This window comes from Thalassophryne amazonica, chromosome 18 (assembly GCF_902500255.1).
Source record: "Thalassophryne amazonica chromosome 18, fThaAma1.1, whole genome shotgun sequence".
NCBI classification, from domain to species: Eukaryota; Metazoa; Chordata; class Actinopteri; order Batrachoidiformes; family Batrachoididae; genus Thalassophryne; species Thalassophryne amazonica.
In genome coordinates, this window is record NC_047120.1 from 56,492,162 (window position 1) to 56,780,519 (window position 288,358).

At 40.1% G+C, this 288,358-nt stretch overlaps 9 protein-coding genes across 22 annotated transcripts; 6 read left to right on the forward strand and 3 right to left on the reverse strand.

The window, feature by feature from the left end:
* The first annotated feature begins 3,075 nt into the window (after positions 1-3,075).
* LOC117530960 (epidermal growth factor receptor kinase substrate 8-like protein 1) lies at positions 3,076-33,872 on the forward strand. Of its 5 annotated transcripts, XM_034193928.1 has the most exons (20): positions 3,098-3,199; positions 4,584-4,774; positions 8,224-8,278; positions 8,363-8,521; positions 10,640-10,789; positions 10,893-10,975; positions 14,324-14,436; positions 15,274-15,332; positions 16,524-16,656; positions 16,769-16,857; positions 16,944-17,018; positions 24,976-25,124; positions 25,471-25,612; positions 27,478-27,533; positions 27,659-27,767; positions 29,578-29,703; positions 29,786-29,930; positions 31,107-31,272; positions 31,375-31,507; positions 33,019-33,872. In XM_034193928.1, the coding sequence occupies exons 3-20, from the start codon at positions 8,249-8,251 to the stop codon at positions 33,103-33,105; spliced, it is 2,004 nt and encodes a 667-aa protein (XP_034049819.1). In that variant the 5' UTR covers positions 3,098-3,199; positions 4,584-4,774; positions 8,224-8,248; the 3' UTR covers positions 33,106-33,872. The 5 variants fall into 5 exon arrangements, with proteins under 5 accessions (XP_034049820.1, XP_034049818.1, XP_034049819.1 ...); XM_034193929.1 differs by lacking the exon at positions 4,584-4,774 and having other exon boundaries at positions 3,076-3,199; positions 15,277-15,332; XM_034193927.1 differs by lacking the exon at positions 4,584-4,774 and having other exon boundaries at positions 3,077-3,199.
* A 146-nt stretch (positions 33,873-34,018) lies between these two features.
* On the reverse strand, positions 34,019-49,589 carry luc7l (LUC7-like (S. cerevisiae)). 3 transcript variants are annotated; one of them, XM_034193959.1, is made up of 11 exons: positions 49,390-49,552; positions 43,157-43,227; positions 40,578-40,672; positions 40,187-40,285; positions 39,700-39,810; positions 39,459-39,602; positions 39,192-39,368; positions 38,991-39,079; positions 35,754-35,783; positions 35,517-35,669; positions 34,019-34,367 (listed from the first exon to the last, which is right to left on the reverse strand). In XM_034193959.1, the coding sequence occupies exons 4-11, from the start codon at positions 40,280-40,282 to the stop codon at positions 34,259-34,261; spliced, it is 909 nt and encodes a 302-aa protein (XP_034049850.1). In that variant the 5' UTR covers positions 40,283-40,285; positions 40,578-40,672; positions 43,157-43,227; positions 49,390-49,552; the 3' UTR covers positions 34,019-34,258. The 3 variants fall into 3 exon arrangements, with proteins under 3 accessions (XP_034049850.1, XP_034049848.1, XP_034049849.1); XM_034193957.1 differs by lacking the exon at positions 43,157-43,227 and having other exon boundaries at positions 49,390-49,589; XM_034193958.1 differs by lacking the exons at positions 35,754-35,783; positions 43,157-43,227 and having other exon boundaries at positions 49,390-49,588.
* A 1,674-nt stretch (positions 49,590-51,263) lies between these two features.
* On the forward strand, positions 51,264-61,963 carry fam234a (family with sequence similarity 234 member A). Of its 3 annotated transcripts, none has more exons than XM_034193943.1 (12): positions 51,264-51,359; positions 53,190-53,488; positions 53,578-53,688; positions 54,461-54,643; positions 56,527-56,636; positions 57,708-57,840; positions 58,053-58,185; positions 58,438-58,578; positions 60,347-60,428; positions 60,541-60,696; positions 60,772-60,874; positions 60,962-61,963. In XM_034193943.1, the coding sequence occupies exons 2-12, from the start codon at positions 53,221-53,223 to the stop codon at positions 61,168-61,170; spliced, it is 1,629 nt and encodes a 542-aa protein (XP_034049834.1). In that variant the 5' UTR covers positions 51,264-51,359; positions 53,190-53,220; the 3' UTR covers positions 61,171-61,963. The 3 variants fall into 3 exon arrangements, with proteins under 3 accessions (XP_034049834.1, XP_034049833.1, XP_034049835.1); XM_034193942.1 differs by having other exon boundaries at positions 51,272-51,359; positions 53,186-53,488; XM_034193944.1 differs by having other exon boundaries at positions 51,272-51,359; positions 53,186-53,488; positions 60,778-60,874.
* Positions 61,964-64,145: 2,182 nt separating this feature from the next.
* LOC117530997 (cytochrome c oxidase subunit 6B1) lies at positions 64,146-68,054 on the forward strand. Of its 3 annotated transcripts, none has more exons than XM_034193987.1 (4): positions 64,146-64,300; positions 66,844-66,955; positions 67,478-67,578; positions 67,835-68,054. In XM_034193987.1, the coding sequence occupies exons 2-4, from the start codon at positions 66,850-66,852 to the stop codon at positions 67,886-67,888; spliced, it is 261 nt and encodes an 86-aa protein (XP_034049878.1). In that variant the 5' UTR covers positions 64,146-64,300; positions 66,844-66,849; the 3' UTR covers positions 67,889-68,054. The 3 variants fall into 3 exon arrangements, with proteins under 3 accessions (XP_034049878.1, XP_034049881.1, XP_034049879.1); XM_034193990.1 differs by having other exon boundaries at positions 64,157-64,289; positions 66,842-66,955; XM_034193988.1 differs by lacking the exon at positions 64,146-64,300 and having other exon boundaries at positions 66,519-66,955.
* A 423-nt stretch (positions 68,055-68,477) lies between these two features.
* Positions 68,478-100,363, reverse strand: LOC117530947 (protein KIAA0556). The gene is given in 31 exon segments (XM_034193912.1): positions 68,478-70,097; positions 72,620-72,705; positions 73,272-73,432; positions 73,514-73,615; positions 73,713-73,852; positions 75,726-75,836; positions 76,260-76,324; positions 76,434-76,603; positions 76,721-76,886; positions 79,679-79,856; positions 79,948-80,026; positions 80,999-81,025; positions 81,027-81,208; positions 81,287-81,638; positions 81,640-81,679; positions 81,681-82,044; positions 84,659-85,508; positions 87,830-87,967; positions 88,074-88,283; positions 88,381-88,477; positions 88,672-88,778; positions 88,889-89,007; positions 91,171-91,302; positions 92,550-92,790; positions 92,982-93,131; positions 93,265-93,369; positions 93,462-93,574; positions 93,980-94,152; positions 94,403-94,488; positions 96,257-96,355; positions 100,340-100,363. Coding segments are annotated over 31 exon segments (4,911 nt in total). The 5' UTR covers positions 100,349-100,363; the 3' UTR covers positions 68,478-70,038.
* Positions 100,364-101,643: 1,280 nt separating this feature from the next.
* Positions 101,644-115,043, reverse strand: dcun1d3 (defective in cullin neddylation 1 domain containing 3). Of its 4 annotated transcripts, XM_034193962.1 has the most exons (5): positions 114,673-115,043; positions 109,081-109,161; positions 107,039-107,040; positions 106,337-106,897; positions 101,644-104,730 (listed from the first exon to the last, which is right to left on the reverse strand). In XM_034193962.1, exons 4-5 carry the CDS (start codon positions 106,783-106,785, stop codon positions 104,190-104,192), a joined length of 990 nt encoding a protein of 329 aa, XP_034049853.1. In that variant the 5' UTR covers positions 106,786-106,897; positions 107,039-107,040; positions 109,081-109,161; positions 114,673-115,043; the 3' UTR covers positions 101,644-104,189. The 4 variants fall into 4 exon arrangements, with proteins under 4 accessions (XP_034049853.1, XP_034049855.1, XP_034049852.1 ...); XM_034193964.1 differs by lacking the exon at positions 107,039-107,040 and having other exon boundaries at positions 106,337-106,867; XM_034193961.1 differs by lacking the exon at positions 107,039-107,040.
* A 3,754-nt stretch (positions 115,044-118,797) lies between these two features.
* Positions 118,798-121,929, forward strand: lyrm1 (LYR motif containing 1). Its single transcript, XM_034193985.1, has 4 exons — positions 118,798-118,963; positions 119,050-119,110; positions 121,564-121,595; positions 121,671-121,929. The coding sequence occupies exons 1-4, from the start codon at positions 118,811-118,813 to the stop codon at positions 121,782-121,784; spliced, it is 360 nt and encodes a 119-aa protein (XP_034049876.1). The 5' UTR covers positions 118,798-118,810; the 3' UTR covers positions 121,785-121,929.
* A 70,735-nt stretch (positions 121,930-192,664) lies between these two features.
* kcnj12a (potassium inwardly rectifying channel subfamily J member 12a) lies at positions 192,665-194,924 on the forward strand. The gene has a single exon (XM_034193949.1). The coding sequence runs from the start codon at positions 192,778-192,780 to the stop codon at positions 194,065-194,067; it is 1,290 nt and encodes a 429-aa protein (XP_034049840.1). The 5' UTR covers positions 192,665-192,777; the 3' UTR covers positions 194,068-194,924.
* A 32,186-nt stretch (positions 194,925-227,110) lies between these two features.
* med24 (mediator complex subunit 24) lies at positions 227,111-266,875 on the forward strand. The gene is made up of 26 exons (XM_034193916.1): positions 227,111-227,878; positions 229,989-230,119; positions 230,215-230,297; positions 230,379-230,417; positions 230,496-230,569; positions 234,865-235,088; positions 235,176-235,287; positions 235,370-235,520; positions 235,944-236,057; positions 237,972-238,025; positions 238,114-238,196; positions 238,315-238,401; positions 238,531-238,642; positions 240,965-241,107; positions 243,636-243,673; positions 243,773-243,855; positions 244,077-244,255; positions 248,110-248,209; positions 248,595-248,770; positions 248,871-249,135; positions 249,975-250,156; positions 250,255-250,348; positions 250,459-250,558; positions 251,332-251,412; positions 256,575-256,723; positions 266,082-266,875. The coding sequence occupies exons 1-26, from the start codon at positions 227,295-227,297 to the stop codon at positions 266,196-266,198; spliced, it is 3,555 nt and encodes a 1,184-aa protein (XP_034049807.1). The 5' UTR covers positions 227,111-227,294; the 3' UTR covers positions 266,199-266,875.
* The last annotated feature ends 21,483 nt before the right edge of the window (positions 266,876-288,358 follow it).

The window sequence follows — 288,358 nt, forward strand, 5'->3', positions numbered from 1 at the left end:
AAGACATTTCGAATGTTTCTGCTTCTGCTTGCCCCACAAAATGGTATGATGCATAATGAGTAAAACCGATGAATGGAAAGGTGTGCGAGCAAGTGTGAAAGACTTTGTATATATGGAGATCCTGTCTAGGGTGTACCCTACTCACGCCTTATGACGGGGTGGATACCCCCCTCCCCCATCGCCATGATCTTTGATTGGAGTAAGTAGGTATAGAGGATGAATGAATGACAACTCATGAGGATATTGAGCAACCCGAGGTACCTGAGTTAACGTCACAGCTGTGGCAGACCCCAATGTTGAAGATGCATTTTTAAATGGGTTTTTAACAAGTCATTGCTCTGATATGTAATATATTCACATTCTATGCACATTTAGTTAAGTCACCAGCAACACATATCAGCCAAAACATCTGATAATTTAATTTAGCCCAAAAGTTAGCGTTGGCGTAGCTCTACTGTGGTATACACAAACAAAGGTTCCTGCAGGAATCCATATTGGTCTCCGTGGTCTTTCAGAAGGACGGAGGGTTCTGAACGCAGCAAAATTCCGGTCCGTTTTGCCAGTGTGTGCCTGCCTGGCAGGAACCAGCCAGCTGTTTCTGTTCCCAGGTGCTTTTACCCATGATTTCCAGCAAAGGGTGAGTGCTAGTTAGCGCTGAAGTGATACAATGGTGAATTCATGCGCTGCGTTTGGATGTATAAACCGTAACAATGCAGACAACAGGTCAGTCAGATTTTTGGACATCCCGAGAGTCATAACACGTGAAGTGCAAATTACAATTACAGTGCAAATTACAACGTTGATCCAAACAAACAGCATTATAAAATGTGCTCTGAACATTTTATCTCAGGTATGTATTTTTAGTTGATAATTCTCAAATGACCAACATTTGCACAAATGATTTAGTGTGTTCGCATAGCTTCAGCAATGGTGGGAAATTTAGCTCAATTGCTTATCTGGTGTTTTGGTTTTGCTATTTTTTGTCACTATCTAGACCAGGGGTGGGCAATCATGTGCCATGAAGGACCAAGACACTGCAGGTTTCCCTTTCTACCAATCACCTCAGCAGGTGTTTAATTGATGTTCAGGTGTTTATGTTCAGGGTTTATGTTGGTTGCAAGGAAAACCTGCACTGTCTTGGCTCTCATTGCCCACCCCTGATATAGACAAGTTCTTACTGGCGTAAGGGAAAAATGGTTGACATTTTCTTGAGACATTCTGGCCAATTTCAAGACACCCCAACTATAGCATTGTGATAATTGGGTATAAAACCTACAATATAAAAAAAAAAAAAGAATCTGGGGATTTCTTTCAGGTGCCTGGCAGGCCGGCCCCTTGGTAGTATATTGATTTATTTGAACTGAACTGGTAATCTGTGTTGGGAATATACTTTAAAAAAGTGTTGCGAGCAAGACTAAAGTTGAACAGTGTCTGCAAAACTCATCGCTTTCAAAACTTTTGCTGAGTACTATGTTATAGATTTCTTGAAAATAAATGTGGTTACTATTGTTTTGCAGGAAACAAAGCTGACTATGATAACACCAATCGTGACTGGAGACCATCTTTGCTTGGAACTTCAGAACCTAAAACACCATGTAGCAGCAGGAAGCGGTGCAAGGATGTCCCATGCATGGAATGAGCGAAAGGAGAGGTACCAGGCGGCTGAGAGCCTCCTGAGTCTGCAGGAGACTTCTGGCACAGAACACAGCAACCAGCAATACACGGATACCGATGGCAGTCGTACTACTGGTGTATGCTGGACTTTCCAGCTCCAAGGACCTTTTGACAGTGTCTTAGTGAGTGAGATACAAGCTGAAATAGATAGACTGTGGGAGGAGAACTATGGTGTTTTACCTTTGGTGATATAACACTTGAAACATTCAAGGATGAAGAAACTGTCCTGTACTACAAAGGTGTCAGATACAGTGGCTTGCAAAAGTATTCAGCCCCTTGGTATTTCAGGCATTTTAATTTGTTTGTCATTGCAAATACAAAAAGTAAATCAGGCTTCTCAATATAAAATTTTCTAAAATTAGCTTCCTTAGACTCAAACTGAAAACAAATCTCTACAACTTGATATAAATTAATTAAAAATATAAAAGCCAAGATGATGGGTTGCATAAGTAATCAGCCCCTATGGTATAATACTTGTAAATAATCAGTTAAATTGCCAGTTTTCTTCAGACAAGTCAGGAGTTGGATACATGAACATTTCCAAGTCACTAAATATGTCTTGAACTTTATTTACATCAGTTATGAAGAAATACAAACAATATGGCACCCTATGGTAAATCTGTGTGGAGTAGACAGTTCTCAAAAACTGAGTGACTGTGCAAGAAGGAGAACAGTGAGGAAAGACACCCAGACAACCCAGAAAAAGTTTTAGGCTTCTGTGGCTGTGATTGAAGAAATTGTGCACAGTGCAAATACTGCGTTTTGTATCTCCAGTTATAAAGCTTCATGATGAAGTAGTATAGAGGAGGGTCTTCTTTCACTAAAACATCAAATCTAGGCTTGCATCTCAGATGTACCTTCTGGCAAATTGTAGGTGAACTTTCAGGTCTTCTTTTTAAGTACGTAGTTGTATGCCTGCAACAACTTGTACATTGTCATCTCCAAAGTATGTGCACTTCGATGAGGTAGTAGTTGACAATGTCAGGGTGAGTCACCTCTGGCCACAGTAGCATGTCTGAACTGCAGTCACCAGCTTCTACTTCATAAGGATCAATGCCAGCAATCGCCTTCATTTGCGAGTCAATGTAGCTTCGTCCAAAGAATCCCGATAGCGTGTTTGGGGGTACTCCAGAAAATGCAATAGTTAAAATTTAGTCATACTGATAAACTACTTATAAGATTCTAAATCACAATTATAAGATACCGTGGTGGGATCACATGTTTTACAGCCTATAATATCATGCTTAAGCCAAACGCTGACTGCACCATGATGCTGGGAAGGCAAACAAAGCGTCCGTGCACAGGTCGGTCTGTGTGATAATGGCAGTGAGTCAATAGTTTTATCTCAAAGCTGCTATTGTAGAGGAGGCTGGGCTACACTCAATGACACACCTCTGTTCTGGGGAGAGACAAAAGCAAACAAACAAAAAAAACCTGTTAATACCAGAGAGGGGAAACACTCACCTTAAAGTTAGTGGCTCAGACAGGTTTTACATCGTTCACATTATTCAGCCGAGCAACGACGGTAAGCTGATCGAATGACTCTTTTTCAATAATCACTCAATGTATTTTAATATTTCAGTCTAGTTTTCTTTAATTGCATAAGAGAAATGCTATCTGATAATTGTACCAGCAGAATCGGTGCCGTGGCAGAGATTTGTCAATCACTCTCTTTCAAAGGTGTTGTGGTGAGACGGGTTTCTGTCTTAGGCACTTTTACTGCAGATATGTTTTAATTTTCAAGCAGCCAGTCATGTAAATTCACGTGTAAAAGACGACATGTCAGCATAATAATTTTGAAAGATCATTTATTCATAATTTATTGTTTTTTTACATTAAGAATGGTTTCTTTGTCATACTTGTATTTTCACACGTCCGCCGGTTGGTTGGTTTGATGCTCAAAAAGCTCATGGATCAAATTTCAAAAACTTTTTAGGAGAGGTAAGGCATAGGCAAATAAAACACTGATGAAATTCTGATTTGAATCGACACTTGTAGGTCTGGGAAATTTTTATGTTAATTTGAGGTTGACCAGGATTACTCAAAGAAAGAGTTGGCAGACTTTCATGAAACCTGGACCAACAAAGAACCAATAAAGTAAAAAACAAACAAACAAAAAAAAAAACTATATATGAATCAACACTTGTGGATCTGGGAATTTTTTTTATGTTAATTTGATTTCACCAGGATTTCTCAAAAAATGTTTTGACATATTTTCGTAGAACTTGGGTGGAACATGGATGAAAGAAGAATTTTGGTGCAAATATCATCTCAGGAATAAACCCAGGATTCCCCCCCACACCACCTGTCATATTATCCCCCAACCTGTTTTCCAGCTCTTCAAACTCTAAACATATAAACAACATGTAGTTCATTTTCACATTTACCGAGATGTGCATAAAAGTAACTAAATTTTCAGCATCAAAGTCCTACATGTAATTTCTGTTTTTAACTGAGGTCCATTCATTATTTCCTGTGAAACTTGACAAACTCCCTACTTTGAAATGTTGATGAAAGTGAGAGCCGTGCCAAAAGGTCATGGGTTCTTTCTTGGCCAAGCCCCCACACATCACCAGTTTCATGAACATTGGTGCAAAAGTTTTTCTTTCTTTCTTTCTTTCTTTCTTTCTTTCTTTCTTTCTTTCTTTCTTTCTTTCTTTCTTTCTTTCTTTCTTTCTTTCTTTCTTTTATAATCTTTGTGACAATCAAATTAACAGATATGTGAAAATTTCCTTCTTGGATGAAGTAATAATTCATAATGATAATAAAAAATATATATATATATACATATGGTCAAAGGGTGGAGCAGGTGGATCAGTGGGATAAATTAGTTGGACTACCATTATGTAGGCCTGCGTTGAATCCCTGGTAATGCTCATCTTTCATCTCCATTGTCCACATCCATCCAGATGGACTGGTGTCACCTCCAGGGGGAGTTGAAGACTCCTGTCCACTTCACACTACAGAATCCAAGGATAAGCAACCAATGGGCTTGGATGTAGTTCCAGGCAGACAAATTCCATTTCAAGGAATTACTATTTTTTTTACCAATTATATGATTTCCGATTTGCCAAAAATTTGCCCCAAACAAGCAGCAAAGGTGGGTATTGTTTTCATTGGTGACTACGTGTGGGTCTGTGGGCAAGATAACACTAAAACAGATGGACAGATTTCTGTCAAACTTGGTGGGAATATTACTTGGATAGATATCTAGTGATGATAAGATTTTGGAGTACTTGGGTCAACGGATAAAAGTTGAGATCAAGGAAACATGGTCCAATTAAAAAAAAACTTATTTATACATCTCAACAACCAAGAACCCTGAATAGATGATCTAAAGCATATATTGATCAGCAAAATATTTGTGATTAATTGTTATGAATGACTTCATAATGAAGTCATATGATGAAGTCACACAGTTAAAAACATCATTACAGACATATATATATTGTATATTTATATCTTGGCATGCAGAGCGCTCAGGTTATCAGGCATCTGATACCTTTCATTTAAAAAGATGGATTATACATTAAAAATATGCACTGTAGGCTTTTATGTTGACATATTCAATAAAATGAAAAATTCACTAAATATAGTTTTGATGAAAATGTATAATTAATAATTTTCAACAATGTGTAATTCAACTCATTTGAGAAAATTGTCTCATATGTTCATTGAAATTTCCAATCATATTTATCAAACTATATAATGTATTTGTTATTTTGTGAAATGTTTGTGATATTTTGTTGAAAATATACAGTTTTTATGTATTTAGTGTTAACATTTGGCCTATTTATTGCTAAATTTGTCTAAATGGAATTCATCTATCTGGAATAAATCCTGGGCCTCGGGGCCTGTATAGGACTGATTACTTCTTCTCAAAGAGCTGGAACGTGGATTCAGGTTCAATAGTGTTGGACCTTGTTGGAGGGCTGCACTCTCCTTCACACGTCTACTTCGAAAAATAATAATATCAAATGCAAAAACTCACCAGCTGAACCCTGGATGCAAGAATAACAAAAAGACACCTTTTGGGGTGGGGGTTCTTTTTGATGAAACTGGTCTACAGAAAGTGTGAGTGAAACTCGGCATTGACATGACACAGGTCCTTTGTGACTGAAGTACTGGTGGTCACAGATGTGCAGGAAGACTGAACGGGGCGAGAACCTATTTTGTTGTTGAACTAGTTTGGTGATTCAAGCAACATGTACTGAGTCAGACAGATAGATAAACCAGCTGAGAGCCATACCATACCAAACCTACTTTATTTATAAAGCACTTTAAGACAATAACTGCCGACACAAAGTGCTGAACATTAAAACATCCATTAAAACATCCATTTAAATAAATGAATACAAAATACATTTTAAAAACTTTTTTTGTAACTTTGATTCTCCCATCGAGACTTTTTGTAAAAAATAAGAAATTTAAATTAAATTTGAAAAAAAAAAAGCTTCTGTTTACGTTTTTCTTCTGGAAACACGAGTCTGACGTGGTTTTTGAACGTACAATGTGTTTGAGAATATAAATCGTGCGCTCTGAACTTTTACACCGTGCGGTTCTGTGGTACAGTTTGAGCTGGAACCTACAGTGATTGAAAATATCAGGCCAGCTTCAGTTTGAATACTGCCATGAACACTACTGGCCAGTAGATGACAGTAGAGACCGTAAAAATGTGCCAAAACAAAATTCCAGATAATCCGTGTCTGCTACATTTAAGATGCGTGGAATTTAATAAACGCAAACACAATAATAACTTCTATAAACCCAGAGAATATATTCACAAGAGTTTTAGGCACTAGAGTTTAATGCTGTTGTTGGTGGAGCCTGATCAGAGTGTCTGAAATGCATTTGTCCTGTCATGAACGTACTGAGATTACCCTATTACCCATAATGCACCTGTACACAGCATTGCCACACTAAAACCTTAAAAATTACTTTAAAACTAAAACATATATCTGATATTTTCACTTTATAAAACTACTTGTACAAATGTGCCATTAATTTAAATAACTTGTCAGAAATTACTTTGGTTAAAATTTCAATCAATCAATCAATCAATTTTTTTTATATAGCGCCAAATCACAACAAACAGTTGCCCCAAGGCGCTTTATATTGTAAGGCAAGGCCATACAATAATTATGTAAAACCCCAACGGTCAAAACGACCCCCTGTGAGCAAGCACTTGGCTACAGTGGGAAGGAAAAACTCCCTTTTAACAGGAAGAAACCTCCAGCAGAACCAGGCTCAGGGAGGGGCAGTCTTCTGCTGGACTGGTTGGGGCTGAGGGAGAGAACCAGGAAAAAGACATGCTGTGGAGGGGAGCAGAGATCGATCACTAATGATTAAATGCAGAGTGGTGCATACAGAGCAAAAAGAAAAAGAAACAGTGCATCATGGGAACCCCCCAGCAGTCTACGTCTATAGCAGCATAACTAAGGGATGGTTCAGGGTCACCTGATCCAGCCCTAACTATAAGCTTTAGCAAAAAGGAAAGTTTTAAGCCTAATCTTAAAAGTAGAGAGGGTGTCTGTCTCCCTGATCTGAATTGGGAGCTGGTTCCACAGGAGAGGAGCCTGAAAGCTGAAGGCTCTGCCTCCCATTCTACTCTTACAAACCCTAGGAACTACAAGTAAGCCTGCAGTCTGAGAGCGAAGCGCTCTATTTAACCATAAGTTAAAAATGTATGCCTCTGGATGACTTGGGTGATATTGCCCGCGTATCAGTATGGGGTTAAAAGAAATAAGGTTTTTTTTGTGACCAGTTCTCCTTTGCCTGCAGAGGATAAAAGCGGTTTCTTCTAGAAGCAGCTCTTCTCTGTTTGCAGAGGGTAGAACTACACATCTGCTACAAAACATTTAACAGGTAGGTGCTCAACTGATTTTAAATTTTATAAATGGTTGTAGCTGTTTGTAGCTTTATTTACCACGTTATCAAACTAAAAATTATCGGACAAAGATTTATCGCAAAATAATTAGTCCGATAATGGTTTTTAAAGTTATCTAAAAAGATAATCCGATAATGAAAACATTATCTTCGATAATTATCGGTTATCGGATTATCGGAACATGCCAACCACTGCCTAAAATAGACAGGCAGCCAGTGGAGTGAGGCCAGTACAGGAGTTATATGATCTCATTTTCGAGTTCCTGTCAAAAGTCGTGCAGCGGCATTTTGAACCAACTGCAGATGCGAAAGTAGCGACTGATTGACTCCCACATAAAGTGAATTACAATAATCCAGCCAAGATGAAATAAAAGCATGGATCACTGACTCAAAGTGTTGCAGAGACAGAAAAGATTTCACTGTTGCTGACCGCCGTAGAACGAAACAAGACACAAAATGCGAATAAAGATGCTGATCTTCTCCAAAATGAACGTTCTGTGAATGTATTTGAAATAATGAAATGTATTTAACAACACAAACAGCCAATACCAGGCAAACGGCTTCCATGTGACTGGGTCAAAGTGTGTTCGAAGCACCCTTTGTGTTGCCATTTGAATGTGATCGGTATCTGCTGTTGTGATGTCAGCATCTCTGTGTTCTCAGGAGGAGCTGTCACACTGGACAAAACATGACAAACATCTCCCGATATCTCGTTAATGTAAGTCTTTTATCGGACACACGCACGGGTCAGGTGTTGTTCTTCGATGTGTTAACTCACTTCCTGCCACTTTGCTTGCTGCAGCACCTCCTGACGTTCTCACTGCAGAATGGGGAGGTTCAGAACGTGGAGGAAGCCCAAGCTCGTCTCTCCTTCCTGGCTCAGAACAAAAAGCTGTGGAGTCAAGAGATGTTCCTGAACGTCGGACCAGACGCCATTCACCTCCGGGACACAAAGAGTCAGGTCAGAACAGCAGACGGGTAAATGGGCTGAAAGTTCTCGTGGCTGATGGACCACCGGCTTTAAACAGCTAACAAACATTAGTGCAGCAGATAACTGAAACAATCTTTTAAATGGTGATATAAGCAACAAATTCGGCACAAATACTCCTTAGACATTACTCATTTGAGAAAAAAAAAAAAAAACGACTGTCCAGGTAGGGGTCAATTGAATTACACAGGGGTCAAAACTTAAAAATGCTCCAATCATATTGAAAACTATAGCACATTATTTGTATGATCATAAAGATTCCACAAAGGTATAGTTTGGACTATCTGTGACTGAATGTTATGGAGTTATGAGGTAAAAACATTAAGAAAGGTGATTTCAGTTTGTAGAGGGGTCAAAAGTTTCTTAATTGAACTAATAGGATTAATAAATGGAATAGCTTTGACTATGTTCAATGTTTGGTCTCCAAAATAGAGGTCCAACAATGTTGATGTCCATTGGATTCTATGACATGTGACATACGTCACCCCATGATAACTAAGCATGACACATGGTGCAAACTATTCCTTTTAAAAACCCTGTTAACCAATAATTTGCATCAGTTTTTACGAAAATTGAAGCAACTTTAACTTTTGACCCCGTACAAACTGAAACTGACCTTTGTCACCATTCCTGCTGTTTTTACCCCATAACTCCACAACATTCAGTCATAAATAGTCCAAATTATACCTTTTTGGAATCTTTATGTTCAGATAAATAATGTGATATAGTATTCAATATAATTGGAGCATTTATAAATTTTGACCCCTGTGTACTTCTTCAATTGACCCATACCAGGCTGCCTATTGAAAATTCAAGTGGCCTGTCCATTTTTTCAGAGTATTTGTGCCGAATTTGGTGCTTGTATCACCAATTGAAGGATTCCTCTGTACATTTTCTGTTCTCTGCTGCACTACATGTGAAACATTCACGGATCCATCTGTTTGATATCCTCTTGAGGGTCACAGGTTACGCAGTAGCTCAAGTCTGTCCCAGTATAGATTCAAAAATATAAATATAGTCTTTAATTAAATTAACTTTTTCAGTGAGAGACACAAAATCAGAATCAAATTTATTGCCAAGTAAGTTCGCACATACAAGGAATTTGATCTGGTGTTATTGCTGCATAAACAATAAGAAAAATAAAAGAAAAAACAAACATTTCTGTAAGAAGTAAAAGAGTCAAACAGGCAAAACTGTATTCACTGTTCAATAAATATAATGGAATGGAATGGGACTGTGCAAAAACAGGTGGTTGGAGTACAGATGTACAGTAGCTTTCAGTGCAGCGTTGACCAGTCTGTACTTTATGGTACAAAACACACAAAATATAAGTCCATTAAACTAAATGAACTTAAATTAATTATTTTAATTTAACATTTGAATTTTTTATGTATATTTTACATTATATCTTAATCAAACATTCCCCAATCACTCTCATATTTGAAAGTGAGGTGCAGACTGGCACTGAGTATCAACTGACAAAGGTTGATCCGGATCTGATCCGGATTGTGGATTTTGATTACATTTGAGTTTTATATTGAAAAGCCCATTTGGTGTACATTTTGCTTTATATTTTCATCAAAAGTGCCTCAGTCACTCTCATTTTTTTTTTTTTTTTCTGTTATGGATTTACCTACACCACCAACATTGGATGGAGGTTCCAGTTTTATGTGTTTGTCGATCTTCCAGTTATCAGTCAGGAACCAAGCGCCAAAAAGCAACAACAAATTGTGCATAGCAGAGATAACCAATGTTCTGTGAAACATGATTGAAAAAGAATTCAGAAACTGAAAAAGTTGAAAAAAATATCCTAACATCACCAAAAAAAGCTTTGATTTAAGTGCATGAACTGAATACATACTCCTAACATTTGATCACATCTAATTCAGCTTATGAAAAGACACTTCTAACAGGACTTTGACCCTGAAATTTTTTCCAAGGTAAAAATTTGTGGAATTGGAAACTAGTGTTGGCAGAGGTTTGCTCTCTACAAGTGCGGTGCTCTAGTTGTTGTTGCTATTATTATTATTATTATTATACAAGTTCTACATTCAAGTACTTTGGTCAGTGACTGTTGCTCTACATGTGCAGGAAGAACTAGAAAACTACTCGTTCAGATCCATCTTCCGCTGTGAGGCCATTCACACAGAGAAACATTTCCCGTCCCTCCTCCTGCTGGTGTGCCAAAGCACGGAGCAGAAGAAGCCGGACATCCACTTCTTTAACTGTGACACCGTGCAGGTGAGTAACACCTGAGCAGCGTCTCTCTGCTCTGTCAGTGTGAACTGTCAGTCCGGTTCAGGTTTTGCTGGGTGATACCACAGCCACGTTCTTGCTCTTGCAGGCAGAACAAATCTGTGATGACATCACACGTGCAGTTTCGGATTCCTCCTCCAGCAGCAGAAACACGCTCCGGGCTACCTTCAGGTATGTTAAACATCGCAGCCATTGTGATGGTCCTAAAACCTGTTATATTGTACAAAAAACTAAAAATTTTCTCCATCTTTTACGATAAAATGTGGGCAAGATGTCAAATCCTTAAAGGCCCAGGATTCTATTTCTGTGCAGGCAGCAAGACCTTCACTCACTCATCTTCAACTGCTGAGTCCATTTAAGGGTCGCAGGGGGCTGGAGTCTATCCCAGCAGTCATAGAGCGCAAGGCAGGGTTCACCCTGGACAGGATGCCAGTCTGTCACAGGGCCACATAAAGACAAACAAATACATTCACACCCGCACGCACACCTACGGACAATTTGTAAAGTTTCCAATCCACCTATCCTGCGTGTCTTTCAAATGTGGGAGGAAGCCGGAGCACCCGGAGAGAACCCACGCAAACATGGGGAGAACATGCAAATTCCACACAGAAAGGCCACAGGTGGGACTCAAACCCATGACCTTCTTGCTGTGAGGCAACAGTGCTAACCACTAAGCCATCGTGCTGCCCGCAGCAAGACCCTCATAGCATGAAAACAGTTTTTTTTAGATTTCTGTGGCATATGTAACTAAAATCGTTTTCATTGAGACACACCCACTTTGGTATTCTGTGTTGTTGGACACACCCACATTCTGTGCTCTGTATGGTGGGACATGCCCAATCTATGGTGAGACACGCCCACTCTGTGTGACTCACCCGCTGCATGGTAGGACAGGCCCACTTTAACATTCTGTGCTCTCTATGACACACCCACTGTTTGGTGGGACACGCCCACTCTGTGTGACTCACCCGCTGCATGGTTGGACAGGCCCACTTTGGCAGTCTCTGCTCTGTGACACACCCACTGTGTGGTGGGACATGCCCACGTTGGCAGTCTGTGCTCTGTGTGACACACCCACTTTGGCATTCTGTGCTGTGGGACACGCCCACTTTGGCAGCTTGTGCTTTGTGTGACACACCCACACATTCTGTGGTAGACAGACAGCCATTGCAATGCTCCTGCTGCCCCTCCCCTTGGAGCCAGGGTGTGGCAGGCATCAACTCCTGGGGAGGTGATGGTCTAGTGCAGGGGTGGGCAATCATGTGCCATGAAGGGCCAAAGCACTGCAGGTTTTCCTTGCTACCAGTCACCTCAGCAGGTGATTTCATTAATGATCAGGTGTTTCAGCAGGTAATTTCAAGGCGACCAGGTGTTTATGTTCAAGGTAGAAGCTCATCAGCAACCCACCTGCTGAGGTGATTGGTTGCAAGGAAACCCTGCAGTGTCTCGGCCCTCGTTGCCCACCCCTGGTCTAGTGGTTAAGGTGTTGGGCTTGAGTCCAGAAAATCATGGGTTCAAATCCCCGCCTGACTGGAAAATTACAAAGGGCCCTTGGGCAAGGCCTTTAATCCCCTATTGCTCCTGGTGTGTAGTGAGCGAGCGCCTTGTATGGCAGCACTCTGACATCGAGGTGAATGTGAGGCATAATTGTAAAGTGCTTTGAGCATCTGATGCAGATGGGAAAGTGCTATATAAATACAGTCCATTTACCATTTAACTCCTTTCTGTTTAAAGAAACAGGTCAGTTCAAGACCTGGAAACCTGGAAATGTTTTTTTGTTGGGGGGGCGGGGGGGGGGGGGGGCGGATGGATGCTTCTTTTGGGTACAAACTCTTATCTGTTTTTAAGACACCAAATGTATTATATTGAACAAGATGTACATTTAAAAAAAAAATTGACTTTAAACATTGACATCCCACCCACTTGCATGAGGGATGCTGGGAAGCACACGGTGCCAGCCAATCAGAGTAGAGAGGCATCAGCTGGCTGTTAGCTCAAACAAAATAATCCAGCATGGCGGAAAACACAGCAAAACAGCTCATTTTTGTATAAATCTAATATGTTTCTCATATATTTTGTAAACATTGGTGAGAAATAAACATTTTTAAATGTAAAAGCGCTGCTTATGGAACCAGATAACACTTCTGAAGGGATTTAGAAAACATCTTATGGATGTCAGCGTGCACACCACATGTATGCACATCACGCAAGGCCAAAGGTAATTTTAAAATCTCATGCATGCAAACATGCACTTCCTCCTGCAGACAGTGTTAAAAGGAAAATAAAATATTTGTTACGGAATTGCCTTTAAAATGAGCTGTAATTTTGCAACATGTTTCAAATTTGTGAAAATTGTAAGGCTGTGCAGCTTTAAGTAAACTGAAAGCAAACTTTATTTAACGTGAACAACACAGCTTACTCACTTTATTGAATGTACCAATATAATGATAAAATAGAATGAAATTATTAAAATAAATTTTAATTCCTACAACTCACATGCGCCACTGAAAAAAACTCAAATATTGAATCAACTTAAAAATACTACAATTTGTTAGAGCCAAAGTTAGTAATTTTCTCAAAGTATATTTATAATATGATTGAAACCTTTACATTATAATTTTACTTTGAGAGAACCTAATAAACATCGGTGTCACAAATTAGAGTTTATCAAAGTTTTGCTTTTATCAGTGAAACAATTCTTAAGAATGAATTATATTTAAGAATTAAGAATATCTGTTTTAAGAAATTTAAATACAACCCATCTTATTAATTTTTTTCAGTGTATGACCTCAGTATCACTCACTCATCTTTAACCGCTCATCCAGTCGGGTCGCAGGGTGACCTCAATATATCAGTTTTTTAAAAATGGTTGAAAATAATACAAAAGAATGAAAATAACACAAAAGAATGATTTTTGGCTGAAAAATGTACATATCAAATGTTTGAGTGTATTTTTGTTGGCAGTACACTTTGTTCTTCCACAATGGATGGAGTAGAGTCAGTCAGCCAAATCAAACAGACACACTTTCATGTTTCAGTCACTGTTCTTGGTTCTCATGGAAGGTCTGTGCACGGTGCACCTGTTAGAAAGAGAGAGAGAGAGAGAGAGAGAGATGGAACAGCTGAGGTACAGAAAAACCTGTTACACCAGTTTGCACATAACTTAAGAAGGCGTGACAGCGATAACAAGCCCATTGTGACAGGAAGCACAGGGCTGAAAGCAGCAGCGTGCACACTCGGGCCTGAAGTCAGACATTTAAGGACAAAACAAGGACCCGCAGGGTAAGACAACCTGTCCTGCTCTTTGATTAGAGAAATGCGTGAGAAATCGTTCACAGGAAGGAAAAAGGTTTGAGTCGGTTTGCTGGATCAGCAGTTTCGCCGCACATGACGTGTCCTTGTCTTGTGAGTTTTTCATTCACCCAAGGGTCACCAAAGGTCATCGTTGCTGTCAAACCTGCTGTATGACGGTTTAAATGTTATTCACACAGACTGACGCACTGTCTTCTTGTCCTCCAGGCGTCCTCAAACTACAGGGGAGATGATCGACCCTTATAATATCCCAAGTCATCCTGTCCCACATGCACCCAACCCCCCTCCAGGCAACCCTCCACCTTACCCTGGACGTAGAGGTGAGAACATGACTGAGAAATGAGGACGCTTTAAATTCCTCTGTTGTAAATGTGCTCTGATGTCAGAAACTTCAACTTTATTTATAAATGCTGGGTTAAAAGTCAGTGAATAAAAGTGGGTTTTGAGGTTGGCTTTAAAAACAGACAGTGAGGTGATCTGCCTAATGTGCACAGTTACATCATTCCAGATTATTTTCTCTGAGCATTCGCTTGGACTTCGGTACGTCACTTGGACCCCGTTACATCAAGGAGCAGCTGGAGGCACCGTGCACGGGCTTAGCGGTGAAGAATCTCAGAGAAGTAGGGTGAGGCGAGGCCATTTAAAGATTTAAAAACAAATTAAAGAATCTTAAAATGAACCCTAAAGAGCACAGGCAGCCAGTGGAGGGAGGCCAGGATAGGTGTAATGTGCTCCCTCTTTAGTACTCCAGTTAACAGACGGGCGCCAGTGTTCCGAACTAACTGGAGACATACAAGGAGGACTGGCTCACTCCAGAATAAAGTGCATTCCAGTAATCCATCTGAGAGGTAATGAAAGCATGACTTGTGACACCATGTTTACTGAGGATGGACCCTAGGGGAAGCATGTACAGGGAGAAAAGCAGGGGTCCTAAAATTAAGCCCTGTGGAACCCTGTGTTAGAGCGGAGGAGGATTCACAAACCCCAAGGTCAATGCACATAGGCCAGAAAAGTGGACATGACAGGACAAAATAGTAAGAAAAGAGTGAGATGTATTTTTAGGTAATGGAGGAGTACAAGGGGACCTGTGTGAGTGTTTGGGTGGAATTCAGAGGTAGGGAGCATGAATTAAAATGGTCCTTGCTTTTCTTTTCCAGCAGCAAACAGAGTGAATGGTGGCCCTGATTTCTCTTACCCGCAAGCAGAGCGAGAAGTGGTACGCTTCCGAATCCTATTTTACCTCTTTTTAAAGGCAATATGTCTATAAAAGCCTTTATTTTTGCTCATTGAAAAGTAAAAAATAGTTTCCTCATTTTGCTAACTTATTGAGAACAATTTTATTTTTCAAAATGAGTTAGAGGCAAAATTAAGTCATTATCAATTATGAGATACAACAACTGAGATATAAAGGCATTGTAACTCTTATGACTTAGTAACAAAAAATCAACTTAGAATTTTGTAATTATAACTTACTATTTTGTAATGATGACTTACCTTGTAATTACTATCTTGTAATTATGACTAATTAGCTTGTAATTGTGACTTACTAGGTTGTAATTACAACTTACTAGTTTGTAATTATGACTTACAAGTTTGTGATTATTTACTAGCTTGTAATTATGACTTACTACAATGCAATTGACTTACTAGCTTGTAATTGTGACTTAGTAGCTTGCAATTATGACTTACTAGCTTGTAATTATGACTTACTATCTTGCGATTGACTTACTAGCTTGTAATTATGGCTTACTACAATGTAATTGACATACTAGCTTGTAATTATGACTTAGTAGCTTGCAATTATAACTTACTAGCTTGCAGTTATGATTAGCATCCTGCAATTAATGTCATACCCTCTCATACTTATGAAGCAGTATAATTAGGGCTTTGAAGTCTTGTAATGATGATGTATCACCTCATAATTGTGACTTAGCATTTGGAATTATGATGTACTCTCTTTCCTAATAATATCATAACACTCATAATTATGAAACTGTAAACTTATGACTTAGTGATCTTGTAAGCATTTATGAGCATTTAATGATTTGAAATTATACCATACTATTGTGCAATTATGATGTACTCTCTTGTAATTATGCATCTTCTATGTCTTACTGTCATGATTATGAAACTGTATAATTATGACTTGACAGTCATAATCATGACTTAGCACCTCAAAATCAAAACTTAGCATTTGAAATTGTATCTTGTAATTGTGACTTCTTATCTCGGAATTATGATTGAATTATGATGAGTATTTTATAATCTTAATTTAGTACGTCATTATTATGAGAAAACACAAACTCGGAATGAAGTAAGAAGAACGTGATAAGTTTTATGTTGGCAGTTATGTGCTTCCATATGTACAGTATCTGGGGGAAAAAAACTGGTGTTCGTTCTAATTTAGGGAATCCTCAATCACTGTTTTGATGACATCGAGAGCTTCATGGGCAAACTGCAACAGACTGCTGAGGCTGCAACGGAGCTGAGCCAGACGAAGAAGAAGAAAAAGAGGAAAAGCAAAAAGAACAATGCTGAAGGTAGAATCAAGAAAAATGACTTTCCAGATGATATGTTTGAGAAAAAAATAACATCCTTCTGCTCATCGCACATAGACGTAATGCTGGACTTTTGTGTTTTTGTCAACAACAGAGGACTTGCTCGCCGCGAAGGCCTGTCCACCTGCAGAGGCGGAATTTATTGATATCTTCCAGAAAATTAAATATTGCTTCAGCTTATTGGTGTGTATTCAGGTCTTTATTCTTTTTTTCATGCTATGTTGCATCAGATGAAATTAGAATTTGTCTGTTTATTAATGTCTCTGCAGGCCCGTTTAAAATCTTTCATCGCCAACCCTTCGTCAGAGGAACTCGTTCATCACGTGTTTAAGCCTCTGGATATGGTGAGTGAGCGTCACAACCTTTACGGTTCTGCCAGCGCTGATGGCGACAACAGCTGTTGTTGCTGTAAACGCCAAACAAAAAGTGAGCATATGACATGATGACATGCCCTAAAACACATCTGATGTCCATAATGATCACCTTGTCCTGTGCTGTTACATCACTGATGAAAAATAAGGGCGTAGATTGAATTCAACAACAGGTATCACATGCTGCAGCAGATACAGCTGTTTGATTCATATCATTTCCTACAGATTCCCAGATTATTGTCTAAAATCATCTGTTTATTCACAAAGTAATAATAATTTTAATAGCAGTCCATTTTCACCTGCTTCAAATAACACCTAGTATGTTGTCAGTCGCGCTTATTTGTCCATCTTGCTTATTTTTGGAATTTAGAAATCCTTTTGTCACACACCACAAGCTGAGGTCTTTTTGCAAAAATCCACTGTTGACTTCTGCATGTGTCCATCTGATGTCTTCTGTTGTCCACACTGCATCAGTTAACATTCAGTATGTTGTCCATCTTGCTTATTTTTGGAATTTAAAAGTCCTTATATTGAGTAACAGCACATGCTGTTGTGTGCACATGTGCGACACTGAGATCCTGTCTGCTATTAAACTCACCTCCAGGGGAATGTTGTGTTAAAAAGTGAGTTCCACATACAGTAGTGTTCGAATAATAGTAGTGCTATGTGACTAAAAAGATTAATCCAGGTTTTGAGTATATTTCTTATTGTTACATGGGAAACAAGGTACCAGTAGATTCAGTAGATTCTCACAAATCCAACAAGACCAAGCATTCATGATATGCACACTCTTAAGGCTATGAAATTGGGCTATTAGTAAAAAAAAAAAGTAAAAAAGGGGGTGTTCACAATAATAGTAGCATCTGCTGTTGACGCTGCAAACTCAAAACTGTTATGTTCAAACTGCTTTTTTAGCAATCCTGTGAATCACTAAACTAGTATTTAGTTGTATAACCACAGATTTTCATGATTTCTTCACATCTGCAAGGCATTAATTTTGTTGGTTTGGAACCAAGATTTTGCTCATTTACTAGTGTGCTTGGGGTCATTGTCTTGTTGAAACACCCATTTCAAGGGCATGTCCTCTTCAGCAACATGACCTCTTCAAGTATTCTGACATATCCAAACTGATCCATGATACCTGGTATGCGATATATAGGCCCAACACCATAGTAGGAGAAACATGCCCATATCATGATGCTTGCACCACCATGCTTCACTGTTTTCACTGTGAACTGTGGCTTGAATTCAGAGTTTGGGGGTCGTCTCACAAACTGTCTGTGGCCCTTGGACCTAAAAAGAACAATTTTACTCTCATCAGTCCACAAAATATTCCTCCATTTCTCTTTAGGCCAGTTGATGTGTTCTTTGGCAAATTGTAACCTCTTCTATCCATTTTGATGGTTGTTTTCCATTTTCTTCCATGCATCTCTGTTTTTTTTTGTCCATTTTAAAGCATTGGAGATCATTGTAGATGAACAGCCTATAATTTTTTGCACCTGCGTATAAGTTTTCCCCTCTCCAATCAACTTTTTAATCAAACTAGGCTGTTCTTCTAAACAATGTCTTGAACGTCCCATTTTCCTCAGGCTTTCAAAGAGAAAAGCATGTTCAACAGGTGCTGGCTTCATCCTTAAATAGGGGACACCTGATTCAGACCTGTTTATTCCACAAAATTGACGAACTCACTGACTGAATGCCACACTACTATTATTGTGAACATCCCCTTTTCTACTTTTTTTTTTTTTACTAATAGCCCAATTTCATAGCCTTAAGAGTGTGCATATCATGAATGCTTGGTCTTGTTGGATTTGTGAGAATCTATTGAATCTACTGGTACCTTGATTCCCATGTAACAATAAGAAATATACTCAAAACCTGGATTAATCTTTTTAGTCACATAGCACTACTATTATTCTGAACACTGCTGTATACAAAATAAAGGAGCAACTTGTACTCCAGAAAATATGACAAAGTCATTCAGATAATATGGTTCCATGTGACACTGCAGTTTGATGTACTTGGTAATAGTATCCAGAGGGCAGTAAGGGGTTATGGTAATCTGACCTTGACATTCATCAAAATGATTGACCTCTGGCTGATCAGTTCTGGAATCCACTTAACCACATCTGGTCCAAATTGGGTTGAAAACCAAATTCCTTGATCTTTGCAAAAATTAATTATTTAATGGCAGTTTTGAGGTCAACCTTCACTGATAGACCATGTTTGTTCGAAATCAGCTAAAACACGTGAGGTAGACCACCAAAGAGACAGGCAGACATCACCTCTGCTCCACTGATTGACCTTTGGCAAATTTGACCTTGCTGGACAAATTTAGAACCCACCTCCATATGTGTGGCACATTTGGTACAAATCGGTGTGAAAAATGTCAGTTTTGACATTTGAGATCACTGACTTTGGCCTTGAACGGCAATTCTGAAGTTGACCATCATCCAATTATCAGGTTTGGTGGAACTCAGCTACAGGATGCTCAAACATTCCACCAAATTTGAACCAGTTCAAATAAAAACTGGAGTTATTTTATTCACGCATGGATTGATGATCAGACATGTCTTCTGTTGCTCTCTCCTTATCTGATTTGAAGTGCATGTGGGGGGGGGGGGCGCTATTTCACCAAAGTACAGATAACATGGAAATGAATCGGTGACATTATAAGAAAAATACAGATTAAAAATAATTCTTGGCATTCATCTGCTTCAAAACTGAATCAACACATTACTGACCCAAAGCAGACACTTCGGACAAATCTTTCGAGATCTGATTGATCTCGGATGACTGATCGGTGACAGTTTAACTCAATCCTGTTGCTTAGTAATTTTTGCATTATATGAGCGAATAGACACGACCATGTTGACCATGATATAATAATTGATCAACGTATTGATTTATTCTGCCTAACAGAAACTTGGTTACAGCAGGATGAATATGTTAGTTTAAATGAGTCAACACCCCCGAGTCACACTAACTGTCAGAATGCTCGTAGCACGGGCCGGGGCGGAGGATTAGCAGCAATCTTCCATTCCAGCTTATTAATTAATCAAAAACCTAGACAGAGCTTTAATTCATTTGAAAGCTTGACTCTTAGTCTTGTCCATCCAAATTGGAAGTCCCAAAAACCAGTTTTATTTGTTATTATCTATCGTCCACCTGGTCGTTACTGTGAGTTTCTCTGTGAATTTTCAGACCTTTTGTCTGACTTAGTGCTTAGCTCAGATAAGATAATTATAGTGGGCGATTTTAACATCCACACAGATGCTGAGAATGACAGCCTCAACACTGCATTTAATCTATTATTAGACTCTATCGGCTTTGCTCAAAAAGTAAATGAGTCCACCCACCACTTTAATCATATTTTAGATCTTGTTCTGACTTATGGTATGGAAATAGAAGACTTAACAGTATTCCCTGAAAACTCCCTTCTGTCTGATCATTTTTTAATAACATTTACATTTACCCTGATGGACTACCCTGCAGTGGGGAATAACTTTCATTACACTAGAAGTCTTTCAGAAAGCGCTGTAACTAGGTTTAAGGATATGATTCCTTCTTTATGTTCTCTAATGTCATATACCAACACAGAGCAGAGTAGCTACCTAAACTCTGTAAGGGAGTTAGAGTATCTCGTCAATAGTTTTACATCCTCATTGAAGACAACTTTGGATGCTGTAGCTCCTCTGAAAAAGAGAGCTTTAAATCAGAAGTGTCTGACTCCGTGGTATAACTCACAAACTCGTAGCTTAAAGCAGATAACCCGTAAGTTGGAGAGGAAATGGCATCTCACTAATTTAGAAGATCTTCACTTAGCCTGGAAAAAGAGTTTGTTGCTCTATAAGAAAGCCCTCCGTGAAGCTAGGACATCTTTCTACTCATCACTAATTGAAGAAAATAAGAACAACCCCAGGTTTCTTTTCAGCACTGTAGCCAGGCTGACAAAGAGTCAGAGCTCTATTGAGCTGAGTATTCCATTAACTTTAACTAGTAATGACTTCATGACTTTCTTTGCTAACAAAATTTTGACTATTAGAGAAAAAATTACTCATAACCATCCCAAAGATGTATCGTTATCTTTGGCTGCTTTCAGTGATGCCGGTATTTGGTTAGACTCTTTCTCTCCGATTGTTCTGTCTGAGTTATTTTCATTAGTTACTTCATCCAAACCATCAACATGCTTATTAGACCCCATTCCTGCCAGGCTGCTCAAGGAAGTCCTACCATTATTTAATGCTTTAATCTTAAATATGATCAATCTATCTTTGTTAGTTGGTTATGTACCACAGGCCTTTAAGGTGGCAGTAATTAAACCATTACTTAAAAAGCCATCACTTGACCCAGCTATCTTAGCTAATTATAGGCCAATCTCCAACCTTCCTTTTCTCTCAAAGATTCTTGAGAGGGTAGTTGTAAAACAGCTAACTGATCACCTGCAGAGGAATGGTCTATTTGAAGAGTTTCAGTCAGGTTTTAGAATTCATCATAGTACAGAAACAGCATTAGTGAAGGTTACAAATGATCTTCTTATGGCTTTGGACAGTGGACTTATCTCTGTGCTTGTTCTGTTGGACCTCAGTGCTGCTTTTGATACTGTTGACCATAAAATTTTATTACAGAGATTAGAGCATGTCATAGGTATTAAAGGCACTGCGCTGCGGTGGTTTGAATCATATTTGTCTAATAGATTACAGTTTGTTCATGTAAATGGGGAATCTTCTTCACAGACTAAAGTTAATTATGGAGTTCCCCAAGGTTCTGTGCTAGGACCAATTTTATTCACTTTATACATGCTTCCCTTGGGCAGTATTATTAGACGGTATTGCTTAAATTTTCATTGTTACGCAGATGATACCCAGCTTTATCTATCCATGAAGCCAGAGGATACACACCAATTAGCTAAACTGCAGGATTGTCTTACAGACATAAAGACATGGATGACCTCTAATTTCCTGCTTTTAAACTCAGATAAAACTGAAGTTATTGTACTTGGCCCCACAAATCTTAGAAGCATGGTGTCTAACCAGATCGTTACTCTGGATGGCATTTCCCTGATCTCTAGTAATACTGTGAGAAATCTTGGAGTTATTTTTGATCAGGATATGTCATTCAAAGCGCATATTAAACAAATATGTAGGACTGCCTTTTTGCATTTACGCAATATCTCTAAAATCAGAAAGGTCTTGTCTCAGAGTGATGCTGAAAAACTAATTCATGCATTTATTTCCTCTAGGCTGGACTATTGTAATTCATTATTATCAGGTTGTCCTAAAAGTTCCCTAAAAAGCCTTCAGTTGGTTCATAATGCTGCAGCTAGAGTACTGACGGGGACTAGCAGGAGAGAGCATATCTCACCCGTGTTGGCCTCTCTTCATTGGCTTCCTGTTAATTCTAGAATAGAATTTAAAATTCTTCTTCTTACTTATAAGGTTTTGAATAATCAGGGCCCATCTTATCTTAGGGACCTCGTAGTACCATATTACCCCATTAGAGCGCTTCGCTCTCAGACTGCGGGCTTACTTGTAGTTCCTAGGGTTTGTAAGAGTAGAATGGGAGGCAGAGCCTTCAGCTTTCAGGCTCCTCTCCTGTGGAACCAGCTCCCAATTCAGATCAGGGAGACAGATACCCTCTCTACTTTTAAGATTAGGCTTAAAACTTTCCTTTTCGCTAAGGCTTATAGTTAGGGCTGGATCGGGTGACCCTGGACCATCCCTTGGTTATGTTGCTTTAGACGTAGACTGTGGGGGGGTTCCCATGATGCACTGTTTCTTTCTCTTTTTGCTCCGTATGCATCACTCTGCATTTAATCATTAGTGATCGATCTCTGCCCCCCTCCACAGCATGTCTTTTTCCTGGTTCTTTCCCTCAGCCCCAACCAGTCTCAGCAGAAGACTGCCCCTCCCTGAGCCTGATTCTGCTGGAGGTTTCTTCCTGTTAAAAGGGAGTTTTTCCTTCCCACTGTGGCCAAGTGCTTGCTCATAGGGGGTCGTTTTGACCGTTGGGGTTTTTCATAATTATTGTATGGCCTTGCCTTGCAATATGGAGCGCCTTGGGGCAACTGTTTGTTGTGATTTGGCGCTATATAAGAAAAAAGTTGATTGATTGATTGATGTGAAAGGTCTGAGTCACGTCAAAATGAGTTCACAGTACTTCAGCAGTGCTGCCAGAAACAAGCGCCAGTCTGTATTGACTCAAGGCCGTTCCCTCTGAACGCCTGAGTGAAACTGCGACCACTTGATGAATGCGGGATTTGTTTGATTGTATTTGTTCAGCTCTACTTGCATGTACATAAACATTAAGAGCTGCACTCTACGAGAAAGTCAAAGCCGCCATCACAGATGGATATTGTTTGCATGTTTGAAATCACAAGAGGTGAGCTGAATTCATATACAGTTTTGTTTTTTTCCTGTCCTTAAGAAAACAATGAACGCTACAATGGGTGTGTTTGTGTGTGAATACTGGCAATCCTAAATAGCAACAAGCACACACTGACTGTATGTCACTCTACACACTAGGCACTAGTACCTGTGCACACGATGGTAGTTAGGTCAGGAAATTATAGCATGAGTAAGTATGTGGAGACTTTATGAGAGGAATTTGCAGGTTGACGACACAGTTCATTGCCTCGTGGAAATCCGATGGTTTGACACAGTGACATTGATCTTCACCCAAATGATTGACCTTTAGCTGATCTTCCCAGAGCTGTGATGTTTGCCATGTTTAACCTTGCATTGGCCAAACCAAAACTTTGACCTTTGGCACCAGTGATCTTAACTGAAACTAACCCTGTTCAGGGCAATTCTGGGGGTTGACCTTCATCTACATACCAAGTTTAGTAGAAATTGGACAATGGCCTGAGAGGCGTAGGCGAACAAACAGACAGACAGATTCCTTGTTCCTTGTGTGACCGGAGGATCTTTATGGCCGGGACGGCGGTGGGATCGAACCCCAGACTGCTCAAACTAAAGACCAGAACTCTACCAGGTTAGCCAAAGGGAAATTCCCCATTAGCCAAGCTAGCGGGAACATCTTTTCAATCCGGACTTCATCTTGCTACACTTGGCTTTGGAAAAGCACAGAGCAGGGACATAGCAGTAGGACTAGCACTACATAGACTGGTAATTCCCAGTTACGCTACCTGTGTTGTAGGAAAAGACACTTCATTTGCATTGTCTCAGTTCACCTAACTGTGAAAGGGTACTAGTCCTGGCTGAGTAACTTGTGATGGACTGGTGTCATGTCCAAGGGGAGTGGGTAGACCCGCATCCACTTTATACTGCAGTTGCCGGAGATGCACATTCATTCATTCATTCATTCATTCATTCATCTATTTACTCATTATTCACAAACCCTTCACATCTTGGTGAAATGTGGTGCACCAACTCAATCCAAAAAGCCACTTTGTTTTGTCTGTTTAATACCCCATAGACATATCTCCCACCTGCTGGATGGTTAATTGATGTTGGATTGATGATGGATTTGGAGCAGGTGTGGTTTGTCAGAAAGAGAGTTTCTGTGCAGGAAATGCACTAAATCAGAGAAGTACACTGTGACTTTTTCATTGATTCACAGTAGTTACATTCCGAAACTCAATATAACCTGGTAATATCACCAACCCAACACCGCAGAAAGGATTTTGCGTGAACTTAGCCGAAACAGACACTTCTTCCTTCTCTCTGCCTCCCTTCTCATTTGTGTAATTTTGAAGTCGCATGTAATTTGAGCTGAGCTTGTTTGATTTTCGTTTCTTGCCAAACCATCGATGTGGTGCCCAACTCTGCTTGTTGTTCGACGATACACCTGACTAACAGTAAATGCCGGCCTCGATGTGCCAACCGGCATTCACCAGGCAACACTGTGCTCGAGTTTCATTACTAGCCAGTTTTTGGCAAGTGACTTATTAATATTTGTGTGTGTGCAGATGGTAAAAACAACTGGGGGACCAGCCATGGGAGCTTCAGTGTCCAGCCCTGCAATGACCAACTCTGCCGTGTCCCTGCTGCAAGACAACCTGAAGGCAGAGGAGCACCAGCTGTGGACGTCTCTGGGGCCCAACTGGACTCAACCTTGGTCAGTACTCACAATAAATTCATCAAAACCTCTAGGCCTGGCAAAACTGTGAAAATCCTCTGCATCCAGTTCCCACAGACTGTATTTTATTCAAGTAGACAGTCAGGGTGGAGGTCTTTGTGGTCTTTTTTAAACTTAAATTGTTGCTCTTAGAATTCAAAGAGCTGCTAAATGACTACATTTTACCCACTGTATCCAACTAGTAAGCTATTCAGTACTGGCAGAAATTAGTAGTAACTTATTGCTCTAAATCGGAGCTCTAAATGATGATTTGGACTGTCAGATCACTGCTTCGGTTGGACTGTTAAGTAATACCCAGCCGTGCCTCCTTCTTCTGCCGTCTCAGCTCCCAGCTCAGAGATCCAGTAGCTCCCTACACCCCTGTATTCTTAGACGGCTGGAAGCCAGAACCCTTGAGGCCAGATGGGCAGGCTTGGGAGGATCCGATCGAGTCACAGCACAAAAAGGAAACTCTCCAAGTAAAACAGGTACGGAATAACCTGGAGACACCACACGTGAGATACCACGCTCCCGGAGAGGAGCGTTCAAAATGAGTGTGTATATGAACAACACCAATGTTGACTGATCAAACAGAAGCATTTCGTAAGTAAATGTCAAAGCTGTTGTCAGTCCACCGTGTTTTCCAGCTCTAAGAGTGTGTGTGCTGATATCCCACCTTTGGTTAAAAATGACGTCTTCAATTTCTTCAATAAAATCATCTGCGTTCATTTATTTGTCTGTCTGTTAGCAGGATTACGTCTAAACTACTGCACGGGTTTTGACAAAATTTTCACCACAGATACATATTAGGCCAAGGAAGAACACATTAAATTTTAGAGGTGATCCAGATCCAGATTCTGTATCAAGTGTCACTTTATATAGGATTTTAGGGATTGCTGTTAGCAGGATTATGTCAAAACTACTCAACAGATTTTCACCAAATTTGCACCACAGATGGATATTAGGGCATGGAAGACTCCACTGAATTTTGGAGGTGATCTGGATCCGGATTGGCGGATGCCAGGAATCTGTTTGCGCTTGTTGTTATTCATTTTGCCATAGCAAAGGGTACCATCCAATTTTTTTTTTTTTTTTTTTTTTTTTTGCTTTTTAAGGAGACAACATGCCAAGATTATTAATTTAGAATTATGTGAAGATAAGCATTTAAATTTCTTTCAATTTCTTTGTTCAGCACTTGGTTACATCTTGAACTGATGGCTTTTAAGAAATTATTGTAGGGCTTTTATTTTGACAGTTTAGTTGTTCAATTGATTAGTGTTTGTTGTTTTTGCTTTACTTTTACGGCTTTGCTTTTGCTTGATATAAAACAGGAAAGTCATCACTGTTCCCCTTGACACTTGGATGGTTTGGATGATCAAAGATATTTTTCCATTGTGGCGGTCCCATAGTTAACGGTTAACGGGGGGGGGGGGATGTATTTCTAGCTTCCACTGGTCATGTAATCAACTGATCTCAAAAGATCAAAGGCATTTATGATCAGATCCCAGTAACCAAAAATGTTGAATATATTTTACACCTGAGAAGCAGATATTTTGTTGAACTCATGTTACAGTTGTTGTTTGGGGAGGTGATGGTCTACTGGTTTAGTGTTGGGCTTCACACTAGAGCATCCTCGGTTCAAACCCCAACCTGACCAGAAAATCACTAAGGGTCCTTGGGCGCTTTGCATGGCAGCACCCTGACATCGGTGTGTGTGTGTGTGTGTGTGTGTGTGTGTGTGTTTGTGTGAATGAGTGAATGAGAGGCATCACTGTAAAGCGCTTTGAGCATTTGATAAAGATGGAAAAGCGCTATATAAATACAGTCTATTTACCATTTAAAACTTATCTAAAGCGAGATATATCCGGCAGATATGTGTGCATAACCTGAGTATGCCCCCCAGGTGTGTTGCAAATTGATGTGTGAATGTGAAAATAGCCCTTCTGGTTTTCTGGATAAAGAGGCTGTTTGCTGTCCTGTCTGAGTAACATGCTGCAAACCCAGAACCCCACAAGTGCTCCCCCCCGCCAAAACAAAGAATATATGTGTGTATATATATATATATATATATATATATATATATATATATATATATATATATATATATATATATATATATATATATATATATATATATATATATAAACCCTGACAGGTTCACAAGAAACCAGTCAATACTGTCTAAAATTTCACTTTTGTGGAGGTTTCAGATCTTTCGACAGGAATGCTGCTTGTGCCACCTTTTCTAAATGTCATTTATGTTGTTCACTCTGTTGCACACACCTCCTGTACCCGTTTTTTGATCTGTGTTTGTCTCTACACTCATGTACACCTGTTTTCTCCACATCCACAGCAACAGCAGCCACCTCAGCAAGTCGTTTTACCCAACACCCACATCAGCGACAAAACGTAGGTCCTCCCCCTCCCCATTTACCTGTTCTGAATCTTAAGGTGTAGCATTTCAGTTCACAAACCAATCCAACATTTGCAATCCTGTATTTCTGCTGCATGACCTTTGACTCCTTTCCTCTCAGAGACGGAGGTTCACCCCCTCCAGAGTCCGAGAGACTCTACAGCTGCAGTTATGACTTCATAGCCAGGAACAGCAGCGAGCTTTCCGTGCAGCAGGGGGAGACCCTCGAGGTAATGACCCCGTCATTATTACCCCTGTTACAAACACGGCATAAAGCCACCTGACACTTGCACAAATTTGATCCCTGCACTGGCACGCAATCTTGCAGGCCAATGAGTAAACTCGTCGTAAACTGTGCGGGGCACAGTTTACGACGAGTTTACTCATTGGCATGCAAGCTTGCGTGCGAACTGCGTGCCAGCTTGGGGATCAAATTTGTGCCAGTGTCAAGATGGCTTCATGGTGCTACCATTACTTACTGTCAGTTTTAGAAGGTCACTCGTTAGAGCGCATACCTCAACTAAAGACCAGTACAATGCTACGGAACCCGGGAGAGGTCCCTTAAAGTGATATTTTTTCTGGCCATAATAATTTGTGCACACGTTTTCCTTTAATTGAGCCCTCGAATTAATAAAATGTGCTCTCAAATTAGTAAAATGTGTGCACGTTTTCCTGGCTGCGATCATTCGTGCGCACGTTTTCCTTTAATTGGGCCCTCAAAACAATAAAACGAGCGCACGTTTTCCTTTTGTTCAAAATTAACTCCATAATATGACCTAAATTGTCATACTCATGACGGGGAGACGCTTCGCCCTCAGCATCCTTTTTAATGTCCTTAAACTCCAGATGATGCCATGCTGGGTAGCTGGAGTTCTCTGTATGTCCTTGTGTGCCCAAACCATGATGATATAACCTGACCAGATCCATTTCTATTGGGGAAATGTATTACACTGTCTCCTGGTTTGTTGACTAATAGCCAACATTTATGTGTCAAGACAATATTGAGTGATTGAGTGCACATTTTACAAACTGTGGCCACGTTTAAGCAGATCGCACCCTTGTTTTACTCAGATGATGCTTAAAACGTGCACAAAATTTAATAAAATGAGCGCACAATATAATAAAATGTGCGCACATTATAATAAAACGCGTGCAAAATTTAATAAAATGTGCGCACAATATAACAAAAAAAAAGCACACAATATAATAAAACGTGTGCAAAATTTAATAAAACGAGCGCACGTTTTCCTTTTGTTCAAAATGAACTCCATAATATGACCTAAATTGTCATCTTCACGACGGGGAGTCCCTTCGCCCTCAGCATCCTTTTTAATGTGCTTAAACTCCAGATGATGCCATGCTGGGTAGCTGGAGTTCTCTGTATGTCCTTGTGTGCCCAAACCATGATGATATAACCTGACCAGATCCATTTCTATTTGGGAAATATATTACACTGTCTCCTGGTTTGTTGACTAATAGCCAACATTTATGTGTCAAGACAATATTGAGTGATCGAGTGCACATTTTACAAATTGTGGCCACGTTTAAGCAGATCGTGCCCTTGTTTTACTCAAATGATGCTTAAACCGTGCGCACAATATAATAAACCGTGTGCACAATATAATAAAACGGGCTAAAAATTTAATAAAACGTGCGCACAGTATAATAAAATGTGTGCAAAATTTAATAAAACAAGCGCACAATATAAAAAAATCTGCACAAAATATAAAAAACGTGCACAAAATTTAATAAAACGTGCGCACAATATAATAAAATGTGCACACATTCTCTCCACGTTCAAAACATTTTGCGATGACACTTCATGCAACAAACATCTGTATTGTAAAAAATTCTCGTTATCGCTTATGTAGATCCATCAAAATACTTTATGGTTAATATGTCAAAGCCAAACATACATTGTAGCGTTTTGCAATTAAAAACAGGTTTTTAATCATAGCTCCACCCCTTTATCTATGCATCATCAGAAGGTGAAATACACTCGTCGATTCTCGCTGACAGCAGCTTTTCTGTCTGCCACAGGTGATCGAATCCTCCAAGCGCTGGTGGAAGTGTCGCAATCGTTTCAACCAGGTCGGCTTTGTGCCCTTCAACATCCTGGAACCCGTCGCTCACATCGACAGCCCGGTGGCGACTAAACCTCCCAATGTAATGCACATGCCACTCATGCTCAGAGGTGTGCACGTCCTGTACATGTCTGAGTAAATTAAACTGTTTACTGCATCTACAGGCTCCAGTCCCGCCTCCGCTTGCCAAGCAGTTTAATATGGTCCCACCCAGTCCTCCTGTCCAGCCCAAGGCCCCGTCCCCCCAACGCCCACGCAGCTTACCGCCATACAACCAACATGTACCACCTTCTGGGGATTCTGATAAAGGTACCAAACTAACGAGTGTTTGCATACTGCAGGTTTAACTGGTCAGTCCAATCGCAGAGCTGAAAGTGGACACTAGATTTGTCAATACGGACTGAAATTCTTTAAACTTTAAGCTACAGTGTGTAGGATTTAGGAGTGTCTGTCAGCAGCCGCAGCAACAACAACAAATCGATGTGTTTTTTTATGGGCTCAGAATGAGCCCTTCACAGCTACATGGGAGCGGGTTCACTCACGAGGCCGCCATGTTGATACAGTAGCCCAAAAACAACGTACAGTACATACTGTGGAGGACTGAAGAGGACAACATAAAAGAGGAATCTGCTGGTTTCTAGTGGAGGCTAACATGTTGAGAAACCTCATTTCTGTGAAATAGAGGATTTTACATGTTGCTTATCACAAGAGAAGGTGAGGAACCATGAAGCTCCGTAGCCAGTGATGTGAAAATGTGACGGAAACAAAACCGTGACCAATGATGGCATATTCTAATCCAATTACATTTGTTCCACCAATCTGACTGGTTAATCGTATGTGATTTTAGACCATAAAATATCGCGTTGGCAAAATATTCAGCCGTTTCGCATTTGATGTGTTACTCCGCGCCCTGACCGCATTGATACACAAGTGTCAGCTGAGATCGAAAGAAACTGGCGGAGCGACGATGATGCCGAAATAAGTGGATTTAACTCAGTGCAGCTGATGAGATGGAGAAATCTGTGGTTCTGCTCACAGAATTTCCAGTTTGGCATGAAGACGCTCTTGCTACGGTAAGCTTCGATGATCGAATTACTTACAAAAAATAAACTGCGCAAACGATGGAATAGGATTAGAATGGGAATAACCCCCTTGTGTCTGATGATTTGTGGACGTTAATGCTGGATTACAGTCGCAAATATCTCTTTTTTCCCCCAGACACAAGGGGGTAATTTACTAATTGAAATTTGAAGCCTCACCACTAGATGACACTAAAACCTACACACTGTACCTTTAATGATAGTTTATTTAATTATAAGGCTACACACTAAAAATAGGAGAGGGCTCAAACTTCCACAGAGGGGTACAGGTATGAGATCTGTGCCCCACACAGTTGTGGATAAAGGTCCAAAATACGAGTATCTCTGTGTATGCCGGGGATAGTCGAGTGCGTAATTTCCAATGCTGATGGCCTTTTCTTTTCAGCCATATCTGTGAACGAAGAGCTGCTCCAGAAGTTGACCAACGGAAAGGCCAACCTGAACAAACCTCTGGTCATCCCTCGTTCCTCAGACACCTCTGCTCCCCTCAACTATCACTCCCCTCCAGAGGAGGTGGCAGAATGGCTCCGTACGAAGGGATTCAGTGACCCGTGAGTACTGACAGAACACAGTAACACACAAAGTGTCACCTGCAGGCCTGCGTTTATTGCAGCCACAAACCAATTTTGAGGTGTGCTGTTTGTGTCCCTCAGGACAGTGTCCTGTTTGGGAGTGCTGACAGGTGCTCAGCTCTTCTCCCTCAATAAGGAGGAACTACGTGCTGTGATTCCAGAAGAGGGCACCAGAGTGTACAGCCAGCTGGCTGTGCAGAAAGCGCTGCTGGAGGTCAGTTTTAAATTTCACATTTTGTCTTTTATCTTGTTGACCAGGTGTAATATTTGCCAGCTGTAACAGGAGTTTGGTAACAGAGGAGGCCAGATTTGATCCACAACTGTTTTTTCTCCACTTTCAATCCTAGTTTTTGTTTTCAGGCCATCTGAACTTAAAAAGAAGGGGAACCACTTCAATAACATGTCCAAAAATAATAAAATATATAAATCTGATGTGCAACAGTGCAGCTCAGATTTTAGGAATATCTGTTGATAAATCCTGCAACACTATTTAGCCTTTGGAAGTTCTTTCACCTTAAAACTCATCAAATTCAAAATAAATTACAAATCTGTTCATTTAATGCACCAGATTAAACCAAAAATCAGGTCTGTTTTGCTTATGTAATACACCATAAACCTATCTGCCAATTGGTTTATGTTTGGTGACTAGATGATGAAAATTAGGAGCAGGCGTGACTTAATTTACACCTTGTCTGCCACCTGCTGACCCTCTCTGGACTTGTAAGGATGTGTGTACGTAGTGCAGCAGATAAGTGAATATTTACTGAGGGATACTTCAAATGGTGATGCAAGCACCAAATTTGGCACACATACTCCTTAGACATTACTCTTTTAAAAATGTCGGGTACCCACGTGAACTTTCAATAGGCGGCCAAAAAGTTGCTCCAATTTTGGTAAAAAGTGATGCAAATTATTAGTTGGGTGAATACGGTTTTTAAAAGGAATAGTTTGCATCATGTATCATGCTTAGTTATGTTACAGGGTAGCATAGGTCACATGTCATAGAATCCAATGGATGCTGATATTGTTTAACCTTTACTTTGCAAACCAAGCACGCAACAGTCAAAACTATTCCATTTATTAATCCTATTAGCTCAACCAGTAATTTGCACCACTTTTTACCAAAATTGGAGCAACTTTAACTTTTGACCCCTGTACAAACTGAAATTGACCTTTCTCAGTGTTCTTGCTGTTTTTACCCCGTAACTCCAGACCATTCATTCACAGATAGTCCAAAGTATACCTTTTTGGAATCTTTATGATCAGACAAATAATATGGAATACCTTTCAATACGATTGGAACATTTTTAAATTTTGACCCGTGTAATACTTCAATTGACCCCTTCTTGGCCGCCTATTGAAAGTTCATGTGGGTACCCGGCGTTTTTAAAGAGTAATGTCTAAGGAGTATGTGCCAAATTTGGTGCTTGCATCACCATTTGAAGCATTTTTTTCAGTTATCCGCTGCACTATACGCTGGAGAAGGATAGCACAGTAGCTTTGTGGTTAGCACTACTGCTTCCCACCTGGGGCCTTTCTGTGTGGAATTTGCACGTTCTCACCGTGTTTGCGTGGGTTCCCTCCCACATCCAAACACATGCCAGTTAGGTGGATTGGATACTTTAAAAAGTTGATCATAGGTACAGGTGGGAACGTGTCTGTCTGTGGTCCTACGACGGACTGGTTTGGACAACATTCATTTTTATCATCGGTTCTCGTCTACAGGATGTACGAAAAGCCACAGAGCTGGAGACTGTTATGGAGATACAGAAACAGAAGGTTGACCTGAAACTGGAGAGCAGCACGTTGTGAGACGCTCGCGTGAACATGAGATTCACATCAGAGCCTCAATCGAGATTCAAGTTTTCATCAGTGAATAAACATGTAGTGGTGTCTTGACCCTCATCAGCAGGGTGACTTGTCTGAGCAGCAACACATATCTAGAATTTTCTTGTATTAACATGCAACAAGTACAGTACACGTTAATATTTAACATTAAAGCACACTGTCATTTGACTTCCATGTTCTATTTTTCTTTGCCAATTTATACAGTTTGGTTTGTCTGTTCTGTGATTTGCAACCATGTTGAAAAAACTGAACTGCGGCAAGAAAAAAAAAGTCTGTACAACATTAAAATGAAAATGGCATTTTTAATTGATAAAGTTTCCCAGAACAGATGACTTCCAACAATCAGTAAATTACTGCATCCATTTAAAAATCTGCTCACATTTAACTATAGTTGAGGAAGCAACCAAGTGGTCCAATCTGAGTCCAAAGTAAATTTAACTTGACTTTTGTACATGGTTTTACCACACATACCAAAACGATAAATCTGCAGTTACACCCCCACATCTTGTTAAATTAAAACAAATCAAGACTAATAACTATAAAGCAAGAGGGCTGCCTCCAGTACTGGCAACATAAACCACAATTGGGAGAACAGACTGTAGTCACGAGCACTATCTTTTAAAATGGGTTTCTTGAAATATGAACAAACATTCAACTGCTCTCAGGCTGCGTCTCAACACGACATCATCACAGGAGCTGGTGAAACCATAAACCTCTGGATCATGACCAGACAAACTATCAAAAGACCAAGTGGTTTACATTTTATGCTTTTACTACTGGAATCACTACAGGGCAAGTTTATTTATTTATACATATAAAACATGATACAGGATATGCTGGACACCAATAGCCACCAAATCACAGGTGTAGATTTTATAACGTGCTCCACTAAAGATCCAAAAGTGTCCAAACAATCTAACTGCTGGATGCAACATAGAACCCAGGCAATATTTTGAGTATGTGAACACGATGTCTGTCACAATAACCACAGGAAAAAAAAAACTGAATTTAAACAAGAAGATGATGAGCCAGGCGGGGAACCAAGGTAACAAGGCAAGGAGAGGATAAATGGACAAACAGGAGGAAGCTGTGTGATGTGGTGGACGGACATTGGTCTTCAGAGGTCACCCGCGTCCCGGCGGGAATCTGACCTGCCGTTCACACTGTCCCTCCTGTCTTTATCCCGTGATCTGTCTCTGGATGAACGCTCCCGGTCCCTAGACGACCTGAATGACCAGAGGAAGTCAGTGAAAACACACAAACCAGAAAACAAGATCATTTGATAAAATAAGACCATTTGAATTTTTTTTTAATGCTCTGTGACATACACCAGGGTTGGATTCCAGGTCTGTACTTCACACTAAGGCCCAATCTCAATTCTTTTGTACCCCTTCCCCTACACCTACCCCTTTAAAACAAGGGGTAAGGCGAAGGGTATGCCTCTAGCCTTATGAATTGAGACCCCCGACACCTTAGGGGGGTGGAAAAAAACTGCCCGTCTCAAAGTGCCATCTTCACTGTTTGTCAACATGGCAACTGAAGTACAACTTGTTGCAGTAGGCAGTGCGTAAATGCAAAGAAATAGAAGTCGCAGATTTCTTTGACGCATCGCAATCATGTCAGAATTTTGTGGTATTAATAATTAATTTAATTAATTAGTAATTTAGAATAATTATTAATAGTATTAATAATTAACATTAATAATAGTAATAATAATTCAGAATTAGTCATTAATAGCAGTAATAACTAATATTGTTAATTGATTAATCATCAACTGATTGATTAGTAATCAATTCATTAATTAGTAATTAAAATAAACACTTGAAATATATCAGTCTGTGTGGAATGAATGTATACATTATACAAGTTTCACTTTTTGAATGGAATTACTGAGATAAATCAACTTTTCATGATATTCTAATTATATGACCAGCACCTGTATGTATGTTTTGGGCTGCATCTAGTTCTGTTAACCTTATATTTCTTTTTCAAATTCTCCCATTTTTTTTGCATCCAGCCCTATTTCCTTTAGAAATTTCCTTGACAAAAATAATAACAGTCTATTAGGACGTCAGGTTATGTTACACATATACGTGTGTGTGTGTATATATATATATATATATATGTTTTCCAACTTACTCCCATTGGTGAAACTTCTCATTTTCTGCCTGAAAGCTTATTAGGAGACAAGTTTGCTCTTATCATGATTTTCTCCATTAGGAGACATAAAAGTGTCTTATCATAGTGTTTTTTGTGTATATGCTGGGGGAGTAACCTGCAATGAAACCGGGAGCGGCCGTAAATGACTGCCAGCTTCACATTACGGTATCTGGCGATAAGCTCTGGCTCGATGGGCCTGTATAGGACTTACTTACTTATGGCTGTACCGGTGGCCTCGGCTACGGGAACGAGATCTGCTGCGGTGTCGCCTCCTCCTGTCCCTGGAGCGTGAGCGTGACCGGCGCCTATCACGTGATGTTGAACGTGAGCGCCTCCGTCTGCGATCACTGCGATCACGAGAACGGGACCTGATAAAACAACATTTAGTGCTCAGCAGATACACCTCGGATCAATTTACATTAAAGTCGCAAATGATGCGGCATCAGTTTTACCTTTTATGCTCTCTGCTTCGAGATCTGGTCCTGTGACATCAAGACACAAATGAGACGGAACAAATAAAATTTCAAACTGTCGATTATAGGGATGGGTATCGAGAACCGGTTCCTTTTGGGTATTGTTAAGAAATTATTCGATCCACCGACATCAATAAGCTTTGTGCTTAACAATTCTGTTATCAGTCCTTCAGAGTGGCCGTTATTTTGGGGGGTGTTAATCAGGAAAATGATCATTTCTCTACATTGATTACAGACCCTGCAGCGGGTCTGTAATAAACTTTTCTGCAGCACGGCTTTGCTTTGAACGCTGAACCAATCGAAGCAGTGGTTTGCAGATTGAAGCAGTGCTTTGATCTATTGCTTCGTTTATTCTTTCTTTCTTTCGCTTAATTTTCCCACGCTAAAACCCTAAAGAGCATACGTCTGTGGGTATTATTTACCTTTTTTATGTTAAACCAACCTGTTATGGTCTTCTGAAACAGTTGATAGCTAACGCGTTAGCATGTCTATGGCATTTTCAATGTTAAACGTTAGCATTAAGCAGTTGCAGCTGTTATCACGTTCAGGTGCATTTGTTTTCAAATTATAATATTTTTTAAATTTATTTTTGTTTATATATTAATAATCTAATGATTATTATATACAATATATGCTTATTATATACAATTTTAGAGAAAGACAAAAACAACCTGAATAGAAACACAACAGAAAATATAAAACCAACTAACAATGAACATACATAAATAAATACATACATACATACAGAAATAAATAAGTGTTTCCTGTGAACACCTAGTGATAGGGATGTCCCGATCCGATCATGTGAACGGAAATCGGGCCCGATCACGTGGTTTCAGACATGATCGAAATCAAATGCTGCATCCCGATCAGAAATCTGATATAGATTTTATCCTCATTATTTTGATCAGCGCTATTTCAGGCTCATTATTGCAGATTAATGGGCCTTTCACGCATCGGAAGCGTCAGAGGCGTGAGACGCGTTGCTTTTTAGAGGCGTCAGAAGCGTCGCTTTAGCTCGGCTTTTGACGTGACGCTTCTGACGGGAGCACGCATTGCCGCTTGTCGGCAGGCTGACACAGTCAAAGTTCAACCCAATCTTTTTTTTTTTGTTTTATTGAACAAAAGAAAAAACATAAGTTCAACCGGACAGAGGTGGGGGAGTTACGCGCACAAAGTTTCTTTCGCAGAACTGCCGTTTGTGTGTTTACGCGCTCAGCCTGACGCCTCGATGGAATGACAAGAGGATGATGGACACTTTCCCACCGAAACTCTTGCTCAGACATCCTTCTGTGCGCAGCAGCACCTGGTGCTGACCAAGTCCTCAGGACGACGATCTGTCATCTGATTAACAAAAAGAAAAAACAAATTGTCCTGTGATCTTTTGTCTGCAAAACGGAGCGAGAGATGGTGTGTGCACGAGCGACGTGCGCACTCATCACATTTAGGAGCGCGTCTTAAAGAGCTTCCGTCTTCATTCACGTTCACTGCGCTGCTCTGAACTTGTTGAACACTGATAAAGCATCAGAGGGACACTGAGGACTGTCAGGACGCAAATGTAAGTTTTTTTTTGTTCCTTTTACTTTTCAAGTTGACTTTAAAACTTTCGACGCTCTGAGCTGTGACGTAGCTTCACGCTGTCCAATAGGAATGATGCGTCGGGCCAAAACACGGAAGACTAGTGGCAGAAACCACTGATCTGTACAAATGGTAAATGGACTGCATTTATATGGCGCTTTTCCGTCTGCATCAGACGCTCAAAGCGCTTTACAATTATGCCTCACATTCACCCCGATGTCAGGGTGCTGCCATACAAGGCGCTCACTACACACCGGGAGCAATAGGGGATTAAAGACCTTGCATTAAAGACCTTGCCCAAGGGCCCTTACTGATTTTCCAGTCAGGTGGGGTTTTGAACCACAGATCAGTGCAGAAACCACGTGTCTGAAGAAAAATCCTTGAAAATGTTTTTTGTTGTTGTTGTTTGTTACCTCAAAATTTCTGATTACTGATTTAAAAAGTTTAGAACACTTGTAATTAAAATAGCTAAATCAATAAATGGTTCTTTAGAAACCTTTCATCTATAAATTAAACCCACCTGTTATTTCAGATTAGATAATTTCATGTTTAACATAAGGAACCTTGGACATTTATTTTTAGACAAATAAAATAATGTGGAAATTTGTATATTTTTTTAAGTCTGGTAGATTATTACTTGATTGTTCAAGCTACCTCAAGGAGAAGTGCACTGTTTAAGTGATAACTAATAAAATAAGGTGATTAAAATGAAATTATATATTTAGCATTGTTCATTGTTCATTCAGTTTTTTAAATTATCGGATCGGGACTCGGTATCGGCAGATACTCAAAATCAGATGACTCGGAATCGGATCGGGGCGAAAAAAACCTGATCGGGACATCCCTACCTAGTGACTCTTACACCTCCATTTCATCCCTGTCTTATTTAAGTTTAACGACAGTTTGTTTCGGTCAAACCATATTTTCAATGTGTTAATTTCTTCAGTGATTTCCTCCAGAACTATCTGCAAAGCTAGAAAACTGCTGCATCCTAGTAAGAGCAGAATACTACTGGAATGAATTTGAATAAGTTTTTTTTTTTCCCCCCTCACTAAATGGATGCTGCACTCTATCGTCTGGAATAGTCCCAGATTGTATTTCAGAGCTTCTAGAATTGAAACATTTTCGTGCAGGTGGTGTTGGGGGGTAATTTTGGGTTTCAGCTTTTTTTGTTTTTCACCACTTTCATCCCTGAATATGTGAAATCGTGAGTCACTTTTGTGCAGATTAAAGTTACTAACTGGGACTCCTGTCTTGTTGCGAGAAAGAAACGAGAATCATCCTCCGTTCTGTTCACACAGCTCCAAACGCTGCACGGCTCTCTGCCGACTCAAGTTAGAAAGACAGAATCCAGTCGGAATGAATAACTTCAAAGCAAAACACCATTGTTTATTTTTATTTATGTCCAGAGATCAAGGATACAGTGACCGATTTCATATTTATTTACTTTAAGACTCAATGAAATACATAGAAAACCTGTAAAGCCTACTTTTAATACAAAATTCACAAGAGGTATCCATAAGGGAATCGATAAGGAATCGGGTCGATAAGCAGAATTGATAATGGCATCGATATCAATAAAATCTTATCAATACCCATCCCTAGTCAATTATGAATGATCACCAGTTTCACACCCACCTCTTCCTCATCCTTTCCTCTTTCTCCCTCTCCTCTCTTCTTTTTATGCGCTCCTGGTTTCTTTTCTCCTGCTTGTCGGCGACAGTTTTCTGATTAAAGTGTGAAAGAGAAGCACCAGATTAGAAACATGCTTGCAGGTTTCTTTTTTTTTAAGCATATCTTATTAATTTCCGTGTTGAGGTGATCCTGCATGTACATCACCTTTAACTGGTCCAGTTTCTCTCTGATCTGGATGAACCCTAAGTGAAGCTTCCCACCAAAGTGGTCGGCCAGGCGACGATCATTGTCATGGAGACCCAGGTAGGCAGAACACACCTCACATACCCTCAGCTTCTGCTGCTGGAAACTGGACGCGGGCATCGAGTTCCTGTACTCTTCCTGGTTGGACAGATTAAAAAAAAATGAATAGATGGAAAGTTTTAAAATGGTGAATGTCAGAACAATTTCTCCCAGGTGCTCCATTCTCACCTCTGCATCCTTTTTCTTAGTGCGGACCTTCTCTACCTCCTGCAGAATTTTCTGGGCTTCGTCCACATTGCCCTCAGCTCCAAGTTGCTCAGCCTTGGCCAGGAGTTTCCCGATTTCCTCATTTAGCTCGTGGACCTTCTCTGCCTGCAATACAAGGCAACCAAGCCGCCAAAATTTGGTTATGTCGGCCATGAAAGCTGTATCCAAAATGACTTTCACACTTATGAAGCTTGTGATGCACCTTTGCTGCCACCTCAGCACTGATCTCTTCTTGAGTCTCAGCCAGCCGCTTCTTGGCCAGTTCAGTCCTCCGATCACAGTCAGCAATGAAAGACTCCAAGTGCTCCACCGCCTCCAGAGTAACACAAGAAAGAAAATGGGCTCAAACACCTCTGTCATTAAGTACCTCAATTACAAACACTACAAGTTAAAACCCCTTTTCCTCCCAGTCGTTACTTCAATGCAACAATTTGTTTAGCACTGAAAAATGCGAGATTTATATTACATTTATACAGAAATAATGCCTCAAACTCTAAGTTCCACCCCAACACCACTTGCCAACATTACAAACAAAATTTAGAAATAGGCTTGAATGATGCATTCAATGTTGACTGAACCATTTTTCCCCCCAATTGTAAAACTGCTACCAAAGTTGTCCAATTTTGTAATGTGATGACTGGCAGAACCATCATTGGGAAAGGTGCAATTTACAGTATAACACCACTTACATCAAGTTCAAAAAACAGATCTCGTTCCTTGGAAGCAATTTCATAATCCGCTCGAAGTGCCAGGTCGTGAATCTTCGTGCACTCCCCAAGGTCCATACGCTGTCACCAAAACAAAAGGACATGACAAAGAGCACTGGCAAAACTGCCAATTTTTTAAAGCCCAACATTAATATTATCAGGTATTCCTATGTATTTGATATGTACAAACTGCAAAGAATAGCACACAAATGTCAATCAGTGGACAACTGAGGCAAAAACAAGCCATTTCTGACATTTCACACATGAGAAACAGTGATTTTTACCACAACATACACTTAATACATCATACTAGTATTTAATGTATACTGTGAGAAGGTTCAGTAATGCCCAAATGTAGACATTGCTCACTTACAGTTCCAGACAGGATGTCATTTGGACAGCAGTTCAGAAGATGACTTTTGCAGACTCGATCATCGGTGAACTTGACTCTCTGACGCGTCTCATCTCCTGAGAAACAAAACAACAACAGATGAGAAAGATCTCACATTTTTGTGAGCTAGTGCGATGCATCCATTGCTACAAGTTAGTGTACAGCAGTTGTACTATAAGGCACATTTCACCACAACTACATTTAATGATTACGTCCACCTGAAAATGACAAAAAAAAAAAAAAGCTTCATGGTTTTTCTATTTTGCAATGGTTGCTTTACATATATTTACCTACTTATATAGTGAATGTGCCTTGAATTTCCAAGATTTATGTTTCAATAATGTAAAAGAAACAGGTACACGTCCAGGTGCATGAAAGTGGTACCTCCTATTACACCTGGTGCTTACCCCAAACTACACTGAACAAAAATATAAATGCAACTTTTGTTTTTGCTCCCCTTTTTCAGGAGCTGAACTCAAAGATCTAAAACATTTTCTATACACACAAAAGACCTATTTCTCTCAAATATTGTTCACAAATCTGTCTAAATGTGTTAATGAGCACTTCTCCTTTGCTGAGATAATCCATCCCACATCACAGTTGTGGCATATCAAGATGCTGATTAGACAGCATGATTATTGCACAGGTGTGCCTTAGGCTGGCCACAATAAAAGGCCACTCTGAAATGTTCAGTTTTATCACACAGCACAATGCCACAGATGTCGCACAGAATGGGGCTTTATGATATCGTGTAGGCGTTATGTTCATCTGGCTAGGTAGTTCCAACTTTGGTTCTCCTTTTATTATTGTCATCATTATTTTTGTTTTATGATTATTATTTTGTATGTGCATTTAACACAAAACAGAATGTAACCTGAAGTGTCTATACATCCACTGACACACCTGGTACAGTAGGTGGCGGTATGGACTTAAGCTGCTGGTTGCCACCCGCCAACCAAAGGAGGGATGAAGAAGAAGTCGTCGTCATACATTTTGAGGGAGCGTGCAATTGGCATGCTGACTGCAGTAATGTCCACCAGAGCTGTTGCCTGTGAACTGAATGTTCATTTCTCTACCATAAGCCGTCTCCAAAGGCTTTTCAGAGAATTTGGCAGTACATCCAACCGGCCTCACAACTGCAGACCACGTGTAACCACACCAGCCCAGGACCTCCACATCCAGCATGTTCAACTCCAAGATCATCTCAGACCAGCCACCCGGACAGCTGCTGTAACAGTCAGTTTGTAAAACCAAGGAATTTCTGCACAAACTGTCAGAAACCGTCTCAGAGAAGCTCATCTGCCTACTCGTCGCCCCCACAGGGGTCTTGACCTGACTACAGTTTGTCATCGTAACCGACTTAAGTGGGCAAATGCTCACATTCAATGGTGTCTGGCTGCTGATCAACTCTATACCAAGGAGATGTGGTGCACTGTGAGGCAAATGGTGGTCACACCAAAAACTGACCCCGGTTTTCTGCCCCCCCCCCCCCCAAAAAAAAACAAACTGCACATTTCAGAGCGGCCTTTTATTGTGGCCAGCCTAAGGCACCCCTGTGCAATAATCATGCTGTCCAATCAGCATCTTGATATGCCACACCTGTGAGGTGGGTTGGATTATCTCAGCAAAGGAGCAGTGCTCACTATCACAGATTTGTGAACAATAGGAGAGAAATAGGTCTTTTCTGTATATAGAAAATGTTTTAGATCTTTGAGTTCAGCTCATGAAAAATGGAAGCAAAAACAAGTGTTATATTTATAGTATTGTTCAGTGTAAATTGTGGCAAATTTAGAGCCTCGAATCAATTAAACTCAGGTTAAAACTCAACTTCCACCCTGTAAATGTGGAGTATGATGATACCAGCAAGGGAAGACAACTATAAAATAACCGTAAGCTTATCATTTCGATTAGCTGGCATCAACAAAACTGCCTTAATACTGTAGTTGTGTTATATGTCAATATACAAGTTGGAAATACAACTACGCAATAAAAGGACAAGTCATTAATAAATATAATGAGGAGGAATGCAAACATTCCATTCACTTGTTCCAGCCAAGCCGTTTACACATATGAAACATTGAAAAGAAATACAAATGAAATCCAAAGGGAAAAATATGTTTATACACACTGCGATCTCCACCATATACTGTACCCTTCTGCATCTTCAAGACCTCAGCTGCAGAATTTTAAACCCGCTGTAGAAAAGTATAAATGGGAACAGTTTTCTTGCCCATACCTGTAGTAAGAAGTTGGGAGTCATACACAAGTCAGACTGTAAATGTGTGCATTTTTTTCCTTCGACTGCTAAAAATGCCTTCTGAAAACACACGTCTTATGGAAAACTGCTCGTTTGGATTCAGCGCGACTAGACGTCTTAGCTCAAACTGTATATACTACTCCAAATTGTAAATCTGGTGAGATTGAACCCAATTGTGTGATTTAAAAAAAATAAAATTCAATAAATTTTTTTTTTTTTAAAAGAAAGCTACATTAATGTCCGGAAGGCAAATCATTTGGTTGGATATTAATCATAACAGCTTTAAAAATTATGTGTGACTCACGGCTCGATGAACATGAGGCTTTTCTGCAACTCCTTTGCAGATTGATGTAGGCTGGCAAAGATACACTGAACCTTAATGAATAAAATAAAGGGGCCACAATTGTTCAGTTTGTATGCAACAAATGCATGGGAAGAATTTGATATTAATCTCATCACACATACACCCACAAACTCACAACACAGTTTCACTAGTGTACAAATCGAATTATAAGCCAAATAGTATATACTTCAATTCAATTAGCATTGGCAGGGCAGAAATAAGACTTGACAGTTGATCTGTTTTAATGTTTGTATCCAAACTGCTGCTAAACTGTGATTTTACATATTAAAGCTCCTACACACAAAAAGCAACCGCTTAACAAAATGTTGTTAAGCCATGTTGTACATTTGAGCAGTTTTGCCAATGTAATTAAGTCAGCCCATTAGGAAGAAGTTGGAAAGGCCTCCCACAATGCACTGTGTGTGCACCATAGCAACCAGCGTGAAGGGTAAAGGTTTGTGGTATTTCTGTAATCTACAGTGCATCCAGGAAGTATTCACAGCACTTCACTTTTCCCCATATTTTGTTATTTTACAGCCTTATTCCAAAATGGATGAAATTCATTTTTCCTCAAAATTCTACACACAATACCCCATAATGACAATGTGGAAAAGATAGGGTTTTTTTGTTGTTGTTTGGATGTTTCTGCAAATATATATATATATAAAAAAAAAAAAAACAACTTAAAGTATTCACAGCCTTTGCCATGAAGCTCAAAATGAGCTCAGGTGCATCCTGTTTCCACTGATCATCCTTGAGATGTTTCTACAGCTTAATTGAGTCAGCCTGGGGTAAATTCAGTTGATTGGACATGATTTGGAAAGACACACACCTGTCTACATATAAGGTCCCACAGTTGACAGTGTATATCAGAGCACAAACCAAGCATGAAGTTAAAGGAGTTGTCTGCAGACGTCCAAGACAGGATTGTCTTGAGGCACAAATCTGGGGAAGGGTACAGAAACATTTCTGCTGCTTGAAGGTCCCAATAAGGACAGTGGCCCCATCATCCATAAATGGAAGATGTTTGGATCCATCTGGACTCGAGGTGGCCGCTGTCTAAACTGAGTGATCCTGGGAGAAGGGGCTTAGTCAGGAAGCATGGTTCCTGTTAGTGTTATAAAAGAGTAACGGCCCATTACGCTGCTGCCTGAAAAAAAACAAACTATGCTACAGTTGGGCCATTACGTTGGTTTTGAGGGTGTGTAATGGGAAAATGATCATTTCTCTACGTTGATTGTGGACCCGCTGGTTCTGATTTAGAAGCAGCAGGTCCATAATTTATTCATCTGTCAAAGCCATTTACAGATGTTAATTATGACTCACCTTTTCTGCTGATTAAAAAGTCACTAAATGGGACTCTTTTCTGTTGTTGTGGGCAGAAGCAAGAATTGTCCACCACTTCACATGGACAGTTTTTATTTGTTCGTCATTAATGTGCCTTTTTTGTGGGGCAGCCAAAGACACGGTTCTCTGGCATGGAATGGAACATTAATATCTCCCACTTCGCTGGTTCATAAAATGAAGTTACTGTACCACATGTAAAGGAAAATAATAATATTCTCCCCGCGTGTGTGTGTTGTGGGATTTGCTGCGACTCTCTACTGAGTAAAGTTTCAAAGACAGATCATTCCGGATTTAATAACTTCAAAGCGAACCGCTGCTTTAAATCAAATGACACCTCTTTCCAAATGCGAGCGCTGCAAGTACGAGTATTGTAGGTGTGACAGGGGGCATTAGCCCCGGAAATTTTTTTAAATTTATAACCCTCTGAAACACTACTGCCTGCATTTTGAGAGCCAAATTTTGTGAAGTAAAGCCATAGTTTTTTTTTTTTTTAATCTTTGTTACAGCCTTACTTTAAAGGCAAAAGAAATGAGGCATCAGGCCAAAACATGGAAGAGTGTAGAAATGTGTGTCACAGGATGAGAACTGTTAATTTATACACAACAGTTTACTAAAGAACATCCTTACAATTTTTTTTTTACTTCAAGATTCATTTCTGATTACATTTTGAAGGTTAAAAAAAAGATTCTCAGATTAAAAACCCTGTAATTAAAATAGTTTTAAGTAAACAACAACAACAAAAAAAGATTCTTCTGATGTTTGTAAATTAACACCATATCTTCTCTTTTGTTGTTTCAGATGAGATGATTTCTTGATCAACATTATAAGGAACCTTGGACATTTATTTTCAGACATAAAATAGCATGAAAAGTAATGCATACATTTTAAGTCTGGTAGAATCATTCATTTATTCATTCATATCTGCATTTCAACCAGAAATAAAGACACCATAAATAAATATAAATATTATAAATACAACAGGAGATAATGTAACAATGACTGCAGTGAGTCTGTTAATTAGGATTTCTAAATGTGACATAAACCTCATGATGAAATCATTTTTTAAACTTAGTAATTTCAACATTTAATTATGCCCTCATTGACTACGTGATTAATTTATTGTTGTATTCAGGACACTAACTACTAAAATACAAATGTGGCTATTCGAGTGATTGTAAATTATTTGAAACTGTGCACAATAGGGGCGGGGCTTCTTCTACCTGTGCAAGTGTTTTATTGATTGAACTTTGACTTCATGGACATGTTTCTTGATTCATTCATTTAATGTTAAAATATAAAAGGAAACGGCTTTTTCAAATAAAATAATTGCTATTTAAAGAGACTTTGTTTTATTTAGAAGCATAGCAGCAGGTGTGAGTTTGCAGAGACAACAGGTGAGTTGGACCCTCAGGACATTTAACCAGATGAAGGTCTCCTCTGCAGCTTTGACCTGTTGGTGGAGTTTTTCAAGACGCTTTCCTCACATTTTGAAGCACAGAGATATTCTCTTCTCCTGTCTGGACTTCAGGTTTTGGTATATTTAGACTGACAAAGAAAGCCTTTTATAAGCCCATAATGCAAAATGTTCAGGGGGTAGGAGGTAAAGCCTAAGCAGCCCCCAAATCCCCGGCTTTTTAAGGTGATTTTTCTATCCCATTACTCTGAGAAAAAAATCCTGCTGAGAACCCTGGGAAGGTGACCAAGAACCCGGTGGTCACTCTGTCAGAGCTCCAACATTCCTCTGTGGAGAGAGGAGAACCTTCCAGAAGAAAAACCATCTCTGCAGCAATCCACCAATCAGATCTGTACGGTAGAGTGGCCAGACATAAGCCACCCTTTAGTAAAAGGCATATGGCAGCCCAACTGGAGTTTGCCAAAAGGCACCTGAAGGACTCTCAGACCATGAGAAACAAAATTCTCTGGTTTGATGAGACAAAGATTGAACTCTTTGGTGTGAATGCCAGACATCATGTTTGGAGGAAACCAGGCACCATCCATACAGTAAAGGATGGTGGTGGCAGCATCATGCTGTGGGGATTTTTTTTGAGCAGCAGGAACAGGGAGACTAGTCAGGAGTGAGGGAAAGATTAACGCAGCAATGTACAGAGACATCCTGGATGAAAACCTGCTCCAGAGCGCTCTTGACCGCAGAATGGAGCAGCGGTTCATCTTTCAGTAGGACAATGACCCTAAGCACACAGCCAAGATATCAAAGGAGTGGCTTCAGAACAAATCTGTGAATGACCTTGAGTGACCCAGCCAGAGTCCAGACCTGAATCCCACTGAACATCTCTGGAGAGATTTGAAAATGGCTGTGCACTAGGGGTGTCGGAAAAACTTGATTCACGTCCGAATCACGATTATTATTTATTACGATTCTGAATCGATCCAAAATGTCCAAGAATCGATTTTTAAAAAGCATTTTGTAAAACATTTTCTTGCTTACTCGCTGCATGTACTGTTTGTCAGGCAACGACTTCCACACTACAGCATCCCCGTGGGGGGGCATGCTTCAAACACTCATGAGCTGCAGAGTTCAGTGGCTGCAGCTTAGCATGGTGGACGAAGAGCTAATTCAGCCAGCACCGTCTTTGCTAAAGGCAAATGTTTGGGCGCATTTTGGATTTTATTTGCTGCGTAAGAAGGAGCTTGACATGACTTATGCAGTGTGTAAAATCTGCAAAATGAAAAGTCAAGTACTTCGGAAACACTTCAAATCCGCAAGCCCACATTCTACGCCATGACCTGGACCTAAACGGAGCGGAGCAGCGGTCTCTGCCGACTACTGACCAGCACTTTGCTAAACTGCCAGCCAACTCCGAACGAGCAAAGCAGATAAGTAAATTTACATCTAAAATCACTTGAAATCACTGCATTTTCTTAAACAAACATTTTTAAGTAATATAACTATTTCTCAGAGCTCTTTGAATCGAAAATCGATTCTGAATCGAATCGCCACCCAAAGAATCGGAATCGAATTGAATCGTGAGTTGTTGTACGATTCACATCCCTACTGTGCACTGACACTCCCCATCCAACCTCACGTAGCTGGTGAGGTGCCGCAAAGAGAAATGGACAAAAGTGCCCAAAGATAGGTGTGCAAAGCTTGTGACATCATATTCAAGAAGACTTGAGGCTGTAATTGCTGCCAAAGGTACATCAACAAAGTATTGAGCAAAGGGTGTGAATACTGATGTACATTTAATTTCTTAGTTTTTTATTTTTAATAAATTTGAAAAAACAAACAACAACAACAAAAAAAAAACAAACAAAAACTTTTTTAATGCTGTCGTTATGGGGTGTTGTGTGTAGAATTTTGAAGGAAAAAAATGAATGTACTCCATTTTTGAATAAGGCTGTGACATAACAAAATGTGGAAAAAGTGGAGCACTGTGAATACTTTCCAGATGCACTGTAATCATGCCCAAAAATGTTTGGCTGCACCAACAAAAGTGATAAAAGGTATGATTTCTCATTTTACTTGAGAGAAATAACTCCAGATGACTGGGGAAAGATACTACTACAGCTAACGACTGTGACAGCCCAATCTGGATCATCATTATATTTGCTCCTCGCATTTCATGGAAGGTTAATTAACTCTGCCTGTGTGGTGTAATGAATATTTTGATGATTTTTTTTTTATTTTTATAAAAGTAAAAAGATAAAAGTCCCTTTGGCTTCTCCCTTGTTTTCACTTGGGGTCACCACAGCAGATCAGATGGATCAGGCATGGTGATTTGGGATAAGTTTAACGCCAGATGCCCTTCCTGACACAACTTCACATAACATGGAGATTGGGCAGGGATGGTTTTGAACCGGGCGTCTTTTGCACTCAAAACAAGGGCATTAAACTGCATGTCCGACACCCCTGCCTATTAAATTAAAAATACAATTATTTCAATATCAACAAAAAGAATTTGGATCATACACTACTTGTGAATTATACAGTTGTATAAGTTTTCAAATCTGTGGCGTGTATATTATATGTATATCTGCGCTCTCACACCCTCTCTGCCGCCCGGCTGCGTGCAACTGAGACATTCCTGCGTCGTCGTGACGCCGCATGAAGCAACTCAAAGTGTGAAAGGGGCTTTACTCGACTAATCGTTTCAGCCCTATTATCAAGCAAAAACAAATGATTCTTCTTCCAGTTATTTAAATGAGAACTTGGAGAATTTTTATAATTTTGCAAAGGGAGCTGCGTACCTGCATCTTAACTATCATTAAGACTATGTTTTGTGGAGGGTAGTCCTGCCTGTATTAGCATATCAATACGTCAACATCATCATCAGTCAATAATGGATCATTAACCTGTGTAATATACCTGGTAACTCGCCAGTAGAGCTGGAGGAAGAAGAGACAGTAGGTGGTGTGTGGGTTCAAAGCTATATGAACATCTAATATTCTTTGGTTCCAATTTAGCAATCTGGAGGATTTTGCTGTTCTTTGATTTTTCACGTGGGTGGAAATGTTATTTTGATTCTTGTCAGACGTCACACTGGGCTTTGATAAATAGACATTTATGCAGTTTTTATACATTTTCCAATAAGTTGACAGCAATAAACTACGGAATGGAAAATAAACATTATCGTAGGCAGTAGCCTTCAGCTTGACAGCATAGCTATCCTTTCAGCAACTAAGTTACTACCCAACTTTAAAAAAAAAATGGACTGAAACGCAATCAGTACTGAAGATGAATGGATACAAACATTAAATCCCGTCTTTAGACCTTAGGTGAAATGTTTGGACTCTGTATTTCATGCACCGTCTGAGGCCAACACAAGACCGCTTCAGCAGCGGCTCCATCTTGGCTAGTTTAGCACAGCTAGCATGCTACGGCGACTCACCGTCCCTCGCTGTTCCCATTAGCTGGTCGAGCAAAGCTCTCATTTGAGCCTGAGCAGACATCGCTGTAGGTTTCACGTCGACAGCGCTCAATAAAAACAAAACAAAACAACCACAAATACGTAAGATATCGATTATAAATGTAGATGAGTTTGTCTTCCAGCCATCACCGTTCGTTGGTTTTCTTTCCTGGACTGGTCTGTTTCCGTTTTACGGGATATAACGACACTTCCGGTTTGTTTTCTAAGTTAGTTTTTATATTTGTAGGGGATCCCCCCCCCCCCCCAAAAAAAATACACTGGACTTATTTCCACTACAAACGACACACGCTGTATTAACTACACCCGAACTGTTAAAATATTTTTCCACTCCTGACTCGTTGAGAAGTCAACGAGGCTCTGCTTTGGAAATGAAAGAAACTGAGTATCCAGCAGGTGGCAGTCACGTCTATGGGATAACCCTATTCTTTGCCCGAACCCTATCCCATAGAGACTAAACAAAGTTGTTTTTTCAGTTGTTCTGGTTCATCAAAGTTAATCAAATACAATATAGTTTGTTCTCTTCATATGTTCTTTTAATTTGCCAATATACAAAATGATAGTATTTATTGTTTTTGAATTATCTTGTTAACAAACTGGAGGGGGTGGATGCATTCATTCATTCATTTACTGACTAAAGAGATGGGCATATTCACCCAAGCATTAACTCAATGCAGGGTGAATGTATTCATTCATTTATTCCCTCACTACAGTGATGCAGTCATTCATTCATTCAGATATTCATTCACTACAGAGAATGGGCTCATTCATTCATTCGCACATGTATTCACTAAGTACAGGTTGAACTTATTCATTCATCTATTCACTCACAACAGTGTGTGCATTCATTAATTAATTCAGTCAGTCAGATATTTACTCACTACAGGTATGGGCTCATTCATTCATCCATACATGTATTCACTCAGCACAGAGAGGGGGATCTCATTCATTCACTCACTCACTCACTCCAGTGTGTGCACTCATTCATTCAAATATTCACTCAACAGGCATGGGCTCATTCATTCATTATTCCATATATGTATTCACTAAGTACAAGGTGTATTTTTTCATTCATTCATTCATTCATTCATTCATTCATTCATTCATTCAGATATTTACTCACTACAGGGGAGGGTGATCTCATTCATTCATACATTCATTCATACATTCATTCATTCATTCATTCATTCAGATATTTACTCACTACAGGGGAGGGTGATCTAATTCATTCATTCATTCAGTGTTCGAGGGCCACGTTTGGTACGCAGTTCATTCACTTTGGCCGTAACGTAATGAACAAATTATCTGCAAAATAATAAATTACTGTCAGTCGTGTATTTGTTATTTTGATATTTCAGAATGTAAATTTTCTATGAAATACATATGTATGGCCACTGGTGCTAGTTAAATTTTTTTTAATATGCTTGATTATCATAGCATAATGACAGGATAATGACATAAATACGTATATAGATAATGTCAACAGACTCCTTCTTTATGGTGACACAAAAACAAAACAAACAAATATATAAAATCCAAGTTTACACCAAAATTGTGCGCTTCTTTACCGAATTTTCAGGGAAAATGTTCGGTATATTAAAAAATATATATATTTGTTTTACTGGTAAATAACGACATTTTATTACATGTAGTTTGTACATAAAGGAATATAACTTAAAAGTGATGCGACTTGATAACATAAGATAAAAAGTTTAAATAACAGCTATTCTGTAACAGATTTTAATAGATACGGATGTGGAGATATTTATTCGAAATATTTTACTTTTTCCCCCTGAGATTTAGAGTCAAACAGGAAACGATGAGCCTTCAAGAACAAACCGAGGGTATAAAACACCCACGGCGGGCTGCGTGTAGTTTGTTTACGCTGCTGGCCTGCTGCTACCACTAGCCCAAAGACGACAGCGGAGTCAAAAGTAAGAAAACACACAAATCAATGTCATAATAATTCTACAGAAACGTTAATGTGGGACTGCTTTTGTGTAATTTAATGCTGTTTGGCTGCGTTTAGAAAGACTTCAACAAATCGGTAAACTTTCCAGAGCTAAACTAGCTAAAGCTGGTTAGCAGCTAGCATCGTAGCGTGGAAAATAAATTGAACAAGAAGTGACAGCGTATTTGCGCCATACAAATAATGCTAACATTTTGGGCTCACATCACGTTTATTGAACAAAACTTTTGCACATGTAGGAGAATGGTGGAGGCTACGTGACAGCGGTATGGGTTGGTGAATTCTTATTGTTATGGTGTTATTGGTGGTTAATGCGCTTGGTTTCAATGCAGAAGGTTCCGGGTTCAAATCCCACCCCTGCCACATTTCTCCATGTAATGTGGAGTTGCGTCAGGAAGGGTATCTGGCGTAAAACCTGTGCCAATTCAACATGCAGATCCACTTTGGATTTGCTGTGGCGACCCCGAGTGCAAACAAGGGAGCAGCCGAAGGGACTTCCATGGTGTTATTGGGTTATGCTGGTTTGAGAAATCTGATTATTATGGGCACGTTTGAACAGGCTCAGATTACACACACGAGCACTGGACTCATATGGTCACTACTTGCTGCCTGAACTCTCATTTTGTATCTTTGATTGATTGGTCATCATCATCAGCCGTCACACAGGCTGGACTCAGGTGGGTTTGTTCACTGCTGTACAGGACCCGTAAGGATTTCAGGACATGGATTTTAAATGTGGTCTCTGTGCAGCGTACATGAACACCATTGTGAAGAAGTTGAATGTTGGTTGAAAAATGTATTTTATTCAAGAAAGTAACCATGAATTACCGTAGCCCAATGCTTAATTCCACAAACACAACAAATGGAGATAATAATTACTGAATAATAAATTGTTCAGCTTGGTTTTTTTATAATTATGGGATATAGCTGACAAAAAATAATGTTTGGTTTCACCTTTCATTTGTAGAATTGATCAGAAATTATTCAGAAGCTTTGGGTTAATTACAGGATATTCACTTTGATGTTTGTTTAAATCATGATTAAGGTTTTTTTGCACTGTGCTGTATGCATGACTTGTCAGCTTACAATGACAAAACACCCTGAGTCTGGGGAGCAATGTCAGTGGATGCAGTGAGTTGGGGATGGTGGAGGGAGCCGCCATCCCCAACAAACTAGATCATCCGCTCACATTGCTCCCCAGACGAGGGGTGTTTTGTTTTTATACCTCAGCTGTGACTGTGTTTTTCCAAAACTGATAGTTAAGATTTTAGTTTTCAAAAAGCCGGAGGCGAAGGTGATCTGTCCGCCGTCCACATCCGTCCACCATCCCCAACGAAGTAGATTGTTTTGTTTTTTTATACCTCAGAAAACAAGATTAGAAATCGTCATTTTCAGGCAGTATCTTGGAGGTTGACAAGTCTGACATTTTGTTTGTTTTGGTGTGAGCAGACTACAAATTCATATTACGTGCTGACCAAAAAAGATGGCTGAAAGAAAATAGTTCCACACAACGTGGATCCACTACACATGACCTGGGGGGGGTCTAGAACCACTCGTAAACCCAAGGATCCACATCTGGCTGAGGTATAAATGCATACTGCACAACTTAAATAAGAAGGAACAAAGAGTTTTCACACATTTCAAAGAGTCTGAGTCTTGAGGTGGCAGTGAATTTTAAGAGTTACTAGTTTAAAATCCCCTCAGTGTCTAACCCTGTGTTCGAAATGCCCACTTTAATAGAAAGCAGCTCTGCTGAGTAATTATATTGCATTAAGGTCTCTTCCTTGTCAGCTAGGTCTGTGGGCTGGTAATGTTTTGAGGTGACGATGGAGGCTGTGGACCATGCCAATGAAGATGACCCGCTGAAGAGGCTGGAGGACAGAGCAGAAACGGGAACAGCACAGTCATCAACAGAGCTGAAGAAGAACTATAACCCAGTGCTGAGTTTATCCAAATTGACTCACTGGCGAACTGCAGTCTTCTTCTTCTCTTTGTTCCTCTGCCTCACCATCGTGTTTGCCTTCTCCTTCATCATCCCCTGTCCTGTCAGACCACAGTATCTCAGTACCTGGAACAGGACTTACAATGACGCAGGTGTGTGCAGTTCTCTGCTGCTTTACTCTGACGTGTGTATGTGCTGTGTAAGTCCCACTCCTGCAGGATTTTCTCCTTTTCCACTACAGCCACTTATGATTTCCTCGCCATTCAAGATTCAAACAGAGACAAAGTGAGGGATATCCTGTTTATTGTTCGAGCCAGTGAAGGCACTCAGAACAATACATGCACTGCTGAGGGTAAGGCGTTCTTTTTTATTTATTATTTACATGCCGTGTGTGTGTGTTTCTCCATTTACAACTGGAGTCTCATCAGTAGGGGCATCCAGTGTAAAATGTGTGCCAAATCCCAATGTCAGTCTGCTGTGGAGGCCCCGAGAAACTGGGAGCAGCCTAAAGACAAAGGGCATTATCAAAATATTATTCCCTGCAAACAGCCTAAACATATCCAGCAGGTGGCAGACAAGCTATCTGCTAGTTCAACCGCACCTGCTCTTAATTTCCATCATCCAGCCAGCATACATAATCCATCCAGCAGGTGGCAGTGTTCTCCAGGTGGCAGGCTCGTCTTTGGGATATTACATTAGCAAAAATAAAATTGCTTTTTGGATTGATGTAAATGTATCACAGTTTGCCGAATTTTAATCAGTTTATCCTCGTTCCTCATCCGTTTTTCATTTGGAGACATACAGGATGAGGATGCTTATTAATTAATTATGTTAATACAGAGGGGATGGGCTCATTCATTTATCCGTCTTTTCATTCACTCACTTCACTTTTACAGTCTGCATGTCTAAGCTTTTCTAAAGCCTAGGAACAACACAGGACTGCCCGGTGCTGCGATGTGTTCTTGCAATATTAAACCATGCAATAAAGTTCCCTGATGGCTGTCTTTAGCCGCAACTTGAAAATGAAAATTCCAGTCGTACAATTTGGAGAGTCCCTCATGTTTTTCAACTTCATCATCATTATAATAATAAAACTAAATAAAAACAATAATTTGTACTTCCAGGTTTGCCCTCGCCATGTTTGTTTATGATGGCAGTGGACGGGACAGATGGGACGACCCTGTGGGAGCATCCGCTGAAGCCAGAGTTCCACTGGGCCCAGTGTGGTCTGGAAAGTGAGACGGGCAGAAATTGGGACTGTCTGCTGTCTCATTCTGACCAGATCACAGCCATCGACAAGTACACTGGTTTGTAACACATTCTAAGTTTGCGTGTTAAAAACTGATGCAGTAGTCCGTCTTTCTTCTCTCTATGTAAAGGCTGCTCCTTTTGTTAACCACCGTGGAGAGTTTACAGACAAGTGCAGTGTTTGCAACACTGTGGAATTGCTTGTCACGCTGTAATTAAGAGGCATCATATTTGAAATTACAGGAACATTCCTTTATTTTTACTTGCGGTGAGGCTAATGCTTTACTTCATGAGAAATTTTTTTTATCTCCCAGTGTTGATGAAGTAGTAAAAAAAAAGATCAATAAAAATTTCCTAGACCTGTACAAGAATATAAGGGGTTCCTTCTTGGACTGTGCCCCCCTCCTTCACCACGGTTTATGAAGGTTGGTGTATATGTTAATAATCCAGGTGAACAAAATACCAACTAACAGGCAAACAACCTAAATCAATAAGTAAATAAATGTAGCAATATTGTAAGTAAATTGTCATTTTACACATTTTATCTGGGTAAAAATCGTAGGCTTTTTCAAAGTGCCACAGGTTACTTGATCCCTTTAAAAACAGACATTAAAGGTTGTAGAAAAACAGTGAGGTGACGCATCCTCAAAACAACAGATTTTCAGGTCAGAAACCACCTGTTTCTGTGCCTGTTGATTTAAGTGGGAAATATCTGCTGCTGGCCACGCCCACTTTCCCTTCGGTCTGTCACATAGACCACCTGGGTGTATCTGGCAGTGGGTGTGTCTGGCAGTGGGTGTGTCGCACCAGATAAATGGGAGATGTGCACTTCCATCATGTGTATCACAGAAGACTCAGTTTTACACTCACCGTCAAGTAATTGTGGCACTTTAAGGGGTTTTACTCAATATTCCAGCCATGTTTACAGTTGTGCTCAAAAGTTTACATATTCTGGCGGTTTCATATTTTGCAGAGAATATGAACAGTAACACAAAACTTTTTTTTTTTACTCATGGTTAGTGATTGGGTGAAGCCATTTATTGGCAAACAACTGTGCTTACTCTTTTCAAACCATAATGACAACAGAAACTACCCAAATGAACCTGTTCAAAAGTTTACATACCCCTGTTTTTAATACTGTGTATTGCCCCCTCTGCATGGAGTAGACAGTTCTCAAAAACTGAGTGACTGTGCAAGAAGGAGAAGAGTGAGGAAAGCCACCAAGACACCCAGACAACCCAGAAGAAATTATAGTATTACGTGGCTGTGATTGGAGAAATTATGCACAGTGCAAGCTTTGCATTCTGTATCACCAGTTATCCATCTTCATGATGAAGCGGTATAGAGGAGGATTTTCTTAAAAAGAAGACCTGAAAGTTTAGCTACAAATTACCAGAAGGTACAGCTGAGATGCAAGCCTGGATTTGATCTGTTTTGGTGAAAGAAAATCCTTTTCTGCTCTACTCCACTATGAAGCTAAGAGTAGTGATGCAAAATGCAAAGCTTGCACTGTGCACAATTTCTCCAATCACAGCCACATAAGCCCATAACATCTCCTGGGTTGTCTGGGTGTCTTGGTGGCTTTCCTCACTCCTCTACCACAAAAGACTCCAAGCTGCCATTGATGTTAAAGGGGCAATACACAGTATTAAGAACAGGGGTATGTAAACTTTGGATCAGGGTCATTTGGATAGTTCTTTTGCATTTTTTATTTAAAAAGAGGAAACACAGTTGTTTGACAATAACTGGCTTCACCCAACCACTAACCATGAGTGGAAAAAAGGTTTTGTTGTCATTCGTATTCTCTTAAAAATGGCCAAAAAGCAAAACAATTCTGCCAGGGGATGTAAACTTTTGAGCTCAACTGTAAGTATAAAAAGCAGATTTTTGAACAGAATTGCCCCTTTAATTCAGAATGAACTCTTTGTTTGTGCCCCAATAGGTGATGTCAGGTGGCAGCAGCTTTGGCCTTCTGGTTCTGTCCTTAGTGTCCCAGACCTGGATGGCGACAAGGTCCACGATCTGGCTCTAGTTGCACCTGGACCCACACAGGTGAACACCAGTAATGTTGGTGCATGTGTGTGTGTTCACTTTGTATCTTATGGATTAACTAGTAGGGCACCCGTTGTACATCTTTGGTTTAAGACCTTAACTAAATTCCAGTCCTTAGTCTCTTTGATCCCGATTTCCTGTCTTTGTTTTTGATTGCTGACATTTACTTCTGATATTTGATCCTGATCAAATGACAGCAGGTAGGATCCACTTCTTGATTTAAATTGCTTGCTTTTGGTCCAGATGCTGATGTTTGAGGCTGATCTATATTTGATTTTCAGACCAAATATCTTTGATTTTTTTCCTCTCTCTCTCTCTCTCTCTCTCGCTTCAAATCTTTATTACTTTACCTTTGACCCTGATCAAATATCAGCAGGTGGGGTCCACTTCTTAATCCAGATTGTTTACTTTTGGTTCAGATGTTCATATTTGAGGCTGATCTATGACCTTCAATTGTCATTACTCATCTTTAATTGTTGATTTTTATATATATATATATATATATATATATATATATATATATATATATAATCTCCCACTTGCTGACTCTTCATTGACTGTTTACAGCTCATGTTGATCTTTGCTCCTGATCAGATGTTATCATGATTGCTGATATTTCATCCTGACATCATCCAGATAAAATTTCAGCAGATAGCATCCATCTGTTGATTAAAATCACTAATGTTTGGTCCTGGTTCTTTTAATCTTGATAATGGGCTAAAAACAAGATGAAATGGTGAGGAACTATAAACTCTGAGTTTTAAAGATAACCGATAGCTCAGGATCAAATTTGAGCAGGTAGGATCCACTTCTTGATCCATATTGCTTATGTTTGAGCCCAATGCTGATGTTTGAGACTGATCTCTCATCTTTGAACATCACCAAGGAGCTCATTGCTTTGTAACAGTCTGTTCTTGGTTTTATTCTGTAATCAACATGAAAAAAATCAGGGTTGGGTTGGGTTAGGGGTTAATAATGGATACTCTTGTGTTTCTGTGGCTCGTTTCTGCATTTGTTTGGGTAATAGTTGGTCTGTCACCTGGATTCATGTGTCTGATGTTGGCTCCCCAGACTTCGCTGGTATTTCTGTGTGGGAAGTCGGGTCTACAGATTGGTTCAGCTGTGGTTCTGAACTCCTCTGAGACTGGCGCACATCTTCTTCATAGCACTAAAGATGGGTCTTACTACGTACTGCTTCAGAAAGGTTTGTGTCTGAAGTCACCTATGACAGCAGCAACTGTTTTCTACTTCCAGGGTAATATTGTTACTGCATTAAGTAGTGCTACTTTGATCATGTTACTTACCTTGCAGTGGAGTGGCACCCAGAGTAGTTCCAAACCAGCCCACCCACTCCCGTTCTTAATAAAACCACCGCGCTTGCATGTGCACACTGAAAAACTTTGTATTTGTTGACAGACACCGGCCTGTACGGACTGGCACTTTGGAGGATTGCTGCCCAAGCTAAAGTAGGTAGCAAGGCACGCCTCAAGAAGGATGAACACTGGGAAAGCAAAGCTAATGCCACATCTGGCCTCGTCCCTGTCTACGAGTAAGAAGTTGTCAAAAGCCTACTTTAACCTTGACATTAAGCAGTGGCGGTTGTGAGAACAACTACAGGAAGTCCTTTAAGTTCAAACTTCCTCATAAGAGCACAGATCATTTTCCAGCAAATGTAGTAGTTCTCATAAGAGACATTGCTTAAAGATGCACTTGCTGTCAATGTAAAATTGAAACGGGCAGCTTTGGTTATGGCATCAGCCAGAAACGGCACTTGTGGTAATGTTTTATTTCTACTTGGCAGGTCTGACTCTGTGAGATATGTGCAGAGAATGGAGAACATCGATGAGCCGTCCAGCCTGCTGCTGGTGACGGGGGATGAGGTGGTCATGGTTGGAGACAATTTACAGATATTGTGGCGATTCCAGAACAGCACAGTTATCAGGTAACAGTCTGGTTTAAAATGTGCATTGTTTTATTGGAGCATGTAACATTTTGTGACCTTTGTGAGCCAAAAATGACCATATTGGCCTGACAATAGGACAGCTGTGATTATAAGATGACCCCCTCTTTTAAGACAGTTTTAGGGGGGTAAAAAAAAAATGCTTTCTGAAGAACAAATCTTGTTTTTAAAAATGATGGTAATAAAAGTACACTGAAGACAACAAACGGTGGTGCAATAAACCTTGCAAACTGGCCAACCTAGGCTACTCAGATCAGTCAACCAATTCGCCAAAAGTGGAACTTTTCTATGCATGCACTGGGGTTCAAACCCCCATCTGGCCAGAACATCACTAAGTGACCTGCCTTGGGCAAGGTCCTTAATCCCCTAGTTGCTCCCAGTGTGTAGTGAGTGCATTGCATGGCAGCACACTGATGTCAGTGTTGGTGAATGTGAGGCATCACTGTAAAGAGCTTTGAGCTTCTGTTATAGAGGGATAAGCAGTTTATAAATGCATTCCATTTACCACTTTTTAGATAGGTATGTAAATCTCCCAGCGCTCCTCCTCAAGAGATTCCCTGAAGGGATGAGGAGAGCAGCTGTGGCGGTCTTAGAGTTAAAAAGAAAAAAAGCTTTCAAACCCATAAAGACAAAAAAGTAAAAAAAAAAAAAAGTCATCCCATCCCAGCTGTCAGTGGATGCTTTGACCCAAGGAATTGTGATGCATCAAGTCCCCATTTGCACTGTTCTGAAGATGATAGAGATGAATGTAAATGGTGCATGACATGGTGTGATTATGCTGCTGTTTAACATAAGTCTCTTTCAATGCATGATTAGTAGTGAAAATTATGCGGGATTATTTTAAAAAGAATTGTAATAAATAGATTTATTCTATTATTTGAGAATGTTTATGGGGTGATTTTAAGATTATGTAAAGAAGTGATTAACTTGCAGCCTGTCTTTTCCCTCTTATTTGGGAGTTATGGGTGGTAGAGGCGGGCGGATCGATCCTAATATCGATACCAACGCTGGTATTGATATTGAGCGATCCTCGTGTAAAAAGACGATACTCAAGCTTGTTTTCTCTCTTGCACGCACTGACTGCTGCACAAGCAGATTCATCAAAGTCTACTCTGTCTGTAAGAGCAGCGCTGCGCTGTCACACAACACGGAGCAGCGCACCCTTGTATTGTGGTTTGTCAGACCTCTACCTCAGGAGATTTTGTTTTAAGTTGTGTTGATTTTTTTTTTTAACTAAAGTGTTGATTGTGATAATAAACTATTTTGTTGTCACGTACAATGTTTGGCGAAATTCTATCCTAGGTCTTTTAGATCCTTTGGATCTATGAAGCTTAAATATGAAAAAGTATCGGTATCGGATCAATACCAGAATTCCCGGTATCACCCACCTCTAATGGGTGGTTGTGAACAAAAGTATTTTAAAGGCTACTGTTGCCACCTACTGCTGTGGATGTATATGACATGTAAAAGCCGAGGCTGCAATCATTCAACCTCCATGTATTTTCATTCAGACCGATACTGTAAATACATCCTTCTCCCGACATGTTTAATGGAACATGAGTAATCACATCTGTGTGTTTTGTTCATTTTAAATGGACTGTGGATCAAGTTGTAGAAAAAAAAAATCATGTAGCATAGTCATCGATTCATTTGCATAGCTTGAAGTCTATCATGCCTTGATTATACATTATGAAGATTCCTTTAAGAACATAAAACCAGTGTTAGTAAGTTGAAATTATCTTCTCTTCAGCAAGCCATCCTTTGGTCACTTTAATAAAGACAATAACCTTGATGTCGTACTTGAGGAGGATGCCGGCAATTCCACAAAGAGGGTAAGTAGAGTTCAAAGTGCATAGAGACTACCGCAGTGCCTTAATTGTGAATCTCGATCTTACCTCACAGTATTCAGTCTGAACTGTGTATTCATGTTTACCTTGTGTTTAGGAAATAATTCTGGATGGGGAGACTGGTAAGGTGCTGTGGGAAGTCCATCTATTAGACACTCCAAACTCACCCCGACCCGACACAGTCCACACTATCAACTCCTTCTCCGTTTTCATGTTCTGGGGTATATTGCGAAGACCAGAGACCAATTCATCGGTAAGTGCACAGCTTTGATTAAAAACTGTTCATTTCTCTTTTTCAAAATGCTGATGGGTTTTTGTTTTTTTTTTGGTACAGTTGACAACTGACAGTCATTCGTACATGCTGCTTCCGCTGCATCCTAACGTTCTCCTTGAATCAACCAGCGTCTTGGACCACATTATTACATTCAAAGGTGTTTTTTTTTTTATTCTTTTTCCTAAAACAAAAGCATGACTCACTGTATAGAGGGACGTACTTGTCATGTCTGTGTTGATTTCAGCCACACTGCTGGAGCGTGGGCGCCACGCCTCTTATATCCTGCTGACGGGTCCTGAGGTAAATGGCGCTGAAGGGACAGTCGTCCTCAGGAAGCGGAAAGTGAAGCAGGACGTCCCCAACAGCAGCGTCCGATGTACCGACACCGGTGAGTTTAAAGAGGCCGACAATGTCAAAGAGGATTTCAATCGACTCCGCTTCAGCGAGGAGTGACGGGACCTACTGTATGGAATCCATTTCGGTCCAGCTGTGTTTGAAGACCAAAGCGTGCATGCAAGCTCTCGCCTTCTAACCACCAAAGATGTTTTTTTTTGTGTGTGTGTGTGTTTCTCTGACTTGACAAATACTTGGGTGTATCTCATCTGCTGTTCACCGACAATCTCTGCACTGGTAGCTGTTCTGCTGAGAAGAGGAGCTGCCTTGCTGTAGATTGTTTTATTTCTCCTCACACTTACATGAATTGGTTCAATGCTCTTTTATTTTAACTAGTTTATATTTTGAATCTATGCAACTGATTCTCCTGTGCTTTAGGGCAGCAAATCCACAGTGCTAGAATTCGATGGTAGCTGTTTCTATTTCCAACATCGGCACTTTCTTGAAACTATTCAGTGCGACAAACCTGCTGTACATTTAAACTGCAAAATAATGGAAATGTTGTTAATCTGCAGTCGGGACTGCTGTAGGGTTAATGATTTTTGTATTTAAAATATTGTAGGTGTTAACATCAGGTCATGTTGACAACATTTAGAGCACTTGATAATCCACGATGCTGATCAAACGTCAGGCTTCTGTTAATTCAGCCGAGTCTCAAAGGTTCATTATGACACCGAGTTATTGCTGAGTGTGTAGTTATTTTATGAAACCTTTCTTCCTCTTTAGTGTATCACACTGAAAATTAGGTGCCTCTTTCTTGTATATATTATTGAACCTGTGGAATGTGCCTTTTTGTAGCTGGATTTCTTTGTTTGAATGTTGAGCAATATTAAACTATTTTAAAGTATTTTTATGAGGGTTCTGTGGTTAATAATTGGAACATATATGCAAAATTGTTTCAAAAGGTATAGCTTTTTTTTATGTTTAACCACTGTTTAGATAATGTGATTACTTTTTTAAATAAAAATGAAATCATTGAAAGTATATTAAAAACCCACTGATTTTCCAAGAAGTCTACAGATTTATGATGAAATCCTAATTAGTTTTATTCAATCAGGTAAACTGCCAAATTGCATGAAGACTTATGTTGATGTTTATACCTTATTTCATGACAAATGATTGTGGACAGATTTTATTTTTAGTGTGTGCAAACAGTCCTTGGCCACTTTATTAGGTACACCAGTTCAATTGCTTTTTGACGAATGGTTAATCAGTCAATGACATGGCAGCAATTTAATGCATTTACATTTCTGGATGTGGTGAAGACAATTTGCTGAAGTTCAAACAGAGCATCAGAATGGGGAAGAAGGATTTAAGTGACTTTGAATATGGTGTGGTTGGTTGTGCCAGATGGGCTGGTCTGAGTATTTCAGAAACTGCTGATCTACTGGGATTTTCACACACACAAACCATCTGTAGGGTTTACAGAGAATGGTCCAGAAAAGAGAAGATATCCAGTGTGCGGCAGTTGTGCGGACAAAAACTGCCTTGTTGATGTTAGATGTCAGAGGAGAATGGGCAGACAGGTTGAATGGGCAGCTCTGATGCCATCATGCCAATATGGGCCATTATCATATACCTATAAATGATACACCAATATGATTGGATAAAACACTAAAGAATAAATAGCAATACACCCTTGTGATATTTTTCATACCACCCGAGTAAAACCCACAAAATGAATGTTGCTGCCATGATAATCAGCCAATCCATACATATGTTGTGACGTTACGGCACGTGGGATTGTTTACACGATGGCCACCATGATCAATGTGTAATTTAATACACCTGTTTCTGTTCTATTCAATGACATTATCAATTGAATGTGTCTGTCGTAGACATTTTCAATGTCTTATTACAACTGTTTAGAAATGTTCTATTTAATAACATTCTGATTACAATTGACAGCATTATTGCCTTTAGCGTACATGTATATGATAAAATCGTTATCAAGTTGTTCACCAATGAATATGGCTTTTTACACCCTTCAGGAAACCATACAACATTTATCATGTATAGGTATATGATACATGCACACGCACCCGCCAAAAACAAAAAAATCACATCAGAAATTAGTCCAGCTTTTGGAGGTCCTGCACCTAGCCTCCAGACAGCACAGTGGATTTGTGTGTGTGTGCACGCGTGCATGTGCGTGCACGAGCACGTGGGGCGCACATGCTCGTGCACGAGGACGTGCGTGATCACACGTGCGCATACGTGTGTGCGTGTGTGCACGTGTAGAGTGCAGTGGTACCAAATGTACGGAACCAAATTTGCACTCTAAATGCAATGCAACACAAATGGGATGAATTAATCCACGTCATGTGACATACAAAGCACCAATCAAATGACAAGGACCCACTTAGCTGTTATATAAGTACTTTTATTTAATTGTTTAGCTTTAGTTTTTTGTGAGATGCATCTGGCGTTCCAAGAGATGAAACTTCAGTCAGTGGGTCAGTCTGCTCCATTTCCTTACGTTTAACCCCGTTTCGTTATCAGTCCCCATTTTATCCCATTTCACCAAAAAAAAAAAATAAATAAAAGTACTTAAATTAATCATATTTGGAGTCCATTTCCTTACGTTTAACCCCCTTTTCGTTATCAGTCCCCATTTCGCTTAAAATTAATTAAATAAAATTAAGTGAATCAGGGCGCCCCCTGCGGGCTCCAAGCACAACGAACAGCCACGCCCACGAGTTCACAATAGCTAGTTATTGTGGCCACTGTCACAATCAAACGTCACAACCTGCGCTGTCACCATAAAACAGCGCTCTCTCTCTCTCTCTCACACACACACACACACACACACACACACACACACACACACACACACACACACACACACACACACACACACACAAACACAAACAAAGTGGAATCAAGAGTTTCCTCCAGATGAAATGGAGTAAAATAAATCTCTTCCATCAGAGGTTAATGATTAACAAATAGATGGTACTTCCACGTTTGATTGCCAAATTAGAAAACTGCCAAACAGGACAGTCAACTGTCATCGCGCCACCTGTCGTGTGTATCTCTGTGTAAATGATCGACCGTCCTCACATGTGACTTGCAGCGCGCCGCCATACCGTCCGGGCCGCTCTGCACGGCCGCGGCGCGCCCGCGCGATGCGCTCAGGAACGCAGCGGCGTCAGTCTGAGCTCCGACACCGACCACAGCGTCACAGCAGGTAACGACCGCGCTCATACTGACACCACCACACCAGCTAGCACCGCACAGACACTGTACGGGGGGGGGAAAAGTGCTACACAGTTACTACGATGGAGGAAATATTTCTGTTGGCCGTTAGAACTTCCTGTTTATAACCTCAACGACTGATGACGGCGGTCACGTGCGATAACTGACACATTTAACGTCTCAATAAAGAATATGTTGGGAGGAAATGCTGTTTGATAAGGCGACTGATAAATCCAGAATTAGCAGGACTTTACTTATCAACTGAATCCACAAATATTCTTATTTAAGCTGAGTCACTGTTTAAAAAAAAAAAAAAAAAATCAATGGTCACTCAAAAAAATTGTGGCAACAAAGTGACATAATATAATTGATTAGATTTTAAGTTCTACAGTTTTGATTAAAAGGTAGTTAATACATTAACTACACTTAAACTTTAAAAAAATTAAGTACATGTTAAAAAAAGCAACAGTTGAAATGCGTTGGATTTAGTAATAGCATGCCAAATGGGTTATATCGCCGAAATATATTTAGCGAATTCTAGTCAATTTCACAAGGAAATTATAATATCAGAACAAAAATATTCCTGACAACTCCACATTACATGGAGAAATGCACGAGGGGTGTGGTTTGAACCAGGAACCTTTTATACTGAAACCAAGTGCACTAACCACTTGGTCACCACCCCTGCTATCTGGAACTAAAATAATTGCTTAAATTTAAGTTATAATTTGTTCACCAGACTTTAAACTATTCAATAATATTGAACGTCACTTTGTTGCCATGATGTTTCTGTGTCTAATTTACACAATATCCTGACCAAACTTAAGTAAACTGTGCACAGTTTACTTAAGCTACAAATTACAACTTGTATTTAAACAGTTATTTTAACTACAGATAACAGGGGTGGTGGCCAAGTGGTTAGCACACTTGGTTTCAATGTGAAAGGTTCCTGGTTCAAACCCCAGTCCTGCTGCATTTCTCTGTGTAATGTGGAGTTACATCCGGTGTGCTTTTACTAAATCCAACACATTTCAACTGTTGCTTTTATTTATATGTACTTAATTTTTTTTTTTTAAGTTTAGTTAATGTATTCAAGACATTTTACTCAAAATTGTAGAAAATAAAATATATTAAATTATATTACGTGTCACTTTGTTGCCACATTTTTTTTGAGTTACCACAAGTGAAATTTTTACAGTGTAGCCTGAATTAAAAAATAAAAGTAATTTGTCAAGTGCACAAAAGCGCAGGTGTGGTGGCCAAGTGGCTAGTGCGCTTGGTTTGCTCATCTCAAACCTCATCTCTGGCACATTTCTCCATGCAATCTGTAGTTGCTTCAGGAAGGGCATCCGGTGTAAAACTTGTGCCAAATCAATATGCAGATCCACAATGAATCTGCTGTGGCGACCCTGAATGAAAACAAAGGAGCAGCCAAAGGGACTTACTTTTTATGTCAAGTGCACTCTATAGCTCGACATTTTTAGCAGTAAAGTAGTTATAGGTTAGATTAGTTGTAACGTCAGTCCTTAACTGGGTCTGTTTTAAAACTCAACTAACTACCAGGTGTAGGCCTACTTACTGTACAAAAGTTTACTTCTGTTATTGTATATAGTAGTATCTAGTATTTGGCATGTACTAAATACCTAAGTGTGCACGACTAACAAGAGCAAGCCGAGATTTCTGACGTGTGCCGAAGGGTTGATGAGGACTAAAAGTAAGATATGTGATTCACATCGTGACCCGGACTTTACCGGATCCGGATTCCACAACACAATGCAACAACTGCATACTGATCCAGAATGTCCCACTGATCAAGATGCTGCAGTGTGATATATTTAATTCATAAGCTGTGTTCCTGATCTCGATTTTACATCGTGATGTCGTATCTGTGAAGTAGTTTTGACGTAATCCCTAAAAGTCTATAAAGTGAAATCCTTATCCAGAATCTACCACCAAAATTTAATGGAGTCTTCCATGGCCTAGTATCTATCTGTGGTGAAAATCTCGTCAAAATCCGTGCAGTAGTTTTGATGTAATCCTGCTAACACAGACAGACAGACAAATAAATAAACGCTGATTATGTGGCACTTCTTAAAATCTAGTGCACATCCTAGTAATGTTGTAGGAAGGACCAGATATTAATGTAGCACCTAGTGTACTGTCTACTTGACATATCTGGTGTGCACTACTAAAGGATTAATTACTAGAATTTAGCATGTGATGTACAAACTCGTATCTGGTACACACAGGTTAAAGTAATATCAAGCAGTATCTAACATGTGGGACATGAATTAGTACCAAGGTAATATTAAGTAGTACTTAGCATGTGGTACACTATTACAGAGTAGTTATAGTAATATCAAGATGTATTTAGCGTGTAATGTATTAAAAGTTGGTTCGGGCACACTAGCTGGTATCTGGTATCCATGTGTATTTGCTTCCACTCGTATCCATTCTTGAGGTTCAGTATCTTGTCCAGTCTGGAGTTAAAGCATTTTTTTTCTTGCATAATCAGGCACAATTTTTTCTTGACAGAGGAAAATGGCTGAAGACTTCGCAGCTAAACTGAAGGACTATGAGACTGCTCCTTTTGATGCCCGGTTCCCAAACCAGAACCAAACCAGGAACTGCTGGTCCAACTATGTGGGTAAGATTGAATCATGTCTCACATTTCTAAATGAACACAAATTATAATTTATCAACATATGTGATGTTTTTGACATAAATTTAGGTCCATACACGTTACACTGATGTATATTAGACTTTCTGAGTCATTTCAAACGCTGAGTCGTTTTCTGAATTACTATTTTCTGAATCAACTGATTAATTTGTTAAAAAAAAAAAGAAAAAAAGTTTAATTTCACCTGAAGATGTCTGGAGAAGTACATATTCTGGGTGGTGGTTAAAGCAAAACTCACCCCATGGCACCGCAGTTTGGCAAATCTGCCCACAGCAGGCCGTCCTGGAAGACTGAGTGAGTGGACGGGAAGTCAGAGGCAGAGCCACGATAAGTCTGGAGGAGTTACAAAACCTCCACTGGCTGTTTAAACAAAGGGCTTTTTTTTTTCGCAATCTGTACAACGATGGTGTATCTGGTAAAACCTGTTGCTGTGGACCTATTAGCTGATCATGTGTGGGTGTCTTTTGTCTGTCTCTCCTTTATCATTAGACTATTTCCGTTGCCAAAAAACTCTGGAGGCTAGAGGAGTGGACACGACCCCGTGTGAATGGTACAAGAGGGTCTTCACCTCGCTCTGTCCCATGGCCTGGGTAAATCCTTTTTTCCTCCCAAATCAGATTGTTCTGTACCATGAGATCTTAAGTTAGTTTTCCAAAGACAGACAGGTTTAACAGTAGTTATATTTACTTAGTGACTATATTTGGTCTTTGTTCCAGACTGAGGCATGGTTTCATTTTTTTCATGTAATTTAGGCAAATACACAGCTGTCATTGTCAATTAAAAAAAGAAACCAAGAATAGTTGTCTGTAGTAAGTTTCCATTTGTTTTTGGGGTTTTTTTCCGTAGATTGAAAAATGGGATGAGCAGAGAGAGGCGGGGACCTTTGCGGGAAAAATCTAAGGCTGCAACAGCGTGTTCACATTGGGGACCATGTAGTTCTGTCACCAAGTGTCTGGTGCTGCAAAGTACACTGTAACTCAATATTCCTTACAAATGCACTGAAATGTATCGCAGATAGTCCATTAAAATATCTCAGGGTATATTTATGGAATTCTATCTTCCTTCATCCTGTCTTTAGTTCGTGTACTTAAGCGCTTTTGTTTTTTGTTCCTATTTTTTCATGCATTAAAGAAAAAGATCCTGCCAGGTGGATGGATTATCTCAACAAAAGTGAAGCGGTCACTAACACGGATTTTAACAAATGTGTGAACTAAATTAGAGAGAAATCAGTCTTATTTGCACAGAAAACATCTCAGATCTTTTACTTCAAGTCATGAAAAATGGGAGTGAAAACAAAACCGCTGCATTTATATTTTTGTGGTGTGTACGGCATTTAGCTCTGTTTATCTTATTTCACCGCTGAACGTGGATTTGTAAATGTGCATGTTTATAGATGCTGTTTGAGAGTCAGCTGAGTGGGTGTCTGTGATTGTAAAATCTGACAGGCTGGTTAGCATGAAAAACCATCACGCAAGAGCTCATCTTACTGTTAAGAAGAAGAAAAAAGCTTTTTTTATTTTAGTAATTCAAATGAACCTACATCAAATATACACATTTAATCCAGATTAGAAAAATAATTGAATTATTTAAAACCAAAAAAAATTGACAAGGGTAATACCCAGCAGCCTTTGAGCCAAACTGAGATACAGAGAGTTGGCTCAACTTGCTGTTGAGCATTTTGAAAATAAATACAAAAAAAAAACAAAAAAAACACCTGCATTTCATATAACAATAAGATTACTCGTGGTACATGTCAGAAGTATGAGAAGAGTTTATACTGGGGCTCAACACAGCAGTAAATATCCTACAAACACAAACGTCTCACATTTGAACCACATCCAGTTCCCGAGACACTTTGCCCATGCAACAACAACGGCACAGAAAATATCGACTGGATGGTAAACGAAGCTATAGTGACAGTAGAAGCAGATCTGTCCCTTTAAATCTGAGGTAAGTAGATAGTCTTTGCATATTTGAAGTCACCTGTTACCTACACAAGCTTTTAAAATGGCAAATGTAGATTTACTTTTTTTTTTTCATCCAGATGATTAAAACTGCCTCAAGGGCTTATGAAATGTTTGCCTTCCAAAAATCTATATCCTCTACAGAAAATTCAATAAAGGTCACTTGGATATAGCAAACAAAGTTTTTTTTTTTTTTTATCCTCGACTTGGTGCCGAGCAACAAAGTTCAATTTTGAGCCAAATGCACAAAAACCATTCACGTAGAGCTCATTAGGTACTGACTTTTACATCTTCAGTCTTTAAAAAAACATCTTATTTCATTCACTTACAAGTGTACACTTAGCTGCAAGTGTTTCATCAGGCTTTGGAATATATTAGCCAACAAAAAGAGTACATGTAAATTAGTGTCTGCATAGCATTCTGGTGGACTGGTGCACACTGCCGGCTGTGTGTCAGTGAACACACTCTTTAGACAAAAAAGTGATGGACTAGGCTCAGCCGTGGATAAAACTCGGTATGAAACACGGCTGTTTTGGAGTAAACTTCCATGGCACAAGCAGCACTGGAATATGTAGCACAGGATTTACAAGCAGCAGCCGCAGGTCAGAGTTTAGAAGGAGGCACAATAAAAGGCTGAGGGACTGCAGCCTCGTAGGTTTACCGTGGCACTGGTGGAGGGAGGACGAGCTGACTGCACGTCATCAAAATAATATGTAAACCTGGGCGTCGTTAACGGCCAAAGGACGCAGCGATCCAGCTGCAGAGTGAAATCCTGTGTGTGTGTGTGTGTGTATACACTGTTCTGTGTCCTCTCCAGTGTGGACCGTGGAGGGAGGCTCAGCGCTCGTGCATCGCTCGTCAGCAGAGTACACCTCCAGACCCTTCAGGGTCTTTGCTCAAAGGGACACGCCATCATAATGGTTCTTGTACAAAATGTTGCCACGGTGTTTTTGTTTCGTTAAAATCCACGCCACCCTACAGCATCAGTACTGCAGGGATGAAAACCAGACTTTGAGGCCGAGCTTCGTACGTGAACGGTTATGAAGGCGCGTCACTCTAAACAGTGAATCTGCGTCTGCCCTTCAGTCAGTACCTTCGTTTCCCGTGTTTTCCACTGTCCGTCATGCAGGTTTTAGGCCGGAGAGCTGCGGCAAGGATAAACAAACAAACTTTTAGCATTTAAAAGAAAGTCTGAATTAAAGGGGCGATATTACGCACCTTTTCACAAAGCTATTCCAAATGACAGATGTGTCAGATATATTAAAGTTTGTAGACAAAAAAACAAACAAAAAAATCAGGGGTGTTTTTACCAAAGCTAGATTTCACCTGAACACAAACTATGAGCTGTAATGTACATCAGGTCCCGTATTCAGAAAGCCTTCAAGTGACGACATTCTAAGAAAAGTCTTAGAATTATAATGTTTACAAAGAATTAAGAGTAGATTCTAGTAAAGATAAAAGTCAAGCCCTGGTCCCACCAAATAATGAAGGATGAATAATGAGCCACGCAGCATGTTTTCTTTGGTATGAGTCTAGTTATTCAACAATCGTGGGAGAATACTGGCTCTGAGAGGCTCTTATAGGCAGAATATTCAACTAACAAGGTTCATCTCTGAGCATGGCGCTAATTTCAAGAAGTTCAAAATTTAGCAACAACAGCGTGGGGCAGTTTGTGTATGAGGTACTATGAGGCCAAACGAGGATTTAGAGGTATGTTTGTGGTGAGGATGAGGCTGTTAAAACCCCATTATCAGAGCACAGGACAGGATATTTTGGCTCAGCCCTCCTGCACACTACAATCCCACATGCTTTGTGCACCAGACGGTGTATATAAAATAATTCTTTTGTAGCAGATTAATAATTTTCTGTCAGTTTGGATGTTGAAAACACCTCTAATTGCTTCTGGAATCACAAAGGACATTTGGAGCTTTTTTCTCTCTCTCTCTGTCTGTCTTGTGCGCTGAGGTGGAGAACATATTTGGAACAGCCTAAAATTCATAATGTTTATATTATAATAGCTTGGTAAAACAGTTGCATGTTAATTTCTTCTTTATAAGCAGCTGCAGAAGTATGTTTATGATAGATTTAACATGTTGTTATAATGGCTCAGATGCATGCTGACGCAATGACTCTCACTCGAGACAAGCATTTACGCAGATCGCGAGCGCGCAAAAGAGCGATTTTGCAGACAATAACGGACAAACACAAAGTTAAAAGTTGGATCACGGTGTCAAAATGGCTGAAGCCGCAGACAAAATAAAGCCAGCGAGAAAGAAGCACAGAGGCGACTTGTGTTGTGGCTTTTTTTTTTGGGGGGGGGGGGGGGGGGGGGGGGGTCATCCACACAGTTGTGGGTGTATATAATTAAAATAGCTACGTCATTGTGTCTTTTTTGGGAGGAGGGGTCGCAGAGAGCTGGGTGAACACGCAGAACTGCTGCATTTAATGACTGTGGAACACAGGTGAACTGCAGCCTGATGCACGGATGCCTACACCGGCAAGTCTGTGCAGGAGCATCTTTTTTTAGACTGCATTTAAAAAATGTGACAACATCTTGAGTGAATACTGTGAAATAAAAACCCACATTTTAAAGGGACCGAGGGCTGGAGGGCTGAACCAAACCCATGCCTAAACATGCACCAACGTCACGTTACATGGTGCTACATGGAGCCATTCAAAGCTGGACGGGGCTCAAATGACAGGTTGGTCGTGGCTCATTAGAGGCTGATACGTGGCACATGCAAGGTACTTAGAGGCACACTGAGGCTTTTCATAGCGGATACGTGATATGTGGATCATTATCTGAATAATCACGTGATTCATTATTCATGGCTTTATTATTTGGGGGACCAACACTTTATTCACAAAGCACCTTCACCCTTAAAGCTGAAAAAACTGTTCGGTGTAGGGAGGAGGACTTTCAAGGACCTTAAAACTTGTTTAAACAGAGAAAATAGGCATCGCTCCTCTGTCCAATTTGGATTTCTCTAGCCCTTTTAATCAATGTCATCATGTTTGTCTTTTGCTGGCAAACAATATTGCTTTGGAGGCTGGTCAGCGATATCTGAGAAACTGCTCAAAGCCGCGCTGACACACCCCAGCTCCCAAATAGATTAAACAGTAAAATTACCACCGTGGAAAATAAACATTAGCAAATAAATACAACAATAGTGAACAGGGTGCCGCACAAGTAGGTCTGAGTTTTCAAGCTTTCTGTAATAATTCAGTTTGGCTTACAATTAAATAGACAGAGAATTGCATAAAATAATATAATCAGTGCTTTAAGAGACTACATTCTACACTAAAACCTGTAGATTTCATTTAAATATTAATTGTACAGTTAGTATAACCACCCCCACCCCCCCTTTTCTTCTGGAAATGCACTCGTTTCCTCCCTTCAGGAGAGGAATTATAAAAACATCAGAAACCACTAATTATGAGTGCATGTACACAGAGAGATTTACAGTCATGATTACTCTGATGTTGTGTTGCTAACACATGCGACATGTCCTTTCACACTGGTCATACATTTCCTCAGTCAGTCACAGTCTGACAGCTGTTTTCACTGTTGTTCCATTCTTCCACCCCTAACTACTACCATGCCAGTAAAGTTCTGGCACTGTGCTCTGTGAATATTTAAATAAGATGTGCTCTGTTTCTGCCTCACCTGGATCTGCTGTCTGTTTCTTCTTGTTATGATGGACTATCTGATTCTCATTGGTCATCTTCACATCCTGATCCTCCACAAAATTACTGGAATAAAGCAAGAAAATAAAGACGGGAAATACACACTTTAGTAAATCTGCATGGCAATGTGAAAACAGGGAACACCACAAAATGGAGGGAGGAGCGCGAACAGAGCTTGAAGCCAGCAGGTCCAGGCCTCCAGACCAAAGACGGAGCTGCAGGGATAAAGGAGGGAGAAAAGGAAAGAATAGCTACTCGGGCATCACAAGTCAAAGTGGACGGAGGTGGAGGGAGTGGAATAGCTGTGGTACCGTTCAGAGCGCCAAAAGGAACCTTTCATACAAGGACTGACCACAAGAAGGTGCCAACGTGGGATTTTCAGAGAGCTGTTACTCACTGGTTCTGGTGTCGGCTGCCGTGGGGGCTGAAGAAGAAGAAGAGCACAGTTCTGTTCATAACTACTCAGGGTTTAACACAACCCTCTGAATAGCATATAATAACAGTGTGCATCAATAACGAAAGGAGACATACGCGACAAGTCCCAGAAAGGAAGCACAGGCAAACAACTTTTTTTTGACAAACACAATCAGCTGTGCAACCAGTCACAATATCATCAAAAAAAATAAAGTTACCTGATGACAGTGTTCCTCTCGCGGTGTGTAACGTAGGCATTGTCTGTGAAGAAGATGGTGTGGTAGGGCACCACCGGCTCACACGTAGGCAGAATTCCACGTGCCACTTTAACCACACAGTCCAAGATGCCGTTATATACCAGGAGGCCATCCACGAGTAACTGCGCACAGAAATGCGTGCTCATTTCACCGCTACAACATCAACAACACTGACTGCCGGGCTCGCAAAAACTGAGGCTTACACCAAACTCTTTAACGCCTCTCTGCGGCGTCTTGGAGTAATTCCACAGCTTAATCATCGACACGGTCACCGGCTGATCAAAGATGACGTACACACGGTTGACCTAAGTGACACAAGATCAACACAGGGAATGCAGCTGAAAGGTCAGACTGAGGTGTCGGCGGTGAGGCTAATCATTCTGGTGTCCCATCTTTGCTCACCAGTCCAGGGAGCACCGGGGCTAACCACATGTGCCGTCCATTGTAGGTGCTGTTGACACCATCTATTAATTTATCTGGAGTCCTCACATCACCGCTCACATTGTCCAGGACGTTGACGCTGTCTGGAAAAGCAGCAATGTCTGGTGGGCGTCACGTTTAGGAACAGACATTCGCCATCCTTCAACAGTGTTGAGGACACTCATTTCCAACTATTAGCATCAAACAGAACAGGACTGTGCAGGTGCAGCTTTAAATAGGTCACAGGGTGCAAAATCTGCTTTATGATACTCTCTGAAGTGCAGCTCCCACTAAAGCAGTCGTTAGATTTCAGTGAAACGTCACATAGTAGGAGCACATATGAAGATGTGCACAGAGGAAAATGTTTCTGGCCCAACATCTACAAGAAGATACAACTAGGACTTTGGTGTTTACTGTATTTTTCAGAATCCTGTGACTTATACGCCAGTGCAACTTACTTCATACAGTGCATCTGCAAAGTACTCAAAGCACTTCACTTTTCCCACATTTTGCTATGTTACAGCGTTATTCCAAAATGGAGTAAATTATTTTTTTTCCCCTCAAAATTCTACTCACAACACCCAAAAATTTCAAAAAAACAAAAACAAAACAAAACAAAAAAAACAAAGAAATCATGTGTACATAAGTATTCACACCCTTTGCTCAATACTTTGTTGATGCATCTTTGGCAGCAATTACAGCCTCACATCATCTTGAATATGATGCCACAAGCTTGGTGCACTTATCTTTGGGCAGTTTTGTCCATTCCTCTTTGCAGCATCTCTCAAGCTCCATCAGGTTGGATGGGGAGCGTCGGTCCACAGCCATTTTCAGATCTCTCCAGAGATATTAATCAGATTCAGGCCTGGGTTCTGACTGGACCACTCGAGGACATTCACAGAGTTGTCCTGAAGTCACTCTTTTGATATCCTGCCTGTGTGCTTAGTGTCACTGTCCTGCTGAAACGTTGCCCAGTCTGAGGTCAAGAATGCTCTGGAGCAGGTTTTCATCCAGGATGACCATGTTTCTCATGGTCTGAGAGTCCTTCAGTTGCCTTTTGCGAACTCTAGGTGGGCTGCCATGTGCCTTTTACTAAGGAGTGGCTTCCATCTGGCCACTCTATCATACAGGCCTGATTGGTGGATTGCTGCAGAGATAGCTGTCCTTCTGGAAGGTTCTCCTCTCTCCAGAGGAATGCTGGAGCTCTGACACCGTGACCATCAGACTCTTGGTCACCTCCCTGACAAAGGGCCTTCTCTCCACTGATCACTCAGTTTAGACAGGCGGCCAGCTCTAGGAAGAGTCCTTGTGGATCTGAACTTCTTCCATTTACAGATGTTGAAGGCCACTGTGCTCATTGGGACCTTCAAAGCAGCAGAAAGGTTTCTGTACCCTTCCCCGGATTTGTGCCTCGAGGCAATCCTGTCTCAGAGGTCTACAGACAATTCCTTTGACTTGATATATTCAAAGATTTTCAATATCAAAGTTTGTTTTCTAGAAACCTGATTATTCAAATTTAAAGCACATCAGGCCAGTGTCTATAGAGTATTTATAGCTGCAAACCTTAATGTTTTGAACACTCCTGGTTTGTTTTTAAAAAAGTATAATAGGACCCTTTTAAATCTTTTTTCTTTACATCACACAGCAGCAGTTTCAGTTATCTTGGTCACTTTGCATAAAATGCATGTTCTTTCAAAATTATGCTCCAAATGGTATGATTTGTTGGCAGAATAGGCCTCCAGGCAAAATGTGTTTTTCCTTGATGGACCAAGAGATGCTGGGGAAGACAAGTGGAACAATAGTATTTATTTTTATGGGTTCTACTGTTTATTTATTTTTTGGGGGGGGGGGGGGGGGGGGGGGGGGGGGCGGTTTCAGGTGTACTGTAAAATTTCCAAAGCATCAACCAGGATTACTGCTGAACATGCATGTATTCTGGATGGTGGGCAGAATTCATTAGATGATTTTCATATAGTCTTGTGTGAAAAAGGATACTGTTGTCATTGAGACTGATCTTCTCGTGGTTCTGGTTGTAAAGCTCAAGGCCGTTGAGGCCGATGTAGTACGGGTCCCCCCAAGTTGTTAAAAGCTGCAGCTGGAATGTGACTGAGGGTTGGTGAAGGTCAAGGAACATAGATGAAACATACTGTAGCAACAAATTAGAGACCCTCCACGTTACTGCATGATAAATTCAGGCTGGAAGCACAACGTCATTTGTAAATATTAGTTAATTTCAAAAAAAAAAAATTAAGATTTATTTAATTCTCAACAACTGTTTGTATAGAAACATCTTTTTTTCCTGGTATGATGAAGGACCGCTGTACTGTGACGCAGCACTGCCACAGGTTGAAATGATGGAATGCACAAAAACCTTTATTCTTCAGTTTAAAATAAAAAATATTTGTGTACTTGCATGTGCATTAATTATTAACACAAGAACCAAAGACGATAGCTTAATACTGCCTCCAAACTACAATAACTAATAATAAAACAAACCATCATGTTCAAGGTCACTGTATGAAAGGATACACCCACAAGGCATTATGGGAGCCTCATAGTCCATGCTAGCTTGTTCTTGTCTCTTAGTGCTTCCTCTAAATGAGAAATAATGCATGTGCACATTAGGATATGCGTACATATTCCACACAATAGCTCATCATACAGCAGTGCATTAAAAAAATAAATTCTGAATTTGCTTCCTACTTGTTGGAGTATTTGTTGGCAGGTTTATTGTCTGTGGGTGTCTGAAGGTAGTCTACAAAGAGGATCTCCTGGGCAAAGTCAAAGTGGCAGTTTCCTGGTCCTTTTCTGATGAGGAAACCTTCAGTTGGGGAGATGGCAACATCGTCCATGAAAACATGGATCACCTTCACCTGAAACAAAGAGATGCAGCAGAGAATCGTGACTCAGAACGAATGCCATGCATCTTGAAATCCATTTACTCTGTGATGCGTGCATTTTGTGCACAAGAGAACAGAGAAAATCCTCACCCCTCTGTAAGAGTCCTCGGGGGACTTGTTGTAGTTCCAGACACGGAGTCCAGCGATGGTCTGGACCTTGTTGAAGGTAAAGGTCAAGATGTGGGGCTCTCCATAGGAGAAAGGGATCAGCCACATGTGCTGGTCATCAGTAGTTATATTGTGGCCGTCTGTAAGTCTGGGAAAATAAACCACAATGAAGAATACAACAAAAATGTCTAACATTTGAATTTTGTCTTCAAACAGCAAACATTCTCATTTGATTTGTCTCCTCAGAAGGATTGTTGGAGGAAGAATTAGCCATGTGAAATAGTGAAGAAATTCACATGAAAAGAGCTGCATGTCAGGAAGCAGGTGGAGGAAATAAGATAAGAAGGTAAAACTGTAATAAAAGGTGGCTAAAATAGTTGAACTACAACAGTCAGTAACTCAGTGATTACACCACCCACACATTACATGTGTGACACTGAGTCATGTGTTTAAGATTTGGTGTTACTATTTGATATGGTATGGTCTGTGGCCCTGACATTTGATCAGTTCTGTCCAAAACTGAATCACTTTATCAATGACACTCTCACTTCCTAACACAAACTTTACACCATATTCAAAGTGTAGGTGACACCAAAAAAATGTGCACAAATAATCACTAAAAATGATGAAAAGTTGATATAAAAAAAAAAAACCTGAACAATAGATAAAAGATGGGGCAAGGATCACCACTTTGTGAACAACTTTTGTCTTGGGACTCCAGTGAGGGCGGTCGCATCTCCTCTCTCCTCTCCTTCTGTTTTGTGTCTATCTCTGCTCCAACCTTCAAAAGTCCAAACTTCACCAGACTGTGAATTCTTCAAACTACATTTAGAATAACCATGGAATTGATCAGCTGGTCTCTCAACACTATTGACACCATTTTTTCAACAAGGAAATCAGGGCTGGGGGACCCTGCATACACAGATGGAACCTATCCTGCGGCCTATGTTCTCGATGCCTGGGAGAAGTGGTGCGTTCTGTGCTTGACACCACTGTCCATGGAAGACGTTGAGGATTTATTTTTATTTGTTTTTATGGAAGGAGGGCTGCTGCTTATTAGTTTATGCAAGCAATGTCTTTTTCAGGGACGTCCCTGCTTATTTCAGTAAGACAATGCCAAGCCACATTCTGCACGTGTTACAACAGCGTGGCTTCGTAGTAAAAGAGTGCAGGTACTAGACTGGCCTGCCTGCAGTCCAGACCTGTCACCCATTGCAAATGTGTGGCGCATTATGAAGCGCAAAATACGACAACTGAAGTCGTACATCAAGCAAGAATGGGAAAGAATTTCACCTACAAAACTTCAACAATTAGTGTCCTCAGTTTCCAAACACTTGAGTGTTGTTAGAAAGGAAAAGATGATGTACACAGTGGCAAACATACCACAGCTTTTTTGAAAACATGTTGCAGGCATCCATTTCAAAATGAGCAAATATTGCACAAAAACAATAAACTTTACCAGTTGAACATTAAATATTTTGTCTTTGTGGTGTATACAATTGGAATATAGGTTGAAGAGGATTTGCAAATCATTGTATTCTGGTTTTATTTACATTTTACACAACGTCCCAACTTCATTGGAATTGGGGTTGTCGTGTCACCTGTCCGTTTCAGTGCGATCATTTTCATTTTGATGAAAACGTGTGAAAATAATTTAATTCGTTGTCCTGGCAGAAGAAAAGTCCATGATGGTTCGAGTCTCTGCTGTACTGATCCGCAACCGGTACAGTCCGCTGTAGGTGTAAGTCTGTTCATTGCATCTGCAGCTGATGGTTGGTGTCTCTGCTGTGAATGGATCCTCTTGTTTCACAGCAGGCCGCTTTGCGCTTCAAGTTAAAAGACTCGCAGTTCCTCATCTGCTCCTAACATTTCAGTCTGCACGCGCTGAAATTCCCATGATCCAAAAACAATAAAATCAAATAAAGTGAAAATAGTCAGTTCTGCCTCCCTGTGGAGTGGAGAATCTGCACTACAGTCTGTGTGCAATATAAGTGTTTCCACCAAAAAAGGTTCTACTGGTGAGAATAACCGTTCTGACACCGAAAACACTGTGCATATCTGACCCGATCCACTTGATGGAAACAGGTATGTCAGTAGCTTGTAAAAATCCATAAATTAATGGGACAATTAAGATAGTGGGTCCGGAGCTGATGCCACTTCCTCCTTCTTCTTGTCCGATGTCGACACGCCGGGAATTTCCTGGTTGTTTTAGTGGCACGCACTTCAAAATCTGAATATTTATCTCTTCAAGAACTGCGCACCAGGAAAGGATAAATTTCAAACTGTTGTTTGATTTTAATCTTACATATTCATGAAAACATGCAATACGTGTCACTTACACTTCCAAACCACAATGACTCCAAAATAGTCTGCTTCAACAGCTACGAACTTGAGTTTGACCTTTCAAGGTCATTGAAGGACAAAGGTCATGTCACCAATGGCAAGTTGATATACAACTTGTGAATTTCTCCTCTGTGAGATCAATAAAGTCTTATCTCACAACTTCATATTAATGTTTAACAGTAACCAAAGATGTATCTTTAACCGATTCCTTGCAGTAACCATTCGAAATATCTCCTTAATATAAGAATGGAAATCAAATGTTGATCTTGGCTTAACCAAGATTTTTAAGCAAAGTTTCTCAAAAAAAAATTGAGCACTTTATTCTTGGCTGACCCTCAACTGTTCCAGCAATTTTGGTCCAAATTGGATCAAAACTGCATGAGCTACAGCTGTGCACTGGTGTAACAAAGATATAAGACATCCTTTCTTTTGCTATAGGGGAAAGTACTTTTGCTTAAGTTGTGTGCTCAGTAATATCAGATGTTTATATTTTTATTATAATACAAAGCAAAACGTCACTGAATCACCTGTGCAATGCACATATAGTGTACAAACATCAGACAGGAATAGGTTCAAACAGCACGGTGTTACACGTACTTGTCTAGTGTGCGCACGTCGTGCCCGTACTCAGGCAGGTCGTTGAGGTCTCTGGGCGAGGCCGCCATCATGCTGATGTCCACAGGTAAACTGTTTCCATCCTTCCCCACAAGCTCGACCCCTGTCAGGCCCAAGTAGTGTTGGTCTCCCCATGTCAACACCAGCTCTATTCTAAGGCCTGGGTTCCACCAAGGATTGAGGGGGAAATGACTCGTTATTGCAAGTAATCCTACAACCTAAATAAACCCAGGATAAGACAACAGACTCACACTTTCCACTGTACATCCCAGGAACCGGATCCATGCTCTCCTCAGTTTGGCTCACACTGAGGTTGAGGTGATGTTTCAACTACAATTAAACAAAACACATTATACGTATGTGTAACTGTGTTATTTATACCATCCTGCCGATGCCGATTGCTACAGTCTTATTGAAGCGGCCATCTTTCGTTCCTACAAAATATAACTTTAAAATGTGTCTACTACTTAAATAGAGTATGTCTGCTTTTGGTACGATATTGGTATGGCAGTTGTGACCAAATTTTACAAGCAAAGAATGTGGCATGTTAACAGAATAAATCCTTTTATTATATGGCTATGATAGTACGCACGCTCTGATTGGCTGAGTTCCGGTCTGATATTTTCCCATATCAGACCGTTACCATGACCATCGGTCTGGATCGCGTATCAGATTTGCGACTTCGTTTACAATTTTCACAGCGCAAAATTAGACAAAACAAAAGCGAACAAAGAAAATGGAGTAATTAACAGTAAAGGAGCTCAAAGTGGATGTGCAAAATTAAATGAAAACCAACAAGATGAAAACACAGCTCTGAACAGTCAAGAACAGATTGAAAACTTCATTACAAACCAGAAATCTAAAAACACGGTAAAGAAAACCAAGTTGGGACATGAACGACTATAATATGTAATACAGCATCGGAGCATACCAGCTAAACGACCTTGACCATGTGTTAAGCAAGTTCTTCATGGAGAGCGAAAGGGTCTGACTATGAGCACAACACCGTCAGCATTTTTCATATTCGGGCGATACGGAAGTCTGCCTGTTATATAGATAATAGATATATATATATAGTATATATATATATATATATATTATATATATATATATATATATATATAACAGCTTCCCTTGCTCAGTCTGTACGAGAAAATATTAAACCTCATTGTTTATGTACTGTCACACACTCAGTCTGATGTGTTCCTGTATAGACCTCGCGCTCAGTTAATAATCCTTTAAATGAGCACGTATTGCACACAGAAAAAAATTTCACGTGTCAGTGATGAGGTGCAGACGTACAGTGAGGTCATCTTCTCGGAAACCGGCCCTGTGTGAAAGGTCGTTCCTCTCCCTCGCCATCTGCAGTCTGTGGCCTCTGTAGCTCCTCCTCATACATGAGGCTCTCTGGACCCTCATCCACACTTGTAAAGGTTTCATCAAAACGGGACATAGCCTCCAGAATATCATCGTCAGTGGTGAAGAGGATGGTGTCTCCAAATTGATCCAGCCCTGCAGTGACAACAAATATCAACTGAAAAAGTAGAGTACATATGTGGGGGATTTTTGCTGGAAATGTTCAGGACAAACCTCCAGATAAGGTCCCTGAAGCTTTGGCAATCTCACCGCGAAACACGCACCTCCCATCTAGCAGCATTTCCACATCCTTCACCCCTCGGAAAGAGTGGATGCGTGACTTATTGTAGTTCCATATACGAATCATGGCTACTTGAACGGGAACTCCAAAATCTACATCAATGGTGTGGAGGCGACCAGGGGTGAATGGAGCTAACCAAAGGTGCATGTCATCCTGAGTGCGGTTGACACTGTCAATCAAGTTGGTGACAACGCGTGGATCCTTCCCATAGGCTGGGAGAATGTTGATGTCCGGCGGGTCAGCATGAATATGGGCAGGTCGGAGGGGTTCGCCGCTTGAACTAAAACACTTCCAAGCCATTGAGGCCCACGTAGTGGCGACACCCCAGGTGAGAAAATGGTAATTACCAGCCTCTGGCCCTGCGGCAGTACTGGGATTTCAAACTCCTCCTCCCTCTCCATGGATGGATCATCATCGAGGCATGGCAGCTGACAGGTCAGGGAGGAAACTGGACTGCTGAGCTCTGCGGAGGTGTTGACCTGAATTGTGGAAGTGCTGCGACAGTGGCGCTGGAGGAACTCATCGAAGATGTCTCCGTCAAAGCTCATGTTGGAAATGCGTCCACGCTGGCATTGATTGAACTTTATGAGAGAGTCCCAGGACTCCATGAGGGTGTCATCCTGTTGGCTGTGCAGCTGAGCCCGAGCAGAGCCCTGTCGCCTGTTGGTGTTGACTAACAATGCTGGCTCCTCTGAATGACACACAAAGAATTATCTATCAGTTACTAAGCAGCCAAAGAACAGTAGATTTGGGGAACTGTACTCTATCTTAATTTGATACAATTCCCAGGAGAGCACGTTTACATAAAACTGCTTATTCATTTCAGCTGTGGTTAATGCTGTGTGTTCACATGCGTGAGACACTTTGGCTATCTGAACAGAACCCTGTATGAATCTGCAAACAGCTACAGTCTGATAATTTGTTTGTAGTCTGAGGAATCAGGGGATTATAATAGACAGGGCAGTGAAAAATCTAACATGGCAATAATACCATTAAAAAAAAAAAAAAAAAAAATCCACAAGTCAGATCTCTGTCTCCCCTCAGTGTGCATATCTGACAAATGTAGTGAAGCAGGTCTTTTTGTGTGTGTATCTGTGTGCATGCTCACAAAGGAGAGGAGCATACATGAGTCAAATGACAATGAATTGACAGAATTGCCTTCAAAACTGACCACTGGTTATTTGACATACTTGTAAGCTTGTCCAAAGACTTACATGGGCGCATGGGTGGGAGGTACACTGATAGTCATCACCGCTGTGACAGTGCATCACAATATGGGTTGCACAATACCTTCAACATGGTGCGAAATCAGTGGGTAAAAAGCTACTTAGAAAATAGAAAACAGTTTGTTCAGATAAATAATACCAAATCAGAATTGTGTAACATTATTTATGGAGTACCACAAGGATCGGTACTTGGACCCAAACTGTTTATTTTGTATATCAATGATTTTGTGAATGTATCCAATGTGCTGGGCAGCAGTTTGTTTGCTGATGATACAACGCTGTTTACTCTGGATCAGATATACAGGAAGTAGCACAAGTGATAAATACAGAGTTGGAAAAAGTTAACATTGGTTTGATATAAACAGATTGTCACTAAATATTAATAAGACAAATTTCATATTGTTTAATGATAGAGCGAAAGAAAATAATGTGTCATTACAAATAGATGGAATGGATATACAAAGGGTAAAAGAAATGAAATTTTTAGGAGTCATGATTGGATGAAGATCTTACATGGAAGTCACACATAAATTACATAAAAGGAAAAATAGCGAAAGCCATTGCTGTTTTGCATAAAGTAAAATATTCATTAAATAGTTATGGTTTATTAACATTGTACAATTCATTGATTGTCCCATATTTAACTTACTGTGTAGAAATCTGGGGATCAACATATACAACCTATATACAACCTTTATTTATTTTGCAGAAAAGAGCTTTAAAAGTGATTAGTAACAGTGGTTTTAGAGATTCATCTAATCCATTGTTTATTAAGTATAGGGTACTAAATTTCATGATTTAGTTGATTTGAAAATATTACAAACGATGTACCAAGTTAATAAAAATACTTTACCAACAAACATTCAAAATATGTTTGAAAAAAGAGTAAGTAGTTATAAATTGAAAGGAATAGAAGTCTTTAAAAAACCAAGATTTAGAACCAAAGTAAAGGAAAGGAGTATTGCAGTAAATGGTGTCAATTATGGAACAATCTTAATAAAGAAATTAAAGAATTAAGGTCGCTTAAATTATTTAAAAAACATATTAAATTAGATGTATTAAGTAAGTATGAAACTATGAAGTAAGTCAGTGGGCTGCAAGAAAGTCAAAAAAAAAAAAAAGTAAACTGTTAATAATGTTTGGAGTGTCTTAAGTTAAATGTAACCTGTCAGTGATGTAATCTATTAATTAATGGTCATAATTATGAAATGGGTCAGTGGTATGTGACAAGTTAAAGAAATGCAATCTGTTAAATAATGTTGACTATGATGCTGTATATTGAAAGATTGTATTGTTAAAAGGGGCAGAAATCATAAGACTTGTTCTTCTTTCTGCTCCTTTTCATTCTGGTATTGTGGTGCTTTTGTTTTTTGCTTTTCTGTTTTTCTTTTAAATGAATGAAATAAATATTAAAAAAAAAAAAGAAAAAAAGAAAAAAAAAAATAAGGCCAATGAGAAGCCTCGACAATATATTTTTAAATAAGAGGAAATAATGAAAAATAACACCAAACAGCAAACACTGCAATTTAGAATTAAAGGGGCTCGCATCCCGCCAAAGACACAGAGTGTCACACAGTGCTGTTTAGAGCGCTGCAGATGCACGTAAATGATTTTTGATTTCCAAATTAATGGATATTTAGCATTACTTTTCACTGTTTCATCTGCCTTATTTTTTTCCATTGGTGTTATCAAAATATAAATGAATAAACTCTGGCCTGGAGGGGGCGCTCATTAGCCTGGTGGCCCTCCACGCTCATAATACTACAAGGGAAACTGTGCATATGCACAATATACAAAAATTAATGCACAGGAGATTCTGTAAGTGGAGAAAGACTGTTTAAATAATTTCCTAAAATTGGCTTTTCTAAACTTTTAAACCCTGTATTCAACTGTACAGGGGATAAAAAAAAAAACAATTGGTCCACTCAGCCCATAAAATATGTTGTGATTACATTGTATCATCAAATCTACAAATAAACACCTAAGAGTGACTACAGGAGGGGACTTCTGAGAGTCTTTGCATTATTACATGACCATGTGTTTTTAAACCTCAGGATGCAAGATACCAACTGTGCTTACCTGTTTTTGTGAGTAAGGTTTTTCTCATGTGTTGCTCCTCCGCCTGCCTGCTGCTTACTGCAATGTTTCTGTAAGAGCTCCTTCGTCCACTGATGGGCCTGTCTGGCTTTTGCTCATCAAGCTCCTGCAGCAAGTCGCAGCTCCTGTCCAGTGTGTCAGATTTCCGTTGACCCCCATTCTCTGTCCTGTCTGTGCCTCTACACACCCGTCCTGGGTTACAGGGCAGCTCTGGCAGCACTGAAGAGGATGATGCTGAAGATATTTTGGGTTCTGCCGAGTACTGAGGCACCAGCCACCTTGGCATCTCCCTGCTGGACTCACAGCCTTCAGGAGCTTCTCTATTCAAAGGCTGCAGCCACTGAGGGGTCACCCGGGCGGAGGACGGCTGGGTGGTGACTGTTTGCTCCATGGCTGTTGGCTGCTGCAACTGTTGCTTGAGATGGATGGGTTCTTCTGAGGGAGGGAGGTCAAAAGAGGCTCTCTGGGAGGATAGGTGATGACTAGAGGAAGAACGCTCCACCGGTGATGGACTGACGGATGACAGCGCTGTGTGTGATTTGTCCTGCGCATTTATCATGGCCTGACCTGCTGCCTCTGATGGTTGCAGGGTTAAAGTATGGTGTTGGTTGGTGCTGCTGCTCCCATTCCCACCCTTCCTGTCATTGTGGTGCTGAGGGCTAAAACCTTGCAAATTGCTGGAGAAGCATGAGTCTGAGTATTGTAAAGGCTGAAGGTCAATGGTTGTGTTGTAGTCAGAGACCTGGTTGCCACAACCCTTCTCCAGCTCACCTTCAAACACCAATGTGCTGTTAAGGTACAGCTTTATGTGCCGTACACCAACGTCAAGCTCCTGAAAAAGAGAAACGGCGTGAATTCATGTACATAATTTAACCACACTGCAAAAACTGTTATCTAAGACAAAAAAAAAAACAAAAAAAAAAACAGACTTGTTTAAAGAAATTTTTTACTTAATTTTAGTCTAAATAGAAAAATAATCTTGTCAAGAATTTTTACATAAGAAAAAACATCTTATTATGGAAAAAATGTATCTCACTTTTTCTTCCAGCTAAGATCAAGCTGTATTTAACCAGTCACAAGGAAAGACAATGGATTTGAAATCATTCAAGCAAAGGAACGCAATTGTTTTCCTTATTTTAAGACAGAGGCTAATCTTAAAATAAGTATTCTGTCTAGTTTTAAAGGCACATTTTGATTATTCAGTGCCTAAACATTTTGCTAGTTTTGAGAATTCTAACCAAGTAAATTGTTCTTATGCCATTGGTAGTTTTTTTTTTTTTTACTTAATATGAGACAATTTGGCTAGATTTTGGATTATTTGGCTTATTTTGAGAGGGCCAGTTTTTGCAGTGCATATTCAACTGTTTGGATGCCATTAAACATTTTTGTACCAATTGACATTTTGATGTTACAAATCTAAACTATCCTTTGAAAATGACAAAATACATCAATTATGCACACTTAGGTACAAACTTGAGATGAGATGACATGCGTACACAGTGGATCTCATTTAAACCAAGAGGTACAAACAACAAGGTCCAAAAAGTATGTTAATGCAAATCCAACAGGAGGTAGAAAGAATTTTTCATGTATGCAGGTGTTTCATGTACCTATTTCTTACATAGTGTAAAGAGCAAGAGATTTATTATAGCAGCACAATAGCATTAAGTAGCCTTCTTACGCATCAAAGTAATGGCTGCCATGGAGAGATGGCGAGAGCACATGCCAAAAATTCTCAATCCTACCACACTGCTTTCTTACCTTACATGCTCATGCATCCCTTCACAACCTGCCAGACAGATTGAGCATTTGTAGATGGCCACAGTAAACCAGAAAGAGGCGCAATGGGGTCTTTGCAACCCTCTGTGAGTACCAGCAAAGCAGAAGGCCACATTTCCTCTAACACTGATCCTCTGGGGCTAATCCCTTGCTGTTCCACATTTGGACAGACTAACTGGCAGCTCAGCCAACCATTGCTTAAAGAGAACTACCCCCCCCCCCCCCCCCCCCCCCCCCAACAACTCTAATATTGCAACTCCTCCAGAGTAACAACACACAAGTATATCTGATCCATGAGCTCAAATATAGTGCAGCAGATAACAGAATATTGACAGTGGAACCGTTCAAATGGTGATGCAAACACCAAATTCAGCAGAAATACTCCTTAGACATTACTGTTCTGAAAAACGACTGGCCACTTGAATGTTCAATAGGCAGCCATGTAGGGGTTAATTGAGGAATTACACAGGGGTCAAAAATCAAAAATGCTCCAATCATATTGAAAACGATACCACATTATTTGTCTGATCATAAAGATTCCAAAAGGTATAGTTTGGACTACCTACGACTGAATGTTCTTGAGTTATGGGGTAAAAACAGCAAGAATGGTGACAATTGACAAAGGTCAATTTCAGAGTGTACAGGGATCAAAAGTTAAAGTTAATCCAATTTTGGTAAAAAGTGGTGCAAATTATTAGTTAACAGCGTTTCAAAAAGAAATAATTTGCACCTTGTGTCATCCTTAGTTATCATGTTATGGGGTAACATATGTCACATGTCATAGAATCCAATGGATGTTACCTTGTTTGATCTTTACTTTTGGGACCAAGCATTCAACATAGTCAAAACTATTTCATTTATTAATCCTATTAGCTCAACCAATAATTTGCACCACTTTTTACCAAAATTGGAGTAACTTTAACTTTTGACCCCTGTACAAACTGACCTTTAACAACATTCTTGCTGTTTTTAACCCCATAACTCCAGAACATTCAGTCGTAGAAAGTCCACACTATACCTTTTTGGAGTCTTTATGATCAGACAAATAATGTGGTATAGTTTTCAATATGATTGGAGCATTTTTCATTTTTGACCCCTGAGTAATTCCTCAACTGATCCCTACCTGGCTGCCTATTGAAAATTCATGTGGCCAGTCGGTTTTTTCAAAAGAGTAATGTCTAAGGAATATTTCTGCCAAAATTGGTGCTTGCATCACCATTTGAACGATTGTTTCAGCTTTCTGCTGCACTAATACTACTCACAGTTAAACACTGCATCATCATATGGTGAATTCTATGTCTACATTCAGTGAAAGCACAGATTTTAAGTATAATTCCAGCTAAATGAGATAAACAATAACCAAAAGTCACAAACATTGAGGCTTCTGTTGTAGTTCCAGATTTTGATGCGGGATATTCCGAATTCTGAAGAGCGCTCCGTGTTCCTGATGACAAAGTAGAGCTGGACAGGAGGGTGGAATGGACATGTCCACATGTGACGCTCCTTTGTAGTCTGCCAACCAAAAGCACAATTGCTGTAAATCAGAAAAAACAAAACAAAAAACAACAACAACACGCAGTGTTAATGCATAATTTTGAGGCACAGCACAGAGGCTCACCTTTGCCATTCCATTGACGAGCGCCTCCAGATTCCCAGGGTAGATGGCATTCCTGATGTCTAGGTCATGCGGTGACACGTAGAACTTCTCGTTTCTGAGGGAGAAAAACTGCACCTCGGTCAGCCCGACCTGGAGAGCATTCCCCCAGTTTGACAGGATCTCCATGGTAACATACAAAGACAGGGTCAGCTCTGTGGAGGACTCAATTATCTACAATAACAAACATAAAACATTCATGAACACACTGGTACACATCCGAGTGTATCACAGTCAGCATTGTGGCCTTTCCTTCTGAACTTTGACTCACTGGCAGTTTGCTGTAGTAGTCTTTGACACCCTCAGTAATGGAGTAGGTGCATCTAGGGTCAAGTTTCTCCAAAGCATTCAGAAGTTTCTCTTGGTGCCTGAACAGATTGATGACATCTGCAGCTAAGATGTTTTATCTCTAATATCTGAAGTTTAAATTTGTGGTGAAAGAGTGCTTCATCAATGCGAAAGCACATATTTTATTTATTTATTACACAAACACGCAAGCTCATTAAACATCTGTGTATAACTTATATATATGTGCACTAAAATGCCTGATCTGTCAGTATACCTGGTATCCATGAGGGTGATTTTCTGCATGGCCAAAGAGACATTGCTTTCCTCCTTGTCATGGCTGTTGCTGTGCACCAAGACATTAACCATCTGGTGTCCCCTGCCCTGGATGAAGAGGACAGAGACATATGGCCTTTTAGATGCCATATATGACAATATTTAGAACAATATCAATGCTTTAAAACCTGATGGCTGCTGAAAATCTCAATACTTACAGAGTCGTTTTCTCTCTGGATGGCCTGTCGTACCTTCAACACTACCTCCTCTGGATCCCGTTCCTCAAAGGACACCTTTCTGGCTGTAGACAGAGGCCTCTCCATTTGACTCCTTGGTCCTTTAGCAAGATGTAGTAGGATTTTTTTTTTTATACAATTGCACTATGGCACCTAACCTCAACAGAAAATGATTCCAAGGAGCATGTGGGATGACAGTAAATCTGTCATTTACAGTGAGGAAAATAAGTATTTGAACATCCTGCCATTTTGCAAGTTCTCCCACTTAGAAATCATGGAGGGGTCTGAAATTTTCATCTTAGGTGCATGTCCACTGTGAGAGACATAATCTAAAAAATAAATCAATAATCCGGAAATTACAATGTATGATTTTTTAATAATTTATTTGTATGTTACTGCTGCAAATAAGTATGTGAACACCTGTGAAAATCAATGTTAATACGTATTTGGTACAGTAGCCTTTGTTTGAAATTACAGAGGTCAAACATTTCCTGTAGCTTTTCACCAGGTTGTCACACACTGCAGCAGGGATTTTGGTCCACTCCTCTATACAGATCTTCTCTAGATCTTTCAGGTTTGGAGTTTCAGCTCCCTCCAAAGATTTTCTATTGGGTTCAGGTCTGGAGACTGGCCAGGCCACTCCAGGACCTTGAAATGCTTCTTATGGAGCCCTCCTTAGTTGCCCTGGCTGTGTGTTTGGGGTCATTGTCATGCTGGAAGACCCAGCCATGACCCATCTTCAATGCGCTTACTGACAGAAGGAGGTTGTTTGCCAAAATCTCGCAATCCATGACCCCATCCATCCTCCCTTCAATACGGTGCAGTCATCCTGTCCCCTTTGCAGAAGAGCACCCCCTGAGTATGATGTTTCCACCCCCATGCTTCACGGTTGGGATGGTTTTCTTGGGGTTGTTCTCATCCTCTAAACATGGTAAGTGGAGTTGATTCCAAAAAGCTCTATTCTGGTCTCATCTGACCACATGACCTTCTCCCATGTCTCCTCTGGATCATCCAGATGGTCACTGGTGAACTTCAAACGGGCCTGGACATGTGCTGGCTTGAGCAGGGGGACCTTGCTGCCCTGCAGGATTTTAAACCTTGACAGCATCATGTGTTACTAATGTAATCTTTGTGACTGTGGTCCCAGCTCTCTTCAGGTCATTGACCAGGTCCTCCTGTGTAGTTCTGAGCTTTCTCAGAATCATCCTTACCCCACAAAGTGAGGTCTTGCATGGAATCCCAGACCGAGGGAGATTGACAGTCATCTTGTGTTTCTTCCACTCTCTAATAAATAATCATAACAGTTGTTGTCTTCTACCAAGCTGCTTGCCTGTTCTCCTGTAGTCCATCCCAGCCTTGTGCAGGTCTACACTTTTGTCCCTGGTGTCCTTAGACAGCTCTTTGGTCTTGGCTATGGTGGACAGGTTGGAGTGTGATTGTTTGAGTGTGTGAACAGGTGTCTTTTATACAGGTAACAAGTTCAAACAGGTGCATTTAATACAGGTAAAGAGTGCAGAATAAGAGAGCTTCTTAAAGAAAAATTAACAGGTCTGTGAGAACCAGAATTCTTGCTGGTTGGTAGGTGTTCAAATACTTATTTGCAGCAGTAACATACAAATAAATTATTAAAAAAAAAAAAAAAAATCAGACATTGTGATTTCCGGATTTTTTTTTTTAGATTATGTCTCTCACAGTGGACATGCACCTAAGATGAAAATTTCAGACCCCTCCATGATTTCTAAGTGGGAGAACTTGCAAAACTGCAGGGTGTTCAAATACTTATTTTCCTCATTGTATATAATGCATCATATATATTTATGAGTTTGTGACCAACAAATCTCAGGTTATAATTAAGTCAGGTCTCAGAGCATGCTGGTGCCATTTAACTTTGCAGTGACATTATTGTATCTGGAAGCTTGACTGCTGACAGCAGAGTCCTGGAAGCCACTGAAAGCCTGGATTTTAGTCTTGATCCAGCGCAATCGCAAATCCAGACACTCCCAACTGCTGCAATCAGAGTTCACAAAGATCTCAGTATCATCTGCAAACCTCTACTAACCCCCCCCCCCCCAACCCCCCAAAAAAAGCACCAGAACCACTCAACTCAATGACCCTACCCAGCAACCTGTCATACTGAACACAGGAGGCACCAAAACATATCTCACAATGCCAGAAATCACAGAGAAGAGGTTAGGCCAGAATATTCAAAAGCAAAACATTAATCACATTTCACTGAAATGCTATGCTAAAAAGATACAACTCACTCTGGCCATCCCAGCTGTCTTTTGAAGGAGGCGCGTCTAACGTTTTGCTTTTCACCAACAAAGGTTTGGTGGGTATGTAGGTGTCAACACTCTCCTTCCTTTTTGCAGACAGAGAACGTTCAATCTTACGACCTGAAAATAAAAGAGAAAACAGGCTATAGAGGAATCTAGGGAACACTGGCAAACAAAATAAAATTCATGGGCATAAAATGTAGTCATTTCCCTTTCAACATCTAATGACAACTACAGCTCAGTGCCACTGATCTGAATGATCGGTCAGCGCTGATGACACATAAGGATGGAGTTAAGAATCACACTAAAGCCCCTTTTACACTGGGTCTGCTTCCAGTCGCGTTGTGCGTCGTCATGAAGATGCCGCGTGGAAGCAACCTAGTGCCGAGACGATGTATCTCGACGCCACAACAGCGCGAGGGGCACAAAGGACAAAACAAATCGCATGCCAAAAATTAAACATGCTTATTTTTTTGCATCCTCTGCTCGACGCAGAAATTAAGTGGTTTCAGCGCAAGTCAGAGCAACAGGACGGTACTCAACGTGACTGGAAGCCACACACTCACAATACAACGTTACCTGACGCCAATTTATTATTCCTGCTGTGTTCCATTGTTCCCGAAGTATAAATCACACAGGATTGTTTTTATACCATGTACACAATGCAGTGAAAACTACACTCTCAAAAAGAGCACAGAAAAAAAAAAAATACTGACTGCACTCCTCGCTCTTCTCTCACAAAAGTGTTTAAATAAAATCCATGAAAGTCCTGCTCACAGACTGATTGCCAGAGACAGGACATGTCCACATCCAGTAAAAAGTCCGGACATCTCCTGTCCACTCATGGACAATTCGTTCACACATGCACATGTGAAATATAAAAATAAAATAAAAACTGGCTGCAGGCAGTTAGTTCCTTGTTCTCCTCTCAAACTCTCTCATCACCGTGTTAACAAAAAGGACAAAAAAGGACATAAGTCCTGCTCACAGACTGATTGCCAGAGACAGGACATGTCCACATCAAGTAGAACTCCAGGCATCTCCACATTTGCTCACAGACGGTTCGTTCATGTTCGCAGTCAAAGGAGGAAAGATAAACTATAACAGAACTCAGAGCGCAGCCCTGCAGCTCAGCATAACAACAAATATAAACTAGAAGAGAAATCAGAGTGCACAGTCTGGCTGCAGCCAAACTGTGCACTCTGATTTCTCTGTGCAGAGAACCTGCAGGCTGCGTTCTCACCTCCTCTCTGCCCCCTGCTGCGCGCACCGTCATGATGTCACAGGAAGCAACTGGAAGTGGGCCCAGTGTGAAAGGGGCTTAACGCAATAATAATTTGCATATTAAAGAGGATGCTTCAGCCTACCTTTAGGTGAGGGTCCAAAGTCAAGGACGATGAGGTTTGATGACGCTATACAGCTATGGACGCTGCTGGGACGCGGGCTAGATGAGGGCTTGGAGGAGGGTACAGGCAGCCCCAGCTCATCCAGACTCTCAATGCTTTCATCCCGCTCGATATGCTCCTCCACCCACTCTTCATCGGACTCCTCTCCTGCCGAGCCACGGTCACTGCGCCGCATGCTAACCTCTAGGCTCTGTCGCAAAACCTAGTTTCAAAAGACATCTGTATGTCCAGTCGCCAACACAAGCACTCACATATGCAAACATATACAGGAACATGTTGTCAGAGCAGAACATTTTATTTTCTATACAACATAAAATGCATTTTGATAAATCACAATATCTCAATACATTGGAAGGATGAAATAAACATTTTATAACATCCCCCTGCTCTTACCTTTACTTCCTCAAGGTTGAGAAGTACTTTCTCACTGTGCTCTTGATTTGCCTGGCCTCCTTGGCTCTCAGGCCTGGAACTAAAGGAACGTGACTTCTTGTACATGTCTCTCGTGGAGCAGGGACTACGGTGTGAGTGTGGACTGGAACTCTATATGACAAATTGTGACTGGTTAAGCAAACATGACAGAGATGCTAAGCAGTACAGAAAGCTCAATCTGACACACAGCCTCTCCCCTTAAATAAAAACACCCACACACAGGCCCTTTCAGACTTCAATCTACCTCCATGTCTGTGCTATCATAAAGTTCAAAATCATCAGGGTAGTGCTTTTCGGGAGAGGCTGTCAAGCTCGATCCATCTTCCATTCGAATTTTGACAGAATTCTGTATGCATGAGAAAGAAAAACACCTTTGTGCATGCATTTGAAAATATTTATTGCTGATAGACCACAATTTAGGATTTAAAAAAAAAGGTCTACCTGCATCCATCCTTTCCTCTGGACTTTTTCTGGTGCTGTGTGGCTCCTCTGCTTCTGTGTCTGCTTCAGATTACAGCTATCTTCAGCTAGCTGGTGGGCGCTTCGAGAGGCATCTGTCGATGAGTCACAGCACAAAAAGGAAGACAAGCAGTGCGCAGTTGAGTGCTGCCTCGGAGGACAAGGAACGCACAGTCACATACACAGATGGTCCAGAGCACTAAGACGAATAATGCAAAAACTGGCTGCCAGCTACAACTGTGACTATCATTTATTCACTGGCTGCAAGCACGGGATCATGCCTGTGCAAAATACAAGCTGTGCGATGGTAGCAATTAGCTGGTGTTCCATATGGTCTGGGGAAGTCAAAACCAGCAACGATCAACTGAGGCACAATCCAGGATTTTAGTGCGTGAATGACAAGTCAAGAAGAAGAGTTAAAAAAAAAAAAAAGATCGGCTCTTACATAACAGATTATATCTGAGTGTCTTTATGCTTATTCTGGTTTAGTAGTAGCATACCAGCTCTATGGTTAGGCTTTGAAGCAGGTGAGATAGAAGGCTTGTCGCTGGTGGTACTGGCCTGCTTCCTACAGACTCCTGCATTGGCTCCGTTAAGATAAATGGAAAAGCCTTGCTCCAGCTGTTCCAACTCAATTTCCTTGGGGGTTTTTACCTTAAGGCGCTTTAGGATCCTAAAGAACAAACATGATATTAATCTCCATATACAGAAATGTGTAAATCAAACTCTGCACAAAAAAAAAAAGGTCACATGATCCTCCATCTTCTAAATCACTGCTTCTTTGTCACATCATACTAAGATGCTGCATTTCAAAAGACCCAATCAGTGCCTATTATTAAGCAGCACTGAGTAATGGAGGAATCCTGTATCTCCTCTGTGAAATCCAATCAGTCTGTCCAAAACAGCATGCGCTTACACTTCACCTGTTTCTGTGCTGAACCGCGATTAAATATTTATCCAGAGTGTCAACAGCACAGACAGCCTTCCCTCCATGGCACGACTCACTCTCCTTCAAGAACACAAAAGTACACAAACACACAAGCTTAAGACAACCTGATTCACAATCAGAAATGCTTTAATCAGCTGCTGGAAGTGCACAGACTGTCGGTTGGACACACATTCACACTGATGGCACAGGAGTCTTGAACAATAAGCTTTATACATGCTGTTCAATGAATCACAAAATTTATGCACAAATGTTCCTCAAGTCTTCAATCAAACATAGGGAGCTTATGTAACCTGTAAGGGTTTTAGTGCCAAAGGTGCAAACTCTAGCTAGCACATCTGATGTAGTACAAGGTTGTTCCTAAAACTGTGGTATTCCTGAGTTCAAAATGTCATCAAATGAGACCAACTACAAACCTAAACCCTGGTGCAAACTGGAAACATGCGTCTGAACAGTTTGTGGACCCATTTTTGATAATGAAGTGTCACAATAGATATCCCAGAAAAATGTAAACAGGCTTAAAAGAAGGGCAAGGTTCTCACCAGGATTTTTTTCACAGCATAGGGGGAACTCAGACTTAGCGGGGCATAGCCGTGCGACAAGCAATGCAGGTGCGAGTGTCATAGGAGGGTACAACAAATTACACTCTTGAAAAAAATGACATCCTTCAGCCAATAAAAAGGTGGCTCCAACAGGACGACTGCTATTCCATATACACATATAAAATAATGTAATAAAAGCATTTTCCAGTGTTGATAATACAAAAAACCTCTAGAATGTAAAACATCTGCTGAAAATAGATGAAAGAGACTGAGACATTAACTTATGTATTAAAGCTGCATGTATTACTGCAGATTTGTCAAGTAAAAATAATCTGGTTCAACAATCACAACAGAAGGTTGTCTAATTCTCACTAATGTCATACATCCTAAATCATTTTGTTTGTTTCTTATCAAAATCTGTTATAAAGCACTACACATCAAACAAGACTGTGCTTTTGTAGTTTGACAGTGGTACTTTCATGGCTCTTGCACATTAAAACAATCTCCCACATCAATTTCACAGATATCAGATATCTTGTCACAATAAGGTTCACCACAGGTACCACAGCTTGTTATCATCACTCTTCTGGGACATTAATCATTGGTCTGTTTTCATAAAGCAAAATAATATCCAGTATTAAACTAGAGATCTGTGAGCAAGCTTACAAACAATCCCCCCCCCCACCCCCACAGTTCTGACATACCAGATATTTGCATACATTACATGTATCAGCCATAATAATCTTTTGTGATTAAATAACTGACTCACCAAACTGCTTAACCCCCGTGAAGACCCAAACAGATCTGTTTATATGTGTAACTGAGAAAATTTTATATATATATATATATATATATATATATATATATATATATATATATATATATATATATATATATATATATATATATATATATATATATATATATATATATATATATATATATATATATATATACACACTTCATGCTGAAGCTTACTGAAATCCATAAACCTGTTTAGGAGGAGTTGCACTTTCAAAGTCAATACTACGTGACACATAAATGTCTAATTAACTCCTATTGAAGACAGTGGACAGGAATTATAGTCATTCATCTACATCATGGTGCACTGCCATTATGTGAAGTTACACTGTAATATATCTGGTTTAAGAGGAACTGCACTTAAAAAATGCATGGCTAGATAGGGTGATTCCTATATTCCCCCAACAAACCCCTTAACAATCATTTGGGAGGTGGGGAGGGGTGGAATAAAAATAAAACATATAGTGTAAAGGTGACATGACACTTACACGACCTGCATGCACATCGTCGTGACAATCCCACCCGCTGTGTTCCCTGTAGGATGCCGTGCTTTGTTCCACTGACTGCCACGTGTTGTGCGCTGGACGCTGCGTATATAAAACAATTATTTTGTAGTGGACTAATCATTTTCTCTTCGAGCTGCCTCTAGTCACTTCCAGAATCATAGCGGACTGTTCCAGCTGGAGCTTTTCTTGCTTGCGTGCTGAACGAGGTGGAGAAAGCATTTGGAGCTATCTAAAAAAGCAATTATTTGTCATGTTTACATTGTCCTGGCTTGGTAAAACAGTTGCATGTTCTTTCCTTCTCATGAGTAGCTGTAAAAGTATGTTTATGACAGATTAATCGTTCAAATGAGCTGCGCTCTGATGCGGTGCGCTAGCGCAATGACTCGCACTGTTCACTTCTTTACTCAACTTGACGAGCTGCGCATGCCATCTCATACACCATCAAGCATCAACGTGTATCAACACGAAGTGTTGGCGAATAGATCACGCAACTTCAAGGCCATTTCACGACTTTGATGCGTGAGAGATTTTTTTGAACATTCCAAAATTCTCTTTGCGCACTTGCACGCGGCAGCACACATCTCACGTTCAGTCTGCACCAGTTCACAGCGAATTTACTCACCAATATGACACACTGCGTACGGGTACGTGAATCAAAGTCGTGCAAGTGTCAGGGGGCCTTTAGTCCTCAACACGCAATCACATGAGTTTCTGGGGTGTGAAATGGTCAAACACCACAGGAAACAGCATTTTCGACAAGGCTTAAACCAGAAAACCATACACCCCAGCAAGAAGTGGTGATTGCAACATCCAACTGATACTCAACTGCTTCAATTTGGCATACTTTTAGTCTTTCCTGATGGTCACAGTTCTTTGAAACTGTGGAGATATATACAAGGTCTATTAGATAATAAACCGACCCTTTTATTTATTTTTTTTTAACTATATGGATTTGAATGACGTGCGATTACACCAATCATGCTTGAACCCTCGTGCGCATGCGTGAGTTTTTTCACACGTGTCGGTGACGTCATTTCCCTGTGGGCAGGCCTTGAGTGAGATGTGGTCCCGCCCTCTCGGCTGAATTCCTTTGTTTCACACGCTGCTTGAGACAGCGCGCGTTGCTTTATCAACATTTTTTCTGGACCTGTGAGGAATATCCGAGTGGACACTATTCGAGAAATTAAGCTGGTTTTCGGTGAAAAGTTTAACGGTTGATGAGAGATTATGGGGTGTTTCTGTCGGTGTAAGGACTTCCCACAGAGCGGGACGTCGTGCAGCACTTCCAGGCGCCGTCGTCGGCCTGTTTCGAGCTGAAAACATCCTAATTTAAGGCTTAATTCACCCAGGACGTCGTGAGAGAACAGAGAAGATTCAGAAGAGGCCGGCATGAGGACTTTATGCGGACATTCCACTGTTTAAGGACATTTTTTAATGAAAGACGTGCTCACAAATTCGCCGAGTCGTTTCCGTGACGACTCGGCAAATCTGTGTGCACCGCGACAGGAAAAACACCTCCGTGTTGAAAACCATTTGTAAAATTCAGGCGGCTTTTGATGGCTTTCAACAAGTGAGTAACTGAGAAATTGTTTAACAGCTTGGGCATGTTCCAACTTGCCCATTAAGGTTTCCAACTGAGGTGTTTTTCCTGTCACGACCCCCCGCAGTCGGGTCCGGCCCGACATGCGACTCTGCCCACACGTTCTTTCATTACAAAATGTCCGGTAACAATGGAATGTCCGAATAAACTCCTCATGCCGACTTCTTCTGAAAGTTCTCTGTTCTCTGACGACTTCCTGGATCAACAGAGCCTGAAATGTGGAAGTTTTCAACTTGAAACGGCGAGACGCTGCCGCCTCGAAGTGCAGATTGCCGTCAGGCGCTGTGGGCCGTCCTTACGGCGACACTACCAGACCAAAATCTCTCATCAGCCATTAAAATTTTTACTGAAAACCAGCTGAATTCATCGAATGGTGTCCACTCAGTTGTGCCTTACAGTTTTGAAAAAACTTTGATCAAACAAAGCAGCAGTCTCTGAGCCATTCCTAAACAATGAAAAAAAATCGACGAGAGGGTGGGCCACTCCTCACTCAAAGACTGCCCACAGGCGAATGACGTAACCGACAGGTGTGAAAAAACTCTCGCATGCCCACGAGGGTTCAAGCATGTCTGATGTAATCACACGTGATTCAAATCCATATGGTTTTTGAAAAAAATAATAAGGTCGGATACTTTTCTAATAGACCTCGTGTATATATATATATATATATATATATATATATATATATATATATATATAAATAACTTCAAATATTCTGTTATGTGATACTGGAATTGTGGTAGCAGCTACCAACAGAGAGGGGCAGACAGATGGTTCAGAGGCAAAAGAACATTAATTCATCCATTCATTTTTTGACACTTATTTGGGTCTGCACTGCGATGACAGCAGACCAAGCAGTTCATCCCACACTTCCATATCCTTGGCTAAGTCCTCTAGCTCTTCCTGGGGGATCCTGAGATGTTCCCAAAGCCATCTAGGAAATATAATCCCTCCTGTGTGTCCTTGTTCTTCCTCGGAACCTCCTCCCAGTTGGATGTACCTGGAAAATCTCCGTAGGAAGATGACCAGGGGGCATCCTTACAGATGCCCAAACTACCTCAGCTGGCTCCCTTCCACGTATAGGAGGAGCGGTTCTACTCAGTCTTCCCAAGATAAACAAACTTCTCACCCTGTCCCAGAGTGTAAGGCCAGATACCCGATGGAGGAATTCTTTTCCATCGCTTGTATCCGCGACCTTGTTCTTTCGGTCATTACACAAAGTTCATAACCATAGGTGGGGATACCTTCTGACTCAGCTCTTTCTTTCCCATGACTGTCTGGTACAGCGTCCCCAGGACATCAAATGAAGCCCCAACCCATCTCATTGATCTCACACCCCAACAAACAGTTGACCAAAATTTCAAAGTAATTTGAATTTCTCCAGAATATGACTTTCCTTGCTGTCTCGCCTCAAAAATGGGACACAGGCTTTCCCTCTTCTTTAAAATAAATTCTCACCCTTTAACATCACAAACATAAAATACAGAAGGTCCCAAATTTGATTGCCCTTTTCCTAAAGTTGGCATACATACGTAAGCAATCTGACTGCACTAGTTAAAAGATTGCAGTCTCACTCTATTGTGTCCTGTTTCTGAATCAGATATCTGCCTGCCTTATTAAAATATGTACATGCTGATAACCTACATTCATGCCATTAATTGTACAAAACATCATGCAAGAGAAGCAATGAAAAGAAGGAAAAATGTAAGGTCTTACTTAGTTACAGCATCTCTTTAGTAACAGGAGCAGAAAAGAAGAAAAGGCATGAGAAGGCACAACAGAGAATACTTATATTAATACTGACAGAACAGAATAATAAACAGAAATAGTACTCTATTATTGGATGGCGTTTACAGTTGCAATTACTGTCATGAAAATGAGAAAATTATATATTTGCTTACTTCATTGTGCATTGTTGGATTGCGGGTGGTGATCATTTACGCGTAATGTTGTCCCGCATTTTGCAGACGATCATCTTTTCTGAGCAATTTTATTGAAATCTGACGTAACCGTTTCTTTAAGTCAGAGGTACACCCTGAAGCAAAAATCAAAATTCCCTTGATGGCAGCTTGTTTTAACCTGGCGTCCCACCCGCAGACGATTTAACAAATAATCGCTTTCCCCCCCCAGTGAAATATTACATTTATAATGCCCCCTTCGAAAAACTCGTCATTTTATATTATACTGCGACTGCTCGTGTAGGGACTTATAGCATCTCTGCTAATTCTATTTACTTAACCCTAACGAGCTAAAGCGTTACTATTATTACGAGTTTATAAATATTTAAAGTTACGTTAAACGAAATATCGTAAGCGAACCCAGCTAGCACTGACGCTAATAACAAACCGGAATGCTAACTATTTAGCAGGAACCTCGCTGAAGCTAACTTACACAAAATTGTCTGTATAATTTCATGCAAATACACAGTCAACACTGGCTGCAATAAATGTGAAGCAAATACTCACTTTTTCCATAAACGAATACTTTATTTTTAACCGTTAGCTGGGAGATAAAGGACTGAGTCTCGAATGCCTCAATGTGTTTTGTTGGCTGGTTGGTTACCAGGAAAGCTTTCAGCCAATCAGAGAGCCGTAGCAATGTTAGACACACGCCCAATCAGTCGGCTCCGGGTAAAATCTTGTGCCAAAAAAATATAAATAAATAAAAGCAATCACTGTTTTACCACAAACCACGAGCAGGTGGTGTGATTTATTTATTTATTTTAAATCACAGGTAGAAACCTGATGATCTGAATGCTTGGAATGCGAACCTACAGCGTATCCTTGTTCTACAGCAGTGGCTCCCAATCAGATTTACATGGAGGCAAACAAAACTGCTTTGACACTGAGCACTCAAAGTGTCATCACCTATCCAGTCCATCAACACAAAACCAATTTTGACCTAATCTGCACCATTTCAGGAGATTAAAGCAACATGTACCGTCCAGTCTTGATGTACCACAGCCTACACAAAATATATGGTGGCCATTCTGGGGTGGCAGCTGTAGCCAGGTAGGGGTCAATTTGATCACACAGAGGTCAACGTAAAAATACTCAGATCATATTGAAAAATATACCACATCACATCTGAGCATAATGATTCTAAAACGGTTGAGTTTGGACCATCTCAATGTTAGAGATACGGGGTAAAAATAACAAAAATTGTGTCAAATTCAGTTTGTACAGTGATCAAAAGTTAAAGTTGGTCCAGTTTTACTGGTTGAGCAAATACGGTTTTAAAAATGAATACTTTGCATCATCAGTTTTGCTTAGTTATTGTGTTGCACACGGTAATGTCATAAAATCCAAATTACCTCGAACTTGTTTAACCATCACTTTGTACATCAATAATTCAACAGTCAAAACTATTTATCAGTCTTGTTAGAGCAAAAAGTAATTTGAATTGCTTTTGAACCAAAACTGAAGTAACTTTAACTTTCCATCCCTGTACATACTGAAATGAGCCTTTGTCACCATTTTTGCTGTTTTTTTAAAACCTCATAACTCAATAACTTCAGTCATAGTATACTGTGACTGATTGTTAAATGTTTAGTCCCCTTCAGTGGTACCAAAAAAAACTGTTTGGTCCATGAACTAATCTTTCTTGTTTCTCTGTAGCGATAAAAGTAATTTTTTAAAATTATTATAAACATGTTCAATCTGCCTGTTGGGGTTAACTGCAGCTTGAATGTCAAATTCAAAAGCAACTTGTGCGTTTTATATAGTGTCTGTTAAAAGACAGAATTCCACATTGAACAGTAAAAAAGTTTCAACACTGTTTTTATTTATTATAAATCAATACATTTTTTATATAAAAAGGACAAAGGGAGTCTAAAATAAATCCATTATAGATGTAAACCAAACAGATCAGGTTATGGGCTTCCTCTTACCACACTAGACCTTTGTCACAGACACTTTATTAGCCAGCATTTCTAGTTTAACACTCATTCAGGCATTCCAAAATACCCCAAACTATACTTTGAATAAAAAAAAAACCTAGTTTGGAAAGGATTAAAATAGAAACAATGTGGCTGACATCAATCTCTGCAAAGCACTGCAAGTATAGCGACTTAGCATGACATTTGTTTTGCGCAATCTGTTACAACCATCACCAGCAGCAGTCAATATATGTTTAATACGTAGCAGCTGAAGGGTGTGAAGATTTTCAAACTGCTGAAGGTAAACAACATACGAGGTCTGAGTTACACCCAGTGCTAGCGGTCTTGAATGCAGCCCAGGTTCATCAGCCCATTTGGTTTGAAGAGACTTCAGAAAACAAGATCAATGAGGCATTTCATACAAGCCAGAATGACCATTTTGTGTACACCTCTCTGCTTCCTTGAATTTAGGTGGACATCAAAACCGTTGATGCTCCAGGTCAAAGAGGAGCGAAGGCCCAGTATTCATAGCGCTGAAAACTATCATAAAAGAGAAAGTGGGGCCTGTCCCGTTTAAAATCAATCTTAAACGTAAACTTCAACTATTAGGTATTTTCAATTATGTGGTTAAGATTTCTTCATGATTCCCTGATATCAAACCCACCGACCCTTTGGTTTAGTGAACAACTCATTCCACTAACAGCCATCATCGTCCTTACTAGCTGGGTGGACCTGTGCTGAAAGAGGTGTATAAAAATGTAATTGCATTTACGCTTATGTGCTCTGAAGAGAAAATGTGAGCTGTTGTTGGAGTGAAATCAGACCGGCTACAGTTGTTTTCAAAGCAAAGCATTAATTCACGTCCCTACTGTCCACAAAGTCCAGAGATGCAAGTTGCACACGTCATGTTTTGTCAAAACATGCTAAACTATAGTTACAAACACAGTTTCCACAGTTGTGAAGGTGGTATATTTAACAAGATTTTGGCAATAATATGGTTCATTTAACATGCATATTGACAGCAAATCAGAGGACGCTGCTGCATGGGCAGTTTGAAAAGATTCTGTATGAATATTGATCAGTTTCAACTCCATCTAGATGGTCAAAACATTGAGTGTACAAGGTTACACAGCGGTGACTCAAATTTTTAGGCAAAAGAAACCGGATTATTTGAGGGATCTTTTTTTTTTTGGCTTGAAATTGTTCACCCCTTATAAACAACAAAGAGGCCTTCATGTGATTAGCAATAAGCTAATATATCGCTTATCAATATAATTAGAAGCAAGCTGACAGGCTTGCCTGTCTTCATTTTATGATGTGGTCATTGTGCATGTTAAAAAATGCCAACAAGTCTCCAAATAGGAAGCTGACAAGTCCTCACCCGTATCTGTCAGAAACCAAAATTTCAAAGCAGAATGTGCAGTTTTTAAAGTTAGTTTCGTAAATTTGTACAACCCCACTGACTCACTCAGCAGCTGACCGACTCTGCTAACTGCAGGGGACAAACAATATGCAAATGTCATGTGTTTAAGAAATTGTCCTTTTGGGCCAATCTGATTACTTTACTTTTTGCAACCAACAATTCTTTTCATAATCGATGAACTGATCTCTTAATTTCCCTTAATCAATTAGTTGCCAGGTCCATAAAATGTCAATAAATGTTTTCCAAAGCCCAAGACAATACCTTCAAATGTCTCATTTTGTACACAGCCCAGAGATACTCAGCTTACTGCCAGATAAAGGTAAAGAAACTAATCAAAGTAACCATGAAGCTGAAATCAGAGAATTTGGATTTAATGACTCAAAATGACGAATCAAAGTAGTTGTCGATTAATTACTTCAGCTCAAAGCCTTATTTTTTAGCAGATAGTTGTACAGGCCATACAGTGTGCAACCAATTCATCCTTGTAGCATTTCAAAAGCATAAATTCTAAATGGGTTTGATCAAGGTGAAGTCATGAATGTGACCATCAGGGTAAATCTGAAGTCTTAATAATTACTTGTAGTTTCCCGCTGACAGGGTGTCCCAATTTCTTTCTTGTTTACCACTTCCTCATAAAACATTGTTACCACCAGGTCAAAATGACACCCAGGATAAATGGTTATGGCTTTCCGTTGCCTGATCTTATTTACTGAGCCAACTATGCAGGGTTACGGTAGGTAGGTGTAAATTAAAATGGACCTCATGTCCAATTACTAAATACACACATGGAAGGAAAAAGTAAAATAACTTAAATAGAAGTGCTTAAAAACAATAGTTCTTAGAGCCCTTTCAAAAACCAAAAATTAAGGTTGCAAAGCAGGAATCCCACCCCAACAAAAAAGGAGAGAGAAGTGAACAGCTGTAATGGTAATACTAATATTCATCCAATGATTCACAGATATACAGTTCACTTATAGGTCATAATCTTCCCCCCCTTACATTTCTGCTCTCCTCGTCAGTGGCCCCCCAAGGTCTGCAAGCAACGGCTGCTCTCAGTTTCATGTCTGTCTGTGGTGGGAGAACACTCCGTCTCAGTACACCTCCCGTCTTCCTCCTCTGGCATCAGTGCCTGCTCCTCTTTCTTTCTGTGCTCCAGCTCCCACTCCACAAAGGTGTCAAAGAGGCTGGGCCAGGCCTCATCCTCGCTGTAGTTGCTCAGATCAGGCCCGATAGCTTGGGTGAAATTTAGGAACATGTTCCATGTGTCTCGTGAGATGCCCCGAATACCTGAGGGATTCTCAGCCAGGAAGTCCAGCCATCGTTCTAGAATTGCAGGCGTGTCCTGGGTGAAAACCAGGCGCCACAGGGCGATGGCGATTTCACGCTGCAGTGAGCGCTGGCCCTCATCGGCGTCTAGGCCAAACTGGAAGGTGAAGCGGTACAAGTCCTTGAAGCTCTCCTCTCCCTGGGCCTCCAGCAGCATGGAAGGGAAGCGTGAGCAGATACCCTCAAGGCTGTCTGCCCGGATAGCTCGGCAGCCCTCAATAAACTCTTTCCTAATTAAACACAGAAAACAGAAGTGGAAATTGGGATGTGTAATGTCATTCTAATGACTCAAAAAGCAGACAGACTTTAACAAAATTTTGTCAAGAAATAGTTCTTGTATCAGGGAAGAGTTGACTATATTCTATAAGATTACAACTGCAAAAAGTGTAGTATCTACAAAATCAAATTATTTTTTCTTACCTAACAATCCCATCGATAAATCCACTCTTTCACTGAAATTCCCCAAAACAAAAATACTTAAAATATATATTTTAGTAAGTTTATTATTGCAGTTCATAATAGGTGAAGGCAGTCACCATTTCTTTAACTTGCCTTAAAGTCTTTACATAATGTGTTGTATAATTGGTTGTCACAAGCTTGGTGTAATTGGTTCGACACAAGCTTGGTGTTAGGTGCAATGTCAAGATTCTGATTTCACACCTACCATTAGCATCAGCTGGGTACCTCCACAGTAAGCAACAAGATTTAGGCTGTGCTTCCAAAAAACATACTAAGACTTACAATTTTGCTTAGAAAACTCTTACTGCATATCTTCAGCTAATTTTATGTGTGGCTGATTTGTTTTGTTTTTTGCTACACATATCACACACACATATTTTGGCCTTAGAATGATGGTATAGATAACAACTGCATGCCTGACTATCGTGTGTAATAATTCACAGAATAAATGCCACAGTTTCCCAAAACATTGTAGGTAGATTCAGAATGATTTGGTCCCACTCTGTGTTGGCACAGCTGTGACATTTCAGTGAAACATGCAGCCATTTAGTGGCGTGCCACTGGCACGGTTTGCAGGAAATGTGGCTGCTGCTATCCTTGTTTTATGGTTGCAAGATGCAGCTTGTTCTGTTAAATGTTTTGAGTTTGGCACCAACACCAGGAACCATAAGCAAAGTCTGTGCTCAGGAGAATGGTGCCACTCTCACTACTTTGTCTAGGTCTGAAATTAAAGATCATTTACATTTTTATGATTGATTGTATTATTTACTGTAAATATTTTAAAAAAATGTTACAGTCCAAAGTAGTCACTGTCGTCTCATTCGCACCTCCAAAAGTAGTAACGTTAAATTCAACAGAAGATATATAAAAAAAAAAAGTGGTCGACCTGCAATACGTGTACAGCCGTCAAAGTGTCTGAGTCACAAATTTATGAGACTTGTTGGTTGCACCCCCCTTTCCTTTTCTTGACTGGACAGGCTTCCATCTATTGTTAACAATCCAAATAGTCTGACAGTTGAAGTATGCAGCCAACTTTGAACACAATGCAGACTCTATGACAGCTTGTACACACAGAGCAAACTGGTTAAAATAAAACCTGACTAATAATGATTCAGAGAATAATAAATAAATGTTAATTAATAAATAAGGGAAGGCACAAAACAGATACGGTTAATCTCAACTGCTCTTTCTGAAATTAAGACACATTGGCAATGCAACATGTTATTTTAAAAGTTATGACGCTGTCATTTACAAGTGATTTATTCTTTTGTCAGTTTGTGTGTAAAACATCAACTGAAAGAAAAAAAAAAAAAAACAACAACATACTGACAAATATTAGTAACTTAAAAACACCCCACATACAGAATCCACTCTCACCTTGTAAATCTGCACATGGTAACTGCTTGAAACTTCCAGGCAAGAACAAGTACACGAAATTCTGCAGGATCCACACACAGGTCATTACAAAACCTCTCCATGCCTTCTTCTAAGATGGCATCTTCCTGTTCATCCTTGTAGCAGCAGAATAACTCCTCAAGGCGCACCATCGACAGCCCGTCGCCATCCACACACTCTTCTTTACGTGGTTCCCCCATCAATGAAGGAATGACAGGGGTCTCCATGGAAACCTCAAAGGCCTTGGTGCCATTCGAGAGCTCATTGGTAACTTTGCCACCCAGGGCGCTGGGCTCATCCTTGTGCCCCCCACCACCACCGCCTGTGGTGCCACCCTTTTTATGATGGGACTTGGAGCCGCTATCCTTGTCGCTGCTCTTACTGCCGAGTGAGGATGTTGGATTCTTGCACTTGGTAATGCACTGGCCCATGTCTTCCTCCCTGGTCCCTCGATGTTTCTTTCCTCCTCACCTTCAGTCCCCGTCCGAGCCTCCAACACGCCTCTGCTGTGGCCTGCCGAGATGTGTCAACATACCCTCAGGCCTACAATGAAGACTTTAAAAGTGTTTACGTCAAAAAAAATGCAAATCTACATTCAAAGTCTTATTCATAATCAATGGATCAGGAAAAAAATTAAATTAAAATAAATTAAATAGGATCAGTGACCGGTGGTCCAAATGTAACAGCTTACATTTTATAAATAAAAGGTGGTTCTCTAGCTTGCTTGTACTGAATCTCAAAGATTTGTTTTCCAACTAGATGCTATGTCATAAAAAGTAGGATCCATAAGTAGCTGAACAATGACAATTTTGTAATTTTGCCTCAGTACACCACCATAACACCCTTGAAATTAAACATCACGATGTGCAGACTGCATATAGTCTCTACTGCAGCAACATTTGTATTTGTGGGCACTATTGGGCAATTGTTCTACATAAAAGCATTTACTTGATGAAAATAGTTTCTCTTTAAACTCAGATCATTCCATAGAGGAACATGTTTATGCCCTGCTACACCGGAAAGAGCCTTCAAACATGTGAAAATCCCCAGAAAAAGATATATCACACTAGAAAGCAGCTTAGTGCAGCAGATAAGAGAATATTTAGAGGGGAATCCTGCAAATGCTGATAAAAGCATCAAATTTAGCAGAAATTGGGGTCAAAAGTTAAAGTTGCTCCAATTTCAGTAAAACGTGATGCAAATTACTAGTTAACACGGTTCTAAAAAGGAATAGTTTGGACCATGTATCGTATCATCCTTACTTATGTTACGGGGTAACATATATCACATGTCATAGAATCCAACAGACGTAGACCTTGTCTGACCTTTACTTTGGAGACCAAGCATTCAACACTGTCAACACTATTCCATTTATTAATCCTATTAGCTCAATCAATAATTTGCATCACTTTTAACCAAAATTGGAGCAACTTTAACTTTTGACCACTGTACAAAATGAAATCAACCTTTGTCACCATTCTTGCTGTTTTTATCCCGTAACTCCATAGAATTCAGTCACAGATAGTCCAAACTATACCTTTTTGGAATCTTTATGATCAGGCAAATAATGTGGAATTTTTTTCAATATGATTGGAGCATCTTTTAATTTTGACCTCTGCATAATTCCTCAATTGACCCCTACCTGACCACCGATTGAAAAGTCAAGTGGCCAATTGGTTTTTTCAGAAGATTGTCTGAGCAGTATTTCTGTCGAATTTGATGCTTTTATCACCATTTGCATGATTGTTTCACTTGCTGTTTCACTTGCTGTGCTGCACTAGCTGGAAAGTGACAACTCCTACTGTATAACAGCACCAATTTATTTGCTAAACATGTACACACAAAAAAACAAAACAGTTTGGCAACAAATCAAAATCTGATAGCTAAGCTCACTCCATGCAAACACCCTTCCTTGTGTAAATTTTCACAAAGTAGGGCATCACTCCATCAAGCAGTGTGGTGGCCAAGTGGTCAGTGCACTTGCTTCCAAATCAGACGGGTCCCAGTTCAAGACCATTTGACCCAGCGGCATCCAAACTATTCCAGAAAGGGCCAAGAGGGTGCAGGTTTTCTTTGCAGCCACTGACTCCAGCAGGTGATTTCATTGATAAACTCATCTCACCTTCTCAAAGTGAAGTTAATCAGTGAAATCACCTGCTGGAGTCAGTGGCTGCAAAGAAAACCTGCACCCTCTCGACCCTTTCTGGAATAGTTTGGACACCACTGATTTATCCCCATTCTCCATGTAATGTCAAGTTGTGTCAGGAAGTGCATCTAGCGTAAGGATTGTGCCAAATCAACATGCAGATCCATATCAGATCTGCTGTGATGACCAAGAAAAACAAGGGAGAAACTGAAAGCACTTACTGTGGTGTCACTCCAACAAGATTGTATGAACTTTAGATTTTTTTATTATTATTATCATGTACTATTCAAGAAAAGATTACTTGACATTCTGGCCTCAGTTTGCCATGTGATTGCCGATAATGACACAAAAATAAAGAGGGACATCCCCACATTATGTTTAACACTGCATAAAATCATCTGAATCAAGTGACTGTGTGACAGAAATACTTCAGTGAGTTTCATATTAACTGAATTAACGCAACATTCCAAATATGGCAAGATGAGCATCTCAGTAATTTACGCACACTGACAAGCAGGGCAAAGGTTTACAATCTGTCACTGCTCTTGTTTATACGGCATTTAGACAGAAGGCTACTTACAGAGTCCTTCAGATGGCATTGGCCACAGATCAGAGTGCCTTTCTATTCTGCTCCATCGTTGTGACCATGACATCCACAATGCTGAAAGATAAAATAACTTGTCTTCATAAGCAGAAAGTGATAGCTGATCCAGCAGGACTATTTTTGTCAACATGCTTTGAATAGGAAATTAGATTTTTTTTTAAAGGTATTATTTCAGCATAATTCCATTCAGAGTATAAAGAAATCATTACTTCCAGCACTGGGAATGAAAAACACCTTGTACATACAAGTATTCACATACTGTTTATATCTGTTCACAGCTGTTTATAATTTCTGATATTATTCTTCACACATGCTTCCCTGCTGCATCTGAAATGAAGGTGTGACTCCTGATCGGCGGTAGAAAATATAAACAGGGTTAGACTAGTAACTCACGGAGTGGCGAATGCTGACCAATGTTGCGATGTTTGGATTCAGCAACTTTTGTTGATGAAAATCAGGGTTCACCTATGTCATTCGGAACAGTCAGCAACATGAGTGCAAAATGTTTGCAAAAGTGTTTGGGAATAACAATAGGCAAACAGTAGTGACGCATATGTTAACGACCGTTTGTGATGTTCACCACTATCTGGGAACGTTTGAGACGTTTTTGCCAACTGCTGATAAAATACCAGGCAAATGTCAGGTGAATCAAAACTTCCTGAACTTTCACATTTCTCCTGACCACTGTGGAAGACAGAGCTCAGAAGACTTGCCTGTAGAAGGTATACAGAAGATGGATTTCCAGAATATGGAAATGAATTTATGTCAGGAAGAAGCCCAATGTGCTGCTGCCCTTGAGGATGAACTGTGTTGTCTGGCTGCTGCTGCAGCTATCCTGCTGCAGAAGAGAAGGAAAAAAAAAGAACAAAAGGTACACTGTTTGGGTCAGAGTGGTTGCAAACTAAAAAGAACTTTAGCGATATGCGCTATAACCTTTTACAAACGCTTACAACTGTTGTACGAACGTTTGCAGAAAAATACATTTGCTAAACATTTTTGAACATGTTCAAAATATATCTGGGACAAGAAATACTGTTTGCGACCTTAAAAACCGTTGGCAAACTGTTTTTCAACCTTTTACAAACCCTGACAAAACCCAAAATTCATTATGTCTGTCAGCATTTGCTGCTCCATGAGATACAGGCTTTATAGACAACACCAAGCGGACCTGGAACTGAGGCAATACTCCCAAAATTTCAGGTCAAAACAATTTTGGAATAAGCGAAGTGAAACAGTACATTTCTGGTGAGCGTATTGAATCAACTCCCCTTTTAATTCCAGAAAGTCAATACATCTTGAGACAAGCAGTGGCCCAATGTCTCATGTACAAAGGCCAGGAAGTGATCGCTACTGGTCAGGTAGCCTGTGTGATGGTGTGTGAAGCTGAAAGAACATAAACACCCAATGACACCAGGTACCATCACTGATGATGTGTCCAAGTGCATTACTGTATGTACTTAAAGGCCGTGAAATGTTGTAAAATTATGCCAGACTGATTGTTGCTAAAAACCCGTAAAGCTTACAAGATTTGGGCTACGATGATTGCCGATGGGATCCAGGATAAAAACAAAACAAAAAAACATTAAAAAGCCAAAAATCTAGGTGCTTCTGTGGTAATTGCTGACATTGTGGTGAGCTCGTGGACACTAGTCTTGATATAACTATAGGCAATTTGTGATGCATTGTGGGAAATTTCCACTACAGTGGTGTACAAATCCTCCATGACCTATTACGGGCTAATGAGTTCCTACACACTGTTAAAATACATTATGGTGGCAACAAGAGGGTGACATTTTTAACATTTCAAAGCTGTGTATAGCCACCCATGACATGTGGCAATGACCCTGCACGAATGGTCTCAACCTAACACATCAATCACATCAAGATTTATCGCAACTAAACTCAGAATCCCACTCTTGGCCAAAAGCATTAAAGTGTGACAGCACATTGGTTCCAAAAGCTAATAAGTTACAGTGTGGCTCACAACTGTTCATTTAGACTCCTTTCTGCCAAATTAGTTCATCATTCCTTCTCTTATGTCCACACCCTGTACAACAATTTATCTCTGTTGTCACACTGCTTGAGGCAAATAAATTGCTGATTGCTGACTGAAGACTCAGATCTTTTCCCTGGAAAGAGCTGGGTTTTTTTTAAGCTTTTTTCACTCATGAATGATATTACTATTTCCAAAAGCTGGAAATGACAACAGTCACATGTGGGTCACGCAGAATGTTCTAAGTAAATGCCATAAAATGCCTGTTATTACTTGGAACTGTCATTACATAATACAATTATACTAATTAGAATTTTAGATAAGCAAGGGTACGGGGCTTCCGTTAAGACCTAAATGTAACAAGCAGTGATGCAGCAAGATGTATGTGTGTCAAAATAAAAAGAAAAAACCCTCAAACACCACAATAATTCAGAAACAAGTGTTTCAATACTAGTTGGGTTTCCACTGCAAATATGCACAAAACTTAAGCAATTGTTTTCAGATTGTCTAGAGAAAACAATACAAAATGACAGCATTTCCATTAGGGGTGCCGGAAAAAAATCGATTCATGTCCGAATCGCGATTCTTATTTATTACGATTCTGAATCGATCCAAAATGTCCAAGAATCGATTTTTAAAAAGCATTTTTTTTAAACATTTTCTTAATTACTCACTGCGTGTACTGTTTGTCAGGTAACGGCTTCTGTACTACAGCGTCCCCGTGAGGGGAGGGTCCGGCGTGCTTCAAACATTCGTGAGCTGCAGCTTAGCATGGCGGATGAAGAGCTAATTCAGCCAGCACCGTCTTTGCTGAAGGCAAATGTCTGAACGCATTTTGGATTTTATTATTTGCTGCGTAAGGAGCTTGACATGACTTATGCAGTGTGCAAAATCTGCAAAATGAAAGTCAAGTACTTCGGAAACACTTCAACTCCGCAAGCCCACATGCTATGCTATGACCCGGAGCTAAAAGGAGCGGAGCAGCGGTATCTGCCGACGACTGACCAGCGCTTCGCTAAACTGCCAGCCAACTCTGAACAAGCAAAGCAGATGAGTAAATTTACATCTAGAATCACTTGATTAACCTTGTAAAGCTGCATTTTCTTAAACATGAACATTTTTTTAAGTAATATAACTATTTCTCAGTGCTGTTTGAATCGAAAATCGATTCTGAATCGAATCGTCACCCCAAGAATCGGAATCGAATTGAATCGTGAGTTGTTGTACGATTCACATCCCTAATTTCCATTGACTGATGGAATAGAACTAATGGGTTTTGTCTTCTCACGAAAACTGTCATTGCAGCGAGGCACTCGCGAGTAGTAATTTCAGAGGTCACAAGAACAGAAGGATATATCCTGCTAAATATTGCCATTTCAAAGTGTTTTTCAAATCAATTATTGCTTTAACATTATCGCTAAGGTTTAACAAGCTCTCCATCTCTTACTCCATCTACACGTGCCACGCCACGTAGTTCAGAATGTCATGTGACTCTTTCTGTACATCATGCGACCTGTAATGGAAAAAGTGTTTCCGTTGCAATTTTGCAGAAACAAGATTTTTAGATTCATGCAGAAAAACACTTCATGCGAGCGCAAAAACTTTGATATTTGAGGTTTTTTTTGCTACTTCAAAACACGCAATATGGAGGGTAAAAGAAACCCGCCTGCTGTGAATTAGTGCCAACCAAAACTTGCCAAGGCAAGATTGTGCCTTTGTAATATATATTCACTTAATGTGAATATATATTTCTGAAGAAACTAAGTGGACGAGTCAGTGCACAGGACATGTACAGGCAAATCTCTCTCAGGCTTATTCTGTTTCTGAAGGACTTGTGATTCAGCTGGTAGTGTAGAAGTCTACAGACAGGCACATAATCAGTTGTGCAGTAATATTTTTTCTAATTTTGCATCTGTACACCACCATAATGGAGTTGAAATAAAACAATCAACATATGCTTGTAGTGAGGACTTTGAGCTGTAATTCAAGGAAATTAACAAAAACATCCCAATAACCATGTAGGCACTAGAGCTATTTTTCACACAGAGCCCTCACTTCAGAGGCCATACGTAACTGGACTAAAATCATTGTGAATACAAATCAAAGACAGAGGCAGAAAATACTTTTTTTCATACAACAGCACAGATTAAATTTAGGCTTGAACCTCCCATGTGTCTTCTGGTAAACTACAAGTGAATCTTCACCTTTTTATGTATATGGCACACCAGAACAATTACACAGTGTTTATTTCTGGTGCTGTAATAATGTTAGCCTGAAGTTCTTCTGATGAAGTGACTTCAGTTTGAATTCTGCTGGCAATGGCATCACGTGGTACTGCTGTTAGGGTTAGATGTTTCTGTCAGGCGTGAAACGGTAACTGATCACATGACCACTGTAAATGTGGACATGTGACAGCAGTTGGAAACACAGAATGGCGATGATTGTTCCGGTAGCCAGAAAAACAGCTGCTACCTTTGACAAAATGAAGTGGCTATTGATACAGGACAGTAACCCTTTCTTCTTGAACCATGATATTAAATAGTTTAGACCATGGGTGGCGTACAAATAGCAATTTGCGGTTTGTGTATGGTATCGTATCAATAGCCACTATCTGTAAGAAACTCCTCCTCTGGTCTGCTATACTATGAAGCTGGTAATGTAGCAGACAAAGCTGCACTACACAGTTTCACTAATCACAGCAGCCCGTAACACCTTCAGAGTTGTCAAGGGTATCTTGGTGGTTTCCCTCACTAGTCATTCTTTTGTATTTAACTGTTTTTGAGACCTGCCTACTTCAAACAAATATACCACTGTTAATGATGGATGTAAATGAAATCCAGTGACTCGGAAATGATCATGTACCCATCTACTGACTTGTGTACAGAAAAGAAGACTGTAAAAATGGTGATTTGTATTAATAATCCTGACACAGCGTTTGTCAAGTTACCTATGACCGCTGGAAATCTCAGGACTGTATAAAAATGGCTGTAATTCCAAAAGTGTTAATGTGATATTTTTGTTAAACCCTTTGAATTAAAGCTGAAAGTCTACAATGGGAGCACATCTTGATAGTTCCCCTCCAACTACAATGTCACATATACAAAATTACAAAAGTTATATTACTGTCCAACTACTTATAGACCTGACTAAATATTATTCTTTCTGCAGTAGCAAAAAAAAAAGCAGGTCAACTACAAATTTAGTTAAAGTCATCGAGAGTATTCAAGTAAAACGGTAAACTTGATAAAACACTAACATTTTTTTTAAAGAAGTAAACCTTTAATTTGGAGTTAACCTGTAAGGCTAATTTTAACAGAATGTTAACGGCATTTTATATAGCGCTTAAGCGCGTTATGACACTACACGATTATATTGGTCTTGATTTATTAACCATCTACTAATAATAACTTGTACTGTTAATTTACTTTCTTACCAAACTTGTCGATTTAAAACAAACCCGACTGGCCCTGGCGACGTCGCCACAGCTAGCTAGCACAAGCTCGGTTCACCAAAAGTTAGCTATCGGCTAAGCTAGGTGTTTCGAAGACAGCAGTTATGTACGTAAGAAAACTTACCTTTTTGGAAAGTTCTGTCAAGCCCAGTCGTATATGCATCACTACAGGAATGCCAGTTAAAAAATTGAAAAAGTTAATAAGTTACTCAGGAAGCCACAAAGCAGTGAGGCAAACTCGTCGCGTTAACTCGGGTTGCTAGCTAACTAGCTCCAGCTGGTAAGAAACTTCCACATCCATGTGAAAAAAAAAAGTACGCCGCTTAAAATAAAACACTAACAATCAAAACGCTGCCATCCCATGCGTGCTTTACAATCTCATTATTATTATTATTATATTTATTTTTTACTGTGGTCACTCTGAGATCAGTGAAAAGCCAATCTCGAGTTAAAGAGCCAGTTTCTTTGTGCTTCCCCCTTTCATTCTGTGCATCTTTTCCTGCATCACTTCCTCTCTCTGCTTCACAAGCAGCTGATCCTCAAACATTCAGTTTTAACAAAGCCATAAATCGAGTGAGAGAGTGGCTCTGAAAAATTTCCACCAATAACTGGAAAAACTGCATATTCAACTCTGAAATTTGGGAATCTGGTAGATGCAGGTGAGGATCAGTGAACCTCTTATTTTGGTCTGTGGTGGTATTTTTCTTGAAGACTGACTGATATGGATTTTTTTTTTTAATTTTTTGATGTGGAGAGGGGAGCATTCCACGAGGGAGTAAAAAATTAGAATATTGATATCTTTGCCGATATCTACATAAAAAATTGAATGATTCTTATAATTTTGTTATTGACCCATTACAATGTAATTAACATGAGTTTTACTATAAATAACTAGATAATTGTCAACCAACCAACATACATCACACTGCCTTTACTCAGCTTGGGAGTTGCTGTGTTGCATCTTCTAGATATCTTATAGAATATTGATATATTTGCCGATATCTACATAAAAAATTGAATGATTCTTATAATTTTGTTATTGACCCATTACAATGTAATTAACATGAGTTTTACTATAAATAACTAGATAATTGTCAACCAACCAACATACATCACACTGCCTTTACTCAACTTGGGAGTTGTTGTGTTGCATCTTCTAGATGGTGGTATCACGAGCACTTGTGTCTTCTCACTATAAAACACCTCCTCTGATTGAAAATGAATGGCAGCTGGTCGCTTTGCCTGTCTCTTGGAACAAATGTGGCCAAGGGGTGATGGGGTCCCAGCAATGCTTGACATTATTGTAAACAAAGCAGTCAGAGCACCCTCTGCTGGACAAACTACATTATTTCTACTAGCCAAAGTGTTTTTCTGCATCATTTATTCAGCAAAATAAAAGTTTTCATATCTGTGAATATAACGCTGATACTGATATGTCCGTGAAAGGCTCACATTGTCCAATATTATCTCACTTCACTGTATAGGTCAGACAGTAGTTTAAATAATAATGGGACAACATTGGCCTTTTGTTTGCATGTATGATGCACAGAATGCAAAAGTCAACAAATTCACAAGATTTTGCAAACACAAAACTGGTATTTTTGGAAGGGTGCTGCATGCGTCTAAATTTGGAACATACTCTAAATCAGGGATCACTGACCCTGCTAATGGAGATCACCTGCATATTTTTCATGTGTCGCAACTGCAACCGTCGCTGATTAGTCAAGTTTGGTGCTTCCTCATTCTTAATTGGGTGAGCACATCTGTTAGGAGCATGGAGAGTCTCATAACATACAGGAGCAGGATTGGTGGTGATCCCTGATGTAAGGCGATGTCTCTGCTGCCGAGCAACCTTTCAAATTGTGTTTTATTTTTGTGAGTTTCATAAAAAGTTTGGAAAATTGAACACCATTTCCACATCCAGATATCAGTTTTATGCAGTTGTGGAAGTTTTACAGTAGTATAATTCCAATGTGGTCTGGGTCCAACTCTGGAATTGTCAGCATTAGCATACTGCATGGAACACATGCAATTTATTGTATTATAATTCTGCTTTTTAGGAAATAAATCAATATTTGTCTGGTGTAGGGTCACTCCCACCCCCGCCCCTCCTTACTGTGTTGTGAATTTATTCAATAAGTAGTTTACATATAACTATGGTAGATTCGTACTCCTGTCCAGAAGGTGGCGATAATGCACAACTGTATTTTTTATTTTTTTCTTGCAAGAAACCATACAAGAAGAAGAAGTAAACATCACAGAAGAAGACGTAGTTCCTTCTCGTTATTCAAGCTGTATCGGTGGGTCAAATTTGTGTAATAATATTATTAAACAGCGTTACACACTGTGCGGTTATCTTAATGTGTGTCACTGTGATTACTGGTTTAATTTCGCTCAGTGTCTGAGTTACTGTTCAGCTTTGGTTGTGTGGAGGAGGTTTGGTAGCTAGCTTTGCTACTCGTGCTAGTGACACCTAATGTTGGAACACGAGAAAGATTTTTATGTTTGAAATGTTCGATTTGGTTTCACTTTAAATGTGCAAATAATTTATTAAGCTGTGATATTTCTTTTAAATTAACTGATTAACCCTTGTTCTAAATGTCATAAAGTTATAAAACATGTCAGTCACACCTTCATAGTCTAGAGCTGTTTAAAACAGCTTCATTAACCAGCCAGGTGTAAATTTAAAACGAAGTTGTGTGTAATTTAAACAGATTAGCTAGTAGTACTTGTGGGCATGATGACAGTAAGGGCTACAGCAATCTCACTTGGATCACAGTGACCTTGACCTTTGGCCTGTCTGAACTTACCAGGGAAATTCACAGTGATTATGTACACAGCTGCCTCTGCAGATTGATGTTGTCAAAGGCTTCACTGGGGTTTTCTGCTTCTAATCCTCTTTGATGTTCAGCTGTTATATTTTGATACAGAGCCTTGTGTAGGGAGTAGGGAATGTATCCAGGTGCATTTGTTTTATCCACTGGGCAAATCGAGAGTGTTTGCAAAACTGAATCCACCCCATGAAATAAAGACTTGAGCAAAAATATGATACTATAGAAGTTTTTCTATTGTTATACAACCCCAGGCAATAATTATGGAATCACCGACCTCGGAGGATGTTCATTCAGTTGTTTAATTTTGTAGGAAAAAAGCAGATCACAGACATGACACAAAACTAAAGTCATTTCAAATGGCAACTTTCTGGCTTTAAGAAACACTCAGAATTGAGTGATTCCATATTTTTTCCCCTCTGCGTGGTCTAAAAAAGTAACCGTTACTGACTGCCACAGTTTTTTTTTCCTGATTTCTTATAGTATTTCTTAAAGCTAGAAATGACTTTAGTTTTGTGTCATGTCTGTGATCTGCTTTTTTTCTACAAAATTAAACAACTGAATGAACATCCTCCAAGGCCGGTGATTCCATAATTTTTGCCAGGGGTTGTACAATACATATCCTCGTATCACAGTCCTGCAAATTGGATTGAGAACTAAATATTGACCTTGGACACCAATGATTGACCTTGCCTGAGTAATTCCAGAATGCATCTCCACTTGTTTGCCAGGTTTTTTTTTTTAATATTGGAGTGAAAAATCGAAATTTTGACCTTATCTTTTACGAAAACAAACTCTTTAAGAACAATTCTGGGGTTGACAGTGATGCACGTACAAAGTTTGGTGGAAATGGGTCAAAGGACCTGGGAAGAAGAGAACAAGCAGACAAATATTACTCAAATTATAGTGTGATTTTAAGTCTTTAAGATTTTGATTTAAGATTTATATATTTTGGTTATTTTAGATCAGTTACAGCCAAGAAGGTACAGCCTATATATATATATATATATATATATATATATATATATATATATATATATATATATATCTCTATATATATATATATATATATATATATATATATATATATCTCAGACGCTCAAAGCGCTTTACAATAATGCCTCACATTCACCCCAATGTCAGGGTGCTGCCATACAAGGTACTCACAACAGACTGGGAGCAACTAGGGGATTAAGGACCTTGCCCAAGGGCCCTTAGTGATTTTCCAGTCAGTGGAGGAGGTTTTTTTTTTGTTAAACTCCTTGTTTTAAACGTCTGGCTGTCCAAATACTTATGGAGCTGAGTATGAGTGACTCTGGTAACGTCCAACAGCAATAAAGAGGACCAAGCAATGAAGAAAACATCATGAACAGGCTTTTTGATGTGGTATTTAGTGCGAAACCCTTTTGTTTTCTCAGATTCTGAGCCCTGATGACAGCCTCCACACGTCAGACGGTGTTGTCGTTATATACGCGGGTGTTTCGTATTGCCCGAACCTGGCAGGCACATGTTGCAAGTGAGACAGAGGCTGAGAGAAAGTACATCCGTGAGGAGGCCCGGGCTCTCTTCAGACAGAACCAGCAGGTCTGAGTAGTGCTGTTTTGTGTTTCAAGTGAAGATGCACTTGCTGCTTCTTGAACTCATTTTTTCTTCTGTGTTCTTCATTTTAGCTGACAGATCACGAGTCCATAAAGAAGTGTATAGATGAATGTGAAGCGAGGATTGGAATAGGTGAGCGCAGGGATTTGCCATGATGTATTCCTCACAGGTTGTCATTTTAAAGTAATATTTAAAGCTTTATCCAAGTGAACAGAAGAGTGCATTTTACCCATTCTGTCTATGTGACCTTTTGTATAAAGAAACACAGTAGCAGAACACATTACTAGAATGTTTACTGTCTTTAATTAAATGGCATGAAGACCTGCTGTTATAAATGTATCATAAAATTGTTTGAGGTTTGTTTGTTTGTTTGATTATAACCAGTTTTTGTACAAACTGAATTACTCTAATTGTAAGCAATAACCAGTGACGCTGAGTTACATCTTTTGTTCGAGGGAAATGGACAGTATGTGATTTTAGGCTAATTTCTTAAAGTCCTTATCCAGGAAGTATTCATTCACAGACACATTTTGTTATGTTACAGCCTTATTCCAAAATGGTAGAAATTCTTTTTTTTTCTCTCAAAATTCTACACAAAGTACTCTATAATGGCAATGTGAAAAATGTTTTTTGAGATTTTTGCAAATTTATTAAAAATGAAAAACCAAGAAATCACACGTACATAAGTATTGACAGCCTTTGCCATGAAGCTCAGAATTGAGCTCAGGTGCATCCTGTTTCCACTGATAATCCTTGAGATGTTTCTACAGCTTAAATGGAGTCCACCTGGGGTAAATTCATTTGATTGGACATGATTTGGAAAGACACACACCTGTCTACATATAAGGTCCCACAGTTGACAGTGCATGTCAGAGCACAAACCAAGTATGAAGTCAAAGGAATTTGCTGTAAATCCTCGAGACAGGATTGTCTTGAGGCACAAATCTGAGGAAGAGTAAGAAATATTTCTGTTGCTTTGAAGGTCCCAATGAGCACAGTGGCCTCCATCATTTGTAAATGGAAGAACTTGGGATCCATCTGGACTTGGGCTGGATGCCCATCTAAACTGATCGAAGGAGAAGGACCTTAGTTACGGAGGTAACTAAGAACCCCATGGCCACTCTTTCAGAGCTCCAACATTCCTCTGTGGAGAAAGGAGAACCTTCCAGAAGGACAATTGTGTCTGCAACAATCCACTAATCAGGTCTTATAGTAGAGTGGCCAGATGGAAGCCACTCCTTAGTAAAAGGCACATGGCAGCCAACCTGGAGTTTGCCAAAAGGCACCTGAAGGACTCTCAGACCATAAAAAACTAAATTCTCTGGTCTGGTGAGACAAAGCTTGAACTCTTTGGTGTGAATGCCTGGCATCATGTTTGCAGGAAACCAAGCACCATCCCTACAGTGAAGCATGGTGGTGGCAGCATCATGCTGTGGGGACGTTTTTCAGCATTAGGAACTGGGAGACTAGTCAGGATGGAGGGAAAGATGACTGCAGCAATGTCCAGAGACATCCTGGATGAAAACCAGAGCGCTCTTGACCTCCGACTGGGGCAATGGTTCATCTGTCAGCAGGACAACGACCCTAAACACACAACCACAATATCATAAGTAGTGGCTTCAGGACAACTCTGTAAATGTCCTTGAGTGGCCCAGCCAGAGCCCAGACTTGAATCTGATTGATTAACTCTAAAGAGATCTGAAAATGGCTGTGCACCGATGCTCCCCATCCAATCTGATGGTGCTTGAGAGGTGCTGCAAAGAGGAATGGACAAAACTGCCAAAAAATAGGTGTGCCAAGCTTGTGGCATCATATTCAAGAAGGCTAGAGGCTGTAATTGCTGCTAAAGGTGCAGCAACCAAGTATTGAGCAAAGGGTGTATTTTTAACGAAGTTATTAAAAAAAACACTTTTTTATATTGTTATTATGGGGTGTTGTGAGTAGAATTTTGAGTGGAAAAATTAATTTCCTCCATTTTGGAATAAGGCTGTAACATAACAAAATGTGGAAAAAGTGAAGCACTATGAATACTTTCCGGTTGTGCTGCATGGCCGACACTTTATAGTCACACCATGGAGACCCTTTGAGACGTAGCTCTGTTGATTATTTTAGGGTTGTTTGGTGAACTCGTTTTGCACATTAGTGACAAAGTGTTATTTATCTTGTGAACACAAGTCATGTGAGTGACACTTGATACTCATAAGAAATAGTTTAGTTATTGCATTTTAGGGTGATTTGGTGCATTTAGTTGCATATTCATGAAAATTTAGTTTGTTTGTTTTGCAGCGATTAAGTGAGAATGTTCCGACACATTGTGGTCTTAATGCAGTAGAGACACAAATAAGATGATGTTTCAGCTAATTTGAGTGCTCATCTGTATACATCATTCCAACAACAACAGTTCAACCATCCTGATTAAGAGACTTAACATGGAGAATTTATATGTGATGTTTTAACACAGATATAAAGATGAATAAATATGCTATTTAAGATGATGATACTCAGGAACTAGCATTTTGTAACTATTGATTTGATAACATTTACTTTACTTTTTTATGATGCTCATGATGTGTTTATTTCCACAGGCCTGCATTACAGGAACCCATATCCAAGAGCTGTAAGTAAAAACTGATGGGTTCTTTAATCGACTAAATTAAAAATTAAACTCCTGGTCCTCTGAATTCTCCTGTAGACCCATATTCCACCACTGGGACTGGCAACCCAGAAGGGCAGGAAGCTGCGAATGCAACAGCGGCTGAGGAAGCAGGCCAAGCCGATTTACTTACAGTCACATGAGGAGACGTGATGTTCAACAAGCTGGATCCTTGCCAAGAGTTCAAGTTTCAAAGGACAGGAAACTGGAGTGCAGTCATGAGCTCATTTCATAAGCCAGGGAGTTGTAACCACTCAGTGATGCAAGAACATTTGCCATTCAGTGTAAATTGCATAAATGTGACTGGTTCAAGTGTTTCAGTTTGTGTCCAGCACACAAATGCTTCCTGTGATATATGCTCATGTTGTATGGACTGAACTTTATTTATACTTTTCTGACAAACAGTGGTGGCCTTGTTGGCCAGCTTTGGAAATGAAACAAGATCACTTCAAGATACACATAACCCACCTGCGCCTTATCTTATCTCATGTATTTTTTTTCCCTGCAACAATCCCAGGCATGTCCAGCAGGTGGCAGTCAGGTATATGCTATCTACTAATATAAGCAAGATTGGTCATTATCTTTATGCCCCACAACAGCCTGCACTCTTGAAATGGAGCAATATCTCAACCTGGTGGACATTTATCATGTACCATATACAGGTACAACAGAACTTCAGTTAGTGCTCCAGTCTTACGTTAAGCAAAGCAAACTTGCTTTTTATATTGCTCCAGTTCAACAATGGTCACCAACGTCTAACCCATCCATTTATCTTCATTATATGCCTGTTAAATTTGATAACATTTATTGAATTTTAGCTAACCTGCTAAACTCATCACTGACACATTTATCTGTCTTCACTGCATTTTACAACACACACGCTAAAGCTTGGGAAAAGTGTAGGAACACTATTTTATGTGAATGACGTCAGTAAATGTTTAAAAAAAGTTGATGGATTTGATGTATTAATATTCACTAGTCATTGTGAAAGTAAAATCCATTTCTGTTTATGCAAATTGTGCTTAAAATAAGCTTTCGTAAACATGGCATGAACAACTCTGACTATAAAGGACCAATTAGTGAAGTGTTCTTATGCATTTCTTGACAGCATATTTGTTTTTCTGTGATTCATGCAAAGAAAAGTGAAACATTTCTTCAACAGGCATGAGTTCGGTTTTCCAGGGTTGGTCACTTTTGTCTTATAGATGATATGTCATCAATAACACAGGAAACTTTTTAGTTGCCCTATTTAAGGTATCTGAAATTCTGTGTTTGGATAGTGTACATCTTTCAAATTTATGAAACAAAAGAGGTGAACGGTTTTGTACAGCAAAAGTCATGGAGCCAAAAATGCACTACAGGTGGTAAATGGACTGAAATGGACTGCATTTATATAGCGCTTTTCCATCTGCATCAAACGCTCAAAGCGTTTTACAATGATACCTCACATTCACCCATTAACATGCAAGGTGCTCACTAAGTGTTTGAAATATGTTCTCTTGTGTTAAAAGTACAACCTATGGGGTGGTAACCATATTAGACAGATGCATATAAATATATGAGTTATTTATACTACTTACTGTGACATTTTGAATACATTAACATACCAAATTGTTTAAAACAACATAAACAGATGTTTGCAGACTTTTTGCATTGTTTGGCTTTTGCCAACAGATTTGCAGGAATACAATTAGTCACTCATCCTGAGTGACTAATTGTATTTCGCGACAGTATTTCACTTACATAAATTTTTAAGGTTTGCTGGTATTTGCATTTTTTATGAAATGTTTAACAGCAAGCAGTCGGTGCTCCCATATGATTAAAAAAAGTTGATTGCAATGAGCTGAAGTCATTCTCACACAAGGTGGTGGTTCTGGGTTTGAGCTTGATCAAACCCAGAACCACCTTCTGGTTGAAGTATGCATGTTGTCCCCATGACAACAGACCAATTACTGATTGATGCAAACAAATTTTGAAAACAAATGTGAGCCTTTTTATCCACCAGGTGTCACCCCACACTAAGTGCTGACACTTTGTGTGGCTTAGTGAGAGTTTTGAGGTTTTGCTGTGACAGTCAACTGGTTTCACCTTCAACTACTCTCAGTACTCTATGACAAGCAATTAAAAGAATGCACATGTGTGAGTTATTCCTGGTCAGTGGTAACTTTTAATGTTGGAATCTTTGCAGGGAAAATATTAGGTTTTCATATTTTAACCCTATATCTGGTAACTGGCATGTTTAACACTTCTGGCAGACCTCAAATATTTATATTATAATAATGGGTGGATTCCACCTTGTTAAAGTCATACGGCAGGTTAATAATACAAATATTTATCAACACTTAGCTTTTTCTTACACCTTGTCTATCCCTAATTCCAATGTATACATTTCCCCTTTGAATCATCAGAAACGAACTGTTGAGTGGAACATTCTTGAAACTAATTTATCCCAAATGTTGACATAAACTCACATCAAAAAAACATGCTGTTAATCCTTGTCAACTGTAAATAAAAAAAAACATGCAAAATATATAACATAGTTATGTCATTTAATAAATGTTACTAACGTAATTCAGTAAGGATGGAACATCAACTCAGTGAGTTTCAACATTTATTTTTACTATCTGAAAGATTATGTAAATCACACAACAGTGAGTAACTACAGTATATATGCATATTAACTAATTACACTATGTAACACAATTTTTGTTCCTGGCTTCTAAGTGTTATATTTCAACTGCTTATGTCTAAAGTCTATGGAAAAATGACTACATTCAGCACAAACTTTGATTTTATTTTTTTAACGTTCTAGGAAATTCTAAAAGTTTCTTGAAATTTCTAGATAATTCTGGAAACGTCTAGAAAATTCTTGACAGTTCTAGCAGTTAAAGAATATTCTAGAAGACTACTCAGTAGTAGTGAAGGCGAATCGAGAATATTTGTGAAAACAGACAAATTTCAAAATATCATTGTCCTGATCACAGAAGCAAAGTTTCTGTGGAATAACAGCTAGTTTCTATTTATTTAAGGCATAACAGGTTAGGAAAACACACTGTGTACCCAGGAACAAAACAAAAATTTGTTACATAGTGTTATACACGAGTTTATAATTGATTTGATCATGGCTGGGATGCAGTTGGGCTGAAAAAATGCATTCTAACACATTATAGTGTTGTGAAAGTGTAGGAACACGGACCCACAACAGGGGGCGCAAATGAACGGACAATGGAGGAAGTCAAATAACAACACTTTACTGTTGTGAATAAGCACAACAAACACAACGGATTACAACAATAGACAAAGAAGTCAATTCACAAAAATGTGTCACATGGGCAGGCTCGAAGATAAGAGACGTCTGTCCAAAGCAGAACCGGAACCACACGATTTCCTCCGCCACCGAACCCCGGGAATACTGGAGCCTCCAAGTCCCGAACTCCCAGGTGGCCACTGCCTCCGCGTGTCGGATCTGGTACTGCTGGCGAGGAACAAAAACAGTTAAATGTGGGTGCGTTTGCACCCAGCAACCCGTATGGCGGGAAAACCACCTCCACCTCTCGTCGGAAGAATGTCTGCTATTTAATGCACAAAAGTAACAAAGTGTTAATGTCAAAGAACACAGTCGGCTGAGTACTGTACCTTCTAGGTAGAGCGATATCTCGGCAAAGAGGTGGAGATGTCCTGCTGATATACCCCTGCTGATCAGATGATTGGTGACCCCGGCTGCTCCTGTGAGGCGGCAGCGCCCTCTGGTGCCTGGAGCCCGCACTCCAGACAGGGCGCCCTCTGGTGGTGGTGGGCCAGCAGTACCTCCTCTTCAGCGGCCCACACAACAATAGAGGGCTAAAAAATAAATCAGCATGCCTTAAAAAGAAACTTTAAATGTGTTGATTCAACTGCTTGTAGACAATCCTTCAAAATAAGTGTCCGCACAAGTGTGTGACCCACTTTTTGCTAGGATGTTCCAAAAATCGGATCATGGTGGAATGGGGTAGGGAGGGGGAATTCTTTTTAAAGGTTGTCTGGGATAAATATAGGTATTTAGAGATTCACCTGAGAACAGTGTCATTACAGAAATGACAAATAAGCTTTGTCACAAGATGAATACAACAGCTCCAAAAAGAAGAGAGTGATCCATCATACACCCCCTTTATGGCCTTCACTCGTTGTGCATTATTTAAGGGCTTCAGAGAGACCCTAGGGGAAATATGGTGGAAGAAACAGTGGGCCCAGGAAAAAAGGAAACGTACAGAGGGATGGTGTCGACTGTTGGAATCGAGGAGCTACGACTGAAGGTAATCAGATGCTTTAAATGAGGAAGTCCAACTCCTCGTCTTACATGGTCGACCTTCCTGAACGTTTCGATGCAGATCAGATTATCGTCTGTGCCGACAACACTTGAGCCATCATTAAATAAATATCTTGCTTGCTTTCACTTTACAGTGTTGTTGAAACATAGAAGATAAGGCAAATATGCTGTCAGCACAACAGCTCGGCATCTGTAATGACAAATGGAAAGAGAATCTGAGGACTGCAGCATACTTAATGACTAAAAGCTATTCCGTTTCATCCTATTCTGCTGCACCACCATGTACTGACCAAACTAACTGGAGGTGTAATAAAAGAAACACATTTATGAGTAGTACAATATTCCACCTGTTCATCCATCTGTGTGTGTGTTGACATTATGTCAGGACCAGCTGGTGGTACAAGTCTTAATTTTCTACAGACAATGTCAGAAAACCAAAGTATTACTCTGATCTTATTAACCATTGAAGATAATGAGCAGATCATGGGCTTAAATTACTCAGAGAACACATGTTTCTATTTGCTCTAATTAAACATTTAGCCTCAAAACGACCACAAACACCAGTTCTGTTTTTTTTTTTTTTTAGCTTCGTGAAGGAGCTCCTTGCTCCAGCTAAAGCGCACGTTTGTGTATTATTCTAAGACCCCAAGATGCATATGAAATATGTGCGAAGCATCGCACAGCGGCGCGAAGCTCACTCATGGTACGGGGTGTCCTAAACAGGAAGTGCCAATTTTCAAGTCCACAGTAAAACAGGAAATGTTCAAATGTCAAAAACTTCCTGGTTGACAGACGAGATCCCATGGAATCTCACGGGAACTCAGTGGCAAGCTCACACTCAAACAGGAAGTGCCAATTTATCAGTCACAGTGAAACAGGAAATGTTGAACACTTCCTGGCATGGGTGGAGCTAGAGCGGAGGCAGGGGTTTCACTGGACTCTCCTGAAATCTGATTGGACACAGGATTGACATGTCATGGCATCACACGTCTGGTTGAAAGAGCTGCATTTTCAAATCAGTGAGTCACACTGACTGCTAGGTTCCTCCTGTCCAGTAGTTTGTGCTGTGTACCACAAAAAGTTCTAATGCACCTTAGTAGAAGAAGAAAAATGTTTGCTTCAGATTTGAACTGAACACGTCGTTTGGATGATGGACTTCTAATCACACCAAAGTTATATTGGTGAGTAAACGACCGTATTTTATGACAGAAATGAGGTCCAGGTTGTTAAAAGCAGCATTTCTCCTTTAATTCAGGTGGCCTTATTGTTGTTGGCTTATTAGTGCAGTAGATAACTGAAACAATCCTTCAAGTGGTGATACAAGCATCAAATTCAGCACAAATACAGCTGGAGCAAAATTAATGGAGCAACTTTAACTTTTGACCCCTGTACAAACTGAAACTGACCTTTGTCACCATTCTTGTCTCCATAACATTCAGTCACAGATTGTCCAAACTATACCTTTTTTGGAATCATTATGATCAGGCAAATAATGTGGTGTAGTTTTCTATATGATTGGAGCATCTTTTAATTTAGACCAGGGGTGGGCAACTTGTTCCAGAAAGGGCCAAGAGGGTGCAGGATTTCTTTGCAGCCACTAATTCCACCAGGTGATTTCACTCATTAATATCACTTTGACCAGGTGGAATCAGTTAATGAGTGAAATCACCTGGTGGAATCAGTGGCTGCAAAGAAAACCTGCACCCTCGTGGCCCTTTCTGGAACAAGTTGCCCACCCTGTGTAATTCTTCAATTGACCCCTACCTGGCTGCCTATTGAAAATTCAAGTGGCCAATCAGTTGTTTTTTTTTTTTTGTTTTTTTTTAAGAGTTAATGTCTATGGATTATTTGTGTCAAATTTGATGCTTGTATCACCATTTGCAGGATTCCACTCTAAATATTCTCTTATCTGCTGCACTATATATAAAAAGTAAGATGCTGCTTCTCAGTGTTTCTCAGTTGCCCTCAAAAGTATTGGAACACTTGGTATTTCACACATTTTAATTTGTTTATTCCATTTCAAATACATTTTTTTTCTAAAATTATCTTCCTTAACTCAAACTGAAAGGAAATTTCTACAACTTGATATAAATTAATTAAAAATATAAAATCCAGCTTCCTGATGAAGTGGTGTTATTGGAGGATTTTCTTAAAAAGAAGACCTGGATAGTTCAGCTACAATTTGACAGAAAGTACATTTGAGATGAAAGCCAAGATTTGATGTTTTGGTGAAAGAAACTTTTGTATTTCTTCATAATTGATGTAAATAAAGTCCAAGACATATTGTTCATGTTTCCATCCCCTGAATTGTCTGAAGAAAACTGGCAATAAAGCTGATTATTATTTACAGGTTTTATCAAGTTTTAGAGATTTGCTTTCAGTTTCAGTTTGAGGAAGATAATTTTAGAAAATTTAATTCTTTATTTTTTGTATTTCTTGTATTTAAAATGACATAAACAAATTAAAATGTGTGAAATTCCAAGCGTTCCGATACTTTTGGAGGGCACAGTATCCTAACATTATGATGAGTGCAAAATGAGTGTGGTATTATTACTGTTTTGTTTAAGAATGTTTAATTTTCACTGTTGCTGCATTTTTTTTTCAAATTATAGTCATATCATATATCATATTGATATGAAAATTCAATAAGGTATATCTTCTATTATACATTCCAAATCTAAGGTGGAACTCTACTAGTGTTTACTAAGGTACACCTAAATATCTTAAAAAAAAAAAAAAAAGAGAGAGAGTAGAGCCACTTAGGTGCCTGGTCTTGAGAACCAGGGATGGTCGGTTGAAAAGCTTTTTTATCCCATGGGAACTCTCGCTACCCACTGAAGCGGCTCAAGAATATGGACAGCATGTATATAAGTGACATTTACATGACAATATTGAGATATGAAAATTTGGCCATATTGTGCAGCCCGACTGTCAACTAGCTGAAAACTTTGAATATTAATTTACATCTACATTTTAAAAAAAGCTTAAAGTGGCAGGGGATTAAGAAGGCTGTAATTAGGGGGGTCAGCTGAAAAGCAAAAGAAGAAAAATGCTTAAAAAGGTGGAGAGTATGAGGAGAAGGGCCCCTGCAGACGTTGAAAGGCAAAATAAGGAAAATGCTTAAAAAGGCGGGGGGTCTGCCCCCCAGAAGCTGAAAGATTTTAGTCATGCTCATGCTCCCAAGAACTATTTTACTGAAAAAAATCTGAAGAACCTAAACAATATGGTTAGATGGCGAGGAGCTTTTCCAGGCATGTGAGAGACAAATAAAGAAAAATGCTTAAAAAGGCGGGGGGGTCTGGGGGGCAGAGCCCTGCCAGAAGCTGAAAGGTTTTTGCCATGCTAATGCTCCCCTCAAGCCTTTACTCAAAATAAAGTCTGAAGAACCTAAATGACATGGTGAGATGCTGATGAGCTTCGCTCGTTCATATCCGTGACATATTAGTTATGATAGATTAGATTACATTAGATTACACAGAACTTTATTAACCCCTTGGGAAGACTCCCTCAGGGAAATTGAGGTTCCAGCAGCATTGTATAGCAGCGTACAGGGTAAGAAGCACACAGAGTATTAAAAGTGAAAGTAAAAAACAATTTGCAAATATAAAGACACAAATATGAATACTGCTCACGACTGTCTTACTGGCTACTACTGTTCCTCTCCTTCCTGTCCTCTGTCTTCCTGTTACTCCTCCTCTCCCCGAGTGAGGAGTTGCACAGTTTGATGGCCTGAGGGACAAAGGAGTTTTTCAAGGGTTTGCTAGGGTAAGTTGCTGTGTGATCACACTTTGGTGTACATCTCAGAGACAGAGAACAAATTTTAGCCTGAAATGATACAGAGACTACAAGTTTACTTTTGATCAAACTGAACAATTTTTATTGAAACTGACAAAATGGGCCATCACTATATGCCAGTAAATAGTGAAGCTACAGAGTAGATTCTGGTCTCAAATTATTCAATGACGCCAAGTTTCTACTTGAGCCAATTGATTTTTTTTCCCCTAAAAATGTCAACGAACACCTGCTTCGACTTTAGGCATAGATGAAGTAGCCCCTTGTTATATTTCAGTAAACACTGAAGCTAGAGAATAGATTTTGATGTCTAATTATCCAATGATCCCAAGTTTCTACTTGAACCAATTGAACCCCCCACCCCCCGAAAATGACAATGACCTTGTTGTGTGGGCCGCTGAAGAGGAGGTACTGCTGGCCCACCACCACCAGAGGGCACCCTGTCTGGAGTGCGGGCTCCAGGCACCAGAGGGCGCTGCCGCCTCACAGGAGCAGCCGGGGTGACAGCTGACACTCATCACCTATGACAGCTGTCACCACTCATCTGATCTGCATCGGTATATCAGCAAGACGTCATCCCCACCTCTTTGCCGAGATATCGTTCTACCGAGGAGGTAACGAACTCAGCCGTTGTGTTGTCTTTCAGACAGTGACTTTGTTGCTTGTGTTTTGACAGTGGTTGGTGAGTACTTGCAGCTGGAGACTGTACTGAACCCTTTTTTGATAAGTACTCACATTTTCCTGACAAGAGGTGGAGGTGTTTTTTTTCACCATCCGTGTTGCTGGGTGCAAACGCACCCACATCTAACTGTTTTTGTTCCTCGCCAGCAGTACCAGATCCGACAAGCGGAGGCAGTGGCCACCTGGGAGTTCGGGACTTGGCGGCTCCAGTATCCCCGGGGTTCGGTGGCGGAGGAAATCGTGTGGTTCCGGTTCTGCTTTGGACAGACGTCTTCTATCTTCGAGCCTGCCCACATGACACCTTTGTGAATTGACTTTATTATTTTCTATTGTGATCTGTCGTGCTTGTTGTGCTTATTTCACAACAGTAAAAGTGCTATTTGACTTCCTCCATTGTCCGTTCATTTGCGCCCCCTGTTGTGGGTCCGTGTTCCAACACTTTCACAACAGGATATCTCGGCTACGTCATGGATCCCGAGGGGTGTCAACCGGCTGTTGAACGGCCAGTGGAAGAACAGGGCGCGCAGACGTCCGCAGGAGGAATGATCGGAGAGTTGCAGCGAATCCTCACCGCTTTCACGGCTCGGTTGGATCTAATGACCGAGCAGAACGTCCTCCTTAACTGCAGGGTGGAGGCTCTCGCCGCGCAGGTGGAAGCGCGCCCTCAGAGCGCTGCTGCGGCTCCCCCTCCTGTCGGTCCTGTGCGCAACAGTGACGTTCCACAGGTCGTTCAACGACCCCTCCCACCTTCCCCTGAAGCATACATAAGCCCTCCGGAGCCGTACGGGGGTTGTGTGGAGACGTGCGCGGACTTTCTTATGCAATGTTTGCTCGTCTTCGCACAACGTCCCGTCATGTACGCGACTGATGCTAGTAAGGTAGCTTATGTGATTAATCTGCTTCGCGGTAAGGCACGCACTTGGGCTACAGCGCTCTGGGAGCAAAATTCACGGCTCCTTCTGATGTATGATGGGTTTGTGAGGGGATTCAGAACAGTGTTCGATCACCCAAATAGAGGAGAAATCGCTTCAGCCGTGCTGCTGTCAATGAGACAGGGGCGCCGGAGCGCAGCTGCTTATGCAGTTGACTTCCGCATCGCGGCTGCGAGGTCCGGCTGGAATAGCACTGCCCTCCGTGCCGCCTTCGTAAACGGACTATCGTTGGTCCTGAAGGAGCACCTGGTGGCTAAGGACGAACCGCGAGATTTGGACGGGCTTATTGATCTCGTTATACGATTAGACAATCGGTTAGAGGAACGCCGTCGGGAGCGAGGCGAAGGACGTGACCGGATACGCGCCGCCCCTCTCCCTTCCGGGTTCGAAAAGGGGCCGCCCTCCCCATGCTCCACAGCCGCAGCGCTTTGTGGGGCAACAGCTCCCCCTGTTGACGTTGTTAGGGAAACGCAAAGGGCCAAAATGGGAAGGCTGATCCGTGGAGAGTGTTTTCTCTGCAGCTCAACAGAGCACACACAGAGAGACTGCCCCAAACGGCCAAAACATCAACACTCGCCCTTAGAGACTGGGCTAAGGGGGGGTCAAGACATTCAAGTGAGACACACACAAATTGCCACACGACTCCCAGTCACAATCCTGAGCGGGGATTTAACCCTTCAAGCCCGAGCACTGGTGGACACGGGGTCAGAAGGGAATCTGCTAGACAGCAGATGGGCAAAGGAGGTAGGGCTCCCTCTGGTGGCGCTTCCTTCGCCATTGCAGGTGCGGGCACTAGATGGCACCCTCCTCCCTTTACTCACACACAAGACACAACCAGTAACTCTGGTGGTGTCTGGAAACCACCGGGAGGAGATTGAGTTTTTTGTAACTCCTTCTACCTCCCGCGTGATTTTGGGCATCCCATGGATGTTAAAGCACAATCCCCGGATCGATTGGCCGTCTGGGGTGGTGGTTCAGTGGAGCGAAACCTGCCATCGGGTGTGTTTAGGATCCTCGGTTCCTCCCGGTTCCCAGGCTAAGGAGGAGGTCAAAGTCCCTCCCAATCTGACGGCAGTGCCGGTTGAGTACCACGATCTTGCTGATGTCTTCAGCAAGGATCTGGCACTCACCCTTCCCCTGCACCGTCCGTACGATTGTGCCATTGATTTGGTTCCAGGCGCTGAGTTCCCGTCCAGCAGGCTGTACAACCTCTCACGACCTGAGCGCGAATCAGTGGAGACCTACATCCGGGACTCATTAGCTGCCGGGCTGATCCGGAACTCCACCTCCCCGATGGGGGCAGGTTTCTTTTTTGTGGGCAAGAAAGATGGCGGACTTCGTCCATGTATTGATTACAGGGGGCTGAATGAGATTACGGTTCGCAACCGATACCCGTTGCCATTATTAGATTCCGTGTTCACCCCCCTGCATGGAGCCAAAATCTTTACTAAGCTGGATCTTAGAAATGCGTATCACCTGGTTCGGATCCGGAAGGGAGACGAATGGAAGACGGCATTCAACACCCCATTAGGTCACTTTGAGTACCTGGTCATGCCGTTCGGCCTTACCAACGCCCCCGCGACGTTCCAAGCCTTGGTTAACGACATCTTGTGGGACTTCCTGCACCGATTCGTCTTCGTATATCTGGACGATATTCTCATCTTTTCTCCGGATCCTGAGACCCATGTCCAGCATGTACGTCAGGTCCTGCAGCGGTTGTTAGAGAACCGGCTGTTTGTTAAGGGCGAGAAGTGCGAGTTCCACCGCACTTCTTTGTCCTTCTTGGGGTTTATCATCTCCCCTAACTCCGTCGCTCCTGATCCGGCCAAGGTCGCGGCAGTGAGAGACTGGCCCCAACCCACCAGCCGTAGGAAGCTGCAACAGTTCCTCGGCTTTGCTAATTTCTACAGGAGGTTCATTAAGGGCTACAGTCAGGTAGTTAGCCCCCTGACAGCCCTGACCTCACCAAAAGGCCCCTTCACCTGGTCGGATCGTTGCGATGCCGCGTTCAAGGAGTTGAAACGGCGCTTCTCGTCTGCACCCGTTCTGGTGCAGCCCGATCCTAGTCGCCAGTTAGTGGTTGAAGTGGACGCCTCGGACTCAGGGATAGGAGCTGTGCTTTCCCAGAGCGGGAGGACCGATAAGGTCCTTCACCCGTGTGCCTACTTTTCCCGCAGGTTGACCCCGGCCGAACGGAACTATGATGTCGGCAATCGAGAACTCCTTGCGGTGAAAGAGGCTCTAGAAGAGTGGAGACATCTGTTGGAGGGAACGTCCGTGCCATTCACGGTTTTCACTGACCACCGGAACCTGAAGTATATCAGGACCGCCAAGCGGCTGAACCCCAGACAAGCCCGCTGGTCACTGTTCTTCGGCCGTTTTGACTTCCGGATCACCTACCGTCCCGGGACCAAAAACCAGAGATCGGATGCCTTGTCCCGGGTACATGAAGATGAAGTCAAAACGGAGTTGTCGGATCCACCGGAACCCATCATCCCGGAGTCCACTATCGTGGCCACCCTCACCTGGGACGTAGAGAGAACCGTCCGGGAGGCTCTGGCACGAAGCCCGGACCCCGGAACTGGACCGAAGAACAGACTCTACGTCCCACCAGAGGCTAGGGCTGCAGTCCTGGACTTCTGTCACGGCTCCAAGCTCTCCTGTCATCCAGGGGTGCGAAGAACCGTGGCAGTTGTCCGGCAGCGCTTCTGGTGGGCGTCCCTAGAGGCCGACGTCCGGGACTATATCCAGGCCTGCACCACCTGCGCCAGGGGCAAGGCTGATCATCCCAGGGCTTCGGGACTGCTCCAGCCGCTGCCCGTGCCTCATCGCCCCTGGTCCCACATCGGCCTGGATTTTGTCACAGGCCTCCCACCATCCCAGGGCAACACCACCATCCTCACGATAGTGGACCGATTCTCCAAGGCGGCCCACTTCGTGGCCCTCCCGAAGCTCCCGACGGCCCAGGAGACAGCGGACCTCCTGGTCCACCACGTCGTCCGGCTGCATGGGATTCCAACAGACATTGTCTCCGATCGCGGTCCCCAGTTATCCTCGCAAGTCTGGAGGAGCTTCTGCCGGGAACTGGGGGCCACGGTGAGTCTCTCATCCGGGTACCATCCCCAGACCAACGGGCAAGCAGAACGGGCCAATCAGGAGGTGGAACAGGCCCTGCGTTCCGTGATGGCCGCGCACCCGGCGGCCTGGAGTACCCATTTGGCCTGGATCGAGTATGCCCATAACAGCCAGGTGTCGTCAGCCACCGGCCTCTCACCTTTTGAGGTGTGTCTGGGGTACCAGCCTCCCTTGTTTCCGGTGGTTGAGGGAGAGGTCGGTGTGCCCTCGGTCCAGGCCCACCTACGGAAGTGCCGTCGGGTGTGGCGTGCCGCCCGTTCTGCTTTGCTGAGGGCCCGGATGAGGACGAAAGCCTATGCAGACCGTCGGCGGACCCCAGCCCCTGCGTATCGGCCAGGGCAGGAAGTGTGGTTGTCAACAAAGGACATCCCCCTCCAAGTGGTCTCCCCAAAACTGCACGATCGGTACATCGGCCCATTTAAAATCCTCAAGGTCATCAGTCCAGCCGCGGTGAGGCTTCAGCTTCTGGCCTCACTGCGGATCCATCCCGTTTTCCATGTGTCCCGGATTAAGCCACATCACTCCTCACCCCTCTGTACTCCGGGTCCGGCACCACCTCCTGCCCGGATCATCGATGGCGAGCCGGCTTGGACTGTGCGCCAGCTCTTAGATGTCCGTAGGATGGGCCGGGGCTTCCAGTATTTGGTGGACTGGGAGGGGTACGGACCCGAAGAACGTTCCTGGGTGAAGAGGAGCTTCATCCTGGACCCAACCCTCCTGGCCGATTTCTACCGCCGCCACCCAGACAAGCCTGGTCGGGCGCCAGGAGGCGCCCGTTGAGGGGGGGGTCCTGTTGTGTGGGCCGCTGAAGAGGAGCCGGGGTGACAGCTGACACTCATCACCTATGACAGCTGTCACCACTCATCTGATCTGCATCGGTATATCAGCAAGACGTCATCTCCACCTCTTTGCCGAGATATCGTTCTACCGAGGAGGTAACGAACTCAGCCGTTGTGTTGTCTTTCAGACAGTGACTTTGTTGCTTGTGTTTTGACAGTGGTTGGTGAGTACTTGCAGCTGGAGACTGTACTGAACCCTTTTTTGATAAGTACTCACATTTTCCTGACAAGAGGTGGAGGTGGTTTTTTTCACCATCCGTGTTGCTGGGTGCAAACGCACCCACATCTAACTGTTTTTGTTCCTCGCCAGCAGTACCAGATCCGACAAGCGGAGGCAGTGGCCACCTGGGAGTTCGGGACTTGGCGGCTCCAGTATCCCCGGGGTTCGGTGGCGGAGGAAATCGTGTGGTTCCGGTTCTGCTTTGGACAGACGTCTTCTATCTTCGAGCCTGCCCACATGACACCTTTGTGAATTGACTTTATTATTTTCTATTGTGATCTGTCGTGCTTGTTGTGCTTATTTCACAACAGTAAAAGTGCTATTTGACTTCCTCCATTGTCCGTTCATTTGCGCCCCCTGTTGTGGGTCCGTGTTCCAACACTTTCACAACAGACCTTTGACGTTGATGAAAAGGCCCCCCATTACAGCTCAGTAAACACTGGAGCTAAAGAGTAGATTCTGGTCTTAAAACTGTTCAATGACCCCAAGTTCCTACTTAATCCAAGTGAACAGTTTACATGAGTTACACATTTTAATGTTGTAACTCTTTACTGCCTCAACCAATGAGACGAGATTCTGTTTTAAGTTATTCAGGCACCCCATGCTTCCATTTCATCCAACTGAACTTTTTTTTTCCTGAAAATGACCACGAACACGAGTTTTGGCCTCTGACTTTGATTAACTGGCCCTTCACTATGTTTTAGAAACCAATAAGCCACAGAACAACTTTCAAGCTGAAGTTATACAGAGACACTTTCGTTTTGATCCAAATAAACATTTTTGTTGAAAATGACCAAAATGATATTGACATTTGACCCAATGAATTGACTCCTCAAAACAGTTCAGGAACAGGTCACCCAAAATGATCACATTGAAGAGACAAACTTAAAAGAAGGTTTAATATACGAGGTCTGTCAATAAAGTATACGTCCTTTTTATTTTTTTCAAAAACTATATGGATTTCATTCATATGTTTTTACGTCAGACATGCTTGAACCCTCGTGCACGTGCATGAGTTTTTCCACGCCTGTCTGTGACGTCATTCGCCTGTGAGCACTCCTTGTGGGAGGAGTCGTCCAGCCCCTCGTCGGAATTCCTTTGTCTGAGAAGTTGCTGAGAGACTGGCACTTTGTTTGATCAAAATTTTTTCTAAACCTGTGAGACACATCGAAGTGGACACGGTTCGAAAAATTAAGCTGGTTTTTGGTGAAAATTTTAACGGCTGATGAGAGATTTTGAGGTGATACTGTCGCTTTAAGGACTTCCCACGGAGCGAGATGTCGTGCAGCGCTCCCAGGCGCCGTCGTCAGCCTGTTTCAAGCTGAAAACCTCCACATTTCAGGCTCTATTGATCCAGGACGTCGTGAGAGAACAGAGAAGTTTCAGAAGAAGTCGGTTTCAGCATTTTATCCGGATATTCCACTGTTAAAGGAGATTTTTTTAATGAAAGACGTGCGGACGGATTGCAGTGTCGGCTCGCAGCCGCCGCGACGCTCCGCCACAGGAAAAACACCTCTGTTGGAAGCCTTAAGGAGAAGTTGGAACATGTCCAGCTGTTAAACAATTTCTCATATACTCACTCCACTGAAAGCCATCAAAAGCCGCCTGGATTTTACAAATGGTTATCAACACGGAGGTGTTTTTCCTGTGCCGCCGCACCGCGCCGGCTGCGTCCCGATGCGCAGACCTGTCCGCACGTCTTTCATTAAAAAAATCTCCTTTAACAGTGGAATATCCGGATAAAATGCTGAAACCGACTTCTTCTGAAACTTCTCTGTTCTCTCACGACGTCCTGGATCAATAGAGCCTGAAATGTGGAGGTTTTCAGCTTGAAACAGGCTGACGACGGCGCCTGGGACCGCTGCACGACGTCTCGCACCGTGGGAAGTCCTTAAAGCGACAGTATCACCTCAAAATCTCTCATCAGCCATTAAAATTTTCACTGAAAACCAGCTTAATTTTTCGAACCGTGTCCACTTCGATGTGTCTCACAGGTTTAGAAAAAATTTTGATCTAACAAAGCACCAGTCTCTCAGCAACTTCTCAGACAAAGGAATTCCGACGAGGGGCTGGACGACTCCTCCCATAAGGAGTGCTCACAGGCGAATGATGTCACCGACAGGCGTGGAAAAACTCATGCATGCGCACGAGGGTTCAAGCATGTCTGACGTAAAAACATATGAATGAAATCCATATAGTTTTTGAAAAAAATAAAAAGGACCTATACTTTGACAGCCCTCGTATTTCAATTAATGGTGACATCATGCAGAAGAGAAAATATTTTGAATGTTGTAAATAATGCTGATGATGATGACGAATACTACTAGTTACCAGGCACTGAGAACTGATAGCACACCCTGTCAGTTTTGCAGGTTTTCCCACCTACAAAGAATGGAGAGGTCTGTAATTTATATCGTAGGTACACTTCAACGGTGAGAGACAGAATCTAAAAAAATCCAGAAAATCACATTGTATGATTTTTAAATAATTTACCCCCTAGAAAAAACAGAGCTTAACAATTGGTACAGAAACATTTCTCTGCCATTACAGAGGTCAGATGTTTCCTGTAGTTCTTGACCAAGTTTTCACACACTGCAACAGGGATTTTGGTCCACTCCTCCATACAGATCTTCTCCAAATCTTTCAGGTTTGGGGTTTCAGCTCCCTCCAAAGCTTTTCTATTGAGTTCAGTTCTGGAGACTGGCCAGGCCACTCCAGGACCTTGAAATGCTTCTTATGGAGCCCCTCCTTAGTTACTCTGGCTGTGTGTTTGGGGTCATTGTCATGCTGGAAGAACCAGCCATGATTCATCTTCAATGCTCTTACTGAGGGAAGGAGGTTGTTTGCCAAAATCTCACAATACATGACCCCATCCATCCTCCCTTCAATACGGTGCAGTAATCCTGTCCCCTTTGCAGAAGAGCACCCCCAGAGTATGATGTTTCCACCCCCATGCTTCACGGTTGGGATGGTTTTCTAGGGGTTGTTCTCATCCTCTAAACAGTTGTTCTCATCCTTGGCAGCCATTCAGCTTCACCAAGCAGCTCGGCTCTTGCTTGCCTCTACTGGTGGTTGGCTCTCACTGCAGTATTGTATCACTTCCTGTTCCGGAGCACAGCGGTGTTTTGCTGTATCTGTTAGCTGTTTAATCTGCGCAGTTAGATTGATCTAGTTACCTAGATAAAGATTTGTTTCACAGTGTAATCTTCACGTGCCTTAACTAAAGCACTCCCTCTGCTGAATCACCTCTAAATTATTTACACATTATTCACTTTGTGTGTTTTTAGGAATCCGCTAGCTTAGCGCAGCTACTAGCTCTTAGCCGGTTTAGCATGGCGGCTTCTCCTGTCTCTCCCGCACTTTTCTGCTCTGGGTGTGAAATGTTTAGTTATTCCTCGGCCTCCTTTAGCAGTAATGGTACTTGTAATAAGTGTAGCTTATTCGTAGCTTTGGAGGCCAGGCTGGGCGAATTGGAGACTCGGCTCCGCACCGTGGAAAATTCTACAGCTAGCCAGGCCCCTGTAGTCGGTGCGGACCAAGGTAGCTTAGCCGCCGTTAGTTCCCTTCCAGCAGATCCCGAGCAGCCGGGAAAGCAGGCCGACTAGGTGACTGTGAGGAGGAAGCGTAGCCCTAAACAGAAGCCCCATGTACACCGCCAACCCGTTCACATTTCTAACTGTTTTTCCCCACTCGGCGACACACCCGCCGAGGATCAAACTCTGGTTATTGGCGACTCTGTGTTGAGAAATGTGAAGTTAGCGACACCAGCAACCATAGTCAATTGTCTTCCGGGGGCCAGAGCAGGCGACACTGAAGGAAATTTGAAACTGCTGGCGAAGGCTAAGCGTAAATTTGGTAAGATTGTAATTCACGTCGGCAGTAATGACACCCGGTTACGCCAATCGGAGGTCACTAAAATGAACATTGAATCGGTGTGTAACTTTGCAAAAACAATGTCGGACTCTGTAGTTTTCTCTGGGCCCCTCCCCAATCGGACCGGGAGTGACATGTTTAGCCACATGTTCTCCTTGAATTGCTGGCTGTCTGAGTGGTGTCCAAAAATGAGGTGGGCTTCATAGATAATTGGCACAGCTTCTGGGGAAAACCTGGTCTTGTTAGGAGAGACGGCATCCATCCCACTTTGGATGGAGCAGCTCTCATTTCTAGAAATCTGGCCAGTTTTCTTAAATCCTCCAAACCGTGACTATCCAGGGTTGGGACCAGGAAACAGAGTTGTAGTCTTACACACCTCTCTGCAGCTTCTCTCCCCCTGCCATCCCCTCATTACCCCATCCCCGTAGAGACGGTGCCTGCTCCCAGACCACCAATAACCAGCAAAAATCTATTTAAGCATAAAAATTCAAAAAGAAAAAATAATATAGCACCTTCAACTGCACCACAGACTAAAACAGTTAAATGTGGTCTATTAAACATTAGGTCTCTCTCTTCTAAGTCTCTGTTAGTAAATGATATAATAATTGATCAACATATTGATTTATTCTGCCTTACAGAAACCTGGTTACAGCAGGATGAATATGTTAGTTTAAATGAGTCAACACCCCCGAGTCACACTAACTGCCAGAATGCTCGTAGCACGGGCCGAGGCGGAGGATTAGCAGCAATCTTCCATTCCAGCTTATTAATTAATCAAAAACCTAGACAGAGCTTTAATTCATTTGAAAGCTTGACTCTTAGTCTTGTCCATCCAAATTGGAAGTCCCCAAAACCAGTTTTATTTGTTATTATCTATCGTCCACCTGGTCATTACTGTGAGTTTCTCTGTGAATTTTCAGACCTTTTGTCTGACTTAGTGCTTAGCTCAGATAATTATAGTGGGCGATTTTAACATCCACACAGATGCTGAGAATGACAGCCTCAACACTGCATTTAATCTATTATTAGACTCAATTGGCTTTCCTCAAAATGTAAATGAGTCCACCCACCACTTTAATCATATCTTAGATCTTGTTCTGACTTATGGTATGGAAATTGAAGACTTAACAGTATTCCCTGAAAACTCCCTTCTGTCTGATCATTTCTTAATAACATTTACATTTACTCTGATGGACTACCCAGCAGTGGGGAATAAGTTTCATTACACTAGAAGTCTTTCAGAAAGCGCTGTAACTAGGTTTAAGGATATGATTCCTTCTTTATGTTCTCTAATGCCATATACCAACACAGTGCAGAGTAGCTACCTAAACTCTGTAAGTGAGATAGAGTATCTCATCAATAGTTTTACATCCTCATTGAAGACAACTTTGGATGCTGTAGCTCCTCTGAAAAAGAGAGCTTTAAATCAGAAGTGCCTGACTCCGTGGTATAACTCACAAACTCGCAGCTTAAAGCAGATAACCCGTAAGTTGGAGAGGACTGTAGCCAGGCTGACAAAGAGTCAGAGCTCTATTGAGCCGAGTATTCCTTTAACTTTAACTAGTAATGACTTCATGACTTTCTTTGCTAATAAAATTTTAACTATTAGAGAAAAAATTACTCATAACCATCCCAAAGACGTATCGTTATCTTTGGCTGCTTTCAGTGATGCCGGTAATTGGTTAGACTCTTTCTCTCAGATTGTTCTGTCTGAGTTATTTTCATTAGTTACTTCATCCAAACCATCAACATGTCTATTAGACCCCATTCCTCCCAGGCTGCTCAAGGAAGCCCTACCATTATTTAATGCTTCGATCTTAAATATGATCAATCTATCTTTATTAGTTGGCTATGTACCACAGGCTTTTAAGGTGGCAGTAATTAAACCATTACTTAAAAAGCCATCACTTGACCCAGCTACTTAGCTAATTATAGGCCAATCTCCAACCTTCCTTTTCTCTCAAAAATTCTTGAAAGGGTAGTTGTAAAACAGCTAACTGATCATCTGCAGAGGAATGGTCTATTTGAAGAGTTTCAGTCAGGTTTTAGAATTCATCATAGTACAGAAACAGCATTAGTGAAGGTTACAAATGATCTTCTTATGGCCTCAGACAGTGGACTCATCTCTGTGCTTGTTCTGTTAGACCTCAGTGCTGCTTTTGATACTGTTGACCATAAAATTTTATTACAGAGATTAGAGCATGCCATAGGTATTAAAGGCACTGCGCTGCGGTGGTTTGAATCATATTTATCTAATAGATTACAATTTGTTCATGTAAATGGGGAATCTTCTTCATAGACTAAGGTTAATTATGGAGTTCCACAAGGTTCTGTGCTAGGACCAATTTTATTCACTTTATACATGCTTCCCTTAGGCAGTATTATTAGACGGCATTGCTTAAATTTTCATTGTTACGCAGATGATACCCAGCTTTATCTATCCATGAAGCCAGAGGACACACATCAATTAGCTAAACTGCAGGATTGTCTTACAGACATAAAGACATGGATGACCTCTAATTTCCTGCTTTTAAACTCAGATAAAACTGAAGTTATTGTACTTGGCCTCACAAATCTTAGAAACATGGTGTCTAACCAGATCCTTACTCTGGATGGCATTACCCTGACCTCTAGTAATACTGTGAGAAATCTCGGAGTCATTTTTGATCAGGATATGTCATTCAAAGCGCATATTAAACAAATATGTAGGACTGCTTTTTTGCATTTATGCAATATCTCTAAAATTAGAAAGGTCTTGTCTCAGAGTGATGCTGAAAAACTAATTCATGCATTTATTTCTTCTGGGCTGGACTATTGTAATTCATTATTATCAGGTTGTCCTAAAAGTTCCCTGAAAAGCCTTCAGTTAATTCAAAATGCTGCAGCTAGAGTACTAATGGGGACTAGGAGGAGAGAGCATATCTCACCCATATTGGCTTCTCTTCATTGGCTTCCTGTTAATTCTAGAATAGAATTTAAAATTCTTCTTCTTACTTATAAGGTTTTGAATAATCAGGTTCCATCTTATCTTAGGGACCTCGTAGTACCATATCACCCCAATAGAGCGCTTCGCTCTCAGACTACAGGCTTACTTGTAGTTCCTAGGGTTTGTAAGAGTAGAATGGGAGGCAGAGCCTTCAGCTTTCAGGCTCCTCTCCTGTGGAACCAGCTCCCAATTCAGATCAGGGAGACAGACACCCTCTCTACTTTTAAGATTAGGCTTAAAACTTTCCTTTTTGCTAAAGCTTATAGTTAGGGCTGGATCAGGTGACCCTGAACCATCCCTTAGTTATGCTGCTATAGACTTAGACTGCTGGGGGGTTCCCATGATGCACTGAGTGTTTCTTTCTCTTTTTGCTCTGTATGCACCACTCTGCATTTAATCATTAGTGATTGATCTCTGCTCCCCTCCACAGCATGTCTTTTTCCTGGTTCTCTCCCTCAGCCCCAACCAGTCCCAGCAGAGGACTGCCCCTCCCTGAGCCTGGTTCTGCTGGAGGTTTCTTCCTGTTAAAAGGGAGTTTTTCCTTCCCACTGTTGCCAAGTGCTTGCTCACAGGGGGTCGTTTTGACCGTTGGGGTTTTTACGTAATTATTGTATGGCCTTGCCTTACAATATAAAGCGCCTTGGGGCAACTGTTTGTTGTGATTTGGCGCTATATAAATAAAATTGATTGATTGATTGATTAAACATGGTAAGTGGAGTTGATTCCAAAAAGCTCTATTTTGGTCTCATCTGACCACATGACCTTCTCCCATGCCTCCTTTGGATCATCCAGATGGTCACTGGTGAACTTCAAATCGGCCTGGACATGTGATCGCTTGAGCAGGGGGACCTTGCTGCCCTGCAGGATTTTAAACCATGACAGCATCATGTGTTACTAATGTAATCTTTGTGACTGTGGTCCCAGCTCTCTTCAGGTCATTGACCAGGTCCTACTGTGTAGTTCTGAGCTTTCTCAGAACCATCCTTACCCCACAAAGTGAGATCTTGCATGGAATCCCAGACCAAGGGAGATTGACAGTCATCTTGTGTTTCTTCCACTTTCTAATAAATAATCATAACAGTTGTTGTCTTCTACCAAGCTGATTGCCTGTTGTCCTGTAGTCCATCCCAGCCTTGTGCAGGTCTACAGTTTTGTCCCTGGTGTCCTTAGACAGCTCTTTGGTCTTGTCTATGGTGGACAGGTTGGAGTGTGATTGATTGAGTGTGTGAACAGGTGTCTTTTATACAGGTAACAGGTGCAATTAATACAGGTAAAGAGTGCAGAATAAGAGGGCTTCTTAAAGAAAAATGAACAGGTCTGTGTGAGCCAGAATTCTTGCTGGTTGGTAGGTGTTCAAATACTTATTTCATGCAATAAAATGCAAATTAATTATTAAAGATTCTGTCTCTCACCGTTGAAGTGTACCTACAATAAAAATTATAGACCTCTCCATTCTTTGTAGGTGGGAAAACCTGCAAAACTGACAGGGGGTCAAATACTTAATTTCCCCATACACACACTCAACAACAATATAAACGCAACATTTTTGGTTTTGCTCCCATTTTGTATGAGATGAACTCAAAGATCTAACACTTTTTCCACATACACAATATCACCATTTCCCTCAAATATTGTTCACAAACCAGTCTAAATCTGTGATAGTGAGCACTTCTCCTTTGCTGAGATAATCCATCCCACCTCACAGGTGTGCCATATCAAGATGCTGATTAGACACCATGATTAGTGCACAGGTGTGCTTTAGACTGTCCACAATTAAAGGCCACTCTGAAAGGTGCAGTTTTGCTTTATTGGGGGGGATACCAGTCAGTATCTGGTGTGACCACCATTTGCCTCATGCAGTGCAACACATCTCCTTCGCATAGAGTTGATCAGGTTGTCAATTGTGGCCTGTGGAATGTTGGTCCACTCCTCTTCAATGGCTGTGCGAAGTTGCTGGATATTGGCAGGAACTGGTACACGCTGTCGTATACGCCGGTCCAGAGCATCCCAAACATGCTCAATGGGTGACATGTCCGGTGAGTATGCCGGCCATGCAACAACTGGGACATTTTCAGCTTCCAAGAATTGTGTACAGATCCTTGCAACATGGGGCCGTGCATTATCCTGCTGCAACATGAGGTGATGTTCTTGGATGTATGGCACAACAATGGGCCTCAGGATCTCGTCATGGTATCTCTGTGCATTCAAAATGCCATCAATAAAATGCACCTGTGTTCTTCGTCCATAACAGATGTGTACCCATACCATAACCCCACCGCCACCATGGGCCACTCGATCCACAACACTGACATCAGAAAACCGCTCACCCACACGACGCCACACACGCTGTCTGCCATCTGCCCTGAACAGTGTGAACCAGGATTCATCCGTGAAGAGAACACCTCTCCAACGTGCCAAACGCCAGCGAATGTGAGCATTTGCCCACTCAAGTCGGTTACGAAGACGAACTGGAGTCAGGTCGAGACCCCGATGAGGACGACGAGCATGCAGATGAGCTTCCCTGAGACGGTTTCTGACAGTTTGTGCAGAAATTCTTTGGTTATGCAAACCGATTGTTTCAGCAGCTGTCCGAGTGGCTGGTCTCAGACGATCTTGGAGGTGAACATGCTGGATGTGGAGGTCCTGGGCTGGTGTGGTTACACGTGGTCTGCGGTTGTGAGGCTGGTTGGATGTACTGCCAAATTCTCTGAAACGCCTTTGGAGACAGCTTATGGTAGAGAAATGAACATTCAATACACGAGCAACAGCTCTGGTTGACATTCCTGCTGTCAGCATGCCAATTGCACGCTCCCTCAAATCTTGCGACATCTGTGGCATTGTGCTGTGTGATAAAACTGCACCTTTCAGAGTGGCCTTTTTGTGTGGGCAGTCTAAGGCACACCTGTGCACTAATCATGGTGTCTAATCAGCATCTTGATATGGCACACCTGTGAGGTGGGATGGATTATCTCAGCAAAGGAGAAGTGCTCACTATCACAGATTTAGACTGGTTTGTGAACAATATTTGAGGGAAATGGTGATATTGTGTATGTGGAAAAAGTTTTAGATCTTTGAGTTCATCTCATACAAAATGGGAGCAAAACCAAAAGTGTTGCGTTTATATTTTTGTTATATATCGTTAATGACGATATCTAATATCTATATATATATATATATATATATATATATATATATATATATATATATATATATATAAAAAGTTACAGAATGCTGTTCTGTATTTATGACCTTTCTGTCCTCTGAGGTAAAAAGCACAATCACAGCTCTTGTTTGCACATTTATTTTAAATATTTGCTCTTGATGAGAGTGGTCCCCCAGTGGCTCAATTATGAGCAATCAGCCTCATCAGAGTAAAGGTATATTTTAATTTAAAAGGCAATCAAGCATCGCCTGACAGCTTTTAACATTTAAATCACAGTGGGATTCTTACAAGTTTTAGCTCCATCATAGAGATTTTTTGTTCCTTCCCCCAGCAGGGCTGTGTAAAACATAATCTCACTAAAGATAGAAACAGCCCTGAAATTTTGGGGGGTTCTTTTGATGCCTTGGAAGCAGCTTGATTCAATACATAATGAACCAAATTTCACCAGACTTGGATGCCAGCCAAATGATATGATTTTGGAATCATCTGCACACATGACCACAGGCAAAAAACATTAAATGTTTAAAAAAATCATGACAGTTTGAAATAAAGGCCACATTTTACTCATGAGAAAAATTGTTTCAAAGTTGGAAAAAAATGTTTTCTGCATAAAGGGCCGGAGCAACAAAAATGTTATAATATCCATCCATCCATCCATCCATTTTCTTCCGCTTTATCCGGAGTCGGGTTGCGGGTGCAGCAGCTCAAGCAAAGCTGCCCAGACCTCTCGATCCACACACACCTCCCCCAGCAGCTCCGGGGGAACCCCAAGGTGTTCCCAAGCCAGCCGAGAGATGTAGTCCCTCCAGCGTGTCCTGGGTCTTCCCCGGAGCCTCCTCCCAATGGGACGTGCCCGGAACGCCTCTCCAGTGAGGCGTCCAGGGGGCATCCAGAAAAGATGCCCAAGCCACCTCATCTGACTCCTTTCGACGTGAAGGAGCAGCGGCTCGACTCCGAGCTCCTCCCTAGTGACTGAGCTCCTCACCCTATCTCTAAGGGATAGAGACAGAGATAGAGATAGAGAATGCTATAATAATGCTTTCAAAATGCAGAATAGGCCTTCTTTTAACAAAGAAAAGGAAAAAAAAGGTTGAGAAATGTAAAGGTTTAACGCAGTGACATATGACATACATTTTATAGATACACCAGTTTGTAATCAAACAAATGGTTGGTTGGGTGTAACTTGGATCAAAATCAAATTATGGGACAGATTCATGAAATTGGGTAAAGCCAAGAAATTTTGCAAACCTTTTTACTGCGGGTAGCTCAATTGGATAAGGAATTGGATAAGGAGTTGGGCTACCGATATGGAGACTTGGCTTCGATTCCCGATCACGTTACCTACAGTAGTGTTCAGAATAATAGTAGTGCTATGTGACTAAAAAGATTAATCCAGGTTTTGAGTATAATTCTTATTGTTACATGGGAAATAAGGTACCAGTAGATTCAGTAGATTCTCACAAATCCAACAAGACCAAGCATTCATGATATGCACACTCTTAAGGTGATGAAATTGAGCTATTAGTAAAAAAGTAGAAAAGGGGTGTTCAAAATAATAGTAGCATCTGCTGTTGACGCTACAAACTCAAAACTTTTATGTTCAAACTGCTTTTTTAGCAATCCTGTGAATCACTAAACTAGTATTTAGTTGTATAACCACAGTTTTTCATGATTTCTTCACATCTGTGAGGCATTCATTTTGTTGGTTTGGAACCAAGATTTTGCTCGGTTACTAGTGTGCTTGGGGTCATTGTCTTGTTGAAACACCCATTTCAAGGGCATGTCCTCTTCAGCATAAGGCAACATGACCTCTTCAAGTATTTTTACATATCCAAACTGATCCATGATACCTGGTATGCGATATATAGGCCCAACACCATAGTAGGAGAAACATGCCCATATCATGATGCTTGCACCACCATGCTTCACTGTCTTCACTGTAAACTGTGGCTTGAATTCAGAGTTTGGGGGTCGTCTCACAAACTGTCTGTGGCCCTTGGACCCAAAAAGAACAATTTTACTCTCATCAGTCCAAAAAATATTCCTCCATTTCTCTTTAGGTCAGTTGATGTGTTCTTTGGCAAATTGTAACCTCTTCTGCACATGTCTTTTATTTAACAGAGGGACTTTGCAGGGGATTCTTGCAAATAAATTAGTTTCACACAGGCGTCTTCTAACTGTCACAGCACTTACAGGTAAGTCCAGACTGATCAATGGGTGAGACTTTGCCATCCTGGTTATTCTTCTATCCATTTTGATGGTTGTTTTCTGTTTTCTTCCATGCGTCTCTGTTTTTGTTGTCCATTTTAAAGCATTGGAGATCATTGTAGATGAACAGCCTATAATTTTTTCACCTGCGTATAAGTTTTCCCCTCTCCAATCAACTTTTTAATCAAACTACGCTGTTCTTCTGAACAATGTCTTGAATGTCCCATTTTCCTCAGGCTTTCAAAGAGACAAGCATGTTCAACAGGTGCTGGCTTCATCCTTAAATAGGGGACACCTGATTCACACCTGTTTGTTCCACAAAATTGACAAACTCACTGACCGAATGCCACACTACTATTATTGTGAACACCCCCTTTTCTACTTTTTTTACTAATAGCCCAGTTTCATAGCCTTAAGACTGTGCATATCATGAATGCTTGGTCTTGTTGGATTTGTGAGAATCTACTGAATCTACTGGTACCTTGTTTCCCATGTAACAATAAGAAATATACTCAAAACCTGGATTAATCTTTTTAGTGACATAGCACTACTATTATTCTGAACACTACTGTATCTGTGTCCTGAGATAAGACACTAATATGCACAGTCCTAGTCTACCCAGTTGTAAATAAGTACCAGCCTTGCCTGGGGAAGTAACCTGCACTGGACTAGTGTCCTGTCCAGGGGGAGTCATCGTGTCTTGGATTCTGGGGAATACGCACTGGCACCAATGGGCCTCAGCACCTATACACACGCACACAAATATATACACATAAAAACGATATGGATATATTCTCACCTTTAATACGTTCTCTCTGTCATTAACGAGCCTTTCTTCATTGACATGCCTTTGACAAATGTCATTTGCAAAAAAATGTCTTAGAACTCATGTGAAGTTAACTTTTCAAAGTCTTCGGAAGTTGATCAATGAGAAACGACAAAACAGACATCAATGATTTGATATTTTCTTTAAAGTGTTTTATTAGGAGCGACAATATTGGCGACAAAAGAATGAGTTGTTCTTTTAGATGAAGCTCTTAATTGTCCTTTCATACTGCCAGAGACAGTTGTCTCATCTCCAGCTCTCTCGCTCACTACCGTCCTACTCACTCTTTGTCTTTCTCTCCCCTTTTGTTTGGACTATACGTTTCACATTGACTCAGCTCTCAGAGTAGCTACTCATTAGAGGAGGAGGACTGTGTTGTGCGGGGGTAGGTACGAGTAACTCCGCCATAATGGCTTTAGCGCGAGTGCCGATAAACTCTGTCCACTGGGAGCTGGTACTGAAAGTGTGTGAAGACCGTGCACGCATGTAGTTAGCTCAAGGTGAAACCAGCGCTGATTAAAATGAGCAAAACAGAGTACTCGTCTCTTATAAGGTGCCTCTGATCTTTGAATGATGCAGTTGTTTGATTGGTTTTTACTTTCTATGAAAATAGTACAGCGGCAGGTCTGCAGTGTCTTCATTAACCCCTCTCAAAGCCATTTAAAGATGTCAATCATGAGCTTTGTGTGGATTAAAGTCACAAACTGGGACTCTTGTCTTGTTGCAGGCAAGAAACGAGAATTGTCCTCCGTTCCACACTGGAGCTTTACGCGATGGTTCTCTGGATGGTTCTCAGCACGAAGTTGTCCATCGAGTAAAGGAAATAATAATAATAATAATAATAATAAAAATAATATCCTCTGTTTTGTGGGACTAAGTGCACAGCTCCAAAGAGCCGCACAGATTTCGGTCTGAATTAATAACTTCAGAGCGAATCGCCATTTTAAATCAAATGACACCTCTTTCCAAATGTTACAATGCAAACAAACTACAATTGACCAAACCCATTTTTTCCCCCCAAAATGAGACGTCCTTCATTTCTTATGAATTACATCCTGACTTACATCCTTACCAGCTGTAACAGCTCAGTCCAGAGTCTATGGAGTTACACTGTGTCAATAATATCTGAAAGGAAATTCTTTTGACGAAAACTACAGATTTTGTTTAGGCCCTATTTCTATTTCTGTCCAGAGATCTAGGATCCATCATGTACAGATTTTATTTATATCCAGAGATCAAGGATCCAGTAACCAATTTCATATTTACTTACTTTAAGACTCTTTTAGTACACAGAAAATTCACAACAGGTATTGATAAGGGAATTGATAAAAAAATTGATCGATAAGCGGAATCGATAATGGCATTGGTATGGATAAAACCTTATCAATACCCATCATTAATCATTTCGCACCAAATCGCATTGTGAGGAATTGAATCTCCATCAAATACATATCAAATCGCATCGAATCGGGAACAGGGGTGAATCATATCGCATCGTATCGTCATGTATCACTATATGCATTGTATCGCTGGTAGTGTATCGAAGTGCGTATCAAATTGTTGTCAGTAATGAGATTCACATGCCTAGTGCCTACTCCACACATTAGAGATGTTAAAAATCATAATTACCTATCTGACAGGAAACAAATGCAAAATTTGACATTTTAGTTCATTTACAAAAATGTTTGTCAACATAAAGCCCTGTTCTCACATACACTGATATGCATACAGGAATGTCACAGTCTATAACCACAAAAAGCCAATGTGTGAAGCTCATGAGTCCTCACAAATGCAATCCAGCTCTGTCTGATGACATATCGCACCAGCATAGTGGGCGTGTACCATGCGTTGTGTGCAAAAGCAACTGTAGCCTAACTGTGGACAGCATAGTGACCTGATAGTACAAGTTCAGCACAACCTGGGTGCTTCCGGAAAGCTTCCCAGTGATGTTACATTATGTACAAAAATGCATGGAAATGCAAAGGGATTACTAAAGTTTAAAAAATCTATGTATTTCTGAATAAATTCAAATTTCGGCCACAATTGAGACAAGACCACAGTGCAAAGATGGAACAAGGTCAACCTCCCAGACCGTTAAAGGTTGATCAAGGTAAGGATAAGGTTACAAACTGTCTGAGGTGTATATCCATTAAAGTGAGAAGGGAGCGAGACTTAACCATTTTTAATTATGTTAGCATACCAAAGCAAATGAAAAAAGGGAAAATGACAGTTAAAAGAGGATTTTAAATAGCAAGTGGTAGGTTTATAGTGGGGCTACTGAATTTCTGGAGGGTCTACAGCCTCATCAAGCTCCTACTTGGAGCCACCTATGTTGCTGAGATGCACTATTGTGACTGAAGGAGTTAGAGCACAAAGTCTGAGAGTGCTTTGCATTATTTGCCAAACTGAATTATGTGCCCATAAAGGTGAGCCAGCGCTGTGTAGAGGGTGTTTAACAATGACTGGATGTGCTGAGGTCTACCTCTAGTGTTGGGTCACAGGGTGACCGTTCCTGGGTAACTTGAAGAAGCTATCAAATATTTAGCCGGCCTCCTTTTCATGATCAAGGTATGTAAACAAGCATATTATCTGTGTGACTGACATGTGATCTTTTGGCCTGGCACCGCAGTGAAAGCTTAGACAGCTCTTTAGTGTAAAAGCAAAACAGGGTCACAACAGAGGATTCACCGTGAAATATTGTAACTTTGAAGAACACAACTAACTTTCTGTAAAGTAAGCAAACTGTTGACCAAATATAAGGCGTGCTGAGATAAATGAGCGCTAGCTGAAAGAACGCTGTACGCTTTCAGGGCACCCCGTTTGTTTAAAAATGTAGTCTGATTTTGCATTTCTGGTCCACTGTTTGATTCCGTTTCCTTCGTTCCAGCTTCTCCTGTGGAAGTGCTCACTGCAGGACAGAAGCATTTAAATGAAACAAACATGATCGTTGTTTTAATTGTGGTAGATGCAGGAAGGTGCATGGAAAACTCATTAAAGAGACCAGATGAATAATGGAGGAGGTTGTGCAACTGTGATGCTAGCTAAGTTTACATCTTTGCTGGATGGGACTGTTTTGGCTCCTCTTTTGGTGGGGGTAGTGGGGGATAAAGCGGGTGTTCAGGTGGCTGGTGGGGATGTCAGAGACACAGCATGGAGGAGGAGGAGAAGGAGGAGGCCAGAGTGCCTAAACGTGCAGCAGTGAAAGTGAGGAGGTGGCCACACTGAAAGGACCAGCCAGCACCAGCCTCATCAGGCAAAAATGAAAAAGAAAAAAAAAACAGGTTGGCCAGCCAGACAGCAGGCTGCAGGGATGCAAGGAAAGCAGGACAGGAAACACAACCGCTTTCATTGTAGCTGATGGTAAAACGTAATGGGAACTGGTTCATCAAACGTGATAGCCTGCATGGTTCCCCACAAAAAAGCAGATTTTGAAATATTGAGAATGCATATATAGGTCACCGTATATGAAGTATACAATGTTGGTGTAGATAAATGTTCTGTCTAATATACTCCTGCCTATGTTCTACAAATAATGAATGTTTGTGGATGCAATGGTAAAACGTTCATTATTTGTTTTATATGACACCTAAATAGGTCCTTGTCATTTGACATTTTATTTAAAATTAGACAAATGAAAAATGTCTGCTTTTCTAAATCCAGTGAAAAATCCTGACAAGGTCTTGTCTAGTTCTTCATCTGACAGCACTTCTATGGCTACTAGAAATGTCCCTGGGAATCAGGGGTGGCTTGTTCATAAGGGCAATTTTGGTGATGCAGTGCCAAAGGGGAAAAGGAGGGATTTTTTTTTCTGTCTGAGTCTACCGCTGTTACAGTGGTTATCAGTGTTTGATCTGCCTCTGAATGTCACAGTCCACTCAGGTCTCGCCCATTGTGACACATTTCAGTGTGTGAAGACCATTTTGTAACATCTAGCAAGGCTATTCAGTCACACACTAGCTTAAAGAACATACACAAAAAACATTAGGCTGTTCAATGAAGTTGTGTTTCTTGTTTCCAGTGTATTGAAAATGTATACTGATACACACCTTTTTTTACATATAGGTTGCATTGGAATATAAGTTGCAGGGCCTCCCAAACTAGCAAAAACCCATGACTTATAGCCTGACAAATACAATACGTACTATGTGGACACAGAGGTCCAGTGGTGTCTATGAGTGTCCGCAGATTCCGTACGGTGATGCAGATACAGTAGTGTTCAGAATAATAGTAGTGCTATGTGACTAAAAAGATGAATCCAGGTTTTGAGTATATTTCTTATTGTTACATGGGAAACAAGGTACCAGTAGATTCAGTAAATTCTCACAAATCCAACAAGACCAAGCATTCATGATATGCACACTCTTAAGGCTATGAAATTGGGCTATTAGTAAAAAAAAAAGTAGAAAAGGGGGTGTTCACAATAATAGTAGTGTGGCATTCAGTCAGTGAGTTTGTCAGTTTTGTGGAACAAACAGGTGTGAATCAGGTGTCCCCTATTTAAGGATGAAGCCAGCACCTGTTGAACATGCTATTCTCTTTGAAAGCCTGAGGAAAATAGGGCGTTCAAGACATTGTTCAGAAGAACAGCATAGTTTGATTAAAAAGTTGACTGGAGAGGCGAAAACCTATACGCAGGTGCAAAAAATTATAGGCTGTTCATCTACAATGATTTCCAATGCTTGAAAATGTCCAAAAAAAAAACAAAAACAACAACAACAAAAAAAAAAAAACAGAGACGCGTGGAAGAAAACAGAAAACAACCATCAAAATGGATAGAAGAATAACCAGAATGGCAAAGGCTCACCCATTGATCAACTCCAGGATGATCAAAGACAGTCTGGAGTTACCTGTAAGTGCTGTGACAGTTAGAAGACGCCTGTGTGAAGCTAATTTATTTGCAAGAATCCCCCGCAAAGTCCCTCTATTAAATAAAAGATGTGCAGAAGAGGTTACAATTTGCCAAAGAACACATCAACTGGCCTAAAGAGAAATGGAGGAATATTTTGTGGACTGATGAGTAAAATTGTTCTTTTTGGGTCCAAGGGCCGCAGACAGTTTGTGAGACGACCCCCAAACTCTGAATTCAAGCCACAGTTCATAGTGAAGACAGTGAAGCATGGTGGTGCAAGCATCATGATATGGGCATGTTTCTCCTACTATGGTGTTGGACCTATATATCGCATACCAGGTATCATGGATCAGTTTGGATATGTAAAAATACTTGAAGAGGTATGCTGAAGAGGACATGCCCTTGAAATGGGTGTTTCAACAAGACAATGGCCCCACGCACACTAGTAACCGAGCAAAATCTTGGTTCCAAACCAACAAAATGAATGCCTTGCAGATGGGAAGAAATCATTAAAAACTGTGGTTATACAACTAAATACTAGTTTAGTGATTCACAGGATTGCTAAAAAAGCTGTTTGAACATAATAGTTTTGAGTTTGTAGCGTCAACAGCAGATGCTACTATTATTGTGAACACCCCCTTTTCTACTTTTTTTTTTTTTTTTTACTAATAGCCAGATTTCATAGCCTTAAGAGTGTGCATATCATGAATGCTTGGTCTTGTTGGATTTGTGAGAATCTACTGAATCTACTGAAACCTTGTTTCCCATGTAACAATAAGAAATGTACTCAAAACCTGGATTAATCTTTTTAGTCACATACCACTACTATTATTCTGAACACTACTGTAAGTGTCAATGATGTGACTGGGACGCCAGTCCATCACAGGTTACATCCCTAGCTAAGGGTGGTATCCATTTACAGCTGGGTGGGGTGGAAAGATGTAGATGCTGTGTTTTGTCCAAGGACACAGACGGTTAGCATGGCTGAGAATCAAGCCCGGTACACAGTATGTAGCATCATAAAGAGACGGTACATGCAAAATCCTTTCAAAAACAAACACAACACTACAACTAATGCACATATGCATCCCAGCATATAAAAGAGCCGTCAAGCACCCACAACTGCTCATGTGCAGTGTTACAGTTTCTCCTAACCAGCTAATGTTTAGCCAACAAGGTGTCAGAAAGTGTTTTGAAGCAAATAAATAAATCACAAGGTTTCAAAGTGTGAGGGTAAAGTGACCTATGTGCAGGTCTAATATTAGAACAGGCTCCAAGCAGCTGTTGGTAAAGCCTCTCACACTTTGATTATTATAGAGTTTCTAATCACAGTAAGGACTTAATAATGTGAAAGTTCTTAGTAATGTGAAAGTATTTAATAGCATTATTGTTGTTTTCACACATTAAGCTCTGCACCACCAAAATGCCTCTTTTTTTCTTTTTTTTTAAACCAGTCAGTAATTCATCATGCAATAAGGTTGTGTTGGTGCAGAAGCAATGCAACCAGTAACCCGGACTGACTCAGTGCACTCCAAGTGGCAGATGATTCATATGGAGTGTGATTGCACAGTGCAGACAGAGTGGATGACAAAACACGAGTACACGTCACAGCTCTGCATGTCACTCAGAATCACTGTCACTGTACGCTTTAAAAAAATCAGACATTTCAAAATATTCTGAACTAATGTTAATTAAATTAATCAGAGCCGTTAATGATAAATTCAGGAAATGTGAGTTACTTATTGTTGGGTGAGGGTTTCAGAGTAACGACTAACTCCAATAATACAAAGGAAAAGATTTATTTCAAACGTGAGTAACTTCACTGAAGCAGGTATCCTCAGTCCCTTCATATTCAGTCTAAACAGATGTTTTACAGAAGAGTTTCAACTGTTACTGGAAGGTAATTAAATGGGGCTGAATCCGAAGAACTGCTGGTGCAAAGGTGCTGGGGTGGCGAGAACTAACAGCAAACTTGGAAAAATAAAAATTGTGTTCATAAAATGTGCCATTTTTCACCAAACTTTCCTTTGGTGAGGTTACAGTTTCTGAGGTATAAAATGACAGACGTTATAACTAGAACCCAACTGATACATCGGTTGGCCAGTAATATCAGCTGTTATATAACAGCTGAGTGGATCCTTGTCATTTGATTATTCATAGCATTTGCCGTTGTGTTTCACTGGCTGTGCAACAGTTCTTTTTAGCGTGCAATTTTGGTGCTATATGAAATGTGCTATTGCATGCCCCGACCACCGCGCATGCTCACACTACTGGGGGCGGCGTTTAGCTAAACATGGCAGAATTTGTTTTGCTGGCAGACGACGATTTGAAGGAGCTAATTGATGCTGCTAATTCTTCTAACACATAAATGCAAATCCACCAGGCAGTTAGTGGTGTGGAGGCGTGAAGAGCTGTTAAGATGAAGAGGATGAAAAGCTGGACAAATTTCTGACGTGTTTTTTCACTGGAGTGAGGAAAACAGATGGCAATGTGTACATGAAGTCAGTGGACAGCATCACGGATTACTGAGAACAATTTTGGACTTCTATTTAAAGTTCATGTTGGACTGGTACGCATCAGCGACGAACACCAAAATGTTAGTACCTTTTTTTGTTATTTGAACATTGCCGGTCGTAAATGAATGAAATATCAAATGACAAGGATCTATTTTCGCCATTATATAAAACAAATAATGAATGATTTTCCATTCTTTCAATGGAACAAATATTTAATTCGGTGTAAGATGGAACATATCATTCAATGAGGATTCGCCTCATTGGATGGTATGTTCCATCTTTCACCTCATGAAATATTCGTACCATTGAACTCATAAACATTCATTATTTGTATAATATGAGCCTTTCACCAAGATTTCGGTATCAGTGTTATTATTGCTGATATGAAAACTTAAATTTTTTTCCAGGACCCCAACTTGCAGGCATCCCCACCTACAGTAGTTTGGCATCACTTTCACATGTTTCTATTCCATATTTATTTTACAGTTTGTTGACAGAATCACTTTTAGTGCAGCAGATGACTGAAACAATCCTTCAAATGGTGATACAAGCACCAAATTCGGCACAAATACTCCTTAGACATTACTCCTTTGAAAAAAAAAAAAAAAACAACTGGCCATGTGAATTTTCAATAGGCAGCCAGGTAGGGTTCAATTGAAGAATTACACAGGGGTCAAAATTTTAAAATGCTCCAGTCATATTGAAAACTATATCACATTATTTGTCTGATCATAAAGATTTCAAAAACGTATAGTTTGGACTATTTATGACTGAACGTTATAGTTAAAAACAGCAAGAATAGTGACACAGGTCAATTTCAGTTTGTACAAGGGTCAAAAGTTAATGTTGCTCCAAATTTCAAAAAGTTGTGCAAATTATTGATTGAGCTATGAGGTTCAATAGATGGAATAGTCTTGACTGTGTTGAATGTTTGGTCTCCAAAGTCAAGACAATGTCGGCGTCCACTGGCTTCTATGACATGTGACATATGTTACCCTGTAACATGATAACTAAGTATGATACATGGTCCAAACTATTCCTTTTTTAATTTAAATGAAACCTTGATGTGTTTCTGCCCATCATCCCAACTCTTGAGATGCAAAAACGAGGTTTAATCATCATGAATACACAGAATTTTAGTATGCTTATATGTAGAGCCTTCTGGTAGATATTTACCTGAGTGTGCAGGTCAGTGGTGAGTTTGCTTGTCACTTCACATCACTTTAAAGACAGCATGTTGATGTTTGAAAAGACACATCCTCTTGAAGGTCATTACTTTCTTTCTGCAGCAATTAAAAAAAAAGGTTTTATATAACCCATATTTCCAATCAATTAGGTGTATGAGTTTTTATCTACATATGTGTGTTAAACACCAGCATGTTGCCATGGTATTTTTACATCAATTTTACCATTCAACCAATGTGTAATTCATCCTCATATTTTATTCCAAACAAACCGATTCTACCATTTCTCCAAAGCTCAATTACCTTCATGTGTACCGGAGATAATTTGGTACTTTTCATGATCAGATCAGAAGATGAATCATTGCTGGTTTGCATCAAGTAGCAGCAGAGAGAAGCAAAAAAGACTCTAATTGATAATAAAATGTCATTTATTATTATGTGAAATGAGCATTTAAAGACAGCAACAGAAGTACCGTCAACACAGATCATGATGCCCAGCTGCCTGAGATTCTAAAAATACCACCGGCTGCAGTTAATTAGTGAAGTAATAAGATTAGATGGCTTGATTGAACAGAAATGGACAAGAGCTGCAGTAGAGGACTCATTTTTTCCTGTCTGTCCTGTAGCTGTGGGCTTAACATGGAACTCCATGCAAAATATGAGCACAGGTCTTCTCTCTTCTTTACCAATTAAAGCTTATTGATCCAGTAATGATAGTTGTGACTTCTGAATAATTCCTGCAACATAAACTTTGCATGATGTGTAAGGATGATACTGTAGATCTAGGCCAGAAATCTTTTTCTAATAACACCAAGGAAAATACAAACAAATGCCCATTAATTTAGATTTCTATAATAATTTAAATTTAATGTAGATATCTATAATTATCTTAGCACTTTGATTCTGATACTCTCTCACACGAACAGTCCGATAGTTGGTCAGCTGACAGCAGTGCAACATTAATTATAACACAATGCTAAAATACCGTCAGCCGTATGAGCATAAAAATAGGAAACAGAATGTGACCTTTTGACCTCTTAAAACAGGTCAAGGTTAGCCATCTTTGAACTTGTCCAAGGTCTGTGTTCCAAGAATGTTCCCTGTGAATTTGAAGACCCTGGCAGTAATAGGACTGGACTTATGATGTGCACAGACGGACAGACGGACGCAAGTTTTATTTTGGCCTCAAATAAAAACTCTCGTTGCTGACTGCTTCAATTAAAGTCAGCAGTCAGAGATTTCAATAGGAGACATCAATCATTAAGGCCCCTTCACACATAACACGATTTAAGCCGACTAACGCACGAAGGAGGAATTGCATGTCATTCGTGAAAATTCATAGCTGCCACCAATGCCTCATACACGTGTCGCTACAACTATTCGCACGCACCAGTGGCTGAAAGACAGAGTGTGCCCTGTGAGAGCTCATTCGAACCCTCTCGCGGCAGGTGTCGGCCAAATTCCAGGTGACACACACGAACATCTAACACTGCTCGCCTGACACTTAGAAAATGTGTGGCGATTCACGCTGTTAGCACAAAAACAGTGAGCAGAGGATCACTTTCGAACTGGATCTGAAATTGGTCTAAGTGTCCTCACGAGTGTGGCATTGCAAAAACGCAACACACATGTGGTGCATGTTACGAGTGCGTGTATTTTGCGCCCCCCCCCCCGCTCCCCCCATACGTTGTTCACGCCTGCCCGATCACGCGTCTCTCCTGACGTCGGCTCGATGTTTTCGTGGTTTGCTCATACGAGATGTTTCGCGGTGATTTGCCCTGATTTGTACTTCATACTATGTGTGAAGGGGCCCTTAGAATCTGACATCTACTCCAGATTTTGACTCCTGTTGACATAACAAAACTCAAACTTTACCCTCCACCTCTGAATACATTTTTTACTGCACATGAAATGCTCTCTCACTATTCATGCAATCTGTTGGTGCTGACAAAACCCCTTCTTTGTAACTCCAGTTTCACACCAGAGATCTGAAACTAAGTGATTCTAATCATCGTGTATTCTTTAATATGAAAAATACTTACATAGTATGATTGTAAATCACATCAATAATGAGCATAATGAGCACAACACTTAACTTTATCTTTTGCATTTGAGAGTGCCTCACATTTTTCCACAAAATGCACCTCACCTTTTTTTTTTCTTTTTTTTTTGACAAGTACCACGAGGCTTGAAAAATTCTAGGGGAAACACTTACAGTTTTGACTCTGGCATAAGTTGTTACACTGGATGTTCATCCAGACACTATTCCAGGCGTAAATCGGAAATGGGCACAGGTGCCCCTTGAACATTATCAATAAGAAAACATATAAGCCAAGAGGACACAGTTCAGTATATTGCTATGACTGCTTCCATGTATCAATGAGCATGAAAAAAAACTAGAGAGAGTAAAAATTACAAAGTCCCTTCGGATTCTCTCTTGTTTCCGCTCTGAATTGTATCTGCATGTTGACTTGGCACAAGTTTATACTGGGTGCACTTCCTGACGCAACTCTACATTACATGGAGAATGGGCACCTTGAACCGGGAACCTTCCACACTGGAAACAAGTGTATTTAAGCGCTTGACCACCATCCCTGCTAGGGAGAAAAAATTAACAAAAAATTAATAACAATAAAAAAAATGCTACACAACTTATCATCGCATTGATCCAGCAAACATCCCCTTGTGTTGCAGGACTCACGTCGCATACTCAGCACTGCTGAGACGGAGAAAGCACAGAGCACTTATCACTCTCCAGGGAGATAAGAATTTCCTGTTGATTACGTAATTTTTAAATGTTAATTTAGTGCCTTAATGTATTTATAAATTGTTTAAGTTCTTCTTATCATATGCACTATTATTATTATCAGTATTATTACTTTTATTTTGTTGTTTGATTTTTAAATGGACCACAATAGAAATAAGTGTTTTCACTTTGTTGTGTCATTCATGTATTTTTATTGCATTTACAATTATATTATGTACTTACATTGAACTAAATCACACACACATGCTTTTAATATGATTTACCACCCCCTGCTGGAATGGCTTGCGAGTCCAGAATGTAATTATCAATGTTCATTATTCAGTGTTGTTAGCTATTATCCCTAGTTTCTCAAAAAACATTAGTCCTATCAACATTCCGTTTTGGCAGCATTCATACTTGACCCAAAATACATAAGCATACCAAACGGCAAATGTCAGCTCTCCCCAGTTTGTCCGTGAGCATTCTGCTGCAAGCAGGTGCTTTTATTTTTACACACCCACAAACAGACACAGTGGCAGAAGACATCAAATGCACTATACTTCTCACTGATGGTAACGGCAACATGACACTTAATTAACTGACTAAACCAACTGAACTACAAAAACACGATAAATCAATAACACTAACAACACTGTTAAACTAACATGAACCACAATAACAACATTTAAAACCCCCAAAACCTGACCTCCCATGGTGCATTGCAGCACAACATCCACTGATCACTGTTGTTAGATAATACTGCTAATTTCTCCAAAAATATTAGTACTATCAACTTGCCGTTTTCACAGTATTAATCCTTGATCCAAAATAAAAAAAGCATACCAAACGGCAAATGTCAGCTCTCCCCAATTTCTCCGTGATCTAAGCCATACACACGCACACAGAAGCTACTTGGCTATCATAATATAGATTTTCTTAGAGGTTATAAGGTGAAAATGTGAGAAAATATACAGCATCTTATTAGTGATCTGCACTCCCTGTGGACACGCTGTTCTCTCTTGTCACCAAAGGTACCAGCTACAGTATGACGTGTGTGTGTGTGTGTGTGTGTGTGTGTGTGTGTGTGTGTGTGTGTGTGTGTGTGTGTGTGTGTGTGTGTGTGTGTGTGTGTGTGTGTGTGTGTGTCAGCAGACCTGGTATCTCTGCTGCTATCATCTTAACATGCTTTTAATTACACAGTTAAATGTTACATGTTCACCTTCTACGCTTAGTCCAATCAAGAGTCGCAGGGGGCTGGAGCCTATCCCAGCAGTTATACACCTCGAGGCGGGGTACACCCAGGACAGGACGCCAGTCTGTCGCAGGGCCACAAATAGACAAACAAACACAGACACACACCTACGGACAATTTCAAAGGTTCCAAGCCACCTAACCTGCATGTCTTTGGATGTGGGAGGAAACCGGAGCACCCGGAGGAAACCCAAGGAAACACGGGGAGAACATGCAAACTCCACACAGAAAGGCCACGGGAATTGAACCCACGACCTTCTCGCTGTGAGGCAACAGTGCTAACCACTAAACCACCGTGCTGCCCACAATTACATGTTCTCTGCAGGAAATTATTTGAAAAATACATGCAATGTATTTAGAACTAAATACGTAGCTGTCACAGGTGTGTACTCACTGACAGAAGCCTTGAGAGAGCACAACACAATCCAAACAAATTTCTCAGTCATTGTTGTTGTTTCCTCTCTCCACCCGCTGAACAATGTGTAAGTCACAGCTGAATGCAGAAAGATCACACCTGGTCACTGGATGCTTCTCAAAGACATTTTTATAAATGCAGACACAGAACACAAATGATCTACTTGTACAAGTTATAGTTCCTCAGTTGCACAACCTGATCACTTTTGGGTTATATGTCAGCTGCTGCTAATGCATAAAAATAGTTAAAAACAGGCAAAAATGACAGCTCCTCCTGAGACTTTCTGTGAAGACAGCAGTCCAGGGTAGCTGGTGGGAAAAGGCCACGTGTCCTGGGAGTGTCACAAGCCTGCCTGTGTCCTGTCTTGGAGACTCGCTGTGACACAAGCACAGCACGGTTGGTACCCGTCCTGAAGCTAAGTCGGACTGACAGCATCATACTGTACACTGTCGCCTCTTCTTCACACTCCTCCCTCTTTTAGTTAGCCCCCACCAAAAAACGCCTTCAATTTTTTTAAACCATAAATCCATGACTAAGAAGCAGTGGCGGACCAAATATGTATAGTATATAGGCTGTCCAGCAGGTCTGGCCTGAAGTCTCTACCCGGGCCGACATGCCCAGAAGACCTTCAAAGGTAATGTTCACAGGGAATAATGAAGCTCATCATCTGAGTCTCCCTATATAATCACTCATTTGACAAAAAATCCTTCCAGCAACACTCAACAATTCTCTGAAGAGACCTAGGCCACATCCAAATACTCACACTAGCTCACATACTTACGGATTACCATGTCACAATCTGTATCCAAATACTCAGTCGTCATTTAGTAGTATTCGCATGTACCTGGATGGTCAACTACCTCCATAGTGGGCAAACAGACTACAACACATTATCTCATGAGGGAGCTTGGACCCTGGTAAAGAAGAACTTCCCAGGAAAATTCAAAGAAGTCTGTATAGTAGACACATATGAAAATGGTAGCGCCATCCAAGTGGCCATGAATATTGTACAAATATACACCTGAATCCATTTTAAAAACTCTATCACTGTGACATGTTTTTGGCAGTGGGGTTAAGGTGTGTACCACATGTCACAGGATACAGCTTGCAGTGGGCCAAGATTTGAATCCCAACTGGGGCAAGTCTTTTCCGCATTGTCTTTCCATGTTTCCTGTCGCTCTCACCGGAACTATAATAAAAGCTTAAAATGACACACTCCCCCACAAATAATCTGCTGTTGTAAAATACATTTTTGCACCACACTGGGTTTGTGCATATGTGTGATCTGTAAACACCGGGGTCAATGGATAGGTAAGCCGGCAGCAGCGTAGCACGTATGAATTGTGTCCCTACTGCTCTCTGGCCGATTTGTAATAGATGTTACAATGACAGTTGGGTTGTAGGTTCCAAACCAGGGTTGGTACATCCTGAGTATTTGAATGCTAAACACTGTACCAAAGATGTCCATTTACCGCAGTCCAGCATTAGGGCTCTCCAATTGGTTCAAAATGCTGCTGCTGCCAGACTTTTGACACAAAGCAGAAAGTTTGACCATATTACACCCATTTTGGCATCTCTTCACTGGCTTCCTGTCCCGGTGAGATCAGATTTTAAGGTTCTGCTACTAGCCTATAAAATTGTTCACGGACTGGCACCTACTGACCTCCAACACTCACTGGATTGGTTTAGGCTGAAAGTTTTCATTTTACTGATAATAAGTAAGAATAAACTGAGAAATGCTGTAGGCATTTTGATTATCATGTCAAAACCTTTTTGCTAATGGATTGATTTTGGCATTTTTCCCCCTCCAACTCTTTCTGTGCATGAAATAAAATCAATTACAGTCATCGAAAGTGTTTCTTAAACAGGCGTTTCAAGATAATTGAGATCAGCCTGAAGGTATAACATTGCAATAATATCTGGAAAAATAGGTTTCTCCTAAAAATACTTAGTTCAATATTTTATTATTCCACATTAGTATTATACAGATGACTCCAGCAGGTTCAGTGTTTAACTGCAGGTTTTTTTCCCCCACACACACACACACACACACACACACACACACACACACACACACACACACACACACACACACACACACAGAGGCAAAACACAGAAGCCCTCTGTGTGGACTCTTCAGGGGGTGAAGATCAGACTGGTGAAATGTAATCTGGCAGTCAGAGGACGGTGATCAGGGTACCACTGTACCTCATTCTTGCCATTACATCTGCTTCCTTACCAGCCAATTACGATAAGTACAAGATTGTGCTTACTGGTTAGCACCGGTGCCTCACAGCAAGAAGGTTGTGGGATCAATTCCCGCCCTTTCTGTGTGTGCATAGGTTTCCTCTGGGCACTCTGGTTCCTCTAACAATGAAACCATGCTTATTTAGGGTCTGCTCCTTTCTTTGCCCCTGAACAAGGCAGCATCTCTACATCTGGAGTTGGTCACCGGGCGCTGGACTGTGACGCCCCACTGCTCCTAGTGGTTGGATTGTGTCTAACTATAATTAGGATGGATTAAATGCAGAGGACAAATTTTGGTGTATGCATGTACAATGACAATAAAGGCTCTTCTTTTTCTTCTTCTGCGGAATAAATGATTGATTTTCTGGCTGTATACAAGCTCTGAGCATGGGACATGAAATAATCTGTAAAAGTTATGAAAATGTCACACAAACATATTTTTATGTGATATTATAGAACAATGTGAGTTCTTCTCCAAGCAACAGGTTAATATGTTTTCATTTCTAGTATTTCTGGAGCCACAACTGTGCTCAAGCAGCTGGTGGTTTTTGACCACCTATGGTGTTTGTAACGGTGGAGACACTATGTGACAAACTAATCCGAATCAAAAACAGAAAACCATGAACACAGAAAGACCCAAATGACAAACGTGCCATGTCTGCACATGCACAACCTCATAGTTGCACTGAAAAAGAACCGACTTAAAAAGTTGGTTCAATTAGTTAACACCTGAATGAATTATGCTGTTTGAACTTAAGTTAGTAAGTTAGATCCAGTCTAACATACAAACAGCTTAATTCATTTAGATGTTACCAATTTAAACAACTGATTTAAGTTGCTTCAACTATTCTCTTTTTTTTTCCAGTGTGTTAAGAGTCAAAAATTATGTAAGAATTCCCATATATTCAGTTCAATCAATGGGTTAAGGGTAGTGCCTAAATCCTTTATTGGTTCTTAAATCCTTCATTTGTGGAACCTGCTCTTCCTGGCAACAACTGGTCATGTGACTCCTCAGATACGGCGAGTTTGGCTGACCCCACCTGCCCAACTACAAAACCTTTTTGATGCTTTAAATGTACTGCGGGTATAATCTACAATTTGGTTGAATGAGGAAAACAAATTATTACTCAATAATTACAAAATTATAACCTCAAAAGGTCAGGCAACTAAAAAACAAAACAAAAAAAAAAAACCTGTTATACAAACAAAAGGATGACAGACTTTAAGGTGGTGAGATGGAGTTTCGAGTGAGACAAAAACTCAGAGGGTGTTCTCCATTTCTGGTCTTACTGACATACGTATTGTGAGGTTAATAAGAGGCCTTTCGCCATCAGTGTAACAGAGAAGGATGTCAGTTTGCACCCCTTCTTTCATGGCACCGCAGATCCGACCCTAATGGTGACACGAGGGCTCAGTGCTGTAATGAGAGCGCCCCATCCCAATGCCTCCCCAGTTGGATAATGTTATGAGCACGCAGCTTTTAAAGCTTTAATGCCACAGGATTAAATGCCGGCAGCTAAATCTTATGTAACTTTGGGTCCTGTGTTTCTACCTTTACTAGTCTAGCAACAGTTTTTTTTTTTTTTTTTTCCAACGCAGCACAATTTTAGATGCAAATTAATGTCAGATTCAATGGACCATACACATTCCAAAAATTTTTTTCAAAAGCGTGTGCCTTTCGCTGGGGACATGATTTTTAAAATCCAGAATCCAAAATTCTAGATTTTTAAAATCCAGAATTTAAAATTTAGAATCCATTGTTTGCTTGTTTGCACATTTTGAAATTTTGGGACTTGGCTGATTATGTTACGATACACTTCATAAAGTTAAAAATGAACTCTTGCCTCAACATGTCCAGGAATTGTTTAAAATGAGGGAGTCATGTTATCACCTGAGAGAAATTTCAGTATTTGACTGCTTACTACTCTAAAAAGTCATTGTGTATCTGTTAAAGGGGTTAAAATCTGGAATGACTGCCCTGATAGTATTAAATTATCTGGTACTTTGACTGGCCTGAAAGGATCTTATAAAAATAACAAAACTGCTTATTATAGTACGATAAATTAGGTAAATTGTTTTTGTTTCTGTTCTTCTGTTTAATCTGTGCATCATACTGCTGATTGTTGTGCTATGTTCGGATGTTTGGTGTATTGATTAATCTACAAACTTCTTGTTCTTTCTCTTTTGTAGTTGCTGTTATGAGTGCATGTATATGTTTATATGGCAACTTGGGACAGGGGTGGACGTTTGCAAGCCTTTGCTTCAGCCCACACCCTTTTGGCCGCACAAAATTGGGAAATTGTTTTTTTGAAATTGTCTGAGGTTATGTTTGCTTTTGTTTGTCTTTGTTTGGTCTTGTGAGAGATTTTTTTAAGTTTTCGTGTGTGTGCCAAATAAAAATTCAAAAAACTTTCTTTTTGAAAATATGTGTTGATCATTTGGGAAATAACTCCAAATTTACTGAATTAAATTTTCAAACATTTTGAAACTGCTGAGCCTGGCTTTGATTGAAATGAATAGAAGACATGATTTAATGTTGTAGCAGTGTCTGAATGACCCTTTACCTCCAAAACATGTCAAACTAACCTGTAGTTCTCACTATTTACAGATTTCAATATCATATTCATGTGATAAAACATATTATAGAACACCTGAATAGATCCTTGTCATTTGATTAGTGATTTGTATGTCACATGACATAGATTATTTGTACCTTTTGCCATTGTGTTCCATCTACCGTGCAATTTTGGTGCTGTTTAGTGTGCAATTTTGGTACTATACGATTTGTGCTATTGCATGCCGCAGCCACAGGGGGTGCTCACAGTATTGACGACGGCACTAGCTTAAAAACAAACATGGTGGGAGCTTATTAACGCTGATCATTCTTCTAACACACACAGAAAAAAACAAAACAAATCCATTATTCCGTAAGACATCTGGAGGCATTTGCAGTATTCGCTGGGATGTCTCAAGGTGAATGAAGAGTTTGACACATTTCTGTTGTCATTTTTCACTGGACTGAGAAAAGCAGATAGAAGTCTGTACATGGCATCAGCTACAGACTACATCGTTAGGATTCTTTTTGAACTATTTGGCTGTTTTTGCACATTAACTCAGAACAATTCTGGATTGTATTGGACTGCTATTTAAAATTTGTGTTGGACTGTTTGGAACCTCTGCACACCAAAATGTAAGTCCCTTTCTCTTGTTTATAAATTAATAAAATATCAAATAACAAGAATCTATTTTAGCTGTTATATAAAACAAATAATGAATGTTTTTCATTCCTGCAATGGAAAGAATATTTCATTCGGTCAAAAATGGAACATTCCATCTCTCACCTCATGAAACATTCTTACCATCACACTCGTAAACATTCATTATTTGTATACTATTGTTATATAGTTGTTTTATTTTGAAAAACTGAAAAAAAAAAGTTTTATTATGCATGTACATGAAAGTATGGGACTTTGTAGATGTTGAACATGAAATCCCAACCATAACTGTAACTAATGAAGTAAAAAAGACAATGTGGACAATGTGATGCCTTTAAATAATTTTTGAATTTTCTATGATGTCATCTTCCTGCTTATGCAAACATAACACGCATCCTTCACAATAAAGTGGATGTATGTGCAGGCATGACATAAAGGGAAAGCACTGATGAACCAGAGGTGGGACGAAGTCACCATCAAGTCACTCAAGTCATGAGTCAGCAAGTCCCAAGTCAAGTCTCAAGTCCTAATGACCAATAATTGTTTGCAAGCTGACTTGAGAGACCTGACTTGGACTTGCAGATTGATGACTTGAGAATGATTTGAAGGTGACTTCGTCCCACCTCTGTGATGGACCATTATTAACCACCCACCCAACCAACCAACCAATCAACTGAACAAGACAAAATGGCAGTGAACCTAAGAATTATAATCTAATAATATGAGCCAGCCTGCATGATGAGTACTTTAAATGTTGGTACTTTAAGTAGAGTATAATGTGAATACTTAACATTTTCAATCCAGGGCATTTACTTGTAACTACAGTAGTATTTGTACAATGTGCTGTTAGTACTTTTACTTCAGTAAAAGATCTTCGTACGTCTTCCAATACAGTCAGTTGATTCGCGTACTGAGTGAGTTTGCATCCTGTCTTCCTACATTACTTGATTCTCATAACTTAAATGAGGCCTAACTTTTAATAGTTTCACACAGCCTCAGTGTATTTCTCACTTTTAGTCCACACGCCCACAGACAGAGCTGCTAAAGAGGGACAGCAAATGAAAAAGCTCAAACTCACGTAGAGCCCATGTGAATCACTGTATCACTGTGGGTAACCTTGGTTCAGTGACACCCAAAACACATATACAGTACACTGACAATAAAAAAGGTGAACTTCACACACACACACACACACACACACACACACACACACACACACACACACACACACACACACACACACACACACACACACACACACACACACACACACACACACACACACACACACACACACACACACAGTAGCAGTTAAAAAAAAAATGCTGAGCATCCTAACCTTGCCCACCTCTCTATTTAAATCCGGCCTCTCTTATGGGAACAATGGGAAAAATGTTTGGCCTTTGGAGCTACAGATGGGGACCATTGAGTGCACTGCTGAGGGATCGGATGAAGTGAATTAGTGTAAAGCCTCTGGAGAAGAATAGGGCTGATGCATCACTATGGCCTCACTACCAAAGTTCAACTCAACCTGCAAAACTCACAACACCCAGAACAAAGAGGCAGCCACACCCACAACAGACATCTACATGGAAGTACAGATGTTAATTTACCAATTTTTATAGTAACTGATCTAAATTTCAATAAAAAATGTACTGAGAAAATACAATATTACAGGCGCCTGCAATCTGAACAATCTATCACTGCCTTAAAAAATTATTTACTTTTACAGGATTGGAATCCCATCTATGAGAAGCAAGATGCAAATTTAGCATATTCTGAATTTGAAAACATATTTCTCAAAATATACAACAAAAATGGTCCAATTATAAAGTATAATAAAAATAATAAATGTAAAGTTAACCCATGGATAACAAAAGGTCTTCAAAAGGCTTGTAAGAAGAAAAATATGCTATACAGAGAATTCATTAAAAGTAAATCAAGAGAGGCAGAAATTAAATATAAGGATTATAAAAATAAATTAACAACTATTAAGAGGAACTGCAAAAAAAAAAAAAAAAAAATCATACTTTGAAAAAATAAACAATAATAAAAACAACATAAAGGAAACACTGAAAAATACTGAATAGTATTATTGCAAATAAAACCAAATCAAATAACTACCTAACATACTTTACTTATAACAATAAAGATAAATAAAATATAACATGAGCCAAGTAGTAAATAGTTTCAATCAATTTTTTGCTAATGTTGGGCCGGATTTGGCAGCTGAAATCCCACACAGCCGATGGAAAAATAAGCAATTAATCGCCAGGAATCCGCCCACAATGTTTCTTGGCCCAGTAGATCAAAGGGAAATTATTAATGTAGTTAGAACATGTAAAAGTAAAAAGTCAACGGATCATAATGAGGTAGATAGGTCCTTAGTAAAGCCAATAATTACTGAAATCGCAAAACCATTATCATATATTTTTAATAAATCATTTCAAACTGGAATTGTTCCTAAGGGCATGAAAGTGGCAAAAGTGAGACCTTTATTTAAATCTGGTAGCAAGCACCTTTTTACTAACTACAGGCCTGTGTCTCTATTGTCAAAATTTTCTAAGACATTGGAAAAACTCTACAACAGCAGACTGGATAAATTTATAGAGCAACATAACTTGCTTGATGAAAGTCAATATGGTTTTAGAGCGAAAAGGTCTGCTGCACTGGCATGCTCGATTTAATAGAAGAGCTCAATAAACATGTGGACAAAAGGGAAATAGTATTAGGTTTATTTATTGACCTAGGAAAGGCTATTGACACAATTGATCACAATATATTATTTCCTAAGATGGAACTGTATGGGATCAGAGGGGTGGCTCTGAGTTGGATTAAAAGTTACTTACAAAACCGGAAGCAGATTGTTAAACTCGGGGACTACTGTTCTTCATGTCTGGACATCATTTGTGGGCTTCCCCAGGGTTCTGTATTGGGACAAAAATGATTTATTTTATACATCGAGTTATGTAAAGTTTCAGATCTGCCTATACCCTTTCGGGCACACGGATGCACTGTTAATCCATTTTCTTTCTTTGTTGTAAGTTTTTGTTGTTGTTGTTTTGGACTGTGTGTGCTGAATAAATTTATTTATTCATTCATAATGTGCATGCAAAGTGATGTGAATATTGAATTAAAATAATTATTTTAGCAAAGGTTAAGGTGACAAACAACTATAATGAAAACAGCTCAAAACTGCCATTTATTTTAATTTGGATATTTTGGGCATCACAAGTGCATCCTTTGTAAAATTGTAAAAATTTTAGAAAGAAATTGCAATAGTGTAAATTATTAGCTTTAATTCAAGGGGTTTAAGAAAAATATCAGTCATTTTTTCAACACTCCCTCATTCAGCAGAGACCATATGTAATTGGACAAACTACATACAAGTATTATGATTAACTCAAATCATTACTTTTACAGCCAGATTTCTTTTGACACATCAGGAGATGGATACATGGTTTCAAAGTCACTGAATATCCAGTGGACTTCACTTACATCCATCTTTAGGAAAAACAATACGCATGGTATTACGTGGTAAATCTGTCTCAAGTCGGCCGTTCACAAAAAACGAATGACTGTGCAAGAAGAAGACTCACGAGGGAAATCACTAAGACATGTACACAACTCTGAAGATGTTATGGGCTTCTGTGAATGTGACTGGAGAAACTAGGTTTCGTGTAAGGTTTGCCTATTGCATTCAAAGTCATAGAGTCACAGGGGAGTGGAGCAGAGAAAGATTTTAATCCAAGAAAACAGATCAAATCCAGGTGGAAGTCTCCAAAAGTACCTTCTGGCAAACTGTAGCTGAGGTTTCACATATTCTTCTTCTATTGGTGTCTGAAACAAGGGATACAGGAAAAGTCGGCCTGATGTGAACTCAACCCCAGGTGTAAATTGGGCCTGGGGCATTCCCGACCCCTACCCCTAATCCTAACCCAACCCTAACTCAGGCCAAGTTCTCCTTGGGGCAGAGTTTTCTTGTTAAAGAAACAGACAAAAGCACAGTTACTTTGTTGTTTTAAATATATGCAACACATGGTCCAGGAGTGTCTGTTTCATTCTCTCATTTTCACGGAAAGCTCATTATCTCAGTCTTATGAATGGCCTCTTGTACACTTTCTCCAAAAAGGCCCTAAGGCAATGGGACATGTGAAATCTAAACATATGCCCACACAAAACCACCATATGTCCCACTGGTTAATTCATTTATCCATGGCCAGAAGCTTATTGTTCAGCATATCAACATACTAGTCAAAGCCAAACACAATTTTATGCTGAATTTTACCTAAACATTAAATATTATTTGGTCTTTGAATCGTGTTATGGAATCTCTGACTTCCAGTGCATCTGGAAAGTATTCACAGTGTTTCACTTTTTCCATATTTTGTTGTTACAGCCTTATTCCAAAATGGATTAAATACATTTCTTCCTCAAAATTCTACACACAATACCCCATAATGACAAAGTGAATTTTTTTTTTTTATAACTGTGTTATTATATCAAAGACAAATAAAGTATTCATTGATTGATTCACAGCCTTTGTAAATGTACATACCAAAATATTTTGACCATGAGGTTCTCTGTGCTGGCTTATGGTTGTCCGAGTAGAAGTAAGTTCTATACATGACCGAAGGTCCATTGGTGCCAGTGCTCATCTCTGGTTTCTGGAGCGTGAAGTAGATGAGATGCCATGCCTGTCATGGTTTGGCCCTGTTCAAGGCTTTGATTCCTTCTTTCTTTACATCCCCTTCAGCTCCTGCTTTGTTTTATTAGTGGATTATTTTCATCATGTGTTTATTCTGTGTTCCATTTTGCTTTATTACTTGGTCTCTTTGTCACTTTGTATTTCTTTGTCATGATTCAGTTCCATTCTAGTGTTGTCCTGCCAGTTTGTTTTCATCATGAGTTTATCACATTTATTGTATATGCTTAGTCACATGTTATTATTTTTTAACTTTGGTGTTGCTCATCAGATTATGTTCCATTTGTTATTCATGGCATTTTCTGTTCATCAGTTATCTTGTATTATTTATTGCATTATTCTGTATTCTCTGGGTTTTGGTTATTTGCAGTTCAATCCATAGTCGTGCCTTCATCAGTTGTTGTATTTTCTTGTCTGCCAGTATCTGTTTCATCCTAGTTTGGTTTAATTCAAAGGTCCTTGTTTTTTCTCTCTTTAGACTTGCCACCGTATTTCTTAGTTCTGCCCCTTTTGGTTTCACTCATGCATTATTGTTTGTCTAGAACACGTCAGGTTATTCAGTTAGTTTTTCTGTCTTGCCTTTCTTCCCTCTTCTTTGTTCACTAAACCGCACCTCCTTCCACACACCTGCTCCACATCAACCTGATTAGTTTGCTCCTCTTTAAAACCCTCACAGTTCCACAGCTCACGGCCTGATTGTTGACTTTGTACACTTTCTCGCCTCACTTTCTTGTCTAGTTTGCTCTTGTGTGTTTTGACCTTGCTTTTGTGCGCCGATCTCCGCCTTGCCATATCCTGAACTCTGCTTGTATTTTGACTCTGCCTTTGCTTTGCCTGCTATATTCCTCGACGCTGTGTGAATGACCCCGGCCTGGTTTATGGACCACGTCCCAGCCTATACCATGTCTGATACCTCCGCTTCCATGTCTGACTACCAGTGTACCGTACCTAATGCCTGGTTTCAAGATAAAGCCAATTATTCATCTAAACCAACCATGCCTGTGAGTCTGCATTGGTCTCCTACTACTTCTTGCATCAAACCAGCACCAGCTCTGACAATGCCAGACAATCCAGGTTACCAGAACTTCCCCAGCCAACACCAGTACCCCTTAACAGCTGGGCCAGTGCAGATTAAGTGTCTTGTCCGAGGACACAGACAAGTAGTGCAACCGGGAATCAAGCCCAGGTCTATGTATTGGTAACACAACTCCTAAACCTACGAATCAACCTGTTCTATGGAAGCTAGCTAGTACCTAACTATTATATACCTCTGAGTATAGACAGACAGACAGACAGATAGATAGAGTCAGTCTTTGGCCCTGATTTGGGTTATGGTTTCAGTTCTCCCCCTTTCGTATCCCCACCTTTTGCCCCAGCTTTGATGTTTTAGTTGTTTTATTTTTTGTCATGTGTTTATTCATTGATCTGTTTTGCTTTGTCACTTTGTTTCTTTTCATACTTCAGCCATGGTTCAGTTCTGTTCTTGCTTTGTTCAGTCAGTCTGTGCTTTCATTGTTTATCATTTAGTTGTCATCTGCTTTTTTTGCTGTTCTCTTTTCTGTTATCTGTAGTACTTTAATGTCAGGTTTTGTTATCACTTAGTCTCTGTTTTACTTATATTTTATTTCTCAGTCTGTTCCAGTTTAGTTTTGTCTTAGTGTTTAATTTCCTATTATTCTCAAATCAGTTTTTAAGTAGTTTATCTTCTGGTTTGTTTTTCAGTCCTTTTCTAGTTTTTATTGCTAGTTCATGTTTCCTTTGTATAATCATTAGTTTTCATGTCAGTAATTCTCTTCACTGCTCATTTACACCTGTCTGTCTCATCCTGTCTTCGTCTGACCCGTGTCTGCACTCATCTCAATTCTCATGTGTTCATGCCAGCTTCATTATATCACAGTCTCCCTCTGATTGATCACTGCACTCTCTTGTCCTGCACTTCCTCATCTCTGTTGGCCACACCGTGTTTTGTCTGTCATTTCCTTGCCCACTTGTCACTGCCTTTTCTTGCATCTCTTTTCCCCTCTTGGATTCACCTGACCACACCCCCCTTCCAGATCCTTCTCCCACCACGTGCATCTCATTATCCAATTACCACCTGTTCTTATTTAAACTGCTTCTGTTCACTTCCTCCCTGCTTGTTTGTCGACTTTGTCACTTACCAGCTCACATCACAGTTCTTTTGTTTGCTAAGCTGTGTTTTTGATCCCTGCTGTTTTTTGGAACCTGATTTTTTGCCACTGCTCTGATTGCCCTGTTTACTCATTTACTGAACCCTGCTACTTTTGGACGTCGACGTATCGCCTCACCCTTATCTGTACCGTCGCACCGTGGACTGTCTGCCTGTGTACCATACCTTTATCTGCAGTAAAGATACAGTCTTTTACTCACATGCCAGCCTGTCCGCAGTCCGCATGTTGCGTCCAGCCTCAGTCGGTGCCTCGTTACCTCCCAACCTGATAAATAAGATAGATATGCACTTAAAAAATTGCATAGTTTTTATCCAATGCAAATGCTGAAACAGCTCATGTGATCAAACTGAACAGTTGATACTCTGGAAATGAATCCACACTAATCAGCTCATGATGTCAAAAAATAAATAAATAAATAAAAACTCACATGTACATAAGTATTCACAGCCTTTGCCATGAAGCTCAAAATTGAGCTCAAGTGCATCATATTTCCACTGATCATCCTTGAGATGTTTCTACAGCTTAGTTGGAGTCCACCTGGGGTAAATTCAGTTGATTAGACATGAATTGGAAAGACACACACCTGGCTACATATAAGGTCCCACAGTTGACAGTGCATATCAGAGCACAAACCAAGCATGAAGTCAAAGGAATTTTCTGCAGACCTCCAAGACAGGATTGCCTTGAGGCACAAATCTGGGGAAGGGTACAGAAACATTTCTGCTGCTTTGAAGGTCCCAATGAGCACAGTGGTCTCCATCATCCATAAATGGAAGAAGTGCGTATCTACCAGGACTCTTCCTAGAGCTGGCCGCCCGTCTAAACTGAGCGATCAGGGTAGAAGGGCCTTAATCAGGGATGTGACCAAGAACCCGATGGAAATTCTGTCAGAGCTCCAGCATTGCTCTGTAGATAGAGGAGAACCTTCCAGGAAAACAACCATCTCTGCAGCAATCCACCAATCAGGCCTATATGGTAGTGTGGCCAGATGGAAGCCACTCCTTAGTAAAAGGCACATGGCAGCCCACCTGGAGTTTGCCAAAAGCCACCTGAAGGACTGCTCCAGAGCGCTCTTGACCTCAGACTTTGGCAAAGGTTCTTCTTTCAGCAGGACAATGACCCTAAGCACACAGCCAAGATATTGTAGCAAGGTGAAGTCCAGATTGAAAAGATGTTCCTGCTAGCTTGGCTAGTGGGGAATTCCCCTTTGGCTGACCTGGTAGAGTCTTGGTCTCGAGTTCGAGCAATCCGGTGTTCAAATCCCACCATTCCTGCCACAGAAATAAGTTATCCAGTCACAATATCAAAAGAGTGGCTTCAGGAAAACTCTGTGAATGTCCTTGAGTGGTCCAGCCAGATGCCAGACCTGAATCTGATTGAACATCTCTGGAGAGATCTGAAAATGGCTGAGCACCGACGCTCCCCATCCAACCTGATGGAGCTTGAGAGGTGCTGCAAAGAGGAATGGACAAAACTGCCCAAAGATAGGTGCACCAAGCTTGTGGCATCATATTCTAGAAGACTTGAGGCTGTAATTGCTGCCAAAGATGCATCAAGAAAGTATTGAACAAAGGGTGTGAAGACTTACGTATGTACATGTGTTTTCTTAGTTTTTTATTTTTAATAAATTTTCTAAATTAAAAAGAAAACATTTTGCATGTCATCATTATGGGATGTTGTGAGTAGAATTCTGAGGGGAAAAAAATAATTTATTTAATTTTGGAATACGACTGTAACATAACAAAATTTGGAAAAAGTGAAGCGCTGTGAATACCCTCCAGATGCATTGTAATTCCATGGACTTTTGTTCATCTAGCATATAAAAAGTGGTGGCTGACTGAAATGTAATAATCCACAACACAGTGATTCATCGTGGTTTGAAAAAGATGTCTTCTGACAGCAGAGAATGTGTAGGTGTGACAGACGAACTATTCTTAAATGTGTGACAGAGCAAATGAGAAGGAGAGTGAGAAATTATAAATTGGAAAAGGTGCTTCAATATAATGTCGGAGGAAAAAAAAAGGTCAGCTGCTGGTAAAATTAGGGCTTTGCTGGGGTAGGCTGTGCAAAATCAACAGATGGAGGATGCGTACCCAGGGAGACAGACCTGCTAGAAATAGTTCCATTCCTGTGCACAGATCCACGGAAACACAAAGTTCTAAAAGAGACAAATCGGACAAATCAGTGCAACAAATACAGAGTATTCACATGCTTTCAAGCAAATACAATTGCTTTAAAGGATATGTTGACTTCTTTTATACAACCTTTGTTATATTACAACATTATTAGCAATTAAGGTTCTGAGTGCAGCGCTCCCCATTTGTGTGTTACAAAGTTTCATAGTGAAGTGGCATTTTGGCCGTGTGGTGCGTTTTTCTAGGTATGGTCCAGCCTGCAGGTGCCACAATGTTGAGGACCCCAGTGGCGCCACAGAGACACCCACAGTTCACACTTTTTTCAGCCAGACCTTGGTGAGGTGTCAAGTAATTATAACATCGATAGCCAGTTTTACACAACATGATATAAATTATTCAAAATGATGTCTTCCACCCCCCGTGTTATATACAACCCCTGGCAAAAATTATGGAATCCCCGGCCTTGAAGGATGTTCATTCAGTTGTTTAATTTTGTAGAAAAAAAGCAGATCACAGACATGACACAAAACTAAAGTCATTTCAAATGGCAACTTTCTGGCTTTAAGAAACACTATAAGAAATCAAGAAAAAAAGATTGTGGCAGTCAGTAACGGTTACTTTTTTAGACCAAGCAGAGGAAAAAAATATGGAATCACTTAATTCTGAGGAAAAAATTATGGAATCACCCTGTAAATTTTCATCCCCAAAACTAACACCTGCATCATATCAGATCTGCTCGTTAGTCTGCATCTAAAAAGGAGTGATCACACCTTGGAGAGCTGTTGCACCAAGTGGACTGACATGAATCATGGCTCCAACACGAGAGATGTCAATTGAAACAAAGGAGAGGATTATCAAACTCTTAAAAGAGGGTCAATCATCACGCAATGTTGCAAAAGATGTTGGTTGTTCACAGTCAGCTGTGTCTAAACTCTGGACCAAATACAAACAACATGGGAAGGTTGTTAAAGGCAATCATACTGGTAGACCAAGGAAGACAAAGCGTCAAGACAGAAAACTTAAAGCAGTATGTCTCAAAAATCGAAAAATGCACAACAAAACAAATGAGGAACGAATGGGAGGAAACTGGAGTCAACGTCTGTGACCGAACTGTAAGAAACCGCCTAAAGGAAATGGGATTTACATACAGAAAAGCTAAACAAAAGCCATCATTAACACAAACAGAAAAAAAAAACAAGGTTACATTGGGCTAAGGAAAAGCAATCGTGGACTGTGGATGACTGGATGAAAGTCATATTCAGTGATGAATCTCGAATCTGCATTGGGCAAGGTGATGATGCTGGAACTTTTGTTTGGTGCCGTTCCAATAAGATTTATAAAGATGACTGCCTGAAGAGAACATGTAAATTTCCACAGTCATTGATGATATGGGGCTGCATGTCAGGTAAAGGCACTGGGGAGATGTCTGTCATTACATCATCAATAAATGCACAGGTTTACGTTGATATTTTGGACAATTGAAAGGATGTTTGGGGATGATTAAATCATTTTTCAAGATGATAATGCATCTTGCCATAGAGCAAAAACTGTGAAAACATTCCTTGCAAAAAGACACATAGGGTCAATGTCATGGCATAGGGTCAATGTCAACGAGCAGATCTGATTTGATGCAGGTGTTAGTTTGGGGGATGAAAATTTACAGGGTGATTCCATAATTTTTTCCTCAGAATTGAGTGATTTCATATTTTTTTCCTCTGCTTGGTCTAAAAAAGTAACCGTTACTGACTGTCACAATCTTTTTTTCTTGATTTCTTATAGTGTTTCTTAAAGCCAGAAAGTTGCCATTTGAAATGACTTTAGTTTTGTGTCATGTCTGTGATCTGCTTTTTTTCTACAAAATTAAACAACTGAATGAACATCATCCGAGGCCAGTGATTCCATAATTTTTGCCATTTTTGTATATCAATGACTTTGTGAATGTATATAATGTACTTGGCAACATATTATTTGCTGATGATACAACATTATTTTACTCTGGATCAGATATACAGGAAGTAGTACAAGTGATAAATACAGAGTTGGAAAAAGTTAAACATTGGTTTGATATAAACAGATTGTCACTAAATCTTAATAAGACAAATTTCATATTGTTTAATGACAAAGTGGAAAAAAATGTCATTAAAAATAGATGGAATGGACATACAAAGGGTAAAAGAAACAAAATTTCTAGGAGTCATGATTGATGAAGATCTTACATGGAAGTCACACATAAATTACACAAAAGGAAAAATAGCGAAAGCCATTGCTGTTTTGCATAAAGTAAAATTTTCGTTGAATAGTTATGGTTTATTAACATTGTACAATTCATTGACTGTCCCATATTTAACTTATTGTGTAGAAATCTGGGGATTAACATTTAAAACTTATACACAACCATTATTTATTCTGCAGAAAAGAGCTTTAAAAATGATTAGCAATAGTCGTTTTAGAGATCCATCTAATCCATTATTCATTAAGTATAAGGTATTTAAATTTCATGATTTAGTTGATTTGAAAATATTACAAACAATGCACCAAGCTAATAAAAATACCTTACCAATAAACATTCAAAATAAGTTTGAAAAAAGAGTAAGTAGTTATAATTTGAAAGGAATAGAAGTCTTTAAAAAAAACAAGATTCAGAACCAAAGTAAAGGAACGGAGTATTGCAGTGAATGGTGTAAAATTATGGAACAACCTCAACAAAGAAATCAAAGAATCAAGGTCGCTTAAATTATTTAAAAAAACGTATTAAACTAGATGTATTAAGTAAGTATGAAACTATGAAATAAGTCAGTGGGTTGTGACAAAGTCTAAAATGTAATCTGTTAATAATGTCTAAAATGTTTTAAGTCTAAAATGTATCCTGTTAAAAATGTAATCTTTTAAATAATGGCTAAAATTATGAAATAAGTCAGTTGTATGTGACAAAGTTAAAAAAATGTAATCTGTTAAATAATGTTGAATAATGATGCTTAAAATTGAAAGATTGTATTGTAAAAAAGGGCAGAAAATATAAGACTTGTTCTCTCTGTTCCTTTTCATTCAGTGTCTTGTAATGTACTCATTTCTGCTTTTCTGCTTTTCTTTTAAATGAATGAAATAAATATTGAAGGAAAAAAAAAAAAGATTCTCTGGTCACAACCCCACCACTTTAACCACTTCACCATCATCTCGCATGGAAAATGTCCACTACATTAACGTGGAATTGCCTCCATCATACCACACCAAAGCAAATCACACAAAACCTTTTCCTACTAAAAAGTATTGTTTCTGACAATTACTGGGTCAGGATAATGTTGCTGCAGTGTAAGGATGCTAGAAAATCTCTCAAAATGGAAAAACCCAATGAGAGTACCAATAACTGTACTTGATTACAGTGACAAAATGTACTGCCATGTGATAAATGGTGATCTGAGTGTTTGATCGCTCATTTGGGTGCAGAGGCAGAGATCAGGATCAGTGGACAAAGGGGTGGATGTGAGGACACTGGATTCTGAGCCAATTCATTTTCTCACCTATGGGGTATCAGTGGAAAAACTGACAGGATCTTTTCACATCACACTCTCAAGGTGAGGACATGGTAAACCTTAGACACCCAGTTGTCACCTCCAGCAGTGCGCCACACACCACATTAGGTAATGAAGCTCTGAAATGATATACAGCCAACAACCAGTCTATCACAAAAAAGCATAAATGGAGGTGTTTTTGGCTTTTTTTTTCTATGACCTCAGCCTTGCAAACTGCTTTATTGCATTTCAGGCATCACTGACCTATCATAGCTATTGAAATAATCTGAATAGGTGTGGCCTCGATTGCAAGCCAAGCTTGGTTGTGGGATTAAGCTGAGTAGTAGGGGTAGTAACCACAGAGAATCTTAACAAGCAGACCAGTATATGTACTAATTAAAATAAAGTTAGTGCCAACCCACACGTTTTACACCAGATGTCCATCTTGACACAACTCCAGATGTTCACAGAGAATGGGGCACATGAGATCTTGATCGAGGATTGATTGATGAAGCAGATTAAGGCCATTTACTAATTAATGACATTCTGAATATGTGACATATAGATGGCTACGTTCAGGAGGTGGGGATGAATTGGTTGATCACCTGGGTGGTTGCCATTCTGGATCCGATCCTGCGCCGTAGTGTGCTGAATGCAGCAATGTGCAACATCAATGCATGTTCAAGTCGGCACGTAAGTCTCAACAGGGTCTGCATGATAAAGGGAACACAGTTATTCAGTATTTTATATCTTACCAACAAAACATTTAAACATGTCTTTACATGAACAGGGAGCCAGAGAAGGGAAGATATCACTGGAATAATATGATCAGATTTTCGAGTTCTACTCAAAACTCTAGCGCAAGTATCTTGTAGCATTTGATAATTTCTTATAATTTTTGGACTTCTATGTCATAAACCACAAAATAAAACATTATACTAATTCTGGAAGACAGAAAAAGTATGAATCAGTGTGAGTTACACATACAACTGAACCAATGATCAGCTGGGTACAAGAAGACAATGGACTGCCTTTACATTAATATTTTGGCCACATCACTTCCTTAATCTCAGCTGACAAGAAATGAAGTTCTGAAAATTAATTAAATGAAAAGGAAAGGCTCCAAAGTCTAAAAAAGTTGCATCAGACAGAACTGTTAATGAATAAAGTAACTAGGCTACTGACTGACTGTAACGATTTGGCAAAAGGACCCCAATGCAGAGAACCACAACGACACAAGGTAAAAAGCAGGTTTATTGTTCTGTAGGCAAAAATAACACAATCCTACACTAGCCAAACAGGCGTTGTCAAAAACAGGCAGAGGTCAGGCACATGGGTGATGAGTCCAACAGGTGAACAGTCTTTCTATAGGAAGCAGCAGAGGGTTATCAAAAAAATAGGCAATAGTACAGCACCAAGCAATCAATCTAAAATGACAGGCAAAAACCAGGAACACCGGACGATGGCAAAAGTCTCTAACAGGAAGGCAAACAACATTGGGGGAAACCACTGGAATAATGCAAGACAGCAGGTGGAACGTAAATAATCTGGCAATGACGGGTCGCTATAACAGCAGTTATAAAGGTGAGTATACAAATGTGGAAGAGTGGAGACTCGTGAACCCGGAGAACCAGAAACGGGGAAGTCAAGCTGTCTTCCTACATATTTTCTACCGCTGTCTGTAATTCATTTCTGGCTTTTCATGTTACTATTAGATTAAAAATAATTTAATTTAAGTAAATTTAAGGTTGGTTCTATCATCAACTTATAGCATCTTTCTACTGGAAGGACTGAGATTTCACTTTGCATGTCAAAAGCCCTTAGATGTGATTTTTTTTTTTTTATTATGATGGGAGTGAAATTGAGCTGTCAACAGCAATAAGTCAACCGGGCACCTGTGAAGGTGCGCTTTGCTGTAAAAGATGAAATGCCACAATCACTTAGTCCACAAAAACTATGAAAAGTTGCTTCTTGTTTTTTGATTCATGGAAATTATATCTTGGTGCATGTATGGACATGCATGGGCCATATCTTGGTGATCTGCATGTGCGCATAGCGAAAGTGACTCCACTTTAACATTTACATGGCATATAACAAAAGCAAATATTGGGCTGTCTATCTGTAATCCTCTTTTTTCACAACTTTTTCTGTTCAACTCAAATTTTCACAGAAGTTGGCCAACAACACAAAAAACAAAATTCACTATCCTAGTTTTAAGGTGTATGAAAAAACCTCCAGTGAAAATGTGTTATACCTGTAGCCATGGAAGCGGCACTGAATCGTACTCAGCAGGTCCCCTGTGAGGCCAAACCTTCTCGTTTAGACACAGACATGCAAAGGATATGGGAGCTGCCACCTGTGATTATGAGGTGGTTACATAACGAGGTGTACAGTGAGGATGTGTGAACCCTGTGATCTGCTGTTCAGCAGGCTCGCGGCGCCACAGTGTCCGAGACTCACACTGTGCAGGAACCGGTACTGTACCTGTTGCCGGCACAGACCGCGAGGCGCTACAAACGGACGCTTTGAGCTCGTTTAGTTGACGTCCTCTTACATACACAATAGTCTGGTGATGATCACCCTCAGAAGTCCCAAATCAAAAGCTGCGAGAATGAATAGGAGCACTGAAAGAAAGGGGGTGGGGTTTCTACACTGATGAATCATTAGCAGTGAAGCTGAGCCTGAGCCAGTACGGCTGTATTTAGAAACTTCTCACTCTTTCAACACGGTGCCTTACTAATTGTCATCTCTTTTAAGAGTCTGCCTGATGACTGACTCTCTGAAAGGAAGTGAGACAAGGGGAGCGGGCACTCAGCTCTGAGGGCAATGTCACACTCTAAAGCTGTCAAGGATAACAGTAGTTTACTCATCAGTGGTGGCAAAGAAGAACAGCTACATCTTGTTCCCAAAAATATTCCTCAAGGCAAAAACTGGATCTTGCAGATACAGATACACCAAGGTTTTGCAGATTCAAAGATTATTATTGTGGAAATGCCGCAAAATGTTGTTCTTTCTGGGATGTGAAACCATGCGGCGCTACATTGCAGAATATTAATTTCGACAGGTGCCCAGCATGGTGACTGATGGATTTCAATTTCAATTTCTGTGATGCGGGAGTCCATGTGTGCAGAGACTGTCACACGTGTCCTGTGATCAAATTTTGTTAATTGGTTGTTGATGACAAGTGTGAAAGGCATCGCTCTGCGCTGGGACATATTACCCAACAGCATTATATATCAATACGCACACTGCTGAATGTTTTATTACGGCACCTGGCCATTGCAGGTCAGAGATTGGTGAGATTTATCCAGTCATTCTGAAGGCAAACAACAGTCAGCCTCCTTATCTGATGACATAAAGGCCTGGTCAATTTGCAAGTTATTTTTGGACATTAGTCTGACAGAAATCAAGCCTATTCCTGTGATGATAATAATAATAATAATAATATAGCCTTTATTGTCATTGTACATATGCATACATACATACATACATACATACTTACTTACAATGAAATTTGTCCTCTGCATTTAACCATCCTAATTACAGTTAGTCACAATCCAACCACTAGGAGCAGTGGGCAGCCACAGTCTGGCACCGGGGACCAATTTGATTCAATTTAATTCAATTTATTTCATTTATATAGCAGCAAATCACAACAAGGTTTCCTCAAGGCGCTTCAGACAAGTAAGGTCTAACCTTTCCAACCCCCAGAGCAACAGTGGTAAGGAAAAACTCCCTCTGAGGAAGAAACCTCAAGCAGACCAAACTCAAAGGGGTGACCCTCTGCTTGGGCCATGCTACCGACACAAATGACAAAACAATTCACAAAACGAACATAAAGGAAATGCACAGGATGGTTACTGGAACAGACACCACACCCATCTCTGGATAGAGCTGCACCTCAAACAGAGAGAAAAGAAAAAAAGCAGAATCAAGCATCAGAAAGACAAATACAGTGTAATTTCTCAGCATTAAGCAACAAGAAAAACAGAAGAAATACTAAGGTGATCGCCGGCCACAAGCCCTAAGCTTCACTAAAAGACCCAGAATTTAGATAAAGTTGAGGCTGCAGCCTGCTCCCTTTCCTAAGAAAATGAATTAACAGAGTAAAAAGCATAGAAATATGCTATGCCAGTATGCTAGCCACATGAAATGGAAAATAAGTGCATCTTAAGTCTGAACTTGAAAGTCTCTACAGAATCTGACTGTTTTATTGATGCATGGAGATCATTCCACAGAACAGGGGCACGATAAGAGAAAGCTCTGTGACCTGCAGACTTTTTATTCACCCTAGGGGCACTAAGTAGTCCTGCACCTTCACCATGCAAAGGCCAGGCTAATACATAGGGACCAACTCCAGATGTAGAGATGCTGCCTTGGTCAGGAACAGAGAAAGGAGCAGACCCTAAATAAGCATGGTTTTGATGGTGAAGAATAGTGATCAAACATTAATCCATTACCTTTTCTGTTTTGACAAGTTTCAAATTTGCTGATAGATTCTCTTATTTCCGCAGTGACATTCATATCTCTAGAAGATCAGCCCTTGAGATTGGAACACATCTGGGAGGAGCTTGTGGAGTTGTGATGTCACTGGTCAGAGGTGACACCACTGCACAAGATGTAAGGTCCAGGTTTTTAAAGTCCTGGTGCTTCTGGGGGTTAGTAAGGTCAGACCTTACTTGTGTGAAGCACCTTGAGGCAATTTGGCGCTATATAAATGAAAATAAATTGAAATTGAAAAACATACAGTTGTGTGACCTGGATGATAACATGTGGTTTAATACCTGGATGTGTCTGATACTAGGTATGTCTAGCAATACTTGGTACTACTGAAATGATCCAGGTGAACATACTACCTGTATTCTAAGGCAACACTATGGCCACGTGGTGCACTTCCCTGAGCATGCTTTGCAGGAAGAAATGTTGGAAAGAATGAATACATTAAATAGTGAGGAGGTAGGAGAGGAAGGAGATGAAGTTAAAGCAGAACTAACTGACTTGGACCAGATGTAACCTGGATCGAACAACTGAAAGAAGTAAACCTGCACTGAAGAATTAAGGTGAACAATAAAAGTAGGGTTTTGCTGGTGACGCCAGCAAAGTACATAAGTATTCACAGCCTTTGCCATGCAGCTCAAAATTGAGCTCAGGTACAACCTGTTTCTACTGATCATCCTTGAGATGTTTCTACAGTTTAATTGGAGTCGGCCTGGGGTAAATTCAGCTGATTAGACATGATTTGGAAAGACACACACCTGTCTACAAATAAGGTCCCACAGTTGACAGTGCATGTCAGAGCACAAACCAAGCATGAAGTCAAAGGAGTTATCTGTAGACATCCAAGACAGGATTGTCTCAAGGCACAAATCTGGGGAAGGCTACAGAAACATTTCTGCTGCTCTGAAGGCCCCAATGAGCACAGTGGTCTCCATCATCTGTAAATGGAAGAAGTTTGGATCCACAGGACTCTTCCGAGAGCTGGCTGCGTGTGTAAACTGAGAGATGCGGGGAAAAGGGCCTCAGTCAGGGAGGTGACCAACAACCTGATGGTCACTCTGTCAGTGCTCCAGCATTCCTGTGTGCAGAGAGGAGAAACTTCCAGAAAGAAAGTAGGCGCTGTGACTACTTTCTGCACTGTGTGAGGCTCAGTCATGGGCAGTGAAGGCAGTGCACAAGAAGAAATTTGACATGATATGTGCAGTACTACAAAGCTGGACAGAATAAGAAATTGGACAAACGAGGAAATGAAAATGGTGAACAGGTAGAAAAACTCTGATAGAGTAGCATCCTATAAAGAATAGGCTTTTCTCTGAGTGAGGAAAGTAAGGCCATGGGCTAGAAGTGGCAACTCTTGAGTTGATAATTTTATTGCAAACTTAGTGTGGACCTCTCAATGCTGTAAGCTCTAATTTATTTTCCAAACTATAAGTAAACACCAGACTATAAAAAACTGCATCATGGTGAGGAAAAAACAAACATAATGGAGTCATACTGGAGTAAAAGTTGCATTTTTTGACACATCTATTTAATAAGAATTAAAGAAAAAAAATTTGTCACAATCTGGAAAAATTATTCAGACATACACTAGCTTAAAGAACGTAGGATAGAAATGTTTAATGTTGTGTTTCTTGTTGCTTCTGTACTGAAAACGTAGTGAGCCATGGTTTTTGTGTATTTTTTTTACATATAAGTTGCACGAGAGTATAAATGCATGTACCACAAGAACCTTTCATTTTGTGATGGAAGAACCAAATTTGGCACAATGGTACTTCTTGGTCTACTTTTTGCAAAAAATTCAAAACTACAGAAATATGTATTTTTGTCAAATATTCGCACACTCTTGCTTTATTTCAATGTTCTTCCTGTTAAATATTGTACTGCGGACTAGGGAGGATTTGAAATTAACTTCAGGTAATATTTTCATGCTTTTTTAGATGGATTGTATTTTTTTTTTTCCAATTGATTTTCATTTATATAGTGCCAAATCACAACAGAGTTGCCTCAAGGTGCTTCACACAAGTAAGGTCTAACCTTACCAACCCTCAGAGCAGCAGTGGTAAGGAAAAACTCCCTCTGAGGAAGAAACCTCAAGCAGACCAGACACAAAGGGGTGACCCTCTGCTTGGGCCATGCTACAGACATAAATTACAGAACAATTCACAAAACGAATATACAGGAAATTTTTAATAAGTGTTCATGAATGCTGTAGAATGTGTACACTGCAGAACATGCAATAGCGTTTGAGGTGTAAGGGTTCAGTAGTAGAAGTAGTACTTTTGCTTTTAAAGTCAGCCATGTCCTTTGGATAAACACCAATCCTCCCTGCTTACCTAACTCTTACCTATAGGTCCAAGTAGTTGCTTGTGCACGGGAGGAGCCACACCCCAATGAACCGCATTGCCTTGCGAGCTAAACTAAGGGTACCACACAGAGATGCTCTGTGATGGAGTTTGCTTTGCACCCATTTGCATGAAGACTGGAATCGTCCAGGATGGACTATTGAACAGATCAAACAATGACTTCACAATTATTCCCTCATATTTAAAAAGTTCATGTGGCTAATGTCTTTTTTTTTTTTTCAAGAAAAGGACTTTTCAGAAGTATTTCTACCAAATTTACTGCCCTGTATCATCAACTGAACGATTCTTACACTTATCTCGTGCACTATATAAGCTGCAGGACGTCACAAACTTGCAAAAAAAAATTTAATGAACAAATGTGACTTATAGCCCAGAAAATACTGTAGTTTTCATTAAAACGTCATCACACACTCTAAACTATGCATCGCCTGCTTTATTTTCTGAATAACAGCTATACGTCTGCGCTTCAGTTCGGCAACTGGTAGTGCCATGATGTGGGAGGGAGGGAGACAACAAGAGAGAAAAAGTGGAGGGGAGAACAGAGAGAGGGAGGGAGGCTACAAATGGCAGCTTCTGTGACACCACAGGAGGGACAGAGAGAGAGAGAGCACAAGATAGAAACAATCAGGAAGACAGTGAGAAAGAGAAAGATAACCGCACTTCAGCTCAATCAGATTGCAAAACATTTATGTGGAGAGATGTTCAGTGAACAAGCAGAGAGGGACTATTCTGCAGTTTTCCAAGAAATGTAAAGACCTCATTGATAACGGAAAGGAATGAAGAGCTGAATGGACCATGTTTTGGAAGATGAAGATGCAAACCCTGAATTTTAACCTGGATATACTTTGCTGACAGTTTTGTATCATTTCTGCACATCTGAGCAACAGCTTGGACCAAGAACCTCATCTGAGTAACTCTGGTCATAATAATAATAATAATAATTAAAAAAAAATTCTCTTGTAAGAGACACAAGAGCAAGCAGAGATGAAGAAATTCAAAGGGGTTCTGACCCTTTGGGTGAAAATGATGGAGTGCTTTTCTCCATTTTTAGAGTAGCCCACAAAGAACCATGCAGAGAATGATTCAGTTTGGCTAAAAGGGACAGCGGGAGAGAAGACACCACCTTTTATCTCTGCAGCCTGTAGAAGACCAGGTGGAATTAAAGGTAAGGAAAGAACAGAAAATGCTGTTTTTACCATGTAACCTGAATGTCTGTGGTATGCAAAGAGTGGCAGCGGACGGCAGCTGGATACAATACGGGGAAATAAATGAAGACCATTTAACATTACTGATGAAACCATAAGCCATCAAATTAACCCCATCATCAGTTTCTTTACAAATCCAAAGTGCTGATGTGCAGATCAAATCAAATAATATTCACAATATTAGCAAAATTCACAATAATAATGTTTATCTCTGATGTAGTCAAACATGATTTTTTATTTTTTTTTTTTATTTGCCCCTTTTTTCTTGACTTTTGTTTTGATTGGTCAGTGGGTCCTGCTTGATATCCAGCTGTGCAACAGCTCAAACAGAGTGAAAAATGTAATATACTGAAATGTAGCTTGAAAACAAATATCGCCAAAAAGATATAGTGAAGCTTAAGAGGTACATAAAATAAGATATTCAGACAAATTTGAAGCAGCATTTTCATCACCTTGATCCATAATCAACTAGTCTGTCAACAAAGTCCAAGAATACTATAATTTGTGTTCATATTGTGCCATAAGAGTTCGATTAAAATTAAGCAAACTGATAAATGAGAAGAATTGCAGTATAAATGTTAAGAAATAAATTTATAGCTTATGATGCCTTCATGACATCGGTGAGCTACCATGTAAGGATCCTCAGTTGTGGTTAGTAATTTAAAAAATGCTGAGATGACTATAACTTAAATACCTACATTATAAGTACCTATACCTACACTAATTATGTACTAATACCTAGAATACATCATTTTAAAAATAGGCATTTTACTGTGATGTTTAAGGCTATTCTGTAAGACATAGTGGTGGCCAAGTAGACAGTGCGCTCACTTCCAAAACAGATGGTTTCTGGTTCAAGGCCACCACTCTCCATGTAAAGCAGAGTTACATACGTTGTAAAAATTGTGCTAAATCAACATGCAGGTCCATATCATATCTGTGGCAGTGAGCGAAAAGGGAGAAGTCTTTATTTATTTTATACTATTGTGGCTATAACATGTACATTATTTGGCAAATTGCCAATTCCAATACCAGTTCCTTAAGAAGAAGAAGATGCACGGTACGTCCGGAAAGTATTCACCGCGCTTCACTTTTTCCATGTTTTTTATGATACAGGCTTATTCCAAAATGGGTGAAATTTATTTTTTCCCTCAAAATTCTACACACAATACCCCATATTAACAATGTGAAAAAGTTTTTTTGTTTGTTTGTTTTTTGATTTTTGCAAAATTATTAAAAATAAAAAACTAAGAAATCACATGTACATAAGTATTCACAGCATTTGCTATGAAGCTCAAAATTGAGCTCAGGTGCATCCTGTTTCCACTGATCATTCCTGAGATGTTTCTACAGCTTAATTGGAGTCCACCTGGGGTAAATTCAGTTGATTGGACATAATTTGGAAGGCACACACCTGTGTACATATAAGGTCCCACAGTTGACAAGTGCATGTCAGAGCACAAACCAAGGTCCCAATGAGCACAGTGGACTCTGTCATCTGTAAATGGAAGAAGCTCTGATCCACCAGGATTCTTCCTAGAGCTGGCCACCTGATGGTCACTCTGTCAGAGCTCCAGAAGTCCTCTGTGGAGAGAGCAGAACCTTCCAGAAGGACAACCATCTCTGTAGCAATCCACCGGCCCATCAGGCCTGTATGGTAGAGTGGCCAGATGGATGCCAGTCCTTAGTAAAAGGCACATGGCAATTTCATTATCCAAGGACACAGACAGGCAGCCTGAAGCACACACCTGGAATCAAATTTGTTATAAATTGTTAGTCCAACCCTTAACCCACAGAGCCACCTGCTCTTGCAACTTACAAGTCCTTGGATATTGGAAAAAAGTTGACATTATATCTGAGGTCCTTTAGCCTCTGTTTTCACTACATAACAGAGAATTATTTTGAGGCAGAGCACAGCGGGAAAACTAGAAGAACGTGCAGATTTCCACCAAAGCCAACAGTCCACTCTTCTATTCTAGATGCTTCTAGCCCAGGGGTGGGCAGTCATGTGCCATGAAGGGCTGAGACACTGCAGGTTTTCCTTTCTACCAATCACCTCAGTAGGTGATTTCAATGATGATCAGGTGTTTATGTTCAGGGGAGAAGCTCATCAGCAACCCACCTGCTGAGGTGATTTGTCGAAAGGAAAACCTGCAGTGTCTCGGCCATCATTTCCCACCCCTGTTCTAGCCCCATTTGTCACTGTACAAAATGTATTCTGTTCCACTGGATACAAACTTTCATCCCTATCTGCATTAAATTCTGTACATTCATTGATATTATCCCTGCAAAGACACTTACATTTCTTGATAAAGATGTGTAATATTTCCTTGGAAATTAATGAAAGTTGCTTAAAAAGACCTATCTTGCAATTTGAAAGGAATCCAGAAAGTAATCTCAATCCCATATAGGTCCAAAGGCCATCAAATCTGTGATTATACCCAGGGACCATAGCAAGAAGTGGGTGAGAGTCCACAGCAACTCTTAGATGGGACAGTGGTCTGTTGCAGGTTACTTCCCCAACCAAGGCCAGTACCTGTTTACCACTGGGTGGACTGGGACAGTGCAGATGAATTGCCTTGTCCAAGGACACACTTGAAATTGAACCCTTTTCTGTAGATTGGCAGTCCAACCTAGTGCCCTTGAGCTAGAGCCACTCCAGAATTTAATGGGTTCTTCTTTTCACTAAGTGTAATGAAACCATGCTCAGTAATTTCTATGTAATCCATTTGAAGGTTAAACAAACAAGCAATGTTAACAAAACCATGACAAAGTCAGTAATATGAGGTTGAACGCTGCAACCAACAGTTGTTCCTAATATGGAGATATGAACTAGTTAGTCATGGTTGTGTGAGTGATTCAGAATTTTTCTAACAGCACAAATAATTTATAAAAATGGTGCAAATAAAGTGTGAAAAGCCAATGTGAAGTTTAAATGTATTACACAAACAGAAAACTGAAACACTGCTTTAGTGATGCCCACAATACACTGTTACGGCACTGCGAGTTGGTGAGTCAGCTTGTTCTCAGCACTTTCTCTCACTTGGTTCCACAACCACCTGAGATGGTTTTTCAGAAGAAGTGATGGCCTAGATAAAGAGTTTGACACCCCCGGGGGTTGTTGTTGCTCTTCCAAACTTAGGAAATCTAGTTCAACTTTGTGAGCAGGTAAGTCTTTGAAATAACAAAAATACAATCAATTGATTTCACAGCATTTGATTTTAAAAAGTTCAACTGGATTATCTAATGTACTGCTGAATAAACTGTCATGTTCCTTTCTACAGGAAAATACCTGTAGGTCATTTGAAACCAGATGAGTCATGAGTAGTGAGATATAGGAAAATACATTGACACCTGAGCCTCTGTCTTCCTCCACAATGGCACCAGGAGGTGGGTAGGGATCACAGTGGTCGGGCTCAGTTTCCTACATGCTTGTCTTCAGATGAAGTACCCTCTACCCGTATGTCTCATTGTCCTCCCAATCCCTTCCATTACTTTGCAATGCCAATTATTCATACTATTCATTATAATCAGCTGCAAGATAATCACCTTCCATAGCTGCTCTTCCAAAGTCTGGGAATATGCACAATAAGATGGGTCACACAAGTTTATCCTAGGAATATTTAGCCGTAGTGCAAATCGCTTTGTGTCTCTTCTTATAAATTAAACATGTACGTTCTTCCTGGTATCAATCTACAAAACGGACATTTAACTGTAAAACAAAGTCATGATATAAATGCAACAAAACACTATGTGCATGCAGGGCCGTTATGTTATGGTTTTATTTTAATGGGAGCTATAGTACTGTGAGAATTAACAACCAGATTAAAAATGCACATCCAGTGATCTCGTTGTAAAACATTGGATGAGAGTTTGAAGTCACTGGACAAGGCTGAAACTATTACTAACACTGGACAAATTAAATTTACTGATCGGCCCTAACCCTAACCTTAGCCTTCCATCTCTCCACGACCTGCACGTCTCCAGGACTCTGGGCCGAGCAGGTCGGATCACAGCTGAGCCTTTTCACCCTGCACACGGTCTATTCGAACCACTCCCCTTGGGCAGAAGGCTACGGTCCATCCGGACCAGAACCTCCCACCATAAGAACAGTTTCTTCCCCTCTGCCGTTAGACTCATGAACACTTCATAACTCAGTCACCTTAACTTTAACTCTGTCACTTTATCATTTTATCACGGGTCACTTTAGACAAATGTAATTTGGTTTTTAATTGCACTCCTCCCACTGCACTGTTGTTCTGTTTTTCTGTTGCACACAGCCTTTCATATTTCATATTTTATCTTATATTTTATCTTATTTTAGCACATATTTTATATTTTATCTTAGCATTTTATATTGCTTTCTGCTTAATGTTGCAACATTATACCAAAGCAAATTCCTAGTCTGTGAATCCTGTTCATTGGCAATGGCAATAAACTTCTTCTGATTCTGATTCTGATTAACAGCAGCAGGGTCTTAATTTACTAATTTACAAGTCACATGTGTTGTATTTGTTCTGATGCTATACAATCATTTATTTATGATACAGACTCGACATGCGATTTATTGTTTTATTATAGGCCCACTATTTACATTTACAACACAGCTCATATTTTTATTTTCAGTCGTGATGTTCAATAAACAACAACATGGTATGCAGAAGACGTGAAATAAATGGAATTCTTAAGATCAGAAACTATGAAATATAAATGGAAACGGGTCCTCATAAACCAGTATTATGTTAAATACAGCGTAACATTGGTCACACAATTGTAATATCCATCTTTCTTTAATACTATTGATTAGATTAGGATGATAAAAATTTACGGAAGGTGGACTCCACAATAATTGATTGCTACTACATCGGCTAAGATGTTTCAAAACTGTTTATGAGTGTTACGTGCATCTTTTTATGATATACAGCACACCGATGTAGTGTAATTTGACAGTTTGTTCAAAAAAGACAGATTACTAATATTGCTCTCTTTTGATACTCTTGACAGGATAAGACTACCACCAAGCTCCATCTTCCAGTCACCAAAATGCACCTTAGCCAGGGAACAAGCTGCAAGGGGTCTTGAGCACATACCAAGACTCTGGACTGCCCTTCTACTCCAACCCTGCAGCTGGAGAGCCCACCAATAGCACGAGTGTGGGAATGATCAACCGCTACAGCATTGTGTCATCAGAGGAAGAGGGCCTCCGCCTCTCTGCCATGCATGGCATGAATGGCTTTGGCAATGGCAAGATTCATACACGCCGTAAGTGCCGCAACCGCTTTGTTAAAAAGAATGGCCAGTGCAATGTGCAGTTTGCCAATATGGACGAGAAGTCACAGCGATACATGGCCGACATCTTCACCACATGCGTAGACATTCGCTGGCGATGGATGCTGGTTGTCTTTACCCTTGTATTTGTTGTATCGTGGCTTGCCTTCGGCTTAGCCTTCTGGGTTATTGCGTTACTGCATGGAGATCTGGACAACCCAGCCGGAGATGACAACTTCAGGCCATGTGTCCTACAGGTCAATGGATTTGTGGCTGCCTTTCTATTCTCAATTGAAACACAGTCCACCATAGGATACGGCTACCGCTGTGTGACTGAGGAGTGCCCAGTGGCAGTCTTCATGGTAGTTTCCCAGTCCATTGTTGGCTGCATAATCGACTGCTTTATGATTGGAGCCATCATGGCTAAGATGGCAAGGCCCAAGAAGCGAGCACAAACACTACTGTTTAGCCACAATGCTGTCATTGCTATGCGGGATAGAAAGCTGTGCCTGATGTGGAGGGTAGGGAACCTTCGCAAGAGCCACATTGTAGAGGCCCATGTTCGGGCACAACTCATCAAACCCAGAATCACTGTTGAAGGGGAATACATCCCTCTGGACCAAATAGACATTAATGTGGGCTTTGACAAAGGCCTGGACAGGATTTTCCTAGTTTCACCCATTACTATTCTCCATGAGATCGATGAAGAAAGCCCCCTTTTCGGAATCAGCAAACAGGACTTAGAGACATCAGACTTTGAGATTGTTGTCATCCTGGAGGGGATGGTTGAAGCAACAGCCATGACTACACAGGCTCGCAGCTCCTACTTGGCCTCTGAGATCCTTTGGGGTCACCGGTTTGAGCCAGTCTTATTTGAGGAGAAGAACATCTACAAGGTGGATTACTCTCACTTTCACAAAACTTATGAGGTGCCGTCCACCCCTCGCTGCAGTGCCAAGGAGATGGTGGAGAATAAATTTCTAGTACCCAGCTCTAATTCCTTCTGCTATGAAAATGAACTAGCCTTCCTGAACCGCGATGATGATGAGGAGAACACTGGTGGTGGAACCAGAGCACTGGCTAACCTCAGTCCAGATCGAAACAGCCGACATGAATTTGAGTGCCTACAGGCCACCAGAGGACTGGATCAAAGGTCATATCGTAGAGAGTCAGAAATATGACCTCTACTAAATGACCCAAGGTCAACTTTCTATAACTCTATATCTAAGATCAAAATGCAGAACAATGCAAAGTGCCATAGGACAAGCTGGGTGCTGTGGTAGATAGTTAAAGGGACTTAGCAGGAAGAAATTAGGAAAACTAAGAGTACACAGCTCAGAAAACTGTGGTACAGAATGTCTACAATCAAGGAAAAGGCCAGAACAGACCGTTTTCCTTTATGGAAACTTGAATCTTTTTTTCTCCTCTCTCTTTCCACATGGTCATTTTGAGTTGAGAGTGTTCAATAATAGTGCATCAAAAAGCTATTAGAGTAAGACGATGTAATCAATTCTTAGGTGTAAATACACTGATTGCTTAGTCATGTTTTGTGTGCAGTACTATTTTTCTAAAACACCTCTGAAAAGAACATTTCCATTTAAAGTTGTTATTGGGCACAAATAATAGAGTAAATGACATTCTCTTTTAACACTACAGTAATCTACAGGCTTTGAGTTTAAAATTCTTGCACTATAACATTCAGGTGCATTGACATCTGACTGTTAGCCAGTGAGAATATCCAAATTCAACAACTTCAACATTGGTGGCATTTCCAAATACTTTAATACAGAGTGATCAGGCAAAGCCTACTGTGCTATAAAGGTAATTAAGAAAATGAGTTAATCTGATTAGTGTTAAATTTTACAAGTCAAATTTTTGTGATTACAACTCTCTCAATGCCTTATACTGTAAATAATATATTTTACCAAGGTATTACCAGAGTCCAATATCACAAGTCTGGTCTCTCGACTGACAAATATTTACAACATAAATATCTGAGAATATTTTGTACTTTAACAACATTTTATGAGAAATAAAAGTTGCAATACCAAAGTTATACTGAAGAAACGTTACATCGCAAGAAAAATCAAAAAAATTGTAACCATCACAGAAAATGTACCTTGAAGTGTAACTGTAACTGTATAACTGTATTTTCTATACTTGAAAATATATATAGATAATCAACTAAAGTCCCTTTTCCACATGGAACTGGTTATAATTATATTATACAGAGGATAGGGTTGGTATCATGAGGAGGCAGACAGTGACTGTGACATAGTCCACCACAAAAACTGGTCTAAAGTTGACTGTAGAGATGTTGTGGTATTTAGACCTCACAATATTGAGATACGCCTTACATGGGCTGGTTCACAACATAGGTACACTCACTTTGTATACTCAACGAACAGAATTGGGGAGAAAAAAAAAAAATCAAACAAAATCTAAGTAACCACTAATGGAAATATACAGAATTTCACCTTATTACTACACAGCTTCAGCTCAGGCAGCTGCTCTCCGTTCTTTGATGTGTTGGCGCAGAACCATTAAGTCACAAAAAACATCTCACTTGAGTCCGCCGTCTCAGTTGTAGTGCATTAATTACTGGAGCACCGCGGCTCTTCAATGAAATGACAGATGATGATCTGATTTAGTTTGTATTAGTCTGTTCTTTCACATTTCAGAGATTGTGCCTGAAAGCACATACAAAGATGTGAGAGCTGTTCAGAATCTTACATGCAAACTCTGCAACTGGACAGATTTTACAAATTTGTCATGTTTCCAGATTATATATGCAGAATCACACATTCATTAAACTTTGTGGATGCTTAACTTAAAACAACCCCAATTATAATTAAGAGTAAAAAAAAAAAAAAAAAATCACGTAATATGACCGTGTTATGGCTTAGATGAAGCTGGTACTATTCTGGAAACAACTTTTTCATATGAACAACTGACTGTTCACTTTGCACATAATGCAAGAAAAATACAAGAAAATACAAGACTTCTAGTTTAAATGTAGTAGTGACTTAAAGTAAATATCAGTATCTTTGATGTAGTCTACAAGTTTTATTCAAAATGAAAATTATAACAAGAACAAACATGCACAATTACATTGTAGATTACACTTAATGTTTTATTTCTCTCTTTATTATAAATCTATGCATATGATGAAAAACATCAGGAGCTAAAATTTCAATAAATTCTTGTAAGCTACCACTTGAAATCACAGTCATACTGTCAGTCACTTTAAGAAATATATACTTGCTAAAACTAAATAATAAATTGCGCACAATTACTCAATAGCTATTGCTTTTCATAGAGCTATATTTTAAAGTTTTAGTCAACATTTGTCTTATCTTAGAAATGATAATGTTACATTCCTTGCAGTTGTATTTCTTTGGAGTCAACATAATCAACTCTATCATCAGACTCGACTTACGATTCGAAAATTTGGGTATTTGCTCTCAGATGCTCAACAAGAATCTAACAATTCTAACCATTCCACTCGCCAAAAGAAGGTGCATCACAATGGCGACTCTATTAACAAGGATTTGCAATTTGGTATATTAGCAAAATTGCAATGTTGGCCCTACGTTTCAGCTAGTTTTATACAACGTGCCTAATTGAAATGCCAACTGGTTAATTATTGAACAAACCTTTCTCTGTTATATGAAGAATGCATTCTTCAAATTGCATATGAACAAATGCGCAGTACATTTAGCTAAAAAAAAAAAAAAAAAAAAACTTGTGTTTTTTTGTCCAAGCAACAATAAAAGAAGGCTGAAAAATTATAACTTCCTCCACTTTAGCGCCTCACATTTACACAGATAAGGTGACTGGTGTACTGACAGTGTTAGAAACATTGTAATCCACTGGACCAATGTCTGAACAGAAGCAATAAAGATTGAAGCACACCTTTCTGAATGTGTTTTACTGAGCAAATTCACAATATTCCTCATGAGATACAACAAGTGAGCATATAGGTCTCATTTTTAACTTACAGATACCTAAAAGGACATGACGTGAGGATAATGAACCTTAATTTCACAGTTTTTAACTGTGCTTACTGTATGCACATATATGTATTTATTTATTTTCATATATTGATGCCAAAGTAATGGAGTGTAGTTTTGATTCACGTTCTTAAAGTCATTTAACAAAAAGTAACAGTAGTAACGTTCAGAAAGGATGCTTATTGTACAGTTTTCAACTTACTTCTTAATATACAAAAATGCAAATGTAGAATTAGAAAAAACTGTTAAACCAAATCAAACATCTAAAATACCATTATGCATAATAGTTTGAGGCAAAATTGTATGTATAAGAGCAAACTTTTTGTTAGCATGGACAACAGCATTTAAAATGTACCCCTTAGTATAGGCGCTGAATCAATTTATGATTCAAACCTGAACACTTTGTCTTATTACAAAATACAGTTTATTATGTTCTGTTTATCTATTACCTCACTAAAGCCTAGATGCCGTGTTTAGGTTATATTTGCACAAAAAACAATTGATCAGTGTAAACTATAAAACCTAAAAGATACACTGTAAATTATGACACAGAAAAGAAATAAAAAAAAACATAAAATGGTTGTGTTGTTGGTCACAATGACTGATATTTTCATAATATTACTCTTTTGGTAGGCTTCTAACTTTTGTAAAAGACATTTTTAGGAACTATAGGGAAATGTGAATAAAGTGTTCTTGACCCAAATATTTAATATCTGATAAACCTTGCCTTCTGGGAAGGTTCTCCAATCTACTGTATTGGCCTGAATACAAGACGACCCTGATTATAAGATGACCTTATTTTTCAAATGTATTTCCAGGTAAAACAAAAAACATCTTATATTCAGACCAGCACAATGTTTGAAGCATCTGCAAAACCAAATCTGAGTAGCGAATAAAACTTACACATACACGGTTTAATCATTCTTACTGGACATTCTTACTGAATTAAGATTGTTCTAGTTTTGATGTTGCCCACCTGAGCCCTTAAACTGCAATGAACATAAAATCTAGTTACATTTATGAAAGGTTTATAGTGTAAAAAGACATTATATAATGTATAATAGGAGTAGAAAGGTTTATTTTTATACAAAAAAATCTTTTGATAGAATACAAGAATCATTGTTTAGCTTTTTCTTAATCAATCATTAATGAGAAGCAGGAATATGAGTAATTCCAGCACAAAAGCTTGTAACTGGACAGATATTTCTCTTAAAGGGATGATTGGAAAGCCTTTGACCTCTGTAGAAGTCTTCCTATGCCCAGCAAATTGTCTACTTGACTTTTTGATTTACGATTAGTTTCAAGGTCTTTTAAATTATTCAATTAAAAAATCTTGTGAAAATGTCTGCTGTACCTTTTTTAATACCAATTTTAGAATCTGTACTGAACAGGTGGTATAAGATGAAAGATGAAAGTTGATGTCACCATGAGTCAGATGAGGCTTTGGTCTTGGGCTAACAATTCAAGAAGGTTCAATATTTAATTACTGTGGGACAAAAACAATCATCAGCATCAGTGAGGACATGATCCATATGCCTTGATGTTTCACTGCCAGATCAATGGTGCAACCAGAGGTGGAAAACCAGCTTCTGAGTACAAGTTCTACCTGATATTTGTTCCATCCACCCACTAAACCAGGTGATTGTAATTAGTTCAACTATTCAGGCAGGTGGAATCAGTGAAATCAGGGATTTTCTACCTTTGGGCACAACAATGCACAACACATCCACCTGCTGTGTCAGAACAGAACTGAGAAAAAGCAGCATTGAACAACACAAACCTGCATGTTTGGATTGTCTATTAAATTTAAGCTTGAATATTGATTTGTAAGTACATTAATGTTCCAAAACTGAACTAGTGTCCTGTCAGATGGGTCAATTTTCTGATTTTTTTTTTTAAAACCCAGAACTGCTTTGTTTTTTTTACTTCTATCTTTTATATATTGTATGTGTGAATTCATTATATACTGTATATATAATCTGTATTTGAAATTTACTTTAAAATGCATATATTTTTTACATTTACTAGAAGTACTTTTGCCTCATGACTAAATAACCACACCCTCTAGTCCTGCCTCTGTGGACACCTCCACAGTTATACTTTATTAAATACTGGAGCTCTTGGTGAAATTCTATTGTACCTACATTAATTGTCCACCAGGTGGAGATAATGCTCCATTTCAAGAACCTTGGGACACAACAAAGCTGTTGCTTATAGTGGTAGATATTTAAAGATGTAGTGATCTGTTGAAAATGAACACTGTCTCATGCCCAGTGTGCACTAGGGTACGTAGAATCTGGCTCCCTTTGAATTTCAAGAGTGTAAAACAACAGCTATGTTTCTGGTCCCCAATTCATTGAAAATAATAGCAATACCATAAAGAATGTCACTACTTTAAATTAGTGCATGGTGACATACAGTCCTCTTTTACCAGGACTTTTCATTCTAATGTGCCAGTACACTGGGCCTTCAACTGTTTTGAAATAATGCAAATTGCTCTGCCTGAGTCAGCAATAGGAGGACTAGTTTGCTGGCCACTGGTTGTGCTGAGCTCAGGTATTGGACCTCAACTCTGAGTGAAAGTGGGACCACAGAAGCCGTGCTGAAAACATTTGCTGTGATTATGTAACATGGGTTGATGGAGTGTATGTCAAGCTTTGTGTGGGGATGATTTTCATTATGTGTAACAGACTGTGAAACTCAGATTTCTAACTTAGCTTTGATCGCATACTGGGATCCTGTCACAGAGTAGATGTCAAGATAATTAAGATCATATTGCAAGCACACTATATAGATGGCATCACTAGGGTTAACTATGACCTCACATAATTAAACAATCCTGTGTGGATAAAATACTGTAGAGTGATAGGTCCACTGAGTACTCTTAGGCATGATATGCGGTATGTTTTTAGGCTCAACGCTCCAAAAAAAGCTACTTTGAGCTGGGCTATGTCACTGAAACAGGCAAAAACTTATTTTTAGAATTATGTGATACTGGCTGTTAGTACCTGCCCATAATGCTGGTTAAACATAATGGCCTGTTACGCATGTGGTTCGTCCTTCATGTGCATGAACAAAGCAAAAAACTAAATAATAATGATAATTAGTATGGGGAGAGCACTGAGCTGTAACCTGCTGGCCAGAAATAAACAGCCTATTGATGGAGATTTTTTAAATTACATCTCAGCCAGATCGATTTGGGGAATTTTTCCCCTTTGACTCTCAGAGCACCTTTGTTCCACTGCCGTAGCTCAGTGGTTACTTCAAACGCAGTTCTAATGTAGGGCTACTACTACTCATATGGTTGGTTTGCCTGTTATAAAACATGAAACTTCCTACCTACTTCTTTTAAAGGTTATTGAAAGATGTAAGGAAGCAGTCCTGCCTGCACTCTGGCAGGCGCCCTATATAAACTAGTTATAATTAATGCTGGAACACACTTCTCTTGGAACTCTCAATGACAGTAAAATGAGGGAAATCATGTTGAAAGGGCTATTTAAAGCTCTCCAGTGTCAAGTCGCGTGTGAATCTCTGTCCACTAGTTTTCACTGCTAAAATTAAACCTCTTATTAGTGACTCTGATGCTGGGAAAGTTATGGATCCAAGTCAGTGTGATTCAAAGTGCCATTTGAGGTGGACAGTTAAGGAAAACAAAGAATACCACATAAACTATGGCATCAAGATCATATTTACAAAGTATCTGTTACATTAATTAATACTATGCAACAGAGCCCACAGAGCTGGTACAAACAAATCAGGTATTATATCCATGCCATGATGGACACACAACAAAGTTTAATACATTTAAATTACCACCGACCACTTACCAAGTATACCTGTTCAATTGCAATTTAAAGCAAATAAATCACCAGCCAATCACAGGACACAAGCTCAATGCCTTTACACATGTAGACATGGTCATGAAGGTCTGCTGAAGTTCATACTAAAGTGCATAAAGGGGGAAGTGCAAATCCAAATTACAAAATGCAAAAACTTTTACAAACGGCAGAACACTTTCACAGGTCCCCAAACAAATTTACAAATGACAGATTCTGATGGAAGGGTATGTACCAAATGCAGAATGTGATGGATGTTCAGCATTTGGAACATTCTGCATTTGGTATATTCCCATTCCATCACATTTGGCATTTGGTAGAGTGACAAAAAAAAAAAGCAAAAAAAAGAAAAAAAAATTGTAATAAATCCTACAAAGGTCCAGCAAACTTCAAGAAATTGTAACAATAGTCTTGCCCAACATGCCTCGGCCAACTAAGGGAAAGACATTTTGCCTTGAGGCCCATGTCGCTAACAAATCATATCACTGGAGCATAACTTGGAAAGAACATGACATGACATTTATGCAAAGCCACCAAGATAACTGAAATTTTGGGGAATGATCGTACATAGACTGAAGTTTAAGTCCAGCAAATTTGCTGGACCTTTGTAGGATTTATTACAATTTTTATGGGTTCTGTTTTGTTTTTTTTTCGGGGGGAGTTACCCTTTACATTCCCCTTCTGTCAAAATCTGTCATTTTCAAATTTGTTTTGGGACTTCTTGAAAAATGTTCTGCCATTTGTAAAAGTGTTTTTGCACTTTCCAGCCACTGTATAAAAAAAGATGATTTGTGAGACTTGGAATGTGGGATGGTTGTTGGTGCCAGATGGGCTGGTATTGAGAATTTCAGATACTGCTTACTGATCGACTGGGATTTTCACACACAACCATCTCTAGAGTCTGCAGCAAATAGTCTGAAAAAGAAAAAAAAAATGTAGTTGCTGGCAGAGGTCAGAGAAGAATGGCCAGAATGGCTCAAGTTAAGAGAAAGTCACCAGCAATTCAAATAACCACACTGAATCTTGAAGCAGTTGGGCTACAGCAGCAGCAGAACACACCAGGTGCTACACCTACGTGTTGAGTTGGAAACTAAGGCTACATACAGCATGATGCAGACATGGAAGAGTGGAAAAGCATTGTCTGGTGTGATGAGTTTTGATTTCAGCTGCACCATTCAGGTTTTATCAATAATTCAGGCTGGGAGTGATGGTGTAATGGTGTGGCAACTGCATGATGGTATCACCACTAGCACCTTGCTGAACATATGCCAAGTAAAATTCAGGCATGTGAGGCAGTTCTGAGACCAGAAAAGAGTTCCAAACGAGTACGAGCAAGGTGTACCCATTTAAGTGGCCAGTGAGTGTATAAAACAATGATGAAAGTGTTTTCAGAAAATATATTTTGTCTAGTGCCTGTGGGCCTTTGAAGACACAATCACAAGGGGCCATCTCAAAGCATTCATCGACTCATCGACTAGTCAAAAACAGAAAATTAATCACAGATTATTTTGGTAATCGATATGTTTTTATAAATTATATTCTTCTAATTGACCATCTGGTCAATCTTCGTTACTACTCTTACCTATGGTCATGAGAGTTGGGTCATAACCGAAAGAACTAGATCGTGGTTACAAGCGGCCGAAATGGGCTTCTTCAGAAGGGTGGCTGGTGTCTCCCATAGAGATAGGGTAAGAACTTCGGTCATCCGTGGGGAGCTTGGAGTAGAGTCGCTGCTCCTTCGCGTTGAAAGGAGCCAGCTGAGGTGGTTCGGGCATCTGGTAAGGATGCCTCCTGGGCGCCTCCCAAAGGAGGTGTTCCAGACCCTGGGGAAGACCCAGGACTAGGTGGAGAGATTATATCTCCACACTGGCTTGGGAACGCCTCGGGATCCCACAGTCAGAGGTGGTCAATGTGGCACGGGAAAGGGAAGTCTGGGGTCCTCTGCTGGAGCTGTTGCCCCCGCGACCCGAACCTGGAAAAGCGGTTGAAGATGATGATCCTTCTAATTTTTTATATTTAAAGCTGTTAAGTTTCACACTGGGTGCCTTATCTTCTTTCAATTACAACAGGTCCCTCTAATCTATCCTGATTGATGATGCAACATGATTTCCTGTTTCTCAACCCTGGGTAATTACCTCTGTGCCCGAAGGCCCAGAAAGTGAATGAGAACAAGACTATCATGTAAAGAATATGATAATAATATCTATCCGTACACTATCTATACACACACTAATCTTGCTTGAGAGTTGTGGGGGAGCCTGGAAACAAGGATAGTACTACTCTATGTTATAAAACAGCACACAGCCACAAAACAATATTTTTACTATTTAGCAAAGGTTTTCATTTGCTGTAGCTTCATGTACAACAGTAGTCTATTTCCTCCAAAAGATTTTAAAATGATCTAATCTATAATACATCTTGAAGATCATCACTTCACCGCAATTTTGCATTGGAATTAACAACATTACTGCATGTTTGTAGTTCTGATTCTTAAAATCCAGCCTTTTCATTATTACTCCAGATGATTGTGCATTTTACCATAAGAATACTGGGTTTTTAATTTTTACTATGCCACAGTTTTTTTTAAAATCAAATATAATAGAAGCATCTGAGCACTGTAAAACATAATAATAATAATAATAATAATACATTTTATTTATAACGCACTTTACATTCCATAGAATCTCAAAGTGCTACAGAGCAAGGGCTAAAAACAAGCAATATACAGAGTCAGAAACAATAAAATATTCATAAAACGTAACCACACAGATAAAATCATAACATTTTAACATTTTAAAAGGCCTTTTAAATAAAAATGTCTTGAGGCCTTTTTTAAATGCTCCCACACTCTGTGGGGCCCTCAGGGTCTCTGGAAGGGCATTCCAGAGCCGTGGGGTGACTACCTGAAAGGCCCTGTCTCCCATGGTGGAGAACTTGGATCTGGGCTGGTGCAGGCGGTAGGTGGACGTGGTGGAGCGGAGGGCTCTTGGGGCGGTGTGTGGCGTGAAGAGTTCACTGAGGTAGGCAGGGGCGGTTCCATGTATGCACAGGTGGGTAAGGAGACAGAATTTGTACTGAATTCTTTGTTGAATGGGCAGCCAATGAAGGGATCTGAGGACTGGAGTGATGTAATCATATTTGCGCCTCCTCATCAGGACCCGGGCAGCACAGTTCTGAATGTGCTGAAGCTTTTGTAGACTTTTGCCAGGGGTCCCGACGAGGAGGACATTGCAGTAGTCCAGTCTGGAGGAGACAAAGGCATGGACCAACTTCTCTGCGTTGGGTTGGGAAAGGGAGGGGCGGAGTTTTGCGATATTTTTAAGGTGGAGGAAAGAGACCTTGCAGAGATGACGGATGTGGGAGTCGAATGTAAGATGTGAATCAAATCTAACACCATGGTTTAGGTTCGAGAATGACTGGGTTTGGCGAGGGGTACCAATAAGGAAGGCTTCTGTTTTGCTGCTGTTCAGTTGAAGAAAGTTATCAGCCATCCATGCCCCTATCTCCTCCAGGCAACAGTGAAGTGCAGATGGCAGAACTGTGGTGGAAATGGAGCCCATTTTTATATACAGCTGTGTGTCATCTGCGTGACAATGGAAAGAAACCTTATGTTTATTGATTATCTGACCAAGTGGGAGTATGTAGATGGTGAAAAGGGTCGGCCCGAGGACCGACTCTTGAGGCACTCCGCAACTAACTGTATGAGGTGATGATTTGGACTGTCCTAGGGTCACAAACTCTGTCCTGCCCATGAGGTATGACCCGAACCAGTTGAGTGTGGTCCCAGAAAGTCCAACTATAGACTGGAGGAGATGGAGTAGGATGGTGTGGTCCACCGTGTCAAAAGCAGATGACAAATCCAGTAATAAGAGGAGCGATGGTGAGCCCTGGTCCGCAGTCATAAGCAAGTTGTTCATAACGCGGACCAGGGCTGTCTCTGTACTGTGAGCTGATCGGAAACTGGACTGAAATTTTTCATACACATTATGGATGTGAAGATGACTGGAGTTGGGCTGCTACAACTTTTTCCAGGACTTTGGAAAGGAACGGCAGGTTTGAAATGGGTCTGTAGTGGGCCAGGATTTCGGGGTCGAGTGAGGGCTTTTTCAGATGGGGGCGAATGACAGCAGTTGGGTGATTCTCATGAAGGTGGTACAACTCATAGCAAAAATCAGAAACCATTACACACATTATGTTTTTCCACCTTTATATTAAATATCATCTAATTTCACTATTAAATTTGAATTTATAATCCACGTGCACATTTTTGAGGTATTTTTAGACATTTTTAGAGACATTGGGAGGAAAAAATTTCATTACCGTAACACATATTTCATTAGAAATATGACGCACCAAAATTATATTTTTTTACTTTTTATTGATGGCAAACATATAAATATTCTTAAAGGTAGTAAGTATCATCCGCATTTTTTATTATTAACACATACAAACATTTTTATGTAAACAATTATTTCATCACCGTAACATTTCATCAGTTTTTCACATTAATTTTCATATTGATTTTGTTTTAAAGGACTGCACTGAAAAAACAGTTCTAGTACAGCATGAACGCTGTGACATATATTATTAATCAATTAAATATTAAAGATAATTTATTAATATAATTTCAATAAATCATGAAATGTCACACATTGTGGTAATGAACAAAGCATACGGTGATGAATAATCAGGTTTCAGCAGTGAACACTTAAATAGTCATAACAAAAATGAAAACTCCAATTTATGAATTCATGAACAATACAGTTCTTTCAAGACAACTTCAGACTTTTCTTAACAAGTATAGACGTAAGTAACATAGCTACCGGCTACACAAAGGATGGGTGACTTTCAAGACAGGAGAGGCTTCAGTGTGGAAGTGCTTTGGTTACAAAAGATCTGATGTACGACAAACTATAGTAATTATTATGGTGTGCAAAAAGACTGTAAGGGGTAATATAACAAACTTATTACGTGAAGTACAAACATCTGATTGAGTAGAGGACAGCCAAAAATCAATGAGTATTTGATTAGTACCTAGCACTGTCAAATCAAAATTCTATTTTTTTTTTTTTCTGTACTTGGTCCAGATCTCTGGTACCACAATGAAGTACCTGGCACAGGATGCTGCAGGCACTGGTCCAGAAATTATTTCTATGATGTCTTCCATATATCACCAAACATTTTTGCTAGGGAATTGTACAGAGGGGAAGTAGAAATCTGTCACCTACACAGCTCATGGTATCAACTTTATACTGACCGCTGACAATCTGAAGAAAAAAAGCAAAATAATGAACATCAACAGTACTAAGTGTAAGATGCTGTCCAGCATACTTTCGTTAAGAATTATGAAGTGGTCATGACCCTGACCTTTGGCATCACATCCCTGTATGAACCTGCGTCTGAACTTACAAAAGAATATTTCCTGAATATTTAATATTTTGACCTCCCTACTATGTTTTCTGCTCTATGAGAGGTCTTGAACATGCCTGTGTTATAGTGCCAGGATAGATGTCTCCATCATAGTCTACAAGGACCCATGTTCCATCCTTGATGGTCTCTTTCGACTCCCGTGTATCGTTGTGAGTGAAGACAAACTCCTTGTGGGAGAAGTAGTCACAAGAGAGACTACAGAAGCAAGAAAACATCTCTAAATTTGACCCTCCTGGGCTCATGCAACAAGCTGTGGAGAAATAAGTTTTTAGTTTGATTGCAGAAACATGAGGATAGATTACCTTATCTTATATTGTAATTTGCACTCAAATAAATAATACAAATAGAAAATGTCAAAAAAGAAAGATGCAAAAGGAGAGGGACAGGGGATGTATGAATGTTGACGGCACTTACATCAACTGATTCATCTGAGGGTGGGGTTTCATTCATAATTCTTTGGAGGGTTCTTTTCATTACATCTGTTTGAATTCTCTCTTCATTTTTGTCTTTCTGTAGCTGTCTGGATGTCAGCTCTGCTGCTGCCTTTAGCAATTGTCTTTTCGCTTTCGGTATCTGTTAAGATAAATTATCAGTATCGAATACTACAATGAAAGTGACAACTCGTGAAACAGGCTCTCTTTCAACCTTCAACATCTATTTTACTTAACAGGCCCACTACAGCAATGATTCTGTGTGTGTGTGTTTATTTACATATTTACCCTGAAGTTGTTCACTGTACCTACTTTTGTTATATGAATTGCACTACCTAAGAGGCCCCGCCCACAAAATTTCAGATTCATAGGGCAGCCATTTTGTTTTTAAATTTCACCATTTCGAAAACATCATAAATGTGAAGTTGTCTGTGTACTCATGCCATGAACTATATCTGCTGTGTGTTTGTATATATATATATATATATATATATATATATATATATATATATATATATATATATATATATATATATATATTATGTTTGTGTGCACATTGTTGAGGGTAACGAATTGTCACATACAAAATAATCTGCTCATCTCACCCCTTATTTAGGCGTACCTTTCCCTTTCCTTTCTCCTATACTCCTGTAGAAGTTCTGGGTCATTGTAAATCTTCTGTTTCTGCACTCTGGCTCTCAATGCAGCTTTCTTAAGTTCCCTTCCCTGTGCTCTTCATATTAAAGAATATAAATTAGCATTAATTATATATTTATGACTATTTGTAAAATTAATTTGTTCTTTTTTCAAAAAAGAAACTGTTCATACACATCACAGTAATATTAGCCTTCATTACCGCAACAGGCCTCTATATTACGTGGTAATGAAAGATGTTCATTACGGTAATGAATGACATTTTGCTAAAGTAGCATAAAATGGCAGAAGCCATGATGACTTGAGTAAGACATTTTTACTAACAGTTGGGCTCCTTAATACCTTACTTACAGTAAAGTGGCATATTAATAACTTACACATTACGGTAATGTACACCTATGGTGTGGAGATAGGGATCCGTAAGGATGAACTACACCATTAACAACATCAAAATATGACAAACAATCTTTCCTTGTAGCCATCTTCTGTCTTCTCTTCCTTGTGGTGCATTATGAGCCAAAAAAATCTTCATTTAAAACAACGCTGTGATTAGGACAGAATCATGAATACAGTGCAATGGTAATGAAAACTGCATGTTCAGACACTCTGTTTTCCTTAAATATTTTTTTTGTACATTGCTGGAAGCCATTATGTCTGATTATATTCTGTTAAACTATATAATTTTTCACATTCTTATATTTATTTCCAGAAATTTTATGAAATATTAATTATATGAAACTGATGGGAAACCATCAAATGTTTCTCCGGACGCATTACGGTGATGAATTTTTGACTTAAAAATCTTTTTAAAAATATAGAAAATATTATTTTGGTACCAAACAATGAACTGTCCCACATAACAGACATAGTGTACTTTCAAATATAAGTGAATTATTTTATGTTTTCATGATTACATCACTAAAATCTTCACAGACATAGCTTAGGTTTGCTTCATGAGAATCACCCAGTTTTGAGAGCTGAAGGAACCTGACCGGAGTGTAATGACTGGTTAATTATTGCTGTGATTAATGGACTGATGGCTGTAATGTGAGATTTTAATAGTGCTGTGGGGAGAGGATCCAGCAAACAGGTGGATGGCCTCATGCTTTTTATGATCCTCTCCACCTCTGTCTGAGTGACGCCTGAAAAGTCCGAAAAACTGTTGAGTGGAGTTGAGAGAGTGATGTCAGAGGGAGATGGGGCTGTAGCAGGGAGGGCTGACCTGATTGATGCCACCTTATTTGTGAAAAAGTCCATAAACCTATTGCATTGATCTATACTGCTGTCGGCATGTGCGTGTGTAGGAAGTTTGAGCAGAGAATTTATTGCTGAAAATAGCTGCTTGGAGTTTCCAGTGCTGTTTGAGATTTTTAGTGAGAAATATTGGGACCTGGCTATGGCGAGTGCTCTGGTGTATGATTTTTGATGATCACGATAGGCCTGTTTGAATACTTGTAAGCCACTGGAGGTGTATTTCCGCTCCAGGGCCCGGCCAGCGGTTTTCATTTTGCGAAGCTCTGTGGTGTACCAGGGGGTTGACTTGGAAAATGTAACTGTACTTGTTTTGATTGGTGCATGAGACTCAAGGATATTGTAGAGGCTAGAATTGTAATAGTCAACAGATCCATTAACTGATGTGAACTGTGTGACTAGTGAGATGTCTTGTATATCCTGGTTGAAAAGGTTGCTGTCTATTGCTTTTATGTTTCTAAAATGGATTTGGCATTTTGTTTTATTGTATGGGCCTGCTAAAGGCAGTTCCATGGAGATGCACTTATGGTCTGACATGCCTAAGTCATTTACTTGCAGGTTGGTAATGGAAGCACTGTCTGTAATAACCAGATCCAGGGTGTGACCTTTAGTGTGAGTGGGTACTGTGACGTGTTGTGTGAGATGCAAACAATCTAACATGTACTTTATCATTGAGCTCCAGTGTACTGAGAATAGTTGCAGCTCATATTGTAGGTACAAATGATGAGTGAGATAGATAATATTCTGTGAACGTGAAACAGCAAAAGTCAGCAGAACTCTATTCCAGCAATAGAGTTATGAGAGCAGACACAAAGCTATGACCACAGTCAACCCCTGGAGACTTGAGTGTCAAGGAGTAGACTCCAATCTCTCATCACCCTTCTGTTATCCAGTTATCAGTGGAAGGCATTGAGGATAACAATCTTCTCCCCTACAGAGAGAGATCTTAATCCTCATTATTCCTCCATCCCTTGCGTGGCAACACTATGCCACCAAGTGTGGATCATTTCTTGCTGGCTGGCATCACAATCTCCCAAGATGCAAACCTTTTTGAAGATCGGACATCATCTCAGATGTCAGGCAGAATGGCGGTCTTTGTCGTACAGGTCTGAATACAGGACCTTTACTCTCAGCTGTAGTTAACAGCTTGTGATCAGGAGAACAGTATCCCTTCAAATCTCATGTAAACCTGAGCAAGAAAGTGAAAAGATATGTAGAGAAACTCCATCAGGCTTGAATGGAACAATAAGTCTTTCAGTACCATTTTAATTAAATACAAACCGTGTGTGTGTGTGTGTGTGTGTGTGTCAGTACTGGCTTCATGAGCCTTTTCTGAAGTTGAAATACATCGAAGTTGGAAACAAGTTAGAAAACTGCAATATTTTCATTCATCGAACATTGTCATACATTAATAAAAAGATTTTTATGTCTGGAAAAACTGTAAAGCACCTAAATTTAATATACTCGGCAAGCTAAGAAATTCTCAATGGTTGAGAAACTGAAACTCACATGCAGAATGGGAAACTTCAGGCCTACACTGTTATGCACTGCTGAAATACATGTACAAAACAGTACTGCAGAACTAGTATCTTTATGACCTTGATCCATGTGATGTTGACCTTCAATAAAACAACACCTCCATGGTCATTTCTGGTTTCAGGTCTACGTACCCGCTGAGGTTGTTGGTGACCAGGTCAGAATTCATTTACTGTAATATTTTGAAAAATGCTTCTGGGATTTTACAGAGACCACAGTGCTGAAATGTCCTGTATGCCAGTCCAGATTTAGACAATGTCATACTGTCACAATCACAGGACCTCTCATCAACCTGGTGTGACCAACTTTACAAAAGGTAAAACAAGTAGTTCACAATAATAGAGGACAGGTTGAGATTTTAGATGTGAATTTATGTGGATTAAGACACTTTTACACAAACTAATCAAATATTTTACATACATCACAGTCAGGTGACCTACAAAGCAACCCAGAGCTGTGATCTGTACAAAGGACAGATTGTAAATAGGTAAACCTTCTTGAGCACTATACTTGCACAGGTAGAATGTAAATCAACACACCTCCTATGAAACATGGGGATCAAACATAATGATAACCCAAGTTGGGCCACCATAGTGGACCCGGCGCCACGAGGGGGCGTTTGGGGGCGACGCCCCCTCACGTCATCAACCTTGCCCCCTCGGATGTGAGAGTTATCAAAAATAAAAATAAAAAAGAAAGAAAAAGAAATACTGGAAAATATAGCACCTCACAGTTTCGCGGATTTTTTTAGTCCAATTTTGCATGCTTTTTTTTTTTTTTTTTTTACAGCGCATTGTGCTCTGCGTCCTCATCAAGCAGGCCGGTGTTCTGTCAAGATGACGGGACACCTGTTGCGGCACTACAAAGGGAGAGTACGCGCATTGTGTTCTGCCTGTCTGTTTATAAGAATCTTCTCGCCCAGAAGAAAAAGCGCCAACAACTACCCGTAACTGTGTTCTTCACTCGGAAAAAGACACCTGTAGCAAGGCCTTCAGCAGAGCGGCGCCAGGACGAAGAGGCGCGATCAGAGGAACTGTGAAATACTGGTCAGTCACTATTAATAATTTCTTATGTGTCCAACCTCGTAGGTTGATCGTTAAAATTTAATTCGTTAGTTCTAAAAGCCATCATAATTATTTATAGGAAAACGTTCTATTTTTATTTCTCAAACAAATGTTTAGGCCTGAAAACAGGTTGGTCTTATTTTTCTACTAAGGTTTGAAGTTTGAGAGTGTTTACAGGGGAGAGAAAAGTGAGAAAATGTTAATGCCTGTTTGAGAAAAGTGTATAAAGTGTGTAGTGAGGGGTTTTACAGCCTTAAAACATCTATAATAATTGTAAAAAATAACGCTGACTACTTCGCGGATTTCACCTATTGCGGGCTATTTTTAGAACGTAACTCCCGCGATAAACAAGGGACCACTGTATATCTACATGAAAGGTTTATCTTTGACCCGTTGTGTGACTGTCATGCCCAATTGCGCTGTGTTTGCGCTTGTGATGGAGGGCTGTATGTGGGGTTAATCTACTGTCTCGTGTCGTTTCTCAGATCAGTTGTTGTTTTTTTTTGTGGTATGCAGGAGATCACTTGACCGAGGGTCTATACGTTCAAATAATAATTAAAAAAATACTGTCATCACTCTTTACTCTTAGTCAGTCAGTCTCTTACAACGGTGTAGCCTAAATACACGAGCTTTCTAGGAGCGCACCCAATTCATTACGCACGCTCAGAGGCACATACCCTCCAGTGTGCACTTTTTTGGGGGGGGGCGCCCCCGCCCCCTGTGATAAACTCATCGCCCCCTTAATATTCTTTTTCTGGCACCGGGCCTGCACCATAGTTTAGTGTTCACTGTAGCAGCAACTATCCCAAACATCTGGAGCCATTTCTCTCTTGTTGCTGGTTCCGTTGGCTCATTCAAGAACAAGGAAACAAGAAATCTACCTTTTTAGCACTGTTGTTGGTTCAACCACTGAAACATTGGCTTTGGGGCAGTATTAAACAATGGATGTACGGCAAAGTACAACATTGGAGACGTACTTTACGAGTTTTTGGACCCTCAGTGCTAGATGCTGTTGTGTGCCAAGCATTTTCGGATGCACATCTGACTACTTCCATGAGGCAGACTATAATCTGATTTGCAGTCCTTAGATGGCCCGTAGGCCCCCAGTTTAAGACCACACTGACTTAATGAATTTGTTGTTTCGATTTTTTAAATTAACATAATAAAATGAAAGATTAAGACAAACATTATAGATAAAATATGTTATAAAAGTAAAGGACTGTAATGGACTGGCGTGAAGTTAGACAGTAGACAGTAGTTCATTATTCAGACAGTAATTTGTGATGAAGCAGTTCTGGTTGTATTATGGGCAAAAAATGTTTTTAAAATGGAAATAAACGTGCCCTGTTGAATTCTACCTTTAAAAAAAATCCAAAATAAAACAATGATTTGGTTTTGATGCTAAAACCAAAAATACAACAGACTATGGAAAGCATAAACAGACATATACTCATTTATTAGGCTTGTGCTTTGAATTAAATCTGTCAACTCCTTACACCTCACTCTAGTCACAACTTTAGTTAAAAAGTGCTGCAAAAACAATTATGAAAAGAACTGACAGTTACACATTAAAAACAACAACAAGAAATAAAAGAATGACAAAAACAATTTAAAAAATAGTTAAGATGACGTGACTACTGTACAAATAATATTTCAAAAATTCTGATTTTCTGCACTGAATAACTGTCCACATTTAAGCAGTAATAGCTTTTACATGGTCAAGTGCATTTTGGCGCCACCTGCCCACATATGACAAGTGCCCTTGTCCCATGCCCACCAACCTCCATTTCACCCCCTCCCACCCCTCAATTTCACTGTATTTAATGATATGATGAAATACTGTCTGGAATTTGAATCACTGTTCAGAATCTGAATTACTGTCCACATTTAAGCAGTAATAGCTTTTACATGGGCAAGTGCATTTTGGCACTAAATGCTCAGATATGTCAAGTGCCCTTTCCCCATCCCCACCAACCTCCATTTCACCCCCTCCCACCCCTCAATTTCACTGTATTTAATGATGCACTTGCCCATGTAAAAGCAATTACTGCTTAAGTGTGGACAGTTATTCAGATTCTGGACTGTGATTCAGACAGTAGTTCATCATATCATAAAATACAGTGAAATTGAGGGGTGGGAGGGGGTGAAATGGAGGTTGGTGGGCATGGGGCAAGGGCACTTGACAGATCTGGGCAGGTGGTGCCAAAATGCACTTGCCCATGTAAAAGCTATTACTGCTTAAATGTGGACAGTTATTCAGTATTTGGACAGTGATTCAAATTCCAGTGAGTAGTTCGTCATATCATTGAAAGTGGTCATATCGAGGGGTGGGAGGGGTGAAATGAGGGTTGGGGTGGATGGGGCAAGGGCACTTGACATATCTGGGCATGTGGTGCCAAAATGCACTTGACCATGTAAAAGCTATTACTGCTTAAGTGTGGACAGTTATTCAGTATTTGGACAGTGATTCAAATTCCAGACAGTAGTTCATCATATCATTAAATACAGTGAAATTGAGGGGTGGGAGGGGGTGAAATGAGGGTTGGGGTGGATGGGGCAAGGGCACTTGACATATCTGGGCATGTGGCGCCAAAATCCACTTGCCCATGTAAAAGCTATTACTGCTTAAATGTGGACAGTTATTCACATTCTGGACAGTGATTCAAATTCCAGACAGTAGTTCGTCATATTATTAAATAAAGTGAAATTGAGGGGTGGGAGGGGGTGAAATGAGGGTTGGGGTGGATGGGGCAAGGGCATTTGACATATCTGGGCAGGTGGCGCCAAAATGCTCTTGCCCATGTAAAAGCTATTACTGCTTAAATGTGGACAGTTATTCTAGTGCAGCAGATAAGTGAATATTTACTGAGGGATCCTTCAAATGGTGATGCAAGCACCAAATTTGGCACACATACTCCTTAGACTCTTTTAAAAATGCCGGGTACCCACGTGAACTTTCAATAGGCGGCCAAGAAGGGGTCAATTGAAGTATTACACAGGGGTCAAAATTTAAAAATGCTCCAATCATATTGAAAGGTATTCCATATTATTTGTCTGATCATAAAGATTCCAAAAAGGTATAGTTTGGACTATCTGTGAATGAATGTTCCGGAGTTATGGGGTAAAAACAGCAAGAACAGTGACAAAGGTCAATTTCAATTTGTACAGGGGTCAAAACTTAAAGTTGCTCCAATTTTGGTAAAAAGTGATGCAAATTATTAGTTGGGTGAATACGGTTTTAAAAAGGAATAGTTTGCATCATATATCATGCTTAGTTATCATGTTATAGGGTAATAAGAACAACCCCAGGTTTCTTTTCAGCACTGTAGCCAGGCTGACAAAGAGTCAGAGCTCTATTGAGCTGAGTATTCCATTAACTTTAACTAGTAATGACTTCATGACTTTCTTTGCTAACAAAATTTTAACTATTAGAGAAAAAATTACTCATAACCATCCCAAAGACGTATCGTTATCTTTGGCTGCTTTCAGTGATGCCTGTATTTGGTTAGACTCTTTCTCTCCGATTGTTCTGTCTGAGTTATTTTCATTAGTTACTTCATCCAAACCATCAACATGTTTATTAGACCCCATTCCTACCAGGCTGCTCAAGGAAGCCCTACCATTATTTAATGCTTCGATCTTAAATATGATCAATCTATCTTTGTTAGTTGGCTATGTACCACAGGCTTTTAAGGTGGCAGTAATTAAACCATTACTTAAAAAGCCATCACTTGACCCAGCTATCTTAGCTAATTATAGGCCAATCTCCAACCTTCCTTTTCTCTCAAAAATTCTTGAAAGGGTAGTTGTAAAACAGCTAACTGATCATCTGCAGAGGAATGGTCTATTTGAAGAGTTTCAGTCAGGTTTTAGAATTCATCATAGTACAGAAACAGCATTAGTGAAGGTTACAAATGATCTTCTTATGGCCTCGGACAGTGGACTCATCTCTGTGCTTGTTCTGTTAGACCTCAGTGCTGCTTTTGATACTGTTGACCATAAACTTTTATTACAGAGATTAGAGCATGCCATAGGTATTAAAGGCAGTGCGCTGCGGTGGTTTGAATCATATTTGTCTAATAGATTACAATTTGTTCATGTAAATGGGGAATCTTCTTCACAGACTAATTATGGAGTTCCACAAGGTTCTGTGCTAGGACCAATTTTATTCACTTTATACATGCTTCCCTTAGGCAGTATTATTAGACGGTATTGCTTAAATTTTCATTGTTACGCAGATGATACCCAGCTTTATCTATCCATGAAGCCAGAGGACACACACCAATTAGCTAAACTGCAGGATTGTCTTACAGACATAAAGACATGGATGACCTCTAATTTCCTGCTTTTAAACTCAGATAAAACTGAAGTTATTGTACTTGGACCCACAAATCTTAGAAACATGGTGTCTAACCAGATCTTTACTCTGGATGGCATTACCCTGACCTCTAGTAATACTGTGAGAAATCTTGGAGTCATTTTTGATCAGGATATGTCATTCAAAGCGCATATTAAACAAATATGTAGGACTGCTTTTTTGCATTTACGCAATATCTCTAAAGTCAGAAAGGTCTTGTCTCAGAGTGATGCTGAAAAACTAATTCATGCATTTATTTCCTCTAGGCTGGACCATTGTAAGTCATTATTATCAGGTTGTCCTAAAAGTTCCCTAAAAAGCCTTCAGTTAATTCAAAATGCTGCAGCTAGAGTACTGACGGGGACTAGAAGGAGAGAGCATATCTCACCCATATTGGCCTCTCTTCATTGGCTTCCTGTTAATTCTAGAATAGAATTTAAAATTCTTCTTCTTACTTATAAGGTTTTGAATAATCAGGTCCCATCTTATCTTTGGGACCTCGTAGTACCATATCACCCCAATAGAGCGCTTCGCTCTCAGACTGCAGGCTTACTTGTAGTTCCTAGGGTTTGTAAGAGTAGAATGGGAGGCAGAGCCTTCAGCTTTCAGGCTCCTCTCCTGTGGAACCAGCTCCCAATTCAGATCAGGGAGACAGACACCCTCTCTACTTTTAAGATTAGGCTTAAAACTTTCCTTTTTGCTAAAGCTTATAGTTAGGGCTGGATCAGGTGACCCTGAACCATCCCTTAGTTATGCTGCTATAGATGTAGACTGCTGGGGGGTTCCCATGATGCACTGTTTCTTTCTCTCTTTGCTCTGTATGCACCACTCTGCATTTAATCATTAGTGATCGATCTCTGCTCCCCTCCACAGCATGTCTTTTTCCTGGTTCTCTCCCTCAGCCCCAACCAGTCCCAGCAGAAGACTGCCCCTCCCTGAGCCTGGTTCTGCTGGAGGTTTCTTCCTGTTAAAAGGGAGTTTTTCCTTCCCACTGTAGCCAAGTGCTTGCTCACAGGGGGTCGTTTTGACTGTTGGGGTTTTACATAATTATTGTATGGCCTTGCCTTACAATATAAAGCGCCTTGGGGCAACTGTTTGTTGTGATTTGGCGCTATATAAAAAAATTGACTGATTGATTGACTGATTATAGGGTAGCATATGTCACATGTCATAGAATCCAATGGATGCTGATATTGTTTAACCTTTACTTTGCAAACCAAGCACGCAAAACAGTCAAAACTATTCGATTTATTAATCCTATTAGCTCAACCAGTAATTTGCACCACTTTTTACCAAAATTGGAGCAACTTTATCTTTGACCCCTGTACAAACTGAAATTGACCTTTCTCAGTGTTCTTGCTGTTTTTACCCCATAACTCCAGACCATTCATTCACAGATAGTCCAAACTATACCTTTTTGGAATCTTTATGATCAGACAAATACTATGGAATATCTTTCAATATGATTGGAGCATTTTAAAATTTTGACCCCTGTGTAATACTTCAATTGACCCCTTGTTGGCCGCCTATTGAAAGTTCACATGGGTACCCGGCATTTTTAAAAGAGTAATGTCTAAGGAATATGTGTGCCAAATTTGGTGCTTGAATCACCATTGGAAGCATTTTTTTCAGTTATCCGCTGCATTATTCAGATTCTGGACAGTGATTCAAATTCCAGACAGTAGTTCGTCATATCATTAAATACAGTGAAATTGAGGGGTGGGAGGGGGTGAAATGGAGGTTGGTGGGCATGGGGCAAGGGCACTTGACATATCTGGGCAGGTGGCGCCAAAATGCACTTGCCCGTGTAAAAGCTATTACTGCTTAAATGTGGACAGTTATTCAGCGCAGAAAATCAGAATTTTTGAAATATTATTTGTACAGTAGTTAGTTGTCATCTTGACTATTTTTTAAATTGTTTTTGTCATTCTTTTATTTCTTGTTGTTTTTTTCTGAAACGGGGGGAGGGGGTAAACTGTTGTTAGGCAACGGATGAATCACAGGTGAAGCAGAGTAAAAATTCGTGGTTACATAAGAGACCAAAGTATTTAATTAGATGACAAATTAATTTGATTATTGGTCAAAACAGGATGGGACAAAGCTAATTTAAGAAATAATGCGCCGTTTTCATAGCAAACGAAGAGCAAAATGAAAACTAGCGTTAGCTACTTCGCATTTTGAACTTGGAACTCTTGCGTTAAAATAGCTTCTTCCTGTTAATTACTTTACTATTTTCGAAAGTTGGGTTATTATAAACATTATATATTATCAAACTTCTTACGTTTTTCAGTCCGTGGAGTTTAGACAGAAGCTTTTTGAGTTTGTAAAGAGCGACGCCTTGCGGTAATGATGTGCCACCATTCCGTCCAGTTACTGCTTTCTTTGTAACCAATCATCAGAAGGAATACTCATACGTTAAGGGCATTGACCAATCACCGCTAACAACCTTTACGGGAAAAATAATGGAGTTGCTTGCATTGTGAGCGAAAGATTCTGCAAGCAAATTATTTTTAGAAACGCTGTTAACGCCAGGTAAGCACTGAATTAGACATTCATACAGTATAATGGGGTTTGGTTTGGTTTAGTTTAATTTTATTTCCTCGTGCGTTCATGTGTTTGTCTAAAGTATCAGTAAGCTCATGTATACAGTATCACCACCACAATGTAGCTGAAGCTACTTTTAGTAGAGTCTTTCAGCTTTAATTGGAGAGGTTTAACAAAAATATTGCATCAACACTTTAGGAATTGTGTCATTGAATTTTGTTTTATTCATTCATTTTTCTACCGCTTTATATATATATAAGGCCCCGGGTTCAAATCCCACCCCTGCCACATTTCTCCGTATGAAATATTCAATCTCATAAACATTATTTGTATAATATATAATATTATATATATTTATAATGGTTTCACGGATACGGAGAGCAGCGGCTACGGATTCACTTAGCAAATACTATTTCCTGAAAAAAAAGTTTTGTAAGACATGAAATAAAGTCAGTCTATCTTGACTTCAGTGAACATAAATACTTGTTTTACAACCCCAATTACAATGAAGTTGGGACATTGTGTAAAATGCAAATAAAAACAGAATACAATGATTTGCAAATCCTCTTCCACCTATATTCAATTGAATACACCACAAAAACAATATATTTAATGTTCAAACTGATAGACTTTATTGTTTTTGTGCAAATATCTGCTTAATTTGAAATGGACGCCTGCAACATGTTTCAAAAAAGCTGGGACAGTGGTATGTTTACCACTGTGTTACATCACCTTTCCTTCTAACAATATTCAGTAAGCATTTGGGAACTGAGGACACTAATTGTTGAAGCTTTGTAGGTGGAATTCTTTACCATTCTTGCTTGATGTACGACTTCAGTTGTTCAACAGTCCGGGGTTTCTGTTGTCATATTTTGCACTTCATGATGTGCCACACATTTTCAATGGGTGACAGGTCTGGACTGCAGGCAGGCCAGTCTAGTACCTGCACTCTTTTACTACAAAGCCATGCTGTTGTAACACGTGCAGAATGTAGCTTGGCATTGTCTTGCTGAAAAAAGCAGGGACGTCCCTGAAAAAGACGTTGCTTGGATGGCAGCATTTGTTGCTCCAAAACCTGGATGTACCTTTCAGCATTAATGGTGTCATCACAGATGTGTAAGTTGCCCATGCCATGGACAATAAAACACCCCCATACCATCACAGATGCTGGCTTTTGAACTTTGCGCTGGTAACAGTCTGGGTGGTCTTTTCCTCTTCTGTCCGGAGGACACGACATCCATGATTTCCTGAAAAAATTTGAAATGTGGACTTATCAGACCACAGTACACTTTTCCACTTTGCAGGGGTCGAATTAGTACGTGCATGTGCTAGTTTGTGCACGTATTATTTGAGCGGTGCACGTAATTTTATACTGCACTAGCACTGGTGCAAGTAACTTTATCCAAGTTTTATCAACTATAAGCACCAGTAGAATGAACCAATAAAGGAATAAATAAGGAAAAAAAGCAATTTCCAGTGTGTTGTCTTCGTCTTCCCTGCGTTTTATGACTCTCACACATGGAGCGAGTTGCTGTGCTCTATTTGTTGTGGAAAGCTGGCAAACGTCGCCAGCGGCGCTGTCCCTGGGTTCACAACATCCTCATGAGACGTTCCCAATTTGGGGAGTTTCATTATTTGCTGCAGGAGCTGGAGCAAATAACTGGAGCTGCAGGAGCTCCAGTTTGAGCACCTCCTGTCCCATTCACGCGCGCACATGTAAACAAAGAAAATAACAAAAAAACTGGCTGCCACTGCAGTTCCTCGCTCTCTCTCCCCTCAGACTTTGTCATCATTGTGTTATAAACCAGTCACCACTTGTTTTATTATACATCTGTGTAGTTAATAAAATTAACTTCACGGACAATTAGTTTGCGCGCACATGTAAAAAAACAAACAAACTGGCTGCCGCTGCGGTTCCTCGCTCTCTCTCCCCTGAAACTCTGTCATAATTGTGTTATAAACCAGTCACCATTTGTTTTATTATACGTCTGTATAGTTAGTAAATATAGTAATCTTCACAGACGATTCGTTTGCGCTCACGTGAAAAAAAAAAACTGTCTGCCACTGCTGCTGCTCTCCCCTCAAACTCTCCCCAGAGAGGAAGAGTCTGACACATCAGAGGAGGAGTTTTAAGGTTGATGTAAGACTGACTTTTGGTTGTGCAAGTAACTTTTTTTTGGTGCAAGTAATTTTTTGTTACTAGCACCAGTGCAAGTAGGTTAAAAAATGTATTTGGACCCCTGACTTTGCGTCTGTGCATTTCAAATGAGCTCGGGCCCAGAGAAGGTGGCGGCGTTTCTGGATGTTATTGATGTATGGCTTTCACTTTGCATGGTAGAGTTTTAACTTGCACTTATAGATGTAGCGACGAACTGAACTGTGTTAACTGACAATGGTTTTCTGAAGTGTTCCTGAGCCCACGCAGTAAGATCCTTTACAGAATGATGTTGGTTTTTAATACAGTGCCACATGGGGGATCGAAGGTCACGGGCATTCATTGTTGGTTTTCGGCTTTGTCACTTATGTGTAGGGATGGGTATCGAGAACCGGTTCCTTTTGGGTACCATTAAGAAATGATTCGATCCACCGACATCAGTAACCTTTTTGCTTAACGATTCCCTTATTGGTCCTTCAGAGTGGCTGTTGTTTTTGGGGGTGTTTGTCAGGAAAATGATCATTTCTCTACATTGATTACAGACCCTGCAGCTGCTCTGTAATCAACTTTTCTGCAGCGCGGCTTTGCTATGAACCTTGAACCAATTGAAGTGCTTCAATCTGCTGCTTTGTTGATTCATTGTTTTATTTCGCTTTATATTAATTTTTCCCAGCTAAAACCCTAAAAAGCATATGTCTGTGAGTAATATTTACTTTTTTAATGTTAACCGGAGCTGTTATGGTCTTCTGAAACAGTTGATAGATGTATTTTATAACTTAAAACGGGACCGATGCTAATGCGTTAGCATGTCTATGGCATTTTCAATGTTAAAGTTAGCATTAAGCTGTTCACATCTCAGCACTTTTGTGTGCATTTGTTTTCTGTATAATAATTAATGGCTCAGCAGTCCTTGTCGTAAAAGAGTCAAATTGTAATTTTTTATTTATTTTTATTCATAAATTAATAATAATAGCAACAACAACAATAATAGTAATAATAACTTATAATAACTAATAATGCTACAATACAATTTTAGAGAAAGAGACAAAAAGAACCTGATGAAACAAAACAACAGAAAAGATAAAACCAACTAACAATGAAAATAAATAAATGCATATAGAAATAAATAACTGTTTCCTGTGAACACTTAGTGACTCTTACATCTTCACTTCATCCCTGTTTTATTTAAGTTTAATGACAATTTGTTTCAGTCAAACCATGTTTTCAGTTTGTTAATTTCTTCAGTAATTTCCTCCAGAATTATCTGCAAGCTAGAAAACTGCTACTTCTTAGGAAGAGCAGAATACTACTGGAATGAATTTGAATAAGAAAAGTTGTGTTGTTTTTTTTTCTCACCAAAATGGATGCTGCACTCACTGCAGTTTATTGTCTGGAATAGTCCCACATTGCATTTCAGAGCTTCTAAAATTAAAACATTTTTGTGCAGGTAGTGTTGGGGGGTAATTTTGAGTGTCAGCTTTTTTTGTTTTCACAACTTTCATCCCTGAATATGGCAATCGTAAGTCACTTTTGTGCGGATTAAAGTCACTAACTGGGACTCCTTGATGCAAGAAAGAATCGAGAATCCTCCGTTCTGTTCACACAGCTCCAAACGCTGCGCTGCTCTCTGCCGAGTCAAGTTAGAATGGTCAAGTCTAGTCGGAATTAATAACTTCAAAGCGAAATGCCGTTTAAATCAAATGACACCTCTTTCCAAAGGTTGTAACACAAACAAACTGCAATCAATCAAAATGTTTTTTTTTCCTCCCAAAACGAGACGTCCTGCGCTGACGTGCAGCAGCCGGCTGAGCTCAGCTCAGAGGTATGGAGAGACATTCATGCCAAAATGCCTGAAAGGAAATGCTTTTGCCAAAACCTACAGATTTTATTTATGTCCAGAGATCAAGGATCCAGTGACCAATTTAAAATGTTGTTAACATAGAAAACTTGTAAAGCCTACTTTTAGTACACAGAAAATTCACAAGACGTATCGATAAGGAATCGGATCGATAAGCGGAATCGATAATGGCATCGATATCGATAAAATCTTATCAATACCCATCCCTACTTATGTGTAGAAAGTTCTCCAGATTCTCTGAATCTTATGATTATATTAAGGACTGTAGATGATGGAATCCCTAAATTCCTTGCAATTCAACATTGAGAAACATTGTTCTTAAACTGTTGGACTATTTTTTCATGCAGTTGTTCACAAAGTGGTGATCCTCACCCCATCTTTGCTTGTGAACGGTTGAGCCTTTTGGGGATGCTCCTTTTATACCCAATCATGACACTCAACTGTTTCCAATAAGGTGTTCTTAGAGCATTCATCATCTTTCCCAGTCTTTTGTTGCCCCGTCCCAACTTTTTTGAAACGTGTTGCAGGCATCTATTTCAAAAAGAGCAAATATTTGCAGAAAAACATAAATGTCTATTAGTTTGAACATTAAATATCTTGTCTTTGTGGTGTATTCAATTGAATATAGGTTGAAAAGGATTTGCAAATCATTGTATTCTGTTTTTATTTACATTTCACACAACATCCCAACTTCATTGGAATTGGGGCTGTATAAAAAATAAAAAGTCTTTCTTGACCTCATATTTAACTTGACAGCACTGTAATGGTAAAACATACAATTTGTAATCTGCATTGTTTCTAAATGTAACAATTAGATTTTTTCTACCATTTTGTAACGTTTACTAGTAGTAGCACTAGTAGTAGTAGTAGTATGAAAAAATGTCTTCAAAAGTGTTGCATCCCTCCCCAATGCCTCCTTTCCATCTGGATTTGCCCCTGGTTTGCAGTGTGAGCAGGAAGAATGGATAGCATGTATTTATGCAGAAAGCATTACCAGATAGACAGGTAAGAAAGTTTTATCTGCGTTTTTATGTCATGTCGTCCACAGAAAAAGACTTTAGGCACATTTGGGTGGATACAAGTGTTAGTATTTGCTGTTAACACGGAGTGGGTCTTCGGCTGTTTTTAGCAAGGACACTGACAGAGCGGCACAGAGTTTTAAAGGAAAAAATGTCTTTGTAAAGCACAGTGCAGGTGTGCTGCAGTCACCGTGCTTTGAGAAATGACTGTTTTTTCAGCTCAGAGCTGCTGCACAAAACAGCAGATAAACAGCTCACAGCACCAAACGCTAAATGTGGACGAAGTGAGCAGCTCAGCCGAATCCCCGACCTCCCCCTGCCCACAGGCCAGTTTTAATGCTGCGATTGACCCACAATACAAAAATAATTGTAACGCACAGTGACTTGGAGAAGTAACTTTAATCTGATTTCTGATTTGGAAATATTAACATGTTAGATTATTCGTTACTGAAAAAAGTGGTCAAATTAGAGTAACGCATTACTAAGTAGCTAACGCATTACCAAATAATTCGCATACATGTCAGCCTATACAGATTGTCCGTAAATTATATGGATTTTTCCGAGTTTGAGTCATACGGACGTACAAATAAAGTCTTACAGATATTCAGGGTTTGGTCTGCAGCAGCTCTGTAATCAACCGTTTCTGCAGTGCGACTCCACTTTGAAGCGTGAACCAATGAAGCAATGCTTCGATCCACTAGTTCGTTGGTTCTTTGAGTCGCTGCTTTTCAGAAACGGCAAGTCCGCTTCTTAACCCCTCTCAAAGCCATTAAAATATTGTGAGTCACTTTTGTGTGGATTAAAGTCACTAACTGGGACTCTTGTCTTGTTGCAGTCAAGAAACGAGAATCGTCCTCCGTTCCATTGGCACAGCTCCAAACGCTGCACGGCTCTCTGCCAAGACAGAGTCCTGTCAGAATTAATAACTTCAAAACGAATTTCCGCTTTAAATAAAATGACACCTCTTTAAAATGTTGTATTACAGACAAGAAACTACAATCAACTAAAACATTTTTTTTCCTCCCATAATGAGACGTGCTGTATTTTTTATGAATTACATCCTGACGTGCTGCACAGTGAGCTGTAAGAGCTCAGCTCAGATGTATGGAAAGACATTCATGCCAATAATGTCTGAAAACAAATGCTTTTGAGAAAAACTACTGATTTTGTTTATTCCTATTTATGTCCAGAGATCAAGAATCCACCATGTAGACTTTATTATGTCCAAAGTTTAAGGATCCAGTGACCAATTTCATATTTATTTACTTTAAGATTCAAAATGTTGTTCAGTTTCAATTCAGTTTCAATTTAATCGGCTTATAAAGTCCTAAATCACAACAAAAGCCATCTCAAGGCACCTCACATACAACAGTTCAACATAAACAATTAAAATAAATAAATAAAAATTTAAAAAAAATCAAATACATAATTAAAAACAGAAGTAAAAGAATAAAACAGATAAAAAATAAAAACTATTCATTAGAAAAAGAATAAAAATAGGCTTTAAGTCTTGACTTAAAAATGTCCACGGACTCCAACTGCCTCACGGTCGCAGGAAGACCGTTCCACAGAGCAGGTGCACGATAAGAAAAAGCTCTTTGACCCGCTGACACAGAAAACCTGTTAAGCCTATTTTTAGTACACAAAAAATTCACAAGAGGTATTGATAAGGGAATCGATAAGGAATCGGATCGATAAGCGGAATCGATAATGGTATCTATCGATACCCATCCCTAATAAACACAGGGGCGAAGTCGAGGATCACCGACATGCCAGTCCGCAACATTGGCACTGGCGAGGCGATTTTCGATACACTTGATGAAGTTCTGAGGTATGTTTTATTTTGTTCATTATATTCGATTTATTTTTCATGATTTTATTAATGTATTTCCACTAGTGACACACAGTTATTGTTTCTGTAAAAAAAAAAAAAACTAAATTTGACACATTCAGTTCTATAAAATTCAGCTGGATGCATAAATACTAGATCTCTATTGTTTGAAATTCAGCTGTGGAGGAAATACTAATGATCCTGACTTTAATGTCATTGTGGCCAAGGGCGCAATTTGGAACTAGAAAATGGGGGGGACAAAGTGCGAGGCCTGCAGGGCCGAAGCCCATAGGCCGGGGGTCTGGGGGCTGCTTTAGGCCCCCAGAAGCCAACGGTTTCTAGATAAGCTCAGATGCATTCTGAGCATCCAGAACAGTAATTTTAATGTTTTGAGAAGACCATAAAGTGGACACCATTTGACTTATGCAATTTGAAACTGTGGATATTAGTACTTTGTTCTGAGAATAGCCAGCATTGATTTTATTAACATCCTGGTGTAAATAAGGTATCACCACATGTGTAGAACTCAAAAAGAATGACAGGTTGAGTTCTCATTTAAAAAACAACTGCAATGTGCTAAAATGGATTCATAAATATGAAAGAACAGGCTCTTAATAATTATTAACTATTGCATACTGTATTTTTTTTCTCAAGATTTGTTTTTGCATAAGTTTGAAAAAACAACAGATCATAAGTTTAGGATAAATTACTTATCATGAATTTAATTTTCGAAGTGGCACTAATGACAACACTCATACTGAACATAATTTTGCTTGCACAGACTGATTTTGGAGATCAAGCAATAATTGCAGATGGGCTTTCTGAGGTCCCAGATAGCTTTTCTGATTTCCTTTTCTAACTTTCAGAATGTAGTAAATCAGCATATGGTCCATTGATACTTGTGTAGACACTAGTCCCTAGAGACAAGTATTTTTGGTTTCAAATCTGGGCAAATGCAGTCCCAGAAAATTCCAAATGTGACAGACAAGAAACAGGTGTTGTAAACAAGTCAGTGCTGCTAAAAATACAAACTTGCAGAAACAAAGACACTATTCTGACATGGTTTGCACATAAGACTGGCATAGCATGTTTCAAGTACACACATATATGTCAGAAGGTAGGGGGACATACCATATTCTGTCCACCCTGGTTGAAAAGGTGGGGGAGACATGTTCCCCCTATCCTCCACCAAATTGCACCCATGATTGTGGCAACTCATAATTTGTGGACAAAAACCCAGTTATGTGATACCGCTATGCATGTATGTGTATGTGTGTACTGTAATAAAACTGATTTTGGTGCGATTTGGAGGTTATAAGGATGTTGTGTTGATTTTATGGATTTTCTCACTTGGTTATACAGGTGGACCCTCAAAGGGGTTGACATGTATGGACTTGTTACTGTCATCCCTGGTCACTACATGTATCATACATGTGTACAAATTATAGCCAGCCCTACCTGAACTTCCATCAGGCATTTGTCCCCCACGATCTGTCATGTGTTTTGTCAGACTCATCCACAAACTAACTGGTTATACACGTGCAAACGTTTGTAGTTTTTCCAAGTCCTCTGATGTACAGGGGCTAGGTGACAGTAATTCATATTTCTCTGTGTCCATGTACGTAACACTAGGCAGTGAAGTCTCACTCTCCGACCACATCGACGATGGCACTTTGTATGGATCTTCACCACCAATTCACATCATCTTAATCTCGTATTTTGACTGTGCTTCACTGCTTAGTCCATCTCGAAATCTCATGGCTGTCTCACCAAGTTTTGTGACGTTTTCATGCACTTTTGCCACCTGAGACTGGAACATGCACTTCCGCAATCTCTTGTTTACTCACCAATGGCTCGGGGATGGCTAAACATCTGGGTCATGCACATAATTCTGATGTCGGTGAAAACACTGTATTGAATACTGAAGAATCTTAAGTAGAACTTGGATACTTCTACTGGCCTGCTGTTGGGACAGATGAATATTATTGCCTGGATTGTCGTGAGTCTGTGTAACTTTACTAATAAATACTCAAACTGCTGTATTTCACAAAAAAGATAATTTTCCTCATGAAATTTCTTCAGTTTATTGCGTTAAAATGCAGAAGAATGCATTTCTGAGCATCTAGAACCCTTCAGGTTCCAGGCACCTATAGGTGGTCCTCGGACCCGCAGCCTCAGGGTTTACGTTTTGATTTCTTTGTCCCTGTCTTTGAACCATGGCCGCGGCCTCTCCTGATGTTCCTTCCCGATCGGATTCTGTGGTTGAAGCTCTGAAGCTTCAACTCGTAGCCGCTGTGAGGAAAGAGATTCTGGATATTTTTAAAAGTAAATTTCTGGAGACAGTTAATGTTGCTTTGGACGAAATCAGGCTTGATTTTCGAAGTTTGCAGATACAGTTAGCGAGCGACCAGGCTGCTGCTGAAGCTAATATGATAGCATTGGAAGGTACCGTGAAGGACGACGTCGCTGCCATGAAAACCAGAATTAAAACCCTCGCAGCTGATGTAGCCAAGTTAGAGGACAAATGTGAAGATTTGGATGCCAGATCAAGACGAAAAAATATTAGGATCGTGGGAGTACCAGAAGGCCCCGGCAGCAGCAGCACGGTTGCCGTGGCTGCCCTGCTGAAAGAAGCGTTCGCTCTGCGGAAGGAACCGGTTCTGGACCAGTCTCACCGGACCTTTCAACCCAAACCCAAGCCGGGTGCAGGACCGCGACCCATTGTGGCCACATTTCTTCACCACGGTGATTGTGTGGACATTTTGCGCCGTGCCAGAGAGCTCAGAGAGGTCAGCGTCGGGGATTTGACCATCGGTGTTTTTCCCGACCACACTGTGAAGGTTGATCGTGCCCGGGAAGCGTTCGGCGATGTCAGACGGCTTCTCCGGTCGGCTGAGGGCGTTCGGTACGGTCTGTTTTATCCAGCGCGGCTCCGCATCACTCACGACGGGATCGAGAAGGACTTTATTTCAGCTGAAGAAGCCAAAAATTACGCCGAGACATTGATCAACAGGTGACCTGATTGAACTTGTAGCTGTTATAGTTTTTCTAGTCATTTAATATTCATATTACTGTAATAATGTTATACGTAATTTGAACCAAATCTGTGATTTAAACATTACGGATCACTTCCGGTTTGTTTCCGAGTCAGATCAGTCGCCAGCGCCCCTATTGGCCGTTTTTTTTTGTTGTCGGTGAAAACGGTACAAATTATTTTATATTTATTTAACCAGGTATATCGCATTGAGATCGATACCTCTTTTACAAAGGAGACCTGGACAATTACAAAGTTTTCAATTCACCTAACCTGCATATCTTTAAATGTGGAAAGAAACTGGAGCACCCAGAGGAAACCCACACAAACCCGTGACCTTCTTGCTGTGAGCAAAGTCACCCCAATCCACCTATCCATGCTTATTTTATTTATTTTCTAATTAAGAATGACTAGTTTAAAGCTAGGGACCTACCAGTGCGATGTATACAACTGGACAGTGCTCCCTGCTTCTCCCATCACTGGGCTTTTTACTTCACAATCACATTCCCCTACCTTAAAACATCATCTCACGAACAATACTTGAATAAGAAAGCATATTATGCCACTGGTGTGCATAAATAATTTATTACATGAACATATCAGAATTGAAATATTGTGTTACTAGAGTGGGGTGACTTCACCTGGCCTAGGGTGACTTCACCTGGGGCAAGTTCGCAGTGGGGTGACTTCACTATGAACCGTTCCAGGACATGATACCTATCAGCTGGCTGATCAAAGCAAGTTAGAGACAAAACCAAACCAGCGTAGCCCAAGCGTGTTTTCACCGAGCGGCCAGTCACAGAAGTACAATAGAAGTACATCCTCACAAGATGCCCAAACCACCTCAGCTGGTTCCTTTCGATGTAAAGAAGCAGTGTCTCTACTCAGAGTTCTTCTTGGATAGTCAAGCTCCTCACCCTGTCCAGGAGTATAAGCCCAGTTACCCTACGGAGGAATCTCATTTCCGTTGCTTGTATCTACGATCTTATTCTTTAGGTCATTACCCAAAGTTCATGACAATAAGTGAGGAAAAGAGTGTAAATCAACTGGTAAATTGAGAGTATCGGCTTCTGGCTCAGCTCCTTTTTCACCACGATGGTACAGTACAGCGTCCATAAAAGATCAGACGATCTCACACCCCAAATTGCACCCACTGGTGAACAAGACCCCAAGATACTTAAATTGTTACACTTGGGGCAGTAAGTTTCTCTGATCCAGAGGGAACAAGCCACCCTTTTCCATCAGGGGACCACAGTCTCGGCTGTGGAGGTGCTGATTCTCATCCCAGTCGCTTCACACTCGGCCTCAAACCTGCTCAGTAAACATCGGCAGTTACTGCCTGATGAAGCCAAAAAAAAAACACATCATCCTCAAAAAGCAGAGATGCAACTCTGAGGTCACCAAATTAGACATCCTCTGGTCCCTGACTGCACCTTTAATTCCCATCCATGAACATCACCAACAGGATTGGTACCAAATAACAAGTCTGATGTAATGCCGAGAATGTGGACACCGCTCCTACTTTGGTTAAGCTGTATAAGGACCGGAATGCACTTAGCAGCAGATCCAGCACACCTTACAATTTGCGTGTGTGTGTGTGTGTGTGTGTGTGTATTTTTTGTTTCTGTTTAAGATATATTCTTATGGTATTTTAAAATTTGGGGTTTTTTTGTTTCTTTGTTTTTGTTTTTTTTCTCAACTACACCCCGTAGGTTCAAAGTAAAATATTTGTAAGTGAGGCCAACACACACTTGGCTGCTTAAGTATTTTATCAGCTGGACATGTGTTGAAGAATATGAACACACTGTTTTTATTTATATAAATGGGTGTATTTTATTATTATCATCATCTTTCTTTTTTGTCCTCTATTTATAAAGATGGGCGTGTTACAGAGGGCCTTAGCTGACCACGGTCTCCTTGTACATTTAAGTTTGTTATATTTTTGCACTGGTGGTTGCTGCAGGTTCAGTCTACAGAGTTGACCAGGTGCTTGGTTTATGTGGTGTGCTGATTTACAATCATTCATGATTTGTTCACAAGAAAATTCGCTATATTTTTACATCGGTATGTATGTGTTCTTTCCGGCCAGGATGAAGGTGGTCAATCTGAAACAAGCCATTCTGCAGGCATGGAAGGAGCGTTGGAGTGACTACCAGTGGGCAATCAACATCAAGAAAAACTTTGCTAAAGGAGCCACATGGGATTATCTTAATTTGGCAGGTTAGATGAAAGATGGTTTCGATTCTGAGCTTTCACATTTGTGATTCACCTGTTGTGTGAATTGTCTTGCTGTAAATACTGTTTGTTTCTTCTAGAAGCCCTAATGGAACAGGCTCTGATTGGTCCCTCTCCGAACCCTCTTATTCTGTCGTACCTGAAATATGCTATAAGTTCACAGGTAAAAGAAAAACAAAGGAGTGTAGCTGAGCAGTTTGTCAAACAGTGAATATGTTGCAAACTTAATGTTCTGTTTACCTAGATGGTGTCATATTCCAGCGTCCTCACAGCTATTAGCAAGGTAATTGTACGTTTAATGACAATCATGACAGTGTACCAGTTTCAAACTACAAGCTACAAGATTTCTCTTTTCTGGTAGTTTGACGGTTTTTCTCGGGAGCTGTGTGTTAAATCACTGCTGGAGATAATGGACATGTTCTGCCATCGCCTCAGGTATGTTAATTCATAGATTAAAACCATGTCTTACACCAGATTTTGTGGCGCAATAATTACATCTTTAATGGGGAAACTCTGGACGAGAGATCGAGGCTTAATATGTACAGAGGGAACAGTGAATAACGGGAAATACAACACAGAAATGTATCGTCAAAACTATAATAATAGTGTATAAAGTTGTGCAACAAGTGAACCCCTTGCAGTTTTGGGTTAATGTTTACTACCACAAACCAACAGAGGGCAGCAAAGGCTATCTGGACACCTGTGTCAGTTTGTCTTTACCACTGATCTCTATACAACCCCTGGCAAAAATTATGGAATCACCGGCCTCAGAGGATGTTCATTCAGTTGTTTAATTTTGTAGAAAAAAGCAGATCACAGACATGACACAAAACTAAAGTCATTTCAAATGGCAACTTTCTGGCTTTAAGAAACACTATAAGAAATCAAGAAAAAAAGATTGTGGCAGTCAGTAACGGTTACTTTTTTAGACCAAGCAGAGGAAAAAAATATGGAATCACTCAATTCTGAGGAAAAAATTATGGAATCACCCTGTAAATTTTCATCCCCCAAATTAACACCTGCATCAAATCAGATCTGCTCATTGACATTGACCCTATGCCATGACATTGACCCTATGTGTCTTTTTGCAAGGAATGTTTTTGCAGTTTTTGCTCTATGGCAAGATGCATTATCATCTTGAAAAATGATTTCATCATCCCCAAACATCCTTTCAATTGTCCAAAATATCAACATAAACTTGTGCATTTATTGATGATGTAATGACAGCCATCTCCCCAGTGCCTTTACCTGACATGCAGCCCCATATCATCAATGACTGTGGAAATTTACATGTTCTCTTCAGGCAGTCATCTTTATAAATCTCATTGGAAAGGCACCAAACAAAAGTTCCAGCATCATCACCTTGCCCAATGCAGATTCGAGATTCATCACTGAATATGACTTTCATCCACAGTCCACAATTGCTTTTCCTTAGCCCATTGTAACCTTGTTTTTTTCTGTTTAGGTGTTAATGATGCCTTTCGTTTAGTTTTTCTGTATGTAAATCCCATTTCCTTTAGGCGGTTTCTTACAGTTCGGTCACAGATGTTGACTCCAGTTTCCTCCCATTCGTTCCTCATTTGTTTTGTTGTACATTTTTCGATTTTTGAGACATATTGCTTTAAGTTTTCTGTCTTGACGCTTTGATGTCTTCCTTGGTCTACCAGTATGTTTGCCTTTAACAACCTTCCCATGTTGTTTGTATTTGGTCCAGAGTTTAGACACAGCTGACTGTGAACAACCAACATCTTTTGCAACATTGCGTGATGATTTACTCTCTTTTAAGAGTTTGATAATCCTCTCCTTTGTTTCAATTGACATCTCTCGTGTTGGAGCCATGATTCATGTCAGTCCACTTGGTGCAACAGCTCTCCAAGGTGTGTTCACTCCTTTTTAGATGCAGACTAATGAGCAGATCTGATATGATGCAGGTGTTAATTTGGGGGATGAAAATTTACAGGGTGATTCCATAATTTGTTCCTCAGAATTGAGTGATTCCATATTTTTTTCCTCTGCTTGGTCTAAAAAAAGTAACCGTTACTGACTGCCACAATCTTTTTTTCTTGATTTCTTATAGTGTTTCTTAAAGCCAGAAAGTTGCCATTTGAAATGACTTTAGTTTTGTGTCATGTCTGTGATCTGCTTTTTTTCTACAAAATTAAACAACTGAATGAACATCCTCCGAGGCCGGTGATTCCATAATTTTTGCCAGGGGTTGTATAATACTGGATAGCTCATTGGCCAATGTTTTTGAAGCAAACCGGCTGCCATATTACCACTCCCATGTTCCACTCCTGATGCTCTTTTCTTTTGATCTTTAATGAGGCACACGCAACTTTATTCTTTGTAATTTTGTTAAAAAATACCTTCATGTGCAGTTATAACCTCCGCAATCCGCCAGATCAAAATTTCACCTGTGAGTATGATTGAAATGGGAAATAATGAACAATAATTTGAAGAATTCTCTCCCTTATTCCACCATGTAGGCAAAGGTAATAATAATAAGTGGCTTATTAACACAACATGTGTAGCTACATGTTGTGTTTTGTGTTGGACGAACTATTTTGAGACATTTATTAGGTCTACTTGTGCATAGTTTTGGAGCTTTAGGCATTGTTGCTACAAGCTTTATTGCTTATATTAGGCTGAAGCTCATAGAGCTGTGTCTAATAAATGTTGTCATTGCAGGGAAAACTAACTCTCCTGTAGCTAGTTAAGTGGTTTTTTTATTGTTTTAGTGCAACTATTTTAAAAAATCCACAATTTCTGTATTATCCATCATGACTTTGGTTATCCATCCACTTTTGTTTATGATATGGTACCAATACACACACATACACACACACATATATATATATATATATATATATATATATAGCTGGATTAAGGAATGATAATTTTTAGAATTGAGTATTTGTCCCAGTGAGATATGAGTAATTGAGAATAGAAGGGAAGACAGTGTCAAAATAATAAAAGAAAGAAAATAAATCATATAGCTAATCATGGCAGGCATAGATTAGGAGGGATCAGTCTTACATTATCCAAAGACCAAAAATAAGTAAAGGAGAGAATCATCTCAGTTATTACTTGAAATTGTTAACGTTCTAATAAGGCCGGGTTCACACGGCAGGATAATTAGGCCGATATTGGACCCGATCTTCCCCTTCCGACAATCTTAAGGACGCCCCAACAATCGTGATGATGCTAAAGATAATCTTATCAGATATTCCTCCTGTGTGTAGTGTGTTAAGAGCGCTCTGATCTGCTCAGAAGGACATCAGGGGCGCTCCGATTGCAAATCGGGGATATTCAACATGTTAGATTTTTTTTGGCCCGATATCGCAGCGTGTGTTGTCCTCCGACCACAAACAAGCACGCAGCCTGCTGAATGTGACGTGTAGCCAATCACAAAGTGAGGTGACGGACGTACGGAGCAGAAAATAAAATCAAAACAGCTGTTCTGACTTACCAGAAAGTCCAGTGGTCACGCTGTCTCCACTCCTTTAAAGAACGTTTTTTCTTTTTGTATTGTTTTTTTTCCCTTTTTTAAATAGTCCACAAGTATCTCCGTTTGTTTACTCTGAAGTCACGTTTAATCTCGAGTGATTTTGCGAGATTTCCTGTCTGAGCTGTGAAATCTGTTTGTGTGTGGTGTTGTTGTCCTTACCGTGTGGCTGAACACCGCACACTGTACGACCAAACCTGTTAGAGCTATAATTTTTTTTTTTTTTTTTTTATCTTCACGTGTGTGGTCTCTCAGGTTTTGGAAAAGGTTTTGGAAACCTAAAGATAATTTTAAAATCCTGTCGTGTGAACAAGGCTTAAGCTGACCGCGTAAGTTGGGAGTGGCAAGATGGCTGCCACTTTGCTTCAGCGGATTGTACAGAGTGTGTGGGCCAATGAGCGATCAAGTAATATATACAGATCAGCGGTCTTTGCACAGAATAAAGCAAAAAGTAGAGATTTTTGTGATGCTTTGTGTAAAGGTCATCTTTGGGTCAAAGAAGAGTTGCTTTAACTTTTGGGCTTATGCAGATCTGATTCAAAACTGCTTATCATTTTTTTTTCAGTTTTCAAGAACAAGCTTTATGTCATAATGAAAGTGTATACAAGAGCCATTTAAAGATTAGCGCCTGAGTTAGCAAACATTTGCATGTGTTAAAATGTGCACAAACACAGTAGGACTTGTAAAAAATGTGCATGCTGATGTACTAACTTGCCCTGAGGATTGTGTCTTTTCAAATGCACAAAGTAGCACATAATGTCAATTTAGCACATTTGCCTTTATGAATATGCAGTTTGGGGCTTGTTCACTTAAATGTGCAAAATTGTGGGAGTGGTCATGCAAATAGGTAAAGTTTGCGCCAATGCTACTACACTGCTGCTTCCGGGTATGCGCACTGACACATGCAATCCCCCTATTGCACAGTCGGTTTTAGCAAATTACCCGGAAAATGAATTCGACCCCAACATTCAAAAGTTTGGATTCACCACACAGCTTAGCACTCTTGATCAGAGGTCTTATTAAGTCAGGTTCTTAGTGGTTCAGGTTTTGGGGTGATAACTGCCCTGATAGACGTGTGTCCCCTCTGGGTGCACAGAGTTCACTATATTCCCTTTTGGGCTTATCGTCATTGAAGAAACTTTTTTTTTTTTTTACTGCTTTAACAGACTTGAGTTTTATCATATATTTATTGACGTGTTGCTCGTTCTTATCTATAATTGTGAAGCTGTTACGGGAAAGCAGAGGAGTGCATCGCGCTGTGCCGGGCTCTTATGGGCGTAGTGGTGTGGCTGCTGCAGGGTTGTGCCTGGTACTGTGACAAGCTGAGGGAAATGGATTCATCAGCCAGTACTGAGGTCAGCCTGAGAGCCTGCCAGGAGAGGCTCCACATTCTGCTGAGCAGCACAAAGAACAGAGCTCTGATCCACATTGCTCGGCTGGAAGAACAAGGTGTTGAAACTCTGTGCGTCTTAACTCATGCATATCATGATACTCAGGATTGTCCATGTTGCGAGATTCAATAATATTCTCCCACAGGTTTCTGGAGCAATGTGGAGCAAGCAGTGCTGAAAGTGACGGACAGTCTCGCCAGTGTACCCAGTCAGTCACTGAGGACAAATGTGCAGGAGAGTTTATCGCTGGTGAAGAGGTGATGGTTGATATGAGACTCACACTGAGCCTAGCGTTGTGTTCATTCACAGAATATCATTAACCTGGACTTTTTGCTTCAGTATTCCACTGATGCTGTCAGTGCAATCCGACCCTCCTGTTCATGCCTCCTTCCCATCAGTCCATGCTTTCATCATGGTGGAAGGGACGATGAATTTGACAGCGGAGACGCAGCCGCTGGTGGAACAGTTGATGATGATCAAGAGAATGCAGGCGAGTGTTGGTTGCAGGAACCTTAATACAGACTCACGTCCACAGTTACTATTTGATGAGGAAAGAAGAAGACATTTATGTCTAAAAATATGGTCAACTGTACAAAGCAGTGGTATTTTATTCACAGGTGATTGTGTAAAATGTGTCACAATATCTAAAGAACGTCTCATTGGATTGAAACCATTTCTTGGTGTTCTTGGGAGGTTAAAGAAAGTGTCCATTTGAAAATGGGGGTCAGTACACCAAATGCAGGTGTAAAGTGGCAATCTTTCGTGGTACAAATGTACCGCTTATTATCTTTACAGCACTATTCAGGTGGTACTGAGTCTCTCAAAACCTCAAAAGATGGCATGAAATCTAGGCTATAATCTCTTGTATCTGATGACAAACTGTGTGTGGTAAAATGGTATTTATATTCTGCAGAGAGTTCCTACTCCGCTTTTTGTCCTGGAGATCTGGAAGGCCTGCTTCACAGGTCTCATTGAGTCACCAGAGGGCACAGAGGAACTCAAATGGACTGCCTTCACATTCCTTAAGGTAAGCTTTATCGCAAAGAAGAGATCAGGCCAGCTATCAGGTAATTTGATGATCCGTTTTTCATTCTTGCTATTCGGTGTGACTTCTGATTGTCTGGCATACTTTCTGCTGAAATGTTAAGTTCTGCTGTCCATATTTCTATTCTTATCAAGTTTCTTTTGATATGTTATTCTCCCGGCTGTTTCTGTATTATTGTCCCTCACAAAGTACAAACTCAAACTATTCCGCACTGTTAAATTTATTCAAAGTCACAATGAAACTCAGGCCCGGTTTCTGAAGAACATCTCTCACGCATGAGATCCGCCCATTCAGAACCAAGAACAATGGGTACAAGCAGATTTATAAAACACTCCATGGGTGTAATAAAATCCTTCCCTTATTGGTCCCCATGGGCATTTGAAGGAGGCCCCACCCCCTGCCACTGACCTGCACGATAACAGGACGTTTGTGATTTATAATGTAATCTGAATCTCTTTGTCCCGAGTAGTGAAACCGTTTAAATCTAGTTAGACATGCACATTCCAACAGATAACAGAAAAGAATATGAAACTAAGAACACAATCCTAAGTAAAATAATTGCTTTAATACCAAAACAAATAAAGAAATCAATTAAACACACAAATATATATAATATGCAGAAAGCATTAAGTGCAAGTGATTATTCAAATGTCTTTGGTGCAGTGATATTAGCAGAGCCAGTCAGTTGGTGGGGGATGCTGCAATATTAGGTTAAGTTGACATGTCATTTTTGGAAATGGGGATTTTTTTTTGCTGTTAGGTTCTTTTATCACAGTGCGTGATCTCCAAAAGAATTGGACAGGAAACAGACTTCAGAGTTTAGATGTTGTATTGTAAAAGTTCTGACACTGATACAGTCAGTCATCTCAGTGCTGGGATATTGACCAGATCACATGCAAATACCTGAAACAAGGAACCTCGATTTCCTTTGTCCTCTAACTTTTATTCGTGTGTATAAGCCACTCCCATGTGGGTGGTCTTTAGTCTGTCTTGAATCAGTGTCTATGTGAGTTGGCTGCGAAGTGAGGTGAAGTAGGCGGGCATCTGTTTGCGTTGCGTTCAAGGTTGTTATGTAAAAATCTTATTGTGTGTATGTCTGCAATATAGTGTAGTGTCACGGAATGAAAACAGAGTGTTCCATCATGCTGATTCTTTTCCAAATAGATGTGACTATTTTGGTTTTATCAGTTAAACATCTATAAAAAGATCAGATAGTTTTATCAATTAGACAGCTGTAAAAAGATCAGATAATTTTACCAAATACAAGGACATTTTGTGTGTCAGCCATTTTGAAAAGCAGTTAGGTTAAGATCAGATAGTTATAAGGACATTTTGGATGTGCGACAGCCATTTTGTGTTATGCATCATGGAACACTCTTACACTGCCTTCAGTTTAAAAAAAACAAAAAACAAACCTTCATCCACATGAAAACAAAAGACATATCGTAAAACACTGCCAGAGCAACAGGTGGCGATGATGTGTGGACTTAACTTCAGTCAAAGTTAACTCTTTTAGCTTTTAGCACCATTTTAATATAATGCTGAGAAACTTCCGGTATGGCGTTAACAGACTAGCTGTGTAATCATCTCTCTCTGCTCCACTATTCAGTTTTTTGCCTTGCACTTTTTGCTTGGAATCCCAGTTTTATTTTTATTTGTTGTATTTATCACTTTCTGATAACCTGCAAAATATCCAAGTCTAAAAGTGAGTCCGAATGAGACCGAGTAACTTTGCTGCTAAAACACATAGAAAAAGCTAAGTTTCCCAAAATACCTGTGTACATGTGAACTAGGCTCCAGTGTTTTTATACTGTTGTTAGGTTTGTTGCTGTTTAGAGTGTGTACCATGTATTTATTACCTTTGGCTCTGTGATATTGTACTGTTCATTTTCTTAGATCCCGCAAGTTCTGCTCAGACTAAAGAAATACCCTCAGGGAGACAAAGGGCAGGTAAAACTGCAGCCTTTCATATACCTGCTGTGTGTTTAACACATCACACGATAAAACACACTCTAACATTAGCAAACGTGCTTTTTAGGACTTCATGGAGGATGTAAACGTTGCATTTCAATACTTATTGAAGCTCACACCGCTACTAGACAAAGCAGATCAAAGATGCAAGTAAGTGCGCCAAAAATGTGCTGTTGTGCTTCCTGCAGTATGATTGTGTGACATACCATCGAAAGCTGTTTACAATCCTCATGGTGATTATGGTGTCTTGTCTCTCGTCTTTCCAAAGCTGCGACTGTCTCGGCATGCTGCTGCAGGAATGCCACAAGCTTGGCTTGCTGTCTGAACCCAACACAAATATTCTCACTGCCAAACGGTACAGACAACACTGATACAAGCCTGGTTATGGTTGATTTATTTTAATTGGTGTCATTTACTGATTTTTTTTTTTTGCTTCTTTGTTTGTTTCCTCTGTCTGTCCATCTCTCGCTTGCTCTCTTTTAAGGAATGAGGACAGGGAGTTTGCTCCGCGGTTAAAAACAGCAGAAAATGCCAACATCCAGCCCAACCCAGGTCTGATCCTTAGAGCTGAACCCACCGTCACCAATATCCTCAAGGTAGAGTCTCTTAATCTGTGTGACCTTTAACTGCGTTGAAGCAATTTATGCATAAATTATATTTTTAAAAGGAAAAGGCTTATTATTTCTCCTGCACATCGGACAAAGGAGCAGTTTATTTTGTGCAAGCTGATAGAAAATCATTTATATTTTCAGGAAATTGATTCAAATTGAAGCAACCTCAGGTTCAACAGTGATGATTAAAACACACAAATATTTATGTGAGCAGGATTTTATTTCAAGTTAGATATTTTTCTAAAAGGTTATTTCAGGAACACAGTAAGATGGCTTCTTGGATTAATGTTTGTGATTTTTGCAAAATATGTAAACTCTAACCCAAACTGTCTAAAGGTGTGGAACTGTTGGACGAACTCTGGGAAAATAAATCATTGCATTTGGCACTGTTGACCCAAGTGAAACATAAAAAAGAAGTGCAGAGTCTTCATTTGCCTTTTTAAAAAGTGATTATTATGTTCTACAGAGCTCTTTTGTCACTTTGGTTACCATTATTTGACATATTGTTTATGCCTGTATAGCATGTTTGTTTTATGGCTAAACTATAGGTAGTGATGCCATCAGTCAAATCTTCTGGTAGTCAAACTGCAGAGGAGGACTTTAAAATTTAAAGACCTCCCAGTAGTGATATGAATGCGAAGCAAGCAATCTGTGTATGGATTCTGTCTTGCGTTTGTTGTATTTTTTGGGGTGGTCACATGGGTGACATCTTCGTAAAAATGTTGTGCTTGGTTTCATTTAGTTCTGGACAGCATAAGCTTTTAGTGTCTTCAGACTTGTCTGGTTTAATTGGGTTAACCTGAGCCAAAACGTCCAGGAATTCATCCCCGTATTGAGTGACTGATGTTGTGCTGTTAACACTTGTCCTGATCACTAAGGATCAGACCTTTGAGCACAAATACAGAAGATTATAGATGACAGATGGAAAGTTAAAACTGTTTGGGCTGCAACCATTTTAGAGAGTAAATCAAAGTTAACCTTCGACACAAACTCTGTGGCACAGCATAAGGTGACACTGGAAGATAAGTATTTATTAAAATGGAGTTTTTACTTCTGTCATCAAAGTTGTTTTTGCCTCTGTTTGTTTGTGAACAGCCTGGAACCCACAATTTGTCAAATGTTATGAAATTTTTACACAGGATTTATATCCTGATGGGCAAGAACTGATTCAGTGTTCAAGGTCAAAGGTCAGAGTCAGGAAAAATATTGGAAAAATCCCTGACCTTTAACATTGAAGGAACTGTCAAAAAACATCAAATTGTTTTCATATTTGAGAGCGTTGTGGAAGATGTTATGTTTTATCAACTGACAATGTTTGATCTGGATTACAAATTTTGTGGCCATTGAAAGCCCAATTTAATATATATTTTACTTTATCTTAATCAAACGTGCCTCAATCACACTCATATTTGAAAGTGATGTGCAGACGGGCAGACACTGTCACCTGACAAAGTTTGATCTGGATCAGATCCGGATTTTGGGTTTTGTGGACATTTGAATTTAATACTCAAAAGCCCATTTGGTGTACATTTTGCACTATATCTTAAACAAAAGTGCCTCAGTCACTCTCATTTGTGACAGTGAGGTGCACACTGGCACTCTCAATGAATAGACTTAAGACTTGATCCGTATTGCGGATTTAGCAGAGATTTGATTTTAAAATTGAAAAGCCCTTTTGATCTATATTTTGTTTTATATTTTGGCTTATGAAAAGTCACATCTATCAGGACTTTGACCTTGACAATTTTTTCCAAGGTGAAAATGTGTGGAATTGGAAACTAGTGTTGGTGGAGTTTTGCACTCTACAAGCGCATTACCCTAGTTTACTAAATTAATCCTAACTATCCTCCAGGATTTTGGCAAAATGATATGAAATTTCACAGAATCTTATTTTACTGACACACAAAAAATGGGTAGGGTATTATCAGTTCTTTAATTTGAGATGTTTGTACATTGTTGTAATGTACTTTTTGGTGTTGGGATTTATGCTTTTAATATTTGAGTTGTTGTGTTTATTCGTGCTTTGATCCCTAGGAACATAATTTGTGTTGTGTGTGTTTCTTTTAACTTGCAAGAAGAGGATTACAAATTAATAACAGCTCCTAAAATGATAGATTAGTTAAAATTGTGTTATTTCAAAACATTTGCTCTGAGGAAAAACTTTTTTTTTTTTTTGATGAGCAAAAAAGCATCATTGAGCACTAATGATGCTCCAACAGCAGAGCAAAGTTTCCATGAGTTAAATATTGCAGCAGTAAATGATTGCACCAAGAAATAATAATCTAACTTTTCTCCTCATTATTTTAGACAGTAGATGCTGACCATTCCAAGTCCCCTGAGGGCCTTTTAGGCGTGCTGGGACACATGCTGTCTGGGAAGAGCCTGGATTTGCTCCTGGCTGCAGCAGCTGCGACTGGGAAACTTAAATCATTCGCTCGAAAGTTCATTAAGTGAGTCATTGAGGATTGATACAAAAATAATATTTAACATTAGACAGCTGTGTATTTTAAAAGAGAACTCTGTTTTTCAACCTGGGCCCTTTGGTAGAGGTGTATGGGGTGATTCCCCCCACCCCCCACCCAAACTGGGGTTAGCAAATTAATTGGTGCATTGTTGATTTAGAGTGCAACCACCAGCCTGGGCTGACTGGCCAATTAATGTTATTTGACAGGGTGATCAGACACACTCTGGGAAAACTGGTACTTGTTGTGACTGAACAAGCGCAGAATGTTGTTGGCACAGACTGGTTCCCTGCGGAGGTAAAGGTGCACATTTACCTCACTAAATATAACATTTTAAGATGACTGATTATATAGTTAGCTGCTTACCTTAGCATCTTAAGCCACATTGACACTTGCACAAATTTGATCCCCGCACTGGCACGCAATCTGACGTGCTACAGATATTATCGGCGGATATAAGCCCTTTTCGAAGTATTCACTATCGGCCAAAATTTTGCCGATAGAACACCAATAATTTCTCATAAACAGAACAGTTACTGAAATAATGTTTGTGTCGGTAATGTAAAATGTCTTTGCCCCGTTTGTCCAGTAGATGGAGCTCTGACTCCATTCAACTGAGAGCTGCTTACATTCATTCATTCATTCATTCATCTTCTACCGCTTAGTCCAGTTAAGGGTTGCGGGGGGCTGGAGCTTATCCCAGCAGTCATAGGGCGCAAGGCGGGGTACACCCAGGACAGGACGCCAGTCTATCGCAGGGCCACAAACAGACAAGCAAACACTTAAATGTGTTCAGCACCGGCCCCATACAAGTAAGTTTATAAGGATCTATATCCTTATCCTGAACCTATATCTAAGTTGCAGCAACAAGAGGTACAAGATCAGATGTGTTTCACAACTCTTTTTAAGGATATGCGTTTGCTAATGTCACAAAGGTTTAATTCTTGATTGCATTTTTTGAACTTGAAAATTCTTCTCTGTTATAAAGTTAATCAATATGAGGACAAAGCTTCAGCTTTTAGCTCATACCTTTTTTGTTAAGGGTCCAAAAAAGAAAATTTTATTCATTTAAAAAAAAAATATATATATATATACATATACATATATATATATATATGTATACGTATACATATATATATATATATGTATACGTATACATATATATATATGTATATATATATATGTATACGTATACATATATATATATGTATACGTATACATATGTATATATATATGTATACGTATACATATGTATATATATATGTATACGTATACATATGTATATATATATGTATACGTATACATATGTATATATATATGTATACGTATACATATGTATATATATATGTATACGTATATATATGTATATATATATGTATACGTATATATATGTATATATATATGTATACGTATACATATATGTATATATATATGTATACGTATACATGTATACGTACACGTATACGTATACATGTATACGTATACGTGTATACACGTGTATACGTATACGTGTATACACGTGTATACGTATACGTGTATACACGTGTATACACGTGTATACACGTGTATACGTGTATACACGTGTATACGTGTATATCGGCTGATTTATCGGCTATCGGCAAATCAGCCGATTTATCGATTATCGGCATTTTTTTCATCCAAATATCGTTAGCGGCATTGGCCTCAAAAAATCCATATCGGTCGGGCTCTACTACAGAGTAAACTCCTTGTGAACTGTTCGTGAGCTGTGTGTGCTTGCAAGTGCACAAAGAAAATGTAGAAATGTTCAAAGTCTCTGGCACGCATTAATTTTGTGAACTTGACGTGAACATTGCACAATCTATTCAAAAACACTGTGTTTCTGCGAGTCAGTGTGTCTCATTGCCGCAGCGCATCTGAACTATGACGAGATGTTATATCCACAATAAACGTAATTTGACAGACTCATGAGAAGGAATGAAAATGCAACTGTTTTACCAAGCCATTACAATATAAATGTTATAAATAATTACCTTTGAGATGATTCCAAATGCGTTATCCACCTCATGAAGTTCACGAGAGAAGCAGCAGCTGCAGGGAATTCCTCTGTGATTCTGGGAACGATTAGAGATGGTTTCATCAGCCAAGTTCCGAGAGCAAATGCGTAATCTGTTACAAAATAATTATTTTATATAACGCGGCATCAAACGGGACAAAGCACGGCATCCGGTGGGACAAAGCGGGTCACATTGGCATGACAAATTGCGCGGTAGTGCAGGAATTAAATTTGTGCAAGTGTCATGATGCCTTTAGCTGCCATTTGGTCCTGCTGTCTTGTAAATGTCTTACAGAATAAACTGCACGATCGTCATCTTAAAGTTAAAGTGTTTGCACTCTGAATCAATAATGCGTTGATTTAATTCATTTTTGTCCCGAGTGAAAAGATAAGACCATCTAATAATAGAGCCTAGGTTGAAAAATGTTTAAAGTTTGTCAGAAGTGGAATTTTGACACTGTGCTTTATTTCTGTCTGACAGGCTTAATGAGTTTCCCAAAAACATCAGTGGCGAAGGATGTAAGTCCAGACACGAGAGAGATGTGCTCCAAAATGTACATTTTATTTGTTTATTTACATATTTATGAAATCAGACTGACGCGTATAATTTTTCCTCAGCTAAGCCTGCATCAGTACGTGCGCTGCTCTTTGACATCTCCTTCCTCATGCTCTGTTACATGGTGCAGACATACGGTTCTGAAGTAAGTCCACACCACTGCTCAGCGGCGCACTGTTTGCATGTACTTTATTTATTCTGTAGCTTGACATCTATTTAAGCTGCTTGTTCAGCGTAAGGCCACAAGATGTCCACAGAGGGCCACGTAGCATCTCACACTCTTGATTAGGATTGGCACTCACATGTCATCACTGGTCACATTAGTTTTAATTTCTTGGCTGTTTGTGTTGTTTCCACTCTCTCCAGGTGATCCTGTCAGACCCCAGCACTTCGGCAGAGGCGCCCTTTTTTGAAACGTGGCTGCAGACGTGCATGCCAGAGGAGGGAAAAACTCTGAATCCAGATCACCCCTGCTTCAGGCCTGAGCCTGGCAAAGTGGAGAGCCTGGTGACCCTGCTGAACAACTCTTCAGAGCTGAAGCTAGTGTGAGCTACAAATGAGATTTTGTTGTACCCACTTGAGTCCATGTGGCACAGATTTATTCCCATGACAAATTTACTAAGAGCGCCACATCTGGTTGTAAAGTCATTGCTGCACATGTGCGACGCGTCCGGCCAGAGGAAAATAAAACACAGAAATACAATAGCCGCAGTCAAGAGATGAATCGAAGAGTTTTAGAAGTACACTCAACAAAAATATAAATGCAACACTTTTAGTTTTGCTCCTATTTTGTATGAGATGAACTCAAAGATCTAAAACTTTTTCCACATACACAATATCACCATTTCCCTCAAATATTGTTCACAAACCAGTCTAAATCTGTGACAGTGAGCACTTCTCCTTTGCTGAGATAATCCATCCCACCTCACAGGTGTGCCATATCAAGATGCTGATTAGACACCATGATTAGTGCACAGGTGTGCCTTAGACTGCCCACAATAAAAGGCCACTCTGAAAGGTGCAGTTTTATCACACAGCACAATGCCACAGATGTCGCAAGATTTGAGGGAGCGTGCAATTGGCATGCTGACAGCAGGAATGTCAACCAGAGCTGTTGCTCGTGTATTGAATGTTCATTTCTCTACCATAAGCCGTCTCCAAAGGCGTTTCAGAGAATTTGGCAGTACATCCAACCAGCCTCACAACTGCAGACCACGTGTAACCACACCAGCCCAGGAACTCCACATCCAGCATGTTCACCTCCAAGATCGTCTGAGACCAGCCACTCGGACAGCTGCTGAAACAATCGGTTTGCATAACCAAAGAATTTCTGCACAAACTGTCAGAAACCGTCTCAGGGAAGCTCATCTGCATGCTCGTCATCCTCATCGGGGTCTCGACCTGACTCCAGTTCGTCGTCGTAACTGACTTGAGTGGGCAAATGCTCACATTCGCTGACGTTTGGCACGTTGGAGAGGTGTTCTCTTCACAGATGATGCGAAGGAGATGTGTTGCACTCCATGAGGCAAATGGTGGTCACACCAGATACTGACTGGTATCCCCCCCCCCAATAAAACAAAACTGCACCTTTCAGAGTGGCCTTTTATTGTGGGCAGTCTAAGGCACACCTGTGCACTAATCATGGTGTCTAATCAGCATCTTGGTATGGCACACCTGTGAGGTGGGATGGATTATCTCAGCAAAGGAGAAGTGCTCACTATCACAGATTTAGACTGGTTTGTGAACAATATTTGAGGGAAATGGTGATATTGTGTATGTGGAAAAAGTTTTAGATCTTTGAATTCATCTCATACAAAATGGAAGCAAAACCAAAAGTGTTGCATTTATATTTTTGTTGAGTATAATTACCGTAACGTTTTAGCTTAACGGTATGATCACAGTACTCATGTTTTCACCATTACATTTTGATGAGGAGTAAGGGGTGAATCCTGGCGTTTTAATTGTGTTATTGACCTTTCATCTTTTGATCGGGATCAGAGGTGAAGAGCAGTAATCAGGAATACAATGAAACATTAGCAATCATCATTAAATATCAGCAGATATCAGCGAGATGAAATGAGCTGCATTGAGCCCATATAGGAGGAAATTTCAATGTCACAGCAGCTAAAGAGTCAAAATACAAATAGGGTTAAATATCAGTAGACGGAATCAAAAGTCTGCTCACAATCGAAGGTGAGGATCATAATGAAATGTCATCTCTCGGGTTAGAGTCCTGCTATTGGGATAAAAGAGGAGTCATTTGGATAAAAGCCAGTGTATGTGCTCTTCAGCTTAAACATGTATGTGTGGTGGTGGTGTTTTTTGTTCTTGTGTGTCCACATTTGAACAAAATAACTAGAAGCGTTTTTATTCAGTTTCAACCAAACTTGCTGAAATAACTGAGGCTCAGCCAAGAATGAAGGAACTTTACACTTGAGCTCAAAAATTTACGTATCCTGGCAGAGTTTTTAATTTATTGGCCATTTTTCAGAGAATATGAATAACACAAAAACTTCTTTTTCATGCATGGTTAGTGGTTGTGTGAAGCCATTTATTTTGAAACAGATGTTTACTCTTTTTAAATTATAATAACAACAGAAACTACCCAAATGACCCTGATCAAAAGCTTACATACCCCAGTTCTTAATACAGTGTATTGCCCCCTTTAACATCAGTGATAGCTTGGAGTCTTTTGTGGTAGTTGTGGAAGAGGCTCTTTATTTTCTCTGATGGTATAAAGCTGCCCATTCTTCTTGGTAAAAAGCCTCCAGTTCCTGTAAATTTCTGGGCTGTGTTGCATGAACTGCACATTTGAGATCTTCCCAGAGTGGCTCAATGATACTGAGGTCAGGAGACTGAGATTGCCACTCCAGAATCTTCAGTTTATTCTGATGTAGCTAATGACAGGTCGACTTGGCCTTGTGTTTTGGATCATTGTCATGTTGGAACGTCCAAGTACGTCCCATGCGCAGCTTCCAGGTTGATGAGTACAAATTTTCCTCTGGCATTTTCTGATGACATGCCGCATTCATCCTGCTATCAATGTGACCATGTTTTCTGTGCCTTTTAGCTCACACATCCAAAAACAACAACGATCCACCTCTGTGCCTCACAGAAGGCATGGTGTACCTTTCATCATAGGCCTTGTTGACTCCTCTCCAAATGTAATGTTCATGGTTGTAGCCAAAAAGTTCAATTTTGGTGTCATCACTCCAAATGACTTTGTTCTCTGTGCTGTGTGGTGTATTGTAAATGGAATACTTTGTGGCGTTTGCGTAGTAATGGCTTTCTTCTGGCAACTCGACCATGCAGCCCATTTTTCTTCAAGTGCCTCCTTATTGTGCATCTTGAAACAGTCACACCACTTTTTTTGTTCAGAGAGTCCTGTATTTCAGCTGAAGTTATTTGTGAGTTTTTCTTTGCATCCCAAACAATTTTCCTGGCAGTTGTTGCTGAAATTTTTGTTGGTCTACCTGACTGTGGTTTGGTTCCAACAGAATCCCTCATTTTCCACTTCTTAATTAGAGTTTGAACACTGCTGATTGGCATTCTCAGTCCCTCTGATATCTTTTTATATCCCTTTCCGGTTTTAATATAGTTCAATTATCTTTTCTTTGACAATGCTTTTGCTTTCTCTATGACTCAGAAACCAGAAAAGTCAGTGTAGCACTGGATGAAAGATGCAAGGGTCTGTCAGGAGCCCAGAAACTCACTGACCTTTTATACAAACATTGATAACAAGAAAACAGATCACAGGTGAGGATGGATATTTTTTGTAGCCATTCAAACCCATTTGTGTCAACTTGTGTGCATGTTATCAGGCCAAAATCATCAGGGTATATAAACTTTTGACCAGGGTCATTTGGTTAGTTTCTGTTGTCATTATGATTTTAAAAAGATTAAACACAGTTATTTGGCAATAAATGGCTTCACACAACCACTAACCATGAGTGAAAAAGACGTTTTTGTATTATCATTCATATTCTCTGAAAAATAGCCAAAAATCAAAAATTCTCCCAGGTTATGCAAATGTTTGAGCACAACTGTATTTTGAGAACAATTTAAGTCAAGATCATAGGCCAAGGTCAAAATATGGGCCCATTGCTTCTATATAGGGGATATTCAGAATGACTGTTGGAGGAAGTGGTTAAAAATACAAATATAATTGCTGTGCAGCACCAATACAAAGTCATCATTATCTTGGTCAATTGACCTGTGATTTTCAGAGGTCATAACTTTTTAGATTTTGCACAGAATTGATGGAATGTTGAGGCCACACAGAACCATTTAAGTCACTGAATTACGTGTTTTGTTTTGTGACTGCCCCTTCTTGTTGATGCATGGTTTTGTTGCCATTATCTCATTTTATTTATTCCCCCCTTTCCCTTTGTTGCAATAGTCAGGTAAAATGGCATGAAATCTGTCTCAGCACTCCAGCTGCCATCTTGGAGGTTCTAAACGCGTGGGAAAACGGTGTGCTGTCTGTGGAAGCAGTCCAGGTCTGTCTTACTTGTTTTTATGTATACATATTAGCCATTTTAATGCCCCCTCCCCCCACCCGTAACAATTTACTGGTGTTTCCTTAGCTGTATTGTTTGTCAAGTGACTCGAGGGAGTGTGACGTAGTCTCCGGAAGGTGACGAGTAGCAATGTGATGACTGCTTGCAAAAGAGATGACGTTTCAAATGTTGTGCAGACTTTATCTGGCGTATTATTTCCATTCAGCTTCACACATCACGCAATATGCTTCTTAGGAAGATGTCATTTTTTAGGAAGAACCTTCAGTCATCAAACATTCTCCTCACTTCCCCCAAAGACATCCTTCCTGTTTTTTGTTTCTTACACCAACATGTCTGGTCATGTCTTACCCTATCTTGTGTAAAGAAAATAACTGACAACATCAAGGGGAAGGTGTGCAGTATGGCCATCTGTGCCGTGGCCTGGCTGGTGGCTCATGTCAAGATGCTGGGGCGGGATGAGAGGGAGAAACCCCAGACTATGATCCGACAGCTCGTGACCCCTTTATATGGGGAGAACACTCTCCAGTTTTACAATGAACGGTACAAACGTGTTACTTTTACTCTCTGATCCTTAACCCCTGATTGTCACATGCTGATTAATCAACAGTGCAACTTTTGTTTCTTCTCTCTGCGCCAAAAGTGTAATCATTATGAATTCCATCATGGAGCACATGTGTGCCGACGTCTTCCAACAAACGGGCGCGTCCCTTCGCCCCCCGATGGAGGGTCCGGATCCAATTCCCTACCGCAACCTGATGCCGGCGAAGGAACCGATCCACAGGGCCCTTAGCCAGCAGTTTCAGGTGGTACTGCGCAAAGGCTGGGTGGACAGCCGAGCTCTGCATCTGTTTGAGAGTCTTCTCAGTATGGGAGGGGTCTTCTGGTTCACAAACAATTTGGTCAAGGTGGGTGAGGCCTGATAAGAAGAACTTTATAACAAAGTTGTAATATCCGATCTGACCAGCTGATTGAGTAAAAAATGATGTGTCAACAGCACTTTTGGCATTTGTACACCAATTTCTGGTGGAGGTGTGGATCTGGAATTGCTCATTTTTGATCTTCCTAAAACAAAAGAAAAATGTCTTCCTTTTGTCAGATACCCATTTACCCAGTTCCTGTGTTGAAATCAAATAGAATAGAATAGAGCCTTTATTGTCATTGCACATATATACATACAACAAAACTTGTCCTCTGCACTTAACCCATCCTAATTACAGTTAGACACAATGGACCAGTGGGCAGCCACAGTCCGGCGCCCGGGGATCAACTCCAGATATAGACGCTGCCTTGGTCAGAGGCAGAGAAAGGAGCAGACCCTAAATAATAATAGCGTATTCTTTAAAATTGACATTTTCTGAATAATGCAATGCTTTGTCAAACACACCAACATGTTGCTAGCGTTGCAGTAAGCTACCTGCAGGCTGAAACGTCCGGTAAAAGCAAAGATTTACAATATGATGGAATCAAAGGTGAGATGGGAAAAAAAAATAGCGTGGAGTACAAAATGGGCCAAATTTGAAAACCAGGAAGTTAAATACATCCAGCTCCGTGTATGGATCTCGTGAGGATCTTTGTTGTTAGTGTTCCAAACACCACATGACATGCTCTTCAGTGATTTAGTTACAGTGATGACTACTCCATCACACTGTATTAAGGTTACATGGAGTTCAACCTTAATTGGAGTAAATTGGTGGGAACTCTGTTTTTTTTTTTTTGTTTGTTTTGTTTTTTTTTTTTCCTTCAGGAACTGCTGAAGGAGACCCGACAGGAGTGGGCCATTCGTGTGGTGGAGCTCCTGTACAGCATCTTCTGCCTGGACATGCAGCAGATCACCCTGACCCTGCTCGGTACTATACTGCCCAACCTGTTGACAGACTCCGCCCACTGGCCCAGCTTGGCAGACCCACCTGGCAAGGCACTCGCCAAGTAGGACAACTCTTACTGTTTGCATGATGACATTGATTGAATGTGGTTGGTTGTGGTGCATTGGACGTCTTTAAACTCTTACTGTGTCGACTCCTCAGGTTGTCCGTATGGTGTGCACTCAGCTCCTACTCCTCTCACCACAAAGGCCCATTCTCAGCTCGCCAACGTAAACGGCAGCGAGAGGATATCGAGGTAAATCTCAGTCATATCTGCAGGTGTGGCTTTGTTGGATGGATTATGCGGTTGCTTTATATTTCGTCAGCGTTATTTAAAACATCCTTTATCTGGGTTTTTGGTTGCAGGACTACAGCAGCCTTTTCCCGCTGGATGACACTCAACCTTCTAAACTCATGCGTCTGCTCAGCTCGAATGAAGACGAGCCTGCAGCTCTTTCCAGTCCAGGTCAGTCTGTAATCTCTCACTTTTGAAGCGTGCTTGTTTTTCTGTTCATAGGTACCATCAGGCATTCCGATGCATCCTGTTTCCTCTAGGTGACAAGTTGCTTCTTGTGTGCACCTCTAGGAAAATAAGCCCTAAACAGCATATTTGCCTCCATTGAGTACCTGTTGGACTTTTGCCCACTAACAAGCTCTAACTTGAGCGCTGCAGATTGAAACAAGAGTTTGGCTTCTAATGGCAAAGGAGGAATCTTAACACGGAGAAGAAAAGAAGTGTAATAATGGGTTTCACAGCAAACCTTGTCAGCATTCAGATTTCAGGATTTTTTTCTTCTATTTTTAGTATTGAAAACCCCCCCAGACAGGACGTTGAAGACTGTGTTGTATGACCCATGAGTTTGTTTTTGTTTGTTTTTTTAAAAAAGTGCATTTCACAAAATGTTACTAGAAAACATATCTGCTCTTAATACATCATCTTTAGAACAATATGGATCAGTACAGTATGATTATTTAAGCAGCAACCAAAAAATGTACATCAGTCAGCCACGGAAAGGAATTGTCATAGATGTTGGTCAAGAATTCTTTTGGTAATTCACCACCACCACTGAGTGATTACCTTCACTTCTCTTTTGACACGTGCTTTGTGTGGTTTTCTTTCTTAAATGACAAAACTGATGACCAGCAAACGTGGTTTTCAGCTTCCGCTGTCAAGCTGACTGAGCAGTGTCTTGATTTATGGGCTTACCTCTCGGTTTGTTTCTCATGTTTGTCTCTCAGGAGATCGGTCAATGAGCAGTTCCCTGTCTGCCTCCCAGCTCCACACTGTCAACATGAGGGACCCCCTGAACCGAGTCCTGGGTGAGAACCCGCTCTTTAGAGTATTTATTCCACAACTCACTTTTAATCATACAGCAACTCCAGAGGCAAGGATTAAACTTTACTCACCCCATGAAGAGGGTCACTGGTGACACATGGGTAGGAAAAATGTTTTCAGTTGGTTTTTATAACGAGAAGAAACCTCAAGCAGACCAGACTGAGTTGGGTGACCATCTGCTTTGGCCATTCTAACAAATAAAATCACACACTTATCAGGATATGCATCCTGATAGAATTAAGGTTTCCCATTTTCCAGGACAGTCAGTACAGTGGTCCCTCGCTATATCGCGGTTCACCTTTCGCAGCCTCGCAGTTTTGCGGATTTTTTTTACTGCAATTTTGCATGCTTTTTTTTTTAACAGCGCGTTGTGTTCTGCATCCTTATCAGGCGGGCCGGTCGCGGCACCGGTCGGCATCACCTCGATTGCTCTCACTGCCTCCGATGCGCTTTATGCGGGCTCGGTAAACGCAGCAGCGGGCCACTCACACTGCCCTCCTGTTGCTGTGCGGGGCTGCGCCAAATCTGGCAGCAGGTCCAGAGACTACGCTCGCTGTTTTGATGCAGATGTTGACAAGGGCTGTCACGATTAGGAATTTCTGGAGACGATTAATTGTCAGGCAAATAATTGCGATTGACGATTATATTATCTATTTTTTTCTTCTTTTTTTTTCCATTCTTTATATTGTACTATCGTAGTATGATTACTCAACTCTGGAAGAACGTTTGGCTTCTCTGAGTGGCGAAACTGGGAATAGTGCAACATTTTTATTTTTATCTTGATTTTACTTAGTCCCAACTTTTGTCTGATTTGTGGTTGTTTCTGTTGCATTTCTGAAATTACAGAAGTGCTATAAGGAAAAGTGTGAACATTTTATTGTGTTTTAAAACTTTGTGGAGCAAACGCAAACACCAAACTCTTATAAAGAAGGAAAAAATACCTGGACATGTGCAGGAAAACTGATATAAACTTAACAGAACAATGCAGGCTGATTAGACTCCCCCCTTTTTTTTTTTTTGTATAAATAAATCAGAATACAATAAGAGGTAACTCACTTTGAAATAATTAAAACATATAGCTACAGCTTAATAACTTTGAAAAACAACAGAAATCAGCAGCTTGTATTTTTATTCTGTCTCCAGTTCATTTTAGTGTGATGAAGTCATCCTTTTTTTTCTCATCAGTCACATTTTGTGCTTGAACACTACATTAAACTCAAGATTGAACAAAAGCGGAAAATAACAGCTGTTAAAGTTCAGCTTTTTGTGATCTGTGCCTCTGAACATCACTGCACAGCTTTTCTGTAATTTTTGCTCAGTTCATTTAGATATTCTAATTTTTTAAGGATGTTTTTAAGGATATTTGACCGTTTATTTCATCTCATGATCTCATAAATTCAGTATATGATGCGCACATGGTGTGAACAGGACGGTGCCGTCAGAACCGCACCGGTAGAGAAAGTACAGAGAGTAAAGGCAGCCCCACGGTATGGTTTTGTTTTTATATATATATATGTTCACTCGGGTTAAAATCTTCTCACTCTGCTCCGCGCTCACTGTCTCACGTGATGCTTCACAGCAGAACGTAACGTCTCGTGCCTCCGTTCAGGAATCTCGCTCCCTCAGTCTGCAGCGAGTTGACTCCACACGCACACACACACACACACAGCTCCTTCGGTAAACTGCGCATTTTAAAAGGCTTTGAACAAGACGACTGCTGTTTTAATCGGCCGTCTTATTCAAAATTTGAACGTCCAAATGATGGCAGGACGGCTGCCTAAAACTATGAATTGAGAGAAAAATCAAAGACTTAAATAAAATAAACGACTCGTCAACTACTAAATTAGTTGTTAATGATTTCAATCGTCAATGTAGTCGTGACTAGTCGAGCCAGCCCTACAAAACCAAAATGCATCCACAGCGGTGCCGTGGTACATGGCTTTGGAACCAGAACCTCCTCACGCTCCGTGTTATTATCCGAGCCTCGCTAACCATCCGACCAAGACGAGAGGAAACAGAGTAAGTCAGGCAGATTCCGAGTCGTTTATGCAACTTTGTTGATAAAATAAATAATTCACGGTAATCACGATTATGAAAAATATTCGCAAATATGAAAAATAATCGCGATTGGCGAATATTGTAATAATTGTGACTGCCCTAATGTTGACCGCACCGCAGAGCACCGTGGCCACCGAGAGAGGACTTGGATTTTTTGCGGGTCCTGCATCCGTACCTCTGGAGGCAGTGAGCGAAGGGAGAGCACGCACATTGTGTTCTGCATGTGTCTGTTTATAATCTTCTCGCACAGAAGAAAAAAAGTGTTTACACAGGAGAGAAAAGTGAGAAAATTTAAGGCCTGTTTGAGAAAAATGTATAAAGTGTGTAGTGAGAGGTTTTACAGCCTTAAAACATCTATAATTGCAAAAAATAGCGCTGACTACTTCGCGGATTTCGCTTATCGCGGGTTATTTTTAGAACGTAACTCCTGCGATAAATGAGGGACCGCTCTACACTAGTACAGACATTTTAGAAGTGGTGGGAAAGTGGTACCACTGATGTGACGCTGTCGGCAGTCAGCAAAATAAACAGCACATATATTTTGTACTGTTTTAGTGTAAGTCGGACACACCTGTTAAATAAGGCCTCCTTGAAGAGGAAAAAACAATATATAAATCACATGAGTATCAGTTGTACCTTTTTCTGTATTATCAGCTCATTAATTTGACATTTTTATGTATTGTTGTAGTGTACTTATTAAAAGAAGCTGATAAAATTAATCATTCAGTAATCATAATATAAATAAAAGTTTTGAAATTATCATGATTTTGAGTATGAGCTCTGTTTTGGAGATGTATGGAAATCCATTTCACAGGAAAGAAAAATATGTAAAATTGCAGTCTAATATGAAAAACAAAAACACGGACCACTGAAGGGTATACGGTTCCATGGAGAAGGTTCAATCCTACAGTTGCTCCTGGTGTGCAGTTGAGCACCTTGCATAGCAGCATGTGAATGTGAGGCATCATTGTAAAGCACTTTGAGTATCTGCATTGAATGGAAAATTGCTATAAAAATGCAGATCATTCAACTCAGTTTCTTTTCTTTTGACAATTGACTTTCTAAGCAATGTTGCAAATCAAAATTCGCATCTCCCCCCCAACCCATAATTATGACTTGGGAAGTTGAAATTATAAGTTCTTTCTCATAATATAAGGCCTGATGCTTATTCCTGAGCTTCATGGATGCACTAATTTGAGTTGCATACATCCTGGGCCATAGAACGATGAGACAGGGTGGCCAGTTTACTACCTTGTCATCTTTTACTTTCCCAGCTAAAATTAGGCAGGTACCCTTGTTATTGCTAAGCAAACATGAGGAGGGGCATTTTGTGCCAGTCCCCAGACTTTCCTTTCCCGTGTCACATTGACCACCTCTGACTGGGGGATCCTGAAGCATTCCCAGGCCAGTGTGGAGATATAATCTCTCCATCTAGTCCTGGGTCTTCCCTGGGGTCTCCTCCCAGATGGACATGCCTCCCTAGGAAGGCGCCCAGGAGGCATCCTTACCAGATGCCCAAACCACCTCAGCTGGCTCCTTTCAATGCGAAGGAGCAGCGGCTCTACTCCGAGCTCCCCATGGATGACTGAACTTCTCACCCTATCTCTAAGGGAGACACCAGCCACCCTCCCAAGGAAGCCCATTTCAGCCGCTTGTACCCGCAATCTAGTTCTTTTGGTCATGACCCAACCCTCATGACCATAGGTGAGAGTGGGAACAAAGATTGACCAGTAGATGTTCTACCGTACTGTTGTTTTGTCACAACAGTATGGTAGAGCAAATGGAACACTGCCCCTGCTGAGCCGAATCTCTGGCCAGTCTCATGCTCCATTGTCCCCTCACTCGTGAACAAGGCCAGAGGTACTTGAACTCCTTCACTTGAGGCAAGACAATATTCCCTACCTCTAGTAGGCAATCCATCCGACTTACTGCCGAGTACCCAAACACAGCTCTCGCTTTGTGAGTACAGTGATTGGATGGCCCTGAGAAGGGACCCCCCTCACTCCATACTCCCCAGCACCTCCCACAGTATATCCTGGGGTACCCGATCATATTCCTTTTCCAAGTCCACAAACACATGTAGACTGGATGGGCATGCTCCCAGGATCCCTGTGAGAGTGAAGAGCTGGTCGGTTGTTCCCTGACCAGGACAGAATCCACATTGTTCCTCTTCAATCAGAGGTTCGACTCTTGGCCGAACCTTCCTTTCCAGAGTAGTGTGATGCCCCTGTAGTTGGCACACACTCTCTGGTCCCCCTTTTTAAATATGGGGACCGCCACTCTGTCACTGTCCCAGACCTCAGTGCAGTGTTGAAGAGACGTCTCATCCAAGATAGTCCCTCCACACCCAGAGCCTTCAGCATTTCTGGGCGGATCCTCCATCAGCTTCCAGCTCTGCCCATGCTATAGAGGGCACTCCGGTCTGATGCAGGGGTTCCTCAAAGTGTTCCTTCCAGCGCCGGATTACATCCTCAGTTGAGGTCAACAGAGTCCCATCCTTACTGTCGACAGCTTGGATGGTTCCCCGTTTTCACATCCTGAGGTGCCTCATGGTCCGCCAGAAGCACCTCTTGGTGCCAGCCGAAAGTCCTTCTCCATGGTTGCTCCGAACTCCTCCCACACCCGTTGCTTTGCCTCCCACAAAGATGTTATGTTTACACACAAACTAAATGGAGTTTGCAGCTAGCTGCCAGCCTGTGACGTCACCGCGCTAACGTCCGCTAAATGTCTTGTAAATCAGGTATTAGGTTCCTGATAACACCTCTAACAGTTGACAGTGTGTCCTATGACTGCTCGGATAGGCTCCCCGTGACCCAAGTGGAGTAAGCGGCTGAAGGTGTGTGTGTGTGTGTGTGTGTGTGTGTGTGTGTGTGTGTGTGTGTGTGTGTGTGTGTGTGTGTGTGTGTGTGTGTGGTGTGTGTGTGTGTGTGTGTGTGTGTGTGTGTGTGTGTGTGTGTGTGTGTGTGTGTGTGTGTGTGTGTGTGTGTGTGTGTGTGTGTGTGTGTGTGTGTGTGTGTGTGTGTGTGTGTTAACTGTTGCAGTACCTTCACATAAAGCCAAATACTTTAACACTGTGTTTTCTCCTCAGCCAACTTGTTCCTCCTCATTTCCTCCATCCTGGGCTCAAAGATGGCGGGACCTCACACCCAGTTTGTGCAGAGTTTTATGGAGGAGTGCGTTGAGTGTTTGGAGCAGGGAAGCCGTGGAAGCATCCTGCAGTTTATGCCTTTTACCATGGTGAGTAAAGAGGTGGAAGCAGACCCTGATACGGCAGTAAGGCAGACAGCCGGGGGGAGAGACATTACATCAGATTCTTCTGGAATAACGTGTCTGGCTGTGTATGCGTATAGAGTGATTGACTGCTCCAAAAAGGGGAGGTGATAATTCTAAAAGAGAGGTCTGTGTTTATTCCATCAGTCCTGCTTGTATTATCTGTCGAAATTTTCTAAAAGGAGTCTGCAGCTGTTTTATTTATTTTTAAGCTCTTGCTTTTGAAGAATAGATCAGGTTTAGATCAACTTGCACTCAGTGGCGGTTCTACACTGAATTACTCCCCAGACGAGCCCCCCCCCCCCCAAAAAAAAAAAAAAAAACACAAAACTTTGCACAGTCAGCCATTTTTAAAAAAACTTTTTAAAATTATTATTATTTTAGAAGTGCACTTGAAATTGACATCAAAAGACCGCAGGCTACAATATAACTGTTACACAAAACTTCCATGAATTGCAAATTTGAATAAACATGCCCTACATGCTAAATGTCTGTCATTAAGAGCCTTTATTAATCTGTCTTTCAGGGAGGAACAATTAGCTCCTTGGTTACTGCCTTGAATTCTATGCTTGGCACACTTTTAGTTGACTGGTTAAACTATGCTTTGCCACGAAATCGAGTTAAATGGTAAATATACTGCATTCATATAGCGCTTTTCCATCTACATCAGATGCTAAAAGCGCTTTACAATAATGCCTCACATTCACCCCTATGTCAGGGTGCTGCCATGCAAGGCGCTCACTACACACCAGGAGCAACTCTGGGATTAAGGACCTTGCCCAAGGGCCCTTAGTGATTTTCCAGTCAGGTTGGGATTTGAACCAAGGATCCTCTGGTCCCAAGCCCACCTCTTAACCACTAGACCAGTGATTCTCAACCGGGGTGCCGCGGCACCCTAGGGTGCCGTGGCACCCTAGGGTGCCGTGATCGATCGTCAGGGGTGCCGTGGGTATTTTTCATATTCGTGATTATTTTTCATATTCACGATTACCGTGAATTATTTATTTTATCCATAAAGCATAAAACGACTCAGAATCTGATGTCAAATGTGCTGCAGCCTCGCTCTCGTCTTAAGGCGGGACAATAACAAGGAGGCTGACGGCCGATTAAAACGGTGCCGTCTCCTTCAAAAGCCGTCTATGTTTGTGTCGCGTATAAAACGACGTCACTGCAGTTTGCTCTGCTGACCCCGCCCACGTTGAAGAGGTACCATTTGCAGTGGAAAAACTCGCGCTTGGAACCAGACCGAGTAGAGCCGAGTACAGTAGAGTCGAGTAGTGCTGGAGCTTTGTAGTGGAAAAGTGGCTTAAAATGCGGAGCTGTCGGTGTGTGTGTCTGTGCCTGTGTGCGCGCGCGCGGAGTTAACAGGCTGCAGACTGCGAGGGAGGGGGTGGGTGAGGGAGATTCCTGAATGCAGGCGCGACACGTTCAGTGTGCAGCGAGCGCGGAGCAGAGAGAGGATTTTAACCCAAGTGAACCTTAACAAAACGGAAACGTGAAGCTGCCTTTACTTCTCTCTGAACTTTCTGTAAAGGTGTGATTCTGCCGTTACCGCCCTGTTCACACCATGTGCGCGTCGTATGCTGAATTTATGAGATCATGAGATGAAATAAACGGTCAAATATCTTTAAAAACATATTTAAAAAATGAGAATATATGAATGAACTGAGCCACAAAAAAAAACAATGTTCAGACGCAGAGATCACAAAAAGCAGGTGAGAACTCTGAACTTTAACAGCTGTTATTTTCCAAAGGTATTTATTTGTTCAATCTTGAGCTTAATGCAGTGTTTAAGCACAAAACGTGACTGATGAGGAGAAACAATTTCAGAAATGCAAGAGAAACAACCACAAATCAGAAAAAGGTGATAAAAAGATAATAAAAATGTTGCAACATTCCAAGTTTCTCCACTCACAGAAGCCAAACGTTCTTCCAGAGTTGTGTAATTATACCACAATAGTAGAATATAAAGAAGGGGAAAAAAGAAAAAAAAAAATAGACAATATATTCGTCAATCGCAATTATTTGTCTGACAATTAATCGTCTCCAGAAATTCCTAATCATGACAGCCCTACTTGAGATCAGAGCGCAAAATGCTTGAGGATTTTCGAAATGTGGTGTTTTCTGTATCGATTTTATATTGCGATAATTGGGTTTTGCGCAAAACCAGAGGTAATAGCATTATATGATCGCATAATATAATAGCAAATATGATCTTAAAAATCAAAATTGGGAAGAAGTTTATGTCAGTGACGTTAGTGTAGCATATAACTCATTTATGAAAATATTAATGAAATCATATAATAAAAACTGTAAATTAATAGAAATTAGTAAGAAAAGAGTAAATAAACCATGGCTGACAAAGGGAATAAAAAATGCTTGTGCAAAGAAAAACTATTTATACAGGTGCTTTTTAAAAATGCAAACAAAGGAAACAGAACACAGATACAAAAAATATAAAAATAAACTATTGACAATAATTAGCAAACAAAAAAAAAGATTATTATAGTGAACAATTAAATAAGAGTAAAGATAATATGAGGGCAACATGGGGAATTATAAAAAGTGTGATTGTAAGTGATGGAATGAAAGCAACTTTTCCAAATTACTTTGTCAAAGAAAATAAAGAGATATATGACATAAAAGAAGTGGCAAATGGGTTTAATGATTATTTTTCAAATGTAGGATCAAGTCTGGTGGGAAATAAACCAATAGTAGAAGATACATTACATACACTTGTAAATACGGTCAGTAGTATTTTCCTGGACAATGTGGAAAAAGATGAAATAAGAAATATTGTAAAAAACTGTGTAAGCAAAAGATCAACTGACCATGAAGATTTAGACATGATGACTGTAAAAAGTATAATAGAAACTGTTATTGAACCATTTACTTATATTTGCAATCTGTCTCTGTCAACAGGGATTTTTCCAGATGAAATGAAAATTGCCGAGGTAGTCCCATTATATAAAAATGGAGACAAACATAAATTCTCTAATTACAGGCCAGTATCATTGCTTCCACAGTTTTCTAAAATTATGGAAAAGGTTTTTGTGACAAGGTTGGATAAATTCACTGAGAAACATCATATTTTAAATAATGCTCAGTATGGATTCAGAACAAAACATTCGACAGCTATGGCAATTATGGAATTAATAGAGAAAATATCAACAACAATAGAAAATAAGGATTATTTTGTAAGTATTTTTATTGAAAAAAGCTTTTGATGTTATTGACCACTCAAGATTGCTTCACAAGTTCCAACAATATGGAATAAGAGGTATTGCACATCAGTGGGTAAAAAGCTACTTAGAAAACAGTTTGTTCAGATAAATAATATCAAATCAGAATTGTGTAATATTGCTTATGGAGTACCACAAGGATCAGTACTTGGACCCAAACTGTTTATTTTGTATATCAATGATTTTGTGAATGTATCTAATGTGCTTGGTAGCATTTTATTTGTTGATGATACAACGCTGTTTTACTCTGGATCAGATATACAGGAAGTAGCACAAGTGATAAAAACAGAATTGGAAAAGGTTAAGCATTGGTTTGATATAAACAGACTGTCACTAAATATTAATAAGACAAATTTCATATTGTTTAATGACAGAGCAAAAAAAAATAATGTGTCATTACAAATAGATGGAATGGATATACAAAGGGTAAAAGAAATGAAATTTTTAGGAGTCATAATTGATGAAGATCTTACATGGAAGTCACACATAAATTACATAAAAGGAAAAATAGCGAAAGCCATTGCTGTTTTGCATAAAGTAAAATATTCATTAAATAGTTATGGTTTATTAACATTGTACAATTCATTGATTTTCCCATATTTAACTTATTGTGTAGAAATCTGGGGATCAACATATACAACTTATATACAACCTTTGTTTATTCTGCAGAAAAGGGCTTTAAGGGTGATTAGCAACAGTGGTTTTAGAGATCCATCTAATCCATTGTTCATTAAGTACAGGGTACTTAAATTTCGTGATTTGGTCGATTTGAAAATATTACAAACAATGTACCAAGCTAATAAAAATGCTTTACCAACAAACATTCAAAATATGTTTGAGAAAAGAGTAAGTAGTTATAAACTGAAAGGAATAGAAGTCTTTAGAAAACCAAGATACAGAACCAGAGTAAAAGAACGGAGTATTGCAGTAAATGGTGTAAAATTATGGAACAATCTCAGCAAAGAAATTAAAGAATTAAGGTCGCTTAAATTATTTAAAAAACATATTAAACTAGATGTATTAAGTAAGTATGAAACTATAAAATAAGTTAGTGGTCTGTAAGGAAGTAAAAAAAAAAAAAGTAATTTATTAATAATGTATAAAATGTTTTAAGTTTAAAAATGTAACCTGTCAGAGATGTAATCTATTTAATAATGGTCATAATTATGAAATAAGTCAGTGGTATGTGACAAGTTTAAAGAAATACAATCTGTTAAATAATGTTGAAAAATGACGCTGGATATTGAAAGATTGTATTGTAAAAAGGGGCAGAAAATATAAGACTTGTTCTTCTCTCTGCTCCTTTTCATTCTGGTAATGGAGATGCTTTATTTCTGCTTTTCTGTTTTTTTTTTTTTTTTTTTTTTTAAATGAATGAAATAAATAAATAAATGAAATGAAATTATAATATTATTTTGGTTGGTGGTGTGCCGCAGGATTTTGTAAATATAAAAAGGGTGCCGCGACTCAAAAAAGGTTGAAAATCACTGCACTAGACCATCACCTCTCCTAAACAGCACAGATGAACAGCACAAGTACACATCAAAACAAATTTTAATAAATCTTGTTGCAAGGCAAGGGCTTTAAAATACACCTTTTGTTGGTGCGTAGGGGTTTGACAGCAAAAATGTAGATGAGTGGGTGAGTGAGTTAGTCCATCCCAGCCAACTTGTGTGGACAATAACTCAAAAACAATAAATACAATCATTTAGGAACTCATCAGTTTAAAAGTACATATAATGAGGACAAACCCTATTGCATCTGATGAACTTTAATGAGCCAAATTGATTGAAAGGGAAGCTTTGTCTCAAGCCGAACGCTTGATCACTAGACCATCACCTCCATTCCCACCAGAGTTGTAGCAAATGTTCATCTTTGAAACTACCTACAGATATGACAATTCCGTTGGTTGTTATAGGGCCCAACAATAACCCAAATGATGGACATGAAGTTGTAACAGTTTTGTTGCAAAGTACAGTCTTATGGTGAAATTAAATCTTGTATTTGTTGAGTTACGACCAAATTATTGTTGTATAACCATAGTAAGAAGGCTAACTAACATGTTATACCACCAGTTAACATTAGCCCTTCATTCGTGACATGGATACCGTAATCATACAGAGAACACAGTTGCATGTGAGAAGATTGATGATTGTGAATATATGTAATTATCCATGATAGTAGCTAAAATAATTTGGGTTATCTCATGATGCTTGGAGAGAATCTGAACATACTACATGTAACAAAGAAGGGCTTGTAACTTAAAATGATTTGACTGCTTTGATTAACTGGATAGGAAGGGCTTTAAAATACACCTTTTGTTTGTTTGTTTTTTTCTGTAAAAAGTAAATTTAAGGCAGAGGCAATAAACTCCTACATACAGACATACATTAAGACACACACACAGACTATTTTTGCTGCCTTCCATGTGTTATGAAAAAATGCCGCCCCGGGCAGTTGCCCAGTTTGCCGTGCCAAAAACCGCTACTGGTTGTGCACAACACGCGCGCACACACACACACACACACAACTGTACTCATTCCCAAGCTTCAGGGTTGCACCATTTAGACAATCACACGTTCTGAGCCCACAGCACAGTGAGGTAGAGTGCCCAGCTCATTTCCCTTCCCACCTTGTACCTCAACAGCTTCATTTTCACAGCTGGATGAGCAGGAGGGGCCGAGCATCAAACAAAAACAACCCCGACTCAAATCTCCACTCTGTCTTCTGACAAACTGCCGTAGAAATGTTGCGTCATATTTCCAACAAAGCCTCCCTCTGTGACACACTGACTGCCAGTATCTCCAGTTGCATCCACGGCAGCTTCAGAGTTGCCGTCAGTGTTTTAGAAGCTTCCCTCACTAACCTGCTTTGTTTGCAATTATGTTTTTGATGTTTGCCAGCTCTCCATAAAATTACCATTTTGTTTATGATACACACATATATGTGTACTCTAGTAAGATTTTTAAGAAGTTATTTGTAAAAGATGCTACACTTTGTAATACTAGTAAAGATCAAAATGATGTTCAGTCAAAAATCTGACTCAAAATATGTTTTCAAAATTCTTTCACTTGATCTTTAATCTGTTAACAGCAATAAGATTTTTATGATGTATTTATCTACAAACAAGTCCTTATCACCTTGAGATTTTACTAAAGTGATTGTGTCTTACAACCCCAATTCCAATGAAGTTGGGACGTTGTGTAAAATGTAAATAAAAAACAGAAAGCAATGATTTGCAAATCCTCTTCAACCTATATTCAATTGAATACACCACAAAGACAAGATATTTAATGTTCAAAACTTTAAACTTTATTGTTTTTGTGCAAATATTTGCTCATTTTGAAGTGGATGCCTGCAACACGTTTCAAAAAAACTGGGACAGTGGTATGTTTACCACTGTGTTACATCACGTTTCCTTCTAACAACACTCAATAAGCGTTTGGGAACTGAGGACACTAATTGTTTTAAGCTTTGCAGGTGGAATTCTTTCCCATTCTTGCTTGATGTATGACTTCAGTTGTTCAACAGTCCGGGGTCTCCATTGTCATATTTTGCGCTTCATAATGCGCCACACATTTTCAATGGGTGACAGGTCTGAGCTGCAGACAGGCCAGTCTAGTACCCGCACTCTTTTACTATGAGGCCACACTGTTGTAACACATGCAGAATGTGGCTTGGCATTGTCTTGCTGAAATAAGCAGGGACATTCCTGAAAAAGACGTTGCTTGGATGGCAGCATGTGTTGCACCAAAACCTGGATGTTTTTTTTCAGCATTGATGATGCCATCACAGATGTGTAAGTTGCCCATGCCATGGACACTAACACACCCCATAGCATCACAGATGCTGGCTTTTGAACTTTGCGCTGGTAACAATCTGGATGGTGTTTTACCTCTTTCGTTCAGAGGGCACGACATCATTGATTTCCAAAATCATTTTGAAACGTGGACTCATCAGACCACAGCACACTTTTCCACTTTTCATCTGTCCATTTCAAATGAGCTCGGGCCCAGAGAAGGCGGTGGTGTTTCTGGATGTTGTTGATGTATGGCTTTCGCTTTGCATGGTAGAATTTTAACTTGCACTTATTGATGTAGCGACGAACTGTGTTAACTGACAATGGTTTTCTGAAGTGTTCTGAGCCCACGCGGTAAGATCCTTTACACAATGTCGGTTTTTAATGCAGTGCCGCCTGAGGGATCGAAGGTCACGGGTGTTTAATGTTGGTTTTCTGCCTTGCCGCTTACATATAGAAAGTTCTCCAGATTCTCTGAATCTTCTGGTTATATTATGGACTGTAGATGATGGAATCCCTAAATTCATTCATTCATCTTCTACCGCTTAGTCCAATTGCAATTGAACATTGAGAAACATTGTTTTTAAACTGTTGGGCTATTTTTTCATGCAGTTGTTCCCAAAGTGGTGATCTTTGCTCCATCTTTGCTTGTGAACGGCTGAGACTTTGGGGATGCTCCTTTTATACCCAATCATATGAGTGTCCTCAGTTCCCAAACACTTATTGAATATTATTAGAAGGAAAGGTGATGTAACACAGAGGTAAACATACCACTGTCCCTGCTTTTTTGAAATGTGTTGCAGGCATCCATTTCAAAATGAGCAAATATTTGCACAAAAACAATAAAGTCTATCAGTTTGAACATTAAATATCTTGTCTTTGTGATGTATTCAATTGAATATAGGTTGAAGAGGATTTGCAAATCATTGTATTCTGTTTTTATTTACATTTTATACAACGTCCCAACTTCATTGGAATTGGGGTTGTATTCAGTGTGGATTAGTTGGACGGTGTGGTGACCAAGTGGTTAGTGCTCTTGTTTCCACAACAACCGGTTCTTGGTTCAAGACCACCCATCCCTGTTTGGTTGTTGTTGTTGTTGTTGTTTCACTCCCCCCACTGGTGGTGTGTGATTTTGTTTTGGATTGGTCATGAGAGGAAACTACTTTTAAATTTTACACAATGTAGTTATTGACTTTATGCAATTCTTAATCATTTAAGTGATGACTCCCATCCTCTGGCTAATGAATTTCAGCTCCTACCTTCTGGCCATAGGTTCAAAGTCCTGTTTGAACAAATCTTACAGGGTTTGCATATATTTAAATATTTATCTGTTTATTTTTTATTTGCCTATTGCACATCAATTTGTATGCTGGCCATCTTTTGATGCTTGTTTTTGTAGCTTATGAGTGCCCCGGTTGTGTCTGTGTTATACTTTTGTTTTGCATATGTTCTTTGTTAGTGGTTTCATTGCTATTGTTGTGCCTACTAACATGGACGCCCTTTTCTGTTTGCTGCAAGTCAGATCTGCCTACGGGTACAAATAAAATCACCTGAATCTGAACCTGATATTGCACAGGGTCGAAAGCCTCTTGTACACTCTAAATGGTAAATGGACTGCATTTACAGTAATGTTCAGAATAATAGTAGTGCTATGTGACTAAAAAGATTAATCCAGGTTTCTACTTTTTCTTACTAATAGCCCAATTTCATAGCCTTAACAGTGTGCATATCATGAATGCTTGGTCATGTTGGATTTGTGAGAATCTACTGAATAAACTGGTACCTTGTTTCCCATGTATCAATAAGAAATATACTCAAAACCTGGATTAATCTTTTTAGTCACATAGCACTACTATTATTCTGAACACTACTGTATATAGCGCTTTTCCATCTGCATCAGATGCTCAAAGTGCTTTACAATTATGCCTCACATTCACCCTGCCTCACATTCACCCATCAGCACCCTGACGATGTCAGGGTGCTGCCATACAAGGCGCTCACTACACACCGGGAGCAATAGGGGATTAAAGGCCTTGCCCAAGGGCCCTTAATGATTTTCCAGTCAGGCGGGGATTTGAACCCATGATCTTCTGGACTCAAGCCCAACACCTTAACCAGGAGACCATCACCTCCCCTAAAATGGTTTGCATGCACCCTCGCCCCCAGTTATTAAAAAAGGGGGGGGTGCATAAACAATGCATGCATTTTTCTTGAGAACAGCATTGAAGTGTGTAAGTTGATATCTGCTAAACAGCTTTGTTTTGTGGTTGTACGTTTCCAGGTTTCTGAACTGGTGAAGCTGTCGGCTTTGGCCAAACCTAAAGTTGTCCTGGCCATCGCTGATCTCTCTCTGCCGCTGGGGAGGAGAGTTGCTGCCAAAGCCATTTCTGCCTTGTAAACAGCGAGCCTGTCCAGGACTAAATTAGCAGTGCGGAGACACTTTACCTTGTAACAGCAGAACACTTTCTTATTTCTGTTTTTTACAGTGACCGTGCACCCAACAGGACTCACCATGTAAATCCTTCCTATTTCTGTCTTTGTAAATACTTTGTTTTTTTTTATTGTTTTGCAGACTTAACTCTTAAGTGTCCAAGTGGGATCATTTTGACCACAGGCATATATTTTTGTGCACCATTTTTCTAATTTTAATAGGAAAAACGTTTTCTACCATGAATTTGTCAGTCTGTTTGCCCAGAGTGTGGATGAAAATAGCTGCATTGATGGACATGAGTCAGCATCAAACAGTGAAGATCGTATGTCTGAGATGTCAGACCACCCTGATATAGAATATTTTGATGGTATAATTATCCCGTCATGTTGTAATACATATTTCACTCAAAGAAACTTTACTTTTTATTTGTTGTTTTCATATTTGATGCAGATAAAAGAAAAATTCAAAGAATAAAAGGTAATGTGCATTTTATAAGATGTAAGAGACAAGGGTTGTCTAAATAACTGTGCAGTTGTATGCAAAAGTTTGGGCACCCCCTCATAATTTTCAGGATTTTCCTTTATAAATCATTGGTTGTCTGGATCAGAAATTTCAGTTAAATATATCATATAGCAGACAAACACACTATTTGAGAAGTGAAATTAAGTTTTTGCTAGTATTTACAGAAAGCGTGCAATAATTATTTAAACAAAATTAGGTGCATACATTTGGGCACCCTTGTCATTTTATTGATTTGAATACATTTAGCACTAATTATTGGAACACAATATTGGTTTGGTAAGCTCACTGACCCTTGATCTCCTTACACAGGTGAATCCAGTCATGAGAAAGGGTATTTAAGGTGACGATTTGCAAATGTTTCCCCTCTTTTGCATCTCTTCTAATGAGTGTCAACATGGGAACCTCTAAACAACTCTCAAATGACCTGAAAACAAAGATTGTTCAACATCATGGTTTAGGGGAAGGATACAAAAAGCTATCTCAGAGATTTCAGGTGTCAATTTTCACTGTGAGGAACATAGTGAGGAAATGGAAGACCGCAGGAACAGTACTAGTTAAGGTGCGAAGTGGCAGGCCAAGAAAAATCTCAGATAAGCTGAAGTGAAGGATGGTGAGAACAGTCATAGTCAACCCACAGACCTGCTCCAAAGACCCACAACATGTTCTTGCTGCAGATAGTGTCTCTTTGTATCGTTCAACTATACAGCGCACTTTGCACAAAGAGATGTTGTATGATGCTGTAATGCAGAGGAAGCCTTTTCTGCGTACACGCCATAAACAGTCGCTTGAGGTATGCTAAAGCACATTTGGACAAGCCAGGTTAATTTTGGAATAAAGTGATACGGACTGATGAAACTAAAACGGAGTTATTTGGGTATAACAAGGGGTAGTATGGATGGCTGAAAAAGAACACAGCATTCCAAGAAAAACACTTGCTACCTACAGTAAAATTTGGAGGTGGTTCCATCATGCTGTGGGGCTGTGTGGCCAGTGCTGGTACTGGGAAACTTGTTAAAAGTTGAGGGTCACATGGATTCCAGTCAATATCAGCAGATTCTTGAGAACAATGTTCAATGAATCAGTGACAAAGTTGCGCCAGGGCTTAATATTTTAACACAACGACCCTAAACACTACTGAAAATCTACTAAGGCATTCATGCAGAGTAACAAGTACAATGTTCTTGAATGGCAATCTCAGTCCCCAGACCTGAATATTATTGAAAATGTGTGGTGTGATTTTAAGCGGGCTGTCCATGCTTGGAAACCAACAAACCTGACTGAACTGGAGATGTTTTGTAAAGAAGAATGGTCCAAAATACCTTCAACCAGAATCCAGATTCTCATTGGAAGCTATAGGAAGCATTAAAAGGCTGTTATTTCTGCAAAAGGAGGATCTAAATACTGTTTTTTTTTTTTGTTTTGTTTTTTTTCTGTTGGGGTGCCCAAATTCATGCACCTGCCTAATTTTGTTTAAAGAATTATTGCACACTTTCTGTAATCCTATAAACTTCATTTCACTTCTCAAATATCACTGTGTTTGTCTGCTATATGATATATTTAACTGAAATTGCTGATCCAAACAACCAATGATCTATAAAGGAAAATCATGGAAATCATCAGGGGTGCCCAACCTTTTACATACAACTGTAATATTGTTCTATCTGTGTGTGCTTTTTGGCTACATTTTTGTGGAAAAAAAAAAGTTATCAAATTCCATACCTTATTCCAGATGATGGACAAATATTTTTTTCTGAATAAATATGAAGAACCCTAAAACAATCATTTATATAGACGTTATTTCCCAATATATAGTCAGTGGGGTCATAAATGATGTCATAAATGACCCCACTCAGTCATATTAGTTGCTGAAAGTGCTTGGTCACCTGAGGGTTAAAGATATTGTAACTACTTTTTTATACATTAAACCCATGTGTAGCATTTTCTGTCCTTGAGTTTATTATATTGCATCATTTGAAGCTTGTATGTTTCCAGTTGCATCACCAACATTTGGTCACATTGTTTTATCTATTCTTCCCGTGACGACCAAAGATGATCCTCTGACACATCTGCACAGTCATTACCCACGACTTGCAACACTTCCTCTCAGGAAATGTTTCAAAATGAGACCATCTATCTCACTTTTGTTTCTCTGTGGGCCTGAATTGGAATCCACCAGAGTCCGTGTCTAGTCAAAAAAGAAGCAACACTTTTGCTTTTAAGGAAAATGTATATTTATTTACTCACCGATTAAATACCAAATAAAAATATTACTTGTACAAAAATAAATAGAAAAAGGAATAATTCCATTATTTGATAGTGTTTCCCCAAACATAATTGTTTGCGTGAGGCTGTCTTATTATTGCATGTAAAATAGATTACAGGTATCAAAACTTAATTACCATATTTTCCAGAGTGTAAGTCGCTTTATTTTTTTTTCTTTAACTAGTTTGGGATTCTGCGACTTACATACTGATTATGACTATTAAAATATGACTTTCTCAGGAATCAACGGACAAAATAAACTAATTATAAAAGAATCAATGGCCAAAATAAAAAGTACACTACAACAATGCGCAAAAATCCCAAATTAAGGAGCTGATAACAGAAAATATATGTGAATTATATTCTGGGAAATATGGTAGTTGAATTGCTGAAGCTAACAATGATTCTATGCTGAAACAATTTTTCTTAAAAAATTCTAAATAAATACATAAATATATTTAATAAATAATCAATTAATAAATAAATGCCATGATAAAATGGCAGGATAGTATTTTGGCAATAACCAGACTCTGGCATCTTCTTAATTGTCCATCTTGTCGCTGCTCAGATTCCCGAGGATGCGGTCCATGTCCCGTACGAAGGCTTGGAGCTGTACCAGGATCAGGTGCACTGCCACCTGCTCTTCATATTTACCTGGAAGGTTTAAGGTGATGGGAGCTGGTGTGAGCTGCACCACCACCTCTGTTGAGACCATTTTCAGCATCTACATGACATAAAAAAAATCCACATTACCAAAGTTCTGCAAACACAAGGACCAAAACTATCAAATCAGAAGGTGGTGTGGAGGAACCTCATTGATCTGTAAGAGAAGGTCTCGGATGTCGAATGTTAGATCAGACAGTCTGCTGTTATTCTCGAAGTGAGGTAAAATGGAAATGAGTAAGTTCTGGTATAGTGCCAAACCCTCAACCATCTGCCTCAAACTGGTCTGTAGGAGGAAAAAAAGTCCCATTAGAATGTCTTCAATCCAAAAGTGAGTATTCAACCCAAGTGATTCTTACCCAGAGGCAGCTAGGGGGGACAACTTTGAGTACAGGAGCAGCCGGAATACCAATGGACGATGCCATAATCTCAAATTTGGCATTTTCTGAAGAGTTGAGCTGCAGAACCTGCTTTGAGGGAGGGACAGATGTTAAGGACAAATTACAACCTGGTATGCAACAACAACAAAAAAAAGGCAACTGGATACATGGTGAACTCGCGTATGCATCTTGCATTTTGGCTTTACTCACGGTCAATTTGTAGACCCTGAAAATTTAGAATACTGATGTGTTTGGTCAACCTCATTAACTCACACTTTCAGATAACTCGTGTTTCGATTTGTGGATCCCAACTTGCATGTGTTAATGAGTTTCACCTGTAATTGCATGAAATAACAGACCTCAGCAATTAATTGTTTTACTTTGTGGCACTTATAATTGATTTAATAATTGATTAAAATAATTCAACAAACATGTTTTAAAGGAGCATCTTAGTTTTTATCCATACACACGATCAAAATTATCTACACAATGATAGTTTATATGGCTATGTTTACCAAATTAAACAAGTTCTCAAAAATATGAACAACTTAGTTCTGTTTTTTAAGTTTTATACTTAGTTTGGAATTGTCCTTTTAAGATATTTTTGTGAACCACTAAAACGAAACTCGGTTGAGTAAGTCTAAAAATGGCATTACATTCATCATCATTTTTTTTTCTCCAGTCTTCCTTAACTAAGTTTCCTAGCTGCCAGTTAACTTACAAAAATACAGTCTGAGAATTCTACAGTTACTATTACTAAATCTTGTTAACAGGTGATACTTCAACTAGCCCAGTAATAACAGCAAAATTATTTATCTACCACTTTAATCATTAATTTTATTTATGGTGGTTTGATAGCAAACATCCAATATTCTGACAATATAATGTTGACATCTTTACTTTTTAAAAAAATCCATTAAAAAAACCTGCCTATTCGGGTTTAAAATGAATTCATCAAGCTCATTTCAAGCTACATATAAATTTGACCACACCTACTCCTTATTGCAATTATGCATGTGTATAGAGGTGGGCGATACCTGGAATTTTGGTATTGATCCGATACCAAGTAAATACAGGCCCAGTATCGTCGATGCCCATACTTTTTCATATTTAAGCTTCATAGATTAAAAGGATCCAAAAGACCTAGGACAGAATTTTGCCAAACATTGTACGTGACAACAAAATACTTTATTATCACAATCAACATTTTTGTTTAAAAAAAAAAATCACAACACAACTTAAAATAAAATCTCCTGAGGTAGAGGGCTGACAAACCACAATACAAGGGTGCGCTGCTCCGTGTTGTGTGACACAGCGCAGCGCTGCTCTTTTACGACAGAGAGTAGACTTTGATTAAACTGCACGCGCAGCAGTCAGTGCGTGCAGGAGAGAAAAAAAGCTTGAGTATCAATCTTTTTACATGAAGATCGTTCAATATCAATACCAGCATTGCTATCGATATTATCGATATTAGGATCGATCTGCCCACCTCTACATGTGTATTTTCTCTGCAACAGGTCCAGACATGCCCAGCACATTGCAATATTCAGCAGGTGATGTATCAGAGGCACAACAGCCTTTTTTTTTTAAATGATTGTGCAGAATAAAATTAACATATTACCATTATATGCCTCTTTAATATGGTGAGTTACAAGATATAATTTATTGTTTTTGAGTTATTGTGCTTATCTATCTATTCACTCTGCATTTTACAAGGTATGTCTTAAAAATAACACTCACAAAACCTAGTCTTAATCATTTTAAGCACATATTACCTTTTTTTAAGTTGGCCTCCCTGTTTTTTAATGCGGATATTCGGTATAATTAGGTATTTTTCCCCAAAGCACGCAAAAATAACAACACATTTTTAAATGCACTTTTCCTACTAGTCTTGCACAAATAAAATCATATAAAAATCATTAATCTATTTGTTTTAACATGCAAATACAAGTCTTAAACTACAAAAAAGTAAAAAAAAAAAAAAAAAAGCGTAACCTGCGCCGAAAAACGACAAAATCAATCAAACGTTTTGTTTTTTAGTCTCCTGTTACCAAAAATAAAAAAATAATTATAAAATAATAATAATAAAAAAAATAAAAAATGACGCAGATTCTGTGCGCCAGAATCAAAGCAAATCCTCTCACCTCTGTGCCGACGCAGGATTTGTGCGCGTCTGGAATCGAGCTCAGGACCTTTTTTAACAAACTGCAGCTGTTCTGAAGGATCTGATCCTCAACATGTGCGCGACAAGGCTCCTCGAGCGGAGCGCAGCGGGCGAAGGTGGCCATGAAGCAGGGAAAAGCGATCACTGCCAGAAAAGGAAGGAAGGAGAAAGGGTCAGTGCCGAGGCGTCCCGAACAAAGTCTGGCTCTGTAAAGCCGGGCTTGTCTGCCCTCAGGCTCAAACGGATGCTTGACATTTACTGGAATGTGAAACCATCTTCCCCCCAAAACGCAGAAGCTGCGCAGTTTGTCAGATTAAAAAAAAATAATAATAACAAATCCTCTCAAATTAACTTTATTAAATCAATAAATATACTAGTTCTCAAATCCTGGCAGAGATTAGAGATCCTAATCTGTCATGAGATGATCTGAAGTGAACATAGAGTAGCATTTTTTGAGCATGACCTCATTACTCACCAGTAAGAATGTTCATGGCCTCTGTTGAGGAATCCTCGAGAATCCATGATTTGTACCCGCACACATATATATATATGTACACCAAGTCAGAAGTGATTGTGGAATTTCCCAGTAAAATTAATCACCAGAGCTCTCAGAATCTGGGTTTGGAATGACTGACCAAGACTTCTCTGAAATGATTTTTTTTTTTTTTGTGTGTGTGTGTGTGTGTGTCAATTTATCACTTTCTAATGTTAATTTAAGACTGGTGATTTTGCTGAATAGAAGGTCCCAGCCAGCATTCACTTTGGGGCCCGTGGGTGTTTAATAGAGGCTCTGTGGGTACCAAGTGGGGCATGGGCATCACGTGTCATGTATGAACCATAAAAATTATGAGATGATTGAATGCAAACTGAAGCTGAACAATCTACGTGGGACTTGTATAAGTATTTCACCTGGCTGGGGCAGATAGATGGTTATTGTAGAGATGTAGTATCCATCCAGGACACCAGGCAGTTCAGTGGTGTTGTGGATGTGGCAAAGCGTGGCACCACCACATGGTCCAAGACTTGACTTGGCTTGATTTCAGGTGAAACTCTGGGACATTTTTTTGAAGGGGAACTATAATATAGGTCCAACGGCTGATGTACGCCAGCTGTATGGGTCATTTTACAAGTTCCTTGTCAGCTTCATTCCGTGTGTTTGAATTTAACTGGGAGACTGTAATATCTGTGAATTTATCATCCAGTATTAGTTCCCATATGGGGAATATTATTTTGAGCTAATTACTAGGGCTGTATAAAGGTTAAATGTGGTCTACATTGGACTAGGATGGAGCTTGCTACGTCCGATGGGACAATATGCTACAGATACTGGAAACTTCAGTATCTGCCAATACTAATACAATCCAAAACCTTTTCCCTATCTCAAAACATCTAATCAGTTGAAATACATTTGGCCAGATGTACTCTTAAAAAACAACAACAAAAAACAAAAATACAAATCGAACTTGACAAACATTCTACTAAAAGTCGGATGTGTAATACAAGACTTGTTTTATTTGTTTTTATTATTATTATTGTTATTTCCGATCTCCAACTCACCAATTCTGGCCAATACTGGATTCAAAACATCAGATTGGAGCACTCCTAGTTTTTATGTATGTACACTCAACAAAAATATAAACGCAACACTTTTGTTTTTGCTCCCATTTTGTATGAGATGAACTCAAAGATCTAAAACTTTTTCCACATACACAATATCACCATTTCCCTCAAATATTGTTCACAAACCAGTCTAAATCTGTGATAGTGAGCACTTCTCCTTTGCTGAGATAATCCATCCCACCTCACAGGTGTGCCATATCAAGATGCTGATTAGACACCATGATTAGTGCACAGGTGTGCCTTAGACTGTCCACAATAAAAGGCCACTCTGAAAGGTGCAGTTTTATCACACAGCACAATGCCACAGATGTCGCAAGATTTGAGGGAGCGTGCAATTGGCATGCTGACAGCAGGAATGTCAACCAGAGCTGTTGCTTGTGTATTGAATGTTCATTTCTCTACCATAAGCCGTCTCCAAAGGCGTTTCAGAGAATTTGGCAGTACATCCAACCAGCTTCACAACCGCAGACCACGTGTAACCACACCAGCCCAGGACCTCCACATCCAGCATGTTCACCTCCAAGATCGTCTGAGACCAGCTACTCGGACAGCTGCTGAAACAATCGGTTTGCATAACCAAAGAATTTCTGCACAAACTGTCAGAAACCATCTCAGGGAAGCTCATCTGCATGCTCGTCGTCCTCATCGGGGTCTCGACCTGACTCCAGTTCATCGTCGCAACTTCACACAGCCATTGAAGAGGAGTGGACCAACATTCCACAGGCCACAATTGACAACCTGATCAACTCTATGCGAAGGAGATGTGTTGCACTGCATGAGGCAAATGGTGGTCACACCAGATACTGACTGGTATCCCCCCCAATAAAACAAAAGTGCACCTTTCAGAGTGGCCTTTTATTGTGGGCAGTCTAAGGCACACCTGTGCACTAATCATGGTGTCTAATCAGCATCTTGATATGGCACACCTGTGAGGTGGGATGGATTATCTTAGCAAAGGAGAAGTGCTCACTATCACAGCTTTAGACTGGTTTTTGAATAATATTTGAGGGAAATGGTGATATTGTGTATGTGGAATTTTAGATCTTTGAGTTCATCTCATACAAAATGGGAGCAAAACCAAAAGTGTTGCGTTTATATTTTTGTTGAGTATATGTCTTATGAGTTCCTCATAGCCCAACAAGCATGTCAAAATGGGCTCCATGTGAGTAAAATAGGTGTGGACTTCAAGGTAGAAAGGATTATACGCTATGAGAGTTGTAGTAATGCTTGAAAGGGGACTAAGCACATTGGTCTTGTAAAGGTCTAAAGTGGGTTGTTACCTGGATATGAGGTGAAGGTGGGTACACTGTGTGGGACATATATGGGCACAGTAACATGCGTTTCACATGGTCAGTCCATGTTGGCTGACAATACAAGCCTCTTAATGGTTCCGTCTTGACGGATAAAGAGTGCAAAAAGAATGTCCATTATAGTGCCAAGTGGCATGCCCTTCAATGGGCATGCTGCATGTTATACATAGGGTTAAACATCTGGGTTACCATGTGGGGATTTCATATGAGTTCATTACTTGGCTTCCATAGATGATAACGCTATGCTGGCATGGGTTGGTTCTGGTAAACTGGATTAAAGGAGAGCTACTTGGATACCAGTTGAGTTTGGGCTTCAACTAGGGGAATAGCAAGCAGCCCATGTACAATGTGGGCAGCGTAAATTTTAAATGTAGTTTATGTTATGCATAGGCTGTTGGTGAGTACACTGGGGCATGTATGGCCATAACAGCATGGGTCCCACTTGGCCAGCCGATGTGGGAAAATAGTATCAACCTGATCTCACGCCAGTTCGCAATGGCATCATGAAAAGTGATTTAATCTATTCATTTGTGATACCGTCATGAAAGGTGTCACATTTTCCTGATGGTATCACAAAATCAAATCATGATGTGATCACGAAATTTGGGGTAACGTGGGTGAAGGTGGGGTGGGTGGGGGGTGGTGTTATGGTTAGGATTATGTTTATAGTTAGGGGTAGGGTTAAAAATAATGAATTAAACCTGACCATTTCACAAAAAGGTGACCCATTTTGTGTCAGTATCATGAAAAAAAAAAAAAAAAACATGAGACTGGGCTGGGATCTCTTCTATGTTTCTTTTGTCCATGGTTGCCAAGTCAAAGTGGTTCAAATGGGTTAAATTGCATATGATCCCACAGTATGAATGGATATTGCTCCCACATGGAGTCAATTATGTGGGCCCCATACGTTAGGTTAGTTGGGTATAGAGATGTTTGCACTTTATGATACATGAATGAGACCTGAAGATAAATGCGGTCAGCCCATGTGAGTTATAAATAAAATAAAAATGTAGAAGCACTAACATGAATTGTACTTCCTGTGATGCAATTTACTCTAGCTGTCCAAACTAACACAATTTCAGAGTTAATTTTAAGCAATGAAATTCCTTTATTGCATATATTTCTCTTTTATTTCAGTTTTTCTTCAGCTTCACATTCAGTAGAAAGTGAAATTATTTGTGTGAAATCCCAAAATTGGATACAAAGACACCAAGATGAAACAGGCATTTCCTTTGAAACCACTGAGGCGGAACTCCAGTTGGACATTTTCCAAAAATTGTGCTTATGTGATAGGAAACTTTTTTTTTTTTTACTTTGTGGTCTTTTTGTGTCTGGTCAAAAAAACAAAACAAAACACAATATTGACATTTAAATTGATTTCCCAAGTTGTAACAATAGAACCATATTTTTTCTTTTAAAAGGTCTTTTAAATTAACTAATTTCAAGCCAATGTGTTCATCAGACTGCAATACAGGCTGATCCATTTCACTGTGAAGTACTTTTTTTAAGGCACTTTTTTGCTACAACACCGCCATCTGGTGGCTTGCTTTACAAAAAACGTCTCGGTGTACAAAATGCTACACAAAAATCACTAAGCTGCAATAAACAGCTTAAAAAAGAAAAATACATCTCTTGAAGATTCTTTCAGGCTGATTGATGAGTTGCACTCAAGATTTGTCTGTTTTTGAAGGCTTTGACACTTCTGAATAGTGGGCGTCTCGTGAGCAACTCCTACTACATCACTTGGCCTCACTCTCTGATCAGTCACCATGTTACATCTGGCCATGCTTGGTCGGCTGTGAAGTGAAGCCATCAAATCTGATCCCTGAAATCCACACTGGCCTGACCTCCAATCAATCCTGCACATGAAAGGAAGTCATTATTCACTGCCGAGGCCTCGCTCTACGTGACCCAGCTGGAAACACTCCATGGTTGAATTCAGGAACAACGTGCTGGGCAGGGAAACACAGCAGACCCTTCTTAGCTGTTGATATTGTCATTTCGTCACACAAGGAGTGGAATCACGGACATGTCCATTTGCGGAAGCCTTGTGGTGTTGAGTAACGTTCACTGCCTGCTCCGTCAATAGGTATTGTAATTATGGGTCAATGCCTTTGTTCTGACGTGGAGCTTCTTTTTCAGTGGAATTCAAGCAAGCCTTTAAAATAACTGAGCTGTGACGAAGTTCACAATAAATGACCAAACATCCAAGGTTTCTGGATACTTCATCGGCCCCTTCACATACTCCTTAAAGGTTACCACCAATACTATGGTATTGGTGGTAACCAATTTTTGACACCTATAGGGTGTCAAAATCCATCCCCTTGCCACGTCATGACACTTGGGTAACAGATCAAGTAGGGGATCACCTGTTGGGGTGAAACACAGTGGTGATGTTGTGTGCCCCGTGGCCGCTACGGTAACCATGAATGGCCGACAGGAACCCTGAACACCAGATGGCTAACAGGGTTCTGGTGAAACAAGAAGTCTTCAACAGCTGATCAGGCAGAGGAGGTGATGGTTTATAACCCATCGGCTGTAAAGGTGGATGAAGGTTGCGACAGGTCCTCAAATCCTGATTATCTGGGATTTCCCAGCTTTGCAACATGGCTAAAGATCTGTCAAGGGCCGTGTGTTTGTCAGCATGCAACAACATTCCCATGTTAAACAAACCCACGCACAAGCATCTCTGGATTAATCTTGGATGTACAACCCCAATTCCAATGAAGTTGGGATGTTGTGAAAAATGTAAATAAAAACAGAATACAACAATTTGCAAATCCTCTTCAACCTATATTCAATTGAATACTCCACACAGACAAGACATTTATTGTTCAAACTGATAAACTTTATTGTTTTTGTGCAAATATTTGCTCATTTTGAAATGGATGCCTGCAACACGTTTCAAAAACGTTGGGACAGTGTGATGTTTACCACTGTGTTACATCACCTTTCCTTCTAACAACACTCAATAAGTGTTTGGGAACTGAGGACACTAATTGTTGAAGCTTTGCAGGTGGAATTCTTTCCCATTCTTGCTTGATGTATGACTTCAGTTGTTCAACAGTCCGGGGTCTCTGTTGTCATATTTTGCACATCATAATGTGCCACACATTTTCAATGGGTGACAGGTCTGGACTGCAGGCAGGCCAGTCTAGTACCTGCACTCTTTTACTACGAAGCCATGCTGTTGTAACACGTGCAGAATGTGGCTTGACATTGTCTTGCTGAAATAAGCAGGGACGTCCCTGAAAAAGACATTGCTTGGATGGCAGCATGTGTTGCTCCAAAACCTGGATGTTCCTTTCAGCATTGACGGTACCATCACAGATGTCTGTAAGTTGTCCATGCCATGGACACTAACACACCCCCATACCATCACAGTTGCTGGCTTTTGAACTTTGCTCTGGTAACAATCTGGATGGTCTTTTTCCTCTTTTGTCTGTAGGACATGACATCCATGATTTCCAAAAACAATTTGAAATGTGGACTCATCAGACCACAGCACACTTTTCCACTTTGTGTTTGTCCATTTCAAATGAGCTCTGGCCCAGAGAAGGCGGTGGCGTTTCTGGATGTTGTTGATGTATGGCTTTCGCTTTGCATGGTAGCGTTTTAACTTGTACTTGTAGATGTAGCGACAAACTGTGTTAACTGACAATGGTTTTCTGAAGTGTTCCAAAGCCCACGCGTTAAGATCCTTTATACAATGATGTCGGTTTTTAATGCAGTGCCACCTGAGGGATCAAAGGTCACAGGCATTCAATGTTGGTTTTCAGCCTTGCTGTAGAAAGTTCTCCAGATTCTCTGAATCTTCTGATTATATTATGGACTGTAGATGCTGGAATCCCTAAATTCCTTGCAATTGAACATTGAGAAACATTGTTCTTAAACTGTTGGACTATTCTTTCATGCACTTGGTCACAAAGTGGTGATTCTCACCCCATCTTTGCTTGTGAATGGCTGAGCCTTTTGGAGATGCTCCTTTTATACCCAGTCATGACACTCACCTGTTTCCAAACAGGTGTTCTTTGAGCATTCATCAACTTTCCCAGTCTTTTGTTGCCCTGTCCCAGCTTTTTTGAAATGTGTTGCAGGCATCCATTTCAAAATGAGCAAATATTTGCACAAAAACAATAAAGTTTATCAGTTTGAACATTAAATATCTTGTCTTTGTGGTGTATTCAGTTGAATATAGGTTGAAGAGGATTTGCAAATCATTGTATTCTGTTTTTATTTACATTTTACACAACGTCCCATCTTCATTGGAATTGGGATTGTAGATATTCTGTTCGGGAATTGAGCTGCCTCACCACCGAGGGATTGCATGAGTGAGTGAGTGATTGAGAGACAACCCATATTAGTCACCAAAATATTTTGACCGTGAGGTTCTCTGTGCTGGCTTATGGTTGTCCGAGTAGAATTAAGTCCTATACATGACTGAAGGCCCATTGGTGCCAGTGCTTATCTCTGGTTTCTGGAGCGTGAAGTAGATGAGATGCCATGCCGGACAATCCAGGTTACCAGAATTTCCCCAGCCAACACCAGTACCCCTTAACAGCTGGAACAATGCAGATTAAAGCCTAGTTTACACATAGACGGTTTTGTCGGCGGGCAGTACGTAGACCGAAGTTCGCGGTAGTTCCGGCTGTTTTTGCGGTGGAAAGGGGCGGAGCATTTCGCCGGCATTTTGGCTGCCGTACTATCTGCAAATACACGGATAAAACGCCGCTAAATCCGACGAATAAAGCGGCGTTTTGACACCGTAGCATCCGGCACACGTCAGGCAACGGGGGTTAATACCCAGTTCTATCCTTTACAATCGCAGGTTAAGACACGCATGAGAACGGCGGTGTTCTGCTGCCACCGATAATGCCCTGTGTACTGCTGGATTTATCCAGGCAAATCCTGCCTTACTCCAAGAACTTTTGCATGTAGGCACCGCCCCCAGAGTATAATAGGCTGAAGCCTCTGTCACTTCAGGGGGAGGGAGATCATCTTCAGCCTTTTCTTCTCCTTTCTTTCCCCCTCCACCACAGGGCTACCCTCTGCTTCTGAACCAGACCTCTTGGTAAGTCCTTGCTGCTGCCAATTTTCTTTTAGGAGGCATACTGGAGCTTCTCTGCAAAAATATCTGGAGCTGGCCACGAGTGAGAGGCCTGTATGCAGTGCTAGCATTTTTATATTGACCGCCGCCTATCAGCCGTTTGGAACGCCGTTAACCGGGAGGTGGCCTTTAGAATGGCGTACTGTCCGCTAGCGCTGCCGTTTTGTCTGCCTCTGTCGCCGGTTAAAACACCTTTGAGGACGCCGATGTGGGCTCTATCGCCGTTTTACACGCCGTTGATTAGGGATACAGTGCCGGCCGCCAATTACGGCGGTGTAAACTGCGGCACTACAGGAAGGGGCAGGATGAAACGGCGATTGAAAAGTATTAAACCCCGTTGTTCGCGTTGTCTCCATCGTCAGGCGAATTCTCGACATGTTGAATAATTTTTTCGACGATTAAAAGCCAGAACTAAGCCACGCCCCCTAGTGCCGGCGTTAACAACGGCGTGTGATCCTTAAGACGGCCAAAAACTCTTCGGGATGTTTCCGGGAGCTCTTACCATCTATGTGTAAACGGGGCTTAAGTGTCTTGTCCAAGGACACAGACAAGTAGTGCGACCGGGAACTGAGCCCGGGTCTAAGTATTGGTAACCCAACTCCTAAACCTACTGATCAACCTGTTCTATGGAAGCTAGCTAGTACCTAACTATTATATACCTCTGATAGATAGATAGATAGATAGATAGATAGATAGATAGATAGATAGATAGATAGATAGATAGATAGATAGATAGATAGATAGATAGATAGATAGATAGATAGATAGATAGATATGTATGTATGCAGTTAAAGAATTGTATCGTGTTTTTACCCAATGACTGATGCAATTGCTGAAACAGTTCATGTGATCAAACTAAACAGCTGAACAGTGAATCCACACTAATCAGCTGATGATGACATCTGTCCCCCCCCCCCCCCCCCCCCCCACACACACGTGTGCGCACAAATACACATAAAATCTGACTCAAATTTTCCTTTACTTTCATCAGTGACTAAGGGCCATTTTTCATGAAATACACTGAGGTTTTATTTAACAATGCATCCGGAAAGTATTCAGAGCAGTGCAATGTGTTTTCCACATTTTATGTTAAAGCCTGATTCCAAAATGGATGAAATTCATTTTTTTCCTCAAAATTCTACACACAATACCCCATAATGACAATGTGAAAAACGTTTTTGAGGTTTTTGCAAATTTATTTAAAACAAACAAACAAACAAACAAACAAACAAACTAAGACATCACATGTGCATAAGTATTCACAGCCTTTGCCATGAAGCTCAACATTGATCTCAGGTGCCTCCTGTTTCCACTGATCATCCTTGAGATGTTTCTACAGTGTAATTTAAGTCCACCTGGGATAAATTCAGTTGATTGGATATGATTTGGAAAGACACACACCTGTCTACATGTAAGGTCCCACAGTTGACAGTGCATGTCAGAGCACAAACCAAGCATGAAGTTAAAGGAATTGTCTGTTGACCTCCAAGACAGGGTTGTCTCGAGGCACAAATCTGTGGAAGGGTACAGAAACATGTCTGCTGCTCTGAAGGTCCCAGTGAGCACAGTGGCCTCCATCATCTGTAAATGGAAGATGTTCTCATCTACCAGGACTTTTCCTAGAACTGGCTGCCTGTCTAAACTGACTGATCATTATTTTAACCTACACTGTATTAGTGTGGCCAAAGAGCTCCCAGACACTGAGGTGATACAACTGTATAAAAACCCATTTTCACATCACTTCAAAACAGCAGAAAATTGCTTGATGTAACCCCTTTATCACTAACAACATACTAAAAATCCCCATTTAACATCTTTGAACTTTTCCTGTTATGACATCACAATGTCAGTGATGTCAATGATGAGATCACTTCAAACTGAAACAGGTTATGACACTGGCGTGCTATCGCTGTGATGCCATTGACATGTGAAACTCATAAACTGGCACATAGGAGCCGTCCTATCTTCTGTGTGCTCAAACTTTGTGAACTTAAGCCCCCAAGTTTGAAACTTTGAGAACGCATAGCCTAGATTGCATATTTCATGTTTTAAGAATATTTTTCTATTTTGAAATGCTACACATTAGTGTTTTGATTTAGTGGAATTTGAGGAACAGATGAAAGGATTAGTCAGTATCCCCAGCCACACATTCAATCTATGACTTAATTTTGGTTTTCTTCCCTGTTCTGTTGTATAGATAATACAGTATTTGCACATGTAGTAAATGTCGTCCATTTGATACAGATTCCGGATCAATGTCCATAACAGGCTTTGAAAGACAGGGCAGTGATTTGAGTTAGCATCAGTAATTTGTAGAACTGACAAAAAGTTTCTTCACTATCCCTAGACACACATTCTTTCTGTTGTTTAATTCCAGTTTCATTTTCCTGGTCAGTTGTACTGGCCCCCATAATGATGTCTTCCTTTTGATATGGACTCAGGAACAGTGTTTGAAACAGGTTTTTAATACTCCAGAGCATTGTTTCGAGTTACCATCACTAATTTATAGAACAAAAATAAGTACGTTTTGGCACTATCCCGTCAAACATTCTATCTCTTATTTTATTCTAGTTTCCCATTCTGTTCTTTATTTTGATGATGTCTTCATTTTGAAACAGACTCTAGAACAGTGAAACAGGTTTTTTAATACTCCAGAGCATTGTTTCGAGTTACCATCACTAATTTATAGAACAAAAATAAATATGTTTTGGCACTATCCCCAGTCAAACATTCTATCTCTTATTTAATTATAGTTTCCCATTCTGTTCTTTATTTTGATGATGTATTCATTTTGAAACAGACTCTAGAACAGTCAAACAGGGTTTTTAATACTCCAGAGCACTGTTTCAAGTTACCATCACTAATTTATAGAACAAAAATAAATATGTTTTGGCACTATCCCCAGTCAAACTTTCTATCTCTTATTTTATTCTAGTTTCCCATTCTGTTCTTTATTTTGATGATGTTTTCGTTTTGAAACAGACTCTAGAACAGTGAAACAGGTTTTTTAATACTCCAGTGTTGGAAAAGTGTCATGACACGGACCCACAACAGGGGGCGTTAATCAACGGACAATGGATAAGCCAAAAAGTAACAATTTAATGTTGTGAATCGCACAACGAAGTACAGACAATAACAATATGGTGGAATGTCAATTATACACAAGGTGACGTGTGGGCAGGCTCGAAGATAGAAGACGTCTGGCGAGAGAAGAGCCGGATCCCACACAGCTTCCACCACCAACGGATCTGAAGAACACCGGAGCCGCCAAGCCCTGCGCCCCAGGTGGCCACTGTCTTCAGCAGTCAGACCCGGTACTGCTGGCAGAGAACAGAAACGGTATTGATGAGTGTGAGTTCGCACACTCAGTAATGCCACAGTCTGTGTTCCTTAAGGAGGGAGCACCTCCACCTCCAATAACACACTCGTACAGCTCCTGTGAAACCACTTATCTGGTTTGGGATGTGAGGCGAAGCCGTCGCAGTCCACACCAAACGCCAATACCGCAGATAAGGACACCATCACAGGAAAACGGCTGCAAATGAGATCAGACTATTATTCGTTATCGATACAGTAGTGAATTACCTGAATGGTAGTTGATTTCTCGGCAGGGAGGTGGAGTTGCAGCCCGGCTTTTATGGTGATGGTGATGAGTTGAATGAGTGACAGCTGGTGCTGATGATGAGTGACAGCTGTCACTCCCAGTGGCTCCGGCGCCCTCTCGTGCTTGAAACCCGCACTCCAAGCAGGGCGCCATCTGGTGGTGGTGGGCCAGCAGTACCTCCTCTTCAGCGGCCCACACAACACTCCAGAGCATTGTTTCGCGTTACCATCACTAATTTATAGAACAAAAATAAGTACGTTTTGGCACTATCCCCAGTCAAACATTCTATCTCTTATTTTATTCTAGTTTCCCATTCTGTTCTTTATTTTGATGATGTCTTCATTTTGAAACAGACTCTAGAACAGTGAAACAGGTTTTTTAATACTCCAGAGTATTGTTTCGAGTTACCATCACTAATTTATAGAACAAAAATAAATATGTTTTGGCACTATCCCTAGTCAAACATTCTATCTCTTATTTAATTCTAGTTTCCCATTCTGTTCTTTATTTTGATGATGTCTTCATTTTGAAACAGACTCTAGAACAGTCAAACAGGTTTTTTAATACTCCAGAGCACTGTTTCAAGTTACCATCACTAATTTATAGAACAAAAATAAATATGTTTTGGCACTATCCCCAGTCAAACATTCTATCTCTTATTTTATTCTAGTTTCCCATTCTGTTCTTTATTTTGATGATGTTTTCGTTTTGAAACAGACTCTAGAACAGTGAAACAGGTTTTTTAATACTCCAGAGCATTGTTTCGAGTTACCATCACTAATTTATAGAACAAAAATAAATACATTTTGGCACTATCTCCAGTCAAACATTCTATCTCTTATTTAATTATAGTTTCCCATTCTGTTCTTTATTTTGATGATGTCTTCGTTTTGAAACAGACTCTAGAACAGTCAAACAGGTTTTTTAATACTCCAGAGCACTGTTTCAAGGTACCATCACTAATTTATAGAACAAAAATAAATACATTTTGGCACTATCCCCAGTCAAACATTCTATCTCTTATTTTATTCTAGTTTCCCATTCTGTTCTTTATTTTGATGATGTCTTCGTTTTGAAACAGACTCTAGAACAGTGAAACAGGTTTTTTAATACTCCAGAGCATTGTTTCGAGTTACCATCACTAATTTATAGAACAAAAATAAATACGTTTTGGCGCAATCCCCAGTCAAACATTCTATCTCTTATTTAATTCTTTTCCCATTCTGTTCTTTATTTTGATGAAGCCCTCATTTTGAAACAGACTCCAGAACAGTGGTTGAAACAGGTTTTGATATACTCTCCATCAGTGCTTCGAGTTAGTGTCAGTAATTTGTAAAACCAACCAGGAGTTTTGGCATAATCTATAGCCACATGCTCTATCCATTGTTTAAATCCACTTTTACTTTCCCTTTCGGTTGTATATTTTCTTCTAGAATTTGCTCACATAGGGCTCAATGCACTTTCCATTGATCTGGTGCCTCAATGTTCAGCGGGTGCAGTAGGGTTTGCTATCATTATATGTTCTTTTAATTACACGAGTTATGACAGCATTTATTGTTTTTGAGTTATTGGCTACAATAAGTCACTCATCTACCTTTTTGGTGTCCAAACTCTACACTCTTAGCATCACGGGGAATTTGCCACAACAGGAGGAGGAATATTTTATTAAATAGTGCTCAATCTGCTTCAATCTTGAATTTCAAGAAACCAAAAAAACTAGACTACTGTAGAGTACTCAAATCCATCCGACATGTCTTTGTCTCTCTTCTCAGGTGAACCTTTGGTTTCACTTACCTTTTGGGCTACAAGAGGAAATCGACAGGTGCACGTGCAGGCCCTTTTCTTGGGGAACCTATGCGAGCCTGGAAACATTTTCACCTGCAACCCAATCCCAAGGAGGGCGGCGCTCTGCGGGATTGGATGTGTCACCTTATCCCCCACTTTGTGTCCCATTACCCAGCAGTTGTAATGCTCACACCAGTGTAACGTGTCTAGGACAGCAGGCGGGGCAAACTGAGCTGGCTTGAAATTTAAATTAACCTCAGTGACAGTTGTGTGTGCCGGGGGAACAGAGGCGTTTGGTTACCGCCACCCTCTCTCTCAGCATGCACACACACCTGTCGTACATACAGGTGAACAAAAGAACACACACGTTCTGAAACAAATACTGACACACGCTTTTCTCTTGCTGTTTTTGCAGTCTGTTTATTCCCGTAGTGAGCCTCGCTGCAACCGCACCACTGTTATTGGGTAATTAGCATCTATTTACATAATACAGTTTGACCTTCTGCTCATTCAGATTGACTGCAATTTAAAAAAATACATTTTGGAAACTACAGTCTCTCTATCCACCCATGTTTCTGTGTCTATCCAGCCATTCAACATACATCCATCTGCCTGTCCAAGGGCCTGTCTGTCTGTCCATCCATTCATCCATCCATGGACCTGTCTCTCTCTCTCCATCCATTTATCGAACCGTCTGTCTATCCAGCAATCCAATATCCTTCTACCATCCATCCTTCTCTTTATTTATCTATAAATCCATCTTTTATCTGTGCCAGTCTCTCTATCAACCCATCTGTCTGTGTCTCTCCATCCATCCACCCACCCATGTTTGTCAATCCATCCATCCATCCATCCATCCATCCATCCATCCATCCATCCATGGGTCCTTCTGTCTGTCCGTCCGTCCATCCATCCATCCCTCCATCCGTCCATCCATCCATTCACTGGTGTCAATCTCTCTATCCCCCCATGTTTCTGTGTCTATTCAGCCATTCAACATCATCCATCTGCCTGTCCAAGGACCTGTCTCTCTCTCCATCCATTTATCAAACCATCTGTCTATCCAACTATCCAATATCCTTCTACCATCCATCCTTCTCTTTATTTATCTATAAATCCATCTTTTATCTGTGCCAGTCTCTCTATCAACCCATCTGTCTGTGTCTCTCCATCCATCCACCCACCCATGTTTGTCAATCCATCCATCCATCCATCCATCCATCCATCCATCCATGGGTCCTTCTGTCTGTCCGTCCGTCCATCCATCCATCCCTCCATCCGTCCATCCATCCATTCACTGGTGTCAATCTCTCTATCCCCCCATGTTTCTGTGTCTATTCAGCCATTCAACATCATCCATCTGCCTGTCCAAGGACCTGTCTCTCTCTCCATCCATTTATCAAACCATCTGTCTATCCAACTATCCAATATCCTTCTACCATCCATCCTTCTCTTTATTTATCTATAAATCCATCTTTTATCTGTGCCAGTCTCTCTATCAACCCATCTGTCTGTGTCTCTCCATCCATCCACCCACCCATGTTTGTCAATCCATCCATCCATCCATCCATCCATCCATCCATCCATCCATGGGTCCTTCTGTCTGTCCGTCCGTCCATCCATCCATCCCTCCATCCATCCATCCATCCATTCACTGGTGTCAATCTCTCTATCCCCCCATGTTTCTGTGTCTATTCAGCCATTCAACATCATCCATCTGCCTGTCCAAGGACCTGTCTCTCTCTCCATCCATTTATCAAACCATCTGTCTATCCAACTATCCAACATCCTTTTACCATCCATCCTTCTATTTATTTATCTATAAATCCATCTTTTATCTGTGCCAGTCTCTCTATCCACCCATCTGTCTGTGTCTCTCCATCATCCACCCACCCATGTTTGTCAATCCATCCATCCATCCATCCATCCATCCATCCATCCATCCATCCATCCATCCATCCATCCATCCATCCATCCATCCATCCATCCATCCATCTTTCATGGCTAATGACAACATTCACATTATAGACTAAACTGACATGAATCTGACTGGTTTCCCTTTGTGTGGCACTGATAAGCCCCCCCCCCGAGTAATGTAAACAAGTCAAGTCTCTAAATCTGATGTTCTTATATCAGCTTTGTCCTACTTTACTATTTGGTCTGTGACTCGGCGTACAACTACAACTGCTCTGTAATCTGGATGACAAGTCAGGACAGGCATGATGTGTATTTTCTCACATCCCATGCAGGTCATAACTGGGCATTTTCACCATGCTAACCAGTCATAAAAATATGATAGACAAACACAACGATGATGATGTCCATTACTAAACAAATAAATAAATTAAATACTGCAATTTATATACACAAATGCTATGGATGTTTAAAAAAATATCTTGCAAATTGTGTTTGCTTTATTCGTGCATACTTACACTTCCAAGGCACAGTTAGATTTACAATGGTGTCAAATAAATGATCTGTGACCCATTTAATGTCAGGAGAAATGTCAATAATACTGAACCAAAGTTGATTATTTTAATGTACACACCTGCTGTGAAAACTAATCTCACCACCACAATCAATAAATGGCTCTTGTTTCTATTCATCAGGGCTAAAATCACATTTGAAAAGAAAATTAAATTTATGTTCAAGAAACAAGTTACTCGACCCCTGTGTCATTTGGATTAACAACAGCAAAACTGTGCATGTT

Coding starts and splice junctions, on each gene's coding strand:
- LOC117530960 (XM_034193927.1), top strand. CDS start 8,249: ATGACAAACATCTCCCGATATCTCGTTAAT. Junction 29,704..29,785: donor TGGCGACTAAACCTCCCAAT/GTAATGCACATG, acceptor CTGCATCTACAG/GCTCCAGTCCCGCCTCCGCT. Junction 31,273..31,374: donor ACGAAGGGATTCAGTGACCC/GTGAGTACTGAC, acceptor TGTGTCCCTCAG/GACAGTGTCCTGTTTGGGAG.
- luc7l (XM_034193957.1), bottom strand. CDS start 49,450: ATGTCTGCTCAGGCTCAAATGAGAGCTTTGCTCGACCAGCTAATGGGA. Junction 35,784..38,990: donor GAGGAAAGGATGAGGAAGAG/GTGGGTGTGAAA, acceptor TTGATGTCACAG/GACCAGATCTCGAAGCAGAG. Junction 35,670..35,753: donor CGAAGCAGAGAGCATAAAAG/GTAAAACTGATG, acceptor TTGTTTTATCAG/GTCCCGTTCTCGTGATCGCA.
- fam234a (XM_034193943.1), top strand. CDS start 53,221: ATGGAGGCTGTGGACCATGCCAATGAAGATGACCCGCTGAAGAGGCTG. Junction 53,489..53,577: donor CAGGACTTACAATGACGCAG/GTGTGTGCAGTT, acceptor TTTCCACTACAG/CCACTTATGATTTCCTCGCC. Junction 60,875..60,961: donor CCACATTATTACATTCAAAG/GTGTTTTTTTTT, acceptor TGTTGATTTCAG/CCACACTGCTGGAGCGTGGG.
- LOC117530997 (XM_034193987.1), top strand. CDS start 66,850: ATGGCTGAAGACTTCGCAGCTAAACTGAAGGACTATGAGACTGCTCCT. Junction 66,956..67,477: donor CTGCTGGTCCAACTATGTGG/GTAAGATTGAAT, acceptor CTTTATCATTAG/ACTATTTCCGTTGCCAAAAA. Junction 67,579..67,834: donor CGCTCTGTCCCATGGCCTGG/GTAAATCCTTTT, acceptor TTTTTTCCGTAG/ATTGAAAAATGGGATGAGCA.
- dcun1d3 (XM_034193964.1), bottom strand. CDS start 106,785: ATGGGCCAGTGCATTACCAAGTGCAAGAATCCAACATCCTCACTCGGC. Junction 104,731..106,336: donor ACCATGTGCAGATTTACAAG/GTGAGAGTGGAT, acceptor GTGTTTAATTAG/GAAAGAGTTTATTGAGGGCT.
- lyrm1 (XM_034193985.1), top strand. CDS start 118,811: ATGACAGCCTCCACACGTCAGACGGTGTTGTCGTTATATACGCGGGTG. Junction 118,964..119,049: donor TCTTCAGACAGAACCAGCAG/GTCTGAGTAGTG, acceptor TCTTCATTTTAG/CTGACAGATCACGAGTCCAT. Junction 121,596..121,670: donor GGAACCCATATCCAAGAGCT/GTAAGTAAAAAC, acceptor ATTCTCCTGTAG/ACCCATATTCCACCACTGGG.
- kcnj12a (XM_034193949.1), top strand. CDS start 192,778: ATGATCAACCGCTACAGCATTGTGTCATCAGAGGAAGAGGGCCTCCGC.
- med24 (XM_034193916.1), top strand. CDS start 227,295: ATGATAGCATTGGAAGGTACCGTGAAGGACGACGTCGCTGCCATGAAA. Junction 235,089..235,175: donor TGCTCGGCTGGAAGAACAAG/GTGTTGAAACTC, acceptor ATTCTCCCACAG/GTTTCTGGAGCAATGTGGAG. Junction 236,058..237,971: donor CTGCCTTCACATTCCTTAAG/GTAAGCTTTATC, acceptor TCATTTTCTTAG/ATCCCGCAAGTTCTGCTCAG.